Source organism: Artibeus jamaicensis, unplaced genomic scaffold (genome assembly GCF_021234435.1).
Source record: "Artibeus jamaicensis isolate MK-2021 breed Jamaican fruit bat unplaced genomic scaffold, CSHL_Jam_final contig_729, whole genome shotgun sequence".
Taxonomy (NCBI): Eukaryota; Metazoa; Chordata; class Mammalia; order Chiroptera; family Phyllostomidae; genus Artibeus; species Artibeus jamaicensis.
Window position 1 is genome coordinate 1 of NW_026521939.1, and position 225,834 is coordinate 225,834.

The window sequence follows — 225,834 nt, forward strand, 5'->3', positions numbered from 1 at the left end:
CTCAGATGAACACTAACCTTTCACCTGCACACCATCACTCACCTGTACAGCCATCTCTCATCTGCATAGCCATACCTATCCTGCACAATTATCTCTCGTGTGCACAGTCATCACTCACCTGTACACTCATCACTCATCTGCATGCTCATCTCTCAACTGCACACTCATCACTCAAATGAATACTCATCGCTCACCTGCACAGCCAGTTCTCACATGCACACTCATCTCTCACTACAAGACAGTCACTCGCTTGCGCAGTCATCTCTCACGTGCAAAGTCATCAATCATCTGCAGAGTTAACTCTCACATGCACAGTCATCTCTCAACTTCAGAGTTACTTCTCACCTGCACTATCATCTTTCACCTGCACACTCATTTCTCACTGCACAGCCATCACTGACCTGTACAGTAATCGATCAGCTGCACAGCCATCACTCACCTGCACATTCATGACTCACCTGCACACTCATCACTCACATTCACAGCCATCTCTCACCTGCACAGCTATCTCTCACCTGCACAATCATTCCTCAACTGAAAGTCATTTCTCACCTGCAAAGCCATCTTTCACCTTCACACTCATCACTCATTTCCATACTCACACTCACCTGCATACTCATCACTCAACTTCACAATGATTGGTCCCCTGCACTCTCATCTCTCACAGGTACACTCATCACTCACCTTCACAATCATCGCTCACTCTCACAGCCATCTGCCACTTACACACTCATTACTCACCTACACAACCATTTCTCACCTGCACACTCATCTCTCCCTTTACAGGAATCACTAACCGGAACAAGCATTACTCATCTGCACACTCATCTCTCAACTACACACGCATCACTCACCTGAATACTCATCACTCACCTGCACAGCCACCTCTCACTTGCACTGTCACCACTCTCTGCAAAATCTGTACTCGCCTGCCGAGTAATCTTTCTCTTGCACTCTCACCCTCCTTTGCAACATTATCTCTAACTGCACAGCCATCAGGGACATGCACAGTCATCTCTCAACCGCACCGTCATCATTCACCTGCATAGTTACATTTCACCTGCACTATCATGTCTCATCTTCACACTCATCTCTCACCTGCATAGCCATCAATCACCTGCAGAGACATCTCTCAGCGACACAGCCATCACTCATATGCACAATCATTACTCAGCTGCACAGCCATCTCTCACCTACAGAGCCATCACTCACCTGCACAATCAACACTCAGCTACACAGACATTTCTCACCTGCACGCTCACCACTCCCTGCACAATATTCATTAAAGTGCATAGTCAACTCTACCATGAAATGCCATCTCTCACCTGGACACTCATCACTCACCTGCACAGTCATCTCTCATTTGCAAAGCCATCATTCACCTACACAGCCATCAGTCACCTGCACACTCATCTCACCTGCACAGTCAACTCTCACCTACTCAGTCATCTCTCTCCTGCACACTGATCACTCACCTGCACTATCATCTCTCACCTGCACAATCATACCTCACCTGCACAGCCTTCTCTGACCTACACACTCAAAACTCACCTGCACACTCATCACTCACATTCACAGCCATCTCTCACCTGCACAGCTATCTCTCACCTGCAAAATCATCTCTCAACTAAAAGTCATTTCTCACCTGCAAAGCCTTCTTTCACCTTCACACTAATTACTCATTTCCATACTCACACTCACGTGCATGCTCATCACTCAACTTCAAAATGATCTGTCACCTCCACTCTCATCTGCCACCGGTACACTCATCACTCACCTGCACAATCATCTCTCACCTACACAGCCATCACTCACCTGAACAGCCATGTGTCACCTGCACGCTCATCACTCACCTGTGTACACATCACTTACCTGCACCTCATCACTTACCTTCCAAGCCATTTCTCACTGGCACACACATCACTCCCCTGCACAACCATTTCTCACCTCCATGGGCATCTCTAACCTGCACACTCATCACTCACATGCAAAGCCATCTCTCATAGGCTCACTCATCTTTCACATTCACACACATCACTCACCTGCACACTTATCACTGATCTGCACACTCAGCTCTCAACTACACACACATAACTCTACTGGATACTCATCACTCACCTGCACAACCATCACTCACCTGCACACTCATCACTCACGTGCATAGCCATCTCTCTCCTGCACACTCATCACTCACCTGCACAGCCATTCTCAACTGCACACTCATTTCACCTGCAAAATCTTTCACGTGCACAGTCATTTCTCACGTACACACTCATCACTCCCCTGCAAAGCCATCTCTCACCTGGATACTCATCAGTCCTATGCAGGCACAGACAAACCTACATAGCCATCTTTCACCTGCATAGCCATCTCTCACTTGCACAATACTCACTCACCTGCACAGCCATCTCTTACCTGCACGCTCATCACTCACCTGCACTGTCATCCCTCAATGCAGAGTTATCTCTCACCTGCACTACCATACACCACCTGCACAGCCATCTCTTACCTGCACACTCAGTACTCACCTGCATAGCTTCTCTCACCTGCACACTCATCACTCACATGCAAAGCCATCTCTCATAGCACACTCATCTTTCACCTGCACACTCATCACTCACCTGCACAGCCATCTCTCACATGCATAGCCATCTCTAACCTGCACAATATCTCTCACGTGCACAGCCATCACTGACCTCTACCCACACCCGCACACTCATCTCTCACCGCACAACTCTCAGAAATACCATCACTCACCTGCACAGCCTTCTCACCTGCACACTCATCTCTCACTACAAAACCATCACTGACCGCATCATCTCTCACTGCACAGTCATCAGTCACCTGCAAAGTTAACTCTCACCTGCACAGTCATCTCTCACCTTCAGAGTTACTTCTCACCTGCACCATCATCTTTCACCTGCACACTCATTTCTCACTGCACAGCCATCCCTGACCTGTACAGTAATCTCTCAGCTGCACTGCCATCACTCACCTGCAAAATCCTCACTCACCTCCACAATCATAACTCACCTGCACAGCCATCTCTCACCTGCACAGCCATTACTCACCTGCACAACCATTACTCACCTACACACTTATTGCTCTTATTCACAGCAATCTCTCACCCTCACAGCCCTCTCTCACCTGCACTATCATCTCTCACCTACACAGTCATCTTTCACCTGCACACCCATCTCTCACCTTCACACTCATCACTCTCCTGCATACTCAAACTCACCAGCATACTCATCACTCACCTGCACATTCAGCTCTCACCTGCATAGCTATCTCTCACCTGCACACCCATTTCTCACCTGCATAGCTATCTCTCACCAACACACTCATTACTCACCTTCACAGTCATCTCACCTGCACAATTATCTCTCACCTGCACACTTCTCAGGCACCTTCAAAGTCATTTCTCAACTGCACACCCTTCCCTATCCTAAACAGTCATCTCTCACCTGCAAAACATCTCTCACCTGCTCTACCATCACTCATCTGCACAGTAATCTCTCAACTGCACAGTCATCACTCACTTCCAAAGTCATTTCTCACGGGCAGTGCCATCTCTGACCTGCATACTAATCACTCCCCTTCACAGCCATCTCCACCGGCACAATCATCTCTTACCTGAGCCGCCATCACTCACCTGCACAGCCATCACTCACGTACACACTCATAACTCACGTGCACATCCATCTTTCACCTGTACACTCAAAATTCCTCTGCACAGCCGTCTCTCACCTGCACAGCCATCACTCACCTGCACAGCCATCACGAACCTTCACAATCATCACTCACCTGCACAGCCATCTCTCACTTGCACTCTCATCACTCTCTGCACAATCTTTACTCGCCTGCAGAGTAATCTTTCACCTGCACTTTCACTCTTCTTTGTACAATCATCTCTAACTGCACAGCCATCAGGGCCAGGCACAGTCATCTCTCACCCGCACTGTCATCATTAACCTGCATAATTAAATTTCACCTACACTATCATGTCTCATCTTCACACTCATCTCTGAACTGCATAGCCATCAATCACCTGCAGAGACATCTCTCAATGGCACAGCCATCACTCATCTGCACAATCATCACTCACCTGCACAACCATCACTCACCTGCACACACATCACTCACCTGCACAGCCATCTCTCACCTGTACATCCATCACTCACCTGCACCATCAACACTCACCTACACAGACATCTCTCACCTGCACGCTCACCACTCCCTGCACAATCTTCATTAACCTGCATAGTCATTGCTAACATGAAATGCCATCTCTCACCTGCACACTCATCACTCACCTGCACAGTCATCTCTCATTTGCAAAACAATCATTCACCTGTACAGCCATCAGTCACCTGCACACTCATCTCTCACCTGCACAGTCAACTTTCACCTGCACACCCATCTCTCTCCTGCACACTGATCACTCACCTGCACTATCATCTCTCACCTGAACAGTCATCACTCACCTGCACAATCATAACTCACCTGCACAGCCGTCTCTCACCTGCACGCTCATCACTCACCTGCACACTCTTCACTCACCTGCACAGTCATCTATTACCTTCACAGTCATCACTCACAACCACACTCATCACTCACCTGCAAAGTCATCTCTCACCTTCACAGCCATCACTCATCTGCACAGCCATCTTTCTCCTGTACACGCATCACTCACCTGCATACTCATCACTAACCTGCACACGCATCTCTCCTTCACACTAATCTCTCACCTGCACACTAATCACTCACATGCACAGCCATCTCTATTTGCATAACCATCTCTCATCTACACAATCATCACTCACCTTCATACCCATCACTCACATACACACTCATCACACTCTTGCACAGCTACCGCTCACCTGCACACTCGTCACTCCAATGCACTGCCATCTCTCACCTGCACAGTCATCACTCACCTGCATAGCCATCACTTACCTGCTCACTCATCACTCACCTGGACAACCATCTCTCACCTGCAAACTCATCACTCACATGCACAATCTTCTCTCACCTGCACAGCCATCTCTCACCTGCACACCATTTTCACTCACCTTCACAGTCATCTCTCACCTGCACAGTCATCTCAACTTGCACACTCATCACTCTCCTGCACAATCATTTCTAACCTGCACTCTCTCTCTCCCCTGCCCAATCATCTCCCCCTGCACAGCCATCACTGACATGCACAGTTATTCTCACATCAACGGTAATCACTCACCTGAACACTTACATTTCACCTGCACTATCATCTCTCAACTGCACACTCATTTCTCACCTGCAGAGCCATCACTCACCTGCACAGTTATCTTTCACCTGCACTATCATCTTTCACCTTCACCCTCATCTCTCACCTGCACAGCATCACTCACCTGCACGCCTTCTCTTACCTACATGCTCATTACTCCCTGCACAATATTCACTCTCCTGCATACTCATCACTGACCTGCAAAGCCATTACTCACCTGCACAGCCATCGGTCACCAGCACACTCATCACTCACCTCCACAGCCATCTCTGAACTGCATAGCCATCTCTCACAGGCACAATCATCTCTCGAACTCACAGCCATCACTATCCAGCACACTCATCACTCATCGGCACACTCATTTCTCAACTGCAAACACATCAGAAAACTGCACACTCATCACTCACCCGCACAGCCGTCTCTAACCTGCACAGCAATCACTCACCTTCACAGGCATCTCTCACCTGCACATCCTTCATTCACCTGCAAAGTCATCTCTCAAGTGCACAGCCACTTCTCAACTGCAAACTCATCTCACCCTTCACAGGAATCACTCACCGAAACAAGCATTGCTCACCTGCACACTAAACTCTCAACTAAACGCACCTCACTCACCTGAATACTCATCACTCACCTACATAGCCATCTCTCACCTGCACACTCATCACTCACCTGCATAGCAGTCTCTAACCTGCACACTCATCTGTCACCTGGAAAACCATCTCTCACCTGCACGCTTGCTACTCACCTGCACATTCAGCTTTCACCTGTGCACTCATCACTCACACTCTCAATCTCCTCTCAACTGAACAGTCGTCACTCACCTCTACACTCCTAATTCCCCTGCACAGCAATTTATCACCTGCACACTCATCACTCACCTACACAATCCTTAATTACATACACAGCCACCTCTCACTTCTACAGCCATCACTCACATGCACAATCATCACTCTCCTGCACAGCCATCTCTCACTTGCACTCTCACCACTCTCTGCACAATCTTTACTCACCTACGGAGTAACCTTTCTCCTGCACTCTCACTCTCCTTTGCACAATCCTCTCTAATTGCACGGCCATCAGGGTCAGGCACAGTCATGTCTCACCCTCACCGCCATCATTCACCTGCATAGTTACATTTCACTGGCACTATCATGTCTCACCTTCACACTCATCTCTCACCTGCATAGCCACCAATCACCTGCAGAGACATCTCAAGTGGCACTGCCATCACTCATCTGCCCAATCATCACTCACCTGCACAATCATCACTCACCTGCACAGCCACCACTCACCTACGCCATCGTCACTCTCCTTTACGGCCATCTCTCATTGGCACTCTCATCAATCTCTGCACAATCCTTACTAACCTGCAGAATAATCTTTCACCTGCATGATCACTCTCCTTCGCGCAATCATCTCTAACTGCCCAGCCATCAGGGACATGCACAGTCATCTCTCACCCGCACCGTCATGAGTCACCTGCAAAGTTAACTCTCACATGCACTATCATGTCTCAACTTCACACTCACCTCTCACTGCAAAATCATCACTGACCTGCGCAGTCATCTCTCATGTCCACATTATCAGTCACCTGCATAGTTACCTCTCACCTGCACAGTCATCTCTCACCTTCAGAGTTACCTCTCAGCTGCACCATTATCTCTCACCTGCATACTCATCTCTCACTGCAGAGCCATCACTGACCTGCACTCTAACCTTCACTTGCACTCTCATCACTCCCTGCACAATTTTCACTCACCTTCACAGTCATATCTCATCTGCACAGTCATCTCTAACCTGCACACTCATCACCCACCTGCACAGCCATCTCTAACCCGCACACTCATCTGTCGCCTGGAAAACCATCTCTCACCTGCACTACCATCACTCACCTGCACAGTCATCCCTCAACTGCACAGTCATCACTCACTTGCAGAGTCATTTCTCACGTGCAGTTCAATCTCTGACCTGCATACTAATCACTCCCCTTCACAGCCATCTCTCATCTGCACAGCCATCTCCACCATGACAGTACTCTCTTACCTGAGTCGCCATCACTCACCTGCACACCCATCACTCAACTACACACTCATAACTCACCTGCACACTCATCACTCACATTCAAAGCCATCTCTCACCTGCACAGCTATCTCTCACCTTCACAATCATCTTTCAACTGAAAGTCATTTCTCACCTGCAAAGCCATCTTTCACCTTCACACTCATTACTCATTGGCATACTCAAGCTCACCTGCATACTCATCCCTCAACTTCACAATGATCTGTCACCTGCACTCTCATCTCTCACCAGTACACTTATCACTCACCTGCACAGCCATCACTCACCTGAACAGCCATGTGTCACCTGCACACTCATAACTCACCTGTATACAAATCACTCACCTGCCCACCCATCACTTAACCGCCAAGCCATTTCTCACTGGCGCACACATCACTCCCCTGCACAGCCATTACTCACCTGCACAACCATCACTCACCTTTCACAGCCATCACTCACCTGCACAGCCATCACTCACCTACACACTTATCGCTCTCCTTCACAAAAATTTCTCACCTTCACAGCCATCTTTCACCTGCACTACCATCTCTCACCTGCACAGTCATCTTTCACCTGCACTCCCATCTCTCACTTTCACACTCATCACTCACCTGCATACTCAAACTCACCTGCACACTCATCACTCACCTGCACAATCAGCTCTCACTTGCATAGCTATCTCTCACCTGCACACGCATTTCTCACCTGCACACCTACCTCTCACCAACACACTCATTACTCACCTTCACAATAATCTCACTTGCACAATGATCTCTCACCTGCACACTCCTCAATCACCTTCACAGTCATCTCTCAACTGCACAACCATCACTATCCTGAACAGTCATCTCTCACCTGCAAAACCATCTCTCACCTGCACTACCATCACTCACCTGCACAGTCATCACTCACTTGCAAAGTCATTTCTCACATGCAGTGCCATCTCTGACCTGCATACTAATCACTCCCCTTCACAGCCATCTCTCATCTGCACAGCCATCTCCACCGGCACAGTCCTCCCTTACCTGAGCCGCCGCCACTCACCTGCACACTCATCACTCACACTCACAGCCATCTCTCACCTGCACAATCATCTCTCAACTGAAAGTCATTTCTCACCTGCAAAGCCATCTTTCACCTTCACACTCATCACTCATTGGCATACTCACACTCACCTGCATACTCATCACTCAACTTCACAATCATCGGTCACCTACACTTCCCACTCCAGGCACACTCATCACTCACCTGCACAATCATCTCTCACATGCACAGCCATCACTCACCTGCACAGTCATCTTAAAACTCCACAGTCATCTCTCAACTGCACACTCATCACTCACCCGCACAGCCGTCTCTAACCTGCACAGCAATCACTCACCTGCACAGTCATCTCTCACCTGCACAGCCTTCACTCACCTGCAAACTCATCACTCACCTGCACAGCCACCTCTCAACTGCACACTCATCTCACCCTTCACAGGCATCACTCACCGACACAATCATTCTCATCTGCACACTAATCTCTCAACTAAGCCCCTCACCTGCAACACCATCACTCACCTGCAAAGCCATCTCTCACCTGCACACTCATCACTCACCTGCATAGCAGTCTCTAACCTGCACACTCATCTGTCACCTGGAAAACCATCTCTCACCTGCACGCTCATTACTCACCTGCACATTCAGCTCTCACCTGTACACTCATCACTCACATGCTCAATCTCCTCTCAACTGAACAGCCGTCACTCACCTCTACACTCCTACCCCTGCACAGCCATTTCTCACCTGCACACTCATCACTCACCTACACAATCCTTACTCACCTACACAGCCACCTCTCACTTCTACAGCCATCACTCACCTGCACAATCATCACTCACCTGCACAGCCATCTCTCACTTGCACTCTCACCACTCTATGCACAATCTTTACTCACCTACAGAGTAACCTTTCTCCTGCACTCTCACTCTCCTTTGCACAATCATCTCTAACTGCACAGCCATCAGGGACAGACACAGTCATCTCTCACCCGCACCCTCATCATTCACCTGCATAGTTACATTTCACGCACTATCATGTCTCATCTTCACACTCATCTCTCACCTGCATAGCCATCAATCACCTGCAGAGACATCTCTCAACTGCACAGCCATCACTCACCTACACACTCATCACTCACCTGCACACTCCTCACTCACATTCACAGCCATCTCTCACCTGCAACAGCTATCTCTCACCTGCACAATCATCTCTCAACCGAAAGTCCTTTCTCACCTGCAAAGCCATCTTTCACCTTCACACTCATCACTCATTTGCATACTCACACTCACCTGCATACTCTTCACTCAACTTCACAATGATCGGTCACCTGCACTCTCATCACTCACCTGCACAGCCATCACTCACTTGTACAGCCATGTTTCACCTGCACGCTCATCACTCACCTGCATACAAATCACTTGCATGCATACTCATCACTCACCTGCCAAGCCATTTCTCACTGGCACACACATCACTCCCCTGCACAGCTACTTCTCACCTACATAGGCAGCTCTAACCTGCACAATCATCACTCACCTGCACAGCCATCTCTCACCTTCACAAGGATCACTCAGGCACAGTCATCTCAAAACTCCACAGTCATCTCTCAGCGGCACACTCATCTCTAACGAAAAAGCTACTTCTCACCTGCACACTCATCACTCACTCGCACAGCTCTCTCTAACCTGCACAGCAACCACTCACCTTCACAGGCATCTCTCACCTGCACAGCCTTCACTCACCTGCACATCCATCAAACACCTGTACAGTCATCTCTCACCTGCACAGCCACCTGCCACTTGCACACTCATCACTCACCTACACAGCCATTTCTCACCTGCACACTCATTTCTCTCTTCACAGGAATAACTCACAGTAACAAGCATCACTCATCTGCACACTCATCTCTCAACTACACACACATCACTCACCTGAACACTCATCACTCACCTGCACAGCCACCTCTCACCCTGCATAGCCATCTCTAACCTGCACACTCATCACTCACCTGCAAAGCCATACCTCACCTGCACACTCATCACTCACCTACAGAGCCATCTCTCACCTGCACACTCATCCCCCACCTGCAGAGCCGTCTCTAACCTGCACACTCATCTGTCACCTGGAAATCCATCTCTCACCTGCACACTGATCACTCACCTGCACATTCAATTCTCACCTCTACACTCATCACTCACATGCACAATCTCCCCTCAACTGCACAGCCATCTCTCACCTGCACACTCATCACTCTCCTGCACAGCCAGCTCTCACCTGCACGACCATCACTCACCTGCACAATCATCACTCTCCTGCACAGCCATCTATCACTTGCACACTCATCACTCTATGCACAATCTTTACTCCCCTGAGAATAATCCTAAACCTGCAATCTCACTCTCCTCTGCACAGCCATCTCTCAACTGCACAGGCATCAAGGACAGGCAAGGTCATCTTTTACCCGCACCGTCATCATTCACCTGCATAGTTACATTTCACCTGCACTATCATGTCTCACCTTCACACTCATCTCTCACCTGCACAGCCATCAATCACCTGCAGAGTCATCTCTCAACGGCGCAGCCATCACTGATCTCCACAATCATCACTCACCAGCACACTCATCACTCACCTCCACAGCCATCTCTGAACTGCATAACCATCTCTCACTTGCACAATCATGTCTCACCCACACTGCCATCACTATCCAGCACACCAATCACTCACCTGCACACTCATCTCTCAACTGCACACACATCAAAAACTGCACACTCATCACTCACCCGCACAGCCAACTCACACCTGCACACTCATCACTCACCTACACAACCACTTCTCACATGCAAACTCATCTCTCCCTTTACGGGCATCCCTCACCGCAACAAGCATTACTCACCGGCACACTCATCTCTCAACTACGCACACATCACTCACCTGCATACTCATCACTCACCTGCACAGCCATCTCTCACCCTCATAGCCATCTCTCAACTGCACACTCATCACTCACCTGCACAGCAGTCTCTAACCTGCACACTCATCTCTCACCTGGAAAACCATCTTTCACCTGCACACTCATTACTCACCTGCACATCCATCTCTCACCGGTACACTCATCACTCACCTGCACAATCTCCTCTCAACTGCACAGCCATCTCTCCCCGGCACACTCATCACTCACCTGCACCATCATCTCTCACCTTCACAGCACTCACTCATCAAATGGACAGCCATTTGTCACCTGCACACTCATCACTCAATTGCATACTCATCATCAATGGCATACTCAAACTTCACCTGCGAATGCAACTCTCAGATGCATACTCACCTTTCACCTGCACACTATCACTCACCGGTACAGCCATCTCTCACCTGCACAGCCATCTCTAACCTGCACAATTATCTCTCATGTGCACAGTCATCACTCACCTGTACACTCATCACTCATCTGCACACTCATCTCTCAACTGCACACACATCACTCAAATGAATACTCATCACTCACCTGCACAGCCGGTTCTCACCTGCACACTCATCTCTCACTACAAAACCATCACCGACCTGCACAGTCATCACTCACCTGCAAAGTTAACTCTCACATGCACAGTCATCTCTCACCTTCAGAGTTCCTTCTCACCTGCACTATCATCTTTCACCTGCACACTCATTTCTCACTGCACAGCCATCCCTGACCTGTACAGTAATCTCTCAGCTGCACAGCCATCACTCACCTGCAAAATCATCACTCACCTCCACAATAACTCACATGCACAGCCATCTCTCACCTGCACAGCCATGACTCACCTGCACAGCCATTACTCACCATCACAGCCATCACTCACCTGCACACTCATCAGTTACCTGCACACTTATTGCTCTTATTCACAACAATCTCTCACCTTCACAGCCATCTCTCACCTGCACTATCATCTCTCACCTGCACAGTCATCTTTCACCTGCACACCCATCTCTCACTCTCACACTCATCACTCTCCCGCATACTCAAACTCACTAGCATACTCATCACTCACCTGCACAGTCAGCTCTCACCTGCATAGCTATGTCTTACCTGCACAGCCATTTCTCACCTGCATAGCTATCTCTCTCCAACACACTCATTACTCACCTTCACAATAATCTCACCTGCAACAATGATCTCTCACATGCACACTCCTCTCTACTTCACCGTCATCTCTCAACTGCACAGCCATCTCTCACCTGCACTACCATCACTCACCTGCACAGTCATCTCTCAACTGCACAGTCATCACTCACTGGCAGAATCATTTCTCACGTGCAGTTCAATTTCTGACCCGCATACTAATCACTCCCCTTTACAGCCATCTCTCATCTGCACAGACATCTCCACCATGACAGTAATCTCTTACCTGTGCCGCCCTCACTCACCTGCACAGCCATCACTCACCTACACACTCATAACTCACCTCCACACTCATCACTCACATTCACAGCCATCTCTCACCTGCAAAGCTATCTCTCACCTGCACCATCATCTCTCAACCGAAAGTCATTTCTCAACGGCAAAGCCATCTTTCACCCTCACACTCATCACTCATTTGCATACTCACACTCACCTGCATACTCTTCACTCAACTTCACAATGATCGGTCACCTGCACTCTCATCACTCACCTGCACAGCCATCACTCACCTGAACAGCCATGTTTCACCTGCACGCTCATCACTCACCTGCATACAAATCACTTGCATGCATACTCATCACTTACCTGCCAAGCCATTTCTCACTGGCACACACATCACTCCCCTGCACAGCTACTTCTGACCTAAATAGGTATCTCTAACCTGCACAAACATCACTCACCTGAACAGCCATCTCTCACCTTCACAAGGATCACTCACGGCACAGTCATCTCAAAACTCCACAGTCATCTCTCACCGGCACACTCATCTCTAACGAAAAAAGCTACTTCTCACCTGCACACTCATCACTCACTCGCACAGCTCTCTCTAACCTGCACAGCAACCACTCACCTTCACAGTCATCTCTCACCTGCACAGCCTTCATTCACCTGCACAAATCCATCAAAAACCTGTGCAGTCATCTCTCACCTGCACAGCCACCTGCCACTTGCACACTCATCACTCACCTACACAGCCATTTCTCACCTGCACACTCATTTCTCTCTTCACAGGAATAACTCACAGTAACAAGCATTACTCACCTGCACACTCATCTCTCAACTACACACACATCACTCACCTGAACACTCATCACTCGCCTGCACAGCCACCTCTCACCCTGATAGCCATCTCTAGACTGCACACTCATCACTCACCAGGAAAGCCATACCTCACCTGCTCACTCATCACTCACCTACACAGCCATCTCTCACCTGCACACTCATCACCCACCTGCACAGCAGTCTCTAACCTGCACACTCATCTGTCACCTGGAAATCCATCTCTCACCTGCACACTCATCACTCACCTGCACATTCAATTCTCACCTGTACACTCATCACTCACATGCACAATCTCCCCTCGACTGCACAGCCATCTCTCACCTGCACACTCATAACTCTGCTGCACAGCCAGCTCTCACCTGCACGACTCATCACTCACCTGCACAATCATCACTCACCTACACAGCCATCTCTCACCTGCACGACCATCACTCACCTGCACAATCATCACTCACCTGCACAGCCATCTATCACTTGCACACTCATCACTCTATGCACAATCTTTACTCCCCTGGAGAATAATCCTAAACCTGCAATCTCACTCTCCTCTGCACAGCCATCTCTAACTGCACAGGCATCAAGGACAGGCAAGGTCATCTTTTACCCGCACCGTCATCATTCATCTGCATAGTTACATTTCACCTGCACTATCATGTCTCATCTTCACACTCATCTCTCACCTGCATAGCCATCAATCACCTGCAGAGACATCTCTCAACGGCGCAGCCATCACTGATCTCCACAATCATCACTCACCAGCACACTCATCACTCACCTCCACAGCCATCTCTGAACTGCACACCCATCTCTCACCTGCACAATCATGTCTCACCCACACTGCCATCACTATCCAGCACACCAATCACTCACCTGCACACTCATCTCTCAACTGCACACACATCAAAGAACTGAACACTCATCACTCACCCGCACAGCCAACTCACACCTGCACACTCATCACTCACCTACACAACCACTTCTCACATGCAAACTCATCTCTCCCTTTACGGGCATCCCTCGCCGCAACAAGCATTACTCATCGGCACACTCATCTCTCAACTACGCACACATCACTCACCTGAATACTCATCACTCTCCTGCACAGCCATCTTTTACCCTCATAGCCATCTCTAAACTGCACACTCATCACTCACCTGCATAGCAGTCTCTAACCTGCACACTCATCTCTCACCTGGAAAACCATCTTTCACCTGCACACTCAGTAGTCACATGCACATCCATCTCTCACCGGTACACTCATCACTCACATGCACAATCTCCTCTCAACTGCACAGCCATCTCTCCCCGGCACACTCATCACTCACCTGCACAATCATCTCTCACCTTCACGGCACTCACTCACCTGGAGAGCCATTTGTCACCTGCACACTCATCACTCAATTGCATACTCATCATCAATGGCATACTCAAACTTCACCTGCGAATGCAACTCTCAGATGCATACTCACCTTTCACCTGCACACTATCACTCACCTGTACAGCCATCTCTCACCTGCATAGCCATCTCTGACCTGCACAATTATCTCTCATGTGCACAGTCATCACTCACCTGTACACTCATCACTCGTCTGCACACTCATCGCTCAACTGCACACACATCACTCAAATGAACACTCATCACTCACCTGCACAGCCGTTTCTCACCTGCACACTCATCTGTCACTACAAAACCATCACCGACCTGCACACTCATCACTCACCTGCAAAGTTAACTCTCACCTGCACAGTCGTCTCTCACCTTCAGAGTTCCTTCTCACCTGCACTATCATCTTTCACCTGCACACTCATTTCTCACTGCACAGCCATCCCTGACCTGTACAGTAATCTCTCAGGTGCACAGCCATCACTCACCTGCACAATCATCACTCACCTCCAGAATAACTCACATGCACAGCCATCTCTCACCTGCACAGCCATGACTCACCTGCACAGCCATTACTCACCATCATAGCCATCACTCACCTGCACACTCATCAGCTACCTGCACAATTATTGCTCTTATGCACAACAATCACTCACCTTCACAGCCATCTCTCACCTGAACTATCATCTTTCACCTGCAGTCTTCTTTCACCTGCACACTCATCTCTCACTCTCACAATCATCACTCTCCCGCATACTCAAACTCACCAGCATACTCATCACTCACCTGCACAGTCAGCTCTCACATGCATAGCTATGTCTTACCTGCACAGCCATTTCTCACCTGCATAGCTATCTCTCTCCAACACACTCATTACTCACCTTCACAATAATCTCACCTGCAAAATGATTTCTCACATGCACACTCCTCTCTACTTCACCATCATCTCTCAACTGCACAGCCATCTCTCACCTGCACTACCATCACTCACCTGCACAGTCATCTCTCAACTGCACAGTCATCACTCACTGGCAGAGTCATTTCTCACGTGCAGTTCAATTTCTGACCCGCATACTAATCACTCCCTTCACAGCCATCTTTCATCTGCACAGCCATCTCCACCGTGACAGTAATCTCTTACCTGTGCCGCCATCACTCACCTGCACACCCATCACTCACCTACACACTCATAACTCACCTCCACACTCATCACTCACATTCACAGCCATCTCTCACCTGCAAAGCTATCTCTCACCTGCACAATCATCTCTCCACCGAAAGTCCTTTCTCAACGGCAAAGCCATCTTTCACCCTCACACTCATCACTCATTTGCATACTCACACTCACCTGCATACTCTTCACTCAACTTCACAATGATCGGTCACCTGAACTCTCATCATCCAGCCTCCCTGAAGCCCTCACCTGCACACACAATCGCAGCCATTTCACCCACACCACACCACAACACTAATATCACGTCATCACTCACCTGAACAGCCATGTTTCACCTGCACGCTCATCACTCACCTGCATACAAATCACTTGCATGCATACTCATCACTTACCTGCCAAGCCATTTCTCACTGGCACACACATCACTCCCCTGCACAGCTACTTCTGAACTTAATAGGTATCTCTAACCTGCACAAACATCACTCACCTGAACAGCCATGTCTCACCTTCACAAGGATCACTCAGGCACAGTCATCTCAAAACTCCACAGTCATCTCTCACCGGCACACTCATCTCTAACGAAAAAAGCTACTTCTCACCTGCACACTCATCACTCACTCGCACAGCTCTCTCTAACCTGCACAGCAACCACTCACCTTCACAGGCATCTCTCACCTGCACAGCCTTCATTCACCTGCACATCCATCAAAAACCTGTGCAGTCATCTCTCACCTGCACAGCCACCTGCCACTTGCACACTCATCACTCACCTACACAGCCATTTCTCACCTGCACACTCATTTCTCTCTTCACAGGAATAACTCACAGTAACAAGCATTACTCACCTGCACACTCATCTCTCAACTACACACACATCACTCACCTGAATACTCATCACTCACCTGCACAGCCACCTCTCACCCTGATAGCCATCTCTAGACTGCACACTCATCACTCACCAGGAAAGCCATACCTCACCTGCTCACTCATCACTCACCTACAGAGCCATCTCTCACGTGCACACTCATCCCCCACCTGCAGAGCCGTCTCTAACCTGCACACTCATCTGTCACCTGGAAATCCATCTCTCACCTGCACACTGATTACTCACCTGCACATTCAATTCTCACCTCTACACTCATCACTCACATGCACAATCTCCCCTCGACTGCACAGCCATCTCTCACCTGCACACTCATAACTCTGCTGCACAGCCATCTCTCACCTGCACACTCATCACTCACCTACACAATCATCACTCACCTGCACAGCCATCTCTCACCTGCACACTCATCACTCACCTGCACAATCATCACTCTCCTGCACAGCCATCTCTCACCTGCACTCTCATCACTCTATGCACAATCTTTACTCCCCTGGAGAATAATCCTAAACCTGCAATCTCACTCTCCTCTGCACAGCCATCTCTAACTGCACAGGCATCAGGACAGGCAAGTCATCTTTTACCCGCACCGTCATCATTCACCTGCATAGTTACATTTCACCTGCACTATCCTGTCTCATCTTCACACTCATCTCTCACCTGCATAGCCATCAATCACCTGCAGAGGCATTACTCTCACTGCGCAGCCACCACCCACTCATCACTCACCAGCACACTCATCACTCACCTCCACAGCCATCTCTGAACTGCATAGCCATCTCTCACTTGCACAATCATCTCTCACCCACACAGCCATCACTATCCAGCACACCAATCACTCATCTGCACACTCATCTCTCAACTGCACACACATCAAAGCACTGAACACTCATCACTCACCCGCACAGCCAACTCCCACCTGCACACTCATCACTCACCTACACAGCCATTTCTCACCTGCAAACTCATCTCTCCCTTCACAGGCATCACTCACCGCAACAAGCATTACTCATCTGCACACTCATCTCTCAACTACACACACACCACTCACCTGAATACTCATCACTCACCTGCACAGCCATCTCTCACCCACACAGCCATCTCTAAACTGCACACTCATCACTCACCTGCATAGCAGTCTCTCACCTGCACACTCATCTGTCACCTGGAAAACCATCTCTCACCTGCACACTCATTACTCACATGCACATCCATCTCTCACCTGCACACTCATCACTCACATGCACAATCTCCTCTCAACTGCACAGCCATCTCTCTCCTGCACACTCATCAATCACCTGCACCATCATCTTCCACCTTCACAGCGCTCACTCATCTGGAGAGCCATTTTTCACCTGCACACTCATCACTCACCTGCATACTCATCACTCAATGGCATACTCAAACTTCACCTGCAAAACCAACTATCAGATGCACACTCACCTTTTACCTGCACACCATCACTCACCGGTACAGCCATCTCTCATCTGCATAGCCATCTCTAACCTGCACAATTATCTCAATGTGCACAATCATCACTGACCTGTACACTCATCACTCATCTGCACACTCATCTCTCAACTGCACACACATCACTCAAATGAATACTCATCACTCGCCTGCACAGCCAGTTCTCACCTACACACTCATGTCTCACTACAAAACAATCACTGACCTGCGCAGTCATCTCTCACGTGCACAGTCATCAATCACCTGCAAAGTTAACTCTCACAGGCACAGTCATCTCTCACCTTCACAGGTACTTCTCACCTGCACTATCGTCTCACCTGCACACTCATTTCTCACTGCACAGCCATTCCTGACCTGTACAGTAATCTCTCAGCTGCACAGCCACCACTCACCTGCAAAATCATCACTCACCTCCACAATGATAACTCACATGCACAGCCATCTCTCACCTGCACAGCCATTACTCACCATCACAGCCATCACTCACCTGCACACTCATAACTCACCTGCACACTCATCACTCACATTCACAGCCATCTCTCACCTTCACAGCCATCTCTCACCTGCACTATCATCTCTCACCTGCACAGTCATCTTTCACCTGCACACCCATCTCTCACTTTCACACTCATCACTCTCCTGCATACTCAAACTCACCAGCAGACTCTTTACTCAAATTCACAGTCAGCTCTCACCTGCATAGCTATCTCTCACCTGCACAGCCATTTCTCACCTGCATAGCTATCTCTCACCAACACACTCATTACTCACCTTCACAATAATCTCACCTGCACAATGATCACCCACCTGCCACTCCTCAATCACCTGCACAGTCATCTCTCAACTGCACAGCCATCACTGTCCTGAACAGTCATCTCTTACCTGCAAAACCATCTCTCACCTGCACTACCATCACTCACCTGCACAGTCATCTCTCAACTGCACAGTCATCACTCACTTGCAAAGTCATTTCTCACGTGCAGTGCCATCTCTAACCTGCATACTAATCACTCCCCTTCACAACCATCTCTCATCTGCACGGCTATCTCCACCTGCACAGTCATCTCTTATCTGAGCTGCCATCACTCACCTGCACAGCCATCACTCACCTACACACTCATAACTCACCTGCACACTCATCACTCACATTCACAGCCATCTCTCACCTGCACAGCTATCTCTCACCTGCACAATCATCTCTCAACTGAAAGTCATTTATCACCTGCAAAGCCATCTTTCACCTTCACACTAATTACTCATTTGCATACTCACACTCACCGGCATACTCATCACTCAAATTCAAAATGATCTGTCACCTGCACTCTCACGTCACTCACCTGCACAATCATCTCTCACCTACACAGCCATCACTCACCTGAACAGCCGTGTGTCACCTGCACGCTCATCACTCACCTGTATACACATCACTTACCTGCATACTCATCACTTACCTTCCAAACCATTTCTCACTGGCACACACATCACTCCCCTGCACAACCATTTCTCACGGCCATAGGAATCTCTAACCTGCACACTCATCACTCACATGCAAAGCCATCTTTCAATGGCTCACTCATCTTTCACATTCACACACATCTCTCACCTGCACACTTATCACTGATCTGCACACTCATCTCTCAACTGCACACACATCAGTCTACTGAATACTCATCATTCACCTGCACAACCATCACCTGCACACTCATCACTCACCTGCATAGCCATCTCTCTCCTGCACACTCATCACTCACCTGCACACCCATTTTTCACCTGCATAGCTTACTCTCACCAACACACTCATTACACACCTTCACAAAAATCTCACCTGCACAATATCCCTCACCTGCACACTTCTCAAGCAACTTCACAGTCATTTCTCAACTGCACAGCCAACACTATCCTGAACAGTCATCTCTCACCTGCAAAACCATCTCTCACCTGCACTACCATCACTCACCTGCACAGTCATCTCTCAGCTGCACAGTCATCACTCACTTGCAAACTCATTTCTCACGTGCAGTGCCATCTCTGACCTGCATACTAATCACTCCCCTTCACAGCCAACTCTCACCTGCATAGCCATCTCTCACCTGCCAAATACTCACTCACCTGCACAGCCATCTCTTACCTGCACACTCATCACTGACCTGCACACTCATCTCTCAACTGCACAAATATCACTCACCTGCACACTCATCACTCACCTGCACAGCCATTTCTCAAATGCACACTCATTTCACATGCAAAGTCTTTAACAGGCACACTCATCAATCCCCTGCAAAGCCGTCTCTCACCTGGATGCTCATCACTCATATGCAGTCACATAACTCACCTACACAGCCAACTCTCACCTACATAGCCATCTCTCACCTGCCAAATACTCACTCACCTGCACAGCCATCTCTTACCTGCACACTCATCACTCACCTGCACTGTCTTTCCTCAATGCAGAGTTATCTCTCACGTGCACTACAATAACCCACCTGCACAGCCATCTCTTACTTGCACACTCAGTACTCACCTGCAAAATCATTTCTCACCTACCCTGTCATTCTCTTCTGCACAATCATCTTTCCCCTGCACAGCTATATTCACCTGCATAGTCATCTCTTACCTTCAGAGTTACCTGTCACCTGCACAATCCGCTCTCATTTACACACTCATCTCTCACTGCAAAATTATTACTAACCTACACGGTCATCTCTCATGTCCACATTATCAGTCACCTGCATAGTTTCCTCTCACCGGCACAGTCATCTCTCGCCTTCAGACTTACCTCTCAGCTGCACCATCATCTTTCACCTGCATACTCGTCTCTCACTGCACAGCCATCACTGACCTACACAGTAATCTTTCACTTGCACCGCCATCACTCACCTGCACTCTCATCACTCCCTCACAATTTTCATTCACCTTCACAGTCATCTCTCATATGCACAGTCATCTCTAACCTGCACACTCATCACTCTCCTGCACAATCATTTCTCACCGGCACTCTCACTCTGCCCTGCGCAATCATCTTTCACTGCACCGCCATCACTGACATGCACAGTTATTCTCACCTCAACGGTGATCACTCACATGAACAGTTACATTTCACCTGCACTATCATCTCTCAACTTCACACTCATCTCTCACCTGCAGAGCTATCACTCACCTGCACAGTTACCTTTCACCTGCACTATCATCTTTCCCCTTCACACTCATCTCTCACTTGCACAGCATCACTCACCTGCACAGCCTTCTCGAACCTGCACGCTCATTACTCCCTGCACCATCTTCACTCTCCTGCATACTCATCACTGACCTACAAAGCCATTACTCACCTGCGCACCCATATCTCACCAGCATACTCATCACTCACCTCCACAGCCATCTCTGAACTGCATAGCCATCACTCACCTGCACAACCGTTTCTCACCTGAACTCTGTCTCTCCCCTCCCCAATCATCTTTCACTGCATAGCCGTCACTGACATGCACCGTTATTCTCACATCAACGGTAATCATTCACCTGAACAGTTACATTTAACCTGCACTATCATCTCTCAACTCCACACTCATTTCTCACCTTAGAGCCATCACTCACCTGCAAAGTTACCTTTCATCTGTACTATCATTGTCAAGGTCAAGTTCATCATCGTCAAGTTCATCATCACCAAGGACATTATGTGAAAGGATAAAGGGACTCTGATAAGAAAAAATAACAAGCATGTACAGTAAAATGGCAGCAAACTCGCAATTATTAACAACCACACCTAGAACAAAAACAAACTAAGCATGCAACCAGAAGAGGAACAGAACCAGAGAAATGGAAATCACATGGAGGGTTAGCAACAGGGGTGTTTGGGAGGGGTGGGAGGTAGTGGGAGGGGGAGAGAGGGGGGAAAAGGTATAGAGCATAAGTAGCATAGATGGGTAGGTAGAAAATAGACAAGGGGAGGGTAAGAATAGTATGGGGAAATATAGAAGATAAACAATTTATAAGTATGACACATGGACATGAACTAAAGTGGGGGAATGTGGATGGAAGAGGTATGTAGAGGGGACTGAATTGGGGAAATGGGACAACTGTAATAGCATAACCAATAAAATATATTTTTAAAGAATGCTGCCAGAAACATTCACAGGGGATTCCTGTATTTCCATTTCCTTGGATATAAAACCATAGCAAAGAGTATTTTAACGTATTAATAAACTGTCAAACTGTTTTCCAAGCTGGCCACACCCTTTTAAACCCTCCCCAGCAACAGATGAACATTCTAGTCCCTCCCTATTGTCCCAGCAGGGTCCACCTGAATTTCAACTGCAACACTTCTACATGAAAAGGACACCCACATCACCCATGTGCAGTTTGCAATGGTGTCTGTTGCCTGGGGAACAAGGATCGTGGGCGTGTCTTTGACTGAAAACCAAATTTTCAGCAGGTGCAAGTATATTTGGTGTTTGGAAGTGATTAACCTTTCACTCCTTTTAAAAGGTTTTTCTACATTCTAAACCCAATAGAACATTAAAGAAGGAAATAAAAGCACCCATAACTGGTTCCCCTCCAATAGTGTGAGCGAGCCTCTGGGTTGCCTGCTGTGTTGAGCAGTGAGTCTCCAGGTTCGTTGGGAGGACAAATCGATGCTAATTTTTGCGGTGCCTCCTAACTCTAACCCCTTGCACTGGGTGTTCATGATTATCACTTTCATGGATGCATAGTGTTTATTTCTCCAATTTTATTTTAAATTATGCCTCACAAATATTCACTTGCTGTTCTTCTTTAGGATTCCATCCATACGTCTGTGTGTATTTATCTTCTACCTAGTGCACAAGCGTGTGTGTTGTTTTTTTCCAGAGTTCTACTCTGGGGCTTGTTTTCATCTCTAATGTGAAGAAAGGCCAGACTCTACCTACAGGATTCTGATGATCGATGCCCACACTGACCTACCTGCCCAGTTCGGGCATGTGGAGGAGGCCCTGGCCCTCGGAAGCCTGGGAGCAGGCTGGCGGCATCCACGGGATCGGTCACTGCAGCGCCTCCGCAGACCACCTGCAGCTGCCTCCCTGCCTCTGTGCAGGGCCAGAACTCCTTCTCTGCTCTTCCACGACCGGCGTGGGAGGCAGCACATTCCACCAGCAGCAGATGGGTGCCTCTCGCCCAGGCACTGGTGACTTTAGAGACAGCTCCAGCTGAATGTTGGAATGCACATAATGTACGCGTCAGTACACACTGAATTACATTTTTAAACATTCAATACTTTGTTATTTAAAAACATCAAAATAAAATTGATACAAAGTTCTAAAGCTCAGGTCTTTTTTTCCCCTCTTCTTGCACATTTGCCACAAGAACCTGGGTCAAACAGAAAAATGAGAGACAGAGAATCTGTTTTTCTCCTGGCGACTCATAACAAACACACAGGGAGCCGTGCTCAGGGTCCTGGGGCTGACGCCGTGACAGCGGCAATGGCGTGTTGGCTTTTGCACAAGCTGCCCCATTGCCCTCAGGAATAAAAGCCGTGTGCCACCTCACAGGAACGACCGCAGGGACACACACTGTTGTGATGCTTCTACCCTTCTCATCAGAACATCTGCTCGGGTCTCTGTCACACACACACACATCCTCAGAACAACAGGTGCAGACACAGGTGAGTTCAGCGTGAACCGTTTTCCCCAATACAAGCTTAGGGCACAGCCAAGCCCCTACTGCCCGACCCAAAAAGAAAGCTGCATTGGTGAGCGCCTGCATCCACAAACTCACCATTTCCACGTGCCGCTGTGTTCTAAGGCCCCAAATGAAACAACTGGGGGCGTTTGGGGGTGGGAGTTGTCAGGAGTCCCACCAAGATGCAGAGCCCCTGAGTGTAGGAGCAGGAGCATCCCACCCCACAGTTACAGGTGGAGGGCCGGTCTTTATTTGGAGGGGAAGTGTGGGGTCGTTCATTGATCCTCAAAGAGAAACGTGTTTTAAAGCAGTTCATTTCCCTTCTGTTATCATCAAAACCCAAGTTGAAACTGGGGAATTTCTCACTCCTCTCCAGGTGATAAATTATGATGATATTAAACACGTCCCTTCTCTGTTTTCCTAGGTTCCTTTGCATCTCTGGTGAAGGAGGGAGGGGCTTGGGGCCAGATTCTAGCCGATGAGATAGAAATTGAAGTCAGCCCTGGCTGGTGTAGCTCAGTGGATTGAGCGCGGGCCTGCAAACCAGACAATCGTGGTTCGATTCCCAGTCAGGGCACATGCCTGGGTTGCAGGCCAGTTCCCAGCAGGGGACGCATGAAGGCAACCATACATTGATGTTTCTCTCCCTCTCTCCTTCCCTTCCCCTCTAAAGATAAACAAATAAAATCTTAAAAAAAAATTGAAGTCAATAAGGCTCCTAATAGGGCCAGGGAACTGCTATGAAATTTGGGGCTTTCTTGATACAAAAGTGTGGCCATTGTCAGTCCTCTCCTACTCCACACATTGGGCCTGTCGGCCTTTGATGTGGCTGTGATGGCTGGAGCAATGGCAGCCAGTCTGCAGTCATGGGGGAAAAGGCATGCCCAGGGAGAGCATTTCTCTCTATTTGGATGAGCCATTGATAAAAAACAAGTTTCGACTTCTGCCAAGATGGAGGCATAGGTGGAGACGCCGTGCTTCCTCACACAACCAAGTTTAGAGACAACTAAATAAGAGCAACAGAAAACACAGCCAGAACACAGAAAATTGAACTTTTCGGGAGTCTGATAACAACAAATTCTTCAGCCTGACCGCGTCATAATCCAGAGACCTAAGTGGCCCTGCCCCGGTGAAAAACCTAAGGCTCTGCTCTTTACCCAGCTGCGAGAAACAGCAGAGGGGGCCGCCATTTCCCCGCTCTGACCCCGCCTCCACATACGGCATCACAACCCAGTGACCTGGGAGTCCAAGGCTCCAGTCCTCATACTTAATGGGCGCCAACAGACTAAAATGACTCAAGAAGATCTCAAAGCTCCAGAACCTATACATTTAAGCGATGAAGAAATAGCAAAACTCTCAGAAGCACAGTTTAAAACACTGGTGATCAGGATCCTCACAGAACTGGTTGATTATAGCCACAAATTAGACAAACATATGAAGGCGAAACTAATTGAAATGAATGGAATTGCACAGGAAAACAATAGCAATGAAAAGGAAACTGGGACTAAAATCAATGGAGTGTACCAGAAGAAAGCAAATAATGGCCAAACAAAAAAGAGTGAAGAAACAAGAATTCAAAAAAAATGAGGAGAGTCTTAGGAACCTCCAGGACATCTTTAAACACTCCAACATCTGAATTATAGCGGTACCAGAAGGGGGAAAGGCACAGCCACCAGTGGAAAACTTATTTGAACAAATAATAAAGGAGAATTTCCCCAATCTGAAAAAGGAAATAGACTTCCAGGAAATCCAGGAAACTCGGAAAGTCCCAAAGAAGTTGGACAAAAGACGAAACACACCAAGGCACATCATCATTACATTAGCCAAAATTAAAATGAAGGAGAGAATCCTAGAAGCAGCAAGAGCTAAGGGGACAGTCACCTCCAAAGGAGTCCCCATCAGACTGTCAGCGGATTTCTCAAAAGAGACCTTACAGGCAAGAAGGGGCTGAAAAGAGGCATTCCAAGTCATGAAATCCAAAGACCTACAACCAAGATTGCTCTATCCAGCAAAACTATCATTTACAATGGAAGAACAGATAAAGTGCTTCTCAGATAAGATCAAATTGAAGGAGTTCATCATCACCAAGCCCTTATAATATGAAATGTTAAAGGGACTTATCTAACAAGACGAAGTTAAAAACAACATGAACAGTGAAAGGACAACAAACTCACAGTTATGAACAACCACACCTAAAACAAAAGCAAACTAAAAGGACAGCTAGATCAGGAGTGGAAACAGAAATGAAGATCTCAAGGAGGGTTAGCAACAGGGGAGTGGGAGGAGGAGAAGGGGGAGAAGGTACAGAAAATAAGTAGCATAGACAGTTGATAGAAAATAGATGGGGGGGCAAGAATAGCATGGGAAATATAGAATCTAAAGAACTTGAGGCACATGGTCATAAAATAAAGGGGGTAATGGTGGGGATGGGGGTAGGGTGGAGGGGAATGAAGGGGGAATAGAACAACTATAATGGCATAATCAATTTAAAAATAAATTTAAAAAAGAAAAAAGAAGTTTCCAGAGAAGCTGAGAAACATCCCAGAAGACATGAAATGGACAACCTTGGAAGCATGTGTCATGTGAGCTTTAGGGATGCCCCAAATACCCAGGGTCTATATTTTTCAGGGTTCAGAAGCCGAAAAGTTGCTGGAGGGAGCCACCCAGGGAGTAGAATTTGCTTATCGATGTGGGTGTGACTTATCTATGGAGGAATCAAGGGCGTGAGGGCCAAGATGAAAGAAGTGCCCCTGCCATAGCTGGCAGCCCCAGGGACAGTCCCCCCGAAGACCCTGTGTGCGGACACAGAAAGCATTTGCGTTGTTCTCAGCTGCAGCTGTGTCTTTCTTCACGCACCTGCCTCTTTGCTTGGTCTATGGCTTTCTTGGGAGCCTGCACCCCACTCTGTTTGTTTTGAGGTCTCTGGCTTTACTCCGACCTTTGACCGCCAGCAGGTGCTCTGGATATACCTGGAAGGTGAATGCCTTTGATTCCCGGAGCTGGTGCTGAAGCTGCGCAGGGTTATTGGGGCCAGTCTGGGCGTTTTTCTAGGATAAGAAACACCAACACCTGGTGGAGAACAAACCTTAAGACGGATTATTTTGTTTTTATATCACTGGCTGGTCCAATTTCTGCTTCTAAGAGCTGTATTTCAATATCTTTTGGAACCCTATTTTTTGTTCCTGATACTTTCTTTAGTCTTTCAGCATATAGCTTATCAAGCAGAGAAAATGATCCAAGTGTAGCGAGGCTTTTCCGATGCACTTGATCTTCCAGGAACAATGGAGGAGAAAGTCATGCAGATCGGGGGAGAAATAATAAGGTCTTTAAACGGACCCAGGCCCTTCCTCACCTAAGGGTGAGAGACTATTTATGAAGCGTCCCTCCCTGGTATTCGTCTGCTGGTTTCTGAGAACCCCAACAGAGAGACCCGGCCAGAAACCAGCGTTTCCAATTTACCTGTGGGGATGACCCAGTCAGGTTTGAGGTCGGTACCGCGACCGGACAGCAGGCCCCTGCGCGGGCTGTCTATCCAGTCTGGGGGGCGCGGATCCCACTGTGTGAATCCGCAACTCACCCGCATTTCCAGGCTGGAGAATCGTGCCAGGCATAGCACAAGCCCCTTCCTCTGGCATCCCGCCTCGTCCTCTCAGGCCCCCGTGGGAGAACCAGGCGCTGGAACCAGCCCTTCCCTTTCCTCCCCTTATGCCCAGTCACGCCCGCCCCGTGGGGAGCTTTTGCTGAGGTCTGGACGATGCTTCTTCCCCAGACCTAACCCTGAGCTCCGGGTTCACGCTGAAATTCCCAGGTCTTCTCCCAATCCTGCAACTCGGTGCCGCCCACGCACTGCACCAGGTGTGTTGCATTTCTCCCCACCACCCGCCTTCACCTGCTCCCGGGCTGCACTCTCCCAGGAGTTGCTCATTTGAGGGAACAGTTACCTCCCTGGACATACAACTGGCCTGTAACATTGCGTGGGCTTGAGGACACAACCGGCTGGTTCCATACACATGGATTGGGAAACATTGCCACCATGATGACCTTTCACCTGCACCTTTCACCCGCACACTATCATTCACCTGGAGAGCCATCTCTCACCTGCATAGAAATCTCTAACCTGCACAATTATCTCTTATGTGCACAGTCATTACTCACCTGTACACTCATAACTCCTCTGCACACTCATCTCTCAACTGCACATCCATCTCTCACCTGTACACTCATCACTCACCTGCACAATCATCTCTCACCTTCACAGCGCTGACTCATCTGGAGAGCCATTTGTCACCTGCACACTCATCACTCACCTGCATACTCATCACTCAATGGCATACTCAACCTTCACCTGCAAAACCAACTCTCAGATGCACACTCACCTTTCACCTGCACACTATCACTCACCTGTACAGCCATCTCTCACCTTCATAGCCATCTCTAACCTGCACAATTATCTCGCATTATCTGTGCACAGTCATCACTCACCTGTACACTCATCACTCATCGACACACTCATCTCTCAACTGCACACACATCACTCAAATGAATACTCTTCACTCACCTGCACACACAGTTCTCACCTGCACAACAATCACTCTACTGAACAGCCAACTCTCACCCACACAATCATCACTCTCCTTTACAGCCATCTCTCATTGGCACTCTCATCACTCTGTGCACAATCTTTACTCACCTGCAGAGTAATTTTTCACCAGCACTCTCACTCTCCTTTGCACAATCATCTCGAACTGCACCGCCATCAGGGACAGGCACAGTCATCTCTCACCCTCACCATCATCATTCACCTGCATAGTTACATTTGAAATGCACTATCATTTCTCATCTTCACACTCACCTGCATACTCATCAGTAACCTGCACAGGCATCTCTCTCCTTCATACTAATCTCTCACCTGCACACTAAACACTCACATGCACAGCCATTTCTATTTGCATAGCCATCTCTCATCTAGACAATCATCACTCACCTTCATAGCCATCACTCACACGCACACTCATCACACAATTTCACATCCACCGCTCATTTTCACACTTGTCACTCAAATACACAGCCATTTCTCACCTGCACACTCATCCCTCACATGCACAAACTCCTCTCACCTGCATAGCCATCTTTAACCTGCACACTCATCACTCACATTCAAAGCCATCACTCATAGGCACACTCATCTTCCACCTGCACACTCATCACTTCCCTTCACAGCCATCTCTCAACTGCATAGCCAGCTCTGACCTGCACCATCATCTCTCACATGCAGTCACCACTCACCTGCACAGTTATCACTGATCTGCACACTCATCTCTCAACTGCACACACATCACTCAACGGAATACTCATGACTCACCTGCACTCTCATCACTCACCTGCACTATCATCTCTCACCTGAACAGTCATCACTCACCTGCACAATCATAACTCACCTGCATAGCCGTCTCTCACCTGCACACTCATCACTCCCTACATAATCTTCACTCACCTGCACAGTCATCTCTTACCTTCACAGTCCTCTCTCACAACCACAATCATCACTCACCCATGCTCAAATAATCCTCACCTGCACACCCATCACTCACCTGCACAGCCGTCTGTCTCACCTCACACTCATCACTCACTTGCACAGTCATTACTCACCTGCATACATCTCATCACCAACCTGCACACTCATCACTCACCTTCACACTAATCTCTCACCTGCACACTGATCTCTCACCTGCACACTCCTCAATCACCTTCACAGCCATCTCTCACCTGCACAGCCATCTCTCACCTGCACTACTCATCACTCACCTGCACAGCCATCTTTCAACTGCACAGTCATCTGCCACCCGCACAGTCATCTCTTACCTCGCCCCATCACTCACCTGCACACTCATTCATCTACTACACTCATCACTCACCTGCACAATCTTCTCACATTCACAGCCATCACTCACCTGCACAGCCAACTCTCACCTGCACAATCATCACTCACCCGCACAGCTGTCTCTCACCTGCACAGCAATCACTCACCTTCACAGTCATCTCTCACCTGCACAGCCTTCATTCACCTGCACATCCATCAAAAACCTGTGCAGTCATCTCTCACCTGCACAGCCATCTGCCACCTGCACACTCATCACTCACCTGCACAGCCATTTCTCACCTGCACACTCATCTCTCCCTTCACAGGCATCACTCATCGAACAAGCATTACTCACCTGCACACTCATCTCTCAACTACACACACATCTCTCACCTGCACACTCATCACTCACCTGCACAGCCATCTCTCACCCTCATAGCCATCTCTCACCTGCACACTCATCACTCCACAGCCATCTCTCACCTGCACACTCATCACTCACCTGCACACATCTCTAACCTGCCCACTCATCACTCACCTGCACAACCATCTCTCACCTGCACACTCATTACTCACCTGCACATCCATCTCTCACCTGCACACTCATCACTCACCTGCACACTCTCCTCTCAACTGCACAGCCATCTCTCTCCTGCACACTCATCACTCACCTGCACAATCATCTCTCACTCTCACAGCCATCTTCCACTTGCACACTCATCACTCACCTACACAGCCATTTCTCACCTGCACACTCATCTCTCCCTTCACAGGCATCACTAACGAGAACAAGCATTACTCATCTGCACAATCATCTCTCAACTACACACACATCACTCACCTGAATACTCATCACTCACCTGTACAGCCATCTCTCACCCACATAGCCATCTCTAACCTGCACACTCATCACCACAAAGCCATCACTCACCTGCACACTCATCACTCACCTGCACCCATCTCTAAACTGCACACTCACTCACCTGAAAAACCATCTCTCACCTGTACACTCATCACGCACATGCACAATCTCCTCTCAACTGCACAGCCATCTCTCACCTGCACACTCATCACTCACCTGCACAATCATCACTAACTCTCACAGCCATCTGCCACTTGCACACTCATCACTCACCTGCACAACCATCTCTCACCTGCACACTCATCTCTCACCTGCACAGGCATCACTCACCTGCACAACCATCACTCACCTGCACACTCATCTCTCACCTGCACAGCCATCACTCACCTAAATACAATCAACACTCACCTACACAGACATCTCTCACCTGCACGCTCACCACTCCCTGCACAGTCTTCATTAAACTGCATAGTCATCTCTAATATGAAATGCCATTTTTCACCTGGACACTCATCTCTCACCTGCACAGTAATCTCTCGTTTACAAAACCATCATTCACCTTCACAGTCAACTCTCACGTACACAGTCATCTCTCTCCTGCACACTGATCACTCAACTCTACTATCATCTTTCACCTGCACAGTCATCACTCACCTGCACACTTATCACTGATCTGCACACTCATCTCTAAACTGCACATACATCACTTAACTGAACACTCATCACTCACCTGCACAACCATCACTCACCTTCACACTCATCACTCACTTGAATAGCCATCACTCTCCTGCACACTGATCACTCACCTGCACTATCATCTCTCACCTGCACAGCCCTCTCTCACCTGCACGCTCATCACTCCCTACAAAATCTTTACCCACCTGCACAGTCATCTCTTACCTTCACAATCATCTCTCACAACCACATTCATCACTCACCTGCAAAGTAATCTCTCACCCTCACAGTCATCACTCATCTGCACAGGCATCTGTCTCCTGTACACTCATCACTCACCTGCATACTAATTACTCACCTGCCTACTCATCAGTAACTTGCACAAGTATCTCTCTCCTTCACACTAATCTCTCACCTGCACACTAATCACTCACATGCACAGCCATCTCTATTTGCATAGCCATCTCTCATATACACCATCCTCACTCACCTTCATACCGATCACTCACATGCACACTCATCACACACTTGCATACCACCACTCACCTGCACAGGTGTCACTCAAATACACAGCCATCTCTCACCTGCATAGTCATCTCTTACCAGCTCATTCATCACTCAACTGGACAACCATCTCTCACCTGCATGCTCATAACTCACATGCACAATCATCACTCACCTGCACAGTCATCTCTCACCTGCATACTCATCACTCACTTGCACAGTCATCCCTCACCTTCACAGCAATCACTCACCTGAAGTGCCATCTGTGACCTGCACACTCACCACTCACCTGCATAGCCATCTCTCACCTTCACACTCATCACTCACATGCAAAGCCATCTCTCATAGGCACACTCATTTTTCACCTACACACTCATCACTCACCTGCACAGCCATCTCTCACTGCATAGCCATCCCCACCCTCATCTCTCACATGCACAGTCATCACTCACCTGCACACTTATCACCGATCTGCACACTCATCTCTCAACTGCACAACCATCACTCACCTGCACACTCATCACTCACCTGCATAGCCATCTCTGTCCTGCACACTCATCACTCACCTGCACAGCCATTTCTCAAATGCACACTCATTTCACCTGCAAAATCTTTCACGTGCACACGCATCAATCCCCTGCAAAGCCGTCTCTCACCTGGATGCTCATCACTCATATGCAGTCACATAACTCACCTACACAGCCAACTCTCACCTGCATAGCCATCTCTCACCTTGCAAATACTCACTCACCTGCACAGCCATCTCTTACCTGCACGCTCATCACTCACCTGCACTGTCTTTGCTCAATGCAGAGTTATCTCTCACGTGCACTACAATAACCCACCTGCACAGCCATCTCTTACCTGCACACTCAGTACTCACCTGCAACATCATTTCTCACCTACCCTGTCATTCTCCCCTGCACAATCATCTTTAACCTGCACAGCCATATTCACCTGTATAGTCATCTCTTACCTTCAGAGTTACCTCTCACCTACACAATCATCTCTCATTTACACACTCATCTCTCATTGCAGAATCATCACTGACCTGCGCAGTCATCTCTCATGTCCACATTATCAGTCACCTGCATAGTTACCTCTCACCTGCACAGTCATCTCTCACCTTCACAGTTACCTCTCAGCTGCACCATCATCTCTCACCTGCATACTCATCTCTCACTGCACAGCCATCACTGACCTGCACAGTAATCTTTCACTTGCACCGCCATCACTCACCTGCACTCTCATCACTCCCTGCACAATTTTCACTCACCTTCACAGTCATCTCTCATATGCACAGTCATCTCTAACCTGCACACTCATCACTCTCCTGCACAATCATTTTTCACCTGGACTCTCACTATCCCCTGACGAATCATCTTTCACTGCACAGCCATCACTGACATGCATAGTTATTCTCACCTCAACGGTGATCACTCACATGAACAGTTACATTTCACCTGCACTATCATCTCTAAACTGCACACTCATCTCTCACATGCACAGCATCACTCACCTGCACATACCTTTCACCTACAACCTTTCACCTGCACTATCATCTTCCCCTTCACACTCATCTCTCACCTGCACAGCATCACTCACCTGCACAGCCTTCTCTAACCTGCATGCTCATTACTCCCTGCACCATCTTCACTCTCCTGCATACTCATCACTGACCTGCAAAGGCATTACTCTCCTGCACAGCCACATCTCACCAGCACACTCATCACTCACCTCCACAGCCATCTCTGAACTGCATAGCCATCACTCACCTGCACAATCATCTCTCACCCTCACAGCCATCACTATCCAGCACACTAATCACTCATCTGCACACTCATCTCTCAACTGCACACACATCAAAACACTGAACACTCATCACTCACCTGCACAGCAAACTCTCACCTGCACACTCATCACTCACCCGCACAGCTGTCTCTAACCTGCACAGCAATCACTCACCTTCACAGGCATCTCTCACCTGCACAGCCTTCATTCACCTGCACATACATCAAAAACCTGTGCAGTCATCTGTCACCTGCACAGCCATCTGCCACCCGCACACTCATCACTTACCTACACAGCCATTTCTCACCTGCAAACTCATCTTTCCCTTCACATGCATCACTCACAGGAACAAGAATTACTCATCTGCACACTCATTACTCAACTACACACACATCACTCACCTGAATACTCATCACTCACCTGCACAGCCATCTCTCACTTGCACTCTCATCACTCTCTGCACAATCTGTACTTGCCTGCAGAGTAATCTTTCTTCTGCACTCTCACTCTCCTTTGCACAATTATCTCTAACTGCATAGCAATCAGGGAAAGGCACAGTCATCACTCACCTGCACCGTCATCATTCACCTGCATAGTTATATTTCACCTGCACTATCATGTCTCATCTTCACACTCATCTCTCACCTGCATAGCCATCAATCACCTGCAGAGACATCTCTCAACGACACAGCCATCACTCATCTGCACAATCCTTACTTAGCTGATCAGCCATCTCTCACCTGTACAGCCATCACTCACATGTACAATCAACACTCACCTACACAGACATCTCTCACCTGCACGCTCAACACTCCCTGCACAGTCTTCATTAAACTGCATAGTTATCTCTAGTATGAAATGCTATTTCTCACCTGGACACTCATCTCTCACCTGCACAATAATCTCTCATTTACAAAACCATCATTCACTTACACAGCCATCAGTCACCAGCACAGTCATCTCTCACCTGCACACTCAACTCTCACGTACACCGTTATCTCTCTCCTGCACAGTCATCACTCACCTTCACACTTATCACTGATCTGCACACTCATCTCTAAACTGCACACACATCACTCAACTGAATACTCATCTCTCACCTGCACAACCATCACTCACCTGCACACTCATCAGTCACTTGCATAGCCATCTCTCTCCTGCACACTTATCACTCACCTGCACTGTCATCTCTCACCTGCACAGTCATCACTCACATGCACAATCATAACTCACCTGCACAGCTGTCTCTCACCTGCACGCTCATTACTCCCTGCACAATCTTCACCCACCTGCACAGTCATCTCTTACCTTCACAGCCATCCCTCACAACCACACTCATCACTCACCTGCAAAGTAATCTCTCACCCTCACAGCCATCACTCATCTGCACCGCCATCTGTCTCCTGTACACTCATCACTCACCTGCATACTAATTACTCACCTGCCTACTCATCAGTAACTTTCACAGGCATCTCTCTCCTTCAAACTAATCTCTCACCTGCACACTAATCACTCACATGCAAAGCCATCTCTATTTGCATAGCCATCTCTCATATACACAATCCTCACTCACCTTCATAGCCATCACTCACATGCACACTCATCACACACTTGCATAGCCACCACTCACGTGCACACTTGTCATTCAAATACACAGCCATCTCTCACCTGCATAGTCATCTCTTACCAGCTCATTCATCAATAAACTTGACAACCTTCTCTCACCTGCATACTCATCACTCACTTGCACAATCATCTCTCACCTTCACAGCAATCACTCACCTGCACAGCCTTCTCTAACCTGCACGCTCATTACTCCCTGCACCATCTTCACTCTCCTGCATACTCAACACTGACCTGCAAAGCCATTACTCACCTGCACAGCCATATCTCACCAGCACACACATCACTCACCTCCACAGCCATCTCTGAACTGTATAGCCATCTCTCACCTGCACAATAATCTCTCACGCTCACAGCCATCACTATCCAGCACACTAATCCCTCATCTGCACACTCATCTCTCAACTACACACACATCACTCACCTGAATACTCATCACTCACCTGCACAGCCATCTCTCACTTGCACTCTCATCACTCTCTGCAAAATCTGTACTTGCCTGCAGAGTAATCTTTCTTCTGCACTCTCACTCTCCTTTGCACAATTATCTCTGACTGCATAGCCATCAGGGAAAGGCATAGTCATCACCCCCCCCACCGTCATCATTCACATGCATAGTTATATTTCACCTGCACTATCATGTCTCATCTTCACACTCATCTCTCACCTGCATAGCCATCACTCACCTGCAGAGACATCTCTCAATGACACAGCCATCACTCATCTGCACAATCCTTACTTAGCTGCTCAGCCATCTCTCACCTGTACAGCCATCACTCACATGCACAATCAACACTCACCTACACAGACATCTCTCACCTGCACGCTTACCACTCCCTGCACAATCTTCATTAAACTGTAGAGTCATTTCTAATATGAAATGCCATTTCTCACCTGCACCCTCATCTCTTCCTTCACAGGCATCCCTCACCGCAACAAGCATTACTCATCTGCACACTCATCTCTCAACTACACACACATCACTCACCTGAATACTCATCACTCACCTGCACAGCCATCTCTCACCCACACAGCCATCTCTAAACTGCACACTCATCACTCACCAGGAAAGCCATCTCTCCCCTGCATACTCATCACTCACGTGCATAGCAGTCTCTAACCTGCACACTCATCTCTCACCTGGAAAACCATCTCTCACCTGCACACTCATTACTCAACTGCACAGCCATCTCTCTCCTGCACACTCATCACTCACCTGCACAATCATCTCTCACCTTCACGGTGATCACTAATCTGGAGAGCCATTTGTCACCTGCATACTCATCACTCACCTGCATACTCATCACTCAATGGCATACTCAAACTTCACCTGCAAAACCAACTCTCAGAAGCACACTCATCTTTCACCTGCACAACATCACTCACCTGTGCACCCGTCTCTCATTTGCATAGCCATCACTAACCTGCACAATTATTTCTCATGTGCCCAATCATCACTGACCTGTACACTCATCACTCATCTGCACAGTCATCTTTCTCCTGCACACCCATCTCTCACTTTCACACTCATCACTCTCCTGCATACTCAAACTCACCAGCATACTCATCACTCACCTGCATAGTCAGCTCTCACATGCATAGCTATCTCTCACCTACATAGTTTTTTCTGACCTGCATAGCTATCTCTCACCAACACACTCATTACTCACCTTCACAATAATATCACATGCAGAATGATCTCTCACCTGCACACTCCTCAATCACCTTCACAGTCATCTCTCAACTGCACAACCATCACTATCCTGAACAGTCATCTCTCACCTGCAAAAGTATCTCGCACCTGAACTACCATCACTTACCTGCACAGTCATCTCTCAACTGCACAGTCATCAGTCACTTGCAAAGTCATTTCTCACGTGCAGTGCCATCTCTGACCTGCATACTAATCACTCCTCTTCACAGCCATCTCTCATCTGCACAGCCATCTCCACCGGCACAGTCATCTCTTACCTGAGCCGCCATCGCTCACCTACACACTCATCACTCACATTCACAGCCATCTCTCACCTGAACAGCTATCTCTTACCTGCACAATCATCTCTCAACTGAAAGTCATTTCTCACCTGAAAAGCCATCTTTCACCTTCACACTCATCACTCATTTGCATACTCACACTCACCTGCATACTCATCACTCAACTTCACCATGATTGGTCACCTGCACTCTCATGTGTCACCGGTACAGTCATCACTCACCTGCACAATCATCTATCACCCTCACAGCCATCTGCCACTTGCACACTCATTACTCCCCTACACAGCCATTTCTCACCTGCACACTCATCTCTCCCTTGACAGGAATCACTAACCGGAACAAGCATTACTCATCTGCACACTCATCTCTCAACTACACACACATCACTCACCTGAATACTCATCACTCACCTGCACAGCCATCTCTCACTTGCACTCTCATCACTCTCCTGCACAATCATTTCTCACCTGCACTCTCACTCTCTTCTGCCCAATCATCTTTCACTGCACATCCATCACTAACATGCACAGTTATTCTCACATCAACGGTAATCACTCACCTGAACAGTTACATTTCACCTGCACTATCATGTCTAAACTGCACACTCATTTCTAACCTGCAGAGCCATCACTCACCTGCACAGTTATCTTTCACTTGCACTATAATCTTTCACCTCACACTCATCTCTCACCTGCACAGCAGGTGAGGCTATTTCCCTTCTGACCTACCATCAATCCACTAGGGAAAAAAACGCTCGGAGCGGCTCTTGAGCTTTTTCTTAACTGGTGACCGAGCAGGGCTCCTTTACATTTTCCAGTCTAGATTGCAAGCCTAGTTTTCATATTTTAGTCTCTCAGAACTGAACGGGGGGTGGAGGGGACTTCCGCCAAGATGGAGGCATGGGTGCATTGGCCGTGCCTTCACACACAACCAAGTTTAGAGACAAGTAAATATTAGCCACAGAAAACACAGCCAGAACACAGAATATTGAACTCTTCGGAATTCTGTTAACAACAAATTCTTCAGCTTGACCTGTAAGGGGTGAGCCCAGCAGGTGACAGAGTGGGGTAGCAAAGGAAAACTCGGCCAGACGAACTCAGGTGCGCAGAATCCAGGGGCAGGGTGGGACCTAGTGAGCGACCGAGCCAGCCACAAAGCGAGCCACCGCAGGGAAACAATGAGGGAGCAGGACAGCGGGTCCCCTGTGGTCGCGCCTTTGTGCGAGGATAGACGAGGGAGGGAGTGGGCCATTGGACCAGGACCCAGAGTGTCCCCGCAGCAAGCGGCAGGGAGCGCGCCGCCATTTCCCTCATCTGACCCCACCTCCACATGCAGCGTCACAACCCAGCGACTCTCAGTGAGCCGGCCCTGGTGAACCACCTGAGGCGCTGTTCCTCACCCAGTGGCACGAAACAGCGGTGTCAGAAATCCCCCTTTACTTTTCCATGCTCGTTTTTTAGGCCCCGTGGTTTATTTTACCCTCAAAGAACTTCATCGTTACGCTGGAGAAGGCTATTTCCCTCTGACCCACCAGCAATCCACTAGGGAAAAAAACGCACGGCGCGGCTCTTGAGCTTTTTCTTAACTGGTGAGTGAGCAGGGCTCCTTTACATTTTCCAGTCTAGATTGCAAGCCCAGTTTTCAAATATTAGTCTCTCAAAGCTGAAGGAGGGATGGGGGGGCACTTCTGCCAAGATGGCCGCATAGACGATTTTGCCGCGTTTTCTCACACAACCAAGTTTAGAGACAAGTAAATATTAGCCACAGAAAACACAGCCAGAACACAGAATATTGAACTCTTCGGAATTCTATTAGCAACAAATTCTTCAACCTGACCCTTAAGGGGTGAAACCAGCAGGTGGCAGAGTGGGGTAGCAAAGGAAAACTCGGCCAGACGAACTCAGGTGCGCAGAATCCAGGGGCAGGGTGGGACCTAGTGAGCGACCGAGCCAGCCACAAAGCGAGCCACCGCAGGGAAACAATGAGGGAGCAGGACAGCGGGTCCCCTGTGGTCGCGCCTTTGTGCGAGGATAGACGAGGGAGGGAGTGGGCCATTGGACCGGAACCCAGAGGGTCCCCGCAGCAAGCGGCAGGGAGCGCGCCGCCATTTTCCTCATCTGACCCCACCTCCACCTGCAGCGTCACAACCCAGCGACTCTCAGTGACCCGGCCCTGGTGAACCACCTGAGGCGCTGTTCCTCACCAAGTGGCACGAAACAGCAGTGTCAGAAATCCCCCTTTACTTTTCCATGCTCGTTTTTTAGGCCCCGTGGTTTATTTTACCCTCAAAGAACTTAATCGTGGCACTGGAGAAGGCTATTTCCCTTCTGACCCACCATCAATCCACTAGGGAAAAAAACGCTCGGAGCGGCTCTTGAGCTTTTTCTTAACTGGTGACCGAGCAGGGCTCCTTTACATTTTCCAGTCTAGATTGCAAGCCCACTTTTCAAATATTAGTCTCTCAAAGCTGAAGGGGGGTGGGGGGGCACTTCCGCCAAGATGGAGGCATGGGTGCATTGGCCGTGCCTTCACACACAACCAAGTTTAGAGACAAGTAAATATTAGCCACAGAAAACACAGCCAGAACACAGAATATTGAACTCTTCGGAATTCTGTTAGCAGCAAATTCTTCAACTTGACCCTTAAGGGGTGAACCCAGCAGGTGACAGAGTGGGGTAGCACAGGAAAACTCGGCCAGACGAACTCAGGTGCGCAGAATCCAGGGGCAGGGTGGGACCTAGTGAGCGACCGAGCGAGCGACAAAGCGAGCCACCGCAGGGAAACAATGAGGGAGCAGGACAGCGGGTCCCCTGTGGTCGCGCCTTTGTGCGAGGATAGACGAGGGAGGGAGTGGGCCATTGGACCGGAACCCAGAGTGTCCCCGCAGCAAGCGGCAGGGAGCGCGCCGCCATTTTTCTCATCTGACCCCACCTCCACATACAGCGTCACAACCCAGCGACTCTGAGTGGCCCGGCCCTGGTGAACCACCTGAGGCGCTGTTCCTCACCAAGTGGCACGAAACAGCAGTGTCAGAAATCCCCCTTTACTTTTCCATGCTCGTTTTTTAGGCCCCGTGTTTTAGTTTACCCTCAAAGAACTTAATCGTTTCACTGGAGAAGGTTATTTCCCTCTGACCCTCCAGAAATCCACGAGGCAAAAAAACGCCCAGTGCGGCTCCTGAGCTTTTTCTTAACTGGTGAGTGAGCAGAGCTCATTTACATTTTCCAGTCTACTTTGCCATTTCAGTTTTCATATTTCAGTGTCTCAAAACTTAACGGGGCACTAGGAAGGTTTTTTCATATTAAGAACTTGAACCAATTCCACAAAATCGTCCTGCTGTCCTGTAAGTCTCCCGAGTGTTGTCTTAACTTCTCAGGGAGCAAGGCTCTTTCTGAGATGGATCTGGGCTTGAAAACTGGCCTGGGAAAACTGGGAAAACTGTTCAGTTTTCCCAGGACAGTTTTCAAGCCCAGTTTTCATATTTTTGCATCAAAGAACTCTGCAGGGCACAGGAGGAGGCCATTTTTCATATTAAAAACCTGAAACCCATTTGGCAAAAAACAACCACCCGGCAAGGCTACCGAGTTCTCTCTTACCTGCAGTGCGAGAATGGCTCCTTTACTTTTCCAAGGCACGTTTTCAGAGCCGCCGTTTTCTCTTTGAGTCTCAAAGAACTGAAGAGGGCACAGGGGAAGGCTATTTTTCCTATAAAAGACCTGAAAGACATTTGGCAAAAATAAACCTCACCGGGCAAGGGTCAAGAGTATTGTCTTAACTCCAGTGTCAGAAAGCCCCCTTTACTTTTTCATGCTGGTTTTATAGGCTCCGTGTTTTTATTTTACCCTCAAAGAACTTAATCGTGGCACCGGAGAAGGCTATTTTTCTCCTGACACTCCAGAAATCCACTAGGCAAAAAAAACAGCTCGGAGCGGCTCTTGAGCTTTTTCTTAACTGGTGACCGAGACCAGGGCTCCTTTACATTTTCCATTCTAGTTTGCAAGCCCAGTTTTCATATTTCAGTCTCTCAAAACTTAACGGGGGGTGGGGGCGGGATTCCGCCAAGATGGAGGCATAGGTGCATTGGCCGTGCCTTCACACACAACCAAGTTTAGAGACAAGTAAATATTAGCCACAGAAGACACAGCCAGAACACAGAATATTGAACTCTTCGGAATTCTCTTAGCAACAAATTCTTCAACCTGACCCTTAAGGGGTGAAACCAGCAGGTGGCAGAGCGGGGTAGCACAGGAAAACTCGGCCAGACGAACTCAGGTGCACAGAATCCAGGGGCAGGGTGGGACCTAGTGAGGGACCGAGCCAGCGACAAAACGAGCCACCGCGGGAAAACAGCGAGGTAGCAGGGCTGCGGGTTGAATGTGGTGCACGCCTTTGTGCACGGATAGACAAGCGAGGGAGTGGGCCATTGGACCGGGACCCAGAGGGTCCCCGCAGCAAGCGGCAGGGAGCGCGCCGCCATTTTTCTGCTCTGACTCCACCTCCACATACAGCGTCACATCCCAGCGACTCTGAGTGGCCCGGCCCTGGTGAACCACCTGAGGCGCTGTTCCTCACCAAGTGGCACGAAACAGCAGTGTCAGAAATCCCCCTTTACTTTCCCATGCTCGTTTTTTAGGCCCCGTGTTTTATTTTACCCTCAAAGAACTTAATCGTTACACTGGAGAAGGCTATTTCCCTTCTGACCCTCCAGAAATCCACGAGGCAAAAAAACGCCCGGCCCGGCTCCTGAACTTTTTCTGAACTGGTGAGTGACCAGAGCTCTTTTCCATTTCCCAGTCTACTTTGCAAGCCCAGTTTTCATATCTCAGTCTCTCAAAACTGAACGGGGCACTGGGAAGGCTATTCTTCATATTAAGAACTTGAACCAATTCCACCAAATCCTCCTGCTGTCCTGTAAGGCCCCCGAGTGTTGTCTTAACTTCTCATGGAGCAAGGCTCTTTCTGAGATGGATCTGGGCTTGAAAACTGGCCTGGGAAAACTGTTCCAGTTTTCCCAGGACAGTTTTCAAGCCCAGTTTTCATATTTTTGCATCAAAGAACTCTGCAGGGCACAGGAGGAGGCTATTTTTCATATTAAAAACCTGAAACCCATTTGGCAAAAAAAACCACGCGGCGAGGCTCCCGACTTCTCTCCTACCTGCAGTGCGAGAAAGGCTCCTTTACTTTTCCAAGGCACGTTTTCAGAGCCGTCTTTTTCTCTTTTAGTCTCAAAGAACTGCAGAGGGCACAGGGGAAGGCTATTTTTCCTATAAAACACCTGAAAGACATATGGCGAAAATAAACCTCACCCGGCAAGGCTCCAGAGTTTTGTCTTAACTCCAGTGTCAGAAAGCCCCCTTTACTTTTTCATGCTGGTTTTTTAGGCCCCGTTTTTTATTTTACCCTCAAAGAACTTAATCGTGGCACCGGAGAAGGCTATTTTCCTCCTGGCACACCAGAAATGCACCAGGCAAAAAATAAAAATAAAATGAAAAAAAAAAAAAAACGCCTGGCGCAGCTCCTGAGCTTTTTCTTAACTGGTGAGAGACCAGGGATTCTTTACATTCTTTACCAGGAAGCTCTGAGAGTCCCCAAGAAGTTGGACCCATAGAGGAACACACCAAGGCACATCATAATTATATTAGCCAAGATTAAAATGAAGGAGAGAATCCTAGAAGCAGGAGAGAATCCTAGAAGCAGCAAGAGCTAAGGTGATAGTCACCTACAAAGGAGTTCCCATCAGACTGTCAGCTGATTTCTCCAAAGAGACCTTACAGGCAAGAAGGCACTGGAAAGAAGTATTCCAAGTCATGAAATCCAAAGACCTACAACCAAGATTGCTCTATCCAGCAAAACTTTCATTTAGAATGGAAGGGCAGATAAAGTGCTTCTCAGATAAGGTCAACTTCAAGGAGTTCATCATCACCAAGCCCTTCTTATATGAAATGTTAAAGGGACTTATCTAAGAAAAAGAAGATAAAAAAGATGAACAGTGAAAGGACAGCAAACTCACAGTTATTAACAACCACACCTAAAACAAAAGCAAACTAAGAGGACAGCTAGCTCAGGAGCAGAACCACAGAAATGGAGATCCCATGGAGAGTTAGCAACAGGGGAGTGGGAGGAGGAGAAGGGGGGGAAGGTACAGAGAATAAGTAGCATAGAAGGTGGGGAGAAAATAGGGGGAGGGCAAGAGTAGTGTGGTAAATGTAGAAGCTAAAGAACTTATGACACATGGACATGAACTTAAGGGGGGGAATGTGGGTGGGGGTGTGTGTGCAGGTGGAGGGGAATGAAGGGGAGGAATTAGGACAACTGTGATGGCATAATCAATAAAATATATTATTAATAAAAAGAAATGCTTTAGACAGAAAGAAAGTGATAGCAGGTAGAAATCTGGATTCACACAGAGAAGTAAAGAACACTAGAGATATTAAATATAGGCAAATATAATTTTTTACTATTTAAATCTTAATAAAAATAACTAATTGTTTAAACAAAAAAACACAATAAAGTAGGAAAGTAAGAGAACTTTGCCAGCCTGATAAAGGGCATCTATGAAAACCCCACAGTAATGGATTAAATTGTGTCCTCCAGAAAAACAAGTTGAAATCCTAACCCTCAGGATCTGTGAATGTGACCTTATTTGGAAATAGAATTTGGAAATTCTTTGCATTGTACTCAAATTAAATTTAGGTCATACTGGCCTAGGTTGGGCCCTAAATTCAATGACTGGTATCTTTGTAAGAGAAGTGAAAGGAAGATTAGGACACAAAAATACAGAGGAGATACAGGGAAGAATGTCTCGTGAAAATGAAGACAGAGATCAGAGTGAGGAAGCCACGAGTCAGAGAATGTCAGAGAATGCTAAGCATTCCCAGAAGCTAGGAAGAGGCAAGGAAGCCTCCATCCCTAGAGCCCTCCAAAGGACCATGGCCGGCTGGCACCTTGATTTCAAATTCTAGCCCCCATAATTGTGACAGGATAAATTTCTGTTGTCTTAAGCTACCCAATTTGTGGAACTTCGTTATGGCCATGCTAGGAAAGTAATATACCTACATCTAACACACTTAAAAAAACTGGATTCTTTCCCTCTAATATCAGGAACAAGACAAAGATGTACACACTCACCACTTCTATTCGAAATTGTACTGGAGGTTCTTGCTAGAGCAACTAGGCAAGAAAAATACATACATACATACATACATACATACACTTAGATTGAAGAAGAAAAAATTGTGTGTATTTATAGATGGCAAGATAGTATATGTAGAAAATCATAAGGAATCCACTAAAATTATTAGATAAATGAGTTCAGCAAGATTGTGGAATACAAGAGTAATATATAGAACTCAACTGTATTTCTATAAACTATCAGTGAACAGTTGGGAAATGAAATCAAGAGAACAATTCCGTTTGCAATAGCATCAAAAAAGAACAATGCATTTAGGAGTACATTTAGCAAAAGTAGTGCAAGAATTGTGCCCTGAAAACTACAAAATGTTACTAAAGGAATTTTTTTTCTGATCCTCACCCAGGGACATTTTTTCATTGGTTTTCAAGAGAGAGAAAAATCAGTGAAAGAGAAACATTGATCTGTTGACTCCCGTATACACCTGGAACAAAGATCGTACATGCTGGGATCAGGGATTGAACTTACAACCTGGGCATGTGTCCTGACTGGGAATCAAAGCTGCAACCTTTCGGCTATGAGATGACACTCCAACCAACTGAGCCACACAGGCCAGGGTGCAGATATTTTTAAATATCTAATTAAATTTAAAACATCCCATGTGTATGACTGCAAGAATTAATATTGCCAAATATCGATACTTTCCAAATTGATCCACAGACTCAATGCCATTCCAGCTGCCCTTTCTTTGCAGGAATTGACAAGGTAATTATAAAATTCATATGGGAATGCAAGAGATGTGCAAGAGTCAAACAGTCTTGAAAAAGGAAAAGCACATTGAAGGACCTCCATTTTCCATTTCAAAAGCTTAACTACAGTGCTATGCTAGTCAAGATAGAATAAAACAGGCATAAAGATAGACCTGTAGATCAATGGAATAGAATTGAGTGTCCAGAAATGAAGTCCTACATTTAAGTCCAGTGATTTTTGACTATAGCGCTAAGACAATTCAATGGAGGGGAGGGAAAAGAATAGTCTTTTCAACTAATGGTACTAAGATAACAACATATCCACACGCAAAAGAATGGAATTGGATGCTTGCTTCACACCATACAGAAAAATTAATTGAAAATTAACATTGGGGTAAATCTTCATGACTATTTTCCTAGATGTGACATCAGAAGGACAGACAGCTAAAGAAAAAATAGATAAATTGGACTTCCTCAAAATTTAAAATGTGCTGCAGAGGATGCTGGGAAGATGGCGACGGAGTAAGATGGAGCTGATACTAGCTCCTGTACTCATGGGTGAAAATCCTGGCAGATCTACAGAGAAATAGCACAATAAACCATCGGTTACCCAGTATTAATGAAATTAAAAGACCAGAGACTGTGACTGACGCTGAAACACCAGACGGCAGCAGAGTCAGCTACTGGAGCTGGATCTCACGCGGCCACTGTGCTGCCGCCAGAGCAACAGGCCTGGGAGCCGGGGAGTCAGGTACGGAAGCCGGACACTCCAAGCCCCTGTGACGGTCCTGGGAGACAGAGGAGTCAGGAACCGGAGCGGGGACACCCTTGTGCCGATGCCATAGCTACCGGCCTGGGCAACGGAAGGGTCAGTTGCAGGAGCTAGGACACCAAAGGCCCCTGTGACGCCGCCATAGAGACAGGCCTGGACCCTGAGGAGCCAGCTACGGGAGCCGGGACGTTCGCGCACTGCCATAGCAACGGGACTGGACGCCAGGGAGTCAGGTACGGAAGCCGGGACTCTCCAAACCCCTGTGACGCAGCAGAGGAGCCAGCTACGGGAGCCGGGAAGCCCTCAAATCCTGTGCCGCTGCCATAGCGACGGGACTGGACTCCGGGGAGTCAGGTACGGAAGCCGGGACTCTCCAAACCCCTGTGACGCAGCAGAGGAGCCAGCTACGGGAGCCGGGAAGCCCTCAAATCCTGTGCCGCTGCCATAGCGACGGGACTGGACGCCGGGGAGTCAGGTACGGAAGCCGGGACTCTCCAAACCCCTGTGACGCAGCAGAGGAGCCAGCTACGGGAGCCGGGGAAGCCCTCAAATCCTGTGCCGCTGCCATAGCGACGGGACTGGACGCCGGGGAGTCAGGTACGGAAGCCGGGACTCTCCAAACCCCTGTGACGCAGCAGAGGAGCCAGCTACGGGAGCCCGGAAGCCCTCAAATCCTGTGCCGCTGCTATAGCGACGGGACTGGACGCCGGGGGAGTCAGGTACGGAAGCCTGGACACTCCAAACCCCTGAGACAGCCCTCGGTGGCAGAGGATCCCCCTACGGGAACTGGGACTGTCTCAGCCCCTGTTCTGCTGCCATAGCAAAGGGACTGGACACTGGGGAATCAGGTACGGGAGTTGGGACTTTCTAAGCCTCTGTGCCACTGCCATAGAGACAGGACTAGACTCCGGGGAGTCAGGTACGGAAACCGGGACACCCCAAGCCCCTGTGACGGCCCTGGGTGGCAGAGAGAGCCAGATACGGGAGCCGGGACATTCCCAGCCTCTGTGCCACTGCCGTAGTAACGGGCCTGGGTGCTTGAGGAGGCGGCTACTAGAGCCGGGACATTCAGCAGTGGTAGGCGACCAACGCAGGGACCAGCGCGAGGACCAGCGTGAGTGCAGGTGGAGACTAAGAACATCAAGAAACTTCAAGGAGTCTGCACCACTGAACTTCACAAGGATCATACCACAGAAGTTTACACCATAAAACCAGTGTTTCAGAACAGATCAATCTTGGAAGCAGAGACTAACAAGAAGAGTCTCAAACAATGGGAAGACAAAGAAACAATCCCCAAATGAAAGAAAAAGCAGAAACTTCAGAAAGAATGTTAGATGAAATAGACGCTGATCAACTATCAGACAGTGAATTCAAAGCACTGGTTATTACGAAGTTCAAAGAGCTCACAGTGAGCTACCAGAAACTACAGGGGAACTATAATGATCTCTCTGCCAACTACAGCAACATCAAAAAGGAAATGGAAACCATCAGCAAGAGACAAGAGGAAATGAAGAATACAATTTCCGAATTGAAGCACACAGTAGAAAGTTTCCAAAGTAGGATAGATGAAGCGGAGGATAGGATTAGTGAGTTGGAGGACAAGGTAGAAAGCATCTCACAGAAAGAGCAAGAAAATGAAAAGAGGCTCAGAAAGAATGAAGAGGGATTAAGAGAAATGCAAGACAATATGAAACGTAATAATATCCGAATAATAGGAATACCAGAAGGAGAAGAAGAAGAACAAGGGATAGAAAACGTATTTGAACGAGTAATGAGAGAAAATTTTCCTAATTTGACGAGAGAAAAAGTCTCACAAATCCAGGAATCACAGAGAGTCCCAACCAAGAGGAACCCAAGGAGGCCCACTTCAAGACACATCATCATCAAAATGGCAAAATTCCAAGACAAAGAGAGAATCTTAAAGGCAGCAAGGGAGAAAAAAAGAAATAACATACAAGGGAGCCCCAATAAGGTTAGCCACCGACTTCTCAATGGAAACACTTCAAGCAAGAAGAGAATGGCAAGAAATATTTCAAGTAATGAGAACCAGAGGCCTACAACCAAGGCTACTTTACCCAGCAAGGCTCTCAATCAAGATAGATGGCCAAATAAAGAGCTTCCAAGACAAAAGAAGTCTAAAAGAATATGCCTCCACCAAACCATCTCTACAAGAAATACTAAAAGGACTGCTTTAAGGGAAGGAAGGGTAAGAGGGAGACAGAGAGGAACACAGGTACAAAAATGGCAATGAATAAGTACCTATCAATAATAACCTGAAACGTAAATGGATTAAATTCTCCAATCAAAAGACACAGAATAGCTCAATGGATAAGAAAGCATGACCCACACATATGCTGCCTACAAGAGACTCACCTCAGGACAAAAGACCATCACAGACTAAAAGTGAAAGGCTGGAAACAAATTTTCCAAGCAAACAGACAAGAAAAAAAAGCTGGGGTAGCAATTCTCATATCAGACAAAATAGACTTCAAAAAAAAGGCTATAAAGAGAGACCCAGAAGGTCATTTCATTATACTCAAGGGAAGAATCCATCAAGAAGACATTAACATTGTAAACATATATGCACCAAACATAGGGGCACCCAAATATATCAAGAAAATCTTAGAGGACTTCAAGAAAGATATTGACAGCAACACAATCATAGTAGGGGATTTGAACACCCCACTATCAAAAATGGACAGATCTTCCAAACAAATTATCAACAAAGATATTGTGGCATTAAACAACACCCTAGATGAAATGGACTTAACTGATATATATAGAGCCCTTCATCCCAAAGAAGCTAAATACACATTCTTTTCAAATGCACATGGAACATTTTCAAAGATAGACCACATGATAGGACACAAAACGAGCCTCAAAAAATTTAAGAAAATTGAAATCATACCAAGCATCTTCTCTGACCACAAGGGACTGAAATTAGAAACCGACCCCAAAGAAAAAAACCCAAAGCACCCAAAAACATGGAGACTGAATGGTATGCTATTAAACAACGAATGGGTCAAGAATGAAATTAGGGAACAAATCAAAAAGTTTTTGGAAACAAATGAAAATGATCTCACAACAACCCAAAACTTATGGGACACAGCGAAGGCAGTCCTGAGAGGGAAGTTTATAGCAATACAGGCCTACCTAAAGAAAATAGAAACATTTCAAACAAACAACCTAACCCTACGCCTGCAAGAACTCGAGGAACAACAACAAAGACAGCCCAGAGCAAGCAGAAGGAAGGAAATAACCAAGATTAGAGCAGAATTAAATGACATAGAAACTAAAAGCACAATTTTAAGGATCAATGAATCCAGGAGTTGGTTCTTTGAGAAGATAAACAAAATAGACAAGCCTTTAAGTAGGCTCATCAAGAAAAGAAGAGAGAGGACACAAATAAACACAATCAGAAATGAAAAAGGAGAGATTACAACTGATACCACAGAAATAGAAGAGATTGTAAGAAATTACTATGAAGAACTGTATGCCAAGAAATTTGAAAACCTAGGGGAAATGGACACATTTCTAGAAAAATACAATCTTCCAAAACTCAGTGAAAAAGATGCAGAAAATCTAAATACACCAATAACAGCAAAAGAAATTGAAGCAGTAATCAAAAAACTCCCATCACACAAAAGCCCTGGACCAGATGGTTTCACAGGAGAATTCTATAAAGCATTTAAGGAAGAGCTAACCCCTATTCTCCACAGACTATTTCAAAAAATCCAGAAGGATGGAAAACTCCCAAATTCTTTTTATGAAGCCAGCATCATCTTAATTCCAAAACCAGATAGAGACACAACAAAGAAAGAAAACTTCAGGCCAATATCGCTGATGAACATGGATGCTAAAATCCTCAACAAAATATTGGCAAATCGCATCCAACAATATATCAAAAAGATCATACACCATGATCAAGTAGGATTCATCCCAGGGATGCAAGGATGGTTCAATATTCGCAAATCAGTAAATGTAATACATCACATAAACAAAAGCAAAGACAAAAATCACATGATCATATCAATAGATGCGGAAAAAGCTTTTGATAAGGTACAACACCCATTTATGATAAAAACACTCAGCAAAGTGGGAATACAGGGAGCATTTCTCAAAATAATAAAGGCCATATATGAGAGACCTACAGCCAATATCATACTCAATGGGAAAAAACTAAAAGCTTTTCCACTAAGATCAGGAACAAGACAAGGTTGTCCACTTTCACCACTTCTATTCAATATAGTATTGGAAGTTTTAGCCACAGCGATCAGGCAAGAAAAGGAAATAAAAGGCATCCAAATAGGAAAGGAGGAAGCAAAACTGTCACTGTTTGCAGATGACATGATAGTGTACATGGAAAATCCTATAGACTCTACCCCAAAACTGCTCAAACTAATTAATGAGTTTGGCAAAACAGCTGGTTACAAAGTCAATATCCAGAAATCAAAGGCATTTTTGTATACCAACAGTGAATCAGCAGAAGCAGAAATAAAGAGAAAAATCCCATTTGATATAGCAAAAAGAAAAATAAAATATCTGGGAATAAACCTAACTAAGGAGGTAAAAAACCTGTATGCAGAAAACTACACAGCTCTGAAGAATGAAATCAAGGAAGACGCAAACAAATGGAAACATATACCTTGTTCATGGATTGGAAGAATTAACATCATCAAAATGTCTATACTACCCAAAGCAATATACAGATTCAATGCAATACCTATTAAAGTACCAATGGCATATTTCACAGACATAGAACAAACACTTCGAAAATTTATATGGAACCATAAACGAGCCCGAATAGCAGCTGCTATTTTGAGAAAGAAGAACAAAGTAGGGGGGATCACAATACCTGATATCAAACTGTATTACAAGGCCACTGTAATCAAAACAGCCTGGTACTGGCATAAAAACAGGCGCATAGACCAATGGAACAGAACAGAGAGCCCAGAAATCAACCCAACTCTCTACAGTCAATTAATATTCGACAAAGGGGGCAGTAACATAAAATGGAGTAAAGATAGCCTCTTCAACAAATGGTGTTGGGAGAACTGGACAGCTACATGCAAAAAAATGAAACTTGAGCACAGACTTACACCATACACCAAAATAAATTCAAGGTGGATAAAAGACTTAAATGTAAGTCATAACACCATTAAAGTCCTAGAGGAGAACATTGGCAAAAAAATCTCAGATATTTCACGCAGCAACTTCTTTACTGATATGTCCCCTAGAGTAAGGAATGTAAAGGAAAGAATAAACAAATGGGATCTCATCAAAATAAAAAGCTTCTGCATGGCTAAAGAAAACAGTATTAAATTAGCAAGACAACCAACTGTATGGGAAAACATATTTGCCAATGATACCTCAGACAAAGGTTTAATCTCTAAAATATACAAAGAACTTACACGACTCCACTCTAAGAAGACACCCAACCCAATTAGAAAATGGGAAAAGGACTTGAGCAAACACTTCTCCAAGGAGGACATACAGAACATTCAGAGACACATGAAGAGATGCTCAATATCATTAGCTATCAGAGAGATGCAAATTAAAACCACAATGAGATACCACCTTACACCAGTCAGGATGGCTATCATAAACAAAGCAACAAACAACAAATGTTGGAGGGGTTGTGGGGAAAAGGGGTCCTTAGTTCACTGTTGGTGGGAGTGCAGACTGGTACAACCATTATGGAAAACAGTATGGAATTTTCTCAGAAAAATAAAAATCGACCTGCCTTTTGACCCAGCAATTCCACTGCTGGGATTATATCCTAAGAATCCTAAAACATCAATATCAAAGAACCTATGCACCACAATGTTCATAGCAGCACAATTTACAATAGCCAAGAGTTGGAAGCAACCTAGGTGCCCATCAGTAAATGAATGGATCAAAAAATTGTGGTACATATACACAATGGAATTCTATGCAGCAGAGAGAAAGAAGGAGCTACTACCCTTTGCAACAACATGGATGGAACTGGAAAGCATTATGCTGAGTGAAATAAGCCAGGGGTTGAAAGACAAATACCATATGATCTCACCTTTAACAGGAAGCTAAACAACAAAACAAACAAACAAGCAGAAAAAAAAACAAATAAAAAACAAAGACACTGAAATAGAGAACAAGGGATAGTGACCAGAGGGGAGAAGGAAGGGAAGTTAAGGGGAAAATGGGGGAGGGATTTGGAGGAACAAATAGGAAGGACACAGGGATGAGAACTAAGGGGGGTGGAAATGGGAGGGAGGTGGGGAGCAAGGGGGCGGGGGAGGCTGGGATGGGAAAAATAGACAAAAAACTGTACTTGAAAAATAACTAAATAAAATAAATTTTAAAAAAATAAAAATAAAAATAAAAATAAAAATAAAAATAAAAAAAATAATAAAATAAAATAAAATGTGCTGCAAACAACATAATCAAGAAAGTGAAAAAATCCACAGAATGGGGGAAAATTGCAGACCATATATCACATATCTGAAAAGGGACTTGTATCATTAAATTTAAAACTTTTGCTCTAAGAAAGATGGCATTAAGAGAAGAGAAAGATAATGCACAGGCTGGGCAAAAATTTTCACAAAGCATTTATCTGAATGAAGACACACGCAGAACATACAAAAACTCTTAAAACACAACAATAGGCAAACAACACTTTAAGAAGGGAAAAAAATTAAACAGACACCTCACAAAAGATGGGAATGGTGGCATATAACCATGTGAAAAGATGCTCAGCATTAGTCATGAGGGAAATGCAAATTAAAACAAAAATGAGATGTCATTATGCACCTGTAAGAGTGAAGAAGTTACAAAGACCGACCATTCTAAGAGTTGACAAGGACATGCAGAACTGAAACTCATATACTTCTGGTAAGAAAAGTAAAATTGCACCACTTTGGAATACTATTTGCTAATTTCCTAAAAAGTTAAACATACATCTACCATATAACTCAGCCATTCTACTCCTAGATATTTACCCAAAGGAAATAAATCACATGTTCATGGAAAGACTTGCACATGTATGTTGTATTTGTAATAACTGCCTTCCCCACCATCTCTAATCCCTGGCAACCACTATTCTGTCCTCCATCTTATAAAACTTGTCATTTCAAATGTTGTACTAATAGAATCAACACTATGGATTCCTTTGGGATTGGCTTTTTTATTTAACTAAACATAAAATTTCCCGGTGATTCAACCAAGTTGTGGCATATATTATAAATAGTTCATTTCTTTTTATTGCTGAGTCATTTCATGGCATATGTTTGTGCTGTAATACAAATATATGGTCATTTTTAAATACAAAATTTTTTATCATCTGCAGCTTGCAAAGGGCCCCAATAATTTATTCTGTGGCTGTTGGGTAGCACGTTCTGTAAATGTCAATTAAATTAAGTTGCGTATGATTTTGTTTAGATCTTCCATGTTGTTCTTGATTTTTTATGTACTGGTTCTGTCATTACACAGATAGGGATGTTAATAAAATTTTCAATTATAATTTTGGATTATTTATTCCTTTAGTTCTGTTAATATTTGCTCCATATATTTTGCAACTGTGTAATTAGAAGCAGATCCATTTAGGATGCTTAGCACTTGATCATATTTTTAGAAAAATCCTCACCTGATGATATGTTTATTGATTTCATTTTATATTTTAAAAGACTTTATTCATTTTTAGAAAGAAGGGAAGGGAGGGAGAAAGAGAGGGAGAGAAACATCAGCGTGTGGTTGCCTCTTGCATGCCCCCTACTGGGGGGGACCTGGCCTGCAGCCCAGGCATGTCTCCTGGCTGGGAATTAAACTGGCAACCCTTTGGTTCACAGGCCAGCACTCAATCCACCGAGCCATACCAGACAGGGCTATTTATTGATTTCAGAAAGAGGAAGGGAAAGAAAGAGAGAGAAAGAGGAAGAGACATCAACATGAGAAAATGAAATATCAATTGGTTGCCTCCCGTACACACCCTGACCAGGAATCAAACCCACAACCTAGGTATGTGCTCTGACGGGGAGTCAAGCTCACAACATTTTTTAGTGTATAGGGCAATGCTTCAACCAACTGAGCTACCTAGCCAGAGATAGCACTTAATGGTTAATTGATCCTTTTATCATTATATAATGATCCTCTATATCTGGTAATATTACTTGCCTTAATGTTTACTTTGTCTGATATGAATATATCCTCTCCAGACTTCTTTTAATTAGTGTTTATATGGTGTATCTTTTCTATTTCTTTACTTTTTAACTTGTCTTGAAGTTTTAGTAGATTTTTTTTTGTAGACAGCATATAGTTGGACCTTACATTTTAAATGCATTTTAACAATCTCTGCCTTTAGTTGTAGTGTTTAATCCATTTTACATTCAGTGTAATTTTTATAAATAGTTAATCTTTGAACAATACAGGTTTGAACTGTGTGAGTCTACTTATATATATTTTTTCAATAAATACATTGGTACTCTAAATGGATTTTCTCTTCCTTGTGATTTTAAATAACATTTGCTTTTCTCTAGCTTATTTTATTGTAAGAATACAATATACAATACATGCAACATACAAAGATATGTGTTAATCAACTGTCCATGTTATCAGTAAGACTCCTGGTCAACAGGAAAGTATTCAGGATACAAAAGTTATACACAAGTGTGTGGGGTTTGGTGCCCCAACCTCAGCATTTTCAAGGGTCAACTACAGTTTTTTTTGTTTGTTTATCATTTTGCTATTTTTAAAAATGTCTGTACTTGTGTCATTTGTTCCCAACTTCCCCTGGATTGAGAATATTTAAAAAGTCCATTTTAGGTCCTGGCCAGTTAGCTCAGTTGGTTAGAGCTCATCCTGATGTGCCAAGATTGCAGGTTTGATTCCTGGTTGCAGCACATACAAGAATCAACCAATGATGGGTCAATGAGTGGACAAGTCTCTCTCTCTCTTTCTCTCTCTCTCTCTCTTTCTCTTCCTCCCTCTCTTTCTCTAAAATCAATAAAATTTTTAAAAGTCCATTTTATCTCCTCTGTTGGGTTTTTTAATGTACATTGTTTTTTGGTGGTTTCTCTAAGAATTACATTATGAGTTCTTAACTTATCCAAGTTTGCCCTGGATTAATGTTATACCTCTTCATGTATAATGTAAAAACCTTACAACAATATAATTCCACTAGTATTCTCCTCCACTTTTCTAAAACTAGCAATATATTGTTACCATTTTTAGTTGAAGTAGTCATTGGTTTTTAAAGAAATTAAGAAAAGAGAAAAAAGTCTTCTGTGTATAGTTGCCTTCTCCGGTGTTCTTTATTCCTGCCTTTAGACCAAGCTTCCACTTGATGTCATTTCCCTTCCACTCAAAGAACTTCCCTAGCATTTTTTACAGTCTGGGTCTCCCGGCAATGAAATTGAGCGCCTGTCATTTAATAAGGCTTGAGAATTTGATCCAATCACAGCTACCATCTTTGTTGATCACAGGATTCAGACGACACTAGCACCCTGGCAAGAGACGCACCCCTGTCCCCAAAGTCCCGCATCCTCACCCTGGCAGTCTGAAGGCAGCTGTGTCTGATGCACTGGTAACAAACAGACTGGCCACTGGCAGGCACACTTCTCTGCTGAGCCTCTCTTAGAGCCCCAGAGGTTTGTTTGCTCAGGGATGTCAGTTTTTTCAGAGGGAACTCGGCTACTTACCGCTCATGAGTCATTTATGCTAAGGACACTTCATGTCCACTTTAGGACTCTTTTGATAGGTACTCTTCTTTTTTAAAAGATTTTACTAATTTTTCAAAAGAGGAAAAAGGAGGGAGAAATAGAGGGAGAGAAACATCAATGTGTGGTTGCCTCTCAAACACCCCCTTCTGGGGACCTGGCCACAACCCAGGGATGTGTCCTGACTGGGAATCGAACCAGCAACCCTTGTTTCGCAGGCTGGTGTTCCATCCACTGAGTCTCACCAGTCAGGGCAGCCACGTTAGGTAATGTGGGTACAGCCCTGATCTCAAACCTTTTTCCCTGACTCCCTTTCCAGCCTCAATTCATTTGCCAAAGGGTTTGGCTCCTGTATATTGCTGGATATTCAGGAACGTGACTCATTATGCAGAGTACAGTTAACTTTCACATTTGGCTTCCCAGGAATGGATGTCAAGCCTCAGACACTAGCAGGTAGATCCCAGGGACATGCTACATGCTCTTATTTTTCAGGACCACATGGCTTTCTCAGAGGCTTTCTTGTTCACCTAGTGGCCTTCTGGGTGTCAGCGAGGTAAAATACATGAGGTCTTACTTCCAAGGAGCTCACATTTGTGTGGGGGAGAAGTCCCAGAAGCCACAAGTAGAATGAATGCTCCCAATTCAGGAAGACTGCTGGATGCTCCTGTGCTCAGGATCCCTTGGGAACACCTGGATCAGCTGAGAGTCTCCCAACATTGATGATGCTTGGCTAGAATACTGGTCGATAAACAGGAGGTAGCAAGACAGTGAGGGAAGAGCATTCCAGGCATAGGGAAGAACATTTAAGAAGGATTGAAAAAGCCTGATACATTCCAGGAAGTCCACTCCTGATTGAGGACAAAAACCTTCAATCCACAAGCCATCCCAGACATTGTTCTCTTTGGCCTACAAGAGCGAGACCAAACTCTTTCCCTTGGTAGTCAAAGCCCTTCACAATCTTGCCTCACCTTACTTCTCACCTCTCCTCCCCAGCCCCATCCTCCAGCCCCTGACCCTTTGTTATAGCCACTCTGATTGTTTCCTGTCCTCCAAGCAGGCCATTCACGTTCTGACCTCCAGGCCTTTTCTCAGGATGCTCCCTCTGCAGGGATGTTTTACTATTCACTGAGCTAACTGCCGCTCATCTTCCAAGACCCACCTCAGGAGACATTTCCACTGGATGCCCTTCCAGGGCGGGAGTTCGAGACTCCCATGCCTAGAACTCAGCTTGTTATTCTTGTTGACGAATTAGTTAATCATGTCAAGGAAGCCTTCCCTGAGTATCCAAGATAGACACTCCCTCTGCTCTGTGCTGCCCTCTGTGACCTGTGACCCCCCCCCCCCCCCCCGCACACCTTTTCCATGCTTTGTTTAAAGCTTCTTGAGGCAGGTGCCATTTCTTATGCCCATTTCTTTTTCTTCAATGTCTACCTATCCTTTTTCTTCAACTCTGTACCTATCACACAGAAGGTGCCTGGTACGTGTTTCTCGAATAAATGATCGCCACGCCACTATACATTTATATCTTGTGGGCCGATGTCATCGCCTCTACCCCTAGCGGATGCCTCTACTGTCCGCAGCTCCTGCTTAGTAATGCGGGTTGCTAAGGAGCTGTCTGCCAAACCACACCCTGAGGCCGCTCCGCCCACAGTCTGAGTGGGCATGGCCCCGCCCCCAGCCGGGGTTGAGGGGCGGAGGCCAACCCACCTGTCCTTTTGGGATTGGTGCAGCAGCCGCCAGGAGGCGGGGACGGATCCCAGCTGCTGCTGACGCTCTCTCTGCCCGAAAACCCCGCTGGCTGGCAGTCAAGGGACAGACGGCGAGACCAGGTTGTGGTGAGTGAGTGCGCAGCATCCGGACGAGGGGCGGGACGGGCGGATCCGGAGGACGCTTAGGACCTAGTTGCTGCTCAGGTCCGCCTCTCCAAGTGCTGCGCGCGGCCCCAGCCTTGCGGGACCTGAAGCCAGCTCCTCCCGCAGGACCCTGCCCGGGAGGCTGAGTAGGTTAGGTCGTCAGTCCGGTCTTGTCTTCCAGACCCGCAGGATCGAGGCTTCCGGTGGACGAGAAACCACCCAACATGGCATCGGAGGTGAGTGGGACCTCCGTGACGCCGGTCCTACAAGACTCCAAGCGAGGGGGAGGGGCGTCCTGGGGGCCAGGTAGGGCCGCGACCCATTCACGGGATCTCCTGTTGCCACACCTGTCGCCGCTCGCCCCCCTGGTTATTGTCCTTACTGACTACAGGCAATGGTCACCTGCCAGGGCCGGGGAGAGACCTTTGCCCCTCCTGCACCCCTCCCCAGAAGGTCTGTGTGGCAAACCCACTAAAGCACACTTCTGGGAAGGTGGTCTTGACCCAACCTCCTGCTGTGGCAGTTGTCCCTGTGTAGCAGAATCTACATGACTCTGGCCTGTGGAAAGCGCCAGGAGGTAGGGGCCGTGCCCTGCGGCCCCAGTGCCCAGAAGTTTCCTCTGTTCCCTAGAGCCAAAGGACTCTTGGGTTCTTTTCCTGGATCTGAGGCACACGTTCCTTTTCTTTGGCCTCAGCTGATTTAACTGGCAAAAGCCAGCAATAATAGCTGTCTGCCTCTCCCCGCTGTGCCTGCCCCGCCCCCCCCCCCCCCCCCCCCAGCCACCGTAAGATACTAGATCATGAGGTCATTGCTTCCAACCCTCACATAAAAGGGGCTGTTTACCTGAAGTATTGGGCCTGGGAAGCAGGAGGTCTGGGTTCCAGTCCCTTCAGGTCCTAATGAGCTGGCAAGTCACTTCCTCTCTCTGGACCCATTTGTGAATCTGAATAAATGAGATGAGAATGCCTGTGCTGCTAGCTTCTAGCTGCAGGTGGAGGACTGGGGGCAGGGCTGGACTTTGGAGTCAAACGGACTTGGTTTCTGAAGCAGCCACTCGACCTCCCTGAACCTCTTTCCTCATTTGTTAAAAAGGAGGTGACAGTGCCCACCTCGTAGAAGGGTGTAAACAGCACACATAAAATGCCTAGACAGGGTCGATCAATAGTAGGCGTTCAATAAATGGTGGCAAATTATACTCACAGTAACAACACTGGTGCTCCTTTGTGCATTCTCAATTAGCTATTGTGCTAATTGCTCGTTTATCCCAGCCCACCCAGTGCCCCTTGCCCTAGAGGGATCATCCTGGCCCAGATGTTTGCTGGCTTGGATCAGGGTCCTCTCCTACCACACTGGGCTTCCCCCTCTCCTCAGTGCCCAGGTTGTAGCACCTCATTCTAACATCTTCCTGGGTGGGGTCCTTTTAAGCCTGCCAGTGGGGTGGGAGCTTGGCCACAAAGCAGAAATGGGCTGGTTTCAGGATATCAGAGTGCCAGGTGACCTCTGCTTGCCCTGGGCAGTCCTGTGGGATGGTACTAATTGGTTTGGCTGCAGCCTCACTTGTTAAGTAGTTGTTATTACTAACAACCTGGGCAGGGAGTCCAAGAACCTCCTGGGGGAGGTGGTGCCAGGCCTCTGGCTGAGGGGCAGGCTGGCTCCCCATCCTTACTGGCTGGCCCTGGCCCTCTGGCCCCAGTAATCAGGACTGGGGCCCCATGTGGTGCTTTGCTGGAAGTCAAGGCTTGCTGGGGCTGCAGGAGTGTAAGGGGCAGGCCCAGCTCAAAAGACTGAGGGGGCGGAGGCTGCTTCTTCAGGGCAGAGTCCTCTAGTGGCCAAGGCTGCCTGGCACTGAGGAGTCAACTCATAGCGAGGGGCCAGAGCGTGGTGGAGAACCATGGTGCACAGTGCAAGCAGGCTAAGGTACACCCTGGCTCCAGCAGTCCTCAGCTGCTCCTTTAATAATACCTACACTATGGAGTCCGTACTGAGTGCCAGGCACTGTGCTATGTATGGGCTTAGCAAATTGTATCACATTGCTGGAGGTGCAGCACTGAGGCTTTGAGAAGTTACATAACACACCCATGGCCAGGTGGCTAACAGAGGTCTGAGACAGGGGATGACATGTCCCTAGTGACCATTTAAGTCCCACTCCAGAGAAAAGATGCCAGTGAAGTACCACACACACCTCTACCCTGGTACACTCTACTCCTGATCCTTGGCTCTCTGAGCACTTTGACTACTTCACAGTTGTTCTGTGCCCCCTCCCCCACCTGTCCCATGCCCCGGCCTATGCCCTCTTTCAAAACAGAGGTGTCTTTATCCCATCCCTCTGCCCTTGGTTTCTCAGGGACAGAGGGTCAACTAATGTCCTCCTGTGTCAGAGGTACTCTCTAAAGAAGTTTTGGTGAGGGGACCTTAGGTCCTGTCCGGAGCTATGGGAGGGAGACGCAGGTAACTTGAGCCTGATGGGGTCCCTCAGGGGTCTCCATGGCCATCCCTGCAAAGGTTCAGAACAGTCTGGCAGAACACAGGTTCAGAGCGTGGCTGTCTTCAGACTGCTGGGCTGCGGGCCTGGCTCTGCCACCCTCCGTGAGGGCAAGACACAGCATTGCTCTGTGCTTCAGTTTTCCCCTCTCTGTACCAGGATAGTATTGGTGCCTACTTCAGACGGTCGCTGTCATTACATGCCAAGCATTTAGAACAGTGCCTGATAAACAGGGAATACAGCGTTATTATTACCAGTATTATTGTTAACAATAGTACTGGTTAATAATAATAATATTAATGTTTTAATAATATGAACATAATACATATTAATGTTATTAATAATATTAACATGATAATATGTTAGCCAGTATTGTTATCATTATCACAGTACATCAGAGCTGGGTCCAAACTCTGGATGCTACCTTGGTCAGCAGCAGGAACAGCCCTAGAAGTTGTGCTGTGGTCTCAGGGGTGCCTCGTACCTTTCCACCATCTCCCCAGAGCAGTGTCATGTGGTGGGAAAGAGCCCTAATGTCCTGGGGGGGGGGGCTGGAATGGGAGTGAAAAACAGAAAATTGTACTTGAACAATAATTAAATAAATTTTTTAAAAAAAAAGAGCCCTAATGTCAGTGTCCAGCCACATTCCCAGACTCACTCGCTGAGTGACTTGGGGCAGGTGCCTAACTCTCTCTGAGCCTCAGTGAGACTGGTTCCCTTGGCTGTCACACTCATTTACTCTCCTGAGGGCCCTCTGTGAGAGGCACCGTTCTCGAGGTGGGGCAGGAGATTAATTGCCCCGGCTCTCCTGACCAGAGCGGGAAGCTGTGGGGCGGCCGGTTTGTAGGCACCGTGGACCCCATCATGGAGAAGTTCAACTCGTCCATCACCTACGACCGGCAGCTGTGGGAAGTGGATGTGCAAGGCAGCAAGGCCTACAGCCGGGGCCTGGAGAAGGCAGGGCTCCTCACCAAGGCCGAGAGGGACCAGATACTCCAGGGCCTGGACAAGGTACTCTCCATGCCCCAAGGCCCACCCTCGAGGCCTCGGGCTTCAGTTTCTGTGGCCCCGGGCTCCCACCAAATCCCCAAGCACAGGTCACGGTATCATCCCAAGCCCCTCACATCCCCTTGTGGTGATGATTCACCTAGAGAGGTGCCCTTTACCCACATGCAGTGCTCACCATCTCTCTTCATCCTTTAATGCCCCTGTTGCCCCGTGGCTCATGGGCAAAGGGCCACTGGGCCTGAGATGCTCCCATGGGGTGAGGGCTGCACAGGCTTGTGCAGAGGGCTGGCGGAGCACTCCCAGCATGCAGCTGCAACACAGGGACAGTCAGTGATCAGGGGGAAGGTGGGAGCAGGGCTTGCCCTCATGGCTGCTGATGCCTGCCAGCCTGACCCCTGGGTTGCTGCCATCTGCTACAGGTGGCTGAGGAGTGGGCCCGGGGCACCTTCAAACTAAATCCGCATGATGAGGACATCCACACGGCCAATGAGCGGCGTCTCAAGGTACGACTTCCTCCTGTCCCTTAGCCTCCCCTCTCAAGTGGCTCTTGGCCACTTTGAGCATAAGCACCCTCATTCCGATCCCTCCGTCACTGGCAGAGTATGGGTGGGACCTCAGAACAGGAGGCCTCAGCAGAGATGGCAGAGACTCGGGCAGGACCATGGGACCCTGGGGCCGGGAGGAAGTTCACGCACCTGGGTGGGCCCCACTGGGCCATGAGCAGCAGGCTCTGACCCATACCTCCCTCCACCCCTAGGAGCTCATTGGTGACACCGCAGGGAAACTACACACAGGACGAAGTCGGAACGACCAGGTGCAGTCACCCCTCCACCTCCCACCCTGTGCTGCTCGACCCTGGGGAGCTCGGACAGCAGAGTCAGGTCTCAGCCGCTGTCCTGGCTCCCCAGGACATCTGTCTGCCTCAGTACCACCTCCTCCTCTCCACAGGTGGTGACAGATCTCAGGCTGTGGATGCGGCAGAACTGCGAGACACTCTCCGCCCTCCTCCGGGAACTCATCAGAACCATGGTGGATCGAGCGGAGGCGTGAGTGCCCCGGGGACACCCAGGTGGCAGACAGGGCGTGAGTGCAGCCAGGTCTCCTCTCCCCTGGGGCAGGCAGCTTGAATACCAGATCTAGGAGGCAGGGGTGAGGAGGGTAGAGGAGCCAGGCCTGGAGGTATAGGGGGTCCCAGAACTCCTGGTCTGAATGAGGCAGAGCAGCTAGGAGTAGGGGGTTTCTTGCGGTGTCCCCAATCCTCCAACCAGCCTGGCACAGCAGACAGGACAAGCTCGCCCTCTGAGGATTCATGAGCCGCTGGCTCAGGCACCGGGCAGGTGTCCTGAGGAAAGAGGCAGGCAGTGCCTGGGGCAGACAGAGCCACTCCTCAGCCTACACATGCGCCTCGTCCCCATTCCAGCCAGCATGGCTGGCAAAGGACAGATCCAAAGGCTGCCTCACTCCAGCCTCATCCCCAACTTTGGCTTCTGTGCCCTGACAACTGAGAAGTCCCTGTTTGGTGTCAGGGACAGGGCTGATTCCCCCTCTTTCCCAACTCCCTGTGACCCCTGCTTCACAGACTTCACCACCTGGGCGAAACAAGGGCAGGAGCACCGTCACCCTGTGGGGGCTGGGAGGAATAGGGAGTGACTGCTAAGAGTTCGGGGTTCCTTTTGGGGGCAGTGAAGTCTTCTAACATTGATGTGGTGATGGTGGTACATTAACGTGTACGCTTTAAACAGGTGAATTGTGCGTGTGAATCGTGTCTCGATAGAGCTGTTTATTAAAGAAAACAAACCAACCAGAAACACCATTCTTAGCACCTTTGCCTCTGCCCCACCTGCTCTGAAGTGCCCCCGCTGTTCTGGGGTCCTTGGGAGCTTCTCGCACACGCACAGACATGGCTCCCACTGCTGGGCGGTACCCGCTGCGTGCTTCCTCCCTGCCCTGGCCCCTGCTCACATCTGGTGGGAGATGCAGAGGCCAGAGCCGAGGGTGTGATCATGCTTGGTCTTGCCAAACCTCGCCCCACAGCCCCACAGCCGCACAGCCGCACAGCCCTGGCCCAGCCCTTGGGTTGTACTGCCCAACTTCTGGTCTCTTCCTTACAACTTGCTTGTCCCCTGGAGATGCCTCAAGCAGGCAGATACTTGATAGACCTGCCCTGCTCTTCCCTGGAGGGGCCCAGGCCTGCGGGATCCAGGTGTCACAGGCAGGCCCCGCCTGAGCCCGCCGAGCCCCTCGGGCAGCCTGCCCCTACTCTTCCACAGGGAACATGACGTCCTCTTCCCAGGGTACACTCACCTGCAGAGGGCTCAGCCCATCCGCTGGAGCCATTGGATCCTGAGGTGAGCGGGACTGTGATGGAGGGGCTGTGATGGCGGGAAGGCCCCCAGGCTGCCCTGACCTTCCTGTCCCCTGCCTCCCCACAGCCACGCCGTGGCACTGACCAGAGACTCTGAGAGGCTACTGGAGGTGCAGAAGCGGGTCAACGTCCTGCCTCTAGGGAGGTGAGTGAAGTCCCCGTGCTCCGAGTGGGGGTGGGGAGGAGGGTGGGGCTGCTGCCACATAGCATGGCCCTTGGGGATTGACAGGAGGGAACAAAAAACCAGGTTACTGGCCTTCCCATCCAGGCTTCTTTCTGGCTGGGCAGGCAGGACCCTGCATGGACCCTAAGATGTGGACAACCAAGCTAGCAAATGTGTCAGAGCAGGGTCAGAGCTCCCCAGAGATGCTGCAGAGAAACGGCCATGTTCCCTGCACAGGGACAACCAACGGGCACCAAGCTGACTGGCCGCAGCCCTGACACCCAGGGCTCAGCTCTGGGTGTGCATGTGTGTCTGTGCCAGGGCCTCTTGTCAGGAGCCCTGGTCAATCAAAACCCCCTGTCCTGTCCCCACAGCGGGGCCATTGCAGGCAATCCACTGGGTGTGGACCGGGAGCTGCTCCGAACAGGTAAGCGCCCCACCCTACCCTGGGGGTGGTCACTATCAGCTTCTACAGGGTCTTGCAGAGAGAAGGCAGGAGTCTGGGTGAAACTTCTCTCTTCTCTTTATTACCTATGGACACTAAAGATAGAGAAGCAAGGTACACTCAGGACTCCTGCCTCCCTCCTGGGACCTGTACAAGGGACCCTCACCACACCTCCTGTGCCTCCCTACTTCTTCTCCCTGAAAGGGGGCCAAAGGGAGGTGGCTGAGCACCCCGGTTCATGGAAGAGGAGGCCCCACTTTGCCCTCCAGCTCAGCCCTATTGCCTTCCTCTTTCCCCCACTGCCCAGAACTGAAATTTGGGGCTATCACTGTCAACAGCATGGATGCTACCAGTGAGCGTGACTTTGTGGGTGAGTCCTGGGGGCCACCCTGCTCATCCCCAGCACTGTGCCCCTCCTTTGTCCTGCAGTCCGCTGCTCTCCAACCTCCTCCCACCCCCCATATGGTCCACCTGGAGCTTCTCCAGGCCAGGTGAAAGCCAAGAGAGGCCCGGTGACCAGAGAGCCTGCTTTCCCTTCTCTCCCACAAGCTGAGTTCCTGTTCTGGGCTTCGCTGTGCATGACCCATCTCAGCAGGATGGCTGAGGACCTCATCCTCTACGGCACCAAGGAGTTCAGCTTTGTGCAGCTCTCTGATGCCTACAGGTAGGGCTGCACTCTGCGTTGCCCCAGCTCTGCTCCCACCAGCATGGCTTCCTTCCTCTCCGCCCCCACCAGCCCACCAGCCGAGGGGCAGAGGAGCCCCTTCAGCCACAGCATCTCTGTCCCCAGCACCGGAAGTAGCCTGATGCCCCAGAAGAAAAACCCAGACAGCCTGGAGCTGATCCGGAGCAAGGCGGGGCGAGTGTTTGGACGGGTAAGAAGGGCAGGGAGTGGGGCAAGGCCTCTGGCTGACCCAGAGGGTCCTGAGGAAGCTTCTAGGACGGGCTCAGGGTTTCAGCCTCTTGATCCTTACTCTGCCCTCAGTGTGCTGGGCTCCTGATGACCCTCAAGGGACTTCCGAGCACCTACAACAAGGACTTACAGGTGTGAAACTGGTGGGGTTGGGGTGGGGAGTGGAGAAGGGACCCACCTGCATATACACCACACACCAGTTCTCGGGGCCCTGGCACTTCCAGGCAGGGGCCACACAGAATTGCCGCCTTCTATCCTGTGCACCCAGACCTTGCCACCCCGAGAGTCCTCTCCTCTCCCATGGTGTAGGGTGTGGGAGGTGCTGAATGTTCCCAGGGAAAGCAGTGGGGCTGCCTCAGTGGGGGATGGGGCTGCTGAGCCTCACCTCCTGCCACTTGTCTTGCAGGAGGACAAGGAAGCCGTGTTTGAAGTGTCTGAAACCATGAGTGCTGTCCTCCAGGTGGCCACTGGCGTCATCTCTACATTGCAGGCAAGACCCGCCTCTTCCCTCCTGGGCCCCTAAACTCTGGGATGGGTGTGCAGGCGGTGATCTTGAGAGGAGGCGAGGGTACAGAAGACCTGGGTCAGGGGAAGGAGGTACGTGTTTGTTCCTGCCTTTGAGGAACAGTGAAGGGACAAAAGTTTCGGAAATGGGTTAGACTCAAGGAGTCCCATCAACTGGCCTGACCAGATTTCTTTTTAAATCACCTTATTATGGGAAATTTGAGTATACAGCAGTTGAGAAAATATATAATGAGCCCATACATACCAACCCTCAGTTTCAGCAATAACCACCTCATGGCCACGCTGGCGTTGGCAGCTACCTTTACCCACTCCCTTTTGAACCAAATCCCCGTCTTCGTATCATTTCGTTCCTGAACAGCTCAGGATGTGACTCTAAAGCAGTGGTTCCCTAAGTGTGGCTCTGGGGCCAGCAGCGTCAGCATCAGCTGAGAAGCTGACAGATGTGCAGCCCCAGGCCTCACTCCAGGTCTGCTGCTGAGTCAGACTCTGGATGGGGCCCTGCGACCTGTGTTTGCAAGAAATCCTCCAGGTGATGCTGATGCACACCAAACATAAAGACTGAAAATATAAAGGCAGCGCTGTATGTAGCACAACTAAAAATTATCAACAATTATGAAAAGATGGCTTGAGCCAAGACGGCAAAGCAGGGTGGGTAAGAGTGGCTCTGCCCAAGGCAGGAGACTTCCTTCCTGGCTGAGGGGTAGGCCCGGGAGACTACAGGACTCACCACTCCCCCACCTGCATCCCCCAGATTCACCGTGAGAACATGTGGCGGGCTCTCAGTCCTGACATGCTGGCCACTGACCTCGCCTACTACCTGGTCCGCAAAGGGGTAAGTGTAGGCGGCTGGGGCGGAGGGGCGGAGGTAGGGGTGGGGTGAGGCGGGAGGGATGCCCTGCTCATCCCCTCAGACGGGGCAGTGGTCAGGGAGGGCCCGGGCTCCCACAGCAGGCCAGGGAGCCCAGGAAGCCTGCCTCAGTGCTCCCTCCGCTCTGCACCTGCAGATGCCATTCCGCCAGGCCCATGAGGCCTCTGGGAAAGCAGTGTTCATGGCCGAAACCAAGGGCGTGGCGCTCAACCAGCTGTCGCTTCAGGAGCTACAGACCATCAGGTGCAGCCCCACCCCTCTCTCTGCTGCCTCCCAGGGGACAAGCCCAGGCCCCTGAGGATGGGGTGGCTAGGCTGCCCTAGCCCATCTCTTTCTTTTCCCCAGCCCCCTGTTCTCAGGCGACGTGAGCCACGTGTGGGACTATGGGCACAGCGTGGAGCAATATACTGCCCTGGGTGGCACTGCGCGCTCCAGTGTCGACTGGCAGATCGGCCAGGTGCGAGCGCTGCTTCGGGCACAGCAGGCCTAGGTCCCCCGACCCCGCTCCCAAATAAAGTGGGCCAGAGAGAAGGCTGCTGCATGTTTCCTGCCTAGACTGACAGGTGCAGCTGCGGGCATCTGGGACCTGTGCAGAGGCAGTGGAGGTCATCAAGGGAGTGGAGAGACTGGACAGGAATGGCAAGTCATGGTGAGGGGGGACGGTTTGCATCTCATCAGAGCCTCTGTGCTGCTGAGACCCACTCCCTTTCACTGTGGGCATCACGGTGACTTCCTGCTCTGGGAAACACTGGACCCCTGGACCCCTGGTGGGACCTGATGGGCTTGGTTAACCGTCAGTCAATTCCTGTCCACCCCTCCTCCCAGTGTCCTCTTGGTTCCCCTACTTCCACTCCCTCTTGCTTAGCCCACCCTTCCCTGGGCCGTCAGGCACAATTTCAGGGTATCATGGGATACTGGATTTATGATGCCTGGCGCGAGGTAAGCTCCATATACGGATTAAGAGGATGCACCCACCACAGAGAGTGATGTGCAGGGGAATTCCCTGGCACTACTGGGCAGGGTCACAGACAGGTGGTGCCACACTGAGTCAGCAAGGGGCCGTGGCCAGGCCTGGCATACAGGAAGTGTTCAACAGCAGCGAGTGCCCAGGGCCAGCGGACGTTCAAAGACTTCTACACGAATCTCACTAACACCGTGAAAAGAAATGTCTGAAATTTACATTTCATTAACAGCAAAGATAAGCTAAACTTGAGGAAGAATGAATAACCCCCCCCCCCCAGTGGTTCTGGGAGCAATGAAAGGACTTTGTAAGTTAAAGAACCGAAACTCCAGCGGTCCAGCTGGACACAACACTAAATTACAAAAGGGGTCACGCTCTGGGTCACAGAATCTTCCGGAGTAGTGGTTTTCAACATGTGGTTCCTGACGGTTATCATCACCGGGGAACTCGTTAGACATGCAGACTTCCAGACCCCACTGAGTCTTTTCCTGCCTCCTTTTTTTCCTCTTAAGGTTTCCAATGTGTTGTTTACTCACTATTTCTGAAGTCATCTTCAGTGGGGCAAAAAATTAGGGGAAAAAAAAACACTTGAATGTTGGAATTCAATTTTTTTTATAAAGCCCCTTTAAAATTTGTAAAAACAAAACAGAACTGGGCAAACCAAAAAGAAGGGGCAGGACAGAGTGGTTTTTAAGAAAGGAAGGAGAAGAAAACAAGGGCAGGGCGGAGGACCCCCGCTCCCCCTCAGCTTACTCCTCGGTCCCCTTATCTCTCAGACTCCTTGGCTCTCCTCCTTCACCCGAGGAGCTTCTAGCTTTTCAGCCTTTCTCGGCATCATCGCTTTTAGTCGGATCCGGCTTTCTCTTCCACCTCTCCTGCGTTCTTCAAACTTTGCTGGAATTTCTGTGCATTTTCAGCATCGAGGAAGCGGGTGGCCCGCCGCTCCCGCTTGGGGCGCTCCAGACCCTGGTGCGGGTCACTGCCCGCGTTTGGTTTCAGCTGCATCACCGCTGTGATGCAGCGGTTGGCACCTGCTTTCAGGGTCTTGTCGCTCCTCACGAGGAAGTAAATGGTCCTTTTCTCCTCGGGCTTCAGGAGTTTGATGTCGCCGGTGCCCCCGTTCCTTCCATTCTGGGACACCGTTCTCTGAAGCCAATTGAAATAGCTTTGCCCACACTTTGAAAAGCTCTTTACCATCAGCGTGTTGCTTTCTTGCTGGGGAAGAGAAACTGTAGGCTCAGCCTGGGGGGTGGGAATAGACCTGTCTGCATCCTTGGTGCCTAGCACGGTCCTCACGGGTGTCCACGCCGGCGGTGGCAGCGGCTCAGCGGCTCTCGGAGGCTGGTCTAGCTCCTTCCCTCCGCGTCTGGGGCCCAGGCCGCCCCGCCCCGCCCCCGAGATTTTAAATCAGTTCTGGGAGACACCTAGCGTCGCAGTTTAGCAAACCCTTCCGGTGACTGGAATGTGCCCTCGAGTTTGAGAGGCACAAGTCCCTAGAACCTTATTACACAAAGTTGCTGCCGACCAGCAATATCGGCCTCCCCTGGGACCCACCCAGACCCGACTCAGAGTCTGCACTGTAGCGAGTTCCCCAGGTGCTTCCTGTGCACATTAGAGTCAAAACTGCGGATCCAGAGAGAGAATGCCTAAAATCTAGTTTCAGAAGCCAAGGAGGGACTAACGTCCATCAAACAGCTGATAGGAATAGAATAATAATTGTAATAACATGACACAGGGAACAGAGCCCACCCTACCACCTCCATCAACTGGGAGATAGATCTGTGTAGAGAATCCCATCAAAAGTTCCTCCATAACTGAACTAGAATCAGCCTGTCAGTGCTTCTGGCCACTGAGCCTGGCCACCTGTGGTCTGACCGGAAAAGAAGGAATGGGCCTCTCCTAGCTCAGGGAGAGCAAGAGTTGGTGTAGCTTTTCTGCAAGTTCTGCTCATGACGACTGCTACATTTTACCTCTTTCTGTTCTGCTGCCAAATGAATTAATCTCTTGTCAACTTTTTTCTTTTACATCAAAAATCAGTGTGCCCTTGTGTTGGTTTCCTATTGCTGCCACACCGAATTACCACACACTGGTGCCTTAAAACAAAATAAACATAATTCATGAGGCCAGATGTCTGAAGTGGGTTTTACTGAGACAAAAGCAAGTGTCAGCAGTTCCGTGCTTCTTCCAGTGGCTCTAGAAAGAATGTTTCCTTGCCTTTTCCAGCTTCTAGAGGTCACCTGCATACCCCGGCTCATAGCCCCGTGCTCCACCCTCGAGGCCAGCAGCGTAACATTTTTCCTGACTCTGCCCCTCTTCTTCTGTCCTCACATCTTTGGACTGATCTTTCTGCTTCCCTCTTATAAGGACCCTTGTGATTACTAGGGATCCACCTGGATAAACTAAGGTAATCTCTTCCTAAAATTCTTAACTGAATTACATCTGCAAAGTTCCATTTGCCATGTTAGCTAACAGTCACAAATTTCAGGGGTTATGACATGGACAGCTTTGGGGGGGTCATTCACCTACTACATTCTGCTGCTGGCTCCCAAGGATGAGTGTGGATCCCATATGTAAAATACATTCTTTCCATCCCAAGGTCCCCCAAAGTCTCAATGCATTATAGTACACTTATGTTCTAAATTTCAGCAAAACCTCATCAGCTCAAAAGTCATCATCTAAATCCTCTAACATTAGTTATGAGTGAGGCTGCAGGCAAAATTCCTCTCTCTCCCTGAGGCTGTGAAACTCATATGACTGTGGTGAGGATTAAGTGAATTCACACGTGTAAACCCAATTAACAAACTGTCTACTCCCCAAATACAATGCTGGTTTAGGCAAAGGATAATAGTTACAGCCATTTCAATTTTAAAAGAAAAATGGAGCCCTGGCTGGTATAGCTCAGTGGATTGAGCACAGGCCTGTGAACCAGACAATCGCAGTTTGACTCCCAGTCAGGGCACATGCCTGGGTTGCAGGCCAGTTCCCAGCAGGGGACCCATGAGAGGCAACCATACATTAATTTAAAAAAATGGAAATTTTCAGTTTAAAAAGAAAGAAAACAAGGAGTCACTGGTTGCAAGCAATTTTAAAATGCAGCCTGGGAAACTCCATGTGGTTTGCAGGCCTAGGAATAACCATCCGTGGCTCTCGGCTCTGCCCCGCAGCCTGCACATGTCTTTTTCTTCTCATGGGTTAACACGTGTTGCAGTTGAATAACATATCAGCCTATTAGCTGCCTGTAGAATTTCGAGAAAACTTTGAAAGCCTTTTTCAAAACTGTTCTTCCTCCCTCTATTCCTGTAGCCCTTAAGAACTTTGTGGGTTTCCTGTGTATATCACAGGAGGTCATTTCATTATAGATAATAGATTCTGCCACAGATCTTTCCTGGATAATCCCTTCCATGAGTCCCGTGCCAAATCCTTTCCAAGAGCACTCTTTTTATTTTTATTTTTTATTCTCACCTGGGGACATGTTTATTGACTTTACAAAGAGGGGGAGGGAGAAATAGAGGGAGAAAAACATCAACATCAGAAAAAAGACATTGATTGGTTACACTTGTACACCCCCCAACCCGGGATAAAACCCACAACCTAGACATGTGCCATGACTGGGAATAGAACCCATGACCTTTGAGTTGTGGGGCAACACTCCAACCAACTGAGCCACACCAACCAGGGCCAAGAGCACCCTGACCTTTTGATCCCTTCCACAAACTAGCAAAAGTTTGTCCAGCATACTTTCCTAAAACTGAATCTTGTAGTTTTAGGATCTTTTGCAATATGGAAAGACTGAAATTTTTCCAAATTACTAAGTCCTGATTTCTTTTGCTTAACTGTTCTTACCTCAATTTATCTCTTCTCACATCTTACGCCCTTCACTGCAAAGAATGCTGAAAAAGCAACAGCCTGGCAAAAGAGAATGAGACTAATTGGCTCTTGTACTAAATTTTAATCATCCCTTGGGGACTGGGGCAGGACCCACATCCCTGAGTCTATCTTCTGAACAAACCAGCGTCTATAACTAGGGAAGACAGGAGCAGGCAATGGCTGTTAGGTTAGCAACCAGTGGTACCCAAAACAGATGAGCACTGCCATATTGGAGCGCGGAGGTTGCATTGGCATGACTGGCAGCCATGAAGCTGGCAGACTCCAAGTCAACAGAACCCCAGAGGGATGTCCTATACGTGCACTGTGGAACTGTCCCATCCTGTGTTCCACAGTTATTTGAAAAAGTGCGAACTAAAATTTCCCCTTGTAGAATTCATGCAGTTGAAATTGACTTGGTCTTCCGACTCCCACAAATTTGACCAGGGTTTCATCTATTTTTCTCATCTCCAATCACCAGTAAAGAAGATGAAGAAAGCAAGGCTGTGGCTGAAGCCTGTGGCATGCAACACGACCCCGCTCCTAGCTTACCTTCAGTTGGCAGTGGGGGGACGTGTTTACTCAGCCAGTTATGATTATACTCAGCAATGCTGTCTGTCATCCATGCTACGGTTTTTTAAATCAAGTCATTAATGATTTTTTCAAACCTCTAGCTGAAGTTCTGATAGCCTTTGTTAGAGCCTTACTTCATTCAGGTCTAAAAGAGATTAAGGATGTTATCAAAAGTTTTGGTAAAAGATTGCTCTATCAAAAAAAGGGATGGAGTTAGTTTTATAGGATTTATATTTAGTTCCAGTATCTACCAGTTCATTTTAATTGAATTTATTGGGACATCACTGGTTAATAAAATCATATAAATTTCAGGTGTATAATTCTGTAATACATCTGTATATTATATTGTATGTTCACCACCCCAAGTACCAATTACTTTCCTAAACATATATTATCAATTCTTTTTATTCCTTTATTTTTAATAATAGCTTTATTGAGCTAAAATTTGCATGTTATTAAACACATCCTTTTAAAACATTCAGTTTATTTATTTGGGGGAAGGAATAAATCCAGTTTTTCTAGAGGAATAGCTGGGTGTCATGTGCTTCGAATACTCTATTTCTTTCTGTTAAGAGTTTTTGATAGAAGTTTAGCAACAGCTGAAAGATATATCAGGCGAGAAGTTTTATTCTGGGGTTATGGGTTATGGTTGAGAACTTTTAGTAAAAATCAATGAACCCGAATGGCCATCCTCTCCAAAGCATATAGAATATATAGGTCTATAGGATGCTAAATTGTATCCTTTTAAAAATCAGTTTCCAGTTTACTCCAGGATGTGATCCAATAACTGATAAAGAGTCTAAGTGACTTTGGCCTCAGTTATTTTTCTTTTAAACAACAGCTTTATGAGATATTATCCACAGATGATACAAATCACATATTTAAAGTATATAGTTGGTGCAACATCACATTTTTTGTCATCCTGCTCTTTAAAAACATATTAGTAGTCAGTCCCCCTTCTCATAATAATTTGCCCCAACTTATAGGATTTTGTTTTGAGAGAGGAAGGGAGGGAGAGAGAGAAACATCAGCTTGTTCCACTTATTTATGTATTTCCTGGTTGCTTCTTGTACGTTCCCTGACCAGGGACTGAACCCGCAACCTTGGTGAATCCGGACGATCAACCGAGCTACCTGGCCAAAGTGACCCCATGGTTTTTTAAAGCAAGTGTTCTACTTCCTGGGGAGACTGTTAGAAATTGGATATCTAATTCTAGAGCTACATGGTTCATTTATAAATATAAATAAAATATTCATAAAATCAGCATTGAAAGTTAGCAGTGTACTGTTTGTTTAAACCAGGAGTGGATAGATGTGGGTGAAGCAAAATTGCTGCTCCCATCTTGATTTCAATGGAGATGTTTTGTTTTTTTGCAAGGAGGTAGAATAAAATCTTAGCAAAGTCAGGAACCCAGTGAACAGGGTTTCGTGCACTTTTCTGATGTGGGGGAGGAAGAAACTTTACTCTCAAGGTTCTTTCGAGTGGTCTAATAATTAAATGGGCATAAGACAGATTAGCAAGAGAAAACAACCAAATTTAAAACATACATATGTATGGGACCCTCTCAATCATCACCACAGTCCATTTTAGAACATTTCATCACCCCAGAAAGAAGTTTCTGTGTTTAAAAACAAGTGAAAAGACATCCACAGAATGGGAGAAATATTTGTAAACCACATATCTGATAAGGGCTTAGTGATTAGAATATAAAATGAACTCTTACCACTCAAAAATAAAAAGATAATCCAAATAACCGAATTAAAAATGGTCAAAGTATCTGAATAGACATTTCTTACACATATACAAATGGATAATAAGCACATGAAAGGATATTCAACATCAGTAATCATTAGGAAAATGCAAATCAAAACCAAAATTTGATATCACTTCATACCCTTTAGAATGTGAGTAAAGTTTTGTATGTAGTGTGAGGAAAGGGTCCAACTTCATTTTTCTCATTTAGAAATTTCATATGTCTCAGCACCATTTGTTGAAAAGACACTTGTCTTTGCACACTTGTCAAAAATCAATTGACCAGTATAAGTAGGTGATTTGTAGAGTATGTGAGTGATACCTCAATAAAGCTGATACCCCTCTGAAAATATCAGCTGACCATTATTTTTTGCAAATTAGTATTTCTACATGTGCCAGGTGCTGTGCTGAATAACTAATAGTTTATTTAGAGTGTGTGGCATTCACCTTCTTCCCATCTCTGAAAACTTACTGGTTCTTCCAGCCTACCTTGGCTCACTAGCAACCAATACATTGCCCACAGTAATTCTGCAAACTCATCAGCTGGTTCTTAGTAACCCCAATCTCATACTAACTCCTGCAGCCATTTGGATGTTCAAGGTTGGGCCTATTAAGTCAGCCAAATACTGAGTTTTCCACTTACTCTTGCTCAGCTTTCCCTCCCCTCCCCATAGCAGCGAAACCAAACCTTTCGCATCTTCCAGTTCCCAACCTGGTCTGAACATCTGCCCCAAGCCCCAGGAAACCACTAAACTACTCTCTGCTTCTATGGACTTGTTTATCCGACATTTCATATAAATGAATACATTAATATGTAGCTTTCCGTGCTTGGCCACTTTCACTTAGTATAGTGTTTTCAAGGTTCATCCATGTTGTAGCATGCATCAGAACTTCATTTCTCTTTAATGACTGCATAGTACTCCACTGAATGGATATACCACTTTGTTTAGCTATCAGTCAGTTGATTGACAGCTGTTTTTTTCCTTTTTTTGCTATTGTAAGTATTGCTGCTAAAAACATTCACGTACAAGTTTAACGCAAACCTGCTAAGGTGTGCTCTCCCTCCCAGGAGCATGCCCTTTCCCTTTCTCCTCTCCTTCCCCCCAGGACTACATCTCCTAACCTTTAAGGGACCCCATGAGTCTTGCAATCAGGGGAGCAATGTGCATTGGCAGCTCTTCTCAGGCTGACCCCCTGAACCGGTCCCCAAAACTCCCTTGTCTCTGACTCTCCATGAGCTGACAGCAGCCTCACCTTGGCTCACTTCTTTCCCTTAATATTTCTTGAGAGCCAGAGCAGCCCCTCCTTCTCTCTCTCCTGTTGCTTCTTCTATCCTAGGTCCTTCCTGGTTTCACTATGCCCAGTTTTAAGAAATATACTGTCAAAAACAAAAAACTCTTAATAACTAAATCCCCTTCCGTTCCCTCCCCTACTTGACCACTCTGAAGTCCCTGACACTGCTAACCATTCCTTTGAGAAATCCTTTCTTTTAAAAAAAAATAATCAAAGCACCATATATCACAATTTTTAAAATAATAGCATATTAAAAGTATTACATGCCATGACCAAGTGGTATTTTGCTCTAGAATGCAAGATGGTTCAACAAATGAAAATCAATCAATGTAATTATACCACATTAACAGAAAGAAGGGGGAAATGATTATCTCAATTGATGCAGGAAAAATATTTGAAAAACTCAGCATCCTTTCATTAAAAATAAAACTATGAATATAAAGAAACTAAGTCAACATAATAAGAAATCGGATACAAACAACTCACAGCAAACATTGCACTCAGCAGTGAGAGATGGAAGCGCTAAAGCCCATCTTAACCAAACGACTGCACCTTAACTAGTTACATCTGCAAGGACCCTACTTTCAAATAAATTTACTGTTATGGGTTAAATTGTGTCACCCAAAAAGGATACTCGAAGGGAAAAAACTCAGTGAAACAAAAAGGTAGCTCTTTAAAAAGATCAACAATATTAAGCAACTTTTTGCTAGACTGTCTTAGTCTGTTCAGGCTGCTGTAAAAAAAATGCCATGGACCGGGTAGCTTACCTACAATAGAAACCTATTCTTCACAGTTCCATAGACTGGAAGTCCAAGATCAAGGTGCCAGCATGGGTGGGTGATGTCCCTCTTCTGGGTCACAGATTTCTCGTTATCTCATCACAGGCATGAGGAGCTAGGTACCTCTCTGGAACCTCTTTTGTAGGAGCACTAATCGCATTCATGGGGGCTCTGCCCTCCGGACCTAATCGCCTTCCAAAGGCCCCACCTCCTGATACCATCGCATCAGGTGTTCGGATTTAACATAACAATTTTGAAAGGATACACACCGTCAGACTATAGCATAGACTTACAAAGAAACAAGAGAAGATGCAAATAACTTAAACCAAAAGTGAAAATGGGGTATAAAGCATAAGAGGATACTATGAACAACTGAACACCAACAAATCAGATAATTTAAAAGAAATGGACAGATTTTTTTGAAACACACCGATTACCTAAACTGTCTCAAGAATAAATAGAAAATCTCAACAGACCTATAACAAGATATGGAATGAGTAATCCAAAACTCTCAAGAAAGAAAAGTCCTGAACCAATAGCTTTACAGGTGATTTCTACCAAATATTTAAAGAATTAACACCAAACCCCATCCAATTCTTCCCAAAATTGAGCAGAGGGGAGCGCTTCCTGACTCATCATAGGAGACCAGCATTATTCTGACACCAAAACCAGATAAAGACATCAAAGAAAAGATTATAGACAAATGTCCCTTGTGAATATAAATGCAAAAGTCCTCATAAAGATATTAGCAAATTTGATCTGACAACATATTTAAAGAATTATTCACCACCAACCAAGTGCGATTTATCCCAGAATGCAAGGGTGGTTCAACATAAAAAAAAATCAAACAGTGTAATACATTATGTTAACAAAATGAAGACAACAAAATCACATCCTTAGGTAGGATAGATAGCAAACCAAGGCAGAGAGGAGGAGGGAGTCCCGTCTCACCCACCAACAGTCCTGAGCCTGGACCGACAATATTGCCAGGTGTCCCAACAGCACGGGAAACATTATGTTAGCACAGGAGGAGGGGAGTCCTTGAAATCCCTTGTATTGTTTCCACTATCTGGGAAGGAAAGGCTTTGAAACTGTGTATTCACCCCAAGGTCTTGAAAGGGGAAAAGGAAGGGTCCACGGTGCCCAAAGAGAAAATCCATAAATAACTTTGGGTAACTGCCTCAACTTTAAGTAACTGCCTCCTGTCACGCAACTGTTTTACGAGATGAGCAAATGGGGTCTGGAGCAAGATTAGGATTTGGGCTAACAAACCCCCACACATGCCTAACTTTAGGTAGTCACACTCCCTCAACCCCCATGGAAAGCTGGTACCACCTTTACCTGTCAATCAATATAGAACTTCTTCACCCCATCTTGCCAACTACGTATATCCTCAAGACAAAGGACCTGATGCCCCTTACCTTGCCCTGCCCTGAACCTATGCCTTTCAACCCCCACCTTAGCTAGACCTATTCTCTTCCATGAGAATGTATCACTAATAAAACCTGCTTGCACGCTAATAGACTTGCTGATCTGCAATTCTTTACTGCATCAGCAAGAAGGATCAAGTTTCTCCAGTAACAACATGATTATCTCAGTTGGTGCTGAAAAGGTATTTGACAAGATCCAACACACCTTTATAATAAAAACTGTCAGAAAATTCAGAATAAGGGGAAATTTCCTCAACACAATAAATGCATTTATGAAAAGCCTACAACTAAAAGCTTTCCCCTTAAGGTCAGGAACAAGACAAGGATGCATGCTTTTACTGCTGCTATTTAACAGTGTGTTGAAAGTTCTATCCAGAGCAATTAGAAAGGAAATAAAAGTATCACCCTACCTGATATTAAACTATACCTCAAGTCTATACTAAACAAAACAGTATGGTACTAGCATAAAAACAGACATAGCCCAATGAAACAGAATAGAGAGCCCAGAAATAAAACCACATCTATACAGCCAACTAATACATGACCAAGGAAGCAAGAACATCAAATGGGGCAAAGACAGTCTATTCAATAAATGGGGTCCAGAAAATTGGAGAAATACATGCAAAAAACCACACTAAACCACTTTCTTATGCCATACACAAGAATAAATTCAAAATGGATTAAAGATGTAAGTAGAAGACCTGAACCATAAAAATTCTAGGAGAACACATAGGCAGTAAACTCTCTCACATTGTTCTTACTAATATTTTTTAGAAGGACTATTACCATTTTTTTAAAGACTTTATTTATTTTTAGAGAGAGTGGAAGGGAGAGAAAGAGAGTGAGAGAAGAATCAGCGTGTGAGAGAACATCAGTTGGTTGCCTCTCACACGCACCCCAACCAGGGACTGTCCTCAACCCAGGCATGTGCCCTGACCAGGAATCAAACTGTTGACCTCTTGCTTTGCAGTATACCACTCAACCAACTGAGCCATGCTGATAAGGGCTTACTAATATTTTGTCTGATACATTTCCTTGGGCAAGGGGAATAAAAGAAAAAGTAAATAAATGGAACTACATAAACTGAAAAGTTTTGCACAGCAAAGGAAACCACCAACAAAACAAAAAGACAATCAACTGAATGGGAGAATATATCCACCAATGATACATCTGATAAGGGGTTAATATCCAAAGTTTATAAAGAACACATATGACTCAACATCAAAAAAGAAACACCCAGCAATCCAGTTAAATAAGGGCAGAGAATCTGAATAGACATTTCTCTAAAAAGGACATAGAGATGACCAACAGACATATGAAAAGATGCTCAACATCACTAATCATCAGGGAAATGCAAATTAAAAACATAATGAGATTTCACCTTACACCTGTCAGAATGGCTTCCATCAGTAAATCAACAAACAAGCATTGGCGAGGATGTGGAGAAAGGGAAACAGTTTTGCCCTGTTGGTGGGAATGCAGACTGGTGCAGCCACTGTGGAAAACAGTATGGAGTTTCCTCAAAAAACTAAAAATAGAACTACCTTATGACCCAGCAATTCTAATTCTGGGTATATATATATCTGAAGAAATCCAAAACACTAATTCAAAAAGATACATGCATCGCTATGTTCATTGCAGCATTATTTACAATAGCCAAGATATTTCAAACAACCCAAGTGCACATCAATGGAGTGGATAAAAGAGATGTGATACATGGACACGGGAAATATTACTCAGCCATAAAAAGAATGAAACTTACCATTTTCAATAACATGGATGGACCCAGATGGTATTGTGCTCAGGGAAATAAGTCAAAGAAAGATAAATGCCATGATTTCACTTACATGTGGAATCTAAAGAACAAAATAAATGAACAAACAAAACAGAAACAGACTCAGAAAAAACAAACTGAAGGTTGCCAGACGGGAGGGAAGTTGGGGGCTTCAGGGAAAAAGTGAAGGGATTAAGAAGTAGAAATTGGTGGTTTTGAAATAGTCACAGGGATGTGATGTACAGCAGAGGGAATATAGTAAAAAATATTGTAATAACTACGTATGATGCCAGATGCACACTAGAATTACTGGCAGGGATCAGTCATGATCCCTGCCAATATAACTTATAATTTATATAATTATAAATTATACATTTTATAAATGTTAATTTTTATATAATTATAAATCATACATTTATAATTATATAATTATAAATTATACATTTCTAGAGTGAAACTTTGTTACAGCGACCCTAGAAAGCTAAAACAGTCACATTCTGAAGCTTTGGGTAAGCAGAATTTGGGAGGGACACTATGCAAGCCCTACCCTGGGTTTTTAGATTCCTCTACCAACATCAGTCCTTCCATTTCTGATCTGAAGATCATTGTCCCAGGTAGACGAGATGGGAATAAAACAAGCCACAGACAGCTCCTCATTGTGTTCGTGCTGCAAACCCAATTTCAGAAACTCTTGTCACCACTTTAGCTCCTTTTTGTGTTTTTCCTCTCTTGCCCTCTCACTACAAGCCTGGCCCCCACTGGCACTGGACCTTTGTTTCTGCCTCCCTCCCCTCTACTCCATCCAGCTGAGCAAGAACACTTCCGCCCCACCGCCTGAACTCACCTGAAATTGTCCAGGGGGAATTTGGACTTGAGGTTTCCAGAGCCGTCCTCTTCCTTAGAGCACCTACTTAACTTCCCGATTTAGCACCTGCAGCAGCAGCTGCTTGCTTCTGGGACATGTCCTAGAATTGTATTTTCCCGTGCAGTCTTTGAGACAAAAGACTGTCATTTTTTGTTATTGGGGAAAGGGACTATTGTGAAAGTAGGGACCTGGCTGACCTGCCCCAAATGTGAAGTCAGGAGCAGTGGATCAGATTGAAGAGCTCCCTCCTTAGATTCCCACCCAAAGCAGAGCTTCCATGTGCCACCTTAGCAGATGCCTGTGCTGTGGCTGACCTTGCAGAAGACCCCTACACCCCGGAAGTGCCTGTGGCTCCCCTAGATAGGCTCCAGAGCTGGGCTGGTCCATTAGCAAGTGCCTCGTCTTTAGCCACTGCTCCAGGACATGCTCCCTCCTCTGGCAGATGGGACATTCATCTCTTTTCTTCACTCTTGTCCCTTTGAGTGACCTCTGGGGTGTCCTCAGGCATCTTTCCTACTGGCAGGGCTGCTCTGAAGCCTGGAAATGAGGTAAGAGAGGCATCTCTGACTATCCCTCTTCCAGCCTTTTGCACCTCAAAGGGGAGCTCAGACCCCAGCACAGGCAGGGCCTGGAGATCAGGGGCCTGGATGGTAAAAACTTCAATAAAAGTTTAAAATGTCCTAACCCCCTTGGTGGCTGTTATTTTTCCTCCTTTTTCATTTTGCTTCCTCTGGAGAATAGAGCCTCTGGGCTTCTCTTCAGGAAGGGAGGATAACATTTAATTCTGGATTTATTGTAATGTTCTGCTAATCTTGAAAAATGTATAAAATCACAAGGCAAACACTACTGATTCCAATTAATTGTAGTACAAAGCAGAATTACAATGTAAACACTTAATTTCAAAATATTGAATTGGTAGGAGACCATATATTATATAATTTTAATTTATTTATTAATATTTTACTTATTTATTTTTAGAAAGAGGTGAAGGGAAGGAGAAAGAGTGGGAGAGAAACATCAATGTGTGGTTGCCTCCCACGTGTCCCCCACTGGGGACCTGGCCTGCAACCCAGGCATGTGCCCTGACTGGGAATCAAACCAGCGACCCTTTGCTTCACAGGCCCACATTCAATCCACTGAGCCACACCAGCCAGGGCTATATAATTTTATTTATGTGAAACATCAATAATAGCCAAATCCATGGAGACAAAAAGTAGATCAGTGGTTGCTTAGGGCTGGGTGTGAGGGATAGAAGGGTAAATAGCTAAAGGGTACAGAGTTTCTTGATGAGGGTACAAGTTTCTCAGCTTGATGAAAATTTTCTAAAATTGCCTATAACAATGGTCACACTTATCTGTGATAAGTGTGAAAATCCATTGGACTATAGTCCTGACTGGTGTGGCTCAGTTGGTTGGGCATCATCCTGCAAAGCAAAAGGTCACCAGCTCAATTCCTGGTCAGGACACAGACTCAGGTTGTTCTGGGTGCCTGTGAGAGACAGCTGATCTCATGTTGATGTTTCTAACCCCCTCTTTCTCCCTTCCCTCCCCTCTCTAGAAAGAAATAAAATCTTAAGAAAAACAACACTGAATTACTGAATTGTACTCCTTAAATAGATGAATTGTATCGCATGTGAATTATATCTCAAAGCTGTTAAAAAACAAATGTTAATATGCTCTCTTTGCTGCATCTGCTTTGAGAATGAAGATGTTATTCAGCAACCAGACTGTTGACATTCTGGAAAATGTCAACACCACTCTGGAGGGATGCACAGTTAATATGAAAGGCCCCAGAGGAATTCTGCAAAGGGACTTCACCAGTGCAGAACTCAGCCTCCTTGGAAATTAAAAAAAAGAAGGTCCAAGTTGACAAACAGTGGAGAATAGAAAGAAACTGGCTGTAGTTCACAGTCTGGTCAAATACCCCACGTGATCAAGGATGTTCCATGGGGCTCCCCCATCACAAGATGAGGTCTGTGAATGCTCACTTCCCCATCTCTGCTTTTACCCAGGAGAGTGGGGCTCTTGTTAAAACCTGACATTTTTTGCGTGAAAAAAATCCATCGGTAGTGTCCATATGAGGGCAGGCATTGCTTGTTCAACATCTCAAGCACAGAAAGTTGCTGGCATTGAACTTGTATCAAATTCAGCTACTTTGGTTCAGCAAGCCAAAACAGCTCAACACAAGGGAAAGTATCAGATGTTATCTACGTCTCTGAAAAATGAACCACTCAGCAAGCTGATAAATAAGATCTAAGAGTTGTCTAGCTACGAAACAAGATGATAGCAGATGATTCTCAAAACCCATTTTTGATATTTTTAAAATGCACTAAAAATGGTCTATTGGAAAAAAATGTAAGAGGAAGTCTTAAACTCGTGTTCTGCTCAGCTGAGTATCCTGTGACTTGCTTTGTGTGCTCAAGGCAGTGACCCTCTCAACTTTGCAGGGACATTTTGTGTTGCTGCATCCCGCCACCAGGGGGAGCACAGTCTATTATTTCCTGTCCTAGACAGAGGAAGATCCTTTGAACACCTGGTAATCTGGGGGGAAAGGAGAGAATGTGCCATCAGCAATGGGTGTGTTACCTTGGGCAAATCATTCCTTCTCTCTGGGCCTCAATTTCCTCAGATGTAACAAAGGGATAAAAACTATTTTACAGTCTTCTGGAGTTGTGAGAACCCCTTAGTAGAGCCAGCTTTCTACTACGAGATTGCCATGGAGCAGTAGAAATCCAATGGGCACACCCGTGCGCTCCAGATTACCTGTACCCCAGTGAGCCTGTATGCTCTCATTTGGGGGTCAATGACCACAAGTCACTGTGGTTTTGGAACAAGGAGGAGCATCCGTCGACAGAGAGTCACAGTTTGGCTGAGAGGCCAGACAGCCGGGTCACTCGTCTGGGCACCTGACTACAAATACAGTAGCAGCTGCCGTCCTGGGAGGATGGAGAAGGGAGAAGTTCCTTCTGACTGAAGAAACAGAACTGCATCTGAGTCAAGCTCAGAAAAGTGACTCACAAAACAGGAGAAAGAACAAGGCTGCCTCCAAGACAGGTCTGGGAAGGTATTTCTGGGCACAAGGAGCAGGTTATCAGAGTTAGACGTACACTGAGAGGAGGGAGATATATAGAAAAGTAGCTTAAGACAGACTTATGTTGACATAAGAACATCCACATCTGTAGAGAATTAGAGCCAAAACTGATGGTTGCCAGGAAGCAAGATCTCAAATACTCCGGAGAATGAGTTTTGCAGTTTCTCCTGTGCATTTAAAATTAAGGAGGGAACGTAAGGAAGATTCCTTGAAGGTGGGAAAAAGCAAGAAAGAGATTGGTAGACAGGCTAGTTAACAGCTTGAGGGCAGTTACACTCATTCGCATTAACCTAGATGCAGAGAAACAATGGACAGGTCTTGCTTTAAGACAAAGATAAACCTTTTATGAATAGTTGCATGCCTGGGACATGACTACCCACCTTGACCTGTCTGGTTACTTTCCACAGAACCTTTTCTTCATCCACACTGATTTAGAGTCAAATAGTAGCATCGTGACTCCATTCTTCGGAAACATAGTAATGATGAATAAGACACAAAAATAGGGGAAAAAACAGGAAGATCTAGTCAAGATAAAAGTGAATAAAAGCTCTTGGTGAGCCAGGAACAAGTAGAACTGGTGAATGGGGAGCTATGTGGGCCTGCACTGGGTCAAGGGGAGGCTTTGGTGGCTGAACTTCCACTTAGCTGGGGCAGCTGGAAGTAAAAGCATCAGAGGTACACCCCCTTGCAAAGCACTTGACAATGCCTGGTAAAGGGGAAGATGGACGGCCCTTTGACCCGTCAGCTCCATTCCTATGACACACCTGGGGAAAGGCTCACTCTTGAGCATAAGGTTAGGAGCCCCTTGGGGAATGTACATTGCAGCACCAATTGTAAAAGTGAAAAATGGAAACGTTACCAGCATGGGAGTTCTTGGGTTCCCCAAGACAGAAATTGAGGGAAAGCCTCAGAAATTTTCAGACAGATTTTATTAAGCTTATGTTTAAGCACAAGGGAGGCAGCACAGCAGAGAGGAAGGTCCTCTGAACTGACTTGGGGCTGGCTCTGCTTGGCTTGCTTTTGCAGACTGGTACAAAGCGGGATTGTGCAAAAAGACAGGCTTTTTGAAAAAGGTAGGCTTTTCCCATAAGGTGGAATTTCCCATATCTGGGCGGGGGGGGGGGTGGTAACTTCCTTTTCCAGCTTTGTTGCCTGGTAACTACTTGTGTGCCTACTGGAGGGGACAGAGTGACAGACTGCTCACTATTGCCCCCTAGAAGGTCATAGAGCAGTCAAATCTTCATCAGTTGCATGTGCAGGTCAGTAGTTTAAGCAGACGTTTAGAAGGGATAAAGCATGTTACCTCTGTGTTTTTGAGTACGGAGTGGAGGAGTGATGATATTTTTTTTGGCCAGCTTATCCCATGTTCCTTCTGACCACATGGTCTTAACTTGGCGTCCTGGCTGCATTTTCTATTCCTGGGTTCAAGTCCCTATGCTGCCTCGGAAACAACCTAAATGCTCAACAGGACAAAGGTAAAGTCAATAGTGGTGTATCCACCCAGTGGTATACTCTCCAGTGATGAAAACAGATGAGTTAGAGCTACATGTATCAGTGTGGATTAGTCTGGCCAGGCCTGGCTGTCTGGGTGTAGGAGAGGAGAATCACCTCTCTGACAGAAAGGCTGGTGTCAATGAATGGTTACTTGGTCTACCACAGACATTCAGAAAAAGAAAAGACAAGGTCATCTCAGATTGTGATAAGTCTCAGAGATGAATCAGGGAGATGTAGGAAGGTGACTAGAGAGAATGCTAATTATATCAGGCGTATCAAAGAAGATATTACATGCTTCTAATGCTCTTGTTTAAAATTCTCTTCTGCTTTTTTCCTTTCAGTATGGTAGGTTTTCAGATCCCCAGGACTGTTCTTTCCTCTAGGTGTTACTGGAAAACTGATACTAAGTCTTGCAAAAGAAACAGAATTTCAAGGATATGTCTTCTTTTGTCAGCAGCTACATAGGACTGGACACAATTCCATGTCATAAAATTAGTTCAAAAAATTTTAAAGATGGAGGTACAGATAAATATGGCTCACCTCCCCACACAACCACATCAAAATTACAAGTAAACTACAGAACAACCATCACTCAGAACCATCAGAAATCAAGCTGCATGGAAGTTCAACAACTACAGAGCTAAAGAAACCACATCCATCCAGACTGGAAGGAGATGTGGAGACAGCAGACATGGAACAGGTTGGTCCCACACCCATGTGTGGTGGATAAAAATTTGAGAGGGTTATCCCAGTCCCATACTAGGCCTACCAGCCCAGTAGGTGCCAAGATAATCCCCCATAATTTCTGACTATAAAAACCATCAGGGTTTGATTCAGTGAAAGGAAATACTTCATTACCAAGAAGTGCTTTTTAAATAGCTCACACACAGACTTACTCAGAATCACTCCAGCACCAGGGTAGCAGCCTGAAAGGCACCAGTGCCAAACAGGGGGAAACCGAAGTGTCTGGCATCAGGATGAGAGCTAAGGGATGGCTTTCTCCCAGACAGAAAAGTAGGCAGAGACCATTGTTCCTTTTCTAAGCCATCCCCCCACAGAGCCACAGAGCCACAGAGCCAGTAACCAGGGCCCTATATGAGATTCCATCTACCTGGCTCACATGGTTTGCTCCACCCCAGGCAATTCCAGAGGTACCACCAACCCAACTAACAGGTGCTTTTCCATATGAACGACTTGTCTCAGCTCAGGCTTACATCTTCCTATATCCCCTTAAACAAGCAACAGCCAGCTTCAGCAAGCCCCCAGCCCCCGTACCACTGACTAAGAGATCCCAAGCTTAGCACTAACCGAAGTAAGCTTTGGATCACAGTTTGGCTTCACTCAGGAAACTCCAAGCCCAGCATAGGAGCAGCCATCTGCAGATTGCTTTGTAGCTCATGCTGGTTGGCCTCAGGTGGAACACAGGTGGTGGCTAACCCTGGCCTACCGCACCTGGGAAACCTCAGAGCCTGTGCGCCCAGTAGACAGCTATAGACCACATCAGAACATCACAACCCTGCCCCTGCACAGCTGATCCTACACAGAAGGTGGAGGTTGGTGGTCAATGGTCACAGCCAGTCCTTACATCTAACTGGCCTGGGTAAATCCCTCCCATTGACCTGCCAAATATAATCAAGGCTCAACTACAAGAGAAGGGTGTACTCAGCACCTATGGAGGGTGCACCTCAAGTACCCAGCTTGGATGATAGGGGAGGCTGTGCCACTAGATTATTCCACCTGTAGGTGCCCTACAGAACACCTACTAGATTAGACCATGCTACCAAGACAGGGAGTCATAGAGGCTTTGCCTAATATACATACAAACAAATACAGGGAGGCTGCCAAAATGAGGAGACAAAGAAACATGGGCCAAATGAAAGAACAGATCAAAATTCCAGAAAAAAAAAACTGAAGGAAATGGAGATAAGTAATTTATCAGAAACAAAATTCAAAACACTGGTTATAAGGATGATCAAGGAACTTAGTGAGAACCCCAAAAGCATAAAAAAATGCACTCAGAAACAGAGGATTCACTAATGGAAATGAAGAACAATATACAGGAATGAACAGTAGAATGGATGAAGCTGAGAGTCGAAGCAATGACATGGTCATAAGGAAACAAAAAACAATCAACCAGAACAATAAGAAGAAAACAGAATTTTAAAAAATAAGGATAGTGTAAGCAGCCTCTGGGACAACTTCAAGCATTCCAATCTTCGTATCATGGGGTGTCAGAAGGGAAAGAAAAAGAGCAGGAAATTGGAATCCATTTAAAATAATAAGGAAAGAAAACTTCCCTAATTTGGTGAAGAAAACTTCCCTAATTTGGTGAAGAAACAACAAATTCTTCAGCCTGACCGGTAAGGGGCAAAACCAGTGGCTGGTGAAGCGGGGTTGCACAGGAAAACTCGGTCAAACGGACTCAGGCGCACGGAATCCAGGCTCGGGGTTGGACCTAGTGAGCGACCGAGCGAGCGACCAGGCGAGCAACCGTGGAGGAGACAGCGGGGCAGCAGGGCTGCGTGTTGACTGTGGTCGCGCATTTGTGCACGGGTGGACAGGCAAGGGAGTGGGCGATTGGACAGGGACCCAGTGGGTCCCTGCGGCAAGCAGCAGGGAGAGCGCTGCCATTTCCCTGCTCTGACCCCACCTCCACATACAGCATCATAACCCAGCGACTCTGAGTGGCCTGGCCCAGGTGAACCACCTAAGGTGCTGCTCCTCACCCAGCAGCTCGAAACAGCAGAGGGGGCCACCATTTCCCCGCTCTGACCACGCCCCCACATACAGCATCACAACCCAGCGACCTGGGAGTCCAAGGCACCGCTTCTCACACTTAAAGGGCACAAACAGACCAAAAATGGCACAAGAAGATCTCAAAGCCCCAGAGCCTATAGATCTAAGCGATGAAGAAATAGCAAAACTCTCAGACGCACAGTTTAAAACATTGGTGATCAGGATCCTCACAGAACTGGTTGATTATAGCCGCAAATTAGACAAATACATGAAGGCGAAACTAATTGAAATGAATGGAATTGCACAGGACACCAATAGCAATGAAAAGGAAACTGGGACTCAAATCAATGGAGTGGACCAGAAGAAAGCAAATAATGGCCAAACAGAAAAGAGTCAAGAAGCAAGAATTCAAAGAAATGAGGAGAGTCTTAGGAACCTCCAGGACATCTTTAAACGCTCCAACATCCGAATTATAGGGGTACCAGAAGGGGGAAAGGCACAGCCACCAGTGGAAAACTTATTTGAACAAATAATAAAGGAGAATGTCCCCAATCTGGCAAAGGAAATAGACTTCCAGGAAATCCAGGAAGCTCAGACAGTCCCCAAGAAGTTGGATCCAAGCAAAAACACTCCAAAGCACATCATAATTACATTAGCCAAGATGAAAATGAAGAAGAGAATCCTAGAAGCAGCAAGAGCTAAGGGGACAGTCACCTACAAAGGAGTTCCCATCAGACTGCCAGCAGATTTCTCAAAAGAGACCTTACAGGCAAGAAGGGGCTGGAAAGAAGTATTCCAAGTCATGAAATCCAAAGACCTACAACCAAGATTGCTCTATCCAGCAAAACTTTCATTTAGAATGCAAGGACACATAAAGTGCTTCTCAGATAAGATAAAATTCAAGGAGTTCATCATCACCAAGCCCTTCTTATATGAAATGTTAAAGGGACTTATCTAAGAAAAAGAAGATAAAAAAGATGAACAGTGAAAGGACAGCAAACTCACAGTTATTAACAACCACACCTAAAACAAAAGCAAACTAAAAGGACAGCTAGATCAGGAGTGGAAACATAGAAATGAAGATCACATGGAGGGTTAGCAACAGGGGAGTGGGAAGAGGAGAAGGAGGGAGAAGGTACAGAAAATAAGTAGCATAGATAGTAGATAGAAAATAGATGGGGGGGCAAGAATAGCATGGGAAATATAGAATCTAAAGGACTTGAGACACATGGACATAAACTAAAGGGGGGTACTGGTGGGGATGGGGGGTAGGGTGGAGGGGAATGAAAGGGGAAATAGAACAACTAACAGCATAATCAATAAAAAAATTAAAAAATTAAAAAAAAAAGATTCTCAAAACCATTACGCTGAGTGAAAATCTAAACACACAAAAAGTTTCCTGTATCATTCTATTCATGTGTAACACTAGGAAAGCCAAATTTAATCTGTAGTGACACAAAACAGATCAGTGGTTGCCTGGGGTTAGGGGAGAAGGTAGGGTTGACTGGTAATGGTCAGGAGAAAACTGCCTACAGTAATGGAAAAGTTCTATAGTATCTTAAAGGTGGTGGTAGGTACTCAGGTGTGTATATTTGCCAAGGTTTATCAAACTGTACACTTAGAATGACTGTGCATTTTATTATATGTAAGCTATACCTCAAGAGAGTTTGTTTAAAGCATCTTTCAAAACTTCCCTTGGAAGTATTTCTAAAAGGTGGGGATGTTTTTTTAAGACACTCAGACTTTAGAGATTATTTTTAGATCTTGTAAAAATAACCATTACCCCCTAAAATGTCTGTTATTCTAGTTGGTTGCTGTGCTTGATACTTGTTGCCCTGGTATTGCCAGTAAAATAGCAACTAAACCTGATTTTAGTTCCTGAATAGATTAGCTTATCTCTATTTATCTTTTCCTAGTCCACATCATTGTGATTTCTTTCCTTTTCAAGGAAGAAGTTTCAGGAGAGCTGGCAGTTTCCCTCACTGCGCATGTATTACCGTTGTAACTTACTCAGCCGATACCCTGTAATAAAGACCAGAGCTTGCAAAAACTAAAAATTAAATAAAATACAATAGTTGCTGAAATATCATGACATCTCTGTTTAAATATATGATAGAAATACTGATAAATACAATTAATATATATCTCAACTCAGGATGAACATTGGCAGTTCCCTGCCCTGGCCAGATCACTCCGTCAGTTAGAGCATTCACCCGACACCCCAAGGTTGTGGGTTTGATCCCCGGTCGGGGCACATTCAAAAATCAACCAATGAGTGCATATATAAGTGGAACAACAAATTGGTATTCCTCTCTTTCCTTTCCTCTCTCTAAAAATCAATAAACAAACAAAAAAAAACCTGGCAGTTCCCTCTTTATATACATACAAATATTTCATAAAACTCACAACTTTTGTCAATTCCTGTTCCAAGATTAGTTTGAAATTCTGAGAGGCAGTTTAGCAGAATGATTAAGAGCATAAATCTGAAACCAGACTGGCCAGGTTCAAATTCTGTCTCTGCTCCCTACTAGCTCTGTGGTAGTAGAAACATTGCTTAACTTTGCCGTGCCTGGTCCCCTGCATTGTAACATGGGGATAATGACAGTACTTACTCCATAGGGTTGGTGTGAGAAGTGAGTGACTTAACACATGTGAGACACCCACGTGAGGACCTAGCACGCATTGTGTAAGTCTGGATGGGCTATAGTTATGATGTAGTAACAAGCAACTCCCAAATTGCAGTTGTTTGAAACAATAAAGGTCTGTTTCTCATTCAGGCCTCACGTGTGTTACAGATTGGAAGGGGGCACTGATCACTCTAACTCACTCAGGGACTCAGGCTGACAGAAGCTCAGTTTGACACATGCTTCCACAGCAGGAAATGGGGACTTGGCAGATTGGATACTGGCTCTTAGCATTTCTGCTGTGTACATTTCATTTGGTGAAAACAAGCACGTGGTTACGCCTAACTTCGAAAGGGGCAAGGAGTGTGTCTAGAAAGGGGGAGAACCAAAAATATTTGGGAACAACACTAATAATTACCATGGTTACCTATTATAATGCGATTTTAAGGTGGCTACAGAACTCAGGAGGCTGAGGAGGTAACGAGCCGAGCCCTCAATGACAAAAAAGGGAAGACTATGGAAGCAATCTGCGCAAAGTCCTCACTGCAGGAATGGGTTTGGAGCATTTCAGGAACAGGAAAATGGCTCAAATGTTTGAAGAACAGTGAATGAGAGCGAGAGTGGGCAGCTGGGTCACATGAGGCCCTGAAGGTCACGGTGAGGACTTTGAATTTTATTCCAGAGTGTACTGGGAAGCCACTGGAGGGTTTAAACCATTTAATATAGTATAGATTTTATAAAGACCATTAACTCTGGTTGCTGTTGTGGGATGGGCAAGGATGGAAAAAGGGAAATCAGTTAAGAGGCATTGGTCCAGGTGAGTGATGCCAGTGGCCTGGACCAATGTAGTAGCAATAGAGATAGAAAGAAGTAGACACAGTCAAGATTAATTTTGGAAGCAAAGCTGATGGATTAGACATGGAGTGTGATGGAAAGGAAGGGATTGATAATGACCCCTAGGCTTCTGGCCTGTTAGCTGAGTGGTTATTAAGATGGAGATTTCTCCCAGAATAGAAACTGGGTAGTAGTGGTGTTTTCTGAATCAAGAGTTGTGGTTTGTCCATATAAATTTGGAGATGCTTTTGGATATTTAAGCATTGGTACAAATTTGGAGGTCTTTGCAGTGAACAAGGCTGGAGATATAAACTTGGAGGTTGTATTAGTTATCTATTTCTACATAACAAATAGTGCCCAAACCTGGCAGCCTAAAACAACCGACATTTATTATCTCACAGTTTTTGTCAGTCAGGATTTAGGGAGTAGCTTGACAGGATAATTCTGGTTCTGCGTCTCTCATAACACTGCAGTCAAGATGTCTGTTGGGGCTGCAGTCATATGACAGGAGCTGGAGGATCCACTTCTAATAGGTTCCCCTACATAGCTATTGGCAAGAGGCCTTGGCTTCTCACCCATGCCACTCCATAGCCTGCTTGAATGTCCTAAGGACATGGCAGCTAGCTTTCCCCACAGTAAGTGATCCAAAAAAGAGCAAAAGGCAGAAACCACACTATGACCTAGTCTTGGAAGAAACATCTTCTCTTGATCACATAGGCCAATCCTGATATAATGTGGGAGGGGGTTACACTAATTTCAGGAGATTCTATCAGCATGTAAATAATATAGAAAGCTATTGGAATAGGTGAGATAATTTGGGGGGGCAGAATATAGATAGAGAACCCAGGACACTCCAACATTTAAAGGAGAAGGGGTCAGAAGAGGAAGCTGAGAAGAAGTGGCCAGTGATGTAATAGAAAACAAAAAGTTTGTAGGTTCATGGAAGCCTGGGAGAGTGTTGACTTGAACAACCAAGAGTAAGAAGAAGACTGCAAAACAGCTTGGATCTACGACACAGAGGTAATTGGTAATTGTGCCAAGAGCAGTTTCTGTGGAGTGTTAAATCTACCTGGAGTTGGTGGAAAGTAAACATAATGAAAGAACTTGGTGATGCCGAATATAGAAGATTCTTCTGATAAATTTTGCTGTGGAAGGGAATTTGGGATCAAGAACCTTTTTTATGACAGTAGATCCTAAAACATGTTTGAATGCTAAATAGCAATAAAAATATACTAATTAAAGTGAAAAATAATTTACAAGGAATCAACAGAAGAGCAGACGAAGCTGAGAATCAAATCAGTGATTTGGAATATAATGAAGCAAAAAAAATGTTCAATTAGAATAGCAAAAAGAAAAAAGAATCCAAAAAATAAGGATAGTGTAAAGAGTCTCTGGGATAACTTCAAGCATACCAACATTTATATCACAGGGGGTGCTGGAAAGAGAAGAGGAAGAGAAAGAAATTGTAAACCTATCTGAAAAAATAATGACAGAAAACTTGCCTAACTTGGTGAAGGAAATAGACATATTAGTCCAAGAAGTGCAGAAAGTCCCAAACAAGATGAAACCAAAATGTCCCATACCAAGACACATCATAATTAAAGTGCCAAAGGCTAAAGACAAAGAGAGGCTCTTTTTAAAAAGATTTATTTATTTATTTAGAGGGGAAAGTATGGAGAAAGAGAGCAAGAGAAACATCAGTGTATAAGGGAAATATTGATTCGTTGCCTTTTACATGCATGCTTACTGGTGACTAGGCCTGCAACCCAGGCATATACCCTGACCAGGAATCGAACCAGTGACCCTTTGCCTTGTGGGATGATACCCAACTAACTGAACCATGCCGGCCAGGGCTAAAGAGAGAATCTGAAAAGCAGCAAGAGAAAGACAATTAACTACCTACAAGGGAGCTCCCATAAGACTGTCATCTGGTTCCACAATAGAAACATTTTAGGCCAGAAGGGATTGGCATGAAATATTCAAAAGAGATGAAAAGTAAGGACCTACAACCAAGACTACTTTATCCAGAAAAACCATAATTTAAAATTAAAAAATAAATAAAGAGCTTCTAAGATAAGAAAAATCTAAAGGAGTTCCTCACCACCAAACCATATAATAAGAAATGTTAAAGGGTCTTCTTTAAGAAGAAGGAAAAGAAGATTAAAAAAAACGAACAATAAAATAGAAAAAATGAACAATAAATACATATCTCTCAAGTGAATCTTGAAAAAACAAACTAAATGAACAAGCAGAATATAAACAGACTCAGATACAGAGAATGCTTTGACAGTTGCCACATGGGAGGTAGGTTAAGGGAATAGAATAAAGGTAACAGAATTAAGGAGTACAAATTGGTTGTTACACAAAGGTCATGGGAATGTAAAGTATAGCATAGGGAATATAGTCAATAATAACTATGACTATTAGAATATTCATAGTTATAGAATACTAGGGAATATTTTAATAACTACATATGGTTTCTGAAGGGCACAAGATTTGTCAGATATTACTTAGTAAGTTATATGATGTCTAATTACTGGGGTGTACCCCTGAAACTGATATAATAAGGTGTGTCCATTATAATTAAGAATAAAAAATGAATTAAAATAAAAAAAACTATTGGCAAGAGGCCTTGGCTTCTCACCCATGCCACTCCATAGCCTGCTTGAATGTCCTAAGGACATGGCAGCTAGCTTTCCCCACAGTAAGTGATTCAAAAAAGAGCAAAAGGCAGAAACCACACTATGACCTAGTCTTGGAAGAAACATCTTCTCTTGATCACATAGGCCAATCCTGATATAATGTGGGAGGGGGTTACACTAATTTCAGGAGATTCTATCAGCATGTATATAATATAGAAAGCTATTGGAATAGGTGAGATAATTTGGGGGGGGCAGAATATAGATAGAGAACCCAGGACACTCCAACATTTAAAGGAGAAGGGGTCAGAAGAGGAAGCTGAGAAGAAGTGGCCAGTGATGTAATAGAAAACAAAAAGTTTGTAGGTTCATGGAAGCCTGGGAGAGTGTTGACTTGAACAACCAAGAGTAAGAAGAAGACTGCAAAACAGCTTGGATCTACGACACAGAGGTAATTGGTAATTGTGCCAAGAGCAGTTTCTGTGGAGTGTTAAATCTACCTGGAGTTGGTGGAAAGTAAACATAATGAAAGAACTTGGTGATGCCGAATATAGAAGATTCTTCTGATAAATTTTGCTGTGGAAGGGATTTGGGATCAAGAACCTTTTTTATGACAGTAGATCCTAAAACATGTTTGAATGCTAAATAGCAATAAAAATATACTAATTAAAGTGAAAAATAATTTACAAGGAATCAACAGAAGAGCAGACGAAGCTGAGAATCAAATCAGTGATTTGGAATATAATGAAGCAAAAAAAATGTTCAATTAGAATAGCAAAAAGAAAAAAGAATCCAAAAAATAAGGATAGTGTAAAGAGTCTCTGGGATAACTTCAAGCATACCAACATTTATATCACAGGGGGTGCTGGAAAGAGAAGAGGAAGAGAAAGAAATTGTAAACCTATCTGAAAAAATAATGACAGAAAACTTGCCTAACTTGGTGAAGGAAATAGACATATTAGTCCAAGAAGTGCAGAAAGTCCCAAACAAGATGAAACCAAAATGTCCCATACCAAGACACATCATAATTAAAGTGCCAAAGGCTAAAGACAAAGAGAGGCTCTTTTTAAAAAGATTTATTTATTTATTTAGAGGGGAAAGTATGGAGAAAGAGAGCAAGAGAAACATCAGTGTATAAGGGAAATATTGATTCGTTGCCTTTTACATGCATGCTTACTGGTGACTAGGCCTGCAACCCAGGCATATACCCTGACCAGGAATCGAACCAGTGACCCTTTGCCTTGTGGGATGATACCCAACTAACTGAACCATGCCGGCCAGGGCTAAAGAGAGAATCTGAAAAGCAGCAAGAGAAAGACAATTAACTACCTACAAGGGAGCTCCCATAAGACTGTCATCTGGTTCCACAATAGAAACATTTTAGGCCAGAAGGGATTGGCATGAAATATTCAAAAGAGATGAAAAGTAAGGACCTACAACCAAGACTACTTTATCCAGAAAAACCATAATTTAAAATTAAAAAATAAATAAAGAGCTTCTAAGATAAGAAAAATCTAAAGGAGTTCCTCACCACCAAACCATATAATAAGAAATGTTAAAGGGTCTTCTTTAAGAAGAAGGAAAAGAAGATTTAAAAAAAAACGAACAATAAAATAGAAAAAAATGAACAATAAATACATATCTCTCAAGTGAATCTTGAAAAAACAAACTAAATGAACAAGCAGAATAGAAACAGACTCAGATACAGAGAATGCTTTGACAGTTGCCACACGGGAGGTAGGTTAAGGGAATAGAATAAAGGTAACAGAATTAAGGAGTACAAATTGGTTGTTACACAAAGGTCATGGGAATGTAAAGTATAGCATAGGGAATATAGTCAATAATAACTATGACTATTAGAATATTCATAGTTATAGAATACTAGGGAATATTTTAATAACTACGTATGGTTTCTGAAGGGCACAAGATTTGTCAGATATTACTTAGTAAGTTATATGATGTCTAATTACTGGGGTGTACCCCTGAAACTGATATAATAAGGTGTGTCCATTATAATTAAGAATAAAAAATGAATTAAAATAAAAAAACTTGACTTACGGTCAAGGTGAAGGTATATGTAGACACACTTTGCCTCCTAGAGCAACCACAGAGAGAATTACAACTATATCTCAAAACGAATAACCAGAACTGTCAGAAAATTGAGCCATATGTAAGTCCAATGACCAAGGATTTAAAGAAGTCACATTCATCCAGATGAGTAGGAGAAGTGAAGTCCTGGGGACAAACAGAAAGGTGCAAAGAGGCGATGTGGTGTGGAGAGGCAGCAGCGGTGGCAGAACAGCAGTCCCACATTCACATGCGGGGGATAAAAATCAGGAGGGAGACCTTGGGAGTGAGTGGTCCCAGCCCCAGACCAGATCACACAGCCCAAAATTCCAGCACCAGTAAGATAGATTCCCATAACTTCTGGCTGTAGAAACCAGTGGGGATTGGGGTGATGGAAGAAACTGCCAGATTTTCAGCAGAGACCATTTTAAGGGCCCACCACACAGACTTAGAACATACACAAACTCACCCACTCTGGGATCACCATCAGGGCAATAGCTGGAAGGGCACCAGTTGCATACTAGAAGTGGGTGAAGTGACTGGAAGCGGGGAGAGTGCTGGGCAAACCTCCAGAAGCCAGACAGCAGCACTGTCCCCTCTCGGAGCCCTCCCACTACACAAAGCCACAAAGCGGTGAAGTGGGTTGCCTGCCCTGGAGATTATCTAAGACCCCGCCCCACACAATTTGCAGGTGCCTTTTCTAAGACAGGGAATCAAAGCAGGTCTACCTAATACAGAGCAACAAATACAGGGAGGCTACTTAACTAAAGAGACAAAGAAATATGGCCCAAGTAAAATAAAATAAAATAACCAGAACAAAACCCCAGAAAAAGAACTAAAAGAAGTGGAGGTAACCAACCTTTCAGATGCAAAGTTCAAAACACTGGTGATAGGACGCTCAAATACCTCATTGAGCACAGCAAAAACATAAAGGAAGAAATGAAGGTTATACTAAGTGAAATTTAATGTAAATCATCTCAGTTCACAACAGGTAATAGTCTCAGTCATTATAATACTACAGCACCCCAGGAGCTATCCCCCTCTACTTACAAGAATGATAGACCATCAAGTCCTTGTTTCTGAATGACCAGAAAGGTGGTCTAGTTCCAGAGGCTCATCCTGAGGGGTGGCTTTCTAAGGACACTTTCAATTTGGTTTTCCTGAATGCAAAGCCTAAGATAAAGACCTGCTAGACACAGGCATTTATTTGGAAACTGATCCCAGGAATGCGGTAGCAGGAAGAGTAAGATAGAGAAGAAAGAAAAGCCAGTATCAAATTGTATTATCAAGGTTACATCTCAACTGGGCATATCTTCCCAGAGTTGCCACACCTCTGATGGTTCCTGTGTCCCTTTGAATGAAGTGTCTCTAGGTAATTAATACCTATTCACCCCCCACTTCTCAACTCCACTGAAGAAGCAGAATTTAGTAATTTAGAGACTGCTTGGGATGGGATGCACTGAGCAGGGGGTGAGCCTGGGCTTTCAGGGAACTGATCATTGCTCATTGACCTTTCAGGGAATTCAGCTCTGCTGGAATCAGAGGCTGCTGGGGACATGGGACATAGGGCACCAGAGGCATCTATCACACCATGTGAACAATTGCTGGCACCCCTCTTAAGGCTTTAGAAGGAGCTCTGGCAAGTGAGGGGCTCTAAAGCTTAACCTTTCAGGTTTAGAATTAATCCACCTCTGCAGGAACTCACATCTGTCCTGGATGGAATGACTGAGGAGGAATCTTTTAGTCAACTTAGCTTTACACATGAGTTTGTCTTCCTCTCCTGGTCCCCCACCACTCTGCAATCTCAAGGTCTCTATCAGGTACATCCTACCTGATCCTCTGTCCAGTCCTTCAGAATCCCATGGGTGGGGTGAAGGGCAGTCAGGAAACATAGAATGTCTGTCCAGAGGTATCCAATCCTGTAATATGAAAAATAGAGACATTTATTGAAGAAGATACAAGATACAAGAAACACTGTATATAGGGCAATGACACCTTCAGAGTAGGCACCTTGGAAATTTACACAGTTCTCCCAATTGCCATCAGCTGCCCTGTCATGTTTGCCTAAATCTCATCTATGGCTTGAAAATCTTTTCATTTTCAAAGGGAAAAAGCCAGAAGTCACAGGGCACCAAATCTGGGTTGTAGGGAAGCTGAGTCACCTGGGTGATTTGATGTTTTGCCAAAAAATTCTGCACAAGATGTGATGCATGAGTGGGCATGTTGTCATGATGAAGCTGCCAGTCACCAGATGCCCACAGCTGCAGCCTTCTAAATCATCCCAATAGTTCCAGCAGAAGAATGTTCAAGCTTGATGCAAAATTTGATGCAGATTTGTTGCTGCACTTGGTCAACTTGGCAACAACCACACAGTACACATACTCACTCAGTGGCATCTACCACCCCCACTGACTAGTACAGTGACGTTGTCATTGTTCACACATGCACATTCCTGTCCACTCTCCTTAGCTGCCAGGTTACACTGATGTCGTGCAAACCATTCTTGTTATGTTAACAATGGCTGGACTTTTTCTGGACCTTGTAGGTCTTGCTATGGGCTTTATTGGTATGTTGCTGAGTTTTAGGAGTTCATATGTCAATTGCCTTGTTGAGACAAACTAGAATGAAGGTGGAAAAGGCTGCATTTAGCAATTTTCAGACAGGGGAAATGCCCTACGGGGCATATTCCAAGTCAGGGAAGAGTAGGTCCTTCAATGCCACTTCAGATTTTCAAACTGTTGGCTGGTGGTGGAAGGGGATACATCATTTGCTGGCTCATTCTGGGAAGCCCTCTGACAGATATTTTGAGGAAAGCCTTGCAATAAAGACAGAATGACAGACCAGTGCCTATGGGAATTGAAACTTAGTAACTCCCCCATATCTGTTACCTTCGTTTCCCCTTTCATCTGCAATGTTACTGGCAGGTGAGTCCTGAGAATAGAGTTTGTGCATGTTTTTATGAGAGCAACAAAGAGGAAGCTCATTTCATCCCCAGGTTATGCCTGGGAACTAGGGAGGAGAAGCTTCCCCAAGGGTGATGTGGGTACAGCAGCAAGAGAAGAGAAAAGGGAAGGCAGGGGTACAGATGCTCCAAAGGAAAAGCTCTGGAGTGATGGGCGACCCCAGGGAGATGCAGGGTGTTGGTGTGAGAAGGGCTCCCAGGCTGAACAACCAGGAGAGGACAGCTCTATTTAGAAAATATAGGGAGAGTAGAAGAAATGCGGCCTCAGTCTAGTAAAGGCGCAAGTTTAGAGTAAATGGAGATGGCGAAAATAGGAGGAGGTGGTAGGCTGGGAGAAATCTCAGTAGTGGGGTTCAAAAAATGAAAGTGTGACCATTTTAGTGTGGTCAGTACAGGAAGGCTTCTCACAGCACATGAAGTGGGATGGAGAAGGGGCCTGAACCACAGACCAAATTCCTCAGTGAATTTCTTACCAGACAGGGGCCTGGCCCTGAGCAGGTCTGCCTAGGACCAGCGTAGTGTGTGGGTTCTTGACTTCCTGTAGGAAAGATTTCACATAAGTCCAGGTGACTAAGAAGACACATTTATTAAAGCTGGGGACAGTGAAACAAGGAAGTATTTAGTACAGAAGAAGCAACAGGTGAGCCTGGGCTGGGCTGCCTAAGCTCCCTGGGAAGTCAGAGAAAAGGGGGCTTAAGGGACAAGCGCAGGGGATTAGCCTGGGACAAGCTGGCAGCTGCTGGTTGCCTTAGAGTTTAGGAGACAGGTACCTGTGGAGAAAGAAGTAGGGGAAGAAGAAGGGAAAGGAAATGGTGTGAGCTGCTCCCCAGAGGGACAGCACAAGCACTGGGTCCTTTGTATTGAGGTTTTTACCTCTTTCTTACAGGAGGGAATCTTAGGGGAGGGATTCAGTAGACTATTCATTCGCCAGGTGTGCCCTTCAAGGGTCAGGGTCTCCACTTGTCAGTGACAGGGCAGGAAGGCTGCAGCCTTTGCAATTGGTTCTGGCCTCACTCATCTGGTTTTGCTGCTTTTCTAGACCCGGCTCTGCAGGTAGGAAAGGCAAGTGAGAAAGAAGTTACCCTGGGGGAGAGGTCTTGATTTCTGTTTCGCCCCTGCCAGACCTTCCTCCCTGGTGACCATGTACACCTACCTGGCTGCAAATTGCTTGGCCATTGTGTTCGCCTGTCTCAGTTTCCCTATGCCACTTACCATGGAATTTTCCTAGGTTCTTACTATCCCGTCTCAAATTCAGAGGGTGTATGTGTGTAGGGGGATGGGGAGTGGGAGCAACTGGGAGGCCAAGGAATGTGAAGATAAAAATGTCTGAACTTTAGCTCTGGCTGGTGTGGCTCAGTGGTTAAGCACTAGCCTATGAACCAAAGGGTTGCTGGTTTGATTCCCAGTCAGGGCATATGCCTGGGTTGCTGGCCAGGTCCCCAGTGCAGGGTGGGTGAGAGGCAACCACATATTGATGTTTCTCTTCTTCTCTTTCTTTCTCCCTTCCCTCTCTAAAAAATAAATAAATAAAATCTTTAAAAAATGTTTTTAAATCTCTGAATTTTAAAAAACTAAACATGGAACTTCCTTTTGACCCAGTGATTCTGCTGCTGGGACTATACCCTAAGAATCCCAAGTCACCAAATCAAAAGAACACATGCACCCCAGTATTCGTAGTGGCGCTATTTACAATAGCCAAGTGCAGGAAACAACCTAAGTGCCCATCAGTAGATGAACAGACCAAAAAACTGCGGTACATTTACACAATGGAATACCACACAGCAGAAAGAAGGAGCTCCTACCCTTCACAACAGCATGGATGGAACTGGAGAATATTATGCTAAGTGAAATAAGCCAGTTGGTGAAAGACAGATCATTCTGTCTTTCATTCACCTATAGGAGGAATCTAATGAATAAAATAAAATAACAAATCAAATAGATCCACAAGCATGGAAACATGGAATAGACTGAAAATGACCCGAGTGGGTGGAGGAGGGGAATAAATGGTGGAAAGAAGGCAAAGGGACTAGGCAAAAAACATGTATGAATGACCCATGGACGTGACAATGGTGTGGGAACTGACTGTGGGAGCGGGGAGTAGGATGAGTGTAGGAGGGCAAAGGGAGAAAAATCGGGAAAATTGTAATAGAATAACAGTAAAAAAAAAAAGAATTAATAAAAATAAATTATCTTAAATGTAAAACATCAATTTCAAAGAACCTATGCACCACAATGTTCATAGCAGCACAATTTACAATAGCCAAGAGTTGGAAGCAACCTAGGTGCCCATCAGTAAATGAATGGATCAAAAAATTGTGGTACATATACACAATGGAATTCTATGCAGCAGAGAGAAAGAAGGAGCTACTACCCTTTGCAACAACATGGATGGAACTGGAAAGCATTATGCTGAGTTATTGAAATAGGCCAGGTGTTGAAAGACAAATACCATATGATCTCACCTTTGACAGGAAGCTAAAGAATAAAACAAACAAGCAAACAGAATAAAAACAAAGACACTGAAATAGAGAACAAGGGGACAGTGACCAGAGGTGAGAGGGAAGGGAATTTAAAGGTAGAAAAGGGGAGGGATTTTGAGGAACAAGTATGAAAGACACAGAGATGAGGACTGGGGGGGGGGGGGGGGATGGTAGGGAGATGGGGAGACAGGGCCGGGGGGGGGGGGGGGCTGGGATGGGAGAAATAGACAAAAAAAAAACTGTACTTGAAAAATAACTAAATAAAAAATATATTAAAAAATTAATAAAAAAATAAATTATCTTAAATGTAAAAAACAAACCAAAAAAGTCTGAATTGGGTAATGAAGACTGAGAATCATGAGGAAGGGCTAACTAGTCAAGGACGGAAGGCTTCCAGTCAGAGAAAAAGTAGAGAGGCATGCGGGCACAGAGGAGCCAGGGGCAGGTCGGATCATGACAAACCGCGCTGAGCAGTTTGGACTTATCTCCAAGGAGACGAGGACTGGCTCATTCCTCCTCTTCACCTCCTGCACTCATAATGTTGGGGTGTCTCATATATCACCCTTTTGAAACAGGCTGAGCCTGTCTTAAACAGAAGGAAATGCTCTTCGGTTGTGTTTTTAAGCCTCTCCTGGATAAGTTTAAAGTTTCTCTTCAGGTGCTCCCCAACAGCTGCGCTCTGCACTTGTCTAAAGAACCCAGCCCTCTATGTGGCAGAACCTGGCAGCAGTTCAGGGAGCCATACTGTTCTTAGTGTGTGCTCCCTTGATGCATCAAGCTCCCTCCTTGTTTTCAGTAAACATCTTCTTTTGAATGTTTCACCTTAAAACATTTTTTGATTGATTTTAAGAAATAGAGATAGAAACATTGATTTGTTGTTCCACTTATTTTTATGCATTCACTGGTTGCTTCTAGTATTTGCACTGACCAGAGGTCAAACCTCCAACCTCGGCATCTTGGGACGCTGCTCTAAACAACTGAGCTACCTGGCTGGGGCTTACCTCTTCTCTTGATTTCTATCTTGAGGAGGGGTAAGAACCCCTTCACCAATGGCATTTTCATTTGTTCTCTACAGCTTTCATTCTTTCATCCATTCTCAGTGCTGTGAGCACACATAGTTACATCCCCGGACTCATATTTGTACAAAGCTGCAAAGAGCTGAGGAAGGAAACTGGTGTCAGGCTTTACCCACTAGGGTCTGATTTTTGGGTTCATGAAGTTGGAAACTACTTTATCAGTTCTCTATTCTCCTCATCCTCATTAGACAATAGTGTTTTTTTTTATTTTATTGATTATGCCATTACAGTTGCTCTATTCCCCCTTCATTCCCCTCCACCCTGCACCCCTGCCCCCACCATACCCCCCTTTAGTTTATGACCATGTGTCTCAAGTTCTTTAGATTCTATATTTCCCATACTATTCTTGCCCCCCCATCTATTTTCTACCTACCATCTATGCTACTTATTTTCTGTACCTTCTCCCCCCTTCTCCTCTTCCCACTCCCCTGTTGCTAACCCTCTATGAGATCTTCATTTCTATGTTTCTGCTCCTGATCTAGCTGTCCTTTTAGTTTGTTTTTGTTTTAGGTGTAGTTGTTAATAACTGTGAGTTTGCTGTCCTTTCACTGTTCATCTTTTTTATCTTCTTTTTCTTAGATAAGTCCCTTTAACATTTCATATGAGAAGGGCTTGGTGAATTTGATTTTATCTGAGAAGCACTTTATCTGCCCTTCCATTCTAAATGAAAGTTTTGCTCGATAGAGTAATCTTGGTTATAGGTCTTTGGATTTCATGACTTGGAATACTTCTTTCCAGCCCCTTCTTGCCTGGAAGGTCTCTTTTGAGAAATCTGCTGACAGTCTGATGGGAACTCCTTTGTAGGTGACTGTCCCCTTATCTCTTGCTGCTTCTAGGATTCTCTCCTTCATTTTCATCTTGGCTAATGTAATTATGATGTGCCTTGGTGTGTTTCTTCTTGGGTCCAACTTCTTTGGGACTCTCTGAGCTTCCTGGATTTCCTGGAAGTCTATTTCCTTTGCCAGATTGGGGAAATTCTCCTTTATTATTTGTTCAAATAAGTTTTCCACTGGTGGCTGTTCCTTTCCTCCTTCTGGTAGCCCTATAATTCAGATGTTGGAGTGTTGACAGATGTCCTGGAGGTTCCCAAGTCTCTCCTTATTTTTTTGAATTCTTGTTTCTTCATATTTTCCTGTTTGGCCCTTTTTTTCTTCCTTCTGGTTCACTCCCTTGATTTGAGTCCCAGTTTCCTTTTCATCACTATTGGTTTCCTATGCAATTCCTTTCATTTCAATTAGTTTAGCCTTTATGTGTTCCTCTAATTTGTGACTAAAGATTTATCAAGGGTTTAGTGTTTATAAACTAGGAACACAACTAGGCAAAACCTAGATTGTTTTGGAAAAAAAAAGAAAAGCTAAGAGTTCTTATAAAGTGTATTTTTAAGAAGAATCAGTCCTGCATTCTTAGCCTCTGGCCTGGTCTGAGATGGAAATCCTCTAGATGACTGGTGGTCTGGCTCCTGTGTATCAGGTGGTCTGGATATGTGAATATTTTTCCCTTAGTCCTTCAGGAGGTTATCAGAGGGTTATCTGGAAGTTTGATGTGTATCCAGGAACTGATAGTTCAAACGTTTAAGTTCCCAGACTAGTTAAAAAAACAACAGCCATTTCTTCATGCCTCAACCTATTTTAGTCATTTTTAGCAGCTTGAATAGAGAATGACTCCATTTCTTCCCTCTTTCCTCAGTAGAAAATCAGCTTGTACTAACTAAATATACAAAGGCTTGTGGGTAAATGAAAAGCCAATTTACTAATTATAGGTTTATTGACTTATTTATTTTGCCTGTTTGCTGTTTTTAAAAACGTATTGGTTTTGATTCTGATTATAAAAATAATGCATGTTCATCATAGGGTTTAAAAAATCAGGAAAGTATGGACAAAATAAAAATCACCTACATCACTTCTATAATAACCAATAACACTTCATATCTACCTTCCTCTATTTGTGTGGGTATAATTCTAACAATATTGGGATCATACTGTATATACTTTTGTATCCCATTTTCTCTTTTTATATGGTAAGCATTTGGGGGAAAGTCTTTCTTACATTGGCACTTCCTAGAATATACCTTATTTTTTACTATCTGGAGCCTCCGTTTCCAGTATCAAGGTCCACTATCAGAAATTTGCTTAGATGAGCATGAAATCAGAGCAAAACCGAAAAATAACAGTAACTTAAAAAATCAGGTAATTTTATCAAAAAGAACAGTAGATTCCTAGGTTACTGGGGCCATAAGCCCCCTAGCCTTTCATACTTGGTCTCCAGGGTAGCGGTTCAGGGGCCAGGAGACCGCAGGTGGAGGCCCAGGGTCAAGTCTGTGGTCTAGTCCCTGGGACAGGCGTTCCATTGGGCAGAGCCCACCCGACAAAATGACTGCGGCTGCTTACTGGGTGTCTGGCAGGCATAAGCAAGAGAAGGTGTCTCAGGCCAGCCGCACTGAGTCAAAGTGGTGGAAAATAGGCCATTTTCCGGGATCTCGCTCTGGCCTTCGGCCCTGAACCCGCCACCTAAGGCAGGAGCAGTCTCAGGAGGGTGGCGACCAGTCCATGGCGGGGGCCAGAGCAGAGCCGGTGCCTCCACTTTTCGGGGATGGAAGTTCGGGGGTCCCACTTCTCTAAAGGCCTAGCCTCGGGCTCTCCGCCGGCCTTCCCTGCCATCCCCGCCATCCCCCGCGAGCAGGCAGGGAGAGTACTCTGCACCGCCCGACTCGCCGACCCCTGCAGACCTGCCACCGCTTTAAGTCAAAATGGCGCCGCAGGCCACTGGGAGGGAAAAGTTCCCGCAAACCCCGCCCCAGGCCCCGCCCCCTGCCCCACCGTCTGACCGCTTTCTGCACCGCTGGCAGGCGGGGTAGCTGCTCACTGGCGCTCGGGAGCCATGGTTGTGGGGTCGGCGAGGACCTGGGCTGTGCTCAGCCCGCTTCTTTGGGGCTGCGGGCTGGCGCTGCAGGGCGGGATGCTGTACCCCCAGGAGAGCGAGTCGCGGGAGCGCAAGGAGCTCAACGGCCTCTGGAGCTTCCGCGCCGACCTCTCCGACAATCGGCGCCAGGGCTTCGAGCAGCAGTGGTACAGCGCGCCGCTGCGCGAGGTGCGGGTTCCAAGAGCAGGGGTGATGAGGTCTGGGCAAGGGCGCTCCTAGAAGCCCTGTGCGGAGCGTGGAAGCCCTGCCCTCGGAGCCGCAGGCCTGGAGGTGGTTAGAGGGCTCGGCAGCGTGCGGTGGGGGCGGGGGTGGGGGCGTCTGCGGAACCGGAAGGAGGGTGTGGGTGGAGGTCGGCTGGAGACCCAACGCCTGCGGGGCGGGCGCCCACCCACCCTGGGGCCGGGAAGGGCCCTACTCAAACCTGGTCCAATGGGTAGGCTGAGCCTGAGCAGGGTCCACAGCACCGAGCTGGGCAGGCAGCGGGAGGAGGGCAAGCTTGACGCAATTTGGGACTAGCTCTGCCCTGGCAGGCATGACATTGGGTTCCAGGTTCAGGAGTAGATCGGGGCTTGGCACCCAGGCAGCTAAGGACGTCACTTCAGGTCTCACCTCTGATTTGGGTCAAGTCTGAGAAGTGGGGCCGCCAGCCTCTCCTAGATCCTTTTTTTTTTGGTCTTTGCTGCCCAAGATTCAGCAGAGAATGGAAGAAAGGAAGGGGATGGGCCCTGGGTGCTAGGCATGTGCTCCACTCAACAGTTTCCTCAGTAAAGCAGCCTGTGCGTGACCAGCCTTCCTCTTTGGGGCATCAGTTGATCATCTTCCTCTTAGTCATCTTCCTGTTAGCCAGGTCTCTCCTGATCCTTCTCCTTTCTTTAAGGCTGCATGTGGCCCTGCGCTCACCTCTTTTCCTGGAGACCCTGGTTGCTGGTTGCCTTGAGAAAGAACCTCTGGCCCCACCAGTCCTTGGACATAACCCTAGCAGTCTATCTCTCATCAGCAAGTTATACATTCATTCAGCCCATATGTATCATATTCCTACCATGTGCCAGGGCTTGTGTCAGAGGCTGGGGATGCAGCTCTGAAGAACAGAGGAAATCCCCTCCTTAGACGTCAGTGCCCCACATACAAGATGTCTTTAGGAAAGCCAGACTGTTTCCAGACCCACTGAACTATCTGCCTCACTCCTGTTTGCCTTCTGCCTGAGGTGTTCAAGGGATTCCATGAGGGGCTCAGGTTCACTCAGTTCTGCCAGGCTGTCCTGAGGCAGTATCCCATGGGCCTGGCCCCTTTCACTCTCCACACTTTAGTAAGAGCTGATCACCTGACAGCAGAGGCATGTTCACCATTTTATTCCAAGCATCTGGAACAGCATTCATTGTAGGTGTTCATTGTACACTGTCCATTGAATGAGTAACATAACGGATGTGTACTTCGTGGAGATGTGAGAATTAAATGAGCTCCGTGAAAGGCATTGGTCAGTTGCTGGCAAAGATTAACAGCGGTGGAGTGGCCAGAATTCCTGGGTCTGGAGAAGCCTTCCTGCAGGCAGGGTTGCTGGGGAACCTGGCCTCTTAGGAAAGGGGGCCGCCTGGGCCCTGGTCTTAGATTTCTAGGTGGTCTGGTTCTGATCCTGGCCCTTCTTTTCCCAGTCCGGCCCTACCCTGGACATGCCTGTTCCCTCCAGCTTCAATGACGTGGGTCAGGATCAGCAGCTACGCGGATTTGTCGGCTGGGTGTGGTACGAACGGGAGGCGACCCTGCCCCAGCGATGGACCCAGGACCTGGACACAAGAGTGGTGCTGAGAATTGGCAGCGCCCACTACTATGCCATTGTGGTCAGTGCAGTGAGCAGCAAGCGGGGGCGAGTGGGCAGGTGCAGCTGCTGAGCACTTGTAGGGTTGCCTTGGGGTGCTTGGCTCCCCGCTGTCATCTGACAGCCTGTCTTCTGGGGTGGATGGCAGGGAATGCTTGTTCCCCACACTGGGGTTTGTGCCCTGGGTTGGGGAGGGTTGCCTAATCTTCTTTGGAGTGCCATTCCTCCCATCAGGCCCATGAGGCAGGCAGCAGCTGGCAGGGCGTCTGTGTGAAGGAATGCATGAGATGGCATTGCCCCTTATACCCTGGCCTGCTGCCCCCGCCCCCATAAACCCTATTTGTCTGCAGTGGGTGAATGGGGTCCATGTGGCAGAGCACGAGGGGGGCCATCTTCCGTTCGAGGCTGACATCAGCAAGCTGGTCCAGAGTGGGCCCCTGTCCTCCTGCCGCATTACCATCGCCATCAACAACACACTGACCCCCCATACCCTGCCACCAGGGAACATCATCTACAAGACGGATACCTCCAAGTGAGCAGCACCCTGCTACCCCATCGCAGTCCCTACCCTGCCCAGAGGTCTTTCCGCTGGGGGCAGGGTAGCCTTAGCAGAGGTGAGGTCGAAGGCCTCAGGGCAAGGCCCCAGCTGGCCATTGTCCTCCCACTTTAGGTACCCTAAGGGTTACTTCGTCCAGAACACAAACTTTGACTTCTTCAACTACGCGGGACTGCATCGGCCTGTGCTCCTCTACACGACGCCCACCACCTACATTGATGACATCACCGTCACCACCAACGTGGACCAAGACACCGGTGAGGGCTCCCAGCAGGATCTGCCCTCGGCCAGGCCCAAGGTGGCTCTGTTCCCTGTTTAGAAAGATGTCTTGGGAGAAAGGCTCTTCCAGCATCTCTTAACCCTCACAGGTCCCCATCTACCTAAGAAGCTAAACTCCAGCCCATGTAAGCTGGCAAGGGCTTCCAAAATACCCCTCTTTAATGGGTACCTCATTTTATTGGGAAATAAGGCCCAATGAGAAGTGGGGCTTACCTAAAATCTCGTCACTCGGGATAGGTGGTGACTCTGTTCTTTCTGCACTGTGCACCCTCCGTCTCTCCTCACTGCAGATCCAGCTCAAGAAATAACAATTGGTGGGGTCTCAGGGCCAGAGAGGACTCAGAGTGGTAGCTTCAAGGTCTTCTCCTCTGTATGACTCAGAGCACATCCTTCTGTCTGATCTCTCTGGTCTCCCACAGGGCTGGTGTATTACCAGATTTTCATCCAGGGCAGTGACCACTTCCAGCTAGAAGTGTATCTTCTAGATGAGGAAGGCAAAGTCGTAGCCCAGGGGACTGGAGGACAGGGCCAGCTGCGGGTGCCCGGTGCCCACCTTTGGTGGCCATACCTGATGCATGAACACCCTGCCTACCTGTACTCGTTGAAGGTAATGGTGGTTAAGACTGGGGCTATGGGAGGCCTTTTGCCCCATCCAGCAGCCCTCCCTGGCTTTAGCATGGGTGCAGGCCAGGCGGGCAGGTAGGCACGGACCTCTGAGCTTCCTAGTCAGTTGCACTGAAGTGTTTCCAGCCTGGTGTTTTTCAGTCCTTGGTGGGGCAGCCCAGATTTGAAGAGCACACCCCATGGGCAGGGTGGGTGTCTCCTTGCTAATGGCAGAAACCTGTAATTTCTCAGTCTCTCTGCTTGTGTCCCTGAAGTGGGCCACTGTGGCATACAAGGGGGCCTTCCTGCGGATAGGCGGGCTGTGGGGGACTCAGGCCATGAAGGGCACCTCACACCAGTGCTTGGCTCTCCAGGTGAAGCTGACTGCACAGACGGCAGCTGGGCCTGTGTCTGACTTCTACACTTTGCCCGTGGGGATTCGCACTGTGGCTGTCACAAAGAACCAGTTCCTCATTAACGGGAAACCTTTCTATTTCCATGGGGTCAACAAACATGAGGATGCCGACGTGAGTTGGGGCTCCTGTATAACTGTGGGGGGCTGCTTCTCATCCTTCCCTTCCCCGTGCCCCCGAGCGGTTGAGAGCAGCTCAGAGCAGTTCAACCAACTGCTCAGAACTGCTGCCTGATGGGCCCTGTGCTTGTCTGGATAGAGGGTGATGGGCCCAGGTCTAGGAGGAAACGCATCTGGGGCAGGGGGCAGTGGTCATGTTACTCTGTTGTCCCCTAGATCCGAGGGAAGGGCTTTGACTGGCCACTGCTGGTGAAGGACTTCAACCTGCTTCTGTGGCTTGGTGCCAATGCCTTCCGTACCAGCCACTACCCCTACGCGGAGGAGGTGATGCAGCTCTGTGACCAGTATGGGATTGTGGTCATCGATGAGAGCCCTGGTGTGGGCATCAAGCTGATGTGAGTGCCCACTGCCCATGCTGCTCAGCCCGCCACCTGGGCAGGCCATAATATGCTTCCTTTTCTTCCCCACCCCATAGCGAGAGCTACAGCAATGTATCTCTGCAGCACCATCTGGAGGTGATGGAGGAGCTGGTACAGAGGGACAAGAATCACCCAGCTGTTGTCATGTGGTCTGTAGCCAATGAACCCAGTTCCTTCCTGCAACCTGCAGGTTACTACTTCAAGTGAGTGCCCCCGCTTGCCCTGGCCTGGGTCAGGGCAGAGACTCTCCTTCGGCCCAGCTCAGCCTTGGCTGGCAGCCTTTGGAGAACTGAGGTCTCCCTGAGGCACGTATGTTGTGCTAGAGTCAGCATCCAGCTCCCAGCCCAGACCTAAGAGTGCAACCAGATCTGGTCAGTTCAGGGGACCAGGTACCTACCCAGCTAAGCTCTGATTTCAGCCAAGTGAGACTCAGTGCCCACTTTTCACACCTTAAATGACACGCAGAGGTAACCTCTAACCTATAACTTCAAATTAAGAAAAAAATAGTGGCATGGCCTAACTGTGATAGGAAGGAGAGTCATTGATAAAATACTCCATGAATGCAGGGGCCTGACTCCCCAGAAGACCAAGCGCAGGGGTCGGATGCTTGCACCTAGTTCCGGACTCCTGTGGAAGCATAGCTTCTAAAGCTGACGGCGGTGATACCACAAACAGTGGTATGCAATTCAGTGCCATGCAGTTCCGCAGTGGTGAACCGCCCCAGGTGAAGTGCTGAATAAAACTAGGTATACTCTTCCCTCACTTTTTTTTTTTTTTCTTTTCTCACTTTTAATGGTATCTCCATTCCTGGGAAATTTAGGGTATGATAAAACTTCAAAAACACTCCGTGTGTGGTGCCTTGGTTTCATCTGTAAAGTGGAGTCAGGCTTCATAATACCAGCTTATCTGCCCACATAATTAGAAACAGGTTTTTCACAACATGCATATCCTGACTATTCTACAGTTCCATTATGGGGCAGGAGTAGCCCATCTACATACAGTTCCTGGTTCCGGTAGCTCCTTCCTCCCTGATCTCCCCCACTCCCCTGCCCCTGTGTTGCAATGGAAATAAACACCACTTGGGGGCAGTGTTTCGGCAGTGGGAGAGTGGAACTCTGCCCCACCCCCAGCCCAGTGTTTCCCTAGGTTCCTTCTCTCCAGTCCTGCCGAGGAGTGAATTAATTCTCCTCCAGTCCTGCTGAGGAGAATTAATTCACTTACTGCCTGAGGTCATCAAAACACTGCCCTGAGGCACACTACTTGCAAGTTTCACAGAGTGCTTTGAGCTGAGCCACGTCTGTAGAAGGCTCTAGGAGTGGGGCACAATGACCCACAGCTCAGAGCACGCAGCCCCAGAGTGCATGGGGCGCAGGGGTATGTCAGGCCAGGGCTGGTGAACAGCGCTTTGTTGCAAGGGTGAAAGGAGTATATGTAGGCTCCCAGGAATGGGTGCCCGAGGTGCCAGGTGGGCTCCTTTGGGAGGTGGAAAGAGGGAGATACATTATTTTTGGAGCCACAGGGATGGGGGCAGGACCTGGATATGGTTGCCTGGGCTAGAGGAGCTCAGCTAGGCTCTGAAGCTCCCGGGTGACGACCAGGCTGTTTCAGAGTGTGGGCTGCAGAACTAAGTGTAGGGGGTGCCTGTTCTGGCCTATGGAGACCACCGCCTTAGAATGAGGAGAGCGGTTACGGGGAGAGGGGGTCACTAGCTGTGAGGAAGAGGAGAGGAAAATAGGCTTACGCAATGATTGAGGGTGTCCTGGACTGACAGCTTCCTCAGCTGGGCAGCCTCTTGTCCTTCCTCCTCGGTTAATGAGATTCAGCACTAATGCCACTTCTTCTATTGGCTGTCAGCGACTCTCCACTGTCAGTTATGTGTCCTGTTACTGTCTCCTGGAACTCGCTTTCCTGCCACCACTTGTAGTTGCAGTTTCTGACATATGCAAGTGTCCCTGCTCCCCCTGCTCTGTGAAGCTGGGGGGCGTAGCTGTTGAAGGCCCTGGAGCCCGCCACACACACAGTACACACCCTGCCCCCTAACATGACTTCCCTAATGATTTGTTCAGTTAACGTCCACCCTAATCCACGCGCCCCATCCGCTCCTGCTTTTGAAGGCTCTTTCAGAGATTTAGAACCAAGTTGGGGCAGTGCCCAGCCCAAGGACCTCGGCTCTGTGCCTGCTTTTCCCTGTGAGGTGGCCTCTTTTGGGGGCGGGATGTAGGATTTGGGGAGGGAGAAGGAGTGGTGTCCAGACATGATCGCAGACTAGAGGATCATGGGTGCTTACCTAAAATACTCTTGGAGATAGGAGAGCAGTGGTGGTGTTTTTGGTGGGGGCTGGGAGGGAGGGGCTGAAAAGTGGCCATGATCGCCCCTCCCGGCCTGACAGGAGCCCTGCCTTCTGCCCTCTGTGGACAGGATGCTGATCGCCCACACAAAAGCCTTGGACCCCACCCGGCCTGTGACCTTTGTGTCCAACTCCGACTTTGACGCAGACCTGGGGGTAAGCCTGGGGAGTCCCCGCATCACTGTCATCCCCTCCACCCTGTCTTTGAGTCCTGCCTTCAGCTCCGACGAACACTCTTGGGTCTGAGCCTCCTGGTGCAGGCCCCCAGTCAGCGGGAACACCCAGCATGGTGTGAGCCTTATGGTGCCGGGCCTCGGGGCTTTGGGGAAACTTGTACAGCAGGATCCTCCTGGGCAGGAGGGGAGCTCCCGGGCCAGTGTGACTGGAAGAACCAGGAGCTGCCAGTGCAGCATTTTCATAGATGGTCTCTAGGTTGAAGATAACTACCTGCCTATTCACCAGGCAGAGTGGCTTCCTAAGTCCGAGGAGTCTGAGCCCAGGGATATTCAATTTGTTCTCGGTCCAGAGTCTACATGCGTGGGTTTAATTTTGCACGCCTCAGGGTATTGTGCTCGTTAAAGAGCAAAGGTCTAAGGGAATGTAAAGTTGACATTGTATGGTGCTTCTCAAACCTGGCCAATCGTCAGAACCACTATGAACAGCTTTTTGCAAGTGCAGATGTCTGGATGTTGAGATCCTGATTTAGTCAGCCCAGGGTGGGAATTGAGTTTTTTAAAAGCTCTTCGGTGATTCCAGGCACCCACCCGCTTTGGGAGCCACTGACCAGGTCCCTGTTGGGAAGGGGCACGCTCCCACAGCTGGCTGGGCCACACGGCCTCCCTCGCTGCCCCTCCCACAGCTGCCCCTCAGGGACGATGCCTTCAGTTGTCTTGAGGCTGAAAAACGGGAGCAAAGAAAATGTTCCTTCTCTGGAGAGCAAGGCCAGTACTTAGGAGAAAAGTGCTACAGAGAGAGAAATCATCTGAAGAGAGAACAAAAGAAACACTATATACAAATGCAAATTAGGAACACTCCTTTTAGCACGAATGCAGAAAAGCATGGAGCCCTGGTGCTCCCTTGCTGTCTCTGAGAACACCCCTTCAAAGAAATGCAAAGACAGTGTTAAAACACCAGCATGGCACGAGGACACCCTGTGTGTTCTCAAGGCCAAGTGGTATCTCCTGGTCTAGTCCCTCTTGTGCACAGGGAAGCCTGTGCTTGACCTTGGGAAGTTGCAAGGCTCATCTGGCGGGATGTGTGAATTATTCATGTACATGTGTCTACCCAGAGGTCCCTCCCCCAGCGCCTTCCTCCTGTCTGCATTTTTCTTGCACCACAGTTGGGAGGGGCCATAGTCATTTGGGAAAGACAGGCCCCATCAGTACCAGTGCAGGCTCTGGAGGCGAACCATGTTCAACTGATGTTAAAGACTAGACACTGGGCTGTCTGGTCTCTGCCACTGCATCCTGAGCATTGCATTGTTTAGACTCAAGCAGCCCTGCCCCATCGTCTTGGCTGCCCTGCTATGGGGGGATTTTACAGCCTCTTTATAGCCCACTGCGCTAGCCCCGTAATGGTATGGTGAATCGGGATTCTTTGTGAGGAGAAAAACTGCACCTCTCCCTCAGTTGGGAACATTCTTTCAGGGCTGGGTGAGGGAAGACCAGTAACAGGAGCACTCCCTGGGGAGCAGCGAGGCCAGCTCTCTGGGTGCCTGCCCTGCCTCAGCCCTCCACGGAGCTGCGGCCGGGTCAGTCATGTCAGTCCACGGTTGTGGACTTGCTCCTTTCAGGTCACTTTTTGACTATGTGTCTTACACACGTAAGCATCGAACTCATTTTCTGGATGACCCTTCTTACCTGCTCCGCCAGAAGAGCCCCCCGAGTGTGAGTTGTAACACGGCTACACAGTGTTCTGGTTCGCAAACAAGCTTTAACGCTCTTGTCCTAGGCGCCATACGTGGACGTCATCTGTGTCAATAGTTACTTCTCCTGGTATCACGACTACGGGCACCTGGAGGTGATTCCGCTGCAGCTGGCCACCCACCTTGAGGACTGGTACAGGACCTATCAGAAGCCAATTATTCAGAGCGAGTATGGAGCAGACTCCATTGCAGCATTTCACCACGTAAGTTGTGCGGGGCGTTATTTTTTTCACTCTCTCGGGCAGTGGTGTCATTGCCCCGAGTTAGAGACGTACCTTCTTCCTGGTCCCTCACACCTCCCCGCACTTCTCCACTCACTCAGCCTGTCCCTCCACACACTTAACTGCCTCCGACTCAGGCCTCTCCTACTTTGCTTTGTCCTTAGAGGCAGCCTCTTTTCTTTTGGAATTTTTTAATCCTCACTGGAGGACGATGTGCCCATTGATCCTACGGAGGGTAAGGGAAGGGACAGAGAAACATCGGTCTGTTGCCTCTTGAATGTGCCCTGATCAGGGATTGAACCCACTACCTTCAGTATATGCTCTGACCGGGGACTGAACCTGAACCTTAAGGTATAGAGGACAACACTCAACCCATGGAGACACCCAGCCAGGGCCCTCAGAGGCAGCCTCTTCATTAGCTTATTGGCTTCCTTATGCCTGGAATGCCCTCATTAGCACCACAGTTGCCAATGAATGGATTCTTATTGTGTGCTCAATTCTCAGCTTAGATATTCCCTCTTTGGTGAGGTTTACGCGGTCTGCCCAGCCAGAGGAATCCGTTCCCTCTGCCTGGTCTCTGTCTGGGTACTTCTTACTGCACACTGCCCTTATCCCCTCGGCTCTCTCCTTGACCAGACTATGGGCTCTAGGAAGGAGACTGAACCTTATGATGGTTGCTTCCCAAGCACCCAGTGGCGGCCAGCACACATGGGTGCAGAACAATATTCAATAAGGGAGTGAGATCGACCTTGGAGCAAGTTTTAGTCACTAGTTTTCTTCTCATTGTTTTGTCCATTTCCTTACCAAAGATACGCTGCTTTGTCTTGTGGGAATTTTTTTCATGTGGATTCTTGAACCACAGCCAAGTCTTCATCTGCACCGCAGCCACCTTACCCTTGTCTGTCGCAGCTGCTGGGATTCTTTGTTGACACACGTTTCTTAATGTGCTGATTCTTGGTATGGTGAACAGCTGCCCGCATGGGCTATATTGTGTTCACACCGGTAAATTCATCTTGTTTACACAGAATGCCAGGTCTACAAACTGGTGAAGAGGGGAGATAGCTTCTGGAGACAATGTACATGCACATTTGTTCTCCCTCTTTGAAAAGGTAGCAAACTCAGAATTTTTTTTTAAGTTTTATTTTATTGATTATGCCATTACAGTTGTTCTATTCCCTGCTTCATTCCCCTCCACCCTGCACTCCCCCTCCCCTACCATTCCCCCCCTTTAGTTTATGACCACGTGTCTCAAGTTCTTTGGATTCTATATTTCCCATACTACTCTTGCCCTCCCCCTATCTATTTTCTACCTACCATCCATGCTACTTATTTTCTGTACCTTCTCCCCCCTTCTTCTCCCACTCACCTGTTGCTAACCCTCCGTGTGATCTTTATTTCTATGGTTCTTCTCCTGATCTAGCTGTCCTCTTAGCTTGCTTTTGTTTTAGATGTGGTTGTTAATAACTGTGAGTTTGCTGTCCTTTCACTGTTCATCTTTTTTATCTTCTTTTTCTTAGATAAGTCCCTTTAACATTTCATATGAGAAGGGCTTGGTGATGATGAACTCCTTGAATTTGATCTTATCTAAGAAGCACTTTATCTGCCCTTCCATTCTAAATGAAAGTTTTGCTGGATAGAGCAATCTTGGTTGTAGGTCTTTGGATTTCATGACTTGGAATACCTCTTTCCAGCCCCTTCTTGCCTGTAAGGTCTCTTTTGAGAAATCAGCTGACAGTCTGATGGGGACTCCTTTGTTAGGGGACTGTCCCCTTATCTCTTGCTACTTCTATGATTCTCTCCTTCATTTTAATCTTGGCTAATGTAATTATGATGTGCCTTGGTGTGTTTCTTCTTGGGTCCAACTTCTTTGGGACTGTCTGAGCTTCCTGGATTTCCTGGAAGTCTATATTTCCTTTGCCAGATTGGGGAAATTCTCCTTTATTATTTGTTCAAATAAGTCTTCCACTGGTGGCTGTTCCTTTCCCCCTTCTGGTACCCCTATAATTCAGATGTTGGAGCGTTTAAAGATGTCCTGGAGGTTCCTAAGTCTCTCCTTATTTTTTTTAAATTCTTGTTTCTTCATTCTTTTCTGGTTGGTCATTTTTATCCTCCTTCTTGTCCACTCCATTGATTTGAGTCCGTTTCCTTTTCATAACTATTGGTTTCCTGTGCATTTCCATTCATTTCAATTAGTTTAGCCTTCATATGTTCTTCTAATTTGTGACTAAAATCAACCAGTTCTGTGAGCACCCTGATCACCAGTGTTTTGAACTGTGCATTTGAAAGTTTTGCTTTTCTTCGTCGCTTAGATTTATGGGCTCTGGGGCTTTGAGATCTTCTTGAGCCATTAAGTATGAGGAGTGGAGCCTTAGGGGCGGGGTGGGGCCTCCAGGGTGGGGTCACAGGGTTGTGATGCTATATGTGGTGGCAGGGTCAGAGTGGGGACATGGTGTCCCCCTCTCCTGCTTCCCGCCGCTGGGTGAGGAGCGAAGCCTTAGGTGTTCACCAGGGTAGGGTCGCTCAGGCTGCTGGATTGTGACGCAGTATATGGGGTCGGGGTCAGAGCCGGGAAATGGCAGCCGTCTCCGCTGTCCCCCGTCGCTGGGACCCGTCTGGTCCCATCTCACTGCCCACTCCCTCGCTGGTCTATCTGCGTAGGAATGTGCCAGCACAGTCAACCCGCTGCCCTTCACCCTCACCGGATCTGCTGGTCGCTCACTGGGTCATTCACTGGGTCGGCCCTTTGCAACCCCACGCCTGAGATCTGTGCATCTGAGTCCGTCTGACCGAGTTTTCCTGTGTAACCCCGCTCCGCCAGCTGCTGGTTTCGCCCCTTACCGGTCAGATTGAAGAATTCGTTGTTATCGGACTTCTGAAAAGTTCAATTTTCTGTGTTCTGGCTGTGTTTTCTGTTGCTTATATTTTGTTGTCTCTAAACTTGGTTGTGTGAGAAAGCACGGCATCTCCACCTATGTCTCCATCTTGGCGGAAGTCCCCTCCAGAATTTTTAAGAAACTCTGAGTCTCGGTTAGCGCTGTCTGCTAAAAGCTCACACTGTCCAAGAGGGTAGCTGTTTGCCACACATGGTGATTGGAGACTTGGAATGCGATTAGTTTCACTGAGCTGATTTGGTTAATTTAGTTTTAAGTTTAAATGGCCATGTATGACTAGTATTAGATAATGCAGGGTCATTTCTACTAAAACAACATCTACATCATGCCCTCATATTCAACTTTGGAACTAGAACAAAGCTTGGCTTAATTGTGCGGTTTTCAGTGCCCCTTATATAGCATTTGATCCTTCTCACTGGAAAAGAAAGGCGAGCCAGTAGGGTTTTGTTCTCTCACAAATGACTGGACTCCAGCATCCCTCAGCATCTGCGTTGAGCTCCCCCAAATTCCCATGAGATGAAAACTCAGACCCACGTGCATCTGAAAGACCTTGTGTCTTCGTGCAGAACCCACAGGAGCTCTTCACCAAATATGGGGTGAATCTGCAGGGGCTGCCTCCTGCTGCTGTTGTGGATGGCCTGCTCCTTACCCGGCAGGCCTCAGCTCAGAGGTTTCCTTGGGGACCTTTCTGTGGCCTCATGTCAGTGAGCTCCTTCTGCTAAGTATCCCCCTGGCTCCTGCTTTGCACTCCCTCAACTCATGACACTCCAGCTCGTGTCTTTCTTGCTGGCTTGTGAAGGCTGTGCCAGCAGGGACACTTTTCTTTCTTGTTCTCCACTCTCTCTAATGCCTGTTATATTTGGGGCCGAGCAGCAGCTACTTCCCCAGACCAGAGACAGATGAATCTGAGGTGACTTAAATTTGAGTCACACTAGTTCTCAGACTGTGTGGTGGCAGCTACTTAAGACTTGAGTTTTAAATTTATTGTATCCAGAGACATTTTTACGTTCAGTGTAATTCAGCTGGTGAATAGAGATGGAAAACTAAGATAAAGCAAGTATCGGATTATATCGCTAGAGCAGTTACTAATTAAGGTTTAAGAAAAGCTCCTTTTTCAACTCTGGGCTCCGTCATACCCCGCCTGTGTCTCCGCAGCAGCACCAGCGAGTCCCGCAGGCACGGCAGCCCACCCCGAGGACAGATATTTTGGTCCTCGTCACATGGATCTTATTTTTATTTGACATTTACAATTCTGTCAGTTCTGGCTCTTCCATTCTCCCTTTACCTTGAATTCCAGGACCCGCCGCTGATGTTCAGTGAAGAGTACCAGAAAAGTCTGCTGGAACAGTATCACTTGGTTCTGGATCAAAAACGCAAAGAATATGTGGTTGGAGAGCTCATCTGGAACTTTGCTGATTTTATGACTGACCAGTGTAAGTGGCATTTTGGTTTATGGAATGTACCATTACTGAGTTTTTCAGATTGGTCTTTCAGCTCAGGACACTTGGTTGTAAGAACACAGCAAACAGGAGCGGGGGAGCTTATCTAACCAAGAGCATTACCTAGGAAAAGTAAGGTGCGCTTAGCAAGCAGTAATCGCTTGCCTGCTTCCCCAGTCATTTTATGGTAAAAAAGAAAACGGGAAAGCCTACTATCTTGGGGCAGAATGGCTAACTCGCCGGGTCTTCCCAACAGTACAAGGAACAAGTGGACGTGGTGGTACACACTCATTATTCCAGAGTAGGGTGCAAGCCTGAGAAATGTGCACTTGTTATTCACGTGAGCAGGGCCGGTCCACTGAGTACAGGAAAATGTCAAAGCATTTTGAAGGTGGGCGTTTTTAAAAGTCTCCCGAGAGAATACCATCTGTGCTCGTTCTCAAGTGTGGAGAGACTAGGACGACCACAGATGACTAGTTACTTGATACACCATAAACTCAGGATGGCAGTTTGGGATGTGGGAAGGACTTGGCAGTAGTGGGCATTAGGATACAGGTCTCTGGGAGGTTAATTTATTTAAAAATTAGAGTGGAAAGTGGTAAACAGAAGAAAGAATGAGAACATGAGCCCCTACTCTGCTGGGCAAATAAGATTAGTGGCTTCTGGAAATGTCCTGGGTGGCAATCTAGCTTCCCAAGGAGCTGCACCAGCTTCGTGTTAGCTTTGAGAAATTACCTTTGTGACCTTGGCCAAGTTTCCGTAAACCTGTAAGTGCAGATAACACCTGCCACCTTGCAGATGACATAAGGATTCTATTTAATGAAGTGCTTGGTACAGTGGCTGGCATTTGCTTATCACAGAGGAAGTTACTATTGTCTTGAACTTCTTGGTGGGAAGGACCTACTTTTGGTTTTAAGGACGCTGTGGTTTCCAGGAGGGGGTGGAGAGAAGGTGTGCTGAAGCTTCAGCCCAGCCCTGACAGGCTGTTGCCAGCCTTGCTCCCTCCCTGCTTCAACTCTGAGACCAACCACAGAAGTGGGAACCCAACTGGAAGCTCACCCAGGAGGACTTTGACCTGTACTAGGAGATCCTCCGTAGGCACCTTGGCCTGGTCAGGACTCTTGCTGCCACTAAGAGGGTCATCTTTCCAAGAGTAACTTTTTGTCTCAGTCCCCTCCAGTTACCAGGCAGCTGGGTACCCTACTATTTTAAACCTTAGTTTGCAAGTAAAAAGATAAAACAAAGATGAAATTGTGTTCATTGAACACAGTAGAAATTGAAACAGCAGGGAGCTGAGGTGTTTTGGGGGCAGAGGAATACTACAATCTTCAACCCACTGAGTGACCACATCAGACCCAGCCACCATAAACTGTAAGAGGATATTTCTGTGTAGTGCCCAGCATGGTTCCAGCTTGGTTCCAATTTGGCTCATCAGAAGTCATCTGAAACATCTTTTGCCTTTTTTTTTTTAGCACCACTGAGAGTCTTAGGGAATAAAAAGGGGATCTTCACTCACCAGAGACAACCAAAAAGTACAGCATTCCTTTTGCGAGAGAGGTACTGGAAACTCGCCAATGAAACCAGGTACCAGCCCTCAGCTGCGAAGTCACTATGTGGGAAACAGCCTGTTTACTAAAGCAAGACCTACCTCTTCACTGACACCAGCTGCCAGCCCATCCTTCCCAAGTGCGGCCCGACTTCTACAGCAGAGAGTGCCTCCTGGACTGTGGGCGACAGACCAGAAAGTTTCCGCTCTGGATTTTGTAGTAATTTGCTAGAAGAGAATATTAGAGGTGAAAATAAAGGCTTTTGCAGTATGGGAATTAAGAGCTGGCTCAAAAGTGACGACCCCCAAATTGAATGATCTGTACTGCTGGAGAACATCTGAAATTACTTTTATGTGTCAAGCTGTTTACATAGCCTTAACCGTGTATGGCTTCTGAGAAACTTTTGCCTCAGCACTCACACCACGCTCAGAGTGGCTGAGTACAGATGGTGTATGTCCACAGGAATAGCCTTGCAGCCTAGGGCCACCCTCAGGAGCCAAACCAGGCCAGCCCTGACCGAGTGAGAGCGAGACTCAACAGGTGAGACAAAGGCCCAACAAATTTACAGGAAGCGACGTGCTGGGATGACGACCCAGGTCTGAGCACTGGTTTCCACAGTCAAGGGGTGAGCGGTGTCTGAACTGGGGAGGAGCCCAGAGGGTACCAGTTCTTCCAGGGCGTTGTTCCATCCTCAGCCAGAGTCTCATCTGCACAGAAGTGGAGGTGGGCCTAAAAGCCCTTTGACCTTGTTGTAACTGATTCCACTGATGGCGAGGAGACCTCTTTAATTAGTCTGGGCCTGTGGACAAGTACAGCTGACCCTTGACCACCACAGGTTTGAACTGCACGAGTCCACTTTATATCGATCGACCCGGCAGTTCCAACCCGTGTTGCCCAAGGGTCGGCTCCACACTCAGGATCGCACACGCAGGGAGGGGCTGACTGCAGTTAGATGAGGATCTCCCACAGCGCGGGAGGTTGGCACCCCAAACCGAGTTGTTCACGGGTTGACTGTATTCCCAGCTCCCAAAGGGTGGTCTTTCTTTACGGAATCATTTCTCCTCTTCACAGACTCCATTGCAGCAAGTAAGGGACATTATTCCTAAAATCTCAATATTTGCCTATCCCAATTTAAGGCTGAATGCTTTGGAAAAATACTAATTGGTCCAATCAAATGGATGACTGTGAACCCATACAGTTCTTAATGCATACCTCGGTTCACTGCCCTTGTGTTGACTGCGTGTGGGAACACACGCCCCGTTAGCCTCCCCTTCCAGGTGCCAGGGCAGAGACAGTGAGGGCCAGTGGACCTCACTCTAGGGGCCATCTTTAGACCTCTTTTCAGAAATGGGAGTAGTCAATTCAAATCATTAAGGATTCTAGGGGTTACATATTTCTATTTGCCACTAAATTTCCTTACATCATTTTGTGTTTTGGTTCAGTGTCAAATAATAATATGTAAAAAAAACTCTTTACTTGGCAAACATTAAAAAGTACACATAGCAGATACACTGTTTTACAAATTAGGGGTAAGGCCCATTTCCTGATTTTTATAAATACCGTAGAATGGAGTTTGTAGCTTTATTGGACATTGACTTTTTTCCTGTCAGCCATACTACATATTTAAACTTCAATAAATGTTCATCTATAAAGCACATTTCCTACCATTGTTATCAGAATACCTACAAACAAGCACTGTCCTCACCTTCCACCCGCGGGCCTTGCGTTTGCTGCCCTGCTGCCGGACGGGCCCATCAGGTCTCACCCTCTGGATTTTTAATTCAACCCAAGCAATCAATGTAACCAAGTGTCTCTGGAATTAGAGATTGTTTTTTTGCACATGGGTCGTTTTCCACACAGTAATACCCACTATAAAAAAGCCTCTTCTCGTATTCTATGTTTTAACTTCCAGAGTTTGCCACTAAACAGTAGTACTTGGGAATCACAGCTGAGGAGTATGTCACTCTATTACTACAATGTTTTACATTTTTAAAAATGGATTGACTTAAAAAAATTTTTAAGTTAATTCTGATAATAAAATAGTTAATAACCAATTTGCTTGTTTTTTAAAATAGAACAGTCTATTCAATTTAACATGTAAATACAATCTCAGTGCTACTAGAGACCGATTAGTCTTTTTAAAGACCCACAAACCTCAAGCTGAGAGGGAGTGTCCTGGTCTCACCTCTGAAGAATGATGGAGAGATGGTCAGCTCTGTGATCTTCCTTTCCCCAAATATTCGTACACACCCTGGTAAGAATGATGGCTCTGGGAATTTCAGGGGTGACCTCCCCCGGGACTGCTCAGACGAGGACAAGAGGCTGATTCACACGAAGCTGTATTCTCTGATACACGGTGCAAGAAATATCTACCCACTTACGGCAGGAGGGTCAGGATCCCCAGCACAGTGCCTGGCTGGTAGAAAGTGTTTACTAGCAAGTGAAGCATGGCTGCTTTGTGAGCCTGGTGTTGCGCCCTTTTGTATCAAAGGAATAAAAAATAACAAACCTGGTATTTGTTGCCCAACTATCATTTTTCTGTCCTTAAGAAAAATGAAGACAAAACAGTAATGAATTAGCTCTTTAAGACTTTTTTTGTTTCGTAAAAGCCAGAACAGACCCTCACCCTTTTACATTTGCCTTCCAACCCTGCCCTTCACCACCGATTCTCCCCTAGAGCTATTTCTGCTTTCACAGTTTAAGACTATTTACTGCTTAGACTGTCCACTTTCTAATGGGACACAGGGACATTATTTTCGTTAGTGGGATGCCTCCGTATCACAGGTAGATGTGCTGTTTTCGAGTATGCCTGCAGGCAGGTATTTAGATAAATTCTGGATACACTTCAATTCTCGGATCCAGGTGTTTTTGTCTCGCCCAGTCTAGGTGTCCCGTTCACTTGCGATGCCTTCTCACCATCGCTTCTGTCAGCTCTAAGGCTCATTTTATTTTGAGGATTTTAGTCATTCTTCATCTTCCATTTTCTGAAGTGAATATCCAAACTGGATGAAAGGAAACAGGTAAATTTTGAACTTGGTTTTCAGACTTTGTAATTTCTAGGTTGCCTTTTAATGTAGAAAGGAATGTATCCTTGCAAAAAGCATGTCAATGTTCAACACAAATAATATAGCTGTAAGGCCCATTTCTTAAACCCTAAGGTTCTAGCACCAGACACATTGTTCTCGTCAATAAAACATGGCTATTTCAAATGGAGTCATCTTTCTGACAGTTGTTACTTTTTAAGAAAACTAAAAATGGAGTACACAAGGTGAGCTCAAGTAAAGCAGCAGAAAAAGAGCCGATTAAAAAATGCATTCTATGTACAGTCCTCCACTCTACCAGCTGAGCTATCGAAGGGCGCTCTCTGCGGCAGAAAGGAGCTCCTACCCTTTGCAACAGCATGGATGGAACTGGAAAGTATTATGCTGAGTGAAATAAGCCAGGTGTTGAAAGACAAATACCATATGATCTCACCTTTAACAGGAAGCTAAACAACGAAACAAGCAAGCAGAATAAAAACAAAGACACTGAAATAGAGAACAGGGGGACAGTGACCAGAGGGGAGGAGGGAGGGAATTTCAGGGGAAAAAGGGGAAGGATTTACAGGAACTAGTATAAAGGACACATGGACAACAACTAAGGAGGTTGGAAATGGGAGGGAGGTGGAGAGCACTGGGGGGGGGGGGGTGGCTGGGATGGAAGTAAAAAACAGAAAACTGTACTTGAACAATAATTAAATAAATTTAAAAAAATGCATTCTATGTGCCTACAGAATCGAAAGCAGTAACATCTTTTTCATTCATTCTTGACAACCACATACATTATAAGCCTATAGGAATTCCAAGAACTAAAATCTCTAAGAATTCTGCTTGTGTCTTCTGTAAGTTACATATTAATTTGAGAAAAAGAGTCAACTCACTACACCTGTAGAAATGGGTTACAATGAGGTTACTTTCACAACAGTTTATAAGAGTGAATTCACTTCAGCTTCTCTTTTAAAATACAATACTGCAGTATAAGAATGATGGCAGCAACTTCCACAGGTAACTTCTACATTTATTTTATACCAAAAAAGTTATGTGCAACAAATAAACATTCTTACATATTTACATTTTTTTACCAGTTAGCAAAACTGTGTCCTAAATCTCTGATAAAGAATATTCCTATCTATGTTAAAGGGGAATTCTGCCCAGTTAACTCCATTTTAAGTGAACGTTTACTCTGGAGTTTAAAGCACTAGTAATAAATATTTTTGATGGAACATACTATACAGATCATACACCTCATACCTAGGCCATGCTTAATACAGTTTTATAATAAAACATTTCACCTTTCTGGGCTAATTTGTCAAAGACATGTTTAACCAAGTAGCCTGGACCTACCCACGCCCCTTTTGTTTTATTGACGGGTAGTTCTCACAAATGAGGAATCATAAGTGCAGCCTCACCTACCTAAATAGGGATGTTTCACCCATGTCTGCATGTTGGGGGAAAATACACAAGGACAAAGGTTGCCTATTAGGTGCTCCTTCTCAAATGGGTCACCAAAAAACGTAGTGGGTTTCTCGTTGGCATCTGTTAATACTGATTTTTGAGATACGCCAGCATTCCCTGCTGTCAGGCAGTGGTACCAATTTTAGTTATGAAATAATTGCTGAAGGTAACTTTGCACTTTTGCTGATAATCTTAAAAGTAACTATAAATGGAATATAAGCAAACTAAAGCCAACAAATCATTGTAACTTTACTGTCATCTTGGTCCTCTAGCCTACCTAGTAGGTCCAAAGATCTCTCATACCAAAAGATCTCTGTCTCTCCGAATGGCAGTGGTCACTGCTTTCACCATCTTTAAGGTAATAGATTCAAGGAGAGGCTATACACATCAAGGAGGAGTAGTTCCTGGCACCCAGCTAGTTAAACCCGAGTTATTTCACCATAAGTTAACCGTCACTGACAGCAACTAGCTGCGATGAAAAACCAAATTAAATTCTCCAAACCACCTAGATTCCCTAGAATTTATCATCTAACTACAACTTCTCTTATTTCTCCAAATGATGCAACTATCAAGTAAGAGGCTTCATTTGTTACAAATCATATCAAAAAGTAAGAAGCATGGATTTAACGCCAAAAAAAATTCTATTTTCCCTTAATCTTCAATGTTGGTGGCTAGTAATTTTACAATGTTTAAATATTGTCTAAAATAGTCATAACAATCCTCAGATTTTATAACATGGTGTTTCCCCCCCTTGTGGGGTCACGTAGAAGATGTAGAGAGGAGCCTAAATTCATCCGGGGCATGAATACAACTAACACCCACCAGGGTTCTGTTGCTTACGGAGGTACTGGCATTTCAATGCTCTTAGTTCAGGCAGCACGTGTTCATCGCTCAGTGAGAAAGAGGTTATTAATTCTGGGTCATAGGAATGTGGCAACCTTTTTTTATACAACTTTAACAGTGGTGTCTTCCCCCAGGCTTAGAAAAGCAAAGGAAACCATGAAGGGTCTAGCTGAACATTTTTGCATTTTCTCATGGAGTTGAAGACATTTGCAAGAGTGCAACATCAAGACAAGCTTTAACTATACTCTGCTGATTGATACAAAATATGACAAAAAGCCATTTTAAATTGGGACATGAGGAACTTGATTAGCAGAACCAGTGTTACATATACCACAGAAGTCTTAACCGCTGAGCCGTTTCCACTGCAGCTTAGAAAAGAGAACCAGTAAACGGCTTGGCAGAACTGGAAACACTACTACATGACCTCATTGTACAGTTCACTTCAGCATTAGGGCTTATTTCTCCATAAATACGAGACATCCAATCCATGCTTTCTAGAGTTCTTTAACTACAGAAATAAGAACAATACATACATAATAAAACAGGAACTGAAACATTCACATTCATGGGAACACCAGCCTGGACAATATCTGAAGTAAACCCTCATTTACAAAACTGCTTTAAACTCATTAAAGTTCATTACAATTCAGGTTTTATACCTGCCTTGGGCTAAAGAACACATTGCATCAATTAATGACAGTTAGTTGGAAACAGCTGCTGACTTTACACATACGGTTTACAGAGCAGGGCCTGTCCCCTCCCTTCAAAGAGGCAAATAAAGCACTTAAATTACTGGTCTATTTTTAACATAATGATTGACTGAATTGGAAGCAAAGTTTTCACTACTGCCTCTCAATCTAAGGAATTGAATGATCATACAGAACCTTTCTATAGAATGCAAGTTGTCTACTTTATGCTAAGAAAGGAAGGAAGGAAGGACACTTCTGCCCAGTTCAACACACAAATTATTTGGTTTAAGATTTAAGAGAGAAGGCACTTTTAACATTCTGATATAAGATGTTCACCGTAGAAACAGACCGTCACAATTTCATTTGGGTTTATTCAAATCACTTTAAAAAAATCTGCATTTGTGCAGCTACTAGAGAGAGCAGTGACGACATTACTGCACTTCGCCCTCAGGTATGTCTACCTGTATAGTACTCCCAATTAAACAGACTAAGCAGCATGGCAGCGATAAAGTTTACAAATCCAATATTTGACTCTAAAACGATTAAACTAGACATTCGATTAGTTAGTGCAAAAAGTAACAGGGAAAACACCACAGAGCTACCCAGGGCAACCCTACTCTGGAGTGACTGGGCTTATACTGGTTATTTCAAAGCTGTAATACTGTTTGGTTGAGTGGCACCAATGTTAAGGAAAAATATGAATGAAAAGTCAACTCTTGTAAGAGACTTTATCTTAAAATCCTATATTAATATTTCCAGCTTTTTTCCAAAGAAATATACCCATTTTCCCATCTTTAGTGTCCTGAAGGCCTTGGACTTGATGGTTTGGTCACATGACTTAAGGTAGAACTGATCCAGTTTTATGATTGGACACAAGTTTGACTTGAATATCCAAACAGTTTCTTCCTTTCAGAGGAAGGAGATGAAAGGGAACCACCTACCCTACTATTTTTGCTGTCCATGCTGGACCCACAGCTACCAGTACTTTTCATAAGATGCTCTGTACGGACTTACTACTTCCGCGTTCTCTTCGTCAGTGGTGAGCTGACAATTCTGCATTGCTATGCTTCAACTAAACTGTACAGTAAGTTTTGCAGGGATGGATCCAATATTTCTACCTTTATTTACAAATATCACAGAAATGAATTCTAGTTGAGTCTACATTTTTAAATTCATCAGCTAAAAACATACTACATATTGTAAACATGGCAATACTAAGACAGTATCTATTCTAAAATATTTCCATGTCATGATCACATTTGTTTAGACCTGAAATTGAATTTTTACACAGTGGGAAATTACTAGCAATGGTTGCTCACTTTACAATTGAGGGCTACCATTTAATTATTTCAGAAACATCTTCAAAGTAAAGTTAAAGCTTGTCTTTGATTGGCTCGGCGTATTTCTTTTGTATCCATATTTAAAATGAAGTTTGACACAGAAAATACCCTTCTAATTTACAAGATTTTAAAAAATCAGTTTAAGATTCTTAGGGAAAGTGTCTGTTGTGAAGAATAAAAAAAATGCTGCAAAATTAACTTAATGGAAAAGGGACTTCAGACTGTCAGTTAAGAGTTCGCCAGGTTGTCAGTCCTGCTTGGGCTGCAGCTGCCGTTTCCAGGCCTCATTCAAGTAAACTAGTCGTTTGTAGTTGATAATAAGAAGAATGAAGTTCAGCACATATGTGATGACGCAGATGATGCAAAACTCCTTCAGCACAAAGTACAGAATGTAGGCCAGGTACAAAGACCCTACTACAGACACGATGGAGGATGTCATGAGGATTAAAGCTGCAACTGCACTTGCTGTCATGCCTGCAAGAGAAAGACACACTTGGCTCAATCAGACCTTAACCCTGGAGAGAAAATTTCTGAGTTAAAAGGTAACGTGGTAACATTTTTTGATTTGCTAATGTTGGAATACTGATCTGACTGCAAAACATTACGAAATTTGAGAACAAAAACTACCAGCCTATTTTGTTACAATTATGTAGGTTGACTTTGCATACAGGACACCGATTTATAGCTGCAATGTTTTGACTTGTCAATATTCTAGATGAGATGTTACTTGTTTCATAAACTAGCTTAGTTAGGGCACACAAGAAAAACAGGCAATCTTGCAATCACATTATGTAATGAACCTGATTTATAAAACTGACAGCCCCACCTTTTTTAACAAGTAAAGGAACCTTAGGATGGTACGTAACCTTTTGTTTCAATCAGGACACATTTTCCCTGGCCTTTTCACTTAGGCTCCCTTTGGGTGGGAAGTAAAATTTGATTTCCCATGTTTAGGATGAATTTATCAAAAATCCATAATGGGAGATAATTATACCAAAATGCTGCTGAAGAAGAAAAAAAAATCTCAGAAATGGCTCACCCTGGAGGATAAGGAAAACCACGTTCGGCCAGTTGGCCACATGTGATTCTAACAAGATCAAGAAAAAAGGCAGTTATGTGTGCTACGCTAAGGGCCTCCTGACAAAAACTTGCCTGACATCTTGATGCCATCTGACACCTCTACGTGTATTGTTGTGTGATTTCCTGTAACGAGCAATATTGAGAACATGTGCATTTACCCAACAACTAATAGACATGAGTGACAGAAACAGGAAAAAATAAGAATAGGTGGTAGTAGGTTTGATGAGGTTCGTTAAGGAGCTAAAATCCATGCTGCCCATTAAAGAGAAGTGGCTTGTGGGCTGCAGCCTAGCCACTGTGGCACCAGTCAGGACAAAAGTAGGATGCTTCAAGATTAAGATGCTGTTGGGTGACTTATGCCAGGGACTAGCAAGTCCAACCGGCCACCTGATTTTGCACCTGAAGACTCACTGGATCTCAGCCACATCCACTGTTTATGTAATGCCTGTCACTGCTTTCACACAAGAATGGCTGAGCTGAGTAGCTGTGACAGTTAACAAAAACTAAATTACTTTCTACCTGGCTTTTTACTAAAAGTTTGCTGACCTCAATTATGCTAAACTTCAAAAATTACACAGCCACCTTAATTTTAACCTAAGAAAGTTAGCTTCAAACAATATGGACCAGTTATTACTTTCTCTGTGCTAACCTTTAACTGTAATATTGTGATAATAATCAAGACTAGGTCCTAATACTATTGTGCAGATTACAAGATCAAATAGGTATAAATACTTAGGATGCTCCATAAACACTAGCTATTAGGTTAAATATGACTACACTACACTCTCCTAATGTACTGTAACTGCTGGTTCAGGACAGAACTCCCAATGGAATTTAAAACGTGCTGGAACTGTAAACAAGTGATCGCGATGGAGGACTTCACGGCCATAACGCAGAATGGAGACACAATGCACTGCTATGGAAAGATCACCACGATATGTCAGTCAAGCAAAACAAAGTATGTAAAACAGTGTGTATAGCATTTGCCTTTTTAAAAAGAGGCAGAAAACTAAGATTACATATTTGTTTTTTCTTGTACATGCCTAAAGAAACTCTGTAACCACAATGACAACAACAAGCCACCAGCCAGGGATGATCGGCAGTGGGAAGCGGGCAGAGGGGTACAAGGTGGGACAGACGTCTCCCTGTGTAGCGTTCTATACATTTTTAAACAAACTTCTAAACCATGTGAATGTATTATCTATGGACAAATTAAATTAAAAATGCTGTTGTATCTCAAACAGCTTAGAAGAAAGTGAAGATGATGTGTTCAGGAAACTGTAGATGAGTTCAAATGTGCCTCAATGGTAAAGATACTGACATTAAAAATGCATAAAATGTGAACAGAAAAAATACATACAATACATATGATTTAAAATATCTATACATAATGATATTAAGTATAAATAGAAATTTATTCCACCTCTATCTCCAAAAATTAACATAGCCCAAAGCATTTCTTAGACTACTTTAATTTGGGTATATACTTTACATGCATCTTTAGAAATTCAAACAAAACAAATACAAATAAATGGAATAAAAAGTGAAAGTCAACCCTGGTCCCCAACCACTAGACCTTTTCTTGTGCATTCACATGCCTATGTATAAACGTACAGTTATCCTGTACCAACTATACCACAATTTGCTTTTTTCCTCTAAACTATGCTTTGCTCTCTTCAGGATCCACATGAGACCAACTTTTTCTTTAACGGCTACACTGTTTTCTAGTGTGGACGTAACCTAATTTGTTCAACCAATAGGTTTTGTGGAGCTACTTTCAATGTTTTGCTATTTTAAACTGTACTGCTATGAATATCCTCGTGTACATCTTTGTATTTCTACAGGATATGCAAGTACAGGATGGAACAAACTTGATAGGACTATTGAGAAAAATTTAGATTCACAATTTGCCTCCCAACAAATCCATTTCAGTTAGGAGAGCACAAAAGATCTGGCGGATAACAGGATGAAATAACAACAATATGCAAGGGCGAAAAGGAATGAATTTAACCTTAAAAGTATAAAAACTTTAGTACAATCAAAATTCACAAAACTAACAAAAAATAATAAAGCATAGGTTAAATATTTGTTAACAAATATGAAAATGGACTATAATCAGAATCCCAATAACTAAATTGGCAATAAAAGGAAATTAAAATATAGTAAAATAAGAAGAATAGCTACTAATATATAACATTAAATGAGGCATTTCACAGAAGACAGTTTTTAAAAAGGAAGATGGATGAAGCTTTGGAGAAACCCGACAACTGAGGGGAAAGCAGTTCACTGGCACCTCCATTTAAGACCCTGTGTTTTGACTTATTCATGCCATGTTTGGAAATTTACTCTGCAGAAATAATTCAAAGAGGAAAGGCTCTATGTGTCAAGGGACTTTTAAACAAAGTTGATCACTGTGTTATTTAGACATAAAAATTTTTGAGACCTGACATCAGCAATAACAAAACACTTAGGAAGATAGACAACACAAGATTTTGTGTAAAAATAAGTGAAAAAAACAGAAGACAATGCTAATAATGCATATGTAAAGGTGATAGAATTATGAATATCATTAACCATTAATGTTTTCCCAAGGCATGTATTTTAAAATAGCTAAAGAGTGTATAAAATAGTAAGGAAAAAGGTTTCTAGAGAAGACTGGAGTAATAATTTCCCTGAATGGTACTGGTTTATAGATATGGGATGCCACTATCCCTGATTAAACACCAACAGATACCAAGTTCAGCATGAGCATCAGAACTGTAGTGAACCCAGTTTTACAATGCAAAAACTAGTGCTTCTGTCATTCACATGTTTTTATTTAAAGACACACTTCAGAGCAAAGATAAAGTACTAAATGGAATGTAACAAAAAAACTTATTTTTGTATTGCTGTATAATACTTACCAAGTAATAACTGTAGTATATAAAATATAAGTCCAAAGACACTGTTTGGCTGGTTTAATACACCATCCTTTCCAAAAATGGAACCCAAAAGACCAAATCCTCGACCCCATCTGTAAAATAAGGAAAACCAGTAACCCTATATTTGAATTTTCCTATTTTGAAAAATGTAAAATTATCTGAGAATGTTATGCCAATATACCCATCCAAATCTCTAAACTGCTAATGTCTATATAGTCTTTTCCAAAAGGCAGGATAAAATATTCTTTTTCTGATGGCATTAGTATTTGCAGAGGAAGGGCTCTCTCAATTTCAGCTAGAGTCTCTTAGTAGTGGTACCACTGACATTTTGGGCTAATTCTTTGTGTAGGGGGCAGTTCAGTGCATCGCAGGGTGTTTAGCAGTACAGTATCCTCAGTTCCTGTTCACTATATACTACTAGTACCCTGCCAGTTGTGACAACCAAAACTGTCTTCAACCATTGCCAAATGTCCTCTGGGGGCAGAATCACCCCCAGTTGAAAGCCATTGATGTAAGTTGTCTCATTTGTTCATTCAAAGTTAAGCAGACAGAGAGGCAAGTCCAAGATGGTGGTGTAGGAGGATGCTAAGCTTGCCCCCTCCAAAGAACGCACCCAATGTACAACTACATTTACAGCAATTACTCCTGAGAGACAACTAAAAGCCAACTGAATAGCTTCTGCACAAGAAACAATAGAGACCACATAGAGAAGGTTGGAGAACCCCAAAAGCTCTCCAGAAACTTGAGGAAACTCCAGGACCAGAGGAATCGATGGGCGCTACTGTTTATGTTTCCTCTGCACTTGGAGAGCAGGCGGAACTCTATCCAGGTTGTCTGGCCAACCTTCGGGCCTGCTGTAGTGTGTACCTAAGCAACTCTCCCAGAGCTAGCTCCAGCAGGAACAAAAGGGCAACACAGTGTGTGTACAAGGACCCCTCCTCCACCAAGAGATTGGTCTAGCATCTATGGCAGGATGTTTGAGAGAATGTGGAGCTAGCAAAATGCTTTGGTGCCCCCTGGCAGGGCTGCCCATTCCAAAAAACTGCAGAGACAGTGGGTCACTGCTTCAGGTGTGTATAGGGCTACTCCACTGCGGGTAAGCGTGGATCTAGCAAAGCATTACAGTACTGCACACAGGGCTGCTCTGTGCAGAGTGAGTGGTGCATTGCTGCATGATATGAGACTGCCCCTGACCAGAAAAGGTGCCAAACTAGCAAAGCGTATTGGTGCACACACACAGAGCTGCTCCATCCAGAGAAAGTACGAAGCTAGTAGGGCTTCGTGACACACTCACTCAGAGCAGCCCCACCCAGACCCTGTTGGGCCACAGACAAAACAAGCAGCACCCTAAATCCACTCCTGGGCAGGCAGTATAGGAGGCGTCACACATACCCACCTGCTACAACCTGCCTGCCAAAACCGTCTGGTACACAGTCTACACAGAGGCTACTTTTTCATGATTGGGAGAGAGATCTTTTGAAGATTTTATTTATTTTTAGAGAGACGGGAAAGTGGGGAAGAGAGGGAAAGAAACATCCACTAACTACCTCACATATATACCCTGACAGGGACTGATCCCACAACCCAGGCATGTACCCTGACTGGGAATTGAACCCTCAACCTTTGATTTACAGGGAACACCACCCACCCAACTGAGCCATGTTAGTCATGGCTGGGAAGATACTTATTTTCAGCTAATTAACAGGAATAAATGCAAAGAGTCAAACAAAATGGGGAGACAGAGAATATGCCCCAAATAAACAGGGAAAAACATTAAAAAATTAATGAAATGGAAGTAATTTGCCTGACATGGAATTGAAACAATCATCAGGATGCCCAACAAACTTGAAGAGATGAACTCGGACAGCACTTCAACACATTAGAAAATGTAAGAAAAAAACAATAGGAGAGGAAGAATACAGTTACAAAATGAATACATTAGAAGGAATCAACAGCAATATAGTCAATACAAAAGAATGGATTAGTGACCTGAAAGACAGAATAGTATTATAAAAATCACCAAATCACAACAGCAAAATGCAAAAACAAAATTAAAAAATGAGGAGTATAAGAGACCTCTATGATAACATATATCAAGCACTCTAATGTTTGCATTACAGGAATTCCAGAAGAAGAAGAGACAGAGAAAGGGACAAAAAGTATATTTGAAGAAATAATGGCTGAAAAACTTATAATCTGAGGAAGGAAACAGAAATCCAGGAAGCACAGAAAATTCCAACAAGATGAATTCAAAGAGGACCACACCAACACACACTGTAATTAAAGTGACAAAAGTTAAGGATAAAGAGTCAATCTTGAAGGCAGCAAGAGTGAAAAACCAAGTCACATACGAGGGTAATCCCATAAGGCTATTAGCTGATTTCTCAGCAGCAACTCTATAGGCCAGAAGGAAGTAGCAGGAAATAAAGTGCTGAAAGAGAGCAACCTACAACCTAGAATATCTCCCAAGGTTATCATTCAGAATTGAAGGAAATATAAACACAATGAGTCACCCATTGAAAAAGCTAATTTAAAAATTAAAAGACAAAAGTTACAAAATTAACTATAGCTACAAAAGTCAGGATATGCACATAACAAAAAGATACTAAACATGATGTCAAAACCAAAGAAAGGGGAAATTAAAAATGTAGTGCTTTTAGAATTTATTTGAATTTAAATGCCTATCAACTTAAAATAGACTTCTATAGCTATAGATGGATACATATGAACCTCAAAGTAACCACAAACCAAAAATATGCAAAAAATATAGAGAGGAACCTGATCAGAACACTAGAGAAAGCCAATGAATTGAAGAGATCAGAAGAAAAAAGGAAACAAAAACTACCAAAAAGCAATTAACAAAATGACAATAAGTACATACCTAGCAATAGTTACTTTAAATGTAAACAGACTGGTGTTCCAATCAAAAGAAAAAGGGTGGCACAAAGGTTAAAAAAAAACAAGACCCATCTATATGCTGCCTATGAAAGATTCACTTTAGATCTAAAAACACACAGACTGAAAGTGAAGGGATGGAAAAAGATATTCCATGCAAATGCAAATGAAAAGAAAGGGTGGCAATATTCATCAGACAAAATAGGCTTTAAGACAAAGAATGTAACAAGGGACAAAGGAGGGCATTAACTAAGACAAAGGGATTGATCCAAGAATAGGATATAACAATTACAAATATGTACACACCCAACATGGGAGCACTTAAGCATGAACATAAAGGCAGAAAGTAACAGTAATACATGGGAACTTTAATAATCCATTTACCTCAATGGATAGATAATCTAGACAGAAAATTATTAAGGAAATAATGACCTTAATGCCACATTACACCCTACTGACTTAAACAGACATTTATAGAATATTTTATCCCAAACTAAAGATTACATATTTTCCTCAAATGCACATGGAATATCTTTCAGGACAGATCACATATTAGGTCACAAAAAAGACCAAAATAAACTCAAGAACATGGAAATTATATCGAGCATATTTTCTGACTACAATGGCATGAAACTAGAAATCAACTACAGAAAGAAAACTAGAGAAAAATACACGTGTGCAGATTAAATAACACGAGTGCAGATCAAATAACATACTACTAAACAACCAATGGATGAAAGAAGAAATCAAACAAGAAATAAAAAACTACTTTGAGAGAGAAAAAAACCCACTTTACAAAATTTATGGGATGCAGCAAAAGCAATTCAAAGAAGAAAGATCACAGCCACATAAGCGTACCATAGAAGCAAGAAAATTCCCAAATAAACAATCCAACTTTATACCTAAAGAAATTTTTAAAAGCACAAAGCCCAAAATAAATAGAAGGTAATAATAGAGATCAGAGTAGAAATAAATGAAACAGAGACTAAGAGAAATAATAATAATAATAATAATAATAATGATAATAATAGAAAAGATCAAAAAACACTAAGAGCAGATTCCCTGAAAGGATAAAACAATCAACAAACCTCCTGCAAGACTCATCAAGAAAAAGAAAGCCCAAATAAATAAAAATAAGATATTAAAGAAGAGAGATTAGAACCAATACCACAGAAATACAAAGGATCATTAATGAATACCATAAACAATTATATGCCAACAAATAGGGTGATGAAGAAAAAAATAGGTAAGTATCTAGACACATAAAACCTTCTAAGACTAAACCTAAAAGAAACAGAGTATCTGAACAGACCACCAGCAATGGAATTTAGTACTAATTAAAAAACTTGCAACAAACAAAGCCCTGATGGCTTCATAGGTGAATTGTACCATTTAAAAAAAACTAATACCACCCTGGCCAGTGTGGCTCAGTGAATTGAGCACCAGCCTGTAAACCAGAGTAAACTGGTTCAATTCCCAGTCAGAGCACATGCCTGGGTTTTGGGCCAGGTCCCCGGTAGGGGGAATGCAAGTAGCAACCACACACTGATGACTCTCTCCCTCTCTTTCTCCCCTCCTCTCTCTCTAAAAATAAATAAATAAAATCTTTAAAAAAATAATATGTATCCTTCTCAAACTATTCCAAAGAATTAAGGAGAAAGAAATGCTTTCAAATTCATTCTAAAAGGTCAGCTCATTCTACAAGGTCAGCATTACCTGATACCAAAATCAAAGACACTACAAAAAAAGACAGTTACGGGCCAATATTCTCGATAACCATAGAGGCAAAACTTCTCACAAAATACTGGAACACTGAATTCAACAATGCCTTAAAAGGATTATATACTATGGGCAAGGGGGTTGATACCAAAGGTACAACGGTGGTTCAACATCCATAAAACAATGTTATTCACCTCATCAACAAAACCATTGATAAAAATAATAAGATCACCTCCATAGACGCACAAAAACACTTCACAAAGTCCAACATCTAGTTATGATAAAAACTCTCAACAAAGTAGGTAAAAGAAATGTATCTGAACATGATAAAGGCTATATATGACAATATCATAACTCAGTAGTGAAAAGCTCAAAGCTTTTCCTCTAAGATCATGAACAAGACAAGATGTCCATACTAACCATTTTTATTGTAAGGGAAGTCCTAGCCACAGTAATCAAAGAAAAAGAAATAAAAGGCAGCCATTTGGAATGAAAGTAAAACTGTCATTACATGCAGATACCATGATACTCTCTATTAAAAAGCCCCCAAAGAATACATAAAAAAATTAACAGAATTACTAAATGAATTCAGTAAAGTCTCAGAACACAAAGTTATTCTATAGAAACCCACTGTGTTTCTACACACTAAGAATGATCAGAAGGAGAAATAAGAAAAGAATCCCATTTATAATTGCATCAAAAAGAATAAAATACCTGGGAATACATTTACCAAATAGGTGAAAGAGTTGTCCTCTGGAAAAAGAAAATTGAAGAGAACACAAATAAATGGGAGAATATACCATGCACATAGATTAAAAGGATTAATATTGCTAAAATGATCATACTACCCAAAGCAATTTATAGACTTAATGCAATCCCTATTAAAATACCAATGGCATTCTTCTCAGAACTAGAACTAAATAATCCAAAAATTTATATGGAATCACAAAAGTCCACAATAACAAAACAATCTAAAGGAAAAAATATAAAGATGGAGGTATCATGTTCCATGATTTCAAAGCATACTACAAAGATGTAATAGTCAAAACAGCATGGTACTGACTTAGACAGACACATGGATCAATGGAACAGAATAGAGGGCCTGGAAACAAACCCTCAATCATATGGTCAATTAATCTACGACAAAGTGGGCAAGAATATACAAGGGAGAAATGTCAGTCTCTTCAACAAGTGGTGTTGGGAAAAATAAAAAAATACATGCCCCCAAAACAAAACTGGAATACTTGCTTATACCATAAACAATAAACTCAAAATGGACTAAATATTTAAATATAAAACCTTAATCCATAAAACTCCTAGAACATAGGTAATAAATGTTCCCTTTAGCAAGGGTCCTCTTTAGATATGTCCCCTTGAGCAAGGGAAACAAAAGCAAAAATAAGCAAATGGTACTTTATCAAACTAAAAAGCTTCTGGTACAATGAAGGGACATGTCAAGAAAACAAAAAGACAACCTACTGAAGGGAAGAATAAACTTGCAAATGCCATATCTGGGGACTTCTGCCAGATGGAGGCACAGGTGGAAGCACTTCACCTTCTTGCACAACTAAGTTAAAAACAACAAAGTTTTAGCAACAAAAACGCAGCCAAACCACAGAAAATTGAACTATACGGAAGTCTGACAACAACGAGCCCTTCAGCCAAACTGGTAAGAGGGGCAGAGCCAGCAGCAGAGCAGGGTCAGGCAGGAAAGATCCACCAAACCAACCCAGGTGTGCAACCCAGGCACACTGGCAGCCGTGGGCGGATCCCAGGTGTGGAGTAGCAGCGGGCGGACCCACTGAGGGCACAAGGCGGTGGACTGACCACGGTCACACATTCAAGCGCAGATAAACTGGTGAAGGAACGAATGGTGAGACAGACTGTGCAGGCCCCAGTGGCGGAAAGTGGCAGAGGGGACCACCATTGTCCCCCTCTGACCCTGCCCCCACTTAGAGCATTACAAACCAGTGACCTGGGTGGCTTCTCTCTGACCTGCCCCCACATACAGTGTCACAAACCAGAGACCTGGGTGGCCCCGGCCCGGTGAACACATCCTTGTACATAACAGGCACGAACAGATCAAAACATGGCTCAAGAACAACTCAGAGCCCCAGAGCCAATAAGTCTAAGCAATGAAGAAATAGCCAAACTTTCAGGTGCACAGTTCAAAACAATGGTGATCAGGATGCTCACAGAACTGGTTGCTTATAGTCACAAATTAGAGGAACATATGAAGGCTAAACTAATTGAAACGATGGGAAATGCACAGGAAACCAATAATAATGGAAAGGAAACTGGGACTCAGATCAAAGCAGTGGACCAGAAAGAGGAAAAAAATTACCAACAGAAAAGGATGAAGAAACAAGAATTTTAAAAAGTGAGGAGAGGCTTAGGAACCTCCAGGACATTTTTAAACGCTCCAACATCAGAATTATAGGGGTGCCAGAAGGGGAAGAGGAACAGCCATGAGTGGAAAACTTATTTGAACAATTAATAAAGGAGAATTTCCCCAATCTGGCAAAGGAAATAAACTTCCAGGAAATCCAGGAAGCTCAGAGATTCCCAAAGAAGTTGGACCCAAGAAGGAACACACCAAGGCACATCATCATTACATTAGCCAAGATTAAAATGAAGGAGAGAATTCTAGAAGCAGCAAGAGATAAGGGGACAGTCACCTACAAAGGAGTCCCCATCAGACTGTCAGCAGATTTCTCAAAAGAGACCTTACAGGCAAGAAGGGGCTGGAAAGAAGTATTCCAAGTCATGAAATCCAAAGACCTACAACCAAGATTGCTCTATCCAGCAAAGCTTTAATTTAGAATGCAAGGACACATAAAGTGCTTCTCAGATAAGATCAAATTCAGGGAGTTCATCCTCACCAAGTCCTTATTATATGAAATGTTAAAGGGGCTTATCTAAGAAAAAGAAGATAAAAAGGTGAACAGTGAAAGGACAGCAAACTCACAGTTATTAACAACCACACCTAAAACAAAAGCAAACTAAGAGGACAGCTAGATCAGGAGCAGAACCATAGAAATGAAGATCACGTGGAGGGTTAGCAACAGGGGAGTGGGAGGAGAAGGAGAAGGGGGGAGAAGGTACAGAAAATAAGTAGCATAGATGGTAGGTAGAAAATAGATAGAAGGGAGGGCAAGAATAGTATGGGAAATATAGAATCTAAAGAACTTGAGACACGTGGTCATAAACTAAAGGGGGGAATGGTGGGGAGGGGTGTGCAGGGTGGAGGGGAATAAAGGGGGAAAACAGAACTGTAATGGCATAATTAATAAAATATATTTTTTAAAAAATGCCGTATCTGATAAGAGGTTGATATCCAAAATACAAATATAACTCATACAATAACAAATAACTATAAACAAAGAAAAGTCCAATAAAAAAATAGGAAGAGGCCCTGGCTGGTGTAGTTCAGTGGATTGAGTGCGGGCCTGTGAAGCAAAGGATCGTGGTTCAATTCCCAGTCAGGGGACATGCCTGGGTTGCAGGCCAGTTCCTAGTGGGGGACACATGAGAGGCAACCACACAATGATGTTTCTCTCCCTCTCTCCTTCCCTTCCCCTCTCTCTGAAAATAAATAAATAAAATATTTTTAAAAAATAGGAAGAGGATAGGAAAAGACTTTTCTCCAAAAACATACAGATGACCAACGAACATGTGAAAAGATGCTCGACAGCATTAATTACCAAAAAAATGTAAATCAAAACCACAGTGAGATACCACCCATACCAGAATAACATCGAAATGTGAACAAACAACATGGGTTGGTAAGGATGTGGAGAAAACGGAATCTTCTGTGGTACTGTTTGTGGGACTGCAATCTGGTGCAGCTATATGGAAAACAATATGGAGATTGCTCCAAAAACTAAAAATAAATCTACTATATCACCCAGCAATCCACTTCTGGGTATTTATCTGAAGAAAATGGAACACTAAGTCAAAAAGATATATGCCCTGGCTGGTGTGGCTCAGTGGATTGAGCACTAGACTGTGAAGCAGAGGGTTGCTGGTTCGATTCCCAGTTAGGGCACATGCCTGGGTTGTAGGCCAGTTCCCAACAGGGGACGTATGAGAGGCAACCATACACTGATATTTCTCTCCCCCTCTCCTTCATTTCCCCTCTAAAGATAAATAAATAAAATCTTTTAAAAATTTATTTTTAAAAACTTCTATTATACTACTTATCTTCAGAACTGCTCCAAGTAATTTATGGAATAAGGTGGGATATTAACCAATTGAGCAAAAAGAAATGTTTTCTTAAAATCATTGATACTTAGAAAGATGTTCATTTTGCTTGAGTATAGTAACATCAATGAAGTGATTATACAAAAGAGAACTTTTTTCATCTTTGATTCTTAAAAAAAGGTTCATCTTTGACCCAAATAGTATTTTCTTTGAATATTTTGTGTTTGGGGACCTAAACAACTTAATACCGCACTTCCCTAACGAATGCATGAGAAACGGTTGAAAGTTCACTCCTAATTTTACCATAAACAACGTATCTCCAGCACAGATCTCCTAGGTCCCTGAGGATAAATCTAAGACATTATCTGCCTCTTTCACTCTTCTCCTCTCATAAGGAAGTTTCCCAAAGGCCACCTGGATGACAGGTGATAATGCAATACACCAAGTGCAGGATCTGATGTGGGAATCCAAGTCTTCCATTTCGGCAGAAGTTAAAGAGATTTGTGGTAAGGGAAACAGCGCCACTCCCCACCCTTTCACTAGTTTGAATGCGTGTGTTTGAGAAGTTATTTTTCATAATATTTCAATGTTTAATTTCTAATACTTAGTATATATACCAAAGATATAACCCACATAAATAAAACATTTTGGGGGTGGGTCCTCATAAGTATGAAAAGTATAAAAGGGATCCTGAGATTAAAAAGTCTGAAAAATCACTGCTTTCAACCAATTTTCCCCAAAAAACACATCATAGTTCAGACCAATTTTAAAAATCAAGGAGAGATAAAGTAGGGAGAACTTTAAAAAATAATGAAATAATATGTATTACAATAAATTATATTTTTAAAAGATATCATGGCTATAGTATTAAAAAATGGAAAATAACAGAAGTTGGTGAGGATGTGGAGACACTGGGACTCTTGTACACCATTTTTGAGTAAAATGGCACCGTAGCTGTGGAAAATAATTTGGTGGTTCCTCAAAAAGTTAAACATAGAATTCCCACATGACCCTGCAATTGCACTCACTCCCAGATATATACCCAAAAGTTGTGAAAACAAGTATCAGGCAAGTACTAGTTCACAGCAGCACTATTCACAATGCCCAAAAGGTTGAAATAACTCAGGTGCCCATCAACTGAAGAATGGATAAACAAAATGTGATGCATTCATACAATGCAATATTTTTCAGCTATAAAAAGGAGTAAGTACTGATACATGAATGAACCTTGAATACATTATGCTAAGGAAATAAGCCAGACACAAAAGGTCACACACTGTGTGATTCCATTTATACGAAATGTCCATAATAGGCAAAGTCTCAGACAGAAAGCAGGTTAGTGGTTGCAAGGGGCTGGGGAGGGGGAGTGAGGAGTGACTGCTCAGTGGTACAAATAAATAAATTGGGGTAATACAAATGCTTTGAAACTAAATAGAGAAACAATGGTTACACAACACTGCAAGAGAACTACTAAACAGCACTGATTGTACACTTTAAAATGGTTAGTTTTGTAATGTAAATTTCACCTCAATTTAGGAAAAGAATTTGTGTAGTAGAAGGACAGGTAATTCTTATTTTCCTTATTGAACTTTTATATATTTTTCTGATTTTCTACAAAGGATATGTATAACTAAGTAATCAGAAAAAGGATAAATTATTTTAAAGCAGAAAATACTACAAAATATCAGTTGTTTCTGAATGGTGGGTAAGAGTTTATATTGGGTACTCTACCCTCTTCTACTCTGTTGTATTTTGTGAATTTTCTTTAATGACCAAATATTAATTTTATAATGACAGCAGCAAAAAAAAAGATGCCATAGTAAGTTCATCAATCACATTTAAATTAATTAATAATGAACTTTGATGTCTTCCCAACTTAACTCTTCCCTTCAACCAAATTTAAATTTTACTGCAATCTCTTTCCTCATGAAAAATCTGCCAAGGCCCTAATACCATGACTAAAACACTCAGGAATACAGGATCGGTAAGGAGAGGAAGCGATTAACAATACAGGAGTTTCCCTGATACTTTCCTACTGTAAGGAAAAATTTACTAAGATGCTGGCTCACATCCACCATTTACAAATAGTCTTTTTACTTACAAATGTACATAAGACCACTGGGTTTTTCTCTTCACCCCTCTCTTTAAGTTCAAGATTGGTCAGGGAAATATATTTTGCCCATAATTTTTTAAATTCTAGATGAGCATTTTGTAATGGCCCACTGACATAATAAACCTATTCAAACATTATTTGAAATTATACTGTTTGGTGACTATAAAACTCTAGGGATCATGTTTTATTGAACGAACAAACAAACAAACATAAATAAACTGCAACACACACAAAAATCCAGTTGGTTTCCAAAATTGGTTGGGCATTATGAAGGGGCCTACTAGAAATGACAAAAAGTTTGGCATCTTCAAGAAAAATACCAACAATGTAATTTACACCAGGGACCAGTATCCTGACAGACATAAATCCCAGTACTAGAAGCAGTATGGGCTTTGGAGTCAGACAGATTTTGGTTCCATCACTACAAGCTCTGTTACTTTGGGTTAAGTAACTTAATCTTAGAATATGAATTCCCTCATTTGTAAAATGGAGATATTATAGTATCTAATTCATAGTAGTGTTGAGAGAAATAACTGTGTTAAAAATAATTGTGTAGTGGTTTAATACCAAAATATAAGTATCATGTATATACAATATTGGCTGTCTTACTAATATTATCTCTTCAAAGCCCAATGGTTATCAAATAGCATGTATTTATATAAAGCTTTTTTCTTTCACAAACACTTGTACACTTCATTAAAATATTAAAAATTTGATCCTAAACATTGTATTTTATGGAAATGCTATAGCTGAAGATATTATTGGTGAATATTAGGCTGTTTCTACTTCTCATGATTATAAAGCATTAAAGGAACATATTGTGCAAAAAACTGTGTATTACATTATTTCCACAGGACAGACTATGAAGAGAGAAATGACTCAATCAGCCATCATAAGCACGTTAAACACTACTGTGCTATTGTGCAAAAAAGTTACACCAATTTAGACTTCTACCATCAGTCCCTGAAATGTCTTCTTTAACAGCTGGAACCAAACCGATGGTAAACATGCTTTTACACTTAAATAGAAAAATATATTCACAAGTTTAAACTTCTGCTTACCTGTATTTACTTATTTATTTATATTTGGAAATCATACGCATTTTTCTTTGGTATTTAAATTTTTGTTGCCAATAAATGTTCAATTATCTTGCTTTACCATTTTAACAGTATCAATATTTGGTCTTTAGTAACAATCATTTAAAATTTTTCTCTCTATACACACACATAGATTTCTGAATTGTGTGTGTGCACATAGTAAGTTTGGAAGAAGTAGTTCCTGTTCTTCAAACTTCCATGTGGAGAGATCTCCATCTGAGCAATACCTCTTGCTTGTTGTCCTGTTCCTTCACTCATTCCTCATGAGGCCAATAGCAAAATCTTGCCTGGTTAAGCAATTTAAAGACAGAAGGGAGCATCAGTGGAACAGACCTTCCTCTATCCCTTAGACAGGTATATAGATCTTTGGGCTCTACTTACGTAAATAAAGCTGTGTCCTACATTAAACTTTTAAAAAAAATCATGGCAAAAACCACATAATATAAAATTTACCACCTTAACCATTTTAAGTGTACAGTTCAAGAATAGTAAATATATTTGCATTGTTATGAAACAGATATCCAGAACCTCTCGTCCTGTAAAACAAATGCTTTGCCTGTTTAAAATTACTTCCCTTTTCTCCATCAGTCCATTCCCTGGTAACCACAATAACCACCTTTCCATCATTTTAGGTTTCTATGAATTTGACCACTTCACTTTAAATAACTCTTATAAGTGGACTCACATAGCACTTGTCTTTTTGTCACTGCCTTACTTCACTTAACATAGTGCCTTTCAAGGTCCACACATGTTGTAGCACATGGCAGGATTTATACTTCCTTTTTAATAAAAGTCTGAATAATATTCCATTTTATGTCCATGGATATTGGGTTGCTTCTACCTCTTGCGATAAAAAGCTTGGTTGCCATATATATATATATATTTTTTTTTTTCTTCTGTTCACCAACCAATCCCAACTGCTCTTATAATTTTTTACCCATTCTTCTGAGAGACATAAGCCCTTTGACAGTAAAGTTTCAGGTAAAACCCAAAGTCAAGGTAAATCAAATATGAGGTACTTGAACCAGAGCTAGAACATCCCCTCCCACTATGTTGTGGTGAGTTAACAGCATGGTTCATGACAGGGATGTGGCCGTAGGCAAAAATGAAAAAAAAATTAATCCAAACTTCTTTCATTCTAAATTCATGGGTAACAACTTTTCTGAGAAAAAATTACCATATAAATAGGTAACCCTGATCCTGATAGTAAAGTTAAATACCAATGGACAATAATAAACAGTATACCATAAAAGATAATGATTTGGTTTATAAAATCTTTGTCAAAGTTTCTATTATGGAAATGACCAACTTGGACTAGGAAATGGCTTCACTCCCAGTTCACTGTGGACACTATCATATAAAGTTTAAAAGTCTTTCAACCCAGGTCTATTTTGTCCAATTATCTCAAGAATCCAAAAGGGCCCTGGCTGGTGTAGCTCAGTGAATTGAAAGCAGGCCTGAGAACCAAAGGGTTGCTGGTTCCATTCCCAGTGAGGACACATGCCTGGGTTGCAGGCCAGGTTCCCAATTGGGAACATGTGAGGGGCAACCACACATTGATGTTTCCCTCTCTTTCTCCTTCCTTTCCCCTCTCTCCAAATAAACAAATAGAATCTTAAAAAAAAAAAAAAAGAACCCAAAGGGTCATATGCACTAAGAAGGAAAACTGAATCTTGGAAACTACCAAAGAGAGATAAAACATGTATTGGGCCTACTCCAGTATCTGGTAATACTATACAATCAATTAATACTTGTGATTACTACTATAAAAATTTCTGAGGATCTTGGTTAAGACTTGTACACTCATTTGGTTAAGTTTTCATGATCTTAAATTTTATTAAAAGATATAAAGTTTTAAAAGACTCAGTACAAAAAAACAGCAGTCCTCTTGGTTTGATCACCCTCAGAGGCAAGCACTTTCGACTCATGTTAGTGGTTCCTTTTGGTACTTACATACAAATTTCTTTGTACAAAAATGTTTTATGTATCACTTATAATCTATTCACTATATGATAAGACTACAGCATGAGTTAGTACTCTTTCATTTTTCTCTCTCTCTACTTCCCAAACTCCCAATTATGTGACACCTTTTAATTAAATCACCATTTTTGGTTAAATCAATATACACTGTTTACATTGTTATCCCAGTATTGCTTGACAGAGCTCGGAATGGTGTGTTCTGTTAACACAAGTTTCTGTATAGCAAATCAAGTCAATTAAATAAGAGAATGACATCAACACAAGTTGCATGGCTCACACACAGTGTTTTCTAACATGTCAGAGTTTTGCACCACTGAGTAAAAGTAGCTGAATGCAAAGCAGATGCAGCAGGACACAGAGAAAATAAATATACTTCACACCACCATTTGGTCTCACGTGTTGTTGAAATTGCTTAGTGTGCCATTCTCCTGCCTTCCTTCATATTTTCCCCTTCACCCTCAAGGTAAAGTGCACATTTACTTACTTATTTACTTATCCTATATTTATTTATTTGTTTATAATTTAACAAGTCTTTTAACTCTGCCAGGATTTCTATTACATTTATTGTTGCTTTCTCTTAATCATCTGATTTCAAAGCTACATAGACTTTGGTCTGCCCCTTCCCTTGTTTTTCCCTAAGCCTTTTTATTGAAGCATCATGAATATACAGAAAAATTCAGTTGAACCCAGAATAACACAGGGTTGAAATGCACAGGCCCACTTATACCTGAATTTTTTTTCAATAAATACTGTAAATGTATTTTCTGAATGATGTTTTCTTTTCTCTAGTTTACTTTACAGTAAGAATACAATGCATATATTGTATTTTATTATATATATATACATACATTATTGTATTATATGAAATAAAATTCATATAACATACAAAATTTGTGTTAATTAACTATGTTATTGGTAAGGTCTATGGTCAACAGTAAGCTATTAGCAGTTTAAGTTTTGGGGGAGTCAAAAGACTTATGTGAATTTTCAACTATGTGGGGAGGGGTCAGCACCCCTAACCTCTATATTGTTCAAGAATCAACTGTATACATAAGTGTAAAAAACCCAATGAATTTCCATGAGCTGAAAATCCTAGTGCACTGGCACCTAGATCAAGAAGTAGAGCAATACCAGTGCCTTGGCAGTGCTGAGATGCTCCCCTTACAGTTACTCTTCCTCTCCTGGGATAACCACCATCCTGACAGCTTTTTAAAAATAAAATTATTATTACATTAGAACAAATTTTAATGTTAAATATATTATTTAACAATATTAAATAAAAATAAAATTTTAAATGAATTTTTATAAGTTGATCACCCTCATAACCACCACCTGGGTTAAGAAATGATACTTTGTTACTTCAGCAACCTGCCCCATTCTAATCAAACACCCTCCTGTCCAAAAGCAATTAAGTAGCCCGAATTCTATCCTTGAGTTTCTACACAGATTTATCACAAGAGAGCATTGTTAGCTACTATAGTTTAACCTTTTTCCATTTTCATTTTCTTGTATTTGAGATGTTAAGTCACTTTTCAGCTATAAGTAATTTTTCCTAGCCCTGGTATTTTTAAGACTCAATTCCACAGAAAATGAATTTTTTTCAGGAACATGTTTTATATCATAAATGCCTATAGCGATAACTTTATTTCCTTTTGTGCACAAATTGCTTTTTTTTGCAATTAATAATTATTTTTTTGTTTGTTTTTCCCTGCTACATTATTTATTTTCCAAAATCCTTCTGAGCAATACTTTCAGCAAGGTCAACCATATCAAGAAATCTGTAAGTTGAATTCTTCCCTGAAGAATTCTCCCCCGGAGCTCTCTGGACAACCTGAGGCAGGGTGGCTGCTCTCTGGGCTTGCTGCACAGTTGTCTACCTGTATCTTCCCTACACTCAGCCTTCCATTATAGAGATTTGGTATCTTCATTTCCCTTTGCTTTCATCACCTGTTTGGGTGAAACATTCTCCTAATAGCTTCTTCAAGAAAATACAATACATGAGGTAAGAGTTTTCAAATCCAGAGAGTCTTAAAATATTGTTTTACCATCGCACTGGACTGAGAGTTTGTTTGGGTATATAATTATAAATTAATAATAATTTCCCCTTAAAATTTTTAAGATATTGTTTTACTATCCAGCTACCATAGTTGGTTTTGAATGTGTTCCCATTCCATAGGAATATACAGGGGTATAAAGACAATCTATTCAATAAATGGTGGTGGGAAAACTGAACGAATACATGCAAAAAATAAACCTGGATCACTTTCTTACATCACATACAAAAATAAACTGAATGTGGATTAAAGACTTAAATGTAACACTCTAAACCATAAAACTCATACAGCAGTAAACTCTTTTGACATTGCTCTCAGTAATATTTTTTTCAATATGTTTTTTTTGGGCAAGGGAAAAGAAGAAATAAACAAATGGGACTAGAGCAAAGGAAACCATCAACAAAATGAAAAGACAACCTACTGAAGATATTCGCCAATGATACAACTGATAAGGGGTTAACATCCAAAATATGTAAGGAACTCATATCAATTAACACCCCACAATCCAATAAAAAATGGGCAGAAGCCCTAAATACACATTTCTCCATAGAGGACATAAAGATGGCCAACAGACATATATAAAGATGCTCAAGATTCCAGTCAAGATGGTGGGGTAGGGAATCACTCTGCTTCCCTCCACCCAAGCACATCAAAATTACAAATAAATTATAGAACAATTAACCTGGAGAGCCATCTAAACACTAGTTGAATGGAACTCTTATAACTAAAGATATGAAGAAGCCACACTGAGAACCACAGGAGGGGGTCTGAGACGCCAGATGGGCTGGTCCCACACCCACGTGTAGCAGTTGGGAATCAAGAGGGATATCCCAGCTGCAGAGTTCCCCTTTGGGGAGCAAGGGGTCCCAGCCCTACACTGGGCTACCTTGACTAGGGCTCCAGTAATGGGAAGAGAAATTCCCATGGCAGCTGGCTATGAAAATTGGCAAAGACTCTGTCCCAGGGAGATGGAAAGCTGCTGGAAACCCAGGCATCCTCTTAAAGGGCCCAAGCACAATATTCACACACTCACACTCACTCTAAGCTCCAGTGAAGTGACAGCAGCTCCAAAAGCATTACAGACATAACAGAGAAACTGAAATGTGTGGACTCAAGATGAAGGCTACCACTGATCCCATGTTAAGCCTTTCCCCCAGAGAGCCTGTGGGCTCAGGTGGGTGCCAAATCCAAATCTTCCATAACCTAGTGAACGAACACCTCTCTCCCCACCCTGTGTGACTCCCCAAAACCCTGCTCAACCTAATTCACACACCACCCATGGCTCCTTCAGCTCAGGCCATGCTGTGAACATTCTTTAGAAGTCTCCAAAGTCAGCAAGCCCCAGGCAGGTGGCAGCTGATCTCAGGTATGCCCTGTGCCTCGTACTAAGAGGCCCTCAAGCCTGGTCGTAGTGGGAGGTGGTCTAGGAATATAACTCTTGTAAACATTTACGCACCCTGCCCTGGCTGGTGCAGCTCAATGGATTGAGTACCATCCTGCAAACCAAAAAGTTGCCAGTTTGATGCCCAGCTGGGACACATGCCTGGATTGCGGGCCAGGTCCTCAGTAGGGAGAGTGTGAGAAGGCAACCACACATTAATGTTTCTCTCCTCTTTCTCTCCCTTCCCCTCTAACAATAAATAAAGTCTTTTATTATTTTTATTTTATTTTTTAAAAATATTTTATTTATTTATCTTTAAAGAGGAGGGGAAGGAGAGAAGGAGAGAAATATCAATGTATGGTTGCCTCTTGTGAGTCCCCTGCTGGGAACTGGCCTGCAACCCAGGCATGTGCCCTAACTGGGAATCAAAATGCGATCGTCTGGTTCACAGGCCCGCGCTCAATCCACTGAGCTACACCAGCCAGGGCAATAAAGTCTTTTTTTAAAAAAATGTACGTGCCCTAACGTAGGAGCACCCAAATACATAAAGCACATATTGACAGACTAAAGGGAGAAATTGACTGTAACAAACTTTAACACCTCTTTGACATCAGCAGATAGATCATCCAGATAGAAAATCAACAAGGAAACAATGGCTTTAAATGACACATTAGACCAAATGGATTTAATTGACATTTTCAGACCACATGGAACATTTTCCAAGATAGACCACATGTTAGGCCACAAAACAAGTCTCAGTATAATTAAGAAGACTGAAATAATATCAAGCATCTTCTCTGACCACAAGTGCATGAAAGTAGAAATCGATTACAAGAAAAAATGTGAAAAACACACAAATACATAGAGGCTAAATAACATGCTACTAAACAATAAATTGGTTAATGAGATCAAAAAAATCTAAAGATACTATGGGACAAATGGTATCTTTGGGACCACCCACCAAAATGGTATCTACGGGACAACCACCAAAATCTAAGGGTCAAAGGAAAAATAGATTTAAGAGGGAAATTCACAGCAATATGGATTCGAGATAGTCTAGTAAGCCAAGGCAGTGAAAGAGGGAAACTGAGACAGATATTTAAAAGGCCAAACAATTTACAGCTATCCAGTAAAGAGCAAAATCCTATCTCCCCAAACCAAGGACACTTAAGTCAATGCGGAGGTGGAAGAATTGCACAAAAAGAAAAAAAGAGAAACATCTCACAGACACAACAGTGTGGTGATTGCAAAGGTGAGGGGGGGGGGGTTGGTGGAGATGGAAGAAGATATAGGGAGGATAAATGGTGATGAACAAATTTTAAAGTAAAAACTAAAAGCAAATAAATAAATAAATAAAAGAGTCAATGTTTTAGGCTTCTCCCCAGAGCATAAACAACTCAAATCACCCTACTCAGGGAGCTAGATTACAAAAATCCAATTAGTACCATTTTGTGCCAGCCACACACAAGGATGGATAAACTCAGGGGAATAAATCTCATTTGGATATAACAGCATAAAGCTGATGAATATTCTATTGAGATCCTCCCCTAAGACTTCCCCTAAACTCCCAGCCTTTAAAATCCCCAAGACCTAGGACCCAGGGCATACGTGCACGCTGTCTCAGTCTCTGGCCCTCTCTCTGCCCACCTCTCTTTCCCTCTCCACAGAGCACACCCATTTGAATCTTCTTTTTGAGCGCACTTTCCTGAGCCCCAAGGGCCCTTCTACCTCTATAACTTGTTTCCTAAACCTATGCAGCATAGCTGGCTCACTTTCGCTACCTCTGTAACCTCCTAAATTAACTTTCTCTTATAACTTGAGTTCCTGGCTCTGAATTCTTTCTTTGCCAAACTCAAGAAATGAAGTCCAGCTTCACTGATAACAACTGGCACATTTCACCATCAGAATCACCAGTAATATATATACCTCAAGAAACAAACAAAATTCAAATAAACAAGCTAAACTTACACCTAAAGGAATCAGAAAAAGGAACTGAAAATAAAGCACAAATTATGTAGAGGAATGAAATAGTAAAGATCAGAGCAAAAATAAATGAAATAAGAGTCTAAAAAATGCAAAATAATCAATGAAAATGAATAGCAGGTTTGCTGAAAAGATAAACAAAATTGATAAACCTTTAACCGGACTCATTAAGAAAAAAAAAGAGTGGACTCAAATAAATAAAATCAGAAATCAGAGAGATTAATATAGATTCAAAATCAATGACATTTCTGGGTCTAAGGTCACTCAGCAGAAGGCTCACGGTACACCAAGGCCAGCAACCCCCGACCTGAGGAATGAGGACCTTTGCAGTGGGGCAGAGTCTCAGAGACTCCCGGGGGTGAAACCAGAGTCCGTCAGACAAAAACAGATTGAGTTGGCTCTCTGTACAGGAATGATGGCACCTGTCAGGTACTTTGGGGTGGGGACTGCCCAGCGTCTTTGCCCATACACAACTCAGTCTCTCTGTGTCTCTGACACCCCCCGAGTTTGCCCAAATTTCCTTGAGAATTTTTTCAAGAAAGACTGCAATGCGGGCCCAAGCTGGCTGCTGTGAGGAGATCCCACCACTACCTGCAAGCTTGGCAGGGTGAGGCCTCAGGGAATCAGCAGGGTGGAGCTAGTGCATCTTCCCAGGCTAATGTTGGGGTGGGGAACAGTCCTTGCCCTAAAACCACACAACTGTCTCTCCTTGTATGTCTCAGACACCCTATGAGTTTGTCTGGATTTCCTTGAGAGTTTCAAAAAGACTGCAACACAGGCAAGCCTGGCTGCAGCTAGCAGATCTCTGCAGGTTGCAAGCTTGGCAGGGCGGGGCCTCAGGGAGTCAGCAGGATAGAGTTAATGCATCTTCTCAGTTTGATGTGTGCGCGCTGGGGGGGGGGGGGGGGGCGGGGCATGGCTGCACAGGGAAAAATGGCCCTCAACCTAAAACCACACAACTCAGTCTCTCCCCATGTGTCTTTACACCCCTGGAGTTCACCCAGATTTTCCAGAGTTTTTCAAGAAAAGACTATATCACGGGCTCAGGCTGGGTACAGCCAGTAAATTCCTCTGAAGGGTGGGAGCTGGGGAGGGAAAGGCCCTAGAGAGTCAGCAGACCCACCACAGGAATGGTGACAGTGGTTGGGCACTGGGAGAAAATGGCCCTCACTCCAAATCCAGCCACAATATTCCGTTTCTCCCTATGTGTCTCGGACCTCCCCTAACTTTCCCTGGATTTCATCAAGAGTTTTTCAAAAAAAGACTGCAATGCAGGCCGAGGATGGCACCACAGAAGTCCAGAGGGTGGAGCTACAGCATCTCCCCAGGCTTATGCCCTGAGGGTGGCACTGTAGAGCAAATGGTCCCCAACCTTTATGGTACCAGGGACCGGTTTTGTGGAAGACAATTTTCCTATGGGTGGGGCAGGGAACAGATGGTTTTGGGACCACAGATGGATTCGAGCTCACCTCCTGCTGTGCAAAGCAGTACAGTCCCTGACATGGAGGTTGGGGACCCCTATTGTAGAGCACACAACAAAAAGTGGCCCTCAGCCTAAAGCCTACCAGAGTTGAGAGGGCAGAGTTAGTGTATCTTCCTAGGCAGCTGCCACATAAAGGAGAGAGCTCAACACAGGAAAGGTGGAGTCTGAGGGCTGTGTGAGAGAGGGACTCAGCACAGGGACTTTGGCCCTGTCCCTACAAGCCCCCTCCCTGAAGCCACACACCGAAACTCTCCCTCTAACATACAGGATAGGAAATATGGCAAACAGTATTGTAACAATTAGGTATGGTACCAGGTTTACAGTTGAAATATTGGTGGAAACACTTTGTAAAATATGACTGACTAAATACTATGTTTTATACCTGACACTAATATAATAAGATATTGAATATAAACTCTTTTTAAGAATAAAACCTTAAAAATGAGAAGTGACAATTGACAACACAAAAATACAGAGAATTTTAATAAAATAATACAAACAAGTATATGACTACTAATTAGACAATCTGGGAGAAGTGGATAAATTCCGAGAAACATACAATCATTGAAGACCGAGTCAAAGAGAAACAGAAAATCTGAACAGACCAAAACTACTAACAAAATCAAATAATTAATTAAAGAACTCCCAAAAGTCTGCCAGTCAAGATGGCAGAGTAGGTACTTGCACCCTCCTACAACCATCATTCAGAACTGCCTGAAATCTTGCTAAACAGAAGTCCTATAACTGGAAATGTATAAAAGCCACCACACTGAGACTGGGGAAAGGGACAGAGAAGCAGAATGGGTTGGTCTGACACCAACATGTAGCAATTAAAAATCAGGAGGAATATCTCAGGTACAGAGGTCTCCCCTGAGGAGCGAGGGGTCCCAGCCACACACTAGGACCTCCAGCCCAGAGTTCCAGTTCCAGGAAGAGATGTACAGATGTGAAAAGCAGTCAGGGTGCTGGGTGAGTCAGATGGAAGACTGCTGGAATCCCGGGCATTCCTCTTAAAGGGCTCACACATAAACTTATGCCAACTACCTTGCCTGAACTGCAGAGCTGGGGCCAAACCTTCCAAAATCACCAGGGACGTATGGGAGAAACCAAACTGTCTGGCTTCCAAGGGCTGGAGGGACAGCTTTCTCTCAGACAGAAGTGCTGGCAAAGGCCAATGTTCCTTTGCTGACCCTTCCCCTCAGAACCATCAGGCACGTACCATCTCTGAGTCTCTATTAATCTGGCTAACAATTTTCAGCACACCCTGGTGATTCCCTGAGACATTGTTCCACCCAAACTTCCGGGTCCACACAAGCCATTTCCAGTGACTTTTCCATACAAATGACCTATCCTGACTCATGATGTAGACTTTCCTAAAAATCTCTCAAAGGTTCATAAACCCCAAACAGGCAGCATGTAGCCTCGGTGGCCTCATACCTCTAGCTAAGCAGCCCCAGGCCCAGCACTAGTGGCAGCCAGACTTGATTTGCAGCTTGGCCTCCCCTGAGTACCTCCAGGCCCAGCATAAGTGGCCCTCTGCAGATCATTCTGTAGCTCATCACAGGTGGCCTTCAACGTGGCCCAGGCACCCACTACTCTTGGCCTGTACCTCCCAGCAGACTCCAGAGCTAGCTCACCTGGTAGCTAACTCCAGTCCATGCCAGAGCACCACCCAACCACCTCCACATGCAACACACTCAAGGGGAAGAATCCTGGGGTTCCAGGGCTGAGGTGATCCCTCCTCCATGGGGTTGACCCTACAGAGCAGCTCTTCCCCTGTGGTCACAACCAGTCCTCAGAGCCAATCTGACTAGGGGAATCTGACATGTCAAAAGCAATCAAGGCTCAACTGTAACAGGAGAGTGCGCACAGCCTACACAGGGGGGACCTGAAGTGCCCAGCCTAGATGACTGGGGGTACTGAGGGACTGGAATCTACACGACACCTACTGTATAAGACCACTCAAAGACTGGGAGATGTACCAGCTCTACACACTACATTAAAACACATACATACCCCACACCACACAGAAAAGCAGCCAAAATGAGGAGACAAAGAAACGTGTGCCAAATAAATGAACAACAACAAAAAAGAACTAAATATAATGGACACAAACAATCAACAAGATGCAGAGTTCAAAACACTGGATATAAACCTGGCCAGGAGGCTCAGTTGGTTGGAGTGTCATCATGTACACCAAAAGATTGTAGGTTCAATTCCAGGTCAGGGCATATAACTAGGTTGCTGTTCGATCCCCACTAGGGGTGCACATGGGAGGTCAACCGACTGATGTTTCTCTCTCTCTCTACAAAAATCAATAACACATTCTCAGGTGAGGATTAAAAAGTTTTATAAATAAATAAAAATGAATAACAATAAAAATAAACCACTGATTATAAGAATGCTCTATAAACTCAAGTAAATAGCAGATGAACTTAGAACTTTGACAAGGAGATAAGAAATATAAAAATAGAGATAGAACAAAAAAGAACCAGTCAGAAATGAAAAATACAAAAACCAGAATGAAAAATACATTACAAAAAAATGGATAGTACAGCAGATGAAACAGAGGTTCAAACCAGCAATTTCAAACATAAGAAAACAGAAAACCAATCTGTTCGAAAGAGAACAGCAAAAAGAAAAAAAGAACTCTGGCTGATGTACCTCAGTGGATTGCGCACAGGCTTGTGAAGCAAAGGCTCACCGGTTCGATTCCCAGTCAGGGCACATGCCTGGATTGGAGGCCAGGTCCCCAGTAGAGGGCACATGAGAGGCAACCACACATTGATGTTTCTCTCCCACTTTCTCCTTCCCATCCCCTCTCTCTAAAAATAAATTTAAAAAATATTTTTTAAGAAAAAAAGTACAAAAAATGATAATAGTTAGAGACTCTGGGACAATATCAAGCATACCAATATTTGCATCATAAGGACACAAGGAGGAAAGAGAGCAAGAAATAATGATAGAAATCTTCCCTAACCTGGTAAAGGAAATATACATACAATCCAAGAAGTGCAGAATCCCAAACAAGATGAATCCAAAGAGCCCACCCCAGGACTCATCATAATTAAAATGCAAAAGGTTTAAAATCTTTAAGAGAGAACCATAAAAGCAGCAAAAGAAAAGCAGTTAGTTACCTACAAGGGAGCTTCCATGAGACTGTCAACTGAATTCTCAACAGAAAATTTGCAGGACAGAAGAGACTGGCACAAAATACATTCAAAGTGATGAAAAGCAAGAACCTACACTCAGATTTCTCCACCCAGCAAAGCTATTATTTAGAATCGAAGGACAGATACAGAGCTTCCAACACAAGAAAAAGCTACAGGAATTTATTGCAACCAAACCAGTATTATAAGAAATATTAAAGGGTTTTCTATAAGAATATTAAAAATATCAATAATAAAATGGCAATAAATACATGTCTATTGACAAGTACAAATGCAAATGGTTTAATGCTCCAATGAAAAGACATATAGTGGCTGAATATATAACAAAGTAAGACCCTTACATATGCTGTCTGCAACAGACTCACTTCAGATCAAAAGACACACAAAGACTGAGGGTAAAAAAATGGAAAAATTATTTCATCAAATTGGAAATGGAAAAAAGAAAAGCCTGGGGTAGAAATATTTATACCAGACTAAACATACTTTAAAACAAAGGCTATAACAAAACAATAAAACCCAACAATTCCACTTCTGAATATTTATCTGAAGAAACCTAAAACACTACATAGAAAAGACATACATATGCAACCACATGTTCATTGAAGCATTATTTACATTAGCCGAGATATGAAAGCATTAACTGTCCATCAATAGATGAATGGATAAGAAGCAGTACTAAAACAACACAAGGGACCTACAAGGTATTGTGCTGAGTAAAATAAGACAGAGAGAGACAAATGCCATATGATTTCACTTATATGTGGAATCTAAAAACCAAAACAAACAAACAGGCAGACCAGAAACAGACTCATTTACAAATACCATTTTGACAGTTGCCAAATGGAAGAGGGGTTTGGGAAATGTGTGAAAAAGATGAAGGGGTTAAGAAGTACAAATTGGTAGTTACAGAATAGTCATTCACATGTAAAGTACAGCACAGTCAATGGAGTCAATAATATTGTGATAACTATACATGGTGCCAGATGGGTACTAAAATTATTAAGGTGATCATTTCAAAAGTCATATACATGTCCAATCACTGAATTGTAAACCTGAAACTAATACAATGTTTATGTCAACTGTAATTTTAAAAATTAAAATTTATTTTATAAAAAACTACAACAAACAAAAGCCCTAGGTCAGATGTCTTCACAGGTGAATTTTACCAAAGGTTCAAAGAATTAACACCTATCCTTCTCAAACTATTCCAAAAGATGCAAGAGTGGGGTGGGCTAGGATGGGACTAAAATACAGAAAACTATACTTGAACAATACTTAAATAAATTTTTAAAAAACAAAAACAAAAACAAAAAAGGGAAGACTCCAAGCTCATTTACAAGGCCAATATTACAATGACCCCAAAACAAGACAGCCATTACAAAATAAGTAAATAAAATTACAGTAAATATAAATGTAAAAATCCTCAAAAAATATTAATTAACTGAATTCAGCAACACATTTAAAAGATTATACAACATGATCAAATAGAAATTATTCCTGGAATGCAAGCTTGGTTCAATATCTGCAAATCAATTAATGTGATACACCACATAAGCAAAATAAAAGATTAAAATAAGGGGATCACATCAATAAATGAAGAAAAAGCATTTGACAAAATCCTGCATCCATTTATGATAAAAACTCACAGCAATGTGGAAATAGAGGGAACCTACCTCAACATAATAAAAGCCATATATGACAAACCCAGAGCTCATGATATTCAATGGGGAAAAGCTAAAAGCCTTTTCCTTAAGATCAGGAACAAGACAACAATGTCCATTTTCATTACTTTAATTCAACATTTTATTGGAAGTCCTAGAAACAGTCATTAGACAGGAAAAGTAATAAAAAGTATCCAAACTAGAATGGGAGAAGAAAAAATATCATATTGCAGATGACATGGTAGTATATATAGAGAACCCTAAAAATTCCACACACAAAAAAAACATATCAAAACTGATAAATAAATTCAGTAAAGCAGGATATAAAATAAATAATCAGAAATCATTTGCATTTTTATACCAATAACAGACTATCAGAAAGAAAAAAATTAAGGAAATAATTTCATTTAGACTTCCGCCAAGATGGAGGTGTAGGTGGAACCACCTTGCCTCTGTGCACAACCAAATCTAAGAACAACTATTTTTAACAACAATAAACACAACCAAGCCACACAGAAAACTGACAATACGGAGTCCAAAGACAACTAAATGCTCAGCTAAACCGGTAAGAGGAGCAAAGCCAGCAGTAGAGCAGGTTGGCAAGAAAAAATCCCCAAACGGGTGGTGCATGAACGGGTGGTGCACGAGCAGCCGAAGGTGCAGATCGCGGGCTAGCTACGGAGCACACAGGGAAGAGGCGAGGCGGGCTGTCTGGGGTCGGTCCCTCATCTGCGTGCAGATAAACCAGTGAGGAGGGGAGCCTGTGCGGGGCAGCAGGCTTGCACAATTCCGATCGGATAAACAGGTCCGGGGCGAGTGGTGTGACTGGACGGACTGGGCTAGCGGAGAGGACCGCCATTGCTCCCTCTCTGACCATGCCCCCACACACAGCGTCACAAACCAGCAACCTGGGTCGCCTCCTCCTGGTAAACAATTAAGGCTTCGCTCCGCTTACTTAACGGCGTGAATAGACCAAAAATGGCTCTAGAACAACTCAGAGCCCCAGAACCGATCGATCTAAGCGATGAGGAAATAGCCAATCTTTCAGATGCACAGTTCAAAACACTGGTTATCAGGATCCTTACAGAATTGGTTGATTTTAGTCACAAATTAGAGAAACATATGAAAGCTAAACTAATTGAAATGAATGGTAATACAAAGGAAACCAATAGTAATGGAAAGGAGATTGGGACTCAAATCAATGGAGTGGACAAGAAGGAAGAAAAAAATGAACAAACAGAAAAGAATGAAGAAACAAGAATTCAAAAAAATGAGGAGAAGCTTAGGAATCTCCAGGACATCTTTAAACGTTCCAACATTCAAATTATAGGGATACCAGAAGGGGAAGAGTCACGAGTAGAAACCTTATTTGAACAAATAATAAAAGAGAACTTCCCCATTCTGGCAGAGGAAATAGACTTCCAGGAAATCCAGGAAGCTCAGAGATTCCCAAAGAAGTTGGACCCAAGAAGGAACACACCAAGGCACGTCATCATTACATTAGCCAAGATTAAAATGAAGGAGAGAATCCTAGAAGCAGCAAGAGATAAGGGAACAGTCTCCTACAAAGGAGCTCCCATCAGACTGTCAGCTGATTTCTCAAAAGAGACCTTACAGGTAAGAAGGGGCTGGAAAGGGTATTCCAAGTCATGAAATCCAAAGACCTACAACCAAGATTGCTCTATCCAGCAAAGTTTTCATTTAGAATGGAAGGACAGATAAAGTGCTTCTCAGATAAGACCAAATTCAAGGAGTTCATCATCACCAAGCCCTTATTATATGAAATGTTAAAGGGACTTACCTAAGAAAAAGAAGATAAAAAAGATGAACAGTGAAAGGACAGCAAACTCACAGTAACAACCACAAATAAAACAAAAGCAAACTAAGAGGACAGCTAGATCAGGAGTGGAACCATAGAAATGAAGATCACATGGAGGGTTAGCAACAGGGGAGTGGGAGGAGGAGAAGGGGGGGAGAAGGTACAGAAAATAAGTGGCATAGACAGTAGACAGAAAATAGATAGGGGGGAGGGTAAGAATAGTAGGGAAAATACAGAATCAGGCCCTGCAGAAAAAACCGGTTTATTCCCATCAGGGCACCGTGGGGCCCGGAACACAAAAAAAAAAAAAAAAAAAAAAAAAAAAAAAATAAAGAATTTGAGACACGTGTTCATGAACTAAAGGGGGAAATGGTGGGGGAGGGGTATGCAGGGTGGAGGGGAATGGAGGGGGGGAATAGAACAAATGTAATGGCATAATCAATAAAAAAGTTTAAAAAAAAAGAAAACCATCAAAAAAAAATCACACACAAAAAAAGAAATAATTTCATTTATAATACTATCAAAAATGAAATATCTAAAAATAAATTTAACCAAAGACGTAAAAGACTGGTACTTGGAAAATTGTAAGGCACTGAGGAAAGAAATTAAAGAAGATACAAATAAATGAAAGCATATGTTGTGCTAGTGGCTAGGAAGGATTAACATCTTTAAAATGACCATACTACCCAAAGAGATTCTATCAAAATACCAATGGCATATTTCATAGAATGAGAACAAATAATCTACAAATGACCCTGAATGGCAACAACAATTTCAAAAAAGAGCAATGTTGGTGGTATCACCCTAACTGATATCAAACTATATAAGGCTATAATAACCTAAATGGCATGTTATTAGCATACAAACAGACATATCAGTCAATGACAAATAGGGAATCCAGGAACAAACCCATGTCCATATGATCAATTAATATATGACAAAGGAGACAAGAATATACCATGGGGAAAAAACAATCTATTCAATAAATGGTATTGGGAAAACTGGACAATAAAAATGAAACCAGACCACCTTCTTACGCCATATAAAAAATTAAACTCAAAATTGCTTGAAAACTTAAAGGGAAACCCAAAACCATTAAGAATCCTAGAAGAAATCATAAGCAGTGAACTCTTTGACATTGATCTTACATATCTCCCAAAGGAATGGAAACAAAATAAAAAATAAACAAATGGAACTACATCAAACTAAAAAGTTTAGAAGTCATACAACTTCACAAAAAAAACAAACAATCCAATTAAAAAATGAGTAGAAGACCTAAACTGACACTTCTCCAAAGAGGAAAAGAGGACATACAGACGGCTAATAGCTATATGAAAAGATGCTCCATGTCACTAATCATCAGAGAAATGTAAATTTAAACCACAGTGAGATATCACCTCACACCTGTCATCAATAAATCAACAAACAAGTGATAGCAAGGATGTGGAGAAAGGGAACCCTTATGTACTGTCGGCAGGAGTGCAGACTGTTGCAGCAACTGTGCAAAGCAGTATGAAAGATTGTGGAAAGCAGTATGAAGGATTCTCAAAAAATTAAAAATGGAACTGCCTTATGACTCAGTCATTTCACTTCTGGGTATATAGCTGAAGAAATCCAAAACACTAGTTTTCAAAAGAATATATGCACCCCTATGTTCATTGCAGTGTTATTTATAATACCCAAGCTATAGAAGCAACCCAAGTCCCATCAATAGATGAGTGGATAAAAAAGTTGTAGTACATTTATACAATGAAATATTCCTTGGCCATAATAAAAAATAAAATCTTACCATCTGCAACAGCACGGCTGGACCTAGAAGGTATTAAGGTAAGTGAAAGAAGTCAAAGAAAGGCAAATACTGTACAATTTCACTTCTATGTGGAATCTAAAGAACAAAATAAATGAACAAAGAAAGTTGAAACAGACTCATAGATACAAAGAAAAGACTGATGCTTGCCAGAGGGGATGGGGTTTGGGAGACTGGGTGAAAAACATAAAGGAATTGAGAAGTACAAATTGGTAGTTTCAAAACAGTCACAGGGATGTAAAGTACAGCACAGGGAATATAGTCAGTAATATTGTAATAACCGTATGGAGCCAGGTGAGTACTGGAAGTATCAAGGAGAGCACTTTGTAAAGTATGTGTCTAACCATTATGCTATACACCTGAAACTAACACAAAACAGTATTGAATGTAAACCATAATTTTTAAAAAATAAAAAATTTAAAACCTTTATCTCATCCCCCACCGCCCTGCAAAAATCAAAAGGGGATCAAAATCAAAAGGCTCCCATTTCTCAAAGCTCTGAAAAGCCTTGAGAAGCTGCCATGTCCAGCCTTCATGAACTGCGTATGAAGATACTAGAGCACGCTGAATTCCTATAGGAAGCTTGCCTTGGCCAGGTCACCCTATCCAACAGGGTCAATACATTAAAGCTTTAGGAAGGTATCACCTCATATGCTCCCACACATGAAGGGGAAGTTTTCATAACTAGGATAGAAAATCTGATTGCCCATCTTTATGTCAGAAACTACCAGGACTGATCTCAATATTCCTCACCTCATCTTTTTTAATCCTCACCTGAGGACATACTAAGGAAGGGAAGGGAGAAATAGGGAGGGAAGGAGAGGGAAGAAGGGAGGAAGGAAGGGGCGAGGGGAGAGAGAGAGAGAAACATTGATTGGGTGTCTCTGGTAGGTGCTGTGACCAGGGACTGAACCCACAACCTAGGCATACCCTGACCAGGAATCAAACCTGTGACTTTTTGGTTCACAGGATGACACTCTAACCAGCTGAACCACAAAGACCAAGGCTCACGTCTTCTGTTTTATTTGTCACTGACAGAAGGTCAAATTCCCCAAGTCATCCATCACCACATGAATCTCACACTGTTTTATACTTCCCATTTAAATCTAATTTCCCATTCCTCTCCCCTACCATTCAAACCTGTTATATCCTCTGAAATTCCTGCTCATTGATCAATAAGCTCTTAACATTTAAAAAGTTTTTTCTGCCTTCTTTAGCTGTTCCCTAACATGAATTCTCCTGCAATTTATTCAAATGGAGATGCTTTTTTGTCTCACTCTGCTCATTTGTCAAAGCCAGAAAATACTCTTCTGCCTTCCCATTCTTGCTTACAGAGCTATGCTCCTCTTTCCCTCTTGCAAAACTTTCTGCTTCTTGCAGGTGTGTTAAAATATAACTAGCCATCGCTCTCCCTATTGTTACTTACCAACTATTCTTTCTTTCTATCTATCTATCTATCTATCTATCTATCTATCTATCTATCTATCTATCTATCTATCTGTCTGTCTGTCTGTCTATCTACTTATCTTTAGGGGGGAAGGGAGGGAGAGGAGAGAACTGTCAATGTATGGTCGTCTCTTGTGGGTCCCTGCTGGGAACTGGCCTGCAACCCAGGCATGTGTCCTGACTGGGAATCAAACTATGATCCTTTGGTTCACAGGCCTGTGCTCGATCCACTGGGCTACACCAGCCAGGGCTTACCAACCTTATAAATACAGTTACAGTCATACTCTCATACCTTTTCACTCAAAGAAGTCTTTAGCTCCTTGTTCATAGTTTCTCTCCTCTCCAACTCCCATCATTTTTTTGAGACTTCAACATCATATAGATGAACCATCCAACCCTATCGACCACCCCCTTAATAACTCTGACTCAGTTATTCATTCCCATGATCAAACCCTCTACTTTGTTGTCACCAAAAAAACAGAGAAAACGTGACAGAAGGAGTACCCACAGAGACAGATAATGGTTAATAATAATTTTCCAAAACTGAAGACACCAAACCATAGATTCAAGAAGTAATGAAGCCCTAGTAGGACATATAAAGAAAAAATATGTGCAGGTGATAGGAGCACTCAAGAGTTAAAGATTTTTGCCTTAGCTGATAGGCTTAAGTGAGTAGCGAAAAGCTGTTATTCCAGGAACTGAAATGCATGACCATGTGACTCCAGGAGGTCGACAAAGGAATTCAACCTTTGTGCCCTAGATGATATCTGAGCCACCATGTCCAGGTAGAGAATGCTGGTGACACAGATACAGAAGTACTGGAAAAACAGCCTCTGGACTACAACTCTTACCCAATCGACTTTTTTCCAAACCCCTTACCTACGTTTTCTTCTTATAAAAAGGTCAGTTTGAAATGAAATGTTAAGATGGTTTTTGAGGGTACATAACCTGCCATCTTCTCAGATCACTGGCCACCTGAAGTAAGCCTTGTCTCTACTCATCGGGTCTGGTAGTAACAGGCAGCACGAACACTGACTTTTCCAGTTTCACAGCCCCATCCTACTAAAACTCCAGAAAACAAAAGAAAATTACATCTTAAAAAGCACCAGAAAGGGGGGGAAAAGACACATTAATCTCAATCAGCAACAAGACTGACAGATAACACCCGCGGAAAGGGACATCAAAGCATAATGAATGGCCTTGACAGGTGTGACTCAGTTGGCTGGGCATCATCCCACAAAGCGAAAGGTTATGACTTCAATACCCAGTAGGGCACATGCCTAGGTTACAGGTTCAGTTCCTGGTTGGGGTGCATACTGAGAGGCAACTGACTGATGTTTCTGACATCAATGTTTTTCTCCCTTTCTCCCTCCCTTCCCCCTCTCTAAAAATAAATAAAATTTATATAAAAAAGATAATAAATGACTAGCCTCTAATTCTATATTCAAGTCTAAATATGATTTGCAAATCACACACATTGAAAAGAGTTCTTCAGGCAGCCCTGGTCAGTGTGGCTCAGTTGGTTGGAATGTCGTCCCATAGCCAAAGGGCTGTGGATCTGATTCCCAGTCAGGGCACATACGATCCCCAGTCCAGACATGTATGAAAAGCAGCCTATCAATGTTTCTCTCTCTCCCTTCCACTCTCTCTAAAGTCAATGAAAAAAATGTCCTCAGATGAGAATGAAAAAAAAAAAAGAGTTCAGGCAAAAGAAATATGATCCCAGACAAGAGCACTGCAAGCTGAAAAGGAGAAATATGACAGAGAGCTAAATGAATACTGACTATGGATGTCTTGTCAGGTAACAAATATGTACAATAAAAATGACAATAAGGAGCCCTGGCCAGGTGGCTCAGTTGGTTATAGAGTGCTGAAAGGCTGTAGGTTGGATCCCCAGTTGGGGCACATATGGGAGGCAACCGAGAAATGTTTCTCTCTTACATAGATGTTTCTCTCTCTCTCATTCTCTCTCTGCCCAACCCCTTCCTCTCTCTCTAAAATCAATAAACATATACTCAGGTGAGCACTTTTAAAAACTTTAAATGACAATAATGACACAAAAGGTAGGAGAGGAGTCAATGAAGCACAAATACTCTAAGATCCATGCACTGACAGAGAAATGACAAAATATTATTTTATATTAGACTTCAATAATCCAGTAATGCTTGCTATAATCTGGAAGGCAGTAATTAAATATACATGAATACGTGAGTAAGATAATATAATGGGTAAAATGGAGTAAGAAAAAATGTTTGAGTAATCCCAGATAAGAAAGAAAAATGGAGGTACCTGTTTTGTCTCACAGAACTGGTGAGAGAAAATAGAAATTATTCGATGTTATTTTCAGATCCAAATATATCAATAATTAAACTGACTATATACAAGTTCTATAGAAATACCTACTGAAAATAATACTATCAACATTTGTGGGATGTAACTAACACTGTTTAGAGGGAATTAATTTATAACCATAAATGCACACAGTTAATGATCTAAGTATGAACCTCAAAAACAGAAAATTCACAGCAAATTAAACCTCCCCCGGTGGAAGGAACTAGTAAATGTAAGAAAAATAAGGAAATAGGAAACGAAAATATAATGGCACAAATTAAAGATTAGTAAAAGGAACCAATGCCTCAAGATCTACCTTTAATGTAAAAAAAAAAAGAAAAAGAAAAATAGTATCAGGAATGAAAAAGAGCACTCCACTTACAAAAGCTACTTCATCTTTCAGATCCCAGCTTCTGACACTTACTTGACCAAGGAAGGGCTTCCCCACACATTTTTGTGTTAATAAATTACTGTGTCTACTGTACGAGCCTATGCTCCATGAGGAGGGATCACATGCAAGTTACTACAGTATCTAGCATTATGTATAGCATGTAGTAGAGTAGGGACTCAATAATCATTTATTCAACAAATACTGAGTGCCCACAACTGGTACTGTTTTAGGTGCTCAGAATACAATAAATACACAAAATTCTATGCCCTCCTGGAGTTTACACTCTCATAGAAGGAAACAAGCATATAATAAAATATACAAGTGTATAGTATGTCAGATGGGGATAAACAAAGCGGGGGAAAGTGAGTACAGGGCTGAAATAACTCCAATTTAAACACTACCTTTAAAATTTAAAGTCAAGTGGTTAGGGAAGGCCTCACTGAGGCGAGAAAGCAAACCATACCTACCTGGAAGGTTTGAAGAACAGTCAGAAGTATGGATAGAACAGACTGAGCAAATAGAAGGGGAAAATAACAACAGACAAAGTAAAAAACCATGAGTATAAAGGTTAGTAGCAGATCACATAGGGTTTGTAGGCCAGTATTATGACTTTGACTTTTATTCTGAATGGAATAGGAAACTAATTTATGTTTTGGGCCACTGTTATATTTTAAAAGGACCACTCTGGCTATAGTGTTGAGAACAGTCTATGAAGGAGAAAGGTGGAAATAAGGAGTCCAGTTATGAGGCTACTGCAATAATCTAAGAGATTATGGTGGCTTGGACCAAATGACGGCAATGGAGAAATGGTGAGGAATGGTTATACACAGCATAAATTTTGAAGGTAGATGCTCAAGCTTTGCTCACAAATTGTATGAAGTGGAAACAAAGAAAACGGTCTGAGATACTACCAAGGTTTCAACTTGAGCAGCTGGAAAAAAAGTTATTTTCTGAGACAGGAAAGACAAGACTTTGGGAAAATGATCAGAGCAATGATTCAAGGAGAATTCAGTTTGGACACATCAAATTTGACTTGCCTTTTATATAGCCAAGTGGAGATGTCAGGCACACAAATGGATATGAGTTTGCAGTTTAAGATAGCCAAAAAAGTCATGAGACTAAATGACATCACCGCATAACCTCTGACAAACGAATCAACTTATCAACCAATGACTATTAGCCATCACAGCTGTCAAAGATGAAAAAGTGGTATGAAACTTTGGGAAACTCAGCTTCTGTTAAAGTAAAATCACAACTATGCTGTTTGGTTCTTAAAGAATCTTCTTTTGTCTTCAGATATTCTCAAATACCACTTTCAAGAAAAAAGAATACATTGGAGAATCACCCCATATTATGCCAAGATTGCAGGTTTGATCCCCAGTCAGGGCACATATAAGAAGCAACAAATGAATGCATAAATAAGTAGAACAACAAATAGATGTTTCTCTTTCTCTCTTGTGCATGCTCTCTAAAAATCAATAAAATTTAATATTAAAAATGTGTATTTAATATTAAAGCAAGGAAAGTTTCCTCCAATTTCCTCTTCAAAGTCGGCAGATTTCCCCTTAACCGGCATCATGTTACTTGCACTCTATATACAAGGGGGGACCCAAAAAACCCAGAAGGTTTACTCTTACATGTTTAAAACTCCAGTCACCTTCAAAGTACTCTCCATTTGCTGCAATAAACCTCTTTTTTCCCACTGCTCAAAACAGTTTTTTAATTCATCTATTTTGATGCCTTTTAGTGCTTTTGCTGGTTTTTGTTTCACTTCTTCCACATTGGCAAAACATTTCCCTTTGAGGACCTTTTTCATCTGGCAAACAAAAAAGTCACTCGAAGCCCTGGCTGGTGTGGCTCAGTGGACTGAGTGCCAGCCTGTGAACCAAAGGGTCACTGGTTTGATTCTCAGTCAGGGTACATGCCCGGGTTGCAGGCCAGGTTCCCTAGTGCATTTTGTACAAGAGGCAACCATACATTGATGTTTCTCTCCCACTATTTCTCCCTCCCTTCCCATGTCTAAAAATAAATTAATTAAATCTTTTAAAAAAGAAAAAAGTTGCTTGGGCGAGATCAGGTGAATAGGGAGGATGGGGCATGGCAGTCATGACGTTTTCGGTCAAAAACAGCTGAACACTCAGTAGTGTGGGCAGATGTGCTCATAAATCATCCATCATGAAATAGGCAAACACATTCACAGCCTTCAAGAAAAGTTCACTGAAGCAGAACATAGCCTCTCACAACAACGCCAGCTGGTACAGATACAGATGGGTTTAGGGAACACTCACCTAGCAGGGGAAGCCTGTACTACAAGGGGTCCGCCCTTCAGAAGACAATTCCAGTGTTTTGGGACTACCCCATTATATACCTTGAAATAGATGGTATACGTGTCTTATCAAATCCTGGCTGCACAAAGTACTCTTTATGGAATGTTTGAAGATCATTCCAATTGTTTATTTTTGTCTCTGTAACCTTCACGTTCCAGTGAGCTAAGAGCAGCCCTGCCTTGGCTCACTCTTTTCATGTATCTTCTTTAGGAAGCCAAAGCAGAACAGCATGAAGGCTCTCTCCTGTTAACTCCTTTTACCCTAAGTCCTTCCTTTGTTTCACTGTCCCCAGCCTTAATAAACATATCTCAAAACCACCTGGACTCATGTTGTGAAATCTTTCCTATATTCAAAAACCCACACACTACAGGCCAGCCTGAGGCAGACCTGCTCCAGGCTAGTTCCTGTCTGGTAACAATATGAACTCCTTTACTTTGTTTGCTGCAGGAATGTTGCTGAAAACATCCTGCCCTTTATGTGAAACCCTATTAAGAGATTTCCATTATAATTAATGGGAAATATTTTGCTTTCCTTAAAGATTTAAAGACAATGCTTCCTTTTTAGGCAAGATTACCACAAAGTTCATAATGTCTGATCTTGTTTACATCTAGAACAAAGCTATAACACACAAAAAATCATACCAATAGCTGGTTACCTCTGGAAGGCTAGAGGTGTAATGTAACTTACCAAGGTTATGACAATGCTATCAATATCTGTCAAATGTGGCACTACTGACAAAGAATTGTGACCAGATTCTACCCACTAGATGTCATTACTCCCCCACCCAGCTGGGACAACCAAAAATACCTCCAGAAATTGTCAAAAAGTCCCATGAGAGGCAAAATCACCTCTGGGTGAGTGCCACTGCCCTATATCTTGGCTGAATTTTGATATACACTGGTGTATGCATTTGTCAAAACTCAGGGAAGAGCCCCAGCTGGTATGGCTCAGTGGACTGAGTGCCAGCCTGCAAACCAAGGGGTCGCCAGTTCGATTCCCAGTTGGGGCACATGCCTGCGTTGTGGGCCAGGTCCCCAGTAGGGTGTGCACAAGAGGCAACCACACATTGATGTCTCTCTCCCTCTCTTTCTCCTTCTTCTAAAAAAAAATAACTAAATAAAATCTTTTACAAAAATAAGTCAGTCGGAGAAAGCTAAGAACTATATGACTTCACTTATATGTGGGATATAAAACTGAAACTCATGGATAGAGTCATCAGTGTGCTGGTTACTAGAGGAAATGCAGTGGTGGGGGAAAGAGATGGCCTAATACATGATGACGGAGGATGCTATATGACTTTAGGTGGTGGGCACACAATGCAATATACAGATCTCATATCACAGAAATGTACACCTGGGACCTATGATCCTATTAACCAATGTTATCCCAATAACTTAAGTTTTTAAAAAAGGAGTATTATTAAATCAAAGCACAGCAGCAGTTTGGTTATATGTTATCAACTGAAAGTAGTGCTGTCTTCAACACAGATAGGTTAACAAGTAAGAGATAAGCTCAACTGTAACCATAAAACAATGTTGTTCAAAGTATTGTATGTCAAGTATTGTATGTATTGTATTGTATGTAAAATACCCAATTGCTATTTCATAACTTTATTTAGATTGCTAAAAAAAAACCCCATAAAGTTAAAGGGTAATGGAGAACTTTGCAGTAGTAACTGGCTGAACACAGTTTTTAGAATTTATTGTATATACTGTTATTTTTCTGACATTATTAAAATGTAATTTTGTCAGTTGAGTAAACTACTTAAGCATGTATTAAGCATGTCTTGTTTGTTGCTTCCATTTACTTTTTTAATAATTTATTTTGCAAACATATCAGTGCATAATTGGTGGGGGGAAATTTAAAAACTCATCCTTTACCTCACTTTGAGAAACACTGAGCTAGCTAGCCATAAGTAGCTACCTGTACCCTGAGTTTATGCCAACAGAATATACATAAATCCTGAAGAAGTCTTAAAGTGAACAAACGTGTAAGATTTGGAAATTTGAAAGGTACAGGAAATATCTCAACCAGTAATTGATATTCACATGCAGAGTAGTTGTGGCCTCCATATATCAGGAGTTACTAGCTTATTTGTTATCAATGAAAGCATGGACTAGAAGACATTTTCATGTTTAATCCAGTGTTCTATCCATTGACACTGTTGTCTCTGATAGGGAAAAAAAATGACAAAGGAAGATTCTCTTAAAAACAAAACCTACCTAGCTTAGATTAACAAACTGAACAAAAAATTATCTTTGGAAATATCAAAATGTTCTGATTATAATCTCAGACTCCCTGAAGTTTACACAAATTTAAACTTGAAAAATAATTAAACACCTAGCTCAGAGATTTGCAGATCATTAGCCTAGCTAATATCGGTGAAATATGAGACCTTTCTTCCATGGCTAAAAATAAAACAAAACAAAACCAGTAGTATTCACAGTAACATATATTGCTAATCAAAACACAACTCTGGGAGGTCTACTGTGGGTCATTCTGGAGTGTGAAAGCAATCTAAACCACTCTTTTTCAAGACAGTAATCAGTGCTGGTTAGAGGAACAGCAACATGGAGTTAGGCTGGACCCACATCCGCGTGTGGCAGCTAAAAACTGGGAGGGATATACTGGCTACAGAGGCCCTGCTGAGGAGCGAGAGGTCCCAGGCCCATACCGGGCTCCCCAGCCCAGCACTCCGGGCCAAAAAGAGAATTCCCCTTAACTTCTGGCTATGAAAACTAACAAAGATTGTGACTGAGTGAGGTGAAGGGCTTCCAGGGTCCCAAGCATTCCTCTTAAAGGACCAGCACATGGATTAACTCACTAATTGACTCACTTGTTCTGAGTTCCAGTGCTGAGGCAGCAACTAGAAAAACACCAGGGACATACCGGGAGGAACTGAATTGCCTGGCTTCAGGGAGAGGGTTGGAGGGGGCGGATTTCTCTCAGACAGAAATACTAGCAGAAGCCATTACTCCTCCCCCAACACAGCCTGCAGGCACAGGCAGGCTCCAGCTCTGGGTCTCCATCAACCTGGCTAACAACCTGGCTTTGCTGATTTTAAGGTCCTGTCCTAACCAACTTGCAGGTCCACCCAAGCCGCTTCCAGTGGCTTTTCCATATAAATGGCTTGTCTGGGCTCATGCTGCAGACTTTCCTGAAATCTCCCAAAGGTTCACAAACACCAAATAAACAGTATCTGGCCTCAGCATGCCCATACCTTTTGATAAGCAGCCTCAAGTCCAACACATGTGAGAGCCAGGCTCAGTTTGCAGCTTAGCCTTTACCAGGCACATCCAAGCCCAGCACAAGCAGCAACCATCTAACACTTTGTAGCTCATACCAGGGGGCCCCATGCAAGGCACAGGGAGCGACTGACCTTGGACTGCACCAGAGCCCCTCTCAAGAGGCCCCAAAACCAACAAACCCAGTGGCCAACTTCAGACCACACCAAACACCACCCAACCACCTCCACAAATGACACACCCAAAGGGCAGACTCAGTAGTCACCAGAGAGCACTGCTGAAGCAAATCCTGTTCCTGGAGTATGCCCCTGCACAGCAGCTCCTCTGTTGTAATCACAGCCAATCAGCCTGAGGGTCAATCCCTCTTCTTGATGCCCCAACAGCAATTAAGGCTCAAATGTAACAGGAGAGCACAACAACCCACTCAAGGGAGACACCTGGAGGACCTGGCTCAGGTGACCAGGAAGACTAGCCACTGGGTCCCACAGAGCACCTATTATATAAGGCCACTCTACCAAGACTGGGAGACATAGTGGCTCTACCTAATATAAAGAAACAAACACAGGGAGGCAGTCAAAATGAGGACACAAAGAAAAATGTCCCAAATAAAAGAACCAAATTCCCCAGAAAAAAGAAATTAACAAAATGGAGACAAGCAATCTACCAGATACAGAGTTCAAAACACTGGTTATAAGGATGCTTAATGAACTTAGGGGGAGAATAGATCCCCACTGAGAACTTTAACGAAAAGATAGGAAATTAAAAACAATTAAAAAGGAGGAAAAAACAAACAAAAAAGAAACAGTCAGAAATCAAGAATACAATAACTAAAATGAAGAATGCATTATAGGGAATCAATAGTAGATAAGATACAGCAGAGACTCTAATGAACATTTGGAACATAAGGCAGAAAACACCCATAGAACAGCAAAAAGAAAAAAGAATTCTAAAACATGAGGATAATTTAAGGGACCTCTGAGACAACATCAAGTACAAGCATACCAACATTTGCATCATAGGGGTATAAGGAGAAGAGAGAAAGCAAGCAACTGAAAACCTAGTTGAAGAAATAATTACTGAAAATTTCCCTAACCTGGAGAAGGAAATATACATACAATCCCAGGAAACACAGCGAGTCCCAAACACGCTGAACCCAAAGAGGCCCACACCAAGAAAGATCATAATTAAAATGCCAAAGGCAAAAGACAAGAAATCTTAAAAGCAGCAGGAAAAAAGCAGTTAATTACCTACAAAGGAGTTCCCATGAGACTGTCCATTGATTTCTCAACAGAAACTGTGCAGGTCAGAAGGGACTGGCAAAAAACATTCAAAGTGATCAAAGCTATGACTTATTACTAAGATTACCCAGAAAGGCTATCATTTAGAATCAAAGGACAGATAAAAAAAACTTCCCAGACAAGGAAAAGCTGAAGTTCACCACCACCAAACCAGTAATACAAGAAATGTTAAAGGGACTTCTTTAAGAAAAAGAAAAAAAGATAAAGCATAAAATAAAATGGCAATAATTAGATACCTACCAATAATTACTAAATATAAGTTGATTAAATGCTCCAATCAAAAGACATAGGGTGGCAGAATGAATAAGAAAATAAGCCCCACAGATATGCTCCATACAAGAGGCCCATTTCAGATACAGTCACACAATTGAGCCCTGGCTGGTGTGGCTCAGTGGACTGAGTGCCTGCCTACAAACTGAAGGGTCTCCAGTTTAATTCCTGGTCAGGGCATATGCCTGGGTTGTGGGCTAGGTCCCTGGATAAGGGTGTGCAAGAGCCAACCAATCAATGTTTCCCCCCTTCTCTTTCTCCCTCCTTTTCCCTCTCTCTAAAATAAAATCTTTAAAAAATAGTCACACAGATTGAAAGTAAAGGGATGGAGAAAGATCTTTCATGAAAGTAGGGGCATGGGGGAAGCTGGGGTAGTTATGTCAAACAAAGTAAGACTTTAAAACACAGACTAAAACTCAAAGAAACAATGAAGGACCCAGCAATTCCACCTCTAGCTATTTGTCCGAAGAAACTCAAAACACTAACTTAAAAATACACATGCATCCCTATGTTCATTGCAGCCCCATTTACAAGGGCCAAGACATGCAGCCTAAGTGTCCACCAAGGGACAAAAAGATAAAGATGTGGATATACAATGTAATATTACTCCATCCATAAAAAAGAATGAAATCTTGCCATCATCAGCAACATGGATCCAGAGGGTATCATGCTATGTGAAATGGATCAGAGAAAGACAAATTCCCTGCGATTTCATTTATACATGAAATATAAAAAAACCAAATAAATGAACAAACAAAACAGGAACAAACTCATGGATACAGAGAACATTTGATGGTTGCCACATGGGAGGGAGTTTGGGGATATGGGAAAGGGGAAAGGATTAAGATGTGTAAATTGCCAGTTATAAAAACTGTTACAGAGATGTAAGGTACAGCTTTGGTGTTAGATGGGTACTAGATTTATTGGGATGATAACTTTATGAGTTATATAAATTTCTAATCACTATGTTGTATACACAATACTAATATTGCATGTTAAATGTAATTGAAAAATTGTAAAAAGTTTTTAATGTCTCCCTGTCTTTTGATTTGCTCAGTTTCTTATGAAAAATCTGCTGACATTCTTACATTAGCATGTACACAATGCATCTTTTTTTCTCATCCTGCTTTCCAATTTTCTCCTTACCAATGGTTGTCAGCAATTTGATTATGATGTGCCTTGGTGTGGAGGTCTTTGTATTCACTGTCCTTGGGATTTGTTGAGCTTCCTGGATCTCTGGGTTGTAGTTTTCATCAAATCAGGAAATTTTCTGCCCTGGCTGGTGTAACTCAGTGGATTGAGCACAGGCTGTGAACCAAAGGGTCACCAGTTTGATTCCCAGTCAGGGCACATGCCTGGGGTACAGATCAGGTACCCAGTGGGGTACACATGAGAGACAAACACACATTGATGTTTCTCTCCCTCTCTTCCCTTTTCTCTAAAAAATAAATAAAATCTTTAAAAAAATAGTATTTCTGGTCATAATTTAAAAAAATCTTTTTCACCCTCCCTGCCCCTTTTCTGAGGCTCCAATATGTTAGCCTGTTTGTGTCGCTGACTACTGTCCCTATTATAGTCACCCACATTTTCCTCTGATTTTAGACAGTTTCTATTGTTATGTCTTCAAGTTCATTGATCTGCCGTGCCTCATCTGTTAGTCCCGGTGGTGTATTTTTTCATTCCATTTCCATCTCTGTAAATTCTATCTAGGTCTTTTTTATCTTTCATTCCTCTCCACAATACATTAACCATTTCCTCTACCTGCCTGAATATATAAAGCATATTTATAATAGCTACTTTAATGTCCTTGTTCCTTAATTCCATAATCTCTCATTTCTGAGTCTATTTCTGTTGATTGAATTTTCTCCCTGGTCATACTTCCCTGGTTGTTTAAATACCTGGTAATTTTTAAGTGGATGCCAGGTTATGTTTTGGGTGCTGGACTGTGACGAAGTAGAGTCATACCTTGGTACTCGTCAGCTACAGAATTCATCAAACCCTGTACTTGTCATGTTTTGACAAGAAAAATTTTTCAGCACTCAGTGCTTGCTCAGAACTTGTTAAGCTTGCTAGAACTTGTGTGAGTCACTACACCGCCCCACAAAACAAAATGCTTCATCATTCAATACTCCTTGGTTTCGGCAGGTGTCAAAATGAGTTCCGGAACAAATTAATGACCAGTATCAAGGTACCACTCTATTCCTTTAAACAGCACTTGGCTTTGCTCAGGCAAACATTAAGTTTCTTGAAATCAGCTGGATCCTCCAAGGTCTGCTTTCACACTTTGTTAAGGCAGGTGCAAAGGAGCCTTTAATTTATGATTAATTTAGCCCTGTCACCAAGGCAATAAAGATTTTATTTATTTATTTTTAGAAAGGGGGAGGGAGAAAGAGAGGGAGAGAAATGTTAATGTGTGGTGGTCTCTTACGCACCCTTCACCAGGGAACCTTGGCCACAACCCAGGCACATACCCTGGCTGGGAATCGAACCAGCAACCCTTTGGTTTGCAGGCTGGTGCTCAATCCACTGAGCCACACCAGCCGGGGCTGATTTTTGGTGCCCTGTGTATGCTCAGAGTAGTGAAAAAGACTACTCCCAACCCTTCGTAAATTCCACGCTACTGTTTCCCAGTGAAGTTGTTGGTTCTTTGGCCTCAGGTGGTTTCCTCTCATGTATGTGCAGATCAGTACTCAGTCAAGCACAAGGAGACACCTCTGCATATTTCTGGAGTTCTCTGTGTAACTTCCTCCTCACTGGTACTCTGCCCCATTAATTATAGCTGCCTTGGCCCCTCCAACGTCCATCTCGGTCTTCTCAACTCAGTGACACTACTGGGCTTTGTTTGGGTTTCCCACCCCTGCTCTGCAGACTGCGGAACTACCTCCAGACAATAAATTGGGGCAACCATAAAACTCAGTGGGTTTCTCTTATTTCAGTGACCTCAGTCCTATGTTGCCTGTTACTCACTGTGTGCAAACTGTTACTTTATATATATTCTAGTTTTCTAGTTGTTTCAGGTAGCCCGGTAAATCCGGTCCTTGTTATTCCATCATTGTTGGATAGAACAGACTTTGTAAATCAACTAGGGATTTCACAAATTCCTACCAAAAGTCCTTGTCTCAGCCTTCACCCAGCTTTACCTTTTAAAAATATGTAATAATGCTAAGTATGTTTTTCTTAGAATTTGCTCCACCCTTAGTTTGGCACTATTTTAATTCTCCTGATTCTCTGATTATGATTTCTTATTCTTGAATCCTCAAATGTAGGCAAGTTTCCAAAGTTCTGTCCTTGCCACATTTTCTTCTCCATCTGTGCAGGATCTCACCATGTGTAATTTCAACAAGACCCAGAATTTTATTTATGATCTCTTTTGATGCTGACTCTTAATAGAAGCATAATACATAACTGGCTTTGGACTTCTTCATTCATGACTAGAACACAAAGAAAAAAAGCAGAATACAAAGTATAAAACCTCCACTACATTTTAAAATGTGAGTTTATATATAATTTTATATGTATGTAACTCCCCCCCCAAAAAACCAGAAGGTAATTCAGTTAAAATCTTAAGAATGATCATATTCTATAAATAATTTTTTCTTTATACTTTTCTCTATTTTTTAAAATTAATTTTAGAGAGAGAGAAACACTGATTTGTTGTTCCAACGCACTCATTCATTGGGTCTTCTATGTGCCCTGACCAGGATCAAACCAACAACCCTGGTGTATCGGGACAATGCTCTAACCAACTGAGCTATCCAGCCTGTACAGAGACACACACTACATAATGAAAAGTGTCCTAAATCCACATTTCTAGCTCACAGCTGTAGCTGTTTCATAAGCCAGCATCTCAAATCAGTTTTTTCAAAAGCCTCCCTGCCTCCCTGTATTCTAGACAATGGCAAAAAGTCCTCCCATAAACTTCACAGCCATTTCAACTCATTCCTCTGTCCCCACATCTAGTCAACAATCTTAACAGAATCAGTGGGTTTCAGTTCATGGGAAATGATATTACTGCACAAGCCTCCAAAATAATGATCTCAAACAGTTCCTAATAGCTACAGAATAAACCTCCCCATTTTTTTCCCAGGTCAGAGATACAGAAGAAGTCTGCAAAAAGGAAGCAATGCACTTGGCACAGAGTCAAACTGTGCCTGGGGTAAACAGGCAGATTTTAAAGAGGGGGGCCAAAGCTAGACAATGAACTCAGGGGAAAAACTACTGAGCAGACTGAGGGTCAAGAAGCTGGGGACTTGGTAAACCTGCATTTGGTTGGCACTCATAGATGAAAAAGGAGAAATATGTACAGAAATAGGCTTCAAACGGCACTCTGTCATAAGTTATTCTGCTGCCCAAACTGGCATTAAATTAATGTTGGTTGAGCTGAATAACACATACTATCAATTTTTTACCATATAATTAACCAGTTCTGAATGATAAGGTCATAACCTTTCTATTTTAACACTTTTAAAAATAGGTAATAAATAGCCCTGACCAGTGTGGCTCAGGTGATTGGGTATTCTCACAAAGAATAAGGTCTCTGGTTTGATTCCTGGCCAGGGCACATGCCTGGGTTGTGGGTTCAGTCCCCAGCTGGCGCACATATTAGAGGCAACCGATCAATGTTTCTCTTCCTCTCTTTCTCCAACCCTCCCTTCTCCTAAAAAGCAAATGTTTAAAAAAATTTTTTAATTAGTTAATATATAAATGTGGTACAGAATTCAATGGTCACAAAATAGTATGGATGAACCTTGAAGACATTATGCTAAAGTAAAATAAGCTAGTCACAAAAAGGCAAATACTGTGTGATTCCACTTTTATGAGGTATCCAGAGCACTCCAGTTCAGAAACAGAAAAGTAGAATGGTGGTTGTCAAGGGTCACGGGGAGGAGGAAATTAGTTTTCAATGGACATGAAAACATCCTGGAGATTGGTTGTACAACAGTGTGAATATACTTAACAGTACTGAACTATGTACATGGTAAATTTTATACTTATTTTGCCACAATTAAAAACACAAAAAAAATTTAGAAGTCACAAAACAGTATACAGAGAAAGTATCTCCCCTTTTGTCTCACAGATACATTTCTCACAGAGAGGCAGAATATACTTCTTCTTATATTCTTCTATTTATACATGCTCATATCTATGTGCCTTACAAAATACCCATATAGAAATAGTAGCACACTACAGGTATTGTTCACACACTTTGAACATAGTCTTTTCATTTATCTTAGAGATGTTTCTAAATTACTTCACACAGGACTGCCTTGCTCCTTTTAAGAGCTATTAATTCACTGTATGACTATACCATTAGTTATTTAACCATTTCCCTACTGATGGGTAATTAGGTTTTGTCCAAAAACATGCTATTACAAACACAGCAATGAATGTCTTTACACTATTTAACCCTGACATATACAAGCATATGTGTATATATGGGTGTGCTACAAGCATATAAGGGAATTGTTAAAACAGAGGGCATGTGTATTCTTTATGGCTGTGTGCATATACACTATTTTTACTTAGAAATTGAATTTATTGAAGTATAGTAGCATACAGAGAAGTACACCAGAACTAAACTGATAGCTTGATAAATTTTCCTAATGTAAATACAAGCATGTAGCCAGCATCCAAATCAAGTTACAGAGCATTACAAGCCCCACAAAGCCACTCTTGTGTTGATTTTCAGTGAGCGCCCTCAATAGTAACACTACCTTGACTTCTAACACCATTAATTCCATCTGTTTTGGAACCTATATTTTTTGCCTGGCTCTTTCACTCAATATTATGTATAAGAATCATTTATATTGTTCATGAAATATAATTAATTTCATTCTTGTTCTCTAGTATTACATTTTGTAAATAAATCACAGTATATTTATCATACCACTCTTGAGGTATGTGTATTCTTAATTATAATGGATATTATTATCAAGTTGATCTCCATAGTTTAGAACCCTACATTTCTATATGGAAGTAGCTGTTTCTTTTCATCTTAGCCAAGTTAATGAAATTGTTTGATCTTTGCCAATCTGATACATTAAAAATGCTTTCAATATAGCTTCAATTTGCTTTTCTCTTATGACTGAAATTGAGGATCATTTCTTGAACTATTTATCTTTACTTTCAACTATCTTTTAATGTCTCATGCCCACTTGTCTATTGATTTGTCTTTTCCGTATCAATTTAATTAAAGGACTCTTTTTTTTTTTTAAGGAAATTACTACTTGAACAAGATGCATGGCAGATTTTCCTGTTTATGTTTACAGTCTCAACTTTGTTTATGCTAGATGTGCCATATGTAGGTTTTGTCTGTCTCTATGCAAACTCGAACTTTTTTCCTTTATGGTTTTGAAGGTTTGGTAAAACCTAAAGCAACTGAAATTCTGTTGCATTTCTGGCAGGAGTGTAAGCTGGTACAGTCACTCTGGAAAACTGGGAATGACTGAGTATACCAAAGCTAAACATATGAATATCCTGTGACCCAGCAGTTCCACTCAACTCTGACAGAAAATAATTATGCCCACCAAACATGTACAACAATGTTCTTGGCAGTTTTATTCATCTTAGCCACACACACACACACACAATGTAACACTATAATTTCCATCAACAGAAGTGTGAAAACACAATATACCACTATACAACAAAAAAGAACTGCTGCATGCAACCTAAATAAATCTCACGGACATGTCAAGTAAAAGAAGCTAGAGGACTTCCGCCAAGATGGAGGCGTAGGTGGAAACACTTTGCCTTATCGCACAACCAAATCTAAAAACAACAAAGTTTTAACAACAATAAATGCAGCCAAGCCACAGAAAATCGAAAAATACGGAATCCGACAACAACGAACCACTCAGCTAGACCAGTAAGAGGGGCACAGCCAGCAGCAGAGTGGGTCGGGCAAAAAAGATCCCCCGACCCAGGGAGCCAAGGGCAAATCCCAGGTGTGGGGCAGCGACGGGCAGACCCAGTAAAGGTGCAAGGCGGCTGGCTGACGGAGGTCACACATTTGCGTGCAGATAAACCAGCAAAGGAGCGAGCAGTGAGACAGACCAGGCAGGCCCCAGCAGTGGAAGGAGCAGAGGGGACCTCTATTGCTCCCTCTCTGACCCCGCCCCCACATACAGGGCCACAAACCAGCCACCCCAGTGGCCCCTCTCTGACCACACCCCCACATACAGCATCACAAAACAGCAACCTGGGTGCCCCAGCCCTGGTGAACAACTAAGGCTCCTCTCTTCATATGTAACAGGCACGAACAGACCAAAACATGGCTCAAGAACAACTCAGAGCCCAGAGCCCATAAATCTAAGCAAACAAGAAACTGCCAACCTATCATAGGCACAGTTCAAAACACTGGTGATCAGGATGCTCACAGAACTGGTTGATTTTAGTCACAAATTAGAGGAACATATGAAGGCTAAACTAATTGAAATGAAGGGAAATACACAGGAAAGCAATAGTGATGGAAAGGAAACTGGGACTCAAATCAAGGGAGTGGACCAGAAGGAAGAAAAAAATGACCAAAGAGAAAAGGATGAAAAAACAAGAATTCAAAACAATGAGGAGGGGCTAAGGAACCTCCAGGATATCTTTAAACGCTCCAACATCTGAATTATAGGGGTACCAGAAGGGGAACAGGAACACCCACCAGTGGAAAACTTATTTGAACTAACGATAAAGGAGAATTTCCCCATTCTGGCAAAGGAAATAGACTTCCAGGGAATCCAGGAAGTTCAGAGAGTCCCAAAGAAGTTGGACCCAAGAAGGAACACACCAAGGCACATCATCATTACATTAGCCAAGATTAAAATGAAGGAGAGAATCCTAGAAGCAGCAAGAGATAAGGGGACAGTCACCTACAAGGGAGTTCCCATCACACTGTCAGCAGATTTCTCAAGAGACCTTACAGGTAAGAAGGGGCTGGAAAGAAGTATTCCAAGTCATGAAATCCAAAGACCTACAACCAAGATTGCTCTATCCAGCAAAATTTTCATTTAGAATGAAAGGACAGATAAAGTGCTTCTCAGATAAGATCAAGTTCAAGGAGTTCATCATCACCAAGCCCTAATTATATGAAATGTTAAAGGGACTTATCTAAGAAAAAGAAGATAAAAAAGATGAACAGTGAAAGGACAACAAACTCACAGTTATTAACAACCACACCTAAAACAAAAGCAAGCTAAAAGGACAGCTAGATCAGGAGTGGAACCATAGAAATGAAGATCACATGGAGGGTTAGCAACAGGGAAGTGGGAGAAGAAGGAGGGAGAAGGTACAGAAAATAAGTAGCATAGACAGTAGATAGAAAATAGATAGGAGGGAGGGTAAGAATAGTAGGGCAAATATAGAATCTAAAGAACTTGAGACACGTGGTCATAAACTAAAGGGGAAGGGAATAGTGGGGGAGGGGTGTGCAGGGTGGAGGGGAATGAAGGGGGGAATGGAACAACTGTAATGGCATAATCAATTAAATATATTCCAAAAAAAACTAGACACAAAAAAGATTTCCTAAATGATCCAATCTATGCGAAGATCACAAACAAGTAAAACTCTACGGATGGAGGTCAGAAGAGTGGTGATCACTGGAGGACATGGTACTGAGTGGGAAGAGCACACAGAGAATCTGGGGGTGCTGGAGATAGTCTACGTCTTCATCTATGTGGTGGATACGTGCATAACTTACTGAGTTGGATCCTTAAACTACATGTACTTTCCTATCTGGGAACTACATCTCAATAAAAGTTTGTTTTTTTAATTTTTTTAAAGTGAGATAACAAGTTAGCCTTCCTTTTTCTCTAATGGCTATTCAGCTGACCCAATACTATTTATTGAAAAATTGTTTTCACCCTTATCACATACAACATTTCTATAAATCAGGCTACTTCAATACTCTCAACTGTTCCATTGATAACCTGTCTACTCTGGTGCTCTTAATTACTTTGTCTTTAGTACAGACATTAATAGCACTAATCTGCCCTTCATATATATCGATTTTCATAATTTTTATGATGTTTTTTCATTTAAACATTACAATCAAGTTTTTAAAAGCTTGTTAAGCCCTGGACGATGTGGCTCAGTTGGGTGGACATCATCCTTCAAACCAAAAGGTCACGGGTCAAGGCACATGCCTACACTGGGAGTTTGATCCCCCATTTGGGGCACGTATAAAAGGCAAAGGCAACCAATCATTGTTTCTCTCACACATCCATGTTTCTCTCCCTTTCTCTTCCTCCCTTCCCCTCTCTCTAAAATCAATAAGCATGTGCTGGGATGAGAATTAAAAGTAACAATTTTAAAAAGCCTATTAAGGTATTAGTTGGGATTACACTGAATTTACAGATTATATTTGATCAACTCCAAGATACTTTTTATGTAAGATGTATAATTATTTTATGTGGCACTAAAAAAGGACACTGCCATACTATGACATATGCTGCCTTATGACTCAGGGTTTTTATTTTATGCCTATTGAAGGAGCTCTTTTCTGTTAAGACTTAAATTCTGTTTTGTCTTTGTATCACATGAGTTATGGTTATAAAGGAATATAAGTGAAATAAATTATGTTCCTAAAAACTTCTTCATCACTACGACATGGCCAGAAGTAATTAGAAGATGCCATAAATTTTAAGGCATATCTGAATTTTCGAAATGACAAAAATGAAAAAGTGTAACATACGATATGAACTATGGCAGTTTAGAGAGGATACTACTATCTTCTCAATGGGAGTTACCTTATCCAAGAACAAATTAAGTTTCAACATTTATTCAATTCTCTTACGCCTGTTAGTAAAGTTTCACAATATTTTTCAAAAATATCCTTTATTTTCTTATTAAATTTATTTCTATGTAGACCTTCTCCTTTAAAAGTTCTGTTGATATCTATAAAACATTATTGATAAAAAATTAAAGACCAAAACACATGAAAAGATAATGTTCATAAGTTGGAAGACTCATCAGTATAAAGATTTCAATTATCCCTAAACTGAAAATTGAATTTTCAATGCAATTCCAATCAAAATCCTCTAACACATATTCTTGTGGAACTTCACAAGCCCATTCTAGAATGTATATGTAAATGCAAGGGGTCAAAAATAACCAAAACTAATAGATATCAAGCTTTATAAAACTAGAGTAGTAATTCTCCAACTTTTATTCTGAGTAATTCTCAACCTCCTACAAATTATTGAGCCTCTAAAGAGTCTCAGTTTATGTGAGTGTATCTATTACATTTATCATGTCCAAATTAAAACAGAAAAAGTTTTAAATATTATTTATTTAAAAATAACAAGAAACCCACTACATGTTAACAGAAATAACATTATGAAAAATAACTTTTTCAAAAGGAAAAATATTTAGAAGAGTGGCCCTGTTTTACATTTTTGTAAATCTCTTTCATATCGGGCTTAAGAGAAGACATCTGGACTCTGGTATTTGCTTCTGTATTCAATCTGTTTCAGTACCACGTATCATGTAGCCTCTGGAAAACCTACTGCACACTCATGAGAGAGAATGAGGGTGAGTAAGGCAAATAATTTTATTATTACTATGAAAATAATTTTGACTTTGAAGACCCACTACAAAGGTCTCAGGGACCTGACATGGTCCCAGGATAACTACTGAAATAAAGTACTTATGACAGTGGTACACTGACGCATGGACAGACAACTAGAGGAACAAAACGGGAGGACCCGGACAAATCCCTGTATGTATACAATCAGCAGATATGTCACTAACATGACTCTACAGAGATGGGGAGGCTGGTCTTTTCAGTAAGTGGTGGTGCCACAATAATTAAATACTCATATAGGAAAAAAAATTGACCCTTGTCTCACACCATTAAAAATTCCACACAACCCTGGCTGGTGTAGCTCAGTGGATTGAGTACCAGCCTGCAAATCAAAGGGTCACTGGTTCAATTCCCAGTCAGGGCACATGCCTGGGCCTGGGAATTGAACCAGTTGCCGGCCAGGCACCCAGTTGGGGATATCCGAGAAAACAACCACACATCAATGTTTCTCTCCCTCTCTTTATCTCTCCCGTCCTCTCACTCTACAAAAAAATAAATAAAATCCTTTTTAAAAATCCACATAAAGTATACCTTTATCACCAGGATACAAAATGTTCTAATTATAAAGAAAAAGATTGACATATTTACCTTCATTAAAATTAAGAATTCCTGTTGATCAAAAGATACCTTTAAGAAAATAAACGGCAAGGAAGGTAAGTCACAGTGGAAGAGGATGTCTGTAACACAAATGAGTAAGACAAAGACAGAATACAAGGATGAAAAATGGGCTAAAGGCTTAAATGGGACCTTAATAAATCCTTCGAAGAAAAGATATCCAAAGGCCAATAAATATAAGAAAGGCTGTTCAACCTCACTAGTAAACAGAAATGCAAATTAACACCAACCAGGAGTGTTAAGTAATAGAGCCATCCATTCTGGGAAATTTTTCCGTAGTTTCTAATAGAAGTAAACACATACCCTATGGCCCAAAAATCCACTCCTGAATGTATACCCAAGACAGATGGGTATATATCTATATACACTCATGAGACTGTTTATAGCAGCTTAATTTGCAGTAGCCAAAACCTAGAAATAATAAGAAAAGGATAATCATACAATGTAAGCAATAGAAAAAGAATAACTGATAAACCAACAACTTAAATGAACTGTAAAAACAAACAAACAAAACCATTATTCTGGGCAAAAGAAGCCAGACACACAAAAAAGCACATGCTGTTATAAGCTCATTTACAGGACGTTCAAGAAACAGGCAACACAAATTTATAGTGTTGGGCTGGGACTCCTCCCCATTTTTATCCACCACAGGTGAGTGTGGGACCAGCCCCTCCTCTTATGCATCTCTGCCCCTCCTAGTAGGGGCTGAGACGCCCCTCCTGGTAGAAGTCAAAACACTATGTCAGAACAACAGCTTCTGTCTGAATGGAAAGGAGCATAAGAGAACTTTCTAGGGTGAAGGAAATGTTCTATGTCTTCATCTGAGTAGTGGATACATGTATACATAAATAAAGTCTTCAACCTATACATTTACTTTTTTTAATATCAGACAAACTGGACTTTTTTTTACTGTTGACACTACAACCTATACATTTGAAATTTTTGCATTTTATGAAATGAAAATATACCTCAATTACACATAAAAATCCATTAAATAGATATCAGAATGGTCAATAAAATTTAACAGATTGACAATTCTAAAGCTTGACAAACAGAAAAACAGGAATTCTTATCCATATTTTTGGACCACAAAACGCACCTAGGTTTTAAAGGAAAATAAGAAAAAAAAGTTTGGAGGAAAAAAATGTGGTAAAATATTTAATAACATAAGTAACATAATATTTCACCAACGTAAATGCAAACAGAACTCAACAGCAGCATTAACAACCATTATTCCTCCCCAATTGGGGGGGGGGGCATCTTATAGTCTGAAAAATAAGGTATATATTGTAGGCAGAAACCTAAACTAGTGCAACCACTTTGGAAAACAGTCTGGCATTAGCAACAAAAATTAAAGATAAACAAAAATGTTCAGAGCAGCATTATTCATAATTACTGCAAAGTGAAAACAATTTAAATGTTCATCCCAAAAAAGAGTAAATAATTCAACTGTGATATATTCGTATAAGACTATTATTCAGCAATGACAAACTACAGCTCCATAAAACAGGATAAAAATTCACAAAATAATGTTGAGTAAAAGCAGCCAGAGTAAAAATTACCAACTATATCGTTCCATTTATATAAAGTTGAAAAAGGGGCAAAACTAAACTAGTTTTGGTGCAACCTTAGGTAGACAAACAAGGGTAGACACCCAAGTTTGGGTGCAACCTTAGGTAGAAAAATAAGAAAGTGATTATCATAAAATTCAAGAGAGAGGTTACTCCTGAAAAGGAGAAGGTAGAAGGAGGGCTTTCTGGAGCCCTTGACAATCACCTCTTTGGTGCCCTCAATGTTCATTACAAGGGTTATGCTTTGTAATGATTACATCCAAAGAAAATGCAAAACTCAGTGACTTTTCTGTATGTATGTTACAAATCAGAACAAAAAAAGGTTAAAAAAATCAATTGGACCTGGTGACTGACTGGATTTAGTGGGGGGGAGGAGAGGGTGAAGAAATGACCAAGGACAAGTCACAGGTTTCTGACTTGCACAACTGCTTGGGTGTTTACGCCTTTCACAGAGATAGCAAACAGCATCTTGGATATGTTAATTTATAGTACTTTTGATACTTCTAAGTAGAATGTCCAGCAGGTGATTAGAGATGCGGAAGTAGGGCTAAAAAGAGAAGTCCAGACCTGAATATAAATTCTGGATTCTCCCTAAGTGAAGCCATGGACATGGATGTGACTGTTAGGCAAGAACACTGACAAAATGTGTAGGGCTGATCCCAGGTACATTAACATTTAATGGGCCAGTACAGGAGGATACGCCAGTAAAGAAAACTGAGAAGGAACCAAGTGGTAGCAGGAAAACCAAGAACATGTCATGAACCATTAAGCAAGGGAAGAACACATCTCATACCTAAGTCACTCACGGCAGGCTGATGCATAGTTAAGAAAGGTTATGGGTTATATGCAATACTCAGCAAGCCAGTTTTTACTCCACCTCTTTCTCGTTGATTTGTGAGAAGCAACAACCCAAGTGAGAATGCTTCTGAGAGTGGCTGAAAGTTTTAGCTATCTTAAGAAGCAAGAAATAAAAGCCCCTCTCATTCTTTTTTTCTCCCTGACTTTCACTGAGATGGAATAGGACAGACGTGAGAGTACTAATGGGGCCTGTGTGCTACAGTGTAAGAATCACCATTAAAAGGTCAACGCAAAGGTGTGGGCTCGTTTTTCTTTTTCCCTGTGACGTAAGTGGTATGAGAAGCCTTCAAGACCGGGCTTTTTCATGTCCAAGTGAGAGCCGGAGCCAAACCTCCTACTTGGGCAGCAAAGGCCTGAGGCACGTGGCCAAGGCCAGATCAGCAGTCAGCCAAGACAAATGGGTTCTCTCTGATTACATGGCCCTCTGAGCACTGATAGGAATGAAGTAGAGCAGGCTTCAGTCACATCACAAGGAAAAGATCTAGCTGTGTTTGAGAAATGGGGAGGTGTAAGTGGTCTATCTCACACTGTTTCAGTTTGAAACAAATTAAGCCTAACTAGATTTTAAAAAGAGCATTTCCACATGAACAACTGGGCTCGTTATAGCCTTTTGTCTTAAGAGTTTGGTATCCAAGTCCTGGTTAAGAATAAAATGCAAAGTATTTGAGTTTTTCATTTGTCAGTACAAATATTTAATACAAATCTCTCCCTCAGGGACCCTAGAGAATTGAAAATAGCAGCTGTTGACTGAAGAGAATTCTAATATTCCTTGGATCCCCAACTGCAATACCATCACAAAATGTCTCGATTTCTAGTACTACATAAATCACATACAAAACAAATGGCCATCTAGGTTAAATAGTATCAGATCAAAACTCCAAAATAAATACAGAGATTCAGTATTTTTGTTCCTTAATGGGAAGATCTGAGTGAAGACCGACTGTTTCCCATACTCATCAATAAAGTCAGTACCATTCTATTAAAAAACGCAGGGGATGTTTTTAGAGCTCATTAAAATAAATTTTAAAATTTATCTGAAACAGTAAATGCATGAAAATAGCCAGCAAAATTTTGAAAATGAGGGTATTTGTCCTATCATATATCAAACTTAAGGTATAAAGTCACAGGGGAGAAGGGAACTGTGTAATGGAATGGTGTGGAAACAAACATTATCAGTGGAACAGAACAGAGAATCCAAAAAGATGCCCTAGGTATATAAGGAAATGCTTATGGCATTTCGAATATGGACAAGTCAATAAATGAAAATAGGCAAAAACCTATTAATTTAGAAAAAAGGTAAGATCCCTACCTCACACCAGATGATGAAGTAAACTCCACACAAATTTAAAGAGCTAAATATGAAAACAATTTTCAAATGAAATATATGAGTTAAAAAAAAAGCTTCAGCCCTAGCTGGTGCGACTCAGTTAGCTGGAGCATCATCCCATAGACTGAAAGGTAATGAGTCCAATTCCCAGTCAGGGCGCATATTAGGAAACAACCAATTTTTATATACTTAAAATACCTACAGGGAAAAGCTAAGTTGGCAGCTAAGGTAAACACAGCTTACCCCCTCGCATAAACACATCAAAATTACAGCTAAGCCACAGAACAACCATTACTCAGCACCACCAGAAATCGAGCTGAATGGAAGTCCTACACCTACAGAATTAAAGAAGAAACCATATGGAGACTGGTAGGAGGGGCGGAGATGCATAAGAGGAGGGGCTGGTCCCACACTCACCTGTGGTGGATAAAAATGGGGAGCAGTCCCAGCCCAACAACGGGCACCCCCTAGCTCACGTTCCAGTGCCAGCAACGTAAGTATCCATAACTTCTGGCTGTAAAAACCAGGGGGGATGAGCCTGAGATTGAGACAGAAGCTGCTGGACTCGCAAACAGTGCCTCTTAAAGAATCCATGAACGGACTTACTCAGACTCATTCCCTCTGAGCTCCAACATAGGGGCAGCAGCTTGAAAGGCACCAGAGGCAAACAGGGAAGAGCTTGAAGTATCTGGAATCATGGCAAGAGCTGGAGAACAGCTTTCTCACAGAGAAAAGTGTTGGCAGAGGCCACTGTTCCTTTGCTGAGCCCTCCCAATATAGAGCTGGCAGGCAGGCACCATATCTGAGACTCCATCAGTCTGGCTGGCTCACATTGCTTGCCACCCTCTGATGATTATCTGAGGCTCCACCCCACCCAACTTTTGGACCCATCCAAGCTGTTTCTATATGAATGGCTTGTCTTGGCTTACGATTCAGATTTTCCTAAATCCTCTCAAACAAGCAGAACCTGGACTCAGCATGCCCCATACCTCTTAATAAGTAGCCCCAAGTCCAGCACTAAGAGCAGCCAGCCTTGGTTCACCTGGCTTCGCTGGGCAACTGCAAGCCCAGCACAAGTAGCAGTCATCTGCAGATGGCGGCTTTGTAGCTTATGCCAGGTGGCCCCGGACAGAACACAGACAGTGGCTGACCTTGGAATGCACCTCACAGGAAGCCACAAAGCATGTACACCCAGCAGACAACTACAGACCATGTTGGAGCACCACAACCCAACTACCTCCATAAATGACATACTCCGTGGACACCAGACCCCTGCTAAAGTAAGTCCTGCTCAGTGGAGTGGGCCCCTGCAAAGCGGATACTCCATAGTGGTGGGAGGTTAGTGGTCAGTGGTTACAGCCAGTCCTTGCAGCTGACTGGCCTGAGTAAATCCCTCCCACTGACCTGCCAACAGCAATCAGGGCTCAACTACAAGAGGAGGGTGTACCTAGTCCACAAAAAGGGTGCATCTCGAGTACTCAGTTTGGGTGATAGGGGAGGCTGTGCCACTAGACCCTACAGGACACCTACTAGATTAGACCACTCTACAAAGCCAGGAAGTCAGAACAACTCTACCTAACAAATTGCACAAAGAAACACAGTGTGGCTGACAAAATGAGGAGAAAACAAAACAGCCCAAATGAAAGAACAGAACAAAACTCCAGAAAAAGAACTAAACAAAATGGAGACAAGCAATCTATCGGATGCAAAACTCAAAACACTGGTTATAAGGATGCTCAGTAAACTTAAGAGAAAAGCAAATGAATTCACAAAGAAACTTCAACAGCGTAAAAACGGACATGGACACCATAAAAAAGAACCAGTCAGAAATGAAGGATACACTAATGAAAATGAACGATTTACAGGGAAACAAGAGTAGAATGAATGAAGCTGAGAATCAAATCAGTGATTTGGAATATAAAAAAGCAAAAAAAACACCCATCAGAACAAGAAGAAAAAAGAATTAAAAAAAAACCAAGACAGCATAAAGAGCCTCTGCAATAACTTCAAGCATACCAACATCCACATCATGGGTGTGCTGGAAGGAGAACAGAGAGCAAGAAAGTGAAAACCTATTTGAAAAAATAGTGACAGAAGACTTCCCCAATTTGGTGAAGGAAACAGTCATACACATTCAGGAAGCCCAGAGTCCCAAACAAGATGAACCCAAACAGGCCTACACCAAGACATATCATAATTAACATGCCGAAGGTTAAAAACAAAGAGAGAATCTTAAAAGCATCAAGAGAAAAGCATTTAGGTACCTACAGGGGAGTTCCCATAAGGCTGTCAGCTGATTTCTCAAAAGAAATCTTGCAGCCTAGAAGCGATTGGCAAGTAATATTCAAAGGAATATTCAAAGTAATGAAAAACAAGGACCTAGAACCAAGATTATTCTACCCAGCAAAGCTATCATTTAGAATTAAAGGACACATAGTGCTTCAAAGACAAAAAAAAAGCAAAAGGAGCTCCTCACCAGCAAACCAGTATTATGTGAAATGTTAAAGGTATTTATTTAAGAAATAGACTTCCGCCAAGATGGAGGCATAGGTGGAGACGCCATGCTTTCTCACACAACCAAGTTTAGAGACAACAGAATATTAGCAACAGAAAACACAGCCAGAACACAGAAAATTGAACTTTTCGGAAGTCTGATAACAACAAATTCTTCAGCCTGACTGGTAAGAGGGGCGAAACCAGCAGCTGGCGGAGAAGGGTTGCACAGGAAAACTCGGTCAGACAGACTCAGGCGTGCAGAAACCAGGCACAGGGTTGGATCTAGTGAGCGACCCAGCAAGCGACTGCAGGAAAACAGCGAGGGAGCAGGACTGCAGGTTGACTGTGGTCGCGCATTGGTGCACAGATAGACAAGCAAGGGAGTGGGCGATTAGACGGGACCCAGCGGGACCCAGCAAGCCCCAGCTGCCAGCGGCAGCAGGGGCATTGCCATTTCCCCACTCTGACCCCACCCCCACATACAGCGTCACAACCCAGCGACCTGGGAGTCCAAGGCTCCGCTCCTCATACTTAATGGGCGAGAACAGACCAAAAATGGCTCAAGAAGATCTCAAAGCCCCAGAGTCTATAAATCTAAGTGAAGAAGAAATAGCAAAACTCTCAGATGCACAGTTTAAAACACTGGTGATCAGGATCCTCACAGAACTGGTTGATTATAGCCACAAATTAGACAAACATATGAAGGCGAAACTAATTGAAATGAATGGAATTGCACAGGAAACCAATAATGATGAAAAAGAAACTGGGACTCAAATCAATGGAGTGGACCAGAAAAAAGCAAATAATGGCCAAACAGAAAAGAGTGAAGAACCAAGAATTCAAAAAAAATGAGGAGAGTCTTAGGAACCTCCAAGACATCTTTAAGCGCTCCAACACCCGAATTATAGGGGTACCAGAAGGGGGAAAGGCACAGCCACCAGTGGAAAACATATGTGAACAAATAATAAAGGAGAATGTCCCCAATCTGGCAAAGGAAATAGAATTCCAGGAAATCCAGGAAGCTCAGACAGTCCCAAAGAAGTTGGATCCAAGAAGAAACACACCAAGGCACATCATCATTACATTAGCCAAGATTAAAAGGAAGGAGAGAATCATAGAAGCAGCAAGAGCTAAGGGGACAGTCACCTACAAAGGAATTCCCATCAGACTGTCAGCTGATTTCTCAAAAGAGACCTTACAGGCAAGAAGGGGCTGGAAAGAAGTATTCCAAGTCATGAAATACAAAAACCTACATCCAAGATTGCTCTATCCAGCAAAGCTTTCATTTAGAATGGAAGGGCAGATAAAGTGCTTTTCAGATAAGGTCAAATTCAAGGAGTTCAACATCACCAAGCCCTTGTTAAAGGGACTTACCTAAGAGAAAGAAGATAAAAAAGATGAACAGTGAAAGGACAGCAAACTCACAGTTAGTAACAACCACACCTAAAACAAAAGCAAACTAAGAGGACAGCTAGATCAGGAGCAGAACCATAGAAATGAAGATCACATGGAAGGTTAGCAACAGGGGAATGGGAGAAGGAGAAGGGGGGAGAAGGTACAGAAATTAAGTAGCATAGATGGTAGGTAGAAAATAGATGGGGGGAGGGCAAGAATAGTATGAGAAATACAGAATCTAAAGAACTTGAGACACATGGTCATAAACTAAAGGGGAGTAATGTTGGGGGAGGGGAGTGGAGGGGAATGAAGGGCAGAAATAGAATTGTAATGGCATAATTAATAAAATATATTTAAAAATTAAAAAATTAAAAAACATTTCTAAGATATATACAGTCAAGACTCAAGAGAAGAAATTCAAAACAAAACAATGAGATGACATTTGCATATATCAAATCAATAAAGGTCTAAAAAATAAAAATGCCCGCTAGTGGCAAAGATACGGAACACCTAGCATTCTCTAATATTAACGGTGGAATTATGACATGAGAAAACAGTTGTAACATGTTAAATTAGGAAAAAAGAGATATTCACAGTAATCCTGAGTTAGACATTATTATTTTCTTTTTTTAAAACTTTTTAAAAAAGATTTATTTGTTTACTTATTTTTAGAGAGAGGAGAAGGAAGGGACAAAGAGAGGGAGAGAAACATCAGTGCTCCAGAGAAACATCATTTGTCCTTTGCACACCCCCAACCAGGGACCTGGCCCGCATCTCAGACATGTACCGTGAATGGGAATCAACCACAACCTTTCTGTTTGCAGGATGATGCCCAATCCACAGAGCCACACCAATCAAGGCTAGACACTATTATTTTCCTCATACCATGGAGGAAACTGAGATATGAGAGATCGAGTTACAGACCCAAGATTTCAATCCAGGTATTCTTGCTCTAGAGTCTGTGATCTTAACTAAGCACGATGCACAGGAGGAAATAAATAAAACTCTTAAAACACAATGTAAAGAATACCCCACTTTAATTTCGATTTTGTCATAGATCTTCCACTATTTTACTTCTCTAATATAATGATTGTTTTTAAAAAGGTCAATAATCAGACAACAGCAATAACAGGATCCTTGAAATGCCTCTTTTGTTAATAACAAAAGAAACTTTACAGATCATAATATGACTTAAAACATTTTTTATAGAAAGGACTTTTCAAAATGAAATTTTATGTGAATCTGCAATGTGAGAAACAGATTAAAGCAGTATTTTACCAGTGTATTTTAAAAGCTCGAATTTATAACATTTACAATGAAGTGCTTCTGATGAACACAAACTTTAAATCGTGGATGATTGGAGCATTCAAATTAGTTTTTTTAATTGCACAATGTAAAAAAAAACTGATTCACAGATATCAACAGTCTGCAAAAAAGAGGGGTTTTTGCTTTAAACAGTGCATTAATGCTATCTAATAATTTTATTAAACCTGTGCAAGTATAATAAAATAGAACAATTCTAAATTAAATACCTAATATTAAGGAATGAGAATACTCAATAATCACAAATATTTGGGGAAAAAATAAAAATATAGCCCTGGCTGATGGTGTGACTCAGTGGATTGAGCAGTAGCCTGTGAACCAAAGGTTGCTGGTTCAATTCCTGGTCAGGGCACATGCCTGGCTTGTGGGCCAGGTCCCAGATCAGGGTGTAAGAGAGGCAACAGAGTGATGTACCTTGATCACATTGATGTTTCTTTCCCTCTCTTTCTCCCTCCCTTACACACTCTCTAAAAAATTTTAAATTTATTTATTTATTTATCTTTAGAAGGGAAGGGAAAGAGAGAAGGAGAGAAATATCAATGTATGGCTGCCTCTCATGTGTCCCCTGCTGGGAACTGGCCTGCAAACCAGGCATGTGCCCTGACTGGGAATCGAACCTTGATCTTTTGGTTTGCAGGCCCGCGCTCAATCCACTGAGCTATACCAGCCAGGGCAATAAAATCTTTTTTAAAAAAATCAAAAAATATATACTAACCAGGACATCAGGATATTATACATAAGGTAGTGATGTGTTATTGCATGATGTAGTGAGAGTTCTACAGCAGTGAATTTGCTTATATGATTATACACTGGCAAACAAGCACCGGCCTAAATTTTTAAAATACCAATATAAAGCTACAATCTTTCTAATCAATAGAATTGTTTAAAATTCAAGTATATGCACAAAGAAAGCAAGAAATTCTATAACAAGGGCTGTTATCCTGAGTTACAGATGTTATGGATAATTTTTTACTTTTGCTTAATTTCCCTCCGATATTCTAAATACACTGCTTTTTTTCTTTGCCTCTTTACTTTTTATTCTAAAATAATTATAAATCACAGGAAAGTTCCAAGCACCCTTCACCTCACCTTCCCCAATGGTAACATCTTGCATAAGTCTAGTACAAAAATAACACAACCAGAAAACTGACCCTGTACAATCCAGAGTTTACTCAGATTTCACCAGTTTTACAAGCACTATGTGTGTTCATGTGTGTAGTTCTACGAAATTTTATCACATCTGTAGCTTTGAGAAACCACAATTGAGATGCAGAACTGTTCCCTCCCCAGAAGGTTCCCTTCCCTCATACTACCTCCATTACCATACCACCTCCTCCCCCATTCCTAACTCCTGGTGACCCTTACTCTGCTCCGTTATTTATCATATAATTTTGTTATTTTGATATTATATAAGCAATCATTTATCATGTAAACTTTTAACTTTAGGTGCTTTTTTCTGCACCTAGCATTAACTCCTTTGAGATAGCCTAGCAATACAAATCCATCCATAGTCTCTGAAGTGTTAAAATTTTGCATGATGTGCATTTGAGCTTATATAAATGTTTATAGTGTTTTAAAGTTTAAAATGTTAAAATGTGAATCAAATGCTTATGAAATTACTGTTGTACTGACACAGAACTAGGATTCTGGGAAACAAATTTAAACAACTGATAACCTAGTACAGATCTACTGCAATCTACTACAAAATACTCTACAGAAGAGAAAGTCTCAGTGCTTACCTGTGTTTGCAAGAACACATGGCTTATAAGAATGCCTGGTTCAGCATTTTTCTGGGCAAGCTATAGATTCCAGTCCCTTCCCAACCCACATCAGTCTGGATTACATTAATAGTCCCTCACATGGCCACTGTTTTTAGCTTGCCCTCATGCTTTTCCTCATGCTGTTCCTTTGAGTTCTTCTGACTCAAGGAAATGAATTCCTCTTAACTTCCTCCTTCTGCATAGTGATTTAGCCAGCAACATAGCCCAGGCCCAACTCTCCCGTCTCTGTGCAGCAGGTCTTCATGACTCAACACCTCACAGAAAAAGGGCTACCCCACCCTAGTACAGATTCAGACTAACACATTTTTCCCTCCCTGCTCCACTCCCTATGCCTAAATCCACTTCATCTTTCTTCCCTAGGCTATTCTGTTAAATCTTCCTGATAACTTACCCTACTGCCTTTATGTTCTCTAAGTATGTGTGTTACAAATGACGTATCTTCCTAAGTTTAGACCTAGAAGGTAAACATTCCAGGAACTTACTTCTAGAACACCATGCCTTCATAATAATGTCCTTGCTTTAAAAATTGCTCTGCCCTGGCTGGTGTGGTTCAGTGGACTGAACACTGGCCTGGGAACTGAAAGGTTGCAGGTTTGATTCCCAGTCAGGGCACACACCTGAGTTGTGGACCAGGTCCCTGGGTGGCGACCTGTGAGAGGCAACCTCACACAAGGATATTTCCCTCTGCCTCTCTCCCTTCCCCCTGCCTCTGAAAATAAATAAAATCTTAAAAGAAAAAAAATCTTTAGTTTCAAAAACATATATACATACATAAAATTGCTCTGGGCATGTAAAAGCTACAATATAAAAAAGGCATTTTGGCACACAGAAATAAAAAAAATTGGCACCAATATTTGCATATTTTAAAACATTTGGCTGATATGGGCATCACTATATCAACATTAGATTTAAAAAGAATTTAAAGCAGTGGTAAAAAGCTTCGACTCTTGAACCAGACTGCCTGGGTTTGAATCAGGCCTCTGCTACTACATTATCTAAACCAAGTTTCACTTATATTCTGTGTAACTCAGTTTCCTCACCAAGTGCCTCACAGGCCCTGACTGGTGTAGCTCAGTGTATTGAATATCATCCTGCGAATTCAAAGTTCACCAGTTTGATTCCTGGTCAAGGAATATGCCTTGGGTTGCAGGCTGGGTCCCCAGTTGGGGGTATGCAAAATTGACATTTCTATTGCACAGCCATGCTTTTCTGCCTCTCTTTTTCCCTCCCTTCCCCTTCCTCTGGAAATAAATAAAATCTTTTTTTAAGTGCCTCACAGGACCACTATGAAAATTAAATAATATACGCAAAGCATTTAGAACACAGTAAGCATTATTTAATTATTAACAGTTATCTCTAATTCATAGCAGTCCAGATTCACCTCTCTGTAATATCGATCTATTCCTCTTGAATTCTTTGAGTTCATATTGCTTCTAAAATTTTGATACCAAGAAACAACGATAACATAACAATCTATATTTTATTTATCCAATTCATTTAGCCAAAACCAACTACTAGAAAACGTGGACATCACTCTTAGTAATATTCTTGTGAATATGTCTCCTCAGTCATGGGAAACAAAAGAAAAAATAAACAAATGGGACTATGTCAAACTAATGGGTTTATGCACAAGCAAAGGAGGCCATCAACAAAATGAAGACAACCCACTAAATGGAAGAAATTCACCAATGATACATCTGATAAGGGGGTTAATATAAGCAACTCAAACAACATAACACCAAAAAAAATTAAATGATCTAATTTAAAAATGGGCAGAAGACCTAAATAGACATTTCCTAAAGAAGACATACACATGGCCAATAGACATGTGAAAAGATGCTCAGCAACACTAATCATCACAGAAATGCAGATTAAAACCACAATGAGATACCGCCTCACAGAATCCTGTCAGAATAGCTATTGTCAATAAATCAACAAACATCAGGATTTGAGGACTTCCAGCCAAGATGGAGGCGTAGGTGGAAACACTGTGCCTCCTCGCACAACCAAGTTTATAGACAACAAAGTTTTAGTAACAAAAAACGCAACCAAAACACAGAAAATTGAACTGTACGGAAGTCTGACAACAACGAACCACTCAGTCTGACAGGTAAGAGGGGCGGAGTCAGAGGCTGGAAGAACGAGGTCATGCAGAAAAAAGTGGCCGGTCAAACCCAGGAGCCCAGGCGGCAACTGGCAGATCCCAGGTGTGGGGTGGCAACTGGTGGACCCAGTAGGGCACAAGGTGGCTGGCTAACTGTGGTCACACAATCCAGCACAGATAAACCAGGCAAAGGAGGGGGCAGTGAGACAGACCGCATAGGCTAGGGCCCCAGCAATGGGAATTAAAGCCTAAAAGCACCAATTAGAAAACTTTCTGGGTCAAGGTGCCAAGAGAAACTACCAGGCTCACAGAGAGTTTGTTGGAGAGACCCACAGGGTCCTGGAGGGTGCACAGGCCCACACACCCAGGAGCTGGCACCAGGGGGGGGGCCCGGTTTGCTTGTGGGAAGCAACAGAGGGGACCGAAATCCGAGAGAGAGCAGAACAAATGCCATTGCCCCTCTCTGACCCTGCCCCCACATACAGCATCACAAACCAGCAACCTGGGTGCCCCAGCCCTGGTGAACAGCTAAGGCTCTGCCCCTCATATGTAACAAGCATGAACAGACCAAAACATTATGGCTCAAGAAGAACTCAAAGCCCCAGAGCCCATACATCTAAGCGAACGAACAAGAAATAGCCAACCTATCAGATGCACAGTTCAAAACACTGGTGATCAGGATGCTCACAGAACTGGTTGATTTTAGTCACAAATTAGAGGAACATATGAAGGCTAAACTAATTGAAATGGAGGGAAATGCACAGGAAACCAATAGTGATGGAAAGGAAACTGGGACTCAAATCAAGGGAGTGGACCAGAAGAAAGAAAAAAATAACCAAACAGAAAAGAATGAAGAAACAAGAATTCAAAAAAATGAGGAGAGGCTTAGGAACCTCCAGGACATCTTTAAACACTCCAACATCCGAATTATAGGGGTACCAGAAGGGGAAGAGGAGCAGCAACAAGTGAAAAGCTTATGTGAACAAATAATGAAGGAGAACTTCCCCAATCTGGCAAAGGAAATAGAATTCCAGGAAATTCAGGAAGCTCAGAGAGTCCCAAAGAAGTTAAGACCCAAGAAGGAACACACCAAGGCACATCATCATTACATTAACCAAGATTAAAATGAAGAAGAGAATCCTAGAAGCAGCAAGAGATAAGGGGACAGTCTCCTACAAAGGAGTTCCCATCAGACTGTCAGCAGATTTCTCAAAAGAGACCTTACAGGCAAGAAGGGGCTGGAAAGAAGTATTCCAAGTCATGAAAACCAAAGACCTACATCCATGATTGCTCTATCCAGCAAAACTTTCATTTAGAATGGAAGGACAGATAAAGTGCTTCTCAGATAAGGTCAACTTCAAGGAGTTCATCATCACCAAGCCCTTACTATATGAAATGTTAAAAGGACTTACCTAAGAAAAAGAAGATAAAAAATATGAACAGTGACAGAACAGCAAACTCACAGTTATTAAGAACCACACCTAAAACAAAAGCAAACTAAGAGGACAGCTAGATCAGGGGCAGAACCATAGAAATGGAAATCACATGGAAGGTTAGCAACAGGGGAGTGGGAGGAGGAGAAGGGGGGAGAAGGTACAGAGAATAAGTAACATAGATGGTAGGTAGAAAATTGACAAGGGGAGGGTAAGAATAGTATGGGAAATGTAGAAGCTTAAGAACTAGTGACACATGGACATTAACTAAACAGAGGGAGTAATGGGGGAGAGGGTGTGCAGGGTGGAGGGGAATGAAAGGGGGGAATGGGACAACTGCAATGGCATAATCAATAAAATATATTAAAAAGAAAAAATAAAGCAACAAACATCAAGTAATGGGGAGGATGTAGAGAAAAGGAAACCCTCATACACTGTTGGTGGGACTGTAAACTGGTACAGCCACTGTGGAAAGCAGTATAAAAGTTCCTCAAAAAATTTAAAAACAGAATTACCAGCCCTGGCTCAGTGGACTGAGCCCGGGCCTGTGACCCTGAGGATCGTGGTTTGATTCCCAGTCAGGGCACATATCTGGGTTGTAGGCCAGTTCCCAGCAGGGGACGCATAGGAGGCAACCACACATTGACGTTTCTCTCCCTCCCTCCTTCCCTTCCCCTCTAGAGATAAATAAATAAAATCTTTAAAAAAAAAGAACTACCATATGATCCAGAAATTCCACTTCCGGGTATTTATCTGAAGAAATCCAATACACTAATAAAAAAAATGATGTGTGCATCCCCTATGATTATTGCAGCATTACTTAAAATAGCCAGGATAAGGAAGTAACCCCAGTGTTCGTTGAAAAACAAATGGATAAAGATGTGATACATACTATATACAGTGGAATATTATTCAACCATAAAAAAGAATGAAATCTTGCCATCTGCAACATGGATGGACCTAGAGGGGATTATGCTAAGTAAAATAAGTCAGATTGAGAAAGGAAAATACTATATGATTTCACTTATATGTGAAATCTAAAAAACAAAATAAATGAACAAGAACAGAAACAGATTCACAGATACAGAGAACAAATTGATGGTTGCCAGAGGGGAAGGGGTTTAAGGAGATGAGTAAAAAAGGGAAAATGATTAAAAGTACAAATTCCCAGCTACAAAACCAGTCACAGGGACGTAACGTATTAGGAATATAGTCAATAATATTATAACTGTATGTGGTGTCAGATGGGTACAAGGCTTATCAGGATAATCACTTTGTAAGTTATATAAATGTCTAAGAACTATGTTGTATACCTGAAATTAACATGACATTGTATGTCAACTGTAATTAAAATTTTAAAAATTATTTATATGGTACTAGTTTTTTAAAGATGGGTGAGAGGTACTAGTCTAACATTTTGCAAAAGCCATTTTTTGAGGACTTAATGGTTTTCAAACACTATTTTTTGTTTTAAGAACTGCAGAATTATCAAGTTTATTAATCTTTCAAGATCATTTGTACTATTTTTATACAGAAACCTTTCTTAGAAGGGGTCTAATATAACTTACAGTAAAGACCTATAAAGAATATTATGGCCCTGGCTGGTGTGGCTCAGTGGATTGAGCGTGAGCCTGTGAACCAGAGGATCACGGTTCAATTCCCAGTCAGGTCACATGCCTGGGTTGCAGGCCAGGTCCCGGGTGGGGGACACATGAGAGGCAACCACACAGTGATGTTTCTCTTCCACTCTTTTTCCTTCCTGTCCCCTCTCTCTAAAAATAAGTAAATAAAATATTTTTTTAAAAAAGAATATTCTGCACAGCACTGACCAGCATGGCTCAGTTGGTTGGACATCATCCCATAAAGTGATAGGTTGCTAGTCCGATTACCAGTCAGGGCATATACCTGGGTTGCAGGCCAGGTCCCCAGGAGGGGGCATGTGAGAGGCAACCACACATTGATGTTTCTCTCCCTCTCTTTCTCCCTACTTTCTTCTCTCTAGAATAATAAAATGTTTTTTAAAAAAAATATTCTCTACATTATTTTGTTTCTTTTGCCACACTTTTAAAATAGTTTTAAATAGACTTTAAGTCTTTATACTCTGCCACAGAGTGAGCAATAAACACTAACACAATTCACATTTAAAATATGTAAGTGACTATACTTAAGAAGTTACACTACTTAAAGGTGTTTATCAGACACTACAAAAAAATATCTCTAATTGATGATTAACAGATGTAACTGAATCCAGGTATTGATACTATGTATCACCATGAATCCTATCATTCATCTGGTAAGTACATTTTAATACCACTCCCATCTAACATATAAAACAATTGAGGCTCCAAGAGGATAAATGACTAGCTTAAGACCACAGTCCAACAAGTGACTGAACTAGGAGCCCATCAGGGTCACTAAATGTCGGCTGGCAGGCTGGTGCAGGTTTGCCACAGTTTTTACTAATTTATATAAAAAATGAAGTCGAATTTTTAAAAAGTAAACTTTTTAATGTAGCTAAATGATTCCATTTAAAGGACTTTTATTCTGAGAATGTGTTGTTTCTAAACCAGTTTAAATATCCCTTTTTACAATGAAATGATGGTGACAGTAAATAGTGCTGTGGGTTACTGTTGCTGTTTTTATTGGTTATACCAGGAGGGCAAAAAACTGGCAACTCTATTCCAGTGTCCCAATTTGGGGGGGACATAATTCTTTTGAAATCCAAAAGTCTGAGAACTATTTCCTTATACAGTGATGCCTCCCAAAATACTAGAGGATTTTACACACATTCTCTCTCACTCTCTGTCACTTTTATGATTCTCTCATTAATCTCCAATCTATCTGAATTAGGATACTTAAGGACTGAGATATGAGAAGTGAGTTTCAGCTAATCACATGAGTTAATGCTGTATTCTGGTAGAGGACTTTCCTCAGGATTTTTCTTCATTGGTTATTTTTTCTCATCCTCTATCTTCAATTCTATTCACTCACACCTCATCTCAAACTTTCTTTCCCTAAAAGTCACATTTTTTAACACTACTGCTAAATGGCAATCAATACGTAAGTCAAATAAAAAAGATATTTAAAGCCTTTTTCACTTTAACAAAATAAAAAACTTTTAATGATGTCTATTCTACCTAATTCCAAAAGAATATTGGTCTATAAATCAGACTCAAGCCATCCTTAAATAGATGAAGCTTATAAATAGTTGTAAGACAAAAACTCCAATGCTAGCTTGTTCATGTAATCACCAATACGTAGGTCAAAATAAAACTAGTAAGCTTATACAATACTGTCTACCTAGCAATTTACAGGAGGGGAAGAAACTGTTCAAATGTGAGTAACTGTTAACAAATTCAAAATATTAGGCAGAGTAGGTCTCTATTATAATTGTAACCTATCAACTATGAAATCATTTCTTTCACATTTGCTACTTTTAAAACGAACCCTCCTAAATTAAAAAAGTCACTTTTAAGATATAAATTCCTCTTTTTTAAAGGAAGCTACCCAGGTAAATCTATTGCAGAAAATATAATGTAACAGATAAATCAACTACAGCATTTTAAAAAACCTATCAGCAAAATAAGCCAATAGTGTCAAACGTTTAAAAGTCACCCCAATTTCCAAAATATCACTCACTACACATGATCTACTCATATTTTACTCAAATTAAGCTTAAACTAGACCCAAACTCAAACCATTTCCCCGCCCTAAGACACAATGAAATATACGAGAGGGAACCCAAGAAATCAGATATGTTAAGTGCTGGCATCTTCTTCCAGAGTAGGGTCAAATTCGTGTTTGCCGGTAAATGTCACTGTTTCAAGAAGTCTGCAAATTCTCATTAGCGCTATAGAGTACAAAGAGGCCTGACCACGGAAACACCTGTCTTAGCATTGGGAAGTCAGAAGGAAATACTACCCGAGCCCACGCCGGTTGCACAGCCTTGGACTGCAGCGATGCCTGACCATGGGTAAGCTGTGACCTCCCGACTCCCAGGAGCAGGGTCCTAACACCCCTGACCCGCCTCCCCAAGCAAGAACGAGGAATTTGTCAAGCCTGCCGGGACCCACCCTCTATGAACCTCTATGAACCTCTCTCGCTTATTCCCAGTGTGGCCCCAGCCTGCCCAACCGCTCCCTGGTCCGCTCTGGCCTCCCGGCTACACTCTGCCACCTCATCCCTCCTCCCCAGTCTTGCGGCCCCACCACCTCCGCCCCGGAGGCCTGGTCTTGGGTCGGAGTCCCTGGCCACTGCCCCCCACCACCGCCCTCCCCACCCCCACTGGCCAGGCTCGCAGCGTTGTGGGTCCCTCAGTGGCCCGGGCCCCACCGACCCCCAGGCCCAAGCTCCTACCAGGCGTTCCCTACTCCCAGCCTCCGCCCTCACCCCACCGGCCGTTCTGGCCCGCTCCCTGGAGCCAGGATACCTGGAGGCAAGGGCAGCAGAGCACTTCACCCAGGGCCCCAGGTCGCAGAGGGCCCGGTGCTCGGGGTCCCGCTCCTTCTCCCGCTCCACGTGGTAGGCGTAGATGGAGAGCAGGATCCCAGCAGCGCACACTGCATACCGGGCCACCCGCTCCCACCGCGGCACCGACACTCTCAGCAGGACGGGCGCCGCCATCTTCCCCCCTCCTCCGCCGCCGCCGCCACCTCCTTCGCCGCGGCCGCTGCCTCCCTCCGCCTCCACCTCAGCAGCCGCCGCCCGTCGGGGCCCGACCCAGCCGCCACCGCCGCTGCCGCCGCTACCGCCAGCGCCTCCGCGGCCACCGCCACCGCCGCCTCGCCCCATTGGCTCCACCGCCTTCTCCAGGCCCCGCCCCTACAGGCGCGAGGCCCAACCGCCCCGAAAGGAGGGAGCCCAGCGCGGCGGGTAGGGCGCGCGCCAGCACTGAGGGAGGGAGGAGCAGAGCGTGCAACTGCTGGGGTGGGGCACACGACGGGCGGAGACAGAGGCTGTGCAGCGCCCCAGCAAGTAGGGGCTTAAGAAAGAGGAGGGGCCAAAAGAAGGGAAGGGCGGAGCTCCAGGAGAAAGGGTAGGGCGGGTGGTGTGGGAGTCGTGATCAATTGCCATCCTTTTTTTCTTTTTTTTCCATCATCACTTGATTATCTGTTGACATAATCTAAAATAATCCTGGCCAAATGCCCATTATTGAGCCAAGCTTGCATTACCTGATCTTCCCCAACACCACCTCCAGGCACCTGTTCAACAGGTGTGAAGATAACTATTTTTAAGTATTTCTAAACGCTTCGCTTCTCTGTAAGCTGAATTGAGATGGCTTAACATAATTCATGTAATATTGAAAAATATAAAAATTAACTAAAAAATCAGGATGATGAACCAAACAAGTCAGAATAAAAGACCAGGAGTAAGAACACACATTAAAAAGGCCATAAGATCTTGCATAATTATTACAATTGAGCTATTATATCTGGCTCTGAGCTTCTGGGTGACCAAAACTAAAAGGAAAACACCTGTGTGTTATTCTCACTGTCTCTAAGAAGAAACAAAACCATTTTTGGAGATGGTTAGCTTTTTCCTGGTTGTAGCTCTCAAAGATATTTCAGAAGCTTCCTATACTGATTTTGAGTAATTACTGTCCTTTTATTATCTATTGTTGGATAACAAATCACCTTAAACTTAGCAGCTTAAAGCAAAACAAAACCCTTTATTTTCTCACAGTTCCTGTGGGTCAGGAATTTGGGTGCTGCTTAGCTGGGGACACCTGGGAAGAAACTGAATGGTCCAGTTAGCTGGGTTTCTAGCTCAGGGTCTCTCACAGGGCTCTGGTCAGGTTTTGACAAGTCTGTAGGCATCTCAGGGTTGGAGAATCCTCTTTGTAGCTCACTCACGTGGCCTTTCTTCCAGCCAAGTTCGGCTATGTGTTTGAGGGGTTTTTTCTTAGAATATTTTATCTGGTATTTCTATATTTGTATTTCTGTATTTTGTGTTGGCTCAATCTACCATGCCAGAACCACATATCCAAAAAGATTTATATAAGCTTGTTCATTACCCCAGACTTGCTTCGCTGGGTTAGAATGCTGTACCCGACATTTTCTGCCAAAGTTTTGGAAAAAGTCACAGCAAGATACAGCAGGACCCTTGAGGTGTGGCAATAGCTGGCCAGAAAATTTTCTATAGCAGTCTGTGAAGGCCCAGGCTCCCAAAGCCCTTCAGGAAAGCACCACTCAAAGTGAATGTCCTAGGAAGAGGGGATGAATATTTCATCTTCTTATTCAAGGGATAATGGAATCCAATATTATTCCTTGTTGTCAGTACAGAGTAAATGCTCATTTTTAAATACTAAACGAGGAGTGAACCAGTAAACATTCTATGTACACAGATGACATACTGACTCATGAAGTTAAGAGCTAGTCACTGAGCACGTATCTACATACTAGGCACTGCGTCAGCCCCTTGATATGTTATATTTAAACTTTATAAGGTCTATACAAGGTAGGTAGCATTATCCCTAGTTTTCATGGAAGAAAAGTAAGTCTCAGAGGGTTAAGTAACTTGGCCAGTTACCATAAAAGTAGAGCTTCAGTTAGTACCCAGGCCTGTCTGATTCAAGTGTGACTACTATTTCCACCAATATGTGTGTCTTCCCTCTGAAAAATGACCTCTCGATTTGACATGGATATTCTGTTTGTTCCCAGAATGTAATAAATTGATTCTTCACCAACCTGAGCTTGGTTTCAAAGCTCCAGTGGGAACCCTGAAGCCCAAAACTTCCTCCACTAAAGCCTCAAGACCCTATCGTTCTCTTCTAGTTTTTCCTATATTAACTCATTTAATCCTGACAATATAAGAACCATTATTTTCTATGCTTTACAGATGAAGAAACTTAGGTTTAAAGAGGGTAACCTGCTGAAAATCATATAACTAGTAAGATGCAGAACTTGGTTTCAAGCTCCAGCAGTCTGGCTCCCAGATTCATGCTCTTAACTACTGTGATATGAGCTAAAAACGCAGAGAATTTGAGTTATGATAAAGATGACAGAGTAGGTTAATGTGATACTGGCATCCTCCCACAACCACATCAAAATTACAACTGAATTACAGAACAAACATTATTGAGATCTGCCTGAAATCTAGCCGAGCAGTAGTCCTATAACTATGGATATACAGAAACAACTTTGAGACTGGTAAAAGGAGCGGAGAAGCAGAACAGGCTGGACCCACACTTGTATGTGGTAGTTAAAAAGTCAGGAAGCATATATTGGCTGCAGAGGTCCCTCCTAAGGAGTGAAGAGTCTCAGGCACACACCAGGCCCCCCAGCCCAGGGTTCCAGTGCCAGGAAGAGAAGTCCCCATGATTTCTGGCTAAGAAAACCAATGGGGTCTGTGACTGAATTAGACAAAGCGCTTCTGGAGTCAAAGGGCTTTAAGAAATCTTCCTCTTAAAGGGCCCAAGCACAGACTTAGTTGCTAATGGGCTTACTCTGAGCTCTAGTGTTTGGGCACCAGCTGGAAAGTTGCTAGGGACACCTGGGAAGAAACTGAATGGTCCAGATTTGGGGTGACGGCTGGTGGGGCAGCTTTCTGCCAGACAGCATTGCTGGCTGAAGCCTTTGTTCCTATGCTGAACCGTCCTCCTACAGAGTGAGCAAGTGGGTGCCATATCTGAGTCTCCATCAACCTGGCTAATACCTTTCACTTTGCCCTGGTAACTCACTGAGACCCTGCATATCCCAACATTCAGGCCCACCCAAGTCAATTACAGTGGCTTTTCCAAACAAATGGCCTATCCTGGCTCATGATTTGGAATTTCCTAAATTCTGTCAAAGATTCACAAACTCCAGACAAGCAATATCTGGCCTCAGTATGCCCCATACTTCTTCCTAAATGACCCTAGGTCAGGCAGTAGTGTCGGCCAGACTCAGTTTGCAACTTGACCTCTCCAGGGCACCTCCATGCCCAGCACAAGTAGCAACCACATGCATATCACTTTGTAGCTCATGCTGGATACAGTTGGCAGCTGGCCCCACTTCATAGGAGGCCCCAAAGCCAGCCCATTCCTTTACCAGCTTTAGATCCTTCCTGGAGCACCACTCAACCACCTTCACAAGTGACACACTCAAAGGGAGAACTCAGGGGGCACCCAAGTCCTGCTGAAGGGAATCCGCCTCTGTGGCATCAGTTCCTGCATAGCAGCTCTTCTGCTGTAGTCACAGCCAGTCTTCATAGCTTATCAGCCTGGGGGTCACTCCCTCCCATTGACTTGTCAACAGCAATCAAGATTCAACTACAATTGGAGTGTGAACACAGGCTGCCCAGCTCAAGTGACTGGGGAAGCTGCACCACTGGGTTCTACAGGACACCTAATACATAAGGCAGCTCTACCAAAACCAGGAGACATAGCAGCTCTATCTAATACATAAAAACAGACTCAGAGAGGCAGTCAAAATGTGAAGACATAGAAACACGTCCCAAATGAAAGATTAGGAGAAAGATCCAGAAAAACAACTAGATGACATGGAGGCAAGCAAACAACCAGATACAGATTTCAAAACAAGGGTGATAATAATGCACCAGAAACTTAGCAAGAAATTCAACAAGATTTAAAAAAAAAAGATATAGAAAACATAAAAAAGAACCAGTCAGAAATAAAGAATACAGTAACTGAAATGAAGAATATACTAGAAGGAATCAACATCACATTAGATGAAGCAGAAGATGAAGTCAGTGATTTGAAACACAAGGTAGCAGAAAACCCCAATCAGAGCAGCAAAAAGAATTTTTAAAAATGTGGATAGTTTAAGGGGGTCTTTGGGACAGCATCAAGCATAATGACACCACATCATAGGGATAAGAGGAGAAGAGAGAGAGCAAAGGATTAAAAACCTATTGAAAGAAATAGTGACTGAAAACTTTCCTAACTTGGTGACGGAAAAAGACATACAAGTTCAGAAAGCACAGAGCATCCCAAACAAGATGAATCCAAAGAGGCCCACATTAAGACACATCATAATTAAAATGTCGAAAGACAAAGAGAGAATCTTAAAGAAGCAAGAAAAAAGTAGTTATCTACAAAGGAGCTCCCATAAGATGGTCAGCTGAATTCTCAACAGAAATTTTGCAGTCCAGAAGGGATTAGCAAGAAATATTTGAAGTGATGAAAAGCAAGGATCTTCCCTGGCCAGGTAGCTCAGTTGACTAGTGCATTGCCCCAGTACACTAAGGTTGCAGGTTTGGTTCTTGGTCAGGGCACGTACAAGGAGCAACCAATGAATCGATGAGTAAGTGGAGCAGCAACTTGATGTCTTTCTTTCTTTCTCTATTTCTCCTTCCTTCCTCTCTCTTCTTCCTTTCTCTCTCTCTCTCTCTCTCTCTCTCTCTCTCTCTCACATCAATTTTAAAAAAGAAAAGAAAAAATAAAAACAAGGACCTACAACAAATACTACTGTGACCAGCAAGGCTATCATTTAGAATCAGAGGACAGAAAAAGAGCTTTCCAGACAAGAAAAAACTAAAGAAGTTCATCACCACCAAATCAGTATTATAAGAAATGTTAAAGGGTTTCTTTCTAAGAAGAAGAAGATTAAAAATATGAATAATGAAATGGCAATAAATGCATATCTATCAAAAAACACAAATAGATTAAATGCTCCCATCAAAAGACATACGATGGTTGAATGGATAACAAAATAAGACCCTTATATGTGCTGTTTACAAGTGATTCACTTTAGATTGAGGCTACACACAGACTGAAAGTAAACAGATGGAAAAGGATCTTTCATGAAAATGAGGGTGAAGGAAAGCTGGGTTAGCCATATTTGTAAGGACAAAATAGACTTTAAAACAAAGGCTATAACAAGAGACAAAGAGGGACCCAGAAATTCTATTAATGTGAGAGACAAACATCACTCAGTTACCTCTTGTACATGCCCTGGCAGGGAACTGAACCTGCAACCCAAGCACATGCCCTGACCAGAAATCGAACCAGTGACCTTGTGCTTCATGGCACGATGCCCAGCCAACTGAGCCACAATGGTCAGGGTTAAGGGCAGAGGTCTTTGTCTGCTTTATTAACTACTGTATCATTATCTAGAACGGGACCTGACCACAGAGTGGGTACCCAGTAAGTACAGTTCGAGTGAATTATTGAATAGGCACTAAAAAAAAATAACTATTAGTACCTTTGCAAAAATAATAGGCCCATAGCAAATATCTTTTCCCAAATAAAAAAAAAAAAAAAGAAAGTCCTCCTCACAGAGATTAGGGGCTTTTTTTCCACCATCCCAGACCAAAAGCAAAAACTCAGAAAAGTTTTACCTTGGCATTCGCTCTCTCTGCCTTGAGAGAGGTGTACCTCTCTCAAGTCCTCTACTTTCCTGAAAATGTCAATGCCCATGAAATGGCCATGCAGTTTCCCTGACTCATCATCCTATATCTTCCTCAACTCTGATGACCTTTGCTTCCATTCCACATAAGCTGCACACATGAGTGGCCCTTGTGATTCTTTCAAAGGGCCAGATTTCTGAAATCTTAGACTCTAATCTTCCACTCTTTGTATTTACCCTCTACAGAAGATTGCACTTTCCGAGCTAGCTGCAATGAGCTCTCCCATTCCCTATGTTCTTTTCAATTGTGAAGTTGGTCCCTGCTCCCATGGAGAGGTTGAGCTTACGTTCCTTCCCCTTGAATCCATGAGGGGCTCTGACTGTGGCAGCAATGATGCTCTGTGCCTTCTGAGGCTGGATCATAAAAGGTGATATCACTCCTTGGGATATTTGCTTTTTGCACCCAGCTGCTGTGCTATGAGGAAGCCTAAGCCACATGAAGAGGCTGCATGTAGATCTGCCAGCCAATAGCCTCAGGTCTCAGCGGACAGCCAACATCACTTGCTAGGCATGGGACAGAAGAAGGCTTTGAGGTAACTCCAGCCCCAGCCTTGGTAAGAGCATGAGAGACCTGAGTGAAAACCACATAGTCGAATCCAATCAACTCCCAGAAACAAACAAACAAACAAAAAATGTTGTTTTAAGCTTCTAAAGTTTTATTCAGCAAGAGTTAGCTAAAACACCCCCTTTCAACTCTCTGGTTCTCTTACTCGGCAAACCTAGTCTCTGCCTGGAAGCCAGCTGTGTCCTAATCAATATTTTCTCCACGGCCCCAGCAGGTGACAGGTTGGGGTATCTCAGTGTTTTTTATGGCTATTTCCAGACTATTTGTCATCCTGCTGGGCTAAACCAAATGTCTCTGTATCACCTGCATTCTATCACCTTGAATACTCAGTTTATGTGACTGCAGCATAAAGTTTATGGAGTTCCCTCCCTATAATTTCTAAGGTTCTTTATGGAGGCTCATACGCCACCCATACAGAGGTGAGTTAACTCGCTCATGGTTTACACTACAGGCAGCAGTGAAGCCAAATACCAGCTATTCCTAGCTTTCTCTACACACCGCACTTTCTTTTCTTACATATATTTTCCTTACAGTATAAAGCCAAGAATACTTTTGAGCTAATCAATGTGAATGCTTTCTGTTTAAAGTAAAACATAATAAATAAATCCCTGCCAAGACACTGAATTCCTAGGGGGATTATATGTTAAAAACAGTTGTGTTCAAATATAAGTCCTATGAATGTTTATCATTTTGTTTATTGTAAAACTTCCTAAAGACTTCCGAAGACATAATAATATGAACTCCTCAACAACTTACAGGAGGCTCAAGAACAAATTATTCAAAAATAATTGACAAAAGGCTTTACCTTCCTTCCTAATTGAGTGGTGACCTTTTCTTGCTGGTATAAAAAATATTTTGTAGAAGAGGCCTCTGTATGTTAGGACCAAGGCCTCTTCTAGTGGCCTTTTGGCCACAAGTTGTACACAGCACAAGCTAAGCCTGATCTTTTACATGAGAAATACACTTCACACAAGCATATTGCATAAAGGTACATTTTGAGCATCACAGGAATTGGTCCAGACTGAGGGCAGAGAGGCAGTTACTGTGTTGGTTTTGAAGCAGGATTGGAAGTACAGCTCTACCTCCTTACTGGCTGCATTTGCCTGGAAAAATATTATCCTCCCTCTGCTTCAGTGTCTTCATTTATAAAATGGGGACAGCAATAGGACCTCTCTGAGAGGATTTGGGGAGGATTAAATACGTGGTGCCTGGCACATAGTAAGTGCCCAATAAATGCTAACAATTGTTATCTTAATCTTTGGTTCTATGGGTAAAAGAAAAATGTAGCCTTCAGTGAAAAGTAAATCCTTCCAGAAGCAATGGCTTAAAATAAACTGCTGTTTGAAAACCAAAAAAAAGTCTACAGCCATACCACCCTGAATGTGCCCAATCTCGTCTGAAAACTGAAATGATCATATTAGGTAAATGGTATCTCAAACTTAATTTTGGATCTATATTCCAGGACCTCCATGAAACACATTAATTTGTGTATTTACTTAGAAGAACATTTAACAGCTAATTTAAAATGTAGACCCCAACAACTTATAGGTACAAAAAAGATCACATTAAAGTTATAACTGAATCTTGTGAATTTTAAACACCAGATAATTATGCAAGATCACTTTCCTTCCTCAGGTATATTGGGAGATTCCCCCCCAAAAAGTGTGTTCATGTGTGTATATCCTTTGGTTCACCAGACTGATGGTTCAAATCTCAGCTCTACCACATAAAAGCTATGGGCAAGTTACCTGTCACTTATCTATTGCCGCATTACAAGTTACTCCAAAACTTAGTGGCTTAAAACAGCAATAATTATTTTATTATTTCTCACAGTTACTGTGGGTTGGAAGTTTAGGAAGAACTTGGTTGTCTCAGTGTGTCTCATGTAATTGAAATCAGACAGCAATTGGAATGGGAACAGCATCGTGATGGAGCAGCTGGGCTGACTGGGTACACCCCTCTCCCTCTTTGTATATTTTCAGGACCTGTCTGTGTGATTATCCCATGTGAGTTAGTTCGAGCTCCCTCACAGCGTGGCAGCCTCAGGGCTCCAGGAAAAGTATTCCAGTAAACAAGATGAAGGGTGCATTCCCATTCCGACCTAGTCTTGAAGTCTTATTACCTCATTTCTGCTGTATTCTATAGGTTACAAGAGAGTCAGAAGCCTGCACAGATTCAAGTGGAGAGGAGTAGGCCCATCTCTCAAGGTTGGAGGATCAAACTCACATGCAGAATAACATGTGGATTAGGAGGCATGGCAGCCGTCTTTGGAAAATGCAGTCTGCCACATTACAACCTTTGCAAAATTAAGTTTCTCATCTGTAATAGGAGGATGATAATAATATCTATCTAATAGGGCTGTAGTGAGAATTAAGTGAATAAACACATGGAAAGCACTTAGCATAGTGCATGCTCCATAAATACTATCTGTTATTTTCACCATTATCATCATCAACCTTTGTATTGCTCACTTAACCAAGACTGTGCAGTCATGGTCCCCACAGGTTCTTTGAAATGTCTCTCTGAACCCAAGTACACCACTGCCTTTAACCTCTATTTCCCTGAATCACTGTCATTATCTGTAAATCTTCCACCATTGCTAGTGTCCCTGCTGGCTGAGCCCAGATTCTGTAGCTGCTGGTCCCCACAGCTTCTCAGAGATGCCAGTGAGTAGATCCCACACTGGCAACCCACTGCTGCCGTTTGCCTCAGCATCGTTACTGCTACCAAGCCCAGACTCCAGCAGGCAAACCGACATGTCCACAGAGCAGCCACCTCTGAGCTGACCTTCCCCCATATCCTGCTATTACTTCATCCCAGAGGATCAAAGGCCCACTGGTTCCACCAGCCATGAAGCAGGTATAACAATCAAACAAATAAGCAAACAACTCCCTCCCTCAATACTGCGCTTAGTTGTGGAGGTTGTTGTCTAGGCCCCAAAATGGTAAATTGTGTAGTAAAATCATTTTCTCAACTGTTTCTCTTCTGGGGCAAAGATCCCTGGTAGGTTCCACAGTCTGCTTCCACTGGGTCCTAGAAAAATCCTTCCTATACATTCACACAGTTCTAAATGGTGGCCAGGGTTGAAGCTGGTTTTCCCTCAGAAGGTCCCTCATTTGGGTCCGTAGATGCAGATGGATACTTAAGAAGAAGGGAGCCATTTAGGACAGATATTGAACATATTTAAGTCCCAGCTCCTGCCTGCCGGGATGCCCTACCTCACCTACCAGAACCTCTGTAATCAGTTCCCTGTTCAGGAAGTGACCATATATTTGGGAGAGGGTTTTCATGATTTCCTTGACTGCTAATGCGGTAGGCAAACTGTTACCCTGAACAGGCGAGATGGCCCCCCCAGGACCAGAATTCAGTAGATGTTTTGAAGGAGGAAAAGAGGGTCATAAAGAGCTAGTTCACCCAGAGTCCACTCTGACCCTGGCGAAAGAGAGACCACAGCTGGAGGCTGAAGGTGCAGTTGTCACAAGTACTTCATTGGCCACGGGGGTCCACACCATGCACCTTAACACACAAGTGTCAATGTGGTTCAAAGGTGGCTGGGGGACTCAGAATATCAGCAGCATCGGGAATCTAGCTCCCATGCAGTGGACATTTGGTTCTCTTCTAGGTTCACAGGATCTAAATCTCTCCTACATTTGATCAATCTCCACCTAAGGAGACAGAGTCCACCTCCCATGGAAAGAGCTGAAAACATCAGACACTTGCTTTTCCTAGCACTGCTGGAGTTAGAATGTGGGGAGACCCACAGGCCTTGTGTTAGGGAGGGTAGACACAGTGGCAGGATCTATGTCTAGTTTCTGAAGGTGACAGCAACAGGATTCTGGTGCCAGAGGGAAAAGGCCGGGTGTCCATAGGGGATCAGGGAGAGGTGTCTTTACCAGAGCAGCTCCCGGATGGGATCTGGGCCTTCGTTGCTGTTTATAAAGCTTACATCATGTTTTACCTGACATCCAGGAATTTTGCAAACTATCCAATATTCTCTTAATAAATTCTTTTTCTTTATAAATTAAGCCAGAGTTGATTGTGATGCTTGCCCATAGGACCTTTACTAATACTAACACTTTGAGCGGTTTTTAACTCCAGAAGTTTCAGAGCACAGTGCCCTCAGCAGGGAGGGACACCAGTATCCACAAGAATGCTGCTATCCCAGCAGGGCTAAGACCTGCCAAGGGGCTATGGATGTCAACCAAAAAGGCCAGAGCAGTGGGAAGAACATGACAGGTTTTCTAGGGTAGCAAACCTGCTAGTTCTCAGGAACCCCAGTAGAAGACTCTCTTTAAGGGTGGAAGATCCTACAATAGCCAGGTGAGGGTGAGATCCAGAGGCATTTGGGATCTTCATGAATATTGACATGACCTTCCATTTACTCACAACCTGATTTAGCCCCAGGAAGCCTGTTGCTCCACAGCAACCCTCACCACATACCAGAGAACCTGCTGAACTGGCTCTGGTCACTGACTGTAACCTCACAATGAGGGCCTCAAGGCTTATTAGGATGCCTGGGGCTGAGAGAGGAAGAATTCTGGAATTTGTTGTGTGTTTAAATTTGTAATTAAGGACTCTCAATCTTTTAAAAAAAAACTTTATTTATCGATTTTTAGTGAGAGATGAAAGCAGAAAGAAAGAGAGAAAAGTTGACTTATTGTTCCACTCACTTATGCATTCATTGGTTGATTCTTGCATGTGCTCTGGTCAGAGATCAAACCAGCCACCTTGGCCCTTTGGGTAACATCCCAACCAACCTTGCCAGAGCCAATCATTTTTTTAAAAGCTCTTTTAATGCCTTTACCTATAGCAGGTGATATAAAAGAAAAAGGCCTTGTAAATCCAGCCACCCACAAGATACCTGAATTCCTGAAATAACCCCCTACCAAGTGCCTTTTCATTCTATCTGCACAATGAAGTGGGTAGAAATGTTATCCTAGGTATATGGGGCCAGACAACATCAGCCGATACCATTCACCCATGCCCATGCAGGCACCCCGTAACCTATGAAAATGGTAAAAAAAAAAAAAAAAAGCCAGAAGATTCCATTCTCTTTAAACAATGGTTAACTGCTTTGATGAAAACTGAAAAGTGAATTGTAAATAAAGATTTGGTCTAATTTCTTTTACTTTTTACTTTTTTATTTTAATTGTTGTTCAAGTACAGTTTTCTACCTTTTACTCCCATCCCAGCCAGCCCTCCAGCCCTCCCCACCTCCCTCCCACTTCCACGTACACCTCCCCCTTGTTTTTGTCCATGTGTCCTTTATGCTTGTTCCTGTAAACCTTTCCCTTTTCCCCTGAAATTCCCTCCCCTCTCCCCTCTGGTCACTGTCAGCCTGTTCTCTATATCAGTGTCTTTGGTTATATTTTGCTTGTTTGTTCCAATTTTTAAAGTACACCAAAATATGTGGAATGTTTCTGCAATTATTAGTCCACACTCATTTTGACAAATAAAACACCAAAGAGCTCCCCGAAGAGATAGACAAATCAAGTTCTAAAGAAAAAAGTAGTGGGAGTGTCTAGTATAACCAAAACCAGAGATCAGTTAAAAGTTCAGCAGTTAAAAATTCCTGAACCAAGAAAAATGGTCTAAAAGAAAAGGAAGGCCCTAGTGCTTTACTCCTTTAACATTAGGATATTTTTCACATGCAATTCCATAAGAATTTGGTAAGAAATATGAACTGTGGCCTGGTGGCTGACAGTAAGCATTTCAGAGTTCACAGCACACTCTCTGCCAGACTGTTGTAGCCAAAGTTGTGGAATCATGCTTGACCACTCCCTTATTCACAAGACTTGGCTCAAATGGCTGTTTATAAAAGTCAACTCTAGCCTCAAAAGACAAAAGATTGTAGAATTGTAAAAGGTAATTTAGGCTATAAAAGAAGAAAGGAAAGAAGAAAGGAAGGAAGGGAGGACCCTGTTTCTCAAATAGTCCCCTCTCATTTGGGGTGATTACAAGATTATAGACATTTTTCTTTAAGGTCTACCCTGAGGACTGCAGAACTATTTTGGGTGTGTGCTTATTGGAAAACAAATCTTATCAATTAACTCATAGAACAGTCAAGATGAAAGGATCTTAGGGAACATATGTTCCCCAATTTTAAAAATGAGGAAATTAGGTTCAAAGAAGCTAAGTAACTCACCAATTAGAGAAGAGCAACTCTTAGGCCAGCCAGTCCCACAAGGGAGCCAATATGGAACAACTTAAGCAACACAGTAATGTCTCTACTTCAGGGAACAACCAGTTTGTCCTTTGCATTTTGCACCCTCTCCAGCAAGAAGTATTTCCCAACTTTGTGTTTGTGCAAACTCTTGAGCAGTGCAAACTCCTGAACTAAGAGACACTCATTCCACATTATTGCAATTGAGGGCAAAGGCTGGGATGATGTGGCCTTGCTCCAAACTCCTTTCCTAAATGCATAAAGTGAAAGAAAAAGTTACTTTATTTTCCTAGTTAGTTGAGTACAGACAAGGCTCATCAAGTAGGAATAAAAGAAAAGTAAAGTAAAAGAAAAGCCTTCAAACCTGAGGAAAGTATTGACTGATTATTACTCTGTATAAGACTTCACAACTGGCCAAATGGCAGGGAATACACCCAAGCACATATCTGATGTTAATGCCTGCTTTTCTATATGTTTTCCTTCAGCCCAAATGAAACTTAACTTTTAGTTCCAGATGTAAAATAAAAAACATGGAAATGCAATTTCAAAAACACCAGAGTGAAAGGAGAAAAGTTGTACCTAGAGATATTCAATGCAATTGTATATTGAGAGACAAGGAAAGGAGAACATGAAGGGTGAAGAGAGGGCCATGTTGAGAGTTGAGCAGGTATTTTTACCAGAAATGGTGCTTATTGGACTCTCCTCCATTAAAATAGTGTCCTGGAAACAAGCTTAATATTTATTCCCTATGGTTACCGAAACACAAAAAGGAGCGGGGTGGGTGGGGGGGAGTGAGAGAAAGATAGAAGAAGAGAGAAATAGAAGGAGGATTTGAGCAAAAACTGGGGAAATCCCCGAGAAAGTTAAGAGAAAGTCAAGCTCTTGCTTCACTGCTCTCCCTTCCAATTCTCTTTTGCTCAAGAAAGAATTCCAAATCCTATTTCAGCTCCCTCTCATATTTTAAATCCATGTCTCTTCCTTGCCTGATTAGTTAGGGAGGAAAGCCATGAGCTGATACAATCTGCTCTGGCACCACTTCCGGGATTTTCCTCATGGAAATACGACGCAAAGTTAGTCAATGCAAACATTCACTGCACTGCAGCCAAGGAAGCCTTTGTTCTGCTGAACCAGAATGAAGCTCAACTAAATATGCCAGGGAGCAACTTAAGCAAAATAGAAAGAAAAAATGATTTTCCACTTCTAGATATAGTAAAATGCATTAGCAATAGCTTTGGGGTCCAAGAAAATGCAACAAGTAACAAAAGATCATTTTCATGATGGCCTAATGAGAGTGTAGTTGAAGTAAGTTAATAATGAATCAAGTTTGACAAAGGTGCCTACCTACAGATTTTGTTTTTTTAAAATCTGTGTCCTCTCCTCTCCACTTTATTATGCTATGATTGACAAGGTCTGTACATATTTAATGTACAATGAATTAGAGATAAAACTGTGTCCTTTTGGGTAACATGGTAATTAAATGCTTACACATTTTCAATGTACAAGAATGCTACCTGGATCATTTGAAAGGCAGTGCACAATAATACTAGTACATGTCTAAATTTAGCTGTTTTGTAGAGAGCTCTATCTTTGACTAAAATAGTGAGTTTATCTCTCTCAGGTACTTGCTTCCAATGACCAAATTAAGAAAGAACAGTGGTCACACCAAAAAAAGGCCACGGTCACATGCAGTCTATTCATTGCACCAACTGCACCCAATGTGTGCCCAACAACAAGGCCATTAAGCAATTCATCATCCAGCCCTGGTCAGATAGCTCAGTTGATTGGAGTATTGTCTGTACACCAAAAGATTGCTGGTTCAATTCCTGGCCAGGGCACATATCTAGATAACAGGTTCAATTCCCCAGTTGAGGCACTGATGGCAGGCAACTAATTGATGTTTCTCTCTCGTCAATGATTCTCTCCCCATTCCTCTCTCTCTAAAATCAATAAACATATTTTTTAAAAAAAAAGGTTTCTCATTCAAAACATAGTAGAGGCCACAGCCATTAGGGACATTTCCAAAGCAAGTGTCCTTGACGCCTATGTGCTTCCCAAGCTGTATGTGAAACTACAGTACTGTGTGAGTTGTGCTGTTCACAGCAAGGTAGTCAGGAGTTGTTCTAATAAAGCCCAGAAGGACTGAACACTCCCCTCACTTAGACCTGTGAGTGTTGCCCCACAATCTCCACCAAAGCCCATGTGAGGAGACAAGTATTCAAGGACTGAAGAAAAGTTGTCCGGGAAAAAATAAAATGGAAATTGTACTTTAAAAAGTAGTGAGTTTAAAAGACTCCAATTAGAGCTATGGCAATGCACTAGGCCATAAATGGTCATAGCCAGATCAAGACAATGATGGTGGGAATGAAGGGGAGGAGAAGGCAGAAAGGAGAAACCGTTCAAAGATACAACCAAATAGGACTTGGAGATTATGTTGATGTGATGGCAAGGGTGAAGGGAAAACCAGTGAAGGCTCCCAGGTCCCCACTTGGTGTGCCAGTCACTGAGCTGGCAGATGAAGAGGGAGGAATGAATGCATGCTGTCATGCCACCGGTCAGCATGCTCTCACCAAGTGCCAGCAGAGGACCTCGTGTTTCCAGCTGGCTGCCAGATTGTGGGCCATCAGGCAATCACCCACCCTGACTGCCTGTCTTCACAACTGCAAAATGAAATTGTTGTAAGAATCCAATACCATCACAGTATTTAACAGTTGGTATAGATATTCAGAAGTCTTCAGACATGACTTCTGGCCAAGCCGGAGGTGTAGGTAGATACACTGTGCCTCCTCACAGAACCAAAAGAAGGACAACAAAACATTTAAAAACCAGAAACAACCAGAACAGCCAGAAATTTGAACTGTATGGAAGTCAAACAATCGAGGAATTAAAGAAAAAACATTCATCCACACTGGTAGGAAGGCAGAGAGAGGCAGCCAGTTGGAGAGGACTCCCAGCAAGGTGGTGGCTGGAGGACCAGGTGGTCCCACATGTGTGAGGATAAACTGGGAGGAACAACTGGGGAACGAGACAGACCACACAACCCCGAATTCCAGCACAAGGAAATAAAGCCTCAAAACCTCTGACAGTTTTCCTTTCCCAATAAAGGCCTTTAGTTGTATATTAGCTCCTTGGCTGTGCTGATGGCCTGAGGCCAGGGACCTCCTCAGCCCCTTTGGATTTGCCTCTGTCTTGAGTGTTTCCTCATGAAGTTCTTCTTTGGGAATTTCTGGTCCCTTGAACCATCTCATCTTTGTTTACCACTTCTAGGGGCAGAGCCGGGGCTGTCAGGTAGCTTGTGGACTCCCCAACCAGCCTCTGCTCACCATCTAAAAATCCTTTCACTCACACATCATTCTCCAGTACTAGAGGCTTCTGTTTTGCTGTTCTTAGGTCTTTAGCTTCTAGGACCTCAGAGTCTCTGTCTCTGCAGCCAGTACAGCACAGAGCCCCAGAAGTGGAGGCTTTAGGCCTTAAAAGCTGGGACATCTGTTGGTGTGAGCAAGAAGCCTGGTATTCACTGGCTCCCCACTGTTTCAAGCTCTTTAAGTGAAGACTCAGCACTGGCACTTGGAGGACCCTTCAAGGCCATCTGGGGCAACTATCCAATGAACAGGCACTAAGAGGGGGCATTGCCTCACTGGAGGTTACACAGTGATTCAGAGAGCTGGCCCAGACTCAATGGACTCCTTTTCTAGACCTTTCTTAGTACCAGGCCTTTTCTGCCAGGTGTTTGAGGTCCTAAAGCTTATATTTCCTGGGCTCCCACAGTGTGCTTAGCACAGGGCTAGTGCCTTGAGGGAAGTGAGATAACTGGGTCGGTCCCCTCCCAGGAATTCAGTTACAGGGTATGAGTGGTGAGGAGGGAGGCAGACAGATATAATTGTATAGTCTGGACCTGACACTACCACCACCTCATCCCACTAGTGCTGCCCTAGGCCTCTCCTCACTTAGGCACTAGTTGATTCCTCCACTTTTCCACATTGGCTTTTCATCGGAATCTCATGGGGAGCTGTAAAATTACTCCTTAGGGAATCTGAATGATTGGTCTAGGTCAGGGGTATCAAACTCATTTTCACTGGGGTCCACATAAGCCTCATGGTCGCCTTCAAAGGGCCAAATGTCACTTTAATTCCTTAACAGTTAAGGAGTAGTACATTTACACAGTACTAAAATTATTTTGACCTTTTGAAGGGTCTAAAATAGCTGAGAGCATAGCTGATCATTTGTGTGACCAGGGCTCTGGTGGAGGTTCGTCAATTAAAGGAGAGCTGAGCACCAGAGCTGAGGGATACCTGGGAGCCCTGGGGTATGAGGAGCCAGGCCAGAAACTAGGGAAGATGAGTGGCGTGGGGTGGGATTACCTGATATTTTAGTGAGGTCTCCAACTTCTGTAGTAAACCCACTCTAGTGCTAAGCCAAACCAAGTTTTCATTTACTCCAAGATGCCTTTGTTTGCAAGATGGTTTACTTCATGTCATTAAGAAAACCCAATCTATATGTCATTGATTAAAAGTTGCATCCTGAGTTCAGAAATGCTCAAAAGTTGCTTCTGGCACTTGGCTGTTGTAAATTGTGCTGCTATGAACATTAGGGTGCATAGGTTCTTTTGGGTTGGTGTTTCAAAGACATTGAAATTGAGAACAGGCTGACAGTGACCAGAGAGAAGAGGGGAGGGGATTATAGGGGGAAAGGGTAAAGGGTTTGCAGGAACAATTATAAAGGACACATGGACAATAATAAGGGAGGGTGGAAATAGGGGAGGGATGTGGGGAGGGCTGGGGTGGTAGGGAGGGGTTGGGGGAAAAGGCAGAAAACTGTACTTGAACAACAATAAAAAATGTTTAAAAAATGTTCAAAAGTAAAAAGCAGGTTTCTTAAGACCAATGAAATAGAGTGTTCACCTTTATATTCCCCAGTGACTAAATCATGGGAGGTGCTTAGTGTTTGGTGAATAAATGGAAGCCAAGGAACAGCTCCCCTGGATGTCCCACAGGAGCCTGAGGCTCCACCTATCCAGAGATGACCTCTCCCTCCCCTCGCAGCCTTTTCCTGTGTTCACCTCCCAGATGACACTGTGTGGGCAGAATAATCACCCGCTAAAGATGTCCACATCTTCAACCTCAGAACCCATGAATATGTGACCTTACATGGCAAAAGGGGCTTTTGCAAAAATTATTAATGATTTTGAGATAAGGAGATTATCATGAATAATTGAGGTGGGCCCAATGGAATCACAGGCTCCTATAAAGTGGAAGAGGGAGTTGGGAGGGTCAAAGTGAGAGGCAGGTGGAGATGTTACACTGCTGCTGGCTTCGAAGATGGAAGGGTCATGTGCCAAGGAATGTAGTGTGGCCGGTAGGAGCTGGAATGGGCAAGAAAAAAGGATTTTATCCAGTCTCCACAAAGAAATGCAGCTCTATGGATAGGACTTTAGGTCAGTGAAAATAATTTTGGACTTCTGATAGCTACGTGTCTAAGATAATAAAATGTGCTGGTTTTAGCCATAAAATAAGAAATATATATATTTTAAAAACTAAAACATCTGACTGAAAAAACCTGTGGGGTTTGAGGTGGTGGGAGAAATTCCCAGCCTCACAAGAAAGTTCATTGGAGAAGACCCACGGGGTCCTAGAACATACACTAGCCCACCCACCTGGGAATCAGCACCAGAAGTGCCCAATTTGCTTGTGGGTAGTGGAGGAAGTGATTGAAAGTCAGCTGAGAGCTGAGCAAGAGGCATTGTTCCAGAGGCAATGCTTAGGTGCATTTTTTAACACAGCAACATGGGTCACCCTGTCCTGGCAAATACCTAAGGCTCTATCCTTACTACATAACAGGCTCGCCAAGACAAAAAAAAAAGTCCCAAATGAAAGAACAGATCAAAGCACCAGAAAAAACACAACTAAGTGATGAAGAGATAGCCAACCTATCAGATGCAGAGTTCAAAGCACAGTACAAAACACAGTTCAAACCAGGATGCTCACAGAAATATTTGAGTATTTGGATATTTGAATATTTGGTTGCAAAAAAGAGGAAGATTTGAAGACCATGAAAAGTGAAATAAAGGAAAATGTACAGGGAACCAACAGTGAAGGGAAGGAAACCAGGACTCAAATCAACAATTTGGAGCAGAAGGAAGAAATAAACATTCAACCAGAATAGAATGAAGAAACAAGAATTCAAAAAGTGAGAAGAGGCTTAGGAACCTCCATGGCAACTTTAAACATTCCAATATCCAAATCATAGAGGTGCAAGAAGGAGAAGAGGAAGAGCAAGAAATTGAAAACTTATTTGAACAAATAATAAAAGAGAATTTCCCCAATCTGGCAAAGGAAATAGACTTCCAGAAAATCCAGGAAGCACAGAGAGTCCCAAAGAAATTGGACCCAAGGAGGAACACACCAAGGCACATCATAATTACATTAGCCAAGATTAAAGTGAAGGAGAGAATCCTAGAAGCAGCAAGAGATAAGGGGACAGTCACCTACAAAGGAGTTCCCATCAGACTATCAGCTTCTTTCTTTCAGATAAGAAGGGGCTGGAAAGAAGTATTCCAAGTCATGAAAGGTAAGGACCTACATCCAAGGTTACTCTACCCAGCAAAGCTATCATTTAGAATAGAAAGACAGATAAAGAGCTTCCCAGATAAGGTAAAATTAAAGGAGTTCATCATCACCAAGCCCTTATTACATGAAAAATTAAAGGGATTCATCTAAGAAAAAGAAGATGAAAAATATGAACAGTAAAATGACAACAAACTCTCAACTATCAACAATCAAACCTAAAAAAACAAAAACTAAAACAAACGAAGCAAACAACTAGAATAAGAATATAACTACAGAAATGGAGATCACATGGAGGGTTATCAGTGAAGAGGAGAAGGGGCAAGAAACGGGGAGAAGGTACAGGGAACAAGAAGCAAAAATGGTAGGTACAAAATAGAGGGAGGTTAAGAATAGTATAGGAAATATAGAAGCCAAAGAACTTATATGTAAGGCCCATGGACATAAACTAAGGGGTCTGGGGTATGTGGGTGGGAGAATGGGGCAGGGGTGTAGGGGAATTAAGGGGGGAAATGGGACAACTGTAGTAGCATAATTGATAAAATATATTAGAAAAGAAGCCTTCGGACAATGCACATTGAATTAATTGTATAGCTAAACAATTGGATAAAGTTCGTGAACTCCATGAAGACAACAATTATGCTTTTTGGATATTCCATTCGGTAATTCTTCTTCTTCCCACTGTGCCACTTATCAAGCAGGCTGGGAGAGCAGTGCTGGGAGAGGAGGGGACTGAGGGGGTGGGCAGTTAGCAGAGGGACAGCCATGGTGACACCCTCTTCTGCTTTGCCACCTGTCTTGTTCATTGCTTTATATAATGCAATCATTAAGAAATGGTTTCCCAAGTATAAAATATTTGCTTCATTCAGTAATAGAAGAGACACTCAATGTTTGAATTTACTGGGAAGGGGAACAATTCAAATACCTTTGGAAATTTTTAAAAACATACATAATTTAAAGAAGCCAAAACCAAAAAGCTCAGTTAGAAATATTAGTAGAAGTAAAATTAATTTTAAGGGACTTAGTGAGTTTTTAAAAAATATTTTATTCAGCCCTGGCTGGTGTAGCTCAGTGGATTGAGCGCGGGCCTGCAAATCACACAATCGAGGTTCGATTCCCAGTGAGCGCACATGCCTGGGATGCAGGCCAGTTCCCAGCAGGGGACTCACGAGAGGCAACCATACATCGATATTTCTCTCCTTCCCCACCTCTCTAAAGATAAATAAATAAAAATAAAAAAAGAACGGTCATTCATTAAAAAAAGATTTTATTCATTTATTTTTAGAGAGAGGAAAGGGAAAGAGAAAAAGAGGGAGAGCAACATCAATCTGTTTGCCCCCACCTGGGGACTTGGCTTTGAAACTCAGGCAGGTGCCCTGACCAGGAATCCAACCCGTGACCTCTCATTTTGCAGGATGATGCCCAACCCGCTGAGCCACCCATTCAGGGATGGGACTTAGTGGTTTTATATAGGCAAGCCTGGTTGATTTTTTAGCCTTCTCCTTTCCCCATTTTTTTCTCCCTTTCAGAGTGTGGGTTTCATTTTTAAACGTGGGAAAAAAGGTGTTTGGGGAATTTTCATTATTTAGAAGCCCATTGTTGTTGAAGAGCCATTTTGAGTCACAAGTAAGACACATCTACCGTGAGCCTGTGACAATGATTTCTGTTTGTGTGACCACTTGAGCAATACACTCCATTATGTTTGCAATCGAATGGAGCAGACACATGAAGAGAGACAGACCACTGTCTCCAATAGCAAAGGAATGAACCAAGATGTTGATTTTGAGGGGCCAAGAATTCCTCAAGAAGCCTTCATAGCCAACACCACTGAGCCTCCACAGGCACTGAATGTGGGGATGAAAGGATCTGGAGCTTGGCCATATTCACCCAAAACTTGACCTGCAGTGATCAAAAGAAGTTGAAGCAACAGTTCCTCACCTGTTGTCCTCTTCCCTCTCTTACCCCTTCACATCTAGTTTCTTGATAAGCAAGTGAAACGTTCTTTAAAACAAAGATCAGTTACTCCTCAATTCCCAACCCTCCAGCAGTCTTCTACAGTTCTTAGAATAAAGACCAAAGATGTTTCTAAGAGCTCAGAAACCTCCCGACTGGCACCCATGTTCCCTCTTGACCTCATCTCTTGCCTCTCCTTTCTGCTCTAGCCATACTGACCTCCCTGTTACTTCTCAAACACACCAGGCACACTCCTTCCTCGGGGACTTTACACTTGATCTCTCTGCTACAATACTCCTGGACCTTCATTGGCTCTCTTTTTCATTTCATTTAAGTCTTTGCTCAAGTCACCTCCTCGGAGAGGCCATTTCATGTCAAACAGTCTCCTGTCACACTGTATCCCCTCCCTTTCCTTGCTCTATTTTTCTCCATAGACTTATGACATCCTAATATTACATTATATTTTAATGTTTATTGCTTGTTTATCCCTACCTTCTAAGAGAAGGAATCTTGTACTTCATGAGTGAATAAACAAATGAATGAGTGAATAAAGAGTGATGACAACTAACGAAAGGTTATTCACTTTTAATTAGTTCAGATTCCATAATAGAAAATGGCCTAAGGCAAGGGCACATCATGCTAGGATTTGGTTTTTATTTTATTTTAATTGTAACACTAAACTATTAAATGTCAATGGGTGACGTAATATCATTTATTTGAAAATCACTCTATGTATCAATTATCTATTGCTATGTAACAAACTACCCTAAGCTGAATGCTATAAAATAATAGCACTTGTATGCTTCTCACAATTTTGGAGGCTGACTGGACTCATTTAGATGGTACTTGCTCAAGGTCTCTTAAGTTTTCAATTACTCCCTATAAACAGTGACTGGGGCTGGAGTCATCTCAAGGTTCTCTCACTCAAACAACTGGTGGCTAATATGGGCTCTCTGCTGGGATCTCAGTGGGGCTGTCAGGTGCAACATTTACACATAACCTTTCAATGTGATCTGCACTCACTTAAGGAATGGCAAATGGGTTCCAAGAGCAACTATCCCAGGAAAGAGAGCCAGGTGAAGCCTATCACTTGTATGACCTAGCCTTGGAAGTCATGGGCATTCTATTCTTAGGAGCATGTGACGGGATGATGTCGTGGACGCCAGAGGTTGAGCTACAGACAGCGATTTTCAACCAGTATGCCATGAGAATTTTTAAAACATGCAATATCTGGACTTCTGGTCAAGATGGTGATGGAGGTATAACAGCTCACCTTCTCACACAATCACAACAAAATTACAACTAAAACATAGAATAACCATCACTCAGAAACATCAGAAATAGAGTTGAATGGAAGTCTGACAACTACAGAATTAAAGAAACCACATCCATTCAGAATGGTAGGAAGGGCACAGATGTGGAACAGACTGGTCTCTCACCCATGTGTGGTGGACAAAAATGTGAGAGGAATATATTAGAGATGAGGATTCCTAGTCCCATACCAGCCCCCCAGCCCAGGGTTCCAGTGCCAGGAGGATAAGTCCCCATAACTTCTGGCTACAAAATCCAGCAGGGATTGAGTCAGTGGAAGAAACTGCTAGAGCACCAAGCAGTTCCTCTTAAGGAACACACATGGACTCACCTATCTCTCAGCTCCAGCAATGGTGCAGTATCTTGAAAGGCAGCAGCAGCATACAGGGAGAAACTGAGGTGTATGGCATCAAGGAGAGCAGAGGCCACAGTCCCTTTTCTAAACCCTCCACCCACAGATCTGGCAAGCTGGTGCCATATCTGAGACTCCATCAACCTGGCTAACACTGTTTGCCCCCACTCTGGAGATCATCAGAGACTCTGCCACATCCTACCCAAGCTGCTTTTCCTTATGGGAAAATCACTTTATTTGAAAATCACTCTATGTATCAATTATCTATTGCTATGTAACAAACTACCCTAAGGCTATAAATATATGCTTCTCACATTTTGGACCTGGTGTTCTCTCCTGCTTGGTTCGTGCTTCACAACTTCCTAAATCCTCTCAAACAAACAACAGCTGGACTCAGTGAGCCCCGGGCCGGGCAATAGCAGCAGCTGGCCTACATTCACACTTGGCTTCCCCTGGGAATCTCCATACCCAGCACAAGTAGCAGGTATTTCAGACTGCTATATAGAACATGCAGGCAGAACACAGGTGGGGGGTTGACCTTGGCCTGCACCACCTGGGAAATCCCAAAGCCTGCACACCCAGTGGACAACTACAGACCACATTGGAGCTGCAATGCCCAGCCCCTGCACAGCTGATCCTCAATGGAAGGCACAGTTGGTGGTTACTAGTCACAGCCAGTCCTTGTACCTGACTGGCCTGGGTAAATTCTTGCCATTGATCTGCCAACGACAGCCAAGGGTCACTACAAGAGTAAGGCGTACTCAGCTCACATGAAGGATGCATCTTGACTACCTAGCTGGGGTGATAGATGAGTCTGTGCCACATCTTACAGGACACCTATTACTTTAGGCCACACCACCAAGACACAGAGTCAAGGCAGCTCTACCTAAAATATAGAAACAAACAAAAGGAGGCTGTCAAAATGAGGAGACAAACATGGCCCATTGAAAGCACAAATCAAACTCCAGAAACAGAGCTAACCAAAATGGAGATAAGCAATCTATTAGATGCAAAGTTTACAACACTGGTTATAAGGATGCTCAAGGAACTTAGTGAGGACCTCAGCAGCATAAAAAAAGATCAAGTCAGAAGTGAAGGATACACTAATTAATATAAAGGACAAGTTACAGAAAAATCACAGCAGAATGGATGAAGCTGAGAATCAAAGCAATGACATGGAACATAAGGAAACAAAAAAACACTCAATAAGAATAACGAGAAGAAAACAGAATTTAAAAAAAAGAGTATAGCAACAGCAGTCCGGCCAAGATGGAGGCATAGGCAGAAATGTTTTGCTTCCTCACACAACCAAAAGAAGGGTAACAACCAATTTAAAAACCAAACAACCAGAACTGCTGGAAAATTAAACTGCATGGTAGTCCAACAACCAAGAAATTAAAGAAACATTCATTGAGGTTTGTGCACCAAGACCAAAAAAAAAAAAAAAAGACCCAAATGAAAGAACAGATCAAAACTGCAGAAGAACTAAGTAATAAGGAGATAGGAAACCTATCTGAAGTAGAGTTTAAAACACTGGTAATCAGGATGCTCACATAATTGATTGAGTTCAGCTGTAAAATGAAGGGAGAAATGAAGGCTATGCAAAGTGAAATAAAGAAAAATATACAGGGAACCAACAGTGAAGAGAAGGAAACTGGGACTCAAATGAACAGTTTTGAAGAAAGGCAAGAAATAAACATCCTACTGAAACAGAATGAAGAAACAACAATTCAAAAAATGACGAAAGACTTAGGAACCTCTGGGACAACTTTCAATGTTCCAACATCTGAATCATAGAGGTGCAAGAAAGAGAAGAGGAAAAGCAAGAAATCAAAAACCTACTTGAAAAAATAATGAAGG

At 43.6% G+C, this 225,834-nt stretch overlaps 3 protein-coding genes, 1 long non-coding RNA gene and 2 pseudogenes across 6 annotated transcripts; 3 read left to right on the top strand and 3 right to left on the bottom strand.

The window, feature by feature from the left end:
* Positions 1 to 20,662: 20,662 nt before the first annotated feature.
* Positions 20,663 to 27,302, bottom strand: LOC128628418 (uncharacterized). The gene is made up of 3 exons (XR_008392803.1): positions 27,012 to 27,302; positions 23,442 to 23,683; positions 20,663 to 22,198 (listed from the first exon to the last, which is right to left on the bottom strand). It is a non-coding gene; the product is annotated as an uncharacterized LOC128628418 (long non-coding RNA).
* A 30,256-nt stretch (positions 27,303 to 57,558) lies between these two features.
* Positions 57,559 to 66,957, top strand: ASL (argininosuccinate lyase). Of its 2 annotated transcripts, none has more exons than XM_037135579.2 (17): positions 57,559 to 57,639; positions 57,839 to 57,893; positions 60,956 to 61,150; positions 61,567 to 61,650; positions 61,905 to 61,961; positions 62,096 to 62,193; positions 63,418 to 63,495; positions 63,580 to 63,657; positions 64,050 to 64,102; positions 64,428 to 64,490; positions 64,670 to 64,784; positions 64,911 to 64,995; positions 65,106 to 65,165; positions 65,440 to 65,523; positions 66,310 to 66,390; positions 66,563 to 66,669; positions 66,772 to 66,957. In XM_037135579.2, the coding sequence occupies exons 2-17, from the start codon at positions 57,882 to 57,884 to the stop codon at positions 66,914 to 66,916; spliced, it is 1,395 nt and encodes a 464-aa protein (XP_036991474.1). In that variant the 5' UTR covers positions 57,559 to 57,639; positions 57,839 to 57,881; the 3' UTR covers positions 66,917 to 66,957. The 2 variants fall into 2 exon arrangements, with proteins under 2 accessions (XP_036991474.1, XP_036991475.1); XM_037135580.2 differs by having other exon boundaries at positions 57,626 to 57,717.
* A 913-nt stretch (positions 66,958 to 67,870) lies between these two features.
* On the bottom strand, positions 67,871 to 68,794 carry LOC119042021 (ran-specific GTPase-activating protein-like; annotated as a pseudogene).
* Positions 68,795 to 104,551: 35,757 nt separating this feature from the next.
* GUSB (glucuronidase beta) lies at positions 104,552 to 121,724 on the top strand. Of its 2 annotated transcripts, XM_053672120.1 has the most exons (12): positions 104,552 to 104,806; positions 106,288 to 106,473; positions 106,802 to 106,983; positions 107,122 to 107,264; positions 107,706 to 107,893; positions 108,264 to 108,416; positions 108,638 to 108,816; positions 108,897 to 109,043; positions 111,259 to 111,343; positions 113,138 to 113,314; positions 117,521 to 117,656; positions 119,135 to 121,724. In XM_053672120.1, the coding sequence occupies exons 1-12, from the start codon at positions 104,597 to 104,599 to the stop codon at positions 119,296 to 119,298; spliced, it is 1,950 nt and encodes a 649-aa protein (XP_053528095.1). In that variant the 5' UTR covers positions 104,552 to 104,596; the 3' UTR covers positions 119,299 to 121,724. The 2 variants fall into 2 exon arrangements, with proteins under 2 accessions (XP_053528095.1, XP_053528096.1); XM_053672121.1 differs by lacking the exons at positions 104,552 to 104,806; positions 106,802 to 106,983; positions 107,122 to 107,264 and having other exon boundaries at positions 106,407 to 106,473.
* Positions 121,725 to 123,244: 1,520 nt separating this feature from the next.
* On the bottom strand, positions 123,245 to 201,534 carry VKORC1L1 (vitamin K epoxide reductase complex subunit 1 like 1). Its single transcript, XM_037153096.2, has 3 exons — positions 201,154 to 201,534; positions 130,558 to 130,667; positions 123,245 to 127,048 (listed from the first exon to the last, which is right to left on the bottom strand). Exons 1-3 carry the CDS (start codon positions 201,513 to 201,515, stop codon positions 126,822 to 126,824), a joined length of 699 nt encoding a protein of 232 aa, XP_037008991.1. The 5' UTR covers positions 201,516 to 201,534; the 3' UTR covers positions 123,245 to 126,821.
* A 13,895-nt stretch (positions 201,535 to 215,429) lies between these two features.
* Positions 215,430 to 215,941, top strand: LOC119055042 (40S ribosomal protein S26-like; annotated as a pseudogene).
* The last annotated feature ends 9,893 nt before the right edge of the window (positions 215,942 to 225,834 follow it).

What these genes read in the sequence shown, in the direction of transcription:
- ASL (XM_037135579.2), top strand. An exon ending in AACGTCCTGCCTCTAGGGAG is followed by an intron (nt 63,658 to 64,049) that starts GTGAGTGAAGTC and finishes CTGTCCCCACAG; the next exon opens with CGGGGCCATTGCAGGCAATC. An exon ending in CCTACAACAAGGACTTACAG is followed by an intron (nt 65,166 to 65,439) that starts GTGTGAAACTGG and finishes CTTGTCTTGCAG; the next exon opens with GAGGACAAGGAAGCCGTGTT.
- GUSB (XM_053672120.1), top strand. Translation starts at nt 104,597, where the DNA reads ATGGTTGTGGGGTCGGCGAGGACCTGGGCTGTGCTCAGCCCGCTTCTT. An exon ending in CCTGCAGGTTACTACTTCAA is followed by an intron (nt 109,044 to 111,258) that starts GTGAGTGCCCCC and finishes CTCTGTGGACAG; the next exon opens with GATGCTGATCGCCCACACAA. An exon ending in ACTTTGACGCAGACCTGGGG is followed by an intron (nt 111,344 to 113,137) that starts GTAAGCCTGGGG and finishes CTCTTGTCCTAG; the next exon opens with GCGCCATACGTGGACGTCAT.
- VKORC1L1 (XM_037153096.2), bottom strand. Translation starts at nt 201,515, where the DNA reads ATGGGGCGAGGCGGCGGTGGCGGTGGCCGCGGAGGCGCTGGCGGTAGC. An exon ending in TCTGCTGCCCTTGCCTCCAG is followed by an intron (nt 130,668 to 201,153) that starts GTATCCTGGCTC and finishes CTTATTTTACAG; the next exon opens with ATGGGGTCGAGGATTTGGTC. An exon ending in TATACTACAGTTATTACTTG is followed by an intron (nt 127,049 to 130,557) that starts GTAAGTATTATA and finishes TTTCTCTTGCAG; the next exon opens with GCATGACAGCAAGTGCAGTT.